General features: G+C 40.2%; 2 protein-coding genes and 2 long non-coding RNA genes across 13 annotated transcripts; 1 reads left to right on the top strand and 3 right to left on the bottom strand.

Annotated features, from left to right (window-relative positions):
* Window positions 1-7,150: 7,150 nt before the first annotated feature.
* Window positions 7,151-183,941, bottom strand: KCNH1 (potassium voltage-gated channel subfamily H member 1). Its single transcript, XM_053974421.1, has 12 exons — window positions 183,869-183,941; window positions 172,724-172,847; window positions 172,371-172,477; window positions 162,566-162,694; window positions 154,875-154,993; window positions 146,583-146,975; window positions 133,636-134,065; window positions 99,848-100,047; window positions 96,022-96,274; window positions 83,021-83,217; window positions 13,190-14,233; window positions 7,151-9,331 (listed from the first exon to the last, which is right to left on the bottom strand). Exons 1-11 carry the CDS (start codon window positions 183,939-183,941, stop codon window positions 13,385-13,387), a joined length of 2,874 nt encoding a protein of 957 aa, XP_053830396.1. The 3' UTR covers window positions 7,151-9,331; window positions 13,190-13,384.
* A 4,618-nt stretch (window positions 183,942-188,559) lies between these two features.
* On the bottom strand, window positions 188,560-190,553 carry LOC128804686 (uncharacterized). The gene is made up of 2 exons (XR_008436162.1): window positions 190,448-190,553; window positions 188,560-188,982 (listed from the first exon to the last, which is right to left on the bottom strand). It is a non-coding gene; the product is annotated as an uncharacterized LOC128804686 (long non-coding RNA).
* Window positions 190,554-192,226: 1,673 nt separating this feature from the next.
* On the bottom strand, window positions 192,227-194,683 carry LOC128804683 (uncharacterized). 2 transcript variants are annotated; one of them, XR_008436161.1, is made up of 4 exons: window positions 194,605-194,683; window positions 193,753-193,943; window positions 193,168-193,222; window positions 192,227-192,418 (listed from the first exon to the last, which is right to left on the bottom strand). It is a non-coding gene; the product is annotated as an uncharacterized LOC128804683 (long non-coding RNA). The 2 variants fall into 2 exon arrangements; XR_008436159.1 differs by having other exon boundaries at window positions 194,498-194,682.
* A 3,422-nt stretch (window positions 194,684-198,105) lies between these two features.
* Window positions 198,106-225,955, top strand: RCOR3 (REST corepressor 3). Of its 9 annotated transcripts, XM_053972697.1 has the most exons (13): window positions 198,108-198,928; window positions 199,417-199,473; window positions 205,650-205,727; window positions 207,206-207,258; window positions 208,974-209,135; window positions 209,483-209,607; window positions 211,057-211,153; window positions 213,788-214,006; window positions 215,673-215,750; window positions 216,533-216,590; window positions 221,814-221,828; window positions 221,994-222,055; window positions 222,484-225,955. In XM_053972697.1, the coding sequence occupies exons 1-13, from the start codon at window positions 198,787-198,789 to the stop codon at window positions 222,826-222,828; spliced, it is 1,491 nt and encodes a 496-aa protein (XP_053828672.1). In that variant the 5' UTR covers window positions 198,108-198,786; the 3' UTR covers window positions 222,829-225,955. The 9 variants fall into 9 exon arrangements, with proteins under 9 accessions (XP_053828676.1, XP_053828672.1, XP_053828677.1 ...); XM_053972694.1 differs by having other exon boundaries at window positions 198,110-198,928; window positions 221,814-222,055; XM_053972695.1 differs by having other exon boundaries at window positions 198,112-198,928; window positions 211,057-211,135; window positions 221,814-222,055.
* Window positions 225,956-230,752: the final 4,797 nt, after the last annotated feature.

The following is a 230,752-nucleotide window of genomic DNA, read 5'->3' as shown; positions in this document are numbered from 1 at the left end:
GCTGTTCAGTTACTCCTTCAGCTTGGAGACACATTCCTCAGCAAGGCCTCTGCAGGGGGGTGGGGGAGATTGCAGAGACTTGGAAGAGACTGCAGTAGCCATGCCACTTGCCAAAGGAAAAAAATAAGTGAGGGGTATGTGAGAAAGGGACTTCCAAAAACTGAGAAAAGGCTAGCTAAGGGGAGCAGGAAACAGGTGACAAGGACAGATATGGCTAAAGTTAAGACACTGGCCATTTTGCACGAAAGAGGAGCACTTCTAGCCTGGGTGAGGGAACAGCAGACACTGACTACTACTGCTATGAGACCCTAAAAGTCACAAAAGTACAATGAACAGAAAAAACTTCAAAGGTGGTGGCTCTGAAAATGAGCTGGACAGCTACACGATGGCTACTGACAACAAGAATTGACAAGTGATTTTGAAAAGCTGTGTAAGTGACTAGCAAGCATAATGTATAATGATATATGGCTGCAGTGGTTACCACAAAGCTGTAGTAAAGTCTGTTACACACACACCACACACCCCCTGGATCTAGCCCCTCCTTAGTTAACAGAGCCATCGTCATTACTGGCTAAGATTATACTAAGTGGCTCTTTCTTTAATTCTGCATTGATTAGAAGGTGAGCAAAGCTTTGCTCACCTATCTCTTTCACATCTGAGAGCTAAAAGCAGCTTAGTTGGAATATCCAGTTTACCACAAGTCAGAAGAAAAACAGCTTAACTGTGAAAACCTGCAGCAATTTCATTATTAGTCACAGCAATAACGCAGGGTCTGTCCTTTCTCTTGCACATCCACCTAATTGCCTTCGTCACCACCAACTCTTGAGCTGGTCACGGTTTGCACTTGCTGAGGGGGGAGGCTCTCCTTCCTCTGGCGTGGCAGCAGGATTGTCCTCAAGGAGCTGTGAAGAGCAAGGAGATTGCTATGCATGGTCTGTCACAACTTCTCCTCACTGTTCTTTATAGTTTCCACGAGTAGTGCAGCTCATTATTGCTTTCCAAAATAACTCCCAGCACACAGCCACTTGTTAGTCAAGGCATATATTTTAATCCAGCAGGGATAGCTGAAATACTACTCAATGCAAAGCCTGTGTGGAGAACGCTGTGCCTGTTACATCTTGAGGAAGAGGTGAAATCTGCATTACAACACATCATTTCTTGTATTATGGGACCTCTGAGAGCAACCCTCTCTGGTGGGTCCCCATGGATGCCCAGGGGTGTTCTGTGCACATGCACTGAATTCAACAGTCCAACCAGGAGTGGCTTGTGGAGCAGCCCGTCTATTAGTTGTGTGTTAAAGGAAGAAAAAATGAAGACAAGTTTGGTGTTTTTTAACTTTCATGTAATGTAATCACATCCAACACAGGTCCTGCCAGAGCATCTGAGAATGAGTCCCAGATGCCTGTGGCACCAGTTACCTACACCCAACCTACAGATGGACAATGTGGCTCAGACATCCCCAGCCAAGGGGACACGCACTGGCAGCTCCAAGCTTGAGAGGCTTTCACAGATGCCACCAACGCCCAGGAAGAGAGGAAAAAGAAAATTCTAATGGAAATGACACACTTTAGACACTGCACAAGAGATGGAGCTGAAGGGTGTTAAGGCTTAACTTTGAGGCAGCCTCAGCACTGCTCCCTTTAGTTCCCACAAGCTTTAGGAACATAAGTGAACTGCTCCAAGAAGAAAAAGGTGTGTGCACTCTGTACCCAGTAGAGATAATGCCAGGATTAAAACTATGTTCAAAAATCTTCTCATTCTTTATGCTGGGAATCACAAAGATCTGGATGAGAACAAGTTAAGCTAACATCAGGATCTAACAGGCAAATTTGGACCACAAATTAGCCTGCACCACCTTTCTTAATATCCAGGGGCAGCTCAATATGTAAGTAGCCTTAGGTAGCTGCATATCAGCCCCTTTCAGGAGCAGAACAAATTAAATGGGCTACCTGTGGCCTCTGCCTTCCCAGCAATGGTCAGTCTGCAGGTAACAGAAATGCATTCTATCCACAGGGATTTAAGAAAAAGCTTTATATATGGTTGGGTAGCTGAAGTGAATCATTGCAGACAGGTGCATCAGCCAGCCACTGAAAAATTGAAGTTTACTGAAGAAGTAGCACAGAAATATAACTTCAGTTACGACCTGTAGCATTTAAATTGTATTGGCACTCCCTCTAGAGCTGATCTTTCTTGACAAAATTAATTAATTTTTATGGACCATAACATTTTCATCCCTGCACTAGCGCATTTGACTTTCCAAAATTAGGTGACAAAAATAGAAGAACTGGAAATGATACTGGAAGACCAGAAACAGCTACACTGTTCGTAAATTAATTAAAAGGCAAGTCAGGGAAAAAATTAGGTCCAGTTGATTTTTTTTTTAAGACTACTGCCAGAAGGGTTAAGGTTGCTTTAGGGGCTCAAGTATGTGGGAGGATTACCATATAGTAAGCCACAACTGAGAAATAAAAATAAGCATTTGTGAGACAGTTCTTGAAGTGATGGTATTGTTAATTTACAATTATGTGTTTCTTTTCTCTTGCGGTAATAGTTTTGTGCTGAGGTAGTAATTAATGATGAAATTATAGGCTAATAACTTGCATTTGGTCATATATTTGCTCCAGGCCACTTCAGTGACCTCTCCACTGCCTTTCCCCAGCACTTGGCATCCTGTCTCAAGACTACCCTTGGATCCAACTCTGCTGACCCACACTTCACACACCACTGCTGGTGCCATCTGTCCAACCTTCACTCAGGTTGTTCTTCTCAAAGTTCCTCAGTTTGATCAAGTCCTGCCAAACATCACTTGGTAAAAATAAGAGACCTACAAAGGGTCTGAAGATGTCCTGCTTGTCTTGAACAGTTATGCCAATAACCACTGACACCGTGAACAACTGCAAGTTGGGTATGAGGCCTGACATAGTTATAAGGCTTTAAAAACCACAATGGCCATTCAAAATAAAATAACACACTGCTTTTGGAGTACTTGGGGGCTCTGAACTTGGGCGCTCTTGGTTCATGCTGGTTGAGGAAACTTCTATTTTAAGAAAAATTACATTTTCATACTAATACGGTTTCCAAACTAAATCTTTAAAACTTTAGGGCTGCTGGCAGTAACCCAAGGGCACTCTCTGACACTGGTAGAGAGAACTGAGGCAGGGTAAAGTTTCTCCTAGCTCCTTTCAGCAGGCAAATGGTGACTCAGAGGGCTACAGCCCTTTAGAACCTCCAGCCAAAGGAGCCCCTGGGCAGTCAGTCCCATTTGCCCTTGTGCGAGTGTTGTGCTTCCCTTTCCTGCTCCCTCCCTAATGTCTGTCCCCTTGGTGAGTGTAACCTACAAACCTCCCCTCTCACACTTCATTTTCCAAGGTTTTCCTTGGATGCTTACATTACACACAGACAGATTTCCTCCATAACAGATTTTCCTGGGTAAAGGAAATGCAGCAGATTCAAGCTACAAAGGTGGGTATCCAGGGCTGTACTTTGGCTGCATTATATGCCGCTTCCATTTGCTGTCATGACTTTAGAGTCTTCTCCCTGGTGTACACTGAGGTCAGAGCAACCAGCCTGCAGCCTTTCAGCACACCTGGCCATAGCTGCTCTATTTGCTGCTCACAAATGAGAGGCACCCACCCCCACTTTACAGAGCTATTTACAATTTGTGTTGGCAGAATTGTAATTTCATGCAGTATTTCACGCACACTTCCTGTACACCTTCCTAAAAGATGCTTTTTCCAATTTAACTTTCAGCTGAATGGCTTTACTTTGCATTCTTGTCTGTCCACTTCCACTAGCCAGGTTGCATGTGCACTGTTATCATTTTAAAGGAAAACAAATACTTTATTTTGACTTGGGGCTCCACATGGATTATCTTAGCTTTCCTTCCAGTACTCACGCTGAGAGTGTTCAATACATTTTCCTGTTATCGTTAGTTCTTCTAAAATACCTTCTGCTTAACTGTAAAACTCACAAAAAAAGATTGCTGGAGAGATTTGAAAGCAATCTATTTCTCCTCTCTAAGCCCTGCTTGCAGGGAGCCATTGCTTGTTGAGCTGTCTGGGTCCCATTGCTGAGCACACAGCTGCTCCCAGGCTTAATAGTGCACTCCCTGTGCTACTGCTGCTTAGCATTTCTCCCCAGTGGCAGCCCCTGATAAAGAAGAGGGGAATCTTCCTTTTATAGAACATCCACATGTGTAACAGATATTCCAGCACAGTTTCTTTCTGCCCCAAGTTTTGTAAGCTGGGAGATTGGAAATGTGGAAGGAAATTCCAGTGCAAAAGCACAACCCCCTCAGATTTGCACACAGAAACTGCAGTGATATTTACAGGTGCTCTGTGTCCCCCCCACCACAGGTAGGAATTAACAGCAAAGCTCATATTTTACCTCATCCCTTATCCATCTGAACAGAAACATCTTAAAGAAAACCTCTACAAGTGAACAAAGCTTAAAAAGAGCCAAAACATCTTCAAGGTTTCTCAGACACTCCTGCCTTCGTAAGTACTTAAAGTGGGGCTGCAGGGAGAAAGCTTCGGAATTGGTAATGATGGATGGAGCTGCCAAAGTTAAGCTTGTTTTAAACCTGCACCTGTGCCATGGGGCAACTTAAATTTGAATTTGGCTGTGCTACGTAAGGACTTGAACTTAATTAGGAAAGGGGAAGCAGGAATAGAAAAGGAAAGGGGAAAAAAAAGCAAAAAGACAAGGCTTGAGCACATGTATTTTACAGATACAGCTGTGCACAAGCATCTTGATAGCTACTTCTGACAGACTTCAGAAGTTCACTTTCCCTAATGCCTTTTTTGGATTTCTCACAGGTTTTTACTCATCCTGTCTTTCAAGAACAGGACAGGTTAGTTCTCCCAGCTGCCACATACCAACACAGAAGTTGTGGTGAATTAGAAAGAAAGAAGCATAGACTCAATCTTCTAGGTGAAAAAGACTTGTATTGGCTGAGATTCTTTATATGTGTGTTGCAATTAAACCCCTGACACCACCACCAGCAATAAATACCATAGCAACACAGCATCCTTCCCAGCATTTTCTGGTTGGATACACAGCCTTACTAACCAGCCTAATTCCTGGAGCAGAAGGCAAGCACAGAGAGCAGCTAATCAGCCAAGCACTGGGGCACAGCAGCCACTTCCCACTGGGTGAGGGGCTCAGTGTTCTCCCCAGGCTTTGGTGGTGTCTCCTGAGCACTGCCCTGCACTAGGCACACACTGAACAGGAATAGTTCTGATGTTTCCTCAGTGCTCTGGGAGCAAATAAAGCCCATTGCTATGGCACATATGTGTGAGGGGGAGAGATTTGCTGCAGATCAGTCCCACTGGCTCTCACAGCACAAAAGAGCTGTTTTATGTTGGTTGTCTTTACTCCATTGTAAAAAAGCACCAGAGTGCTTCCAAGTTTAGCACGGATACTAAAATGCACCACAGGGCAACTAAAGAGCCTCCATTACCAAATACCAAATAAAACTGTGTAGGCAGCACTCACCTCCCCACAAGCTGATGCACTGCTGACTGTCCCCTGGAGCTCCTGCTGCTGCCCCAGGACTGCACACCCCCTGGCAGGGGTCCCCAGCAGCTGCACACTAATTCATAACCAAACAGAAGAACCTGCAGCTATTACTGAGAAAAATCAGAAGCCACAGCACACTCCCTGTGCTTTAGAAATCTTCTGTCCCTGCTGTGAATGTGCTCCCAGGTGGAGGCAATGAGGAGCAGGGGCTGGTGCAGGTGGGCCCGAGGCTGCTCACAGCTGCTGGGGCTGCTGCTGCCCAGCTGAGCACAGGACTGGTGGGCAGCGTGCAGAACATGAGCCTTTGCAATCTGGCACATAAATCTGGGCAAAAAGTGCTCTAGTTCATTACCTTTGGTTTGAAATGCTGTGGGGCTGCTGAGGGGAGAGAAACTGATGGGGAACATTGTGTGGCCAGCACTACCCCTCTTGCGCTCACTGAAGCTTGGAGCACTGCCAGAGAGGCTGCGAAGAATGCAGGAGCAAAGAAAATAATAAAGAATTCAGAAAATGAGAACAACAGCCTCTACAGATGGAAAAAAAAAAAGAAAAAAAAAAACCAAAAAAAAGTGAAAGTACATGCCTTCACTATGGTAATTTTCCCTTTTCTAGTAAGTATAAGGACACTGTATAACATCATGCAAAAGAAAGCTGGATTTTCACACTGGCCAGAGAAACAATGCGAGTGACGAGAGCTCCTGTCACACCACATACGACAGTGGATGCAGAAATGGTGTTAAAAATAGCTCCTCATTGTGCTCCTTGGCTGCTCTCTGTACAGTTCTGCCCCACCTCAGCAGTCTGAAAGCTTCTGCTTTATTGCTGTTCTTTTGGAGATGAGATTGACAATCCCATGGAGTGTCTTAGTACAGGTGACAGCCACATTCACCAGACCCTTGGTGAGAGGATGGAGAATGAAGCACAAAAATGGCTGCAAAGCACACAGGGCCCAGGCTGACATCCTGAAGGGTTTCTGGCCTGCAGGAATGACTGCTGACTGTGATCCTGTCATGTGTGTCCATCCTGATCTGAAAGGATCTCCCATTCCCATGACCTTTGGTTATCCTTTGCTGAGGTAGCCAACAAAATTATATTCATTGCTGCCTGTTGCAGCAGTGTCACTGCCAGGGGCTTCCTCTGTGGGGTTTGTCTTTGTGTAAATCCAAGGTGAGGTCACTTTCTTCTGCAAGCAGATGACAGGAAAGCAGAATGTTCTTTGATCTCTGGTTTCCATTAGTTTTGTAAAAGTTCTCAGATACTGCAGCAGTGAACACAGTCTAAAACACAGACCAACTACAGGCATGTATACCTTCAGGACATGGGATGATCATTTCAGGTCACAGCCAGTCCTCTGGTGATCTCTTTTTGCTCAACAGATCCCTGGGCTAGACTGAGGCCCACACCAAAGGACGCTACCTGGGGTGTCAGGATATTTACTTTAAAGAGCACCTGAGTTCACTTTAGAGTGAATCCCTTTGCACTGATACACACTAGAAAGAAATCTGAAAAAACAACCTGAATCATTTACAACCAAAGCAATAATATTGCACTGCTCCACTGGTAACACTTGAGATACAAACCAACAGCAACAAAACTGCTAGCCAGAAGTTCCAGAGAGTAATTTAAAACCACCTTGTTGATCTTATGAGCACATATTAAACACAGAGAAATGCACACCAAAGCAACTGTATAAAATAGTTTATTACTATAATAAATAAAATTAAACTTCTTTTTTTACAAATATTATTTGTGCTTGTTTAAAAATGTTGACTAGGGATATCATTAATGGAGGTGGCTGCATTTGCATCTGAAACATTCCCAGACAGTGCGTATACATACATACATACACACACTATCTACTGGCAGCTGCTTTGCTGACCACAAAAATAGTATCTACTCATTCTCTGTTTCTAGTCATGCTTCATTGAACAAAGTGACAAATGCAAAGAAAAAGAACTGAGAGTATTTGGTGGATTTCTGAAAGGATAAAAACAAGTGAAGTACGTTGAAAAGCGCCAAAGCAACTGCATTAACTGCATATCAATCAAGTGTCCATGCAGTGGTGGCTAAATATTGAAACGCAGACAGGTCTCCAACAGATGTACAAATATTGATTGTATGTAGGTACAATAATATAACACATTCATTGGAAAACTTGGTATTTCTTTATATAGCAGTTCATCCTGATACAAGATTATTAAACTTCTTTCATCTATAGCTAAAATGATTCTTTTTCTATGTTAGTGGTCACAGATTTAGTGGGAAGAAGAAAAAAACCCATGAGCCTTTCAGAACAGTTAGTGAAAACCCCAAACTGTTTTGTTAATATTAGGCATTTGGATCCAGTTACAGAGATGTTCTGGGATTACACATCAAATATGTTTACACAACACTCAACAATCAGCTTGAAACAAATTACAGTTGCAGGTAAATTCACATTAGCTTTGTTGATCTGTAAAAAAAAGTCTCTGAAACACTTGCAATATGACAGGTTGGCTCCCTGATACACAAAAGTGTTTCAACAACAGCTATGTCTCTTTGTTTTATGAGGGGAGAGAGCAATTGGAGTAATTAATTATCCTAATAAGAAGGCAATAAGTGGAGAAAGAAATGTGATTACCAGCAAGTGATTTCCATTAGATTTAGAATGCTAATCAAAGTGCTTCATCTTTAGGCAACACTGTAAATACTACAGAACATTAAGAAGGAAGAAGAATGGAATCACAGTTTGAATTATATCACTTATGAAAGGGTCTTAAGGCTAAATGCTGGATATATCTTATTGCAAAAAAAGCTTTATTTTTATTTAATTGTATCAATGCTTCCCACAACAATGTGGTCAAAATTATGTCAGATTGGAGGATACAGTGTCCTACTGTGCCTCACCTCAAATTTCTGGAGCTTCCCCTGCATGGGACTCTCTCTAAAAGATTTGTCTTGATGTATCACAAGTGCAGCTAAAACACAGACTTTGTTATTGCCAATACACCCACAGGAGTCTATGTGGAAGTGAAAAATTCAGTAGAAGATGCTTTTTACCACCTAACACCAGGACAAGAAAGCGGAGGTGCAACAACCATGTGTTATGCTGCCCATGAGAAGAAGGATAGGCTTAGCACCTTTGAGACAGCCCCTGGTACCAGAAAAAAATAAATCCATCTGTTCCACCATCTCTCTTGCAGGAAAAGCCATGAGAAACACTACCAGGGCAGCTTGGCTTCAGAGATACTGTGAGCAACAAACACCAGCTTATGGGCTTTATCCCCACCAACTAGGATACAGCATTTTTCCAATTTCACGTGGATTTCTCTTTCCTGACTATCGTGACCCTCACCAGAACTTCTCTTAGTCACACTATGTATCAGACTCACAGTATGAAGTTGAGGCCAGCTAGAAAAATCAAAAATCATGGCCTTAAAAGTTCAACAGTTAACAAACAAGACACTAACAGGACACTCAGTGGATGTCTACTGGGAAGATTTAAGCTCCCTTCTTGGACTGGAATCAATGAGGAATGCTTTCACTTAACAGAAATGCAATCCATAGAGTTATCTATACATACATATTATATATATATATATGTGTGTATGTACACGCATCTGCACAAGCGCAATCATACACATTGTTGTTTATATAGTAACGACAAATTATGTAGTCAATTTTTTCACAGATTGGTTAAGAGTGATTGAAAATATATCACCAGATAGTCACAGTAAGTATCTTGTTCAGTTCATTAAAGGGAAGTGCTGTAGAAACAGAACATCGCCTTCGAAGCTGTTAAACAGGGTGTTCGCTGGGGTTCAGGGCAGAACTGTGGAAGAGATTTAAAGGAAGAATGGTGTTTTCAAAAGTATATTTGTAATACCAGACAGAAGTAAATGTATCTGAACAAGGTAGGGTTGAGGGCTGGGGTTTGCTTTTTTAATCCTTTTTCATGTGCTGCATATTTGTATTCTTTGTAACCATTTAAACATGAACTTTCAGAAGTTCCCATTTGACCAAATCATAATACAGGCTCCTTCTCTCAACTACCTTCTTTAGGCTGAAATTTAATTACACCATATTGTCAAAACGGAACACATCATCTCTTTTAGAATGATGCAGGTCATTTAGCAGGTTGTCAAATGGCAGAAGCACTATGCCAGAACAGTTAAAACTGAGGCTTTGGTTTTCGTTTGGGTTTTTTTCTTTATACTATCTACAAGCATTTGCTTGCAAAGGGGCAGAGTCTTATTTTCAGAGATCCTTCAGTTCTAAGCTGGGAAATAATTTAAGTGAAAAGCCTTAACCAACATGTAGAGAGGAACAAGAAAAAAAGGAAAAGCTGACAAATAAAATCAAAGAACTATTAACAATTATGATGGGTCCACACGCCATCCAGCCATAGACATCTGTCTGAGTGTAAGGCTCAGTGGAGAAAGATGGGTTTGTAACACAGGGGCTTTCAGCCACTTTTTAAAGGAGAAGTGCTGCATAGCACAGGTCCAGATTAGTCCGGGGTTCAAAGGAATGGGCATGGATTTGTTCATTTTTTAACCACTCAGTAGTCCAGGGAATCCAAACACCAAAACTCATCCTAGACAGTATTTTTTTTCAAATTCTCGTACAACAAATACAGGTTGCTGAGAGATGATGAACTCTCTTACAACCAGTCTTAGTGCCTGACAGTTCATAATAATGGGCTTCATCTCAGTTACAGCTGTACAGGTCTGACTGACACTGACTGCTCACCTGGAGCAGACACCCTGAAGGTGTCATTGTAAGGAGCAAGCAGAGTTTCTCTACCATTTCATGACCATAGCAATTTAAATTTGGCCATAATCTTCAAAGACATTAAGTTTTAAGTAGAATTCAGGTGTGTGTTACAATCTTTGAGGTCTTTACAAATAATAAATGTCTTGACAGGCCATTGTAAGAGCCTGAAAAAAAGCCTTAGAAAAGGACTGGATTCACCCAACCACTATTATACAGGGTGGGGAGGAGTTTGGTATCATTCTGAGCATCTCCTCAAAATGGGGACTTGTCTGCCTTTGTTCACAGGTGTGGGTAATTATTATAATTAGGGGGCTTCTGGGGCTGGTCCTGCTGGGATTCCAGGCTGGGCAATCAGCAACAGCAGAATAACATTTAACATATCCCTGAGGGCACACAAAAATATCACTGAGAATCATCAATTCAGTATCAGCAACAAAGGGCCAGGTAACCTGCAACTGCACGTTTACTTTTAGGTTTGCACTGCAATTCTGGAGATACTAGGCACATACTTGGGAGATTGTAAACATTCCCTCCCTTGTCCACCTGGGATAAGCTCAGGTCCATGTTTATCCAACTGCAGGTAAATGGGTGACACTTTCACAAAGGACTTGCTAAGACTTTCAGCCTTTCAAAAATTTTATGAAATAAATGTCATGAATATCATGCTGGTGAGGAATTTGCCTGGATCGGGAAACTGACTCCAAGGCTAAAAACCTGCTGAAATCTTTGGAAATCAATTACAAATCCTTCTGTATCAGTATACCTGGGGTTTACTTAGATAGTAGTTGTTGTCTAAGAAGACTAGAAATAAAAAAAAATCATTACTATGTTTCTCACAGAAACTGTGGATGGATGAGTTTCTCACAGAAACTGTGGATGGATGGGTTTCTGTGGCAGCCATGCCATTGCTGTTGCAGGTAACTGCTGCCACTTACAGTGATTAAAGCACCAAACGCAAACAGCATGGCTTTGGTCAGAGAGCGCCTTCCTCAGCACTGCAGGTCTGCAGTGAGCAACTGTAAAAGACACCAGGTACCACAGGAAAAACCTAAACATGGAACCAGAAATAAATTAAGGAAGTAGCTTCTTGGTTTCAGAGCAACTCACTTCCCTGCTTGCCTTTTCTTGTGGGAAGGAAAAAGGTAACTTATAGATTTGAACCTGAGAGTTGTTTCTCAGGAGTATTTCAATCCTTGGGTGTGAATTCACAGTCTGTGGGCACCTCCATACCAAACCAAGGAGTAAGACAATGAAAGCCAATCCTAAACCACCTGCCTCTGCACTTAGAAATGGTGGTGCTGTGCTTGGAATAATTGTTATCTTTGAGAGCAAGGGAAGCTACTGCAGGAACAGGTACAAAAAACCACTTTTGACAGCAGGACCTGAGCTGGGAGCTTTGCACAGCACAGCCTCACCACTGTGCCAGTAATCAGTGGACGTCCCAACTCCCCAGGGATGTCTGACACTGTTCTGCATTGCACTGTGCAAGCATCAGGCCAGCAGAAATCATTAAAATTGATCGTGTTCCTTTCCTCCTCTGTACTTAACATGAACAAAAATCTCCCCCCCCAAAAAATCCTGTGTTTCTTTATAAATGACTTAGTACCAAGGAAAAAGAATGAGACTTAACACACACAGCGTTAAGACCTATTGCCATTAAAAATGAAAACCCCTTAAAGTGTGGTGTGGTACCATACTTCTGAGATCTAAGCTACTGTTAAGGAGTGAACATACCAGATCAGTGGAGTGAATGTCTTGTGAATATACACCTGTATCCCAAGGTGAGAACACAAGTCATCACACCATGTATGCTACCCTATATGAAAAATGAAGAATAGTTTTGGTAAAGTGCTTCAATCTTCCTCTGAAAAAAGTTATGAAAATATAAGTTTTGGAAACATCTCCTTCTTTAAGAAGCAGATCTCTTTGTTTCCTTGCTACAATAGCACTTGCATACAGTAAGCACTGTATTTCTGCCTCTACTATCCATTTGCTTCCAAGCTAGATTAGATCAGGAATAATACATCTGGATGTAGAGGAAAATGCCACCATCTAAAAATGTTAAAAATTCTGTGAAAGCCTTTGGCTTCAATGAACATTATCAAAACAGAAACTTCTGAATAATAATTTAACAAGAATTAAAAGAGCAGATTCATAGCAGAACAGGACATAAATGCCACAGTATATTTTCATTGGGAGGCAAATCTGCAGTAGTTGTTAGTGATGTTTCAAATATGTTGTGCTGAGGGCTGCTCTCAGGTACACTGCACACCCAACCCTCCAGCAGCTGGAGTTGAAAGCAAAATTATCAAATGTTGAAAGACATCTGTGACAGAAGAGAAGTTTTTGAAAAACATAAAAAGGTTTGAAAAAAACATATCCTTGATTCAGTGAATGACTGTGGAAGATCCCATTTATCAAGAGATCTGAAATACTGTGGCTATTTTTGAAGATGTTGCCAAATGTAATTGTTTTAGCAATATGTCAGTTTGATATTGAAAAGTACGATTTTTTTTTTCATCTTATTAGCCCTTCTTTGACTACTCAAAAGAAACTTCAGCACACAATGAAATACATGTCTTATACTGCTCCTTACATTATTACAGCTTTATGAAAATATACTGTGACATCCAATGTGCTGTAGAGGTGACTGAGACAGTGACAGCAGCAACAAAACAAAAAAACAAACAACCCACCAAACACTGAAAATATAAGCACCCTGGCAAATGCTTATTCATATAGGCATAATCCGAGCTAAGGACATAAGGCATGCTCCAAAAACCTCAGAGATCACCTGGGGCTCACGGGAATGGCTACTGCTGTCAGAATTCTTATTCCAACATCCCGAGGGAGAGAAGGGGGCTGGGGGGGGAATGAGGACAAAGGGAAGAAAGAAAAACTTTAGAAACTGTACCCTTGCTGTCAAAAAGGCTTCAAAGTCAGCTGCCATCTTGACATGAGGTTGCAATTCCTGTTACCATACCTTTTTAGACAGAGGAAACATGCTTAGTGGACGGGTCCCTCACTTGTTTTCAATAAAGATTAAATGTAAAGTGTTAGGGGGCTGTTTCTTTGTTTGTTGGTTTGTTTGTTTTTAAAAAGAAACACCTCAGCTAGCTCCAAACACATCTTTTTCTGATTCTGGAGACTGGGGCCTTGATATTTCAAACAACTCCTGTGGTGACTGGGAGCTTCTTCTTGAGGTCAATATCCTAAGTATCTCAGCAAGCTGGTTTTCTATATTGGTCATTTTTGTGTTTAAAGCCTTGATGTCCTCTTTCAACTCATGTTTCACTTCTAGCATGGTGGCCTGAAGAGTCTGTTCTGGGATGGGATAAAAGGAATGCTTGACCTCGGTGAGGACCGGGCTGTGGTCCTGCGGGCTTCTCGTCTCCCCAGCGTTATCCAAGCGCAAGTCACTTTTTGTAATGCCACTGTCACAAGAGTCTGTCTTCTTCAGGGTAGCTTCTCCTGAAGCTTTAGTTCTCTCAGGTAAAGTCTCCATGGACTCTGCTTTAGAGACCTTGTTCCAGTCTTCACCTTTCCCACAGGCTTCCTTGAACTTGGCCCAGCCTTTCCGCCGGGGGTAGTCCCCCGATGCCTTACACGCCACGTGGTCCGATGGCGGGGCCTGCAGCTTGGCCTGGTCGGAGGCCCCGGAGGTGGAGGCGGGCTGGTAGGACACGGGGGTCGCCGGGCTCTCCCGAACAGTCACAACGCTGGCCTTGACCACTGCGCGAGCAGAGGATTGCTCCCCGACAGCATTGCCCTTTTCCACATCCAGGTCATCTGGATCTCGGCCCCTCTCCGCTGCAAGCCGTGCCTCCTTCTGCTGCCTGAACCTTTGAAACAGCCGCCGGACCGGGTGGTCCGGGGGTAAGATCAGAGGTGCTTCGTTCTTCCTCTTCATCCTCTCCTCTTCTTCCCGCTTGACGTCGCTGATTTTCCGGAACACAATCTACAGGGGGAAAGAGATTTCACTCTGTGAGTAACTGCACACTTGTTAAGGGGGAAAAGTTGGAGAAAGAATTATTTGAAAGAATCTATTTTAACTGAGAAGTGCACAACCTCTGCACATTTATAGCAACATTTTCAAATGTCTTATGTTGTGTGGAACATGGTTTATTTCATTATTTAACAGCAGACACCATCTGTCTTATAACACCAGAAAGAAAAAAAAAAAAGCAGAAGAAAAATACTTCTCCAGCTCTGACAGGTAGTGCCATTGTAAATATAATGATCCCAGGAAGATACTTGTTCTATTTTGTGTTAAAAAGTGACTTGTATTTGTTTTCTTGACTCTATGGTTTAGCACCAAGTTTCTAATGTTACAGAGCCTTTTCCATCAGTCTCATCTCAGAGCTCATTCACTGCAAATGATATGATACTATTTTAGTGCAGCTTGGCCACTCGTGGTGCCAGTACAGCAGATACTACTCTGGACTCTTCGACAGTACTTTGCAAAGTGCTTCTTGCCCTCCCTTCCTCCCACATATTCTTCTAGAAGCAACATGCAGTTTAAGGATGCAAAGCTTGAGTCAGTCCCAAAGCCAGGGGACAAAGACAATGGGAAATGGGCTTGGCAAGACATGGCTTGATTATCTCAGAAACTTGCAGAGCTTCATGTCTTAATTTATCTCTTTATTTCTATGCAAAAGAGAACATTTTTATACAAAGAAGCATTAATTTTCCATCTATCCTCCTAATTATATCTTCCTGAGCCTCTAAGGCTAAGTGATCTCTATAGGAGCAGCCCAAGGATCCCACAGTACTGAAAAAAGCCTCACAGTGTCCCAACCTGTAGCCAGGCAAGGTTTCTTCCTTGCATGTGATAGAAATACATTCCCTTCAAAAACTCTGTGCATTTTACATTAGTATTGGTATTTTCCAAGCCAATCCAAAAACTCCACTCTGGTACTAACGAAGAACAAGTAAGTAGCCTTGTTTGAAAATGAGAGGTCCCCAAACTGAAGTTTGCAATATAGAGGGTAAAAGATGCGCCCGCAGCTTCTACTGAACACTGATACCTAATCCCTTTAACTGCTTTTGGGAAAATCCACTTAAAGACCTTACACTTCAATGCAGAAATAATTTTGAGATTCAAATCTTTATTAGGAAATGTGTAAATAAACCCATCCCTCTGTTGCAGACAAATTTAAATTAAACTAAAGTTAATAAGCACTTCTTCACTGGCACACACAAAATGAATGTTTCTCTAGACTCCAATGCTTCTTGACAGTTTTGTCATTGTGGAGCAGGGAAAAAAACATCTTAACAGTGCATCTTTGGAAGGAAGAAGTTGTCAGACTTGGCAGCATTTCCTAAATACAAAAGAATAAAATTAGCAGGAAGGATATTTTATTTCTAAGCTGTAATTAGGAAACTAAATATGAGATAAGAATAAGAAAACAGGGTACTTGACAGTCTTTTTTTTTCTTCCCTCCAGGAAACTCACTCTGCAATGAGCTCAGTAGAAGGTGGACAAAGCAGTGTAATCCTTAGAAGTGAAAGAATAGGACTCACTGGGAAGGGAATTCAATGCATCCCTGCAGGCTAATGTCTTCCCACACACTGGCAGTTTCCCACTTTACCTGAGGGATGAGTGCCAGCCTAGTGTTAGGGCAACTGCTCTGCTGGAGCTGAGTGATGCCAAGCAGGGTCTCAGGGGGTCACTCCAGCAGCATCCTGAGGTTGGCTCTGGGGGCACAAAGCCCCAGCAAACCAAGGCAGCTACCTGACCAAGCTAGGTCAATTTGTCCCTGCAAAGCCTTCCCTCTCCTGGAGTTGGTATGTTAGGTGTGGACATCCACAGCTGTGCCAGAGGTAGCTAACAGGGCTCACTTTGTACATGAGCATGTTGTCTTGGTCTGACCTACGGATCAGGACTTGCCTTAAATGCTCAGAAGGAATGGATGACTGGCTGGTGCAGTGGTCACACTCACGGGGATCATCAGGGAAGGCTTTTCAGACACAGAGGCCAGGATGCTTTGTGGAGTCAGTGTATGAGCCAATCCCTGTTCCACACAGCCCAATCAGCACTTGTCTGGAAAGCACTGGAGCACCTCTCTCTATTTAATGACTGTTTTTTGCAACATAAGTGGGTAACTTAAGTGACAGAAGCTGTCTCTGCTGCAGCACCACACAGGAGAGACAGCAACGAGCAAGTCTCAAGCAATCAATCCCATATTAACAGCCTGGCCCAATCCATATTAGCCCTAGCCACTGCACCTCAAGCAGTTAGTAGCATGATCTCCATGGTGGAGGACACAATAAATCCACCAGCAAATGCAGAAAGGTGAACACTGACAGAAAAGCTGTTGGCAGCACTTACCCACCCACAACCCCCACTCGTCTCCATAGCACTGCCTAGGTGAGCCCTCCTTGTGGATGCCAGACACACTTGGCCATGGAGGAGCTGCCATCAGCCTTCCCACTGTGTGGTGGTCAGCCTCAGAGACCCAAACACACCTTCACTGCTTTGCTTCAGGAGATCCCACTGCAGCAGGAACAGGAGTGTACGTAAAAGGAGATGTATAAACCTTGCCTTTGCCATGGGTACTGCTACCACGCTAATGAGACCCCTGATTTCTATTTTCCACAAGCTTACACCAGCTTCAAGGGAAGCACACCAGGGCAGCTGCCACTGCATGAATGCAGAAATGCAGCCCTTGGGTCTCCCACCCTGCTTGACATCTTCTACAGATATGCATTTATGTGACAAGCTGTGCTCATGTGGTGCAAGTCAAACAAACGTGCATTTGCCAGGGGACATCTCTCCAGCTCTTGGGTTGGCTCCTTTTAGCTGACTCCTGAGACACTGGAGAAACAGCTGTCAAAGAGCTGCTTCTCTTTGGGAAGTTCAGACAAAGCTGTCATTTGTCTCCTTTTTTGCAAGTTCCCCAATGCTGTATTTTCTCCAGACAGCTCCATATTTATGTAGTAAGCAAAAATATTATAGCTATGCAAAACTCAGCAGTAATTGAAAATGCTTTAATTATCTCCATTTTGGATTTTTTCTGCCTTTTTTAAGATTAAATGCAAGTCCTTATAAATAAAAATACACATTACTTTAAAATGGACTATTTTCTTACAAATGCTAAGGAAAACACCATTTTCAAGTGGTTTATCTTCAGCAGCAGCCAAGTTATTCAGAAAATCTGGTTGGTATGCCAATGGATGTACACCTGCTCCCATGAGCAGTAAGGGTACAAAGGAAAAGAAAATAATTTTCATTTGTTATAAGGAAGAGAAGTCTGGACCTACACAGAAATTTTCATATGGATTTTGATAGGGCTACAAATATGGACCTGAATCAAAGTTAAAAACCAAAATATTGTGCCAAAGATCCCAAGATAGCCTTTAGAACAGTCCCTCTTTATCTCTTTCTCCAAGCATTCATGTCTGTCTGGGAAGGCACAGAACTTTGTACCCCCAAAATCTCCTAGCCTGTGTATCATACACTGCTCAAACACAGGGAACTTCATAAGATATGAAGTTCTCCAGAACACTGCACTCCTCAAGACCTAAACACACAAGTCCCACAGAAAAAACCTAGTGGGAGTGTTGTTTTAACAGTATGTCAAAACCAAAAGATGGACAAAGAACTTGAATTGAGATGAAATAACACGAAATTTTAACACCAGGCCTAAAGCTGCATATTTCACACCTCCAATCTCAAATCTCATTTCATAATTCTTCTTTTATTAAAAAGGTGCTGAATCTTGTACCTTCACAGGGAAGCTGTGCCCAAGCTGCCAGAAATTGGAGTATTGTGGAGGTATCAGCTTAGATTTGCCAAAACCTTTTGAAAAAATAGCCCTGTTAGGCACAGATTCTTGCAATTGTATGAACATTTAACTAAGGCATGCAGTGGTGATGACTCAATAACAATTTCATTTTTTGGAAAATGCACTCAGAGACAAATGGAGAAATGCACTGACACATTCTGGTGCACTTCTGCTCCCCTATATCCCTACAGATCTACGACAGAATGCTCTCTGTGACCATATTCCTGCCTGTGCATGAGTCCTATCCAAGAAAGAAAGACAGGGTTACACCAAACACTTTTCTCTTTCCTCAGTATTACCTAGTTGTGAAGTCTTAAGTGACTTTGGGTAAAAACTCTGCCTCTTTTGAATCATCATAGAATTTTCAAGTTGTATTTCTAGAATAAATGTTTTTACAGATTAAAGTCAAAGTATTAAAAAAATGAGGTAGGCATAATTGAATACTTGGTTGTCAAATGTGGAGTGCCCAGCACTGAAACCTAAGCATCATCTAAATAACAGAGCATGGACATTATTTGTGAATATGACTTTCATAATTTCTTTATGATAAGACCAGGAGAACAGGTGGCAATGTGACCCCCAGGCATAAGGCAGGCCATAGGATTGCTGTGAAGGGGCCTTCCCTGAGAGGAATCTTGTTACCACTAGATTGCATCTTTTAGAAAAACACACAGTTTGATGGCAATAAAGAATCCATCATGACATCTAGATGAAACATTGCTTCAATTTTTGATTCAAGGCTAAGTTTCATAGAATAATAGAATCATAGAATGGTTTGGGTTGGAAGGGACCTTAAAGATCATCTAGTTCCCACCTCTCTGATGTGGGCAGAGACAGCTTCCACTAGACCAGTTTGCTTAGATCTCCAGCCAACCTGGCCTTGAATGCTTCCAGGAATAGGGCATCCACAACTTCTCTGGCAATCATCAGTTGAAGCTGAAGTGAAGACTTTTTTCCTATTATCTAATCTAAACTGACTCTCTCTCAGTTTGAATCCATTCCCCCTTGTCCTGTCACTACATGCTCTTGTAAGAAGTCTGTCTCCATCATTCTTGTAGGCTCCCTTCAGGTACTGGCAGGCTACAATTAGGTTGCCCCAAATCTTCTCTTCTCCAGGCTGAACAATCCCACTTCTCTCAGCCTTTCCTCATGGGAGATGTGCTCTACTATGTTGTCCACTGTCAGTAGTTGTTCTTGTCATGAGCAGCCCACTGTTGGTTGTTCAAAAACCCCACCAGAATGGTGCTGCCTGCCAAGTGATGGCAAGTCATGTTCTTTGCCTCTCCTCACATTGCCAGAAAGGTAATCAACAGAAGGGCAAGGCAGGAATGATGTATTAGCAACCAGATTTTGGACTTGCGTGCCACTGCGTGAGACAGATTTAAAGATCAGAGGATACTACATTTAGGCATATTGTGAATGTATTGAAAACCTTACCCTGAAAAAAGCTGAAAGAGATCTGCCTGCACCTGCAATGAAAGGATCTTTTCGTCTTGTGCAAAAACATCTGAGTTTTTTTTCAACTCTGATTTGTAAGGACTGATCCAAGGCCCACAGGAATAGATAGAAGTACGGATTTTATTATGTTTCGAATCAGACTGTCATCATGGAGTTACAATTATGAGGCTTCTAGCCACAAAGCTGCTGCTATTATTAGCTCTGCCAGCTTCCCTTCTTTCCACCTCTATAGCATGCACAAATACTGCAAGATTTGGCAGGTCTTCCTCAGCATAACAGCAAGTAGCATGGCATTTTTCTCTGGTGCTTAATAATTCTCTTTCATAGATACAGAAACATTCCCAGAGTCTGGAAGTGCCAAATATCATAAACAATTAAAAGCTTAAAATTACTTCATACAGTGCTCACAGAAAATGAACGTAAGTGTGAGGAAAACAATCATGAAAGGCATTCATTATTACACAGTCCATCTAGGATCTGCCAAGAACTGATGAAAATATCTTCAGGCTGATGTTAGTCTGATGAAAATTGGATCCAATCTTTCTTCTTCTTTTTTTTTTCTTTTTTTTTTTTTTTTTTTATGAAGCAAAAGGGGAGGAAAAATGGAAAGAGGCAGAAGGCTCAACAATAAAACACTGATGTACTGATGTTAAAGAAACCAAAGCTGCACATGATCAACATAGAGTGAGATGATGAGGAATCCCTATAGCAGTGTATTAGCAGGTGTCAGGGCAAAAGAAGCCTGTGTCTTTTGCAATTATATGGGATGGCTTGTCAGAAAGGAGGAAATCACTGGTCCTACCTTCTCATTAAATACAGGATCAAGAGAATGTGCAATAATTTTGCAGATCTCATTAAGTTCTCTCTAGCTTTATGTCTACAACAGCAGAATTTCATTTCTGCTTCTGAAGAGGAACGAGTATCTCTCCAGCTAAGGCCACATCCCTTCTGGGCACTCTCAAATATTTCTAGTTTTGATTAATTATCTGAAAATTCAAAGCAAACTAAGGTTCGGAAGGTCCTGGCAGTGGGGCTGTACAGGAGTGCTGGTACCAGGGGTGCTGGTGTCAGCAAACCTCAGGGATCCCTGGGAGACACAAAGCCCAAGAGCCAACATGTGGATGGGCACAGCCCTTTGTGCTGTGGGGTGTCATCACACTGCCCTTCAGACAGAGCAGTACCCACTTACTTTTTAAAAACCAGACTTCTGTGCACTTCATTAACAGACAAGTGCTCAGAAGAGACACAACTTCATCATTTCATGAGCATGCAGGCTACCCAGATGGATAGGGGAAACAAGGGTTTCAGTCTCTAAAGAACAACATCTGGGCTAAATGTTACTGTCATGAGCACTATCGGCTTCAGCAGTGCTGAAGTTCTTCTCTGTGACAGCCTGCTTTGTAGCCTGATTACAAATTCTAGAAATATCAACTCAAATATTAGTGTTTAATCATGTCACTATTACTTATTTAGAAGTTCTGCACAACTCAAGGCTCTACTCTTCTATGTCAAACTCCTCATTCTAATTCAGGTTTACAGGCTGTGCTAGAGTTGAGTGAAAAGGGAAAAGCTTTTACAAAAATACTACTGAAAACAAGACAGAATTATGTCTAAAGCAATTAGTGGAAATAATAAAAAAACCCTGCCTGATCTGCAACAGACTCCCTAGCAGGTTTTGAGGCATTAAGAAATGTCTCTTCTCCAAAGCAGACTCCAAAATACTGTCAACAGTAAACTTAGACAACTGCACAACTAAGAACCACAGTGGTTTGAATTGACACAATTACAGCACATTATAGCTCATTTAGCAACCTCCTTCACTAATATAGAAAGAATGCAAGAGAAACAGGGAAAAAGAAACCATTGAAATACATACATTGCTAAATATCTATTAGAACTTCATTATTCTGAGATGAAAAGTAGCTGTCACAAGCAAATACTTAATGTGCAAACAAGAGCTTAGGGAAATCATGCCAGATCTGAGTGGTGGAATGTTATACCCCCTGAGAACTACTACGTCCATCAAAATGTGAAATGCTCTGTAGGACCTTCCTGTTTCTAGTAAATGAGGAAAAAAAGAATGTTTATGGGTTTTGACAACCAAGTGTCAGCAGTTTCCAACAGCAACTCCTATAAAATACTATTTTCATGTTTGTTTGGGGGGAGTCTTTTTGCATTGTTTTAGGTTTTTTAATCTTTTTTAGCACATGGGGTGTTCTTCTAGCTGTGGGCAGACATCAGACACGCTAGCAATTCATGTAGTGTCATCTTTTATTCCAGATTAACATACTACCTGCATTCTTGGGCAGACAACACCACCTCGAAAACAGTTTTAAGGAGAGCCCAAGGCACAGCAGGAACTTACCTCTCTGTCACCTAAATTACAACAACTACAAAATGTCATATAATCTGTACAACATGCCTTCTCAGGACTCAGAGTCTGTTTCTCCAAGCTCCCTGTGGCTTGCTGCCATTCACTAAGTGTTTTCTGGAAGAAACCAGGCAATTTGTGAGAGTCAAGGATTTGGGATTTTTTTCCCATCTCAGACACAATTTCACTTGGTATCTAAAATGGATGCAGAGGTGATCGAGCTGAGAAACGTAATGATGTGTTGAGGGAATAGTTAAAGTGTATAGTTTGCTTTCTGTGAATACATTTTGGATACTAGCTTGCCATAAAGATAATTTCCTCTTAGCTAGTGTCTTCATTCACTTGTTTTTCCTTCTGCTTTCACTTATCTGCTTTCTGTCATTAGGCTTACAGTGATTGACAGGTATTTTGCTTTCCAAGAGAGGAATCAAATGCATTTTCAAATGTATTCAAATTAATCAGAGCTTACCAAGAGCTTACGAGTCATTCAGCTACCTTCGAATGCCCACTCACAAACCAATCCACACAAATACAATGCTCTGTGTTCCCAATGCACAAGTGTTGTGCAGCTCTTGAAATTATAAATTGAGAATTACACTCAGATGAAAGTTGCCTGCATAAATTGCCTAAGATAACATGAACTCTCTTTTATGTGTCCCTCTCTAAACTGACAGGCCTAAAGTTCAGCTATAATATTGAAGAAAAGCAAACTAACCTGCAGCCCTGCACAGAAAGAGAATAAATTTTCTACCCAAGTAGGTAGCCCAGTATGGCTGCACAGTCATGCACAGTCAAGCATCCAGTGCCACCCAGCTGGTCTGTCCTTTCCCTGTTCAAAAGCTTGGATAACATTATGTGAGAAGGGAACAAACTACTTATAAATATAACTGAATGAGAATCAGCAACAGAAAAAGTGCACTGCTCACCATTTCCCAAAGCAGCTGTCAAACCCTTTCAGCCCTAACAGCCAGGAGCTTAAAACCTTGAAGGGAAGATAAGAATTGACTGTAGTGAGGTGTTTCAGACCTTTTCATTACAAGAGCTGCTCTAAACTCCCAGTTCCTAGAAACAATCTCTGCCAGTTTCCCACAACCCAGTTGCAGCTGGTGATGGTAAGTGATGGCCCCAGCTTCCTTATCAGTTGTCAAAACTGATAGCTGTCTCCCATCCACTAAATCCACAGGTGAGCTAATTAAAATAGCCAAGGACGGGCTGGTCCCCCCAAGTAACTTCACAGAGAATCCTTTAGAGCTGAATTTCTTGATTTTGTTTCAGGTATTTTAGTTCTGTGAAAGCAGACACTTATGTCCAATGCTGAATGTAGTTTCCAATAATGGCAGAGGTAGGTGATTTCTATCTTATATTTCATTCACACATCTCCAAGAGTTTTACAGAAATTTCTCAATCCTTCCAATATGACCAATGCCATTATTTTTATTACTGATGTGGCACCAATGCTTAGGGTTCTATTGGGCTTTCAGTTTATACATACACAGAGCAAAATGTCATTATTCAATGAGGTAAAATGGCCTGTTTCATGGGAAGACATCACAGGCCCAGCACATATTGCAGTGTCTCATGTCAGCCAATCAAGTATTTATCAGCAATTTGAACTGTTACTTGTGCAAGACATCCCTTTCTGATACAATTGGTGACAGTTCACCCTTACAAGTTTCAGATAAGAGAGCCTCAATGCAATTTGTCCAGTGATTTCAGAACACTAAACTTAAACATTCATGAATTTCTCCTGAAGAAAACACCTGCTCTAGAAAAGGAAAACCAGGATAATTCAGCAGGAGAGCATTGTTTCTTCACAAGCAGACTGAAACCCTTATCTTAAGAGTATTTACCATCATCTGTATTCAAAGAATGACAAAGTTAGATTTGAATATTGAAAACCTCAACACACCTTTTAGCAGGAGCAGTAGGAACCACAAACTCCAGACTCTCTGAGACCTTCAAATAGGAGTCTATAAGCCAGCTTTGACCCAGCCTTTGTTTGTATCACACCTCTCCCTCTTATACAGACGTGGGCAGATACACAGTGGTTCATTCATCCCCAAATGCCTTTTCAATCATAATTCAGGCTGCATTTGCAATCAGTTTTGTTAAAAGATTCTGTTTAGGAAAAGTGTGTGCTTGCATCTGACCCTTGGACACCACAGTCATGGTTTTGTCTACCTTTTTTTCCATGAGTAGTTGACAGTACTCATAGACAGCAGAAAGAGCAAATTCCCTTTTCCCCACTGCCAAAAGGATTTGAACACCTCTCTAAGGAGCACAGCTCATCACCACATTATGGGGACAAAATCTCAGTTCAAACTCCAATGCGTACAGAGATGCCACGAGAGAGCTCTCCCTCCCCTTCCCTCCCTTGCCAGAGCTTTGCCCTGTGACAAGGTGACTGTGATGACATTCCTGCCCACTGCAAGTGAGACACAGGCCAGAACAGCTGAGGTTACCCCAGGGAAAGTTGTTCCAAGTCTCCTCTGCTTTTCATTTTGGAAACACACACAACAGGACATCCCGCCTTCCACATTACAGAGACATTCAGAGCCAGTGTTTCCAACAAGACAGGCTGAAGGAAGTTCTGCTTTTAAAAGCCTGAATTGGAACTGAGGTCCCCCAGCTTCCCTCAGGTGGGTGACAGGACTGGTGCTCCAATGTGGAGACACAGGTCCTCACCAGGAGGTGGGATCCCCACATTCTGGCTCCTGCTTCAGCAAATGCCCCCACCACTGATTCAAAACAGAAAAATCTCAGCTGGGGAGACAATGACACCTAATCCCAGAACCCCTCCTGAATAGCAGTTTTACCATTCTCTTCATACTCTCAAATCAGTGAGAAAAATTAACTTTGTGAACCTGAAAACAATCCCAGTTTTATCAAACAGTGCCCTCCTTCTGCTCTGCAACTCTAACCCTTCATTTCCCTGAACTAAAATGTTTCATTTCATCTTACAGACAGCTTTTCATTTAAGCTTTCTCCTCCTATTTTTCCACTTCACTGAGACAATGCAAAACATTTAATTTTCATTTGAGAGGCAGGCAGGTTTGAAGAGTTCAGCTTCGGTAGCTGAAGTGAGGCAGAGCACAGAGTGTATGATTATGTGGTTACGTGCTTTTAAGAGATCAATAAAATATTGATTGTTTAACAATCATGCTTTGCCGTCTTTACCTCTTCCATGTTCTAACGTCACTCTGGGCTAAACTTAAATACTTCAGGTGACATCGCCTTGCTTCCTCCTAAGGAGCATTGTAAAATCAGTTTTCTCCTTGATCCCCTGCACTGAGATAAGAGAGAGATGTGACACAGCTCACCCTTGAGCAAACTGCTTCTCTTCCACTGGAAGTACTGGGACATTAAGCCTTAACCTCTAAGAATCACTGAAATGGGATACATTTTAGTTTCAGAGTTGTACTAGTATCCAGGAGAAGCCACCACCAATGCCATATCTCAGATTAGGAGTGCAGGGAAGTTTTTTAATCTCCGTTTAACTCCTCCTCACACTGCATCACAGGCTCTTTAGTTCCCCATGTGCATTTATGGTTTATATTTACATAGCATAATCTTATTTTTAAAATAAGAGAGGCATCTTTCAAGGAGCTTGTCATATTATGTTTTGTCACCCATTTTCTAGTCTCATCTTTCACATGAACTGATTCTTATCCCAAGTGTAGGAATGTAATACACCATCCTGATCAGAATAAAGCCTGTGAGCAGCATGCTATACTCTCATTCTCCAGAAAATGGGGAGAACTGCAGCCATGGAGAGATTAGAGAAGCTGCTGGAAGTCAGGTGGGTTTCATGTTGCCACAGACCCATTCTGCTCTGTCACCATCACAGTGCAAAGTTGTGTTTGAGGAGAGGAAGTAAAGGTTTGCCATGTCTCTCATTCAACTTGGGGGACACAACCTCAGACACTTGAGATCCAGTTGGAAATGGTTCCCAATGCAAAGCATTACCTAAGAGTAGACATTTCAATGGTGCTGTAAAGCTTTTATGTTATGACAATGATTGTACTTGACTACAGTGTACAAATTTGTTTAATTGCTCAGAATTAAGCAAACAAAGGCAAAAATCCCTCTCTTCCTGTCTCCATGAGAGCTCTTCTCTCCTTTCTGCTTTCTTTTATGCCTTTGTAAGACATTTAGTCTGCAAGAATTACTAGTCTCAAAATTCACTTAAATTAGTCCTGGTGAAAAGATGTATAATCCTATATCAGAGGCATAGGCTGAGACATTAAAAATATTTATCAGGGAAAGGAAACTATTTCCTTAGCAACTGAAGAGTGCAGCAGACATTTCAGCAGTTAAGTACATGTAGAAATAATACTAGATTCCACAAAGAGAGTACTTCAATATAGAGAAAACAGTCATTTAATGGAAAATGCTATTTTGAGATCCGAAAAAGACAGTATTATCCAAAATAATGTTAGTCATAGATCTAAACTCAAGAAAAGACAACAGCAGATATGGCCAGTGCATCCCCCTGAATCTGAGTAAACAGTGCTTGGATCAATCTGTTATGTGTGCACACCTGACAAAGACACAGCTGGACAATCTAACAGAGAGCTCAGAGAAAATAAAAGTGTTTGCACAAACAGCAAACCATGCCGAAGGATCTCCTCCTGACACTGTTTTCAACTAAGAGGTTACAATCCTCAGAAACACAAAGCAGTCATCATTATATAACTAGCACCAGCAACTGAAAGCTGGATTTTGGCAACAGTTTCATCATCCCACAGAAATGAAAGTGCTCTTAATTTTTTACATAATGACTAATCATAACCCTAATCAAATGAACTACTTTTAAGACCATCTCTCTTACTGCATAATAACTCCATTTCTCATGGGAGAAATTCACTAGTTTGAATTTGCCACCTAACTTCTGTGCACCCACTTCCCTGTGCAATCACAACTCACGAGCAGGTGGACCCAACCCATCGTCGTGTCATTCTTATCACAGACTATCCAGGGACTGGGAAGGACTAACAGATTTTAGAGGACTCGGAGGCTTCTCAAAGATACATCTCATCCTCCACCCCTGCTGCCCTCTCAAATGTCCCTGAACTCTCCCAACATGCATCTTTATCAACAGTCTGCCCATAGCACAGATTTATATCAGGCTTTATCTGGCTCTGTGCTACTGATCACACAGGGGCCTCGCTGCAGAGATTTTGGCACCAGATTCATTAAAAGAAGCTACAGTGCTTTCAGATTTCCAGCAGGTTTTTCAAAAGTCAACCGGACAAAAATATTTTATCTCGAGATGAAACAGCACAATTCCTACAACTCCTGGCATGGGGACTCCACGCTGACCCTGCTGAAGCAAGCCTATGGCACATGCACACACCTGGGTTACTCTGCACAAAGCAGGTTTGCATGCTTTTTATTTATCCATCTCCCAACACTTGGAGCTACTATTATACACCAAGGAAAATCTAGAGAAACTTTAAATATGTGACTTCCAACCCTCCCTTCATAATTTTTATCTAATGCTGCACTTTCTAGCAAATACTTGACTGCAAAGGCACAGAAGGGGCAAAGAGATGGTGCACTCATTACACCAGCACACTGGCAAATCTGCTTCATATTCAGATGGAAACCATTTGGCTCAGAAGCATCATTGCATAGTAAATCAGCTGTAATTTCCATTATTCTCATTGTGCTGTAGGGGTATCCAGCCCAAAACGCCTGTTTGGCTGAAGTGGATGGAACCACCAGGCAACTGCTGGATCCAGCTTTTGTTCTTCAGTGACAGAAAGCTCTAGAAAATGCTGTCAAGGAGGGCATGGCAATGCTGGCAGAGATAATTTAATCTCCCTAAACTACAAAACCTGCTCACTTATAACTTGGACCTGATGCCAGCTCTCAGGACAAGAGTCCTCCTGGCAGGACGCCAGTACTGAAGTATCTCTTGACGTGCTGCACATTTCCATTATGTGGAAAAGCTGTCCTCCAGCTCAGTGGTGGGTAATGAGCTGCCCCACTGTGCTCCTCGCCTGGGTGCCTGTCCCTGTCCTCAGTAGAGCCCTCATGACCACCAGCCCCACAAGCAGAGGGTGACACATCAACATGTAAGATAAGTGTGGTGTGCTCGCTGCAGGGCAACACGGAGAGGGGGAGGCAACATGCTCAAGGGCTCTCACTGCCTCCAAAGAGTGTCTGAGAACAGTAAATGCACTGCCTGCCTTTGCCCTCTCGAAGCCAGGTCTTGCACTAGAGGAGGTCAAGAATTAAAGTATTTGCCAACAGCCCTCTTCTCTCTTTCTCTCTGCTCCCCAAAGTTCAGAAGCTGAACAGACAGGGAACAAAAATCCTTTTCCAGCACACAAAGTTGAACACACAAGGCCCCTCTCTTATGCACAGGTGGTATAGAGTGCTGAAAATCACCAATTTCACCTGCAGCCCATTTATTTCTAACACTGTGCCAGGCCTGAAACTTCTCAGAAGAGTTTGGGGAAAAGAAAAAAAAAAGTTTTGAAAAATAAAATAAGTAAAATAAATATATTTGACCTCTCAAATCCTAGAAGGCTCTTGGGAAGATTTGTCAGAAATGTCCTACACTTCTGAACATGGGAACTGGGAGGAGCAGGAGCTGTCTGCATGGGCGTGATGAGTAGGGTGGTGGGAGGTGTGCAGGCAGAGGTGCAGACCTTGGCAGCACATGAGCTCAGCTGCTAACAGGCATTCCCATGCACACAGATGCAAGAACTTCCCCAGCAGCCCCAAGCTATAAAGTATGGTTCAGCCATGATGTTGGACTAAATGAAAACACCCTTTCAACAAGTGTTGCTCAGGAATTTTTTCAATTTTAGTTGCAAATTCACTTTCCCCCTGCAAATAATCTCTTTTACCCAGCTAGAAAAAGCCCAATCCAGCTGCTATTAGATATTTTTCTAACAGGAGAATTTATGAGATCTGGATTTTGAAACAGATTGTGTCTTTAATATTCCTTTTACTTAGAATTTGCTGTTCCATACATGACTTCTTAGCAAATGTGGTTTATTAATAAAGAGGATTATTTCTAGAACATTAGTTTGCATTAAACCAGCTAAAATTCAAACTGCTGCTCTTCAAAATCACCATCCTCAGAATACTATAAATTGAAAAGCTATTGCTTCAGTAAGTCATGCAATTTTTAGCATTTATCTTAAATATGACTATGTATCATCACCTGTTCTGCAACCCAACTGCCCCAGCACACTGTCTGGAACTCAGTTTGCTAAAAATAAGAGTCTCAACAGCATCTTTTGGTTTTTCTTGCTTTTTTTTTTTTTTAATATACATTTATAGCATCTGCATCCAACCTTCCAATCTTGCTCTGGTGCAGGGGTGGTTAAAAGAAGAGCCTTTAAACTTTGTTATTAGAACTTCTCCCCTGTGAGAGGCCCAGGTTTGCTGCTAAAGGGTGCAGAGCTGCCTGTGAACAGCTGGCTGCCTGCTGCTGCTCTAATGTGCAGACCCAGAAGGTCTCAGTAGCACAGGATGCTGCTGCCATCACTCCCTGTTAGCTGAGTCAAATTACTTCACAGGACATATTGTAACTAATCAGCACACAAACCTCGTCTTTGCCCAACTCAAGAGAGGAGGATTTCCCAGAGAGAAGCAGAAGTTTTTCTGTCTTAATAGATGTTTGGCATATCATATTGCATTTGATTATCTTCTTAAATACATAATTTGCTGGATACATCTACCATATCAGAGCTTCAAAGAAGCAGTCATCAGGCAGACGAGGCGATTCAGATAAAGAGGAGAATACTTTTAGCCTGTACCTCGGGGGCAGGGAGAATCTAGGCTCATCTCTGCACCACATCCAGCTCTGAAAACACTTGGTCCTTGTGCCTGCACTGGTTATTGAAACTGCATCTTGCCAAATGATCTCCAGCACTGGTGCTAAAGCTGTGAGTCACTCTCGATTGCCCAAGATTTTCCAAGGCATTTACACGCTTCAGTACAACATTCTGTTCTGGTTCTCAGAGAGGCTTCTTCACATTCAAACCTGTTCAAGGACAAACCTACACTAGCAACTACCGACAGCAAAGCAGTACTGAGACACCCCAAAATTTGTTGTTGCTGTTGGTTTTGTAGTTGGTTCTATTTTTCAGGGAGTCAGAAGCTGAGCACTACCCCGTTAGTGCCACATCCAGGAGTGGGCTGGGCTCACAAGCCCGAATGGGAGGCAGGGTGAGGAAGCAGTGCAGGGACTCTGCTGCCAGGTTCCTGCAGCAATTCACTGACCAATCACCACATCTCAGATGTGAATCTCTACTCAACCCCAATGAAGTGGGAGTATGAGACAAGGCTGTTCAGTATGATGGCAAGGGTACCTCAGGAGAGACAAAGCAGCCTCCTGAACTGCATGAAAACATTTTGATGGCAGTGGGGACACCTGCCAAAGAGCTGAAATCAAACTCCAAATAGACCACATAATCCTTTCTCTACACACAGACCATTAATTCTCCAAGCTGTAGTCTGGCATGGTGACACCATATCTATTTTATGGAAAGGGAACAAAAGACAGAAGAAAATAAATTATTTCTTAAAGGCTGCCAGAGTTGTTTTTTTTACAGATCAGAGACGAAGATTGCTATCTCCCAAGTCTCACATTAATACACTACACAAAGGTAGTTTTTCCTCTTGTAGGCTTGGACTAAGTGATCAGAAGATTTTTATGATATCAGGCACTGCAGAGGTCCTGCAGGACCTAAGTGATGCATAGTGTCTACAGACTGAGGCACTGACAGGGTGATCCAGCTACGTCTCACTGGGTTTCTAGATAGCCACACACACAGGAGGCAAACTCAGAAGACTTCTGGCTAACCAAAATGCCTCCAAACACAGCCACAATTCACAGACCAAACACCCAAGTGGCCTATGTTCTCACTTTGACTGCAGGAACAAGTCAGGCAACAAATTTGCAAATGCATCATACACTGCATTGAGATGTGTTTTGCATGTAAGGGAACAAGGACTGGGATACTTCAGACTCCCTGTGGCTGATGGCAGCATCTCATCTATTTTTGGTTTTTTTTAATTTGCCTTGACCAAAGGCATGAGGGTCAGGAGTCAGGACAGAGCTGTGCTTACTACTGGGAAGGTCAAACACTCCCAGGCAGTGCAGGATGCAATGGGAAAATTCATCTCCTCTGATGAGACCATTGCTCCAATGAGGTCTTTTAAACTCTGATGGTTATAAAAGGAGACCCAAATCCCTGAACAGGTGAGGGTGGCAGTTTTACTTTCTCCTTTACATTCTCAAAGCTGAGATAGAGTTTGCACTCTGCTGCATGTCTTCCCCCTTCCCACACTTCACCACCAGACTGAGCCCTAAATTTTGAGTCTAACTATAGCTGATGGCACCCTCTTAGCACTGGCAGTTTTAGGCAACAAGCAGATGTCACTGTGCCTTTTAACACATCAGTGGACATAGCTCTAAAGCATCATGACTTTGTGGAAAACTTCTCCAATTTGTATTAGTATTACAAAACCAAGCAAGTAGAATAGAGACTAAGTTCAAAGTGTTTAACAGATAACAAATGCTGCTTCACAACACCTAGGAAATAAGTATTACAAACAAAAGGTTCAGAAAATCAAAACCTGGCCTCAGCTGGGGAACCATCCATACAATTTCTTTTCCTGGCCACTTTCTATCAATTCTGTAAATATTTGGCAATCAAAATGCCTCCTACACTCTGTCATCTATAGGAAATGGTCCCAGAATCAACACAAAAATAATTGTCAGAAGGAAAAAAAAAAAGAAAAACAAAAAACCAACAAATAATTCAATTAAAGTGTCCAATTTTTACAGGAGTTTTCATACTGAGATAAATTGCCATACTTAAACAGTCCTCCACAGGACAATTACAGCATATCTCTTAACTTTTTAGATCTTCTCTCCCTATCTAGAAAGATCCTTTTTTAAGATTAAATCTACATTTAATTCCAGCTATTGTGTCTAGGTCACTAAAGATGTTTGGGTATGCTCCAGAGCTCCAGCAGTCACTGTCCTCTTCACAGAATACTCCAAGGCAAGAGCATTCAAAAGTTCCCACTGATGTAATGACAGTGAGGAGGAAGACTGAAGGCATATGTGAAGCCCTTCATTCTAACTGGAAAACTAAGCACTGTCAAAAAAGCAATCTTCCTTCACACATAAGAATCAGTAAAAAAATCCTAGCAAAATACATACTTTAGGATTTGATCTAAAATTTATAAGCAATAGCAGTGAATTTCACCTTTTTTTTCAGGTTTTGTTTTGGGTGTGGCGGTATTTTTTTACTACCGATCTAGGCTGCAGAATAAGCTTTAGTCTCTCAAAAACCTTTTGCCTGGGAGTCTTAAGAAGATTCAACTTTGTAACAGATTCTGAGGCAAGGAAAACACTGCTTTTGCTGCCTGACTGGAGAGTAAAGAGAGTGAATAATCAGCCTAGCCTTTAAACTAGATGCCTGCAGTAGAATGAAAAGCAATTCTTGTTTTCCCAGCAATACAGGATGTTCATTGCAAGAATAAATGTTCAAAGGAGTCATATACGCTTGCAGAACAGCTACAGATAGTGCACTGAATTACCAGTGCAGTAAATAACTTACTTTGACTTGTGTAACACAACAGGAATAAGAGGTCCCTACTTTTAGTTCATGTGATGGGCTGCTTCCAGGCAAAAAGAAAGATATGGTGGTAAAGCATCAAGCTGCTACTATCATAATAGAAAAGTTTGTTTATCCAGTTTGACTTAAAATCTTAAACAGCTAAATTCTCAAATGGAGCTGAACACCCTCAACCTCTCCATTGCTCGGTGGCTACACAGAGTGCTCATTACTGACCTTAAGCAGCTTCTCAGCCTCTGAAAACCCCCCAGGCATCCCTCTCTCACACACACATGGAGGCAGGCTCAGAAACTGCACTGGGGCAAGGCTCAAGCAGACCTGCAGCTCCAAGAAACCTCAAGCTCTGGTTGCCTCTGCCAACCCTCCTGTCTGCCTGATGTTTCTTATGAAAGCCCTGCCCTCTAGCCCAGGGCTTCTGTGTTGATGAGCAGTGCTGAGTTCACCAGGTGCTATTTTTCACCTGTCTATCAGCCAGCAGCATCCAAACCCTGCCCAGCCAACAGAGCCATCTCCTCACGGACTTTGGGGGTTGCAGTAGCTTTATCCTTTCCAAAGATTTATGAGTTCCCCTTTGCAATGCCCTGTGACATTTTACTACCCATTTACCCACAGAAGAAGGATTGCATGTCTGCTCCTAGTATGTACTCATGCTTTATAATTAAGCCAGATTGTTTCTGTAGTATCAATACATGCAGTTCAGTTCATCCTTTAACTTAAATCAATACGGATCAAAACAGGTTATGACTTCAATGCAAAAAAAAAAAAAAAATGGTTTGAGACAGTCTGTGAACAGCTGTATGGATTTTGTTGAGCCTGAAGGATGGCTTTGTTAAAAGCATGGAAAGTTGCACATTTTCAAGTAGTCAGAGAAGAATGGAAATGTCATCAGCTAGTGTCAGTGCAAGTGCACCTCTCAGGAATGCCAGAAACTAAGTAGAATTGGGGAAATTATTAAAGCATACTGCAATGCAACCCTCAGACAGACACCCCAACCCATACTCCATTTTATATATATATATATATATATGTAAGAATTTAGGGAGAAACCATCGAACTATGCAGTGATCTTCCTATAAGATAGGTGTTTGTCTTTTTTCTAGGCAGCTCTTTAGGAAGAGCCAGATATGAGGAACAAACAGCAGTTGGAAGCAAGGGATTTCCTAAGAATAAGAATTCTATTTTCAAGGAAACTTAAAAACATCCAAAAGAAATAAAACTGTAAGTGCATTGACTTTTTTTTTTTGTAATGAGAACCAGCCCTTGAAAATAAAATAATTTAAAAAACATTCTCCAAAAGCCTTTGCATGCTAGGCCAGTAGAAATTTTCCTTAAGTCTAAGGAAAACTGAGACAGAGCACAGCTATTACTCAAGAAAATGTGGCTTCCGTAATGTCTGCTTTACCAGTTTGATACATTTACATTGAAGAATGTTAAAAGCCCTGTGCAACGGAACAGAAGCATAAGAGGCATGAGTCAGCAGTAGGACAGGATCATCTTTCTTTTGATTTAAAAGAGCTTGAAGAAACTCTGAAACATAGAAGCATTCAGATGTAAGCAATTTGAGGAAGATTATAATTTTTTCAATCTATACAGCGGGAACTGACCAGACAGAATTAATGGGTATTTTGCAAAAGCCCTGCAGTCATAGTAAGATGATTCATGCTACATTGTTCTTATACAGCATATGTGTATGGAAATCTGTATATCATCTTTAAATGCTACACTATATTCACATTATATGCAAGATTTCATGGGATCAGAGCAAGAAAGCTAAGAAAGCTTTCCCACACTGAAAAAACATCATTTGTGTTTTATTTTAATACAATTGATATGAAGCAAAGAACAGTCTGACATGCCCATACTGTGTAACGCCACCCTCCTCCTGGAAAGAAGGAATTGTCAGTTTTCCAACAGGTACCTGCTATAACTGCACTATGGAGATGAGACACCTAATGGGGATTTCATTCAATGAGATGGCTAATGGGGATTTCATTCAAAACAGGCAATGAGACACCACTGAGGTCCAGTAAGGAACTACTTCTACTGCTGATGACAGGATAATGGAAGAATATCCTGGACAGAATTTTTTTTGAGAAGAAATTTTCAGTTAATCACATCATGTGGAAAAACTGAACTCAGCTCATTTCAGATGGTACAAAAAGGCCAGATTTCTGAGACTGGCCACACAGAACCACAGGTTTCCTCAGTTTCCAGATTAGTTCCACCACCAGCGGCATTCATAAAATCATACAATCATAGAATAGTTTGGGTTGGAAGTGGCTTTTAAAGGTCATCTATCTGAGCCTCCTTCAATGAGCAGGGAAATCTTCAGCTAGATCAGGGTGCTTAGAGACCTATCCAATATGACTTTGAATTTTCCCAGGGATGGGGTATCTGCCATCTCTCTGGGAAACTTGTGCTAATGCCTCACCACCCTCATTGTCAAAACATTTCTTCCTTATATCTAGTCTGAATCTACCTTCTTTTAGTTTAAAACTATTAACACATGTCCTGTTGCTACAGGCTCTAGTAAAAAATCTCTCCCCATTTTGTAAACCACTATTTATATTCTCCTGTTCTTAGTTTTAGAAAAACATAGTGGGAACACCTCTGTGAAGCATCACAACATGATTGTGATGCTCCTAAAAGAAAATTGCAAGGTAGACATGGATCAGAAGCCAAGCTTCTTAACCCAGAGAGAAAATAAATGTCTGACAAAATGGCTGAAGTGAGGTACCTAGTCCTCAACATATCAAGATGGCAACTTGATTGTTTAGTGCATTAGAATTACATTTTCAGAAGTCAATTTAATCCTTTACACATGTCATTGCTTTGTTTTGGTTTTCCTGCTAGACTGAAATCAGTTATCTCATACATTTTTAATTCTTTTGTCCAAAACAGAACTTATTCTCAATTGGTTCAATCACCCTTCGCAATTAAAATTTTAGAGGAGACCATTTTGCCCTGGCTTCACTTCTTTTATTCTGTGAGAGGTATGAGGATGCTGAAAAGGGGCTTGTAAACCTGCTGTCAGCAGAGCAGGGTCTCCTCCAGTGACAGTGCTGTGACAGAAGCTACAGGCTCCCCTCCTGCATGGCCACTTGCATTAAGAAAGCCACTCTGGGCACAGCACTGTGAAGGACACAGTGCTGCTACAGGTGGTACAGGCCATGGCATAGATAGGACAATAGGTTTGCTAAATTTCACTATGGGCCTTTCCTGCCCTTGAAACGGCCAATTGAGGAGGGAGCAAGCCCCCATAGCTTCACTGGAGCTACTGGAATTATCTAAAGAGGAAAGCAGATACCCAATAACTGAAAACCCTGCTTTCAGTAGTAAGAATAAAACTATTAAAAAAATCTATCAATGAAAAAAAAAAAAAAGTAATTTTGGAAGACATTCAACCCTTATCTCACTTCACGGCTTGGCACCATCATACTTCTCTTACCAATTTCTCGAAAAGGAGTTTCACAATATTTTTGTGGTCACAAATATAAATTTGTGAAAAAATAAAGAATTGCTTTTCATTCTACTGCAGGCATCTAGTTACAAAATATCTTTAAAGCTTTAGTTGAAGTCACTTCCACAGCAAGCTGGAATCAGGAGGCCAAGCGCTGCAAGCAGCTGTAGTTAGAACCATGCTGGAGTTCTTAGGACACCTGAGACACACCACTCACAGGATTAAGTTCCCTACAAGTCACCAGCATGTCTGTTGAAGTGCTACATACCTTCATAGCTTCTAAAGGAAAAAAAAAAGGGTTTTGTGACAAATTAAAAGATTAAAAAATTCAAGTATCTGACCGCATCTTACAGTGATGTTCAAAAGTTGCCTCCATGCAGTTATTATTCTGTCTTTATTCACCGACCTACATCACTTCCTTACTGTGCTGGATTTTAAAGCCAATGAGAGCACAGCCTTTTCACATTCACATTTTGCTCAGTCTGAATCTTTAAATGTCCCTATTTTACCATTCAAGATAGGTAAAAGAGTCCAACTGAATAGCAGTGCACAAATGAGTAATTCTGCTACCTATTGGATTAATCTTTAATTTATCTTCCCTATCTGAGGGATGCTTTAAAGCATCAGTCTAGGCTCAGACCTGCAGTGCCAACTTGCTACAAATTCAATACACTATGGTTCAGTGCAAGTATGCAGCCCAAGCCTGCATTTTTGAGAGATGTAACTCTAGGGAGTGAGAAGTAGTCAGGAACTCACCTAACCCATTACCATTCTGCCCTTTCTTTAAAATTCTATCAAAGCTGATGAAGAAGGCAAGTGTGTGCATGAGTGCTGTTCTGGGTCTCTCTTCCCATTCTAGAAAGAAGCTCTTTTGAGGTTTGCTGGTCCAAAGAGTAGATGCAGATGTTCAAAATTGGATGAGTTTCCTTGGAGTTTTTAAAAATGCAGACATGGAGGGGTTTTGTTTGGTTTAGGTGGGTTATTTTTTGTGTTTTTTTGGGGTTTTTGTTGTTGTTGTTGTTGTTGTTTTGTGTGCTTTTTTTTGTTGGTTTTTTTTTTTTTTTTTTTTTTTTTTTTGTTTTTTGTTTTGTTTGTAATGGGGGGGGTTGGGGGGGCTGGGGGGGAGAGGGGTTTAGTGTCTCTGGAAATCAGGTCCAAAAACAGAATGCAGCACTACAGAGGCATATGGATTCATTATGGGCTTGTGGGTGCAGAATCCAGAAGACCACATTAAAACACTTCTCATAGATACACATTGGGTTTGCTATGAGGTACATAAAACCTTATTCCACTACTGTTCTGGTGACTCACGAGAATACAATGCCAATTTTCTTTATTTCAATGCTTTGGCATTTAAGCAGGTAAAAGGTACTGCTCAGGCTCAATACACTGGGAAATACAGGCCTTATTGCTCATCCTTATGAGACAAGCAGAAAGGGTACAGCCTTTAAACTTTTTTATAACTGCATTTTTTCAATTGGTGCTGAAAAAATCCCTCCTGTGCTTAAACTAGCAGATGGTTTTTGCATTATTTGTCCTCAATTCACACATAAGATACAAGAAACACCATTGCCAAAAAAAAAAAAAAAACCAAAAAAAAAAAAAAAAAAAAAAACCAACAAAAAAAACACCAACAAAACAAAAACAGCTAGGACAGAGCAAAATGAGGGGACATCACAATTGAAATAACAAGATTATGCTTTGTGTGCATGACCCTTCTGTAAAAATAAAAAGGTCAGATCTACTGTATTACCAACCTATAAATAATTCAGGGTTATAAAGCTTCTTATCTGATGTTGAAAATGCAGAGGGCACACAAGAGTGCTTTTTGAACAAAGTCTTCATAAACCTTGCAGATCAGAGAATATGAAACTGCCCAGCCCCGAAGAACGATGCACTGTTCCCTCAGCCTACAGGAGGGCAGGTCCCTGGCATGGCTTGCACAAGGTACCAGTGAAGATCCACTGCAAAGCAGCTCAGCCAGCCCAGCTCCTGCTCACAGGCTGAGTGCACAGCCTAGGCTGGCCTCAAGAGACAGAGAGAAACCTGGGATTTGCACAGGGGCTCTTTCACACCAGACTTTGTGCCAACACGAGAGAAGAGCCCATGTTTTCCACAATGAGTTTTTGTCTAAATGCTTGGGAGAAGAAGATTCACTTTCTACCATCACAGTCCAGACACAGGTATTTATCAGAAATCAGGCTAATATTAACTCCATATGCCCATACTCCAAACCCATACACTGCTGCACCTGAAACATGAATACATTCTGCTGACAGTTCTGATGCCACTATCCATACATTGTAATTATCATGTAATGTTGCCACTTGCTTTCACTAGTTCCCTTTGTAGAGAAATTTTAAAGAGTAGCATCAGAATTTTCGTTTTCACAGCTATTCCAAATATTTTAGCAGATGTTTTTTCATTTTGTTGAAACAGTCCTGATGTTGACCTTGCACTTCAAAAGGCAAGCCATTTTAGAGTATTTATCATCACCTGAAAATTGCTAACAAGAATTAAATCCCTTTTCTTTTTTTCCTTACTTGTGACTTAGAAAATTCTTTCTGATTCTGTATAAAACAAGGAATGAAGGAGATGGCTTTGAAAATGACTGGACTTTATTGGCTAAAACAAAACTAACTGCTTTTCTTTCTCAATGATGCTTTAAAATATTTGCAATAAAGCAAAAATACACCCTTAATCTGTTTGAACCATTTTTCCTCTGTATATATTTTCCCACTGTTCTTATGGATTAAAAAAATGCATAGAGATGAAACATCTGTTTGACCTTAAAGCATACAATCTGTCCATTTTCTCCTATGGAAAATAGAAATTATATTGATTTTCCAAGTTTTTTCCTTCTCTGCAATGAAAAATGGAAAATTACTTCAGCATGCTTAGACCTCAGCCTAGATATGGAGGGCCCAGCTGGCAATTCTGCAGACCACATTGATTCTTCAGGATTTTTTCTACCTGTGCAACTATCTTTTCTCCAGAAGAGATTGGAAACAGCTGCAGGGGATCACTGCTCAGCACTGACAGGTGACTGTGTCTGTTCCTATACCGCAGACTACAGCCACACATCCACTTTGGTGGCAGGAGTGGGGTTGTGATGCACCTGAGATGCAGTGCAGCACCAAAGAACACATCAGTGGGAATATGGGGGAGATGGAGGGGCAGCACGATCCGTCTCTACCAGCTCATGGGCATGGATCTGCAATACTTTTATCTCAATATGCCACTATCATGACTGACTGGTTAAATAGCTGCTGTGTGCTCTACAGGCATGTAAAAAGAAAAATCCTTGGTTTAAAAGAAGGTGTGCTGTCCTGTGCTATACAGATACTACACAGAGACAGCCTGAATTGAATTGCCTCCTCACATCCTTGAGCACATGTGTAGAGAAATGAATACCTGCCCCCTGTCCAGGGGCAAAACTTGAGGGAGCCAGTCCCTGCCTCCTACTCTGATGAACCAACCACCCAACACAACGGGGAAAAACTCCATTGGTCAAGTCAAGTAACAAACACAATGCTTCTCCTGGAGGCAGAAAATTACAATTTTCTCAGAACAAAGTGGAGAGGCGATAATTTTTTTTGGATGGCAAATCCTTTCTAAGGTACTGTGTGGAGCAGCACAGCTACAAACTGCAATTTATAGAAAGATGATGAACTGTGACCAAAGCCCATACTCTCCAGGTTAAATCACTGCTTCTACAGGACTGAATTCTACCAGAGACCTCCTGCAATCAATCACATTCTCATAGAGTTACAACCCCAGAACATACAGCGGCACAGCAGCATCTCAAATGGGAAGAGGAAAAGGAAGAAAAGTGTACAAGCAGCAATTGTCATGACTTTCATTTTCTCACTATTATGCTTCCCCTTCACTTGTTTATCTTGTTCCAAAATCCTTATTTCTCATATAAAACAGGAAAGTGGGTCCCAAATGCATTATATAAGTGCCTCAATAATACAGTCTTAAAAATTTAAAATGAGTGCTTACAATGTCGTTTTCATTTTCTTTTGGTGAGAGAAATAATTAATATTAATGCAGGGAACACAGTATCATTTTACATTCATTTTGTTAGCTGTTAAATTGCTGCACATTCCCCACTCACTCTTATTACTCATCGCTGTTTTCCTGCTCCCGTGGTAGCTGTAGGAGTGAACTCTTGGCTGCTGCCTGTCCACAGCACATAGCTGTCTCTCAGTCAGCTTCAGAGCGTTTGCAGTCATGCTCTGATAAACCTGCCATGGTAGGAACAGGATTTGGACTTATGTTACTTTAGCAGGATCAGAACTAAGCCTTGAATCCTCACATATGTTACACACACAACACACACACACACAGAAGTGCCAGAAAGCAAAATACTTTCAGGGCTTCCAGAGCCCTGTAGCACCTCAGCCTTGCACCATTTGTTATCAGGCAATTCCATGGACAGGAGTCCTGTGTTGTGTGGGTCACAGAGCAGGGATGGACATGGAGTTCAAATGAGTGGGACAAAGGAGTGCCACCATGGTGCCACAGCAGAGCCAGGAACAGCATGTCTGCCCAGGGAAAGCACGGCAAGGGATGCTGAGCAGGAGGCACCCTGCCAACAGCCTGACCTGTCTGCTATGCCCCAGAGACTGGCTAAAGCAAAGGTGATTGCAATGCCCAGCAAGCAGCTAAAAAGAACCGACCCCTGTGAAGTGTTCTGCAGATGGCAGCTGTGGCAACAGCACAGACTGGGTCCTGGGCTGCACAAAGGCCTGAGGCTTTGCAGGAGGCTTTCTCCTCACAGTCCCTGTGCTGAACACCTCGTCTGGCAGCCCTGGCCAAGCCTCCTTCCAGGTACATGGGAGAGGAGCACAAAGGGACACATCCTGCATCAAACCCTTTGTGTGCATATACCCATAACCCATGATTTGGGGAACAGAAAAGCTTCCTATGCTCACCATAGTCCACAAGTTAATCAGTTTTGCCTTAGAGAACCAATAATCTCACTTATCCAGCTGCAAAGACACAGCCCCTTCCACACCTATAGAAATGGTGTGAGAGCAAACAGTATGTTCTTGAGATCCTACAGCACAGGACAAAATTTGTCTTGAGGACTTCTATTCAAGTTTCCTGTCATCGGTTTCCAAAGACAACTGTGGTTTCATGTCAGCAGACAACTGTGATCCCCCCAGGTGGGGCAGAACTGCAATTACAATATCACAAGTAACTGGCTGTACCTACATGTATCTCTTATGCCAGAAAAGCAGAGTTATACAGAAATAAATTATGACAGCAATATATAAAATGGAAAAGCCTATTTTGTGCAAAACACACAACACAACAGAAAGATGTAATGGGCACATCCACTGCTGTGTTTTCAAAGGAAATCTAATTTTTTGACATAGTAAAGTACTTCAAAAGACAAAGGTAAATCCTCTGGCTCCTCTAATCAAATGCAGATACTATTACAGACTGAGCAATGACACCAAAGAATATAAAATCTAGAGCAGTTAACAGTGGACAGTCCACTTGAATACTTCAGAATCACACTCTTTTTTCAAACCTAGCTAGTAACAGGTACATTGGCAGACAGCAAGATACTGGAGAGAGATTTCTCTTGGCCTTAAATGTCTGGCTAAGCTACTCAGTTAATAATAATTATGTTGTGACTTGTGAAACTTAAGATATCTGAACAGTTACACTTTGCTGCAACATTACGGTACTGGGAATTTACTGTTTCCTTACTATAAAGAAAAGTATGATTAATGTCTTTTCAAAATAAAAATGGAATAAAAGATGGAAGTAGTCATTGCAACCACTACTTAACATTTTGCCTTAATTTCTCTTGGTCTTAAACCCCTCATTTATAAGAAAAGAGGGAATGTTCTTAAATGGCACATCCCAGGCATACAGCTGGCTTGGGGGCACATGCTCTCTCACAGGAAGTGCCTGACCTCTGTTTTCTCTATTAAACCCTAAAACTGCCATACAGCTAAACCAGATATAAGCAGCAAATGCCTGATGATCCACTTGTAGTTACACTTTGCATATTAGAGGAATTATTAAAGAAAAATAAACAGTCAGAAAGGGGCAGTTTTAGAGTAGGGCAAATGAAGTTTTTAAGGTTTCCCTTCCCCCCAAAAAAGCTATTTCTGGCTTTGCTTTAAAACTGGCTGAAAGATGTCAGACATGCAAATTCCCTCCCCCAGCATCATCTCCAAGAGGAGCAGAGCTGCAGCAAAAAGAGGAGCAGAGACCAAAGCTGAGCATCTGCTGCGTTAAGTGGGAGTTCTGCAGCCTCCACAGCTCTCTTCACTCCTTCCAAGCCCCTCTGCCCTGCACCACCCACCTCTCTTGTGAGCCACTGCTGTAAAACATGGGCCCTCATCATTTATTTCTCCTTCCAGTCCTGCAGCAGCTTTCTTGGAGCAGAGTCGACTCCTCTGCAGGAAAGGTGCACTGCTTTCCTGAATTAGGAGCACCCATCTCCCACATGGTTGTCAGACAAAGCCTGAAATATTCCAGGTACTCTTCTCAGTGAGAAAACACTGAGCAGTTGGCTATCACTGCTGCAACAGAAACTGCTACTGGATTGGGGAACCATTTTGGGAAACCTCAAAGGGTCAGCAGAAAAAGGGCAAGCAGAAAAGAGAAGCTCAGCTCAATCTCATTTGTAAAGCCCTGCACTGAGTATTGCTGTATTCACTGTGTTCTTTTGGGACCTGTGTGAGTGAAAGGATAAGTCTGTGAAATATATGTACCTTTTTTTCCCAGAAAGCACCTTTCCAGGGAAGATGCCCATGGAGCTCCAAGTAAAGAAACTGTGACTTCCATCACTGTCCCAAGCAACATTGATAACGATGTTTGTGAGGTTTGTCACATCAGCCACCGGCCGAACATCCCCTCCCACCTCTTCTGAGAGCAGGAAAGACTCATTCTGTTTCTGAGGAAAGCAGCATCAATGTTTGAATTCAACAACAGCACACAATACTCATCTTTTCCTGTAGAAAAGCAGAGGCAAATCTCACGTGCCACCCGTGTAAGTATGCAACATCCAACTAACCATGAGCAACACACTTCCTTCAGTGCGTCCCCTTAAAAAACCTGAAACATGTCCCTGCTTTCTAGCAAACCATTCTGCAGGCTCTGGCAAGATGCTTCCCAGCTTTCCCAGAGAACATGCAAGCTTTTTTTTCAGCTCAGTGACAGGATTTTAGAACATGAAAGGGCTTTAGACACAGCTTTTGTACAACAGAAAGGACCATCAGTGTCCTTCTCCACACGCTGGCTTCTCAATTATATGCTACAGAGATGTTCTCAACAGCTAAGAACTGATGTATTTTGCTTCAAAGAAGGAATCAAAAATTCTGATGAAAATTTGTTTCTGCTTCTCACAGGAGGTATTTTCAGAACTATTGCACTAGTATGGCACAGCTTCCCACAGTCACAAAACAACAGGAAAGAGGATGTTAGTGGAAAAAACCCACAGTAGATAACCTTCCACAATAGGCAGTATCCATTTGTATGAGAAATTGTAGCTATCCCTTTAGTGCAGACCTCAAGGAAGACAATAACTAGCCTGGCTTGAGAAAATTTAGTACCTCTATCTGCAAGGTCTAGAGGAAACATCCTCAGCACAGTCAGTACCTGCCACTGAGATTTCATTCAAATAATTTGATAAATAACTGTATATACGTCACTTCTGTTGCATTAGTCAAGCTGACAGCCCTTGCTTATAAAATATAAATAGGATAGATAACAACAGGATTAGTTCAGTTTCATCTAACTCAGCACTGTTAATATCTTTTCATAAAAATGCACTCAGGAGTCTGCCTTGCAATCATCCAGGCATAACTTTGTTATCATGAACTAATTATTATAGGCAGTTTGCAATGGCTACACATTTCTGTCTCTAGTAAACAGATTAAATCACTGAAAGATGTCTACAGCAATAATCATGCAAGACTGTTATGGTGAAAACTCCATTTGCTAATCTTTTTCCTTAATGTTTTAATATCACAAGCAACTGATTCACTGGTGAGACTGCCTGTAGGACTACCAGTGAACACTCTAGGAATAGGGGGAAATGCTGACATCTTTCATGGAAGAATGGGAAAAATATAGCCTCATTTTTTGCAATTTTACCTCACAATGATAAAACAGTATCTCAGTGCTACAAGGCACACCAAGTTAAAGAAAGTTCATTGTCTACCACTACACACATGATCAAAAACCACAAATATGACTGACATACAGGACAAAAGAGAGTGGACAGCCCACAGTAATGCAGCAACAGCATTGCCAGTGACCTACCTACCAATGTGCTGTGATGTAAATGGAAAATCTCATCTCACTGATGGCTAATTTTCTACCTGGGCCTCACCGCTCTCCTATAAAATCTTTCCTGGAATTTACTGGAGTTGATAACCACCCAAGAGGCAGAAAGCAGGCACACCACCCATACAAACCTTTTCCAAAGCAATTCTTCGCTTCTGGTGTTTTGGCAGCTCCAACTGAGTGACAATAAATCACAGCTGTTGGCTGAGTCAATTGTTGCTTTAAATGCCATTGTCTGTAAAAACTCATACCAATTTACTGGTGCTATGCTCTGATGAATGGAAGGCAGCAGTGTTGAAATCCATTTTAGAGTGACACCTTTACTGTCAGTATTTTGTAAACAATGTAGAGGCTGATCTGGGTATCAAAGAGAAGCATGCAAATATTTTGTTACAGCAATTGTTGATGGCATTTTATAGATAAATAACTAAATTATATGGATGTATATACATATAAATTGCATTTAAAGGTCTTGGTTGATTTTGTTCAATCCCTTTGTTCTTTAAAGTGAAATTCAGTCTTGTAGAAACCTCACAGTATTGTGAGCATATAACTGGAAATAGTTGTTTTCCACCACTTTCTTTGATTATCTCCCACAGAAGCTTTGTTTTTCTCCTGGTGACAAAATAAACGTATTGCAAAGTTCCAGACATTAGTAACATATATCTGCAGAGCCTGAATTATATATTTTTCCAATATTCAAAAAGAAAAAAGCAGAAGTGGGTCATGTACACAATGAACAGCTTTTTACCTTGGTATTAACCTGAGGCTTGAAACCAGATTGGCTCAATAATCTAAGAGTTTCCTAGAGCCACTTTTATGATGAGAACAAAAAAAATGAATGCAACCGAGTATAATGGAACTTGGTTTTATCACTCAATTGTCTAAAAATTACCAGGTACATTCACACTACTGTTGGAAAACCATTATCATTAACAACCATATCGATTCCCACTTACAAAGAAGTCTTTGAAAAAGATAATTGCCCAGTCTGACTAGACAATTCCCTTTAAACCACACACAGAAATATGTGGCATTGCAAACCCCCTACACAACAGCATGTTCTCTACCTTAACTGTGAGTGAAGATGCAGTGAAGAAGGACTCTGTCCTTTTGTGATCTATGGTATTATTCATGTGATGGCACTGCTTTCTCCTTTATTGCCCTCCCAGTGGCACTTAACAGAGACTTAGAAGAATGGTATGTGGTATTTATGTCTGCTCAAGCTTTGTGCCAACAAACTACATCAAGTGTCTCTATCTAAAACTGACAATCAACCAATGTATAACTTTGGGATGTACACTTCCCCTCAAAAAGGGGTTGCTGGTATTGTTTTGCAGGTTCTTTCAAAGAGGAGACTGTGATGTCTGAGGTGCTTTGCTGAAGGGAAAGCACTTTGTGTCACTTAGGGGTCCTGCTCAGATTTCATCAAAAGCTTGGAGCAAATGGCATGGTTCTGCCAAAAGTCTGGCTGCATGGTGAAGCAGACATCCAGGGAGGAGTAGCTGGCCAGGGGTGCTGAGCACCCACACAAAAAGGCAGAATCTGTTGCTAATTTTGATCTTATTGCTGGTCTTGTGCCTACTGCCTTTTCCTCAGATCAGTCTGTTCTGAACCACTCGAGGGAGGAAGAACAGCCATCAGGCCAACACTTGACCCCACCTACACAAAATCAGCAGACAGTATATGTTCTTCCCAAAGCAAGTTTTAAAGAAATTACAGATCTTCCTGTGACTATCTCTTTCCTGGAAATAAAAGTACTGACCTACAAATGTAAAAGCATAGACCAGTAACAATATCACCATCTTCAACAAGGATAATTTGCCAGCAAATCCTAGACCCTAATTTGAGAAGCAAATAACATATTTAAATTACACTGCAGGTTCAGCAGTTCATAACAGATTTCTCTCAATTTCTATGAGAAAAAGCTTTTCTCTTAGTTCTTTTATAATGCTTATTTGCCTTTTAACTAGTTTTCCTGCAGGCATATACTATAAAGCCATAAAAGTGGATTTTTATACTGCCATATCTTAAAAGTTGTGTGCCTGCAGCTACCTTAATGTTATTCTTTATTGAAGTCAGCACCACCAAATTTATCCTTTCATCATTCGTAACCCTCATATAGCTGATACAACTGCATGAAGATCCAAACACATTTATTTCCAATGCATCTACATTTAAACCATTTATTTTTCTTGACTGCTGACAGTCCTACACAGTAATAGAAAACATTTTTGATTAGCTGAAATAAAGCACCCTTCTAGAAAATGAAGTCTTGATGAGGGTGTCATTTTCTATCATTGACCAAATTTGTTGACATTCTCAATATTTAAAGTTGTTTAGACTGGTGGTTCATTTGGGCTGAAATTTTATTCTTTTTACCTATTTGTACTACAGTTTATAAATTACTTTGATCCTGAATGGAACATCTAGAATGAGGTAACAGAAATATTTCAGTTGTTGTAGATTCAAAGATTTACAGTGTGTGCTTCTGTGTGCAGTATGGAGCCAGAAAGATCTAACCCATTAGAGTTTCTGGGATTACATTTTTTACTATTTTAAACCAAGATCTTGGCTTCTGCTTTTTGTCTATAACATTTCCTACTCATCCTCTTATCCATTAGAGCCCCCCAAAACTTATAGCTACTGCCCACTCCATCACCAGTGTTGGTCCTCTCTGGTGATGTGACACAAACCAAACATTCTTCCCTTCTTCTTTTTTTCCAGGCTAAACATCCCCAGCTCCCTCAGGTGCTCCTCATAGAACTTACTCTCCAGACCCTTCACCAGCTTTCCTAAAGACTACACAGAGAATCAACAAAAATCTAAAAAATGGCTTGTCTAAATAATTCTATAAAGGTTCCTTTTCTGTTAAGAAATGCAATTTCAGCTAAATACAGCCTACATGTTGGGCCTTACCCTCTTATAACAACTCACCACTGAGATCTGCATTGTCATCAGCCTCTGCTGCATCCTTTACACTTCCTTACTGTGCACTGGAACAGAATGTCCAGAGAGGTTGTGGAGTCTCCCTCACTGGGGATATTCAGGAATCTTCTGGATGTATTTGCATGTAATGTGCTCTAGGATGACCCTGCTTGTGACTCTGCAGGTCAATTAAAACAGGAATGCACTTCTGCCCTTCCCTCAGAGGAAAAGGAATATTTCAAACACAAAGCAGCAGAGAACCTCCAAAATCCCCTGAAAAACTCCCTAGTTTTCTCCTAGGCCTCTCCCTAGTTCTGTTCATCTTTCATACTCTCCCTGGCAAATACCACCAGTGAGTTCAAAGAAGAGGGATCACATGAGTGGCGGGCTGCTGGTGCATGGTCCTCAGCTGAGGTTCCTTGATAGTGGCCCACCTGAGGGAACAACGGAAGGAGAGATGACATTTATGATTATGGCATATTTCAGTTTTCCTTGGCATTTAATTACCCACAGTCATCTTTGCTCCATCCTGAAGGCTATTCTAAACATCAGCTCCTTGTTGCATTAAATGCCTCTGCATTCCCAGCACCAGCAAGCTCCTGCACTGAAACTACAGGTTCTGTAAACTAAAAGGAAACAAAGAGCAGATTTGGTGTGCAGGGATGGAGGAGGGGATAGGGAGAGGTGTTCCCTAGCAAAGAGTTCTGTGCTTTTCTATCTATAACATGACAGCCATGCTTTCGGGAGCACTAACAAGATCACGGCTAAAAATGGATTAGGAACAACAAGACTCTTCTCTGCTGGATCGTGCCTTAAATATGCTAGATAGAAGTCAATTCATTTTGTAATTAATGGAGAGTTAAATTAGAAAACATCTTTTTATCATCTCTTCATCAGGAATAGTTTGCATTGACAAAACATTAAAGCATACACTCAAAGATAGCAAACAAAACCTGCCACTTCTAATGAACGTTGTGCTAAGATTGATTTTTAGCAGGGCATAATCACCAAGATAAAGACACTGTTACTGGAAACCACAGTATAAAGCTGAAATTCCTTTAACATTGGCTTTTCCAGTCATGGATAAGTGACAAAGAATCATTTAGACTTTTAAATGTCGGCTTTCTTAAAATCTGAACTGCAGTAATTTTGTTGTCTGGAACATATTTGAATCCCAGTGCAGTAAAGCCATGGTTAAAATTTAATAGCAACACAACTTTCCCATAGAATCATAAAATCATGGAATGGTTTGAGTTGGAAGGGACCTTTAAGATCATCCTGTTCCAACCTCCCTGCCATTGACTGGGCCACGTTCCACTAGACCAGGTTGCTCCAAGCCCCATCCAACCTGGCCTTGAACACTTCCAGGGATGGGGCATCCACAACTTCTCTGGGCAGCCTGTTCCAGTGCCTCACCACCCTCATAGCAAAGATTTTTTTCTCAATATCTAATCCAAACCTATTAACTTTTCTTTCTCAAGAGGAGATACAACAAATTCCCACTGTGCAATAGTACAGCCTTAGAAATAAAGGTTATTTTTACTAAGCTGTTATTTTTGCTGTTTGAAATTCATTAATACCACCATTTTAAACCAAGATACCCTATTTTTGCATTTTAATATGCCACTTTAAAAATGTATTAGGTTATTACCAAATAAGAATCTAGCCGAGGCTACAGAATAGACTTGAAAAGCAAAATGGCACAGACTCAAAACATAGTAATTTAAGTTTCTATTCTGTAAGAGAAAGATTTCACTTATTTAATTGTCTTAAATGAAAACACACACAAAAAAAAAAATTCCTTAGCTTACTCTCCTGTGGTAAGGAATCACATTAGAGGTAGATACAGTGTTCCCCTCTCACTCTATTTTCAGTGTCCAGGCCAGACAGTCGATTGGCAAGAGGCAGATTTAGCACAGGGGGTGATTCCAGTGACTCACAGACACCTCACTATTGTATAATCATGCAGAAGAAGATGCAGAGGCTTCTGCACAAATTGCTTATTTGTGGAAGCAATTTCAACTAAGAGCTGAATAAGAAAGTTGGTAGATACATTTATGCAGTAATTCAGGGGTGATGGATGCAAAAACATAGGCAGGACATTTGCTGCATAAGTCACTTGGTGTCTCAAGACTGAGAAAAACAAGGAATGAGATGTAAACAGAAGAAAGCAATTCTGGAATAAACACTAAAAATGGAGGGACTATAGACACCTCAAGCCAAAGACTGTTGCACAAGTGTGTGTGTAAATGTTTGTACACTCAGACCTATCTGTGTAATAATAGCAAGATTTGAGAGGGCAAAGGAAAGGGGAGTGCAGAAGGGAAATGCCAGACATAGTTTTTGGTCCCTTCTGGCTCTGCCAGTGCCTCTGGCTGGGAAATACTGTGAAACAGAACTGACTCAGCAGGTTTCAGACTTTGCACCTCAAGCATAAATACCCTCATGTAGGCACGATCCTAAGTGCCCACGTGATTCTTCCATAACACAGAATAAACAGAGCTATAAAACAATTCTTGCCAGCAGGACAGGGACCATAGGCTTGGAAGGCAATGACTCCTCCTCCAAATCCAACTGTGTGCTGTCACAGACAACTGCAACCTCTTCACTGGCTTCACAAGTTCTGTCTTTGACCTAATTTGACTTTTACTCATATTTAAAAGCCAGTTTCAACATTTCATCCTTGCCATAATAAGAAACCAGATTTCGAATTCCATCTAAAATTATCCATGATCAATGTAGATCTATTTGGCGTAAGCCTCACTCTTTTTTTAGCAAGTAATGGTCATCAAGTCCCATTTTATTTCCTCTTAGAATTCACCACTATAGTATTTTATATCAAAAGTAAGATGATGCCATTCTCTGCTTTCAAATTAAAGAAAACATATTGTCAGAAAACTATCTGACCACCAACTCTAAAAGAGTTGGAAGAACAGTATGTCTTGGAAGTCCAGCACATGAAAAAAAATTATTAATGACGGATGCCATATTGACCTTGTTGCAGCCCATGGAGCATTTGTTGTGGCCAGGAAAATGTTTCAAAAAGCCAAATTTGGCAGCAAAGGCAGCCTTCCAGCTGGCTGGGAGATTGCTCTGTACCTGTTAAGAAACAGCACCCTGTTTCCTATTGTTTGGAAACTCTCCACAGTTTCTCCAAGTAGCTTTTGATGGGATTTTTTTTGCTTTTGTACTATTCTTCATTATTAATTATAAAAGAAGGATCATATTCCTAAAACCAGCTTTTCACAATATGTTTGTTTGTTATTCAAGTAAGTACAGTAGGTGGAATTAAAAAAAAAATCTTTAGGGCCTTTTACTGAATATTAATATATCAGAGAAGTGGAATTTCACTGATATATTGTGAAATTTATTTTATAATGATGTAGCTATTTTATAAATATTATAGCAAACAAATATATTTTTTCACCATTCTTTTAGTGCTTTTAAATTAAAACCTAATTTAAATAAAAAATAAAATTGATGATTTAAAATATATTGTTTATATGCAAAACAGAGGATCAATATAAGACCTTGAAAAGTAATGCTAAGATGGGTATAAAATAATCTTGCTGCTTTTTTCTTCTTCAAAACAGGGAGAAGACTATGTTACCAACACTAGAATTGCTTATCATGCAAATGGGTTTGGAATTCACAAGATTAGGAACCAAAAATACCCTGCTTTTTAGGTTTTGTATTACACATTTCCAAGTATTTATAACTGTGGGATTCCTAAATGTATGAGTTGTGTTCCTTGCATAGATGCTTGTATCCAGGAATTCTGCCATCAGGGGGAAAAAACACCAAATGCAGTCTTTTCATGAAATTACAGGAGCTGGCACGCGCTGCGACTCTTGCTATTTTATTGTGAATCTTAAAATACAAAGTGGGGGGTTTGTAACAGCCTAGTTCTCAGAACCAAACGGTGTCTGCAAATGAAAATACCTCCAATAAGCAAAAAGAATGAACTTGCTGTTGGTCTGTAACAGGAGGCTGGCTGGCACTCCAAAGTGTTACTTTAAATATGTGGTATAAAAATTCTTCACCATTGTGTGAAATGAGATTTCTGGCACATCATGACCCCTTCATCTTATGGCCATCTGCTCTACCTCTCCTCTTTTCTGGAGGCAGCTCTATCCCCACCTTCAACCTCAGTGAGGCAGAAGAGGTTTGTGCTGCTGAACATTGGGCCAGCACACTTTTTTCTCCTCCAACTCTTCCATCATCAATATGACTTGTTTTCCTAACACTGTAGTAAAGGAAGCAAACCAGTCAAATGCAAGCCATTCATCATCTGGACAGAAAGAGTGCTGGAAAATTAAGAGAAAAAAAAAAATAATACATGGGTTTTTAACAGAGGTAAAAAATAGAAGTCCATCGGAAAACAGGAAAACCATTGAGAATTTTCATAGCTTCAGAATCTGAAAAATTCAAAGCAACCAAAGGGCAAAAAGGAAATAGGTCAGAGAGTATGTAGATTCATTACACCTCATTTAAGCTATTAATGCAGCCTCAGGTGGGTTTAGGAAAAGGAAGTGTACCTCAGAGTTAAAGGCTGTTCAGAGCAAAATGTAGTTCTGCATTAGGATTAGATTCCATGCAGCATTCCCATTTCAGCAGAACCTGAAGGCAAAATAGTGGCAGGCAACAGAAACAAATGAAGAAGGAAGAGCAATAAATGAGGAAGAGCTTTATGCCATGTTGCTGGAGTGCTGCTGTCAGTCTCTGCCTCACCATTTATTTGGCAGATCTCAACTAAGAACAGACTTTTCTAGAAGTATGTTTTATCTTTCCTTCAAATTAAAATTTTAAAGCCCATGCCAAAAAGCAAACCATTTATATTGTAATATTTTCATTTTATTCTCTCCACTTTGGGAGGTTCTCAGTACTGAAGCTTTTAAAGCAATATCAGAGACATTACAACAATATAAGGAAAATCATGGGCTTTACTGTAGAAAAATGAAGTCAATTAAGCACCTGAAAAATGATCTGAATGCTGAGATACTGAACTGCAAAATGAATAGAACCGGAGTAAAAAGCAGGTTGCTTTGGAATACTATGAGGAGGTACATTTGGAAAATCAACAAATTAAAGCCATTTCTCTTAACATCAATGACTTACTTTCAGAGGAATTACTCGGACCAGTTGCTTATCCCCATTCCTCAAGACTAATCGGCAACTTATCTAGAGGGCACCATGGAGAATCTTATTTAAAAGACAGATGTGCAAGGAGGGAAGAGGGGCTGGGAATGGAGGAGCCAGTACTGGAATTGCTGTCATTGTGAGAGAAGGAGGCAGAGCAGGGTCAGGCCACAGTGAGCAATGAAGGGTCACCAGCCCTGGATCTGAAACCTGGAGCATCAACCTGAAAAGGGATCAGTCTGAATAAAGAGTGCATTCCAATGAGGCTGGGGGGGAAACAGTAAAGCACTTCTCAGCCAAAGTCTTACAAGCAGCTCCCCTGCCACTTCTGGTTGTACAGCAAAGTGTTAACAAGCCTGTGCTCCACACAGCTCTCTGTGGCCTGGGAGCTGACCATTTTCCATCAGAAAAACTAATTTACTCAGACTATTCTCCAAAAAGCTTGAAGCAGCTTGTTCCCTTCATCTCACCCCTTCCCTGTGTTCAGCAGCTCCCCAGAGCTCCTGGTTTAACAACAGCAAGAAACAGTCCAGGTCACTGCTCATTTTGTACCATTTCTCTCAGTATTGTTAGCAAAATAACTCAGATGATAATAATACTGATTGCACCAAATGCAATGAATTCATGACAAATTTCATTTCATAAATAACTATTTTGCTCTTGCATTTTTAGATGCTTTCAGAAGTAATAAATCAATTAATGAACACAGCAAGTGTCTTCTTTTTCAGTGCTGACAAGGCACAAATTTTGTTAATTGCAAATGTCAAAGTCTGTCATTAAACTAGAAGGCATACTCTGCATAATAAATACCAAACAATCACCCTTAATTATAATTTAATTTCTGCACTACGACACTGCATTTACATTTGGGAAAAAAAAAAAGAAGTTGAAAATTATGCCTACTGTGACTAGTTATCCTGAAAGAAATGAAAGGGGGAAAAAAGTAACTTGTTATCAGATTGTTTAAATTTCATTATCTATGTTTTGCTAATTCTACTTTTTCTGAACAAAACTTTATTTCTCTCTGGAATGCTCTGATTGGAAATCACAGAACATATGAATAGAATATATATAGAAGATATAAACTGGTCACAAAATTGTAAGAAAATTAGAAAACATTGGGAAGAATAGCAACAAATAGGCTATTTAATTAGAATGCCTGCTAACTATGAACTATGAAACAACAGTCTGCTTTATTCTGTCTGGAAGTGTTGATTTGCAAACACTGGGGCAAGCAACATGGTTCTAGAAGGACATTTGTGTCTCATAGCAAAATGGATATTCACATTGTAGCAACATAAAATATTTTTTCTTTGGTATCAGAGGTAGAAAAACTGCAACCTAAGCACTAGAAACTGGAGGGAAAATAAGCAGACCTTGCCTTTTTAAATGTAAGCCCAGGAGATTTGAAAAAAGGCCACACTGGGAGGAAAGTGCAAATGGCACCATCGTAGTATACTGAAATACTCACACTGGAGCCCCTGGTTCCATGCATCTGATTCCAGATATGTTTCAGAAAGTATTTTCATATTCTCAAAGAGCTGAGGCTGAACTTGGCTTTTAAACTTATTCCTCTGTACTGAAGAAAATGTTTTTTTATTAAAGACTTCTAAAAATCACCTCAAAAAAATTGATACTCATCTGCAGTATGTTTACCTTCCCAGCACAAAGTAATATAGGCAGAAATCTAATCTGATGCTTTTGTTTCGGAAACACTCAATGGCATAACTCAAATGCAACCAAGAGAAACATTGGAAGTGAGTTTGTCCATAATGAACATTTTATGATCATCTGAATTTTGTGCCACTTTTGTGCCACTTCACTTAAGGCCATGTAATTTTCAGAACTGAACAAATTAAATATGTCAGATATGTTCAAAAATATTGTTAAAAATGTAATTACCCAGAATTAATTTCAGGAAGAAAGGAATAATTCTTTTTTCATTTAGAAGTTGTAATAATGAGTATGTTTAGGAAAAAAATCCTGTAACTTCAAATATTTTTGTAGATTTGGAAGCTGTTCCCTGTCAGTAACTTCCTTCAAAATTTCTGCCATGCTTCTCATAAGATTTACAAAAGGAGTCTGGATTGGTGGGGTTTTAGGACAAAAGCAAGATTAATGTACATAGCACTGTCTTGCACTTCTACATGCTAACTTCAGTAGGAAGATTTATTTTTAAGCTACAATTTTTGAAATTGGCTCATTCCCTAATTTTACTAACTGAAAAACTATGGAAAGCAGGGGAAGGACACTTAATTTTCCTCCTTCCAAGTTATTTTTATTTCAGTGTTTCTTTTGTTCATTTTCTATAACAAGATAATTCTCCAAAGGAAACTTCTAAGGAGACAGCAATCTTTTTGTCACTTGCAGTATTGAATCTCTGAAGGAAATGTGAGGTTACAGCTACAGCTCCTCTCACAGCTCAGACAACTTCTGATTTCTGATATCTGCTGATAAAGCACTGACTTCCCAGAAGAGACCTCTACTTAGCACTACACTGTTGCTCATCTCACACATTCTCAAAGTGCTGATTGAGCTTTCAATTTAATTAATTGTTACATTAAAGTGATAAATGAATGGAGGAAAGCATCTATACATATAAGTTCTTCAGTGTATGCTCTTCAACATAAGTTGTTCAAAAAGGATAATGCTGCCCAAAGCAAAATTATGTGGAATCACAAATGAAGGTCACTGCAGCGGCAGCTGAGCCCCCTCATCTCTCCATCCAGGAGTAGTGCAGATCCACTGCAAGGAGGAGAGATGGTTGACTCAGGTTCTGCCAGTAGGAAGCACACGGAATGAGCTGGGGGAAGCGTTTTCTGTTGCTGCCACCGTGGATGAGGCACCTCAAGGACACACAGCTCCCCTACATGCAGTAAGCAGAGTCAAATGGCTGCTAAACATGATCACTGTTGGCCATATATGTGTGCCAAAGGCACGTGACATAGCCAAACTTTAAATATGGGTAACTGCATTCACCAAGAGTAAGATGAACAACAGCAAGCAAACAAATATTTTATGTACATTGACCATCTCACATGTTTCATCACCATGCTATGGAAACTGAGGTTCACATCTTCAGTATAATTTCAATTCTCTGCAAATACAGCTCTGGTATACAGCTGTGATATTCCCACTTCAGCCTTCACATATACAAAAGGAGTTACATTGGCTGCCATCATGATGTTAAAAATGGAAAAGAGAAAGAACTGTCCAACCACTATTCCACTTCTGAGCCAAGGAAACATTTTTGTTTGCTTAGTTTGGGGTTTTTTTTTTACAGTATATACTTCAGTGATCTGCCAAGAATAGATGGGCAATGCGATTTACATTTCTTTTGTCATACTTTTTAATGAACTAATTAATTCTGGCAGTAATGACCTAGATAGTGCTTGAAATTCTTCTTGCAATAGGAAATAATTTGCATAAAATAATAAAACAAGAGATTTTTTTTCTTGTTGGACCTGCCCTGAAATATGGCCGACAGAAAATCTTATCTAGCATGTTGCAGAGAAACATCTATTCATCTAGGAGATAATTCAGACCCCACAAAGTAACAAGCAAAAGTGCTTGTCCCTTGCCACTATTGCCGTTTGTCAAAAAGCAAACTGGGAGAGACCCAATAGTTGCAATCTGCTGGCTTTGAACTACCCACTCATTGCTATTCACACAACTACCAGCCAATATGTGCATTTCTATTTCTCATTTCTTCTTGGAACTAATCTCTGAGCTGAATCATAACCACATGAAAGATGACTTTTCCAAGACAGCAGCATTTCAAAATTTAGTGTGTGCATCAAATATGGCTTGCTTATTTTGATCACATTGCTTTTTCTGAGCACTCTGAATTACTGCAAAAAATATCCCACCCTCTGCTGCTCCTATAGTCAGTGGACTCTCTGCAAACCACCTCATAATGAAAAAAAGTCAAAAGGTTTTGGCAAAAAGGTACTTTTTGGGCAGTCTATCAGCCTTCCTCAGCTACAGCAAAAACAGACCTGATTCCCTACATTCTCTTCACAGGCAAAACGAGCCACTTGGTCTCAACCACGCGATGAAGAAGATACTGGTTATGGAAGTTTCAGGCAACAGTGAAAAAGCTTTTTAATCAGAAAATCAATCCCTTAAAAGAATCTAAAAGAAATCTAGTATCTTAAAAGAAACTAAATCCAAATGTTCCAGAAAGATAGAAGAGCTGTAAGAAGTTCTTATGAAATAAAAAAGCAAGGTCTCTCTTTGACATACCTACACACACATCTCACCCAGACACTTCCATCTCCTATTGAGAGGCAGGAAACCAGTGACTCAAGGTCAGTCAGGCATAATCCAAAACCAGATTAGGCTATCTCTCTGTGTTCCCACCCTTTTAAAGATGCCAGGCATTACTCTAGAATATTATTAGGCCTACAGTTGTACTAGCAATATTGTGGGTTTAAAAACAAGAAGGAAATTAATAAAAACATAAATCTGAAAACAACAGTGGGTTCCAAAATCATTCACTGTTATCCTGCTGGCACACAGATTATTTGTTTTTAATTTCCACCCAGTGAGCTGAAAGCACTATGCTCTTCCAGAATTTCTTACACACACATCCAGCATTCAGCAGCTCACTCCTCTGAGTGACTTTGCATTGCCACCTCTTGGTTTTCAAAATGCCTCTGCTGTGTGAAAAATAAATAGCTTCCCTCCTCCACTTAACATTGTGGTGTTAAATAAATATTAATATAAGACTAGGCTCACTCTGTTTTATTACGAGTAAGTGGTACCTTACTCTGCAAATATTTCCATTCTCTTTACCACAGCAAGGTATTCCTGTGCACAAGTACAGGAGGCAGAGCCTGGCTCAGCCCAGCAGCACCATTTCCTCCTCTTCCCCCAGCTCAGCTTGGCCCACTGGCACAAAAACAGAAACCTGCTGCCTGTGCACAGGGCAGCAGAGAAAGCCCTGCAGGACAGCACACGCGGCTCAGAGCACTATGACACCCGAGCACATCAACCCCTTCAGCACACCACCCTGCAGAACCCTTCTGTGCCTTCCTCTCAGAGAAGTGCACGTGAGCAAGGCCAGGGGACAGCAGGCCGGGCCAGACATTCCCAAATTCAGCTGGCATCTCAGCTGGACCCACTTAACAGGCGGGCACAGAACAGTGTGGCACAAATATGCACATTTATGCACTTGTACCTTTTTTCTCTCTTGGGCTACAAGAAAAGAAATCTAACTCTCCTGCTTCTTGAGAAAGGGACAAAATACAGTGTGGAGACATGCAGGCTTATAGCCACTTACCCACCTAACCAATTCACCTTGCTGCATATTGTCAGTTTGTAAAATATTCCCCTTGCTTCAAAGACTCATCCTCTCTCTCCAGTTTTACCCTGTGGTACTTAGAATAAAACACCAAACATTATGCTACTCTGTGACGTTTCTCCACAGTAAAAAAGTTCAAAGCTGCAGCTTCTATTGCTCTTATTTTCTGCTGTTTGATTTTTTGTTTTCTTTCTTAACTTTTTTATTTTAATGCATACTGTATTGAAAGGTTGTATTTTTTAAAATAAACTGTTTAAAGGTATTTAATAATTTGCCACATGCTGAGCTTCCTTCAGTTTGTCTTCCTACATTGTTCTAGTAACAACATGCCAGCAACTAAAAGTAATACTTAGGTTCATGCTATACAGAAGTTATTTTTTTTAAAAAAGCACATAATTAAGAGGAAGTTTGAAAAACCCATCATTTTCATATCTGTATCCCCCATTTAGTGCTATTTTCAGATTTTCTTCCCAGTTTTATTACACCAACTTCTCTAGAAGCTGTTGACCATATGTTTTTCTTCTTTTAAACAGTGGTCTCTGACTTGCCACTTTAAAGTCTTTTATATGCCTGTGCTGCTTTGGGCTGGGATAGAGTGAATTTTCTTCCCAGTAGGTAGTGTGGGGCTGCGTTTTAGATTTGTGCTTGACACAGAGTTGATAACACAACATTTCCACAGTAATCTCTGTTTCAACTATTTTAGACTTCTGATTGGAGACAGGCATAGATATGTTCCAGTTCACTGAAAACAAGGTCCAAAATATTCCAATCAGACAACCAAAGATTTGGCCACACAAAAATCAGAAATATCAGGCCATGAGTGTTAAAGCAATCTTTAGGAACACCTCTGCCTTAGTAGCTAGGAGCAAATTAATGTATTCAACTGCACAATGTTTCAGATTTATTGAGAAAAGTTAGATACCACAGTTAATTAATTCTACAGTGTAATAGATTTATGATTCTGCAGGTTAGTTATAAACACAGATTAAAGCTAGGTGGATATACTTGGAGTTTCTGAAGTGGACAGTTTGGATGTAAGAAGACTAAAATTGCCTTGTGTATATATTTGTCTAGAGTTTTGTAGTATTAACATAAAAATAAAAACTGAAAAAAAAAAGAGGAAATATTTAAGCTGAGGGCTCTTTGTGCTTTTATTTTTGACTTTCTAGTAAGCAGTCAGACTGAAACATTCAGAATTAAACTGATGATTAGATCACAGTTAGATGTTAAAGCAGTCAGAAGAGGGATGGCTACAAACCAGAAATGGCAAAACCAAAACCTCTTGTACCAATATCTGTATAAAGCCTGCAGGGAGATCAACTCCTTCATTGTGACACCTGGTTCTGAGCAGAGCCTGTGCATCCTGGATTTTGGCTAGAAGATGGTGTCCCACAGCTGGGGTGGAGCCAGCCGGTGCTGCCAGTTTGACCTGGCTCCCACTGTGGAACAGGTGCAGGTCTGAGAGCTGAAAAGCTGCAGGGCAGCCCAAGGACTGAGAGAGACAATTCACTTCTTCAAAAGAGAAAAGAAAATCCCTGTTGTCTGCTATGTACACTCAAAAAATTGAAGTAAGCTCCTGAAAACATCCTCAAAAGATATACTTTGAGGCAAGAAAAATGCTTCATTTTCTTCTCAAGGTTTTTTTCCCTTAATTATATTGTTCTGTGTTTTAATGTGTTTTGTGGTTTAATTTAACCATCATTAAATGAACAGCTGACTTTGAAAATGTGAAAACAATTTCACATCATAATTTTTTTCTTATCACGCTTTATTAGTCAAATTCAGCATGAAGCTGTGAATGACAAGTAGTCTCACACCTACCTTGGGGACGGGGGAGAGGAAGAGAAGAGAGGGAATAAGAAGAAAGAAAACATGAAGGTATCTACAGAGAGCTATAAAATCATTAGTGTCACATTAGAGGATGGGGAAATGTTGCTGACCCTCTCTTCTGATGATGAATTAAGTGGTATGGAATGGTATTAGCAGGTTCAAAACACGAAAGGCAGCTTTTCTCACACAGCTGACTAACCATTAGGTCTCCCTGCCATGGACCTTATGAATTTTTGAGTCTTAGTTTTAAGAGGACTCAAAAGGTACCAGGACAAAGTCACAGAAGAAAAATACACAAAGGATTACTAAATACAAACAAACTGCTTGTGATCCTCTCCCCTAATTGGTTGGGTGCCAGGAGATTATTCCAAACAGCACAGCGACATTTTCCTCCTGTACTTGTGCTGTCCTCTAGGCAGTACTGCTGGACACTGTCTCACACCAGACACCCAGTCAGATGGACCTCTGAGAGGAGCAATCTCTCTGTGCTTGCAGCTGTGCTCCTAAGCCAGTTGAGTAAATATTTGTTTTAAGACACCAATGCAGCCTGAGCCCCATAACTGTGTGTCACCATCCCGGACCATGCTTGTTTTCCCCCATTTTACCATCCTGGACCATGCTTGTTTTCCCCCATTTTACATAACTGAGAGAAAAACAGAAATTCCACTGGCTTTGCAAAACTGCATTCCCCCCAGATGAAGGTTTAGAAACCACAGCATGCAAATACATTCTCAAAAGATGTGCTGGTAAAAATGCAAGCACAAGCACTCTCATTTATCAGGACAAACTGAACAACTGCATGCACAGTTCTGGAGCAGGAATGAGCCAAAGACATGCATGGTAGTGCTTGAAGACAGAAAGGACTGTGGAGTAACCCTGGAGCTACCTCCACCACCAAGTGTGGATTACAAGATTGTACATCAGCTTTTCACCAGGCTAAATTTGTATATCTTTAGATGTTTTAGGGCAAGCAGTTATTTGCCCTTACTGTGTTGAGGCACCATTACTCTGCATAACTGACAACTGACAATTTTCTTTAGACGTAGTAACAAAGAGTGCATATTTCCTAAGAACATGATGCAACCTTTTACTGAGGTAGCTAACATAAAACCCACAGACATCAGTTTCAGCAAAAATGTAAATTAAAAATTTCAAAAAGCCAAAAGAAGGAAGGAAAGAATTGTAATTCGGGGATTTATACGTAACAGACTTTATCTTGACATGCAAAATGCCTTCTATTATGTCCCTTTGTAATCTTGAAATTCTAATACAACAACACAAATCCTTGACAAGAGCTGGAAGTGGGCAGCATATGTTCCTACAAGATCCTTGGACTTTACTCCAAACCTATTCCTCCTGTGCAGAATTAGGAGCCAGAAAGAGATGTGATTTATTTCTAACACTTTACAGATCTATTAATTCTTACTAAGCAAACATGTTACTGAAAAGCTACATGCAGCCTGCTAACCTTTATCAAAATCCCTCCTTAATTCAGTGCTTATAGGCAAGGCACTGCCATCATACCAAGGTCTGAGAGAAAAGCACAAAGATGCTTGATAGAGGCACAAGATTTATATGAGCAATTGTTATTTGCACTACAAAAAGAGGCTCAACATAACAATGGCAGATTACAGGAGCATCCCATTGTGATTTTTGATAGAATAAGAAATACTTAGTATTCCATCAGAGATCTTTATTGTAATGCGATAGAAGAATGTAACAAAGGTGTAGAATCCTCCACTATTCAGGCTGATGCACAAGGCTAGAAAGAAAATCAACAATTCTATTTTTGGTGTCTGTGACGTTGAGTATACGAGGTGCACGTAAGCCTAACAACTAGCATTTACTGATTGAAAACATTTAGCAGGCATGCTGACAAACTGTAGCTCTGCAGAGACAATGCCATGAAGGAGATTTAGCATGAGAAGGAAAAGCTGGAATTGAGAGAAGGATCACCAAGATACAAAGGATGTTAGCACATCCCCATATGCTTTATCTGAGCCTGCTATCATAGATGCAGCTGAAGGCACCTTCACATCCCAGAGAAGGGTGGTGAGCTCAACATGGGGAAAACTCATCCAGCCCTTATTCTGCTCCTGAGGGGCCCTATGGGAAATAGCTGGGTACAGCACCAACCAGACTGTCCTTGAAGGCTCACAGGTTGGACGCTCCTCCTCTAGGCAATCAATTTTCAATCTCACAGCAAGAATTTATCCAAAAAAAGGGATTTTAATTTAGTGGCTGCACTGGAGACAGCAAAACTGTGTTGCTTGGAGCTCTCTTAGGGTGACAGAGCTCTGCCTCACTGTCTGAGCTGTACCCAAAAGCTGGCAAGAGACTCTAGTTCCAGCCAGCTCATAGAGAAACCTCTAAAGGACACTACAGTGCCGCCCTACATCTTGAGGCCAAAGTCAAACTGCCACAACAGCACAAGGGACAAGTGAAATTAAATTGCAGTTCCTCACTCTCTGAAACTTTACCATCAGATAAATGACATAATCACAAATTAATCATTGTAAATATATATAATTAAGTCAAGGTCAATCGTCTCTACATTGGGTTGTCTAGCTAAGCATAGGATTGTGATTAAAGTAAGACTCAGAGATTACTACAATTCAATATTTCAAATGGTAGTTTTTAGTGATGTGTCATTAAAAGACACACTAATACTGTGCAAAAATGGCTACAAATGCAGGTCTACTTTGTAGGTTTCTAGTCTAAGAGGCATTATGACTTTTTAGAACTGCCATTTGACCTACAGTCTCTTTTTCAGGATCTAGCCTACAGAAGAGCTACCCCAGAAAGTGCCTAAGGACCTGGAAAGGGAATCTGGCCATCTGGGTTTAGTACCTGGGTCTGTCAGAGCTCTCCTGTGTGAACCTTGGCAAGGTCCCTTAATGACAAGGGATGAACAATAAGAAATATGTAGAGCAAAACTATTAATAAGGTTAAGTGATTTTTATGGGCAACTGGAGCCTGACAGGCTTGGGAAATCCCACAAGGTACTGAACTCTTTTGTAACTTCCAACTCCTCAGAGAGAGAGATTAATTCCCCATCACTGCAACAGGAATCATGCATCCTCTGCTTTAACCACTCGAGCTTCAGAGCAGTATCTTGGACATGCTGACTGCAATAGGCAAGTCTGAGGGTCTCAGTTTGCTAAGGACATTGTTCTGTTACTGACCTGAAATCATGAAACATCACCATCACAACCACTGGCCTCAGCCCTCAGTGAGGGCACAGATCAGCAGGAACTTCTCAGGACCTTGCAGTAACACGCATCACTGCCCAAACCCAACTTTTAAAAATGAAATCTGGAGTCAGAATAGTGTCCGACAAGTAAAATAGCCAATGCTGGCATATTTTGTGTTCTAGAACAGGTCTCTTCAAGTTGAAAAACAAAGTCTGTGGTGACTGGCATAGCAAAGTCAATTCATCTGCTCAGGAGGAGTCTGTGAGCCGCACTACTTTGACTATCTCAGCTGTCCGACAGAGATTCTATCCTTTCCTCTTTGATGCTGAGCTTGTTAACTCATCTCAATTAATTCTTAATTAGATTATAGACTGACACAGTTTCTAATTATTGTATATTACCAATGCAAATCCTCTATACCACAATCTTTTGTGATAAAAACATATATCATCTCAACTTCTTACTGAATTTTTAAGGAATGTAAAACCTTGCTCAGTTTCCCATTTTCTCCCCAGCTCCATAACTTCCAGGGCTATGTTAAAAGCATATCACTTCTAGAGGAAAACACTTATAAAATCTTGTGTTTATTGGTATGGAACTACTTTGTACTGTAAAGGCAAACTCAATTCTCCCCCAAAGAAAGAAGAGAGAGAGGAGGCATGTTGGGCACATTGCCAAGCTGCCTAGACAGGAGGCAGACCCTGCTCTAAAAACATAATGCAAGAAGCTGCCCAGAACCTGAGAAAAGAAGAGACTGAGGAATGGCAGCATGACCCACAGCTCACTGCAAGACTCCACAGAGCTGGCAGACCAGAGAAGGGGAAAAGGCAGCAAGAGACAACAAACTTTTTTTTTTTCTGTAAGGAAAATTACTGTAACAGTTGTCAGGTTGTTGCTGCCAGAAAGGGGGAAACCTCCCTAACCTTCTTTCCACTCCAGCAGCTTCCTCACCCCTGTTTCCCAGTGTCCCTTGCTGATACCCAGTGGTGCTCATCAAACTGGAATTCCCATGACCCGTCCTCTCGCTTTCTGCCACATCAGTGAACTGAATGCAGCTGCAGAAAGGGTCTGAAGAGTGTTGGAGCTGCCAGACACAAAAGAGGTGACAGAAGTATGTACCAGAAACAGGGAGGAGGAGACAGCAGCGATTCCTTGTTATCAGCCACTGAGATCTACCAAACAAGTCACCTCATGCGATCTCAAGTTATTTGGAAGTACTCAAGCTTTTCAAATATAAAGCATCTTTCAAGACAGAACAACCTGAGAAGGCCTCTGTGTAACTTTTTGCATTGGTGGTATGTTCCAGAATCACACAGAAGACAATGCATTTTCAGAAGATTACAGCACTGCTGGAGTGCAGAAAAACTATCCCTCTGAAAAAGAATACAGAAAATCTCCCTACAGTCCTGAAATCCATTCATCATTGTTCAGTGGAGATGCAAAGTTGTTTTTATTGTGAATTACTAAGATCTTTATTTTTATATATACAGAAAAACTCCATTTTTCTTAATACTCACAAAAGCTCCTCAGGTATGAGATTTCATAGAAGGAATTGCATGAATGGCTCCGTACCTTTCCCAGAAAAGTGGAATGCCTAACAGGTCAATAAGAATGATAATAGGTCTCCAGCACTGAAGGAATGATCACAGCTAATGAAGAAGAACTATTCTAGGAGAGGAAGGCAATTCAGAGTAGGCTTCAAAGTAACTTCCTGCAGTTCTCAATACTATTAAGAGATGATAAAAAAGAAGCTTGAGTAAAGATAAGACAGATGAAACAAAGAGGGTGAAGATTAAAGAGCTAATAGGAATGGAAAGGACAGGAGCTACAAGCAAAAAGAAAATGATTTCCTAGCTTTCTTAATGCACAAAGTACCGGGACATGTATTGAAGCAGATGACGTTTAAAAGTCGTTCCAAAGGACACCACCACCGCTGTGCTTGCGCAAGAACCCAGCTCATTAGGAGATGGAATTAGCATTAGGAAGAGGATGGAGGAAGCACCCTGAGGCTTCTCCCTGCTCGGCTCGGCCAGTAGGTGTCACAGCAGTCAATGCTATCGGTGCACAGCAGCTCCAGGCCACAGAGGTGCCTAGTTTGGAGAACGCTATATTACTGTACTTAAAATAAATCGGTTTTAATTAAAATTAAAGAAAAAAATAAGAAAAGAAGTCATTAGTAATTTCTATGACTTTTTATCAGATATTTCAAGTATCCTTAAAGAGTTTGGAAAGAAGGCAAACATTGCCAAACATGTCAGCAAATACCACAGCTCTTACACCTGCACTTAGGGCTTTAGTGAGGCATTAAACACTCTGTGCTGGCACAGGTTAAAAGAACAGAGATACTTGCTGCCCCCCCCCCCCCCCCCCTCAGTTCTATTAGCCAGCCTAACCAGCACACGTGGCTGAGGTTTGTTCCCAGACATGCCTGGTCTGAGAACCACAGCTAGAAAACATGAGGCTGTCACAACACGAACACACAGCCAGAGCTGTATGAGTTGCAGAAGCAAGAGAACTTTAAATAATTTTTTAACATTTTCTACTTCAAAGAAAATTGAGAACAAACATGTCTAGGAGAGCTCCTCGGGTTTAGCTTCTTTTGTCCTGGTGTGAATGCTCCAGCAGCAAAACTTCAGGCTGAGTGTTTTCCTAGCCTTTCCAGCATCAAGGGAAGCAGATGGGCTCTAATCATGCTCTGATATAGCACAGAGAAGAAAAGCATATGATGGCATTCCCCATCATGAGTTTGCCTTAATGCTTGCCAGTCAGCTGTGCACATATAAAGCAATTATGACTTTGTTTGGCATTTCCTCTGGAACATATGGTGATTTACTATGCAGTTTCCAGCATGTATTGACACTGTTTTGAATCGCACTTAAATCCTTCCCTACTACACACAAAAACGTAAACACATGTGGTTTATGTTTAGGGTCATGTCTACCTGATAGCAGAAGGGTTCTTCCAACAGCCATCGAGTAGCTGCTGGCAGCCCCCTGCCCCCAATGACCAGAGATTTCAGTGGGAGGAAATGGCTTTGTTTTTGGGGGGAGGTTCTGACAACTTGCTACAAATCAAGACAGCTCTAAACAGAGCACCTGTGCCCAGAGGGCCCCCGCTGCCTGGCTGAGCACACCAAGTGGTTTCTGTTTATCAGCATCCAGTCCTGCCCTATCCTTCCTGCCTAGCCCCACTGAGTAGTGGGTTGCATAATGATCCAAAAATAGATCACTAAAATATGAACATTATTAGACATACTTAATAATAATCCCTGCGGCTAAATTTTTCATAGCAGGCAATTGGCTGGCAGGTTACACAATACAGCATCCAAGATGTGAGTCAGAGCAAAAAAGAGAGAAGCTGCAAGAACATCAGTTAAAAAAGCCCCAGAGATTTAGGCAGTGCACTCAGTTCATTACCAAAATACATCAACTGTGGCAACTGGACCTTCAAACCCTGTGCAATTTTGAAACAAGCAACAGTTTTCTTTTCTCACCAGCAGTTGAAGAGACCATGCAATAATTAATATTATCATGTGAGGAAACACACTTTTTTCTTCGGTAGTACTGGTATGAAGAACATAAGTTAGATTTATCAGAGCCACTCAAATTTTGTAAAATCAAGAGAAATACCAAATAAAATGCCCTATGAAACACCAAGATTGAAATATTTTTTTATTGTATGTTTTTCTTAAAACAAAAAGAAGGAAATCCATTGGATTGCCACGGTGCCTGCTGATCTTTACACAGTGATATTGAAACTTGAAACACTTAAGAGAGGAAATATAGTCTTTTAAAATACAGAAGTAATTCCAGTGAACAACTCTAACCCTTCGCTCCTAGGGAAAATAACCATACTGCCCACAAGATGCATCACATCAAGAAAATGTAATTAGGTGTAATTACTTCACCTTGCTTTTAAGAAGCTATTACCATTTGCTGTTCTCGGTGCATAGGCTCCACCTTCTTTAACGTACATGTACTAAAAATCCTGACCAAAGTAAACCAGGATACTGAATATACGTTTACTTCTCTAAGGAAAAGAAATGAGAAAGAATAAACTACGTAAGGCAGATGTTCAGATGTTAGTGGGTTTGCTTTGTGCTTCACCAAAAGACACTGGGATTACACAGGGATAAAGGCAGTGAGAGACTTCATAAACCTCGACCGAACTAGAAAAAGAAGAAAAAAAAAAGCAAATATTTAAGTGGTACAAGAACTGAAACTAATCGGTGAAAACAGGTTATTTATAGCACATTTAGAGCCTGAAAAAGTGTCACGCAAGCAAGAAACCTGCCTTTAAACATTTAATCTTGGATTGCATTAAGCAAGCCAGATAAGAAGCACTCAGATCGCTCCAGGCACTTGAGTGAGTGGTTCGCTCACCCGAAGCTCCCACCCTTCTGCAAAAAGCTGCTGACTGCTGGCTTCCAGCTCTGAGAAGATCTACAAAGGCCCAAGAATGACCTGAACGAGAGTTCTTCGCCTTATCACACTCAGTCATCAAAACCTTGGTTTCAACACTGGCCTTATCAAAACAGGTTTATCAGTTAAAATTAGGCTATTGTTATTTTCCAAAGCCCCTGCTCCAGGCTCACCTAATGCTGCACGCATGCAGATCCCTACCTAAAGGGGTAAAAAAAAGCTTAGCTGTTCTGCATTCAGTTACAAGCTTTAAACTACAAGCTTGGTAGAGCCCTGTAACTCAGTCCCTCACAATGTAACTCAGCCAGGTTGTAGAGGGGAGATGTTCTCTGGAAAGCACAGGTTTCAAGGGAAATCAGATGGGAGATCCTGCCTGGGTGGCAGCACTAGAATCATAATCAAGGAAATAAAAGGAGCTTGATGGCACCCTAACAAGCATGAGTCAATGTATTTCATGCTTGTCTGCCATCAGGAAAAGCAGAGACACTTTACTAGTGCCCAATAAAAAGAGCAGTTTAATTTCCAATGTCTAGCAAGCAGCTTGTTCCAAATCTGTTGTTTGTTTCATTGGAGTATAAAACAAAATAAAAATTAAATCATTTGTCTGTTTCTCTAAATCACTTAGGATGTCTAAAGGCAATTGAAGCTTTTTAATGGGGAACAAAGAATATTTATATCACAAAACAATCTTAAACAATTAATATTATGCTATTAAAGTGTTACTCTTTTTCTGCATTAAATGCAAGTTGCCATATCAATACCCTAAACAAAAATAAAATGGAAAGCTTCCTAATGCAATCATGATTAATATGTCCTAAGATAAGCATGTGGGAACTAAAGAATCATGGATCCAGCAATAGTCAAATAATTACTAACATTAGCTTTCTTTACATTACAAAGCTAATTTGTTTAGCTTATCATTATTATTATCATTATTACTGTTGCATCTTCAAACCCTACTCCTATCTGCTCAGTCTTGCCTTACTGAACATGCAGAATTCATATTCAGAATTACCAAATAAAGAGACTAGAAACCTCTGGTTAAAGAAGGATCAGGAATTTCTTCAGTAGAAGTGTTCACCACTGGTATCAGATCCATTTTAGGAGGCTCACAGACATAAGAACTATTCCTATTTGGTTTTTTACTACATAAACCATTAAATACCCTGCACTGAACTGTGCTAGATTTCAAAGCAAGAGTTTTTGCTTTGAACAGTTTGTACTAGAAACCTCCAAATGGCTCAGAAGAACAGTAACAGTTTGTAAAAAGATTATTTTCTTCCAGATCAATTAGCTTTGATGCTTCTATGGTAAAATTACCAATATTCACTGTCAAGCTGCCCTTTCAGAATGTTCCTGATCTGCATATGCCAGATATGGCTGGAGCAGGAATGTTGTCTTCTCTGCTGCTGCCCACCCTGGTGTGTCCAGCAGGCTCTACCTGGTCTTCTCTGCATCCCTGAGATGCATCTACTGCCACAGACTCCTCCTTCCCTTGGCAGCTAAGGCAATCTACTCTCTTAACAGATTGGTTGTCCACACCACTCCCACAATACCAAGCAGTCCTATGGAAGGGATCCTGCCCAGCTCTGCTACCTGCCAGCATCTCTTCAGGCAAGGTGAGGGAAATGGAGAAAGCAAGCAGAAGCAGGAGAAATCCAGACCTCTGAGAGGTTAGCCTTCCTTACCTGACTCCCCAGGCTCATCAAGGACTGTTATGTGAAAAGCCAACCACCACTGATCTCTTGCTGCTTGCTCCAGCAGACCTGTTTGCTCATGTGGAGCAGAACCACCCTTCTCCTTGCTTCCTCAGGCTCCTGGTTCCAGCACTGTCTCCTGAGAAGCTGATCCCACAACTCAGAGTATGATGTGGCTCATGCAGCGTGAGATGTCCTGCCTGTCTGAAGGGACACGGCTGGCCCAGGTCACCTTCAAAGGCTGCTCAGAAGATATGGGGCTAAGCTGCTGATGGGCAGAACACAGTAAATCATACATGCAGAGTAAATCTCAAAGGAAAATGACCTGGCATTGTGCTCAGGCAGGGGTAGGCAGTGTGCATGGTGTGACAAGCCAGTCTCATATCCCAAGCACACACAGTTGCTAAGTGAGTCTGGGGAGTCTGAGCAACCCACAGTTGGCACTCACCCAGCAACCATGGAGCAGCAGCTTGATCACATGTTGTTTGTCTAAAGTGGGAGGGCTGCAGGAGGCAAGTGTTATATCTATTCTGGTCCTTAAAGCAGCTTTGTCGCTCATATTCACACAGGAGGAGCAGGAACATCAGGATCAATCATGCACCATTTGGGTACCACGTGGAAATACCAATTAAGATTGCTTTAGATGACCACAGTGGCAGAGGCCCAGCAGCACAACCTGTCCAGTGGGAGACATGGGTCTCATACCCATGCCACACAGCTTTTGAAGCAGCATTTTTTACAACAAAATTTGGTAAATCATGGGACCAGGTTGCCCAGTGAGGCAGTAGATGCCCCATTGCTGAAAACATTTGAGGCTAATTGAATGGGACTCTGGACAACCTGATCCAGTTGAAGAGGTTCCTGCTCACTGCAGTGCAGTCAGACTAGATGACCTTTAAGGGTCCCTTTCACTATTCTGGGATTCTATATTGGGCCCTGGCTTGAAGGTGTGTTATGGTAGCCATAAGACATGATGGTACCACCGTGGTCTCATGTCAGACTTTCCAGAAGGCACTGTGTTGGTAGGTTAAGTCTTGGGTACTAGAGCAACTTTGGATACAGACAACTGAAAAAGGACCTCAAGTGCAGTAATGTCACCATATTTCACTTTGTTCTGCTGGCTGCTTTAATAATATCCCTGGGGGATCATGAGAGTGTAGATGTTGCTGTATTGCAGCTTCTGTTGTCAGGAAGGAGTGGCAGACAGACTATCAAATAGTGCAGTCTGAAGGGTTTCTTTGGGGGCCAGATAGGGGAAAAGTTGGTGAGATAATTTGAGGCTGTCTTTTATTGTTTTTATTGTGTCCATGTGTTGTAGTAAAACTCTGAAACACTGAGCTGTCTCTCTCCCCAGTCACCAACTGCTGTCCTATAGCTTTGTGGATCACAGAGCATCAGCTGCTCCATTCATCTGGATTTTTTTCACCCACCTCCATGGAGAGACACCAGATGCTCCACTTGTCTCCTGCCTCTCTCTCTTTTTAACTAGCTTCTCTGCTGAGAGACTCTCTTGGTTCACACAGCATTCAACAAGGAGAAGAAGGACAAGCCTGTGTTTCAAGCACCATTTTTCTGGCCTCTCCTGACAACTCCATGCTTTTGCTCATTCAGCTACTTTCTTTAGCACACTTGTATGTACTATTAAATACTTACAGGCTGGGTTTTGTTTCAAAGCAGACACAAGGCCTTTGCAAGACTGCAGCACAAAACCAGCGCCTGCTCTTCCACTACACAAAGCATAATTCAACATCCTCTGCTATGTGCTGCAGACTTTCAAAGGTCTTCTACACAGAGTAGAACATATGAGTAGAAAATCCTGGTTCCATTCTTTCTTGTCACTAAGGATCACTGTAGAAGACAGAAAGTCACTTAATCCCCTACATTTCAGTTTCCCTTCACATAAGGACCATAAATCATTCAGTATCTTATAAAAAAGAAATAAAGAAATATAGCCCCATCCAGAGCCCTCTGGATGAAGTACTCCATCTGTATACCTTAAAATGTCCAGTAAAGGAATTCCAACATGTAATAAAATGAGAATATTATTAAAGCTAATTTGGTAGGGGCCTTATAATTCTACAAAGTGTGCTTTTCTGAACAGCTCTCTGAAGACCATGATGGGGTCTGGAAAATCTTACTGACTGGAAAATGTGGTGAAACAAGCAATATGCAATATTTCATGAGATTCTCAGAGAGCATACCAGGAAACAACCTCTCAGTATTTTTGAAGTTATGCCTTCATATCACTAAAAAATACGCTACATAAATGACAGAGTAATTGCAAATTCAGGCAAATTTTTATCAATTTTGGGAATATATTACAAACCAGAAGCCACAAGTTTTCCAGACTCCCTTCATGGGTGCATCTGTGTTACAGAATGGTTTGGGTATGAATACTGAAGGTCATTTATGAACTATTTTGATTGTCAAACACAAATGACCATTTTCAAGGTTGCTAAAAAAGACCACTGTAATGCTTTTATGTTAGAGGATATAACTGATCCCAAATAACATTCCAAATAAAAGCTTTTCATTATTTCTTCTTCCATTCACTCCCACAAATTTGTCGTTGGACTAAACGAGAATCTCCTCTTTCAGAAAGGGTACAGGATAATTACTGAGAACATGTAAGCCACCGAAACTTTTACCCCTTCAAGACTTGCTGCTTGAGCAATTTGAAAAATGCAGGCAAGGAAAACCAAAGGTTAATATTTCTAGACTACACCAAATTTCTAATGGCAAAGCCAATATCCATTTGTTAGAGCTAACACTATTTTCTTCCTGTGTTATTGCTTTGCATTTTAGCATGACCAAAGGTTACAGCATCCTCATATTTCCACTCTAGCCAACCATCTGATCAAGTATGTGATGGAAATCAACAGCAATTTTGTTTTCATTAATCAAGATAATAACTGGCCATAAATAACATCTTTGCTGTGAAGTAACAGCAAAACCTTGAAAAACAACAAATTGCACGTCTCCCTACTTAGAGGATGATTGCAACGTGCCTCACTAGGTGCAGCACTACAAAGAATGCTGGAATTTACATGTCATTTAAATTTTATACTAAATCCAGGCATCAGCCTTGAAGATGGGAGACATAAATGTGTCTATGCCAGTCAACCTGGGTATAATATTAGTTCCTTTTGAAGTATTTTGTTTGGGTTTGGGTTTGGTTTGTGGTGGGGTTTTTTAAGAATCAAAGTAAAAAAGAGGGTTCCAAAAGGGGAACATAATTCTGTATTTTCACACAAAGACAATGCTTACAAAAGTAAATCATCAAACGCATTATAAAATTATTGTGGCAGAAATTTTCTTGGCTTCTCTGACATCAGTTGTGTAAATGAATAATGAAAAGAATTTGTTGTGTAGTATATTTATTACAGAGCATATGGGAGAAATGAACAACCATGAAATATGTCAGAATGGTGGAAGCACATCCTCTGAAATTTTAAGATGGAGGAACAATATGTTTAGATGAATTGCAAGACAAAGCCAGGTTGGGGAATGCTGGGGAAATGTAGATGTGGTTTGCCAAGTCACAAAGATTTGGAACAGTGAGCATGTGGAGTCTTTGCTTTCTGTGTTTGGAAAAGACCCCAGGAGATGGCAACAAAAAGAACTACAAAGCTATATGGTAGTAAAAGCACAAAGTATTAAAGTCCAAACACTTCTTTAGTTGAGTATTGGGTTTTCACATTCATAATGCTGTACTAATTAAAAATGGATTTAGCCAACTTAGCTCCTAATAAAAATCTGGTGAAAACATTATGCAGTCTCACAGCTGCATAGAGAGACAATGGGTTTAGACCTGTGGTTAATTATGATCCCTTGATATCCAGCTGCATGGCTGTTTGTGGATAGTGAAATTCCCATTCCAAGTCCTGTAAGGACAGCATTTTGGCACACTGAGTATATTTAGAGTAGCCTACCACTGTGTATATAAATATATATGTGTGTTTCTTTATATTTTTATATATACACATATATAAACACACAAGATGCTGAACTTCACTCCTCATTTTGTAATGTAAAAAGCAAAAGAGAAAATTAATGGGAACAACTAAATAAAGCCACTAAAAGAGAGAGAATACTACTATTTTCAAGTGGAGCTAAGACCCCTCTGCAGTCTGCTAATTTAGAAAAAATGACTCAAAAAAACCCACTTAGTATACTCATTTGTATAGAGATTTTACATTCTACATCAGTGTCACACTTCTGTTTGAAAATCTGAATTCAAACAGACGTTTGACATAGCACATAACAAAGTGCACTTCCTTTTGAGGAAGGAATCACACACAGTTTGAACAAAAAACCCAATTGCTGGCTGCAAAATTAATAGCAAATAATAGGGGATGATTTGTGATCCACAGTGCAACACACTCCTTAACACTTGACTTAAGCTGAAGGAACAGTTGGTAGCTACAGTCACAGCAGATGACTGGCAAGGTGCCCTATCAAGTTTTGTTTGCAACTGGTTCATTCCCATGATGGCAAAGCATACTGGATTTCAAATTCAGAAACTCGCACAAGGCCACGCCTTGTTGTTACTCCACTTCACATCCAGCAATCAAACACTCCAAAGCCACGCTGGAATGGGCAGCAGCCTGTAGAGCAGGTTGACATCAGAGGAATGTGGCACACTCCTGCCTGTTCTCCCCCTGCAAGATGCTCATTCAGAGGCAGCTAAAAGGCTGATTCTCAAGGATGGATACAGGAAAAGCATCAGCTGTCTACCACATAGGTTAGTTTGACCTCTCAGCGTTTACTATTTATCTTTTCCCAAATCAAGCTGGGAAACTGCTTTGGTTCACCCAAAATCTTAACAGGATTTGTTGCATTTAGGGTGAACTACTTATTTTATGCCCATCATGTGGCATAGCAAATAGAACCCCCAGAGGAACTATGGAGACCTGTCTGAGGCACACAGAGAGGGGAAGGACATCCTTTGTCTCACTGTCCAAGAGCTCATAGTTACAATAAAGGTCTCAACATTTCAGCAAGAAAACAGAGGAGCTGGAGGAAGGGTTTGGTCCAGAGCAAGGATCACAAAGTCTCTACACAACACTAGCTGCAACCTCCAGAACTTAGTTTCTTATGCTTTCCTTTTTTTGTTCGTTTGTTTTCCCACAGGGAGCAGTTATTTCAGCTTTCATTGTAGTGCCAAAAAAGGATCAATTGGATCACTTAGATTATAAAGTTTGATTGCTCAAGGATGTAGGTTGGCCAATGTAACTCAGCTTTTTTGTTGCACAGTTATCTGCGTTTTCTCTCCTTCATGGAGTACCTTGAACAAGTTGTGTTTGGATATAAGAGTTCAGCCCTTAGCAACCCCAGAGAAGACCAGAAGGTCAAAGCTGTTATGCCAGGAAATAATTTCCTTTTAATAAGTTTGTCCTGGACCCAGCTGCTTCCCAGACCAGAAAGATCATTTTTAGAAAAAAATAATACAGGAGGGTATCAAGTCACTGTTCTGTCTTCTGCTTGGTCAGTAGTGCTTCAAAGTGAAGCACCAGGTTATACCAAAACATAAAACCACCAGGCCACAGCAGTTACCATGGCATTAACATAATTAGTGCAATTATAATACATGATAGAGTGTGGCACACAAATGCAAAAAAAGCAGCATGAATATATTAGAAAGAGTGTGTGACGTTGGAATTACTTGGGAGCTTCAGCAGTAAGTCAGTCACTGTACATATATATATATATATATATATGTATATATATATACTCTCTTATACACAGACAGAGATGGCAGGCAACAAAAAACCCCCATACCTTATTTTTAAAATTGGAAATTTATTGGAAATACAGAAAAATTTTCAAAATCTGGCCACTCAGTCATGGTAATTAGAAGACTGCTTTGGAGAAAGGGTAGGAATTCCTTGAATTCCCCTGGAATGTCCCCTCTTTGCAAGCCTGGTGGAGGATTGGACTAAAGGACCTCATTACACTTGACTGTGAGCAGGTGGTGGAGTGGCCCGCACATACTGAACACACCACGCAGACAGACTCCACATACTGCACTTCTATCTCTCTAAATCGACACATTAGCAAGAAAAAGCATGAGTTTAAATTTGGGATTAATCCTTCCTACTGTAAAAATACTAGCAAGAATTTCACTGTTTTCACAAGGAAGACTAGATTCCCAGACTGTGTAAGAGCAGCTACACTGTCTTTCAGATTATTATCTTCTGTCCCTGGTGGTGGGCCAACATTTAGAACTTCCTCACTTCCTAGGAAATGCATTTTCTATTTTAAAAAGGCTTGGGGGAGCTATTCCAGGGAATCCACATTCACTCTGCATAATCTTTCTCTGTATTACAATGATTTCTATGCTTTAGTCTACGTGGGTGGAGGAGGGTAAAAATCAAAGTAATGCATTTCCTTCTGTTGGGATAAACAAGTTGGTGTGGGTGTGTGTCTCATGTTTAAATGAGACAAAACCTTTTTTTAATGTCAACTTTCTATTACTCATATGAAAATAGCTTCACAAAAGCCAAATATGTCTTTTTTTTTAAGGATTAAAAGAGTATGAAAACAAATTTTATTTTAATTCACCATCAACCTTGTTAAGGGCATTTTTCATCTACTCACAACAGCTTTCCCATATATAGAAAGACTTTTTGAACACTCTACAGGTTTCAAAAAAGTCAGAATTTTTTCTTTTATATTTAAGACTATTGAGGGGGAAAAAAAAACCTTTCAAAAGCAATTCAAGCAGGTCTCCTCAAAAGGTGATAAAAACAAACAAAACATCAATTCAGTTTCTGGATTGATCAATGAAGTGCTTAACCCCAATTTCTGGCTGACCAGAACTCACACTGTTTACTGCATTTTTTCTTCCAAGTACTGACCTGGAATTGGAATGTCTTTATTGGCATAACATTGACATAGTTCTTCATACTTATAAAACACATTTTGAAATAGCCAAAATTCTGGGTTTACAAATTTAGTCAACAAAAATTTAATTCCTAATTCAGTGATCAGAATGCAAATGATAGTTAAGAAGTTAGTGACTGGCATGGGAAAACCTATAAATCTACAATAGCACAGAATAGGAAATATTCTCTTTACTGAAGATATTTCAAGGCAGTTATGGTTTTAGCATCAACTTCATAAAAGAATAATATTCTCCCATTTTAAGGTGATTTAGAATTTGAATTTCACCCATACCCACTCTTCCATCAGTTTTATTGATGATTATTAATATTTATTGATGACTGCATTAGTTTTAATGGGACTTGCTACTGAATGGCCTATCAGAATGTCAACAATTTAATATTTCTATGAAGAAATACACAGCTTGCTTTGCATGGCATACTAAGTTACTTCTTCATAACAACTGTACAGACTTTATACTACAGAACCTAAATGTATGAAAATGACTCATTGTTCATAGTAGCAGAAGGCATCTCAAACATGTGATGAATTCATTAAATCAGTTTAGAAGGGATTAATCATTTAAGAGCATTCTAAAGAAGCATTTTGCTACTTACCCACAGAGCTTTATCTAAGTCTCAGTTAAAATTTACATGACAACATAGCATGTAGTGAGTAACAGCAACAGAACAGTTTTGTTGTCTGGTTTGGGTTTATGTGGTGAGGGTTTGATAGCAGATGGGCTGTAGAGGTGGCTTCTGTAAGAAGGCACCAGAACCTGTCCCCGTGTAGGACACAGCAGGTTGTGGTTTGCTCCAAGACAGACCTGGCGCGGGCGAGAGCTGAGCCCATCGGCGATGGCAGCAGCACCTCCGTGGTAACACATTTGGGAAAGAGTAAAAAACCCTGCACTACAGCAGCTGAGAGAGAGAAGTGAGAATATGTGAAAGAAACTGTGCAAACAACACGGTCAGAGAAGAAGGAGGGGGAGGAGGTACTCCAGGGGCTGGAGCAGAGATTTTCCTGCAGCCAATTGGTGATGATCCTGGTGGAGACTGTGGAGCTGCAGGTTATCCCCTCCGGCTCATGGAAGCCCACAGTGGAGCAGATATCCACCTGCAGGCCACTGAGGGGGCCGAGGAAGGAGCAGGTCTTCTGGCCAGGACCTGTGGCTCCCCAAGGGATGCATACTGGAGCAGTCTGTTCCTAAAGGACTGCCCCCTGTAGAAGGGACCTGCACTGGGGCAGTTCCTGAAGAATTGCTGCCTGTGGGATGGACACACATTGGACAGGTTTGTGAGGGACTGTCTCCCATGAGAGGGACCTCAGGCTGGAGCAGGGGAAGAGTGCGAAGAGAAAGGAATGGCAGAGAACAAGCGTTTTGAACCAACCACAACCTCCATTCCCCACCTCCTTGTACTGCTCAGGGGAAGGAGATAGAAGGCTTGGGAGTGAATTTGTGCCCGGGAAGAAGGAAAGGAATGGGTAGAAAGTGTTTTTTAGATTTTTTTCCTTATCTGTTGTTATCCCACCCAGATTAATTGGTAATAAATTAAATTAATTTCCTTCAGTCAAGTTTGTTTTGCCCATGATGGTGATTGGTAAGTCATCTCCTTGACCTTATCTCAACTCACAAGCTTTTCATCTTATTTTCCTCTCCCTGTTCTGTTGAGAAGGGGGAAGTGATAGAGAAGCTTGGTGGGCACCTGGTAACCAGCCAAGTGGTAACCAGCCTTGGTGGTAACCAGCCAAGGTCAACCCACCACAGTGTTTTCAACTTCCTAGTTAATTATGTTTTCTATTGTACACATACATCCCCACTATGTATAGACAAACTATTTGTCTGTAGCCAGATCTTCCTCTCTCTAGGGCTCCTGGCTGTAAGCATTAAATAGAACAGAAACAAGTTTAGAATTTGGAACTTTTGGAAAATAGATAATGGAATTACTTTGGCTTGAACACAATCACATGTCAATAATTACTGTAGGTGTAAGAATGTTAAAGGCCTGCAGTTCATCAAAGCTTCTCTAAGGGTGGGTGTTAATGCTTTACCTGGAGGGGTCCAACAGACTTCAGAGGAGGAGAAGGAAGAAATCCAAAGGCACATCCTCCCAAGAGCATGAGGCTTCAGCACTAAAATCATCCACAGAAGACGTGCAAACTTGATGACACACAGTGTCTCAGAGCATTTTCAGAGTGTAAAGTTCATTTGACCAAAATTCTGAGGGCTAGCTAATCAGAGATAGAAATTAAGATGTCCAAGGCCAGACAAAAGATGCAGAAATGCAATATGGAATCTAATAATGATGATCCAGAATAAAATAAGTTTTGTTTATATTATTTAGATTGACATAGAGAAACTGTAAATAAAAGAGCATCCAACTCCCTGAACAGCTTTTAAAAACCAGCATGGGAAAAAACACAGTGCTTAACTGTTTATTTACATTTGGACTTTTTTTTTTTTTTTTTTTTAATTGACAACTTTGCCTCTTTGGGAATTTGACATAATTCACAAGCCACAGGCCCTTCCAGACATCTCAGTCATGTCCAATGTCCTCAGTTTTCAGTGCTGTAAGATGCATGCCAGTCAAACATCAAAATCTCTTCCCACAGGACTTGTGGGATTGTTTTGGTGAGTACAAACACAGGAGAAAGAAGCAGGCTGTCAGTTTGACCATTATGAAATCCACATCAAATGGGACAATATTCTAAAATTAAAACCTTTCTCTTCTTATGAAACCTTCCAGCAATTCTGGCTTTTGTGTACCAGAAAAAATTCTGGGATACCATTTTGAACCTTTATCATGAAAAAGAACTTTAAAACTTGTCATGTAGAAAGGCAGAATATAAGGCCATGGACTGTCCCTCTGAAAACTAACCGCTGCCAACACCCCCTGAGATTTAAAATCAGGGCTTGAGCCACTCCTAGCTGAAATGCATGATTTGAAAGAGGTTCTCTCTGTAGTTAGAGCTTACACTATCAAAAGAAGAAAGATTAGGCCAATGCTGAAGAGGAAAGCACAATTACATTTTAAAATTGCTTTTTGAAAGCGATGCTGAGAGTCCTGTCCACTGGCACAGTTGGAATACCATAGAATAAACACACCTCTACATGTACAAAAGCAAGAAATCTTATGCTGCCAAGGAGAGAGATTATTCTGTTACAATCACTGCTCTCTCAAGTATGTTCTGACTAGGAGCTTTGCCTCTAATTCACTAAATCATGTTTGATTTGCAAAAATGCAGAACATTCTTTACCACTTATTTCACTCCAGCAAAATCCCAGTAACATACCTAGATCCTGTTGCCTTCCTTCTTTAATATCAGGATACAAATTTCAGCTTCTGGGAAAGCTACTTGTGCTTTCTATCATGACACTCCAAAGTATTCAGAATTAGTCATTTAATCTCTATCCAGGCTAAAATGGCTTACTAGAGAAATCTCAGCTTAATAAATTATGTATAAGAATTCTCCCTTTTATGTAGTGTGAGCAGACATTTCAGCTATAACTTCATTTATGGCTGCAGCAGAATGAAATGAGCAAATGCAGGGTGGTACAACCCAGTGGAAGTTAATATTGGTCACAAAGCTCATACATGTGGAAAGAAGCAACTGCCAAAGGCAGAATATTTGCCAAAGGCCTTTCCCATTCTGAAAGACAGCAAACTTGCACCCCACCACAAGGCAAAGACAGGTAGCTATGAAGGAAGCTTTTCTCTTCTTATAGTTCTAACAACCTGAAGCTATGATGTCCAGTTTGGAAACCCAGTAGTGTTTAAATATTTGGTGGGAACAACCAGACCTCCTCCATCCAGCCTGGGAATCCTGCTGCCCTCCCAACTTGCAGCATTTCTTTTGTCCAGCATACCATTCATGAGGGTGAGTTTGTCACTTGACTATCCCACAATACCCCCAGTGTCTACACTTTGGTTCCCCTCAAAGATTCCAAAAATGGAGAGGAACATCAAGTTAACCTGCTTTAACTTCAGAACATTGTTACAGCAAGTGTTGCTCTGAAAAACCTCTCTCAGCTTCCTTTCAGCTGCAAAGTCTTCAAGTCCAACACATAGCACCTGCAGGCACAGACTGCAGTTTCAGTTTTTTAGGATGGTGGAAAGAGAGATGCAGCAGATGATTATCCCCCTGCTCCCACTTAGATGAAAATTCCAGTGACTGGCAGCAGAAGGAGTTAATTAAAGGTCTGCTTTATCTTTTCCTTTAGGAAAAATAAAAAGTTTCCTAAGTCTGAGCTCCACTCTGAGGTAACTAGACAACTAATAACTTTAGGAGGGATTTTAGTCACTTGAGGAAACTGCTCAGGGAGTCACCTGACAGCAAAATGACACTTTTAGAAAAGAGGATATTTCACTGGCATTTTTTGAGAAAGTGAGTGAAAGGAAACTGCTTTCACAGCACAGACAGGGACAATAATGACATGCCAGGCACAGAGCACTGGAAACTTTTCCCTTGGCCACAAAGTCTTTAAGCATTAGAGGCAGTAACATTTTATACCTGCAGGCCTGTTCTGTGAAAGGCATAAAGGGGATACATGGACCAGAAGTGTCCTGCCCTCCCAGCCCAGCTCAAATCACATTCAAGACAAGTAGGAACAACACAAGGAATGCTGTCTTTTACTTTGCCTAAATCCAGCTCTAGGTTTAGCTAAGACCAAGACCAGCTGACTAGTTTGGGTACTTTCCAAAGTACCTGCATGTCTGCCTATTTCTGTCACAGCCATCAGCAGTGGATCCAGACCCAGCAATGGGGAATATCCCTTAACTGGCACCAAAGGACCTGGGACAGGGAGCCCCAACTCCTCCAAGGATCACCAGAGGAGACCCAGCACCCAAGGAATATGTGAATATGGCAAAAAAATGGACCAATGCCAGAACTCACTTAAGCTGAGTGAAACTTGGCTACAAAGCACCTAGCCCTGCATAGTGGGACTTGGTACCACAACCAGCTAAAGCCATATGTACCCTGAAGATGGGGATACCTCAGAGGACCAATCAAGCCTGAAAATATGAGATCTTTCTGAAAAAAAATTCCCCCAAGCTCATTTTTCATACATTTGAAATCTGTATGAATATATTTGGGAGGAATTGACAATATCTACATTTCAACTAGTTGAACACTTTTGGAGCCAGAAATGGAACTGTTTATTGAAATGAAAAGTGTAATTCTAGTATTTATACTCCAAAGGATATGGAATACATCACAAATGTAACTAACAGAAGGTACCAGTTCATCTTAATTCTACAAAATTCCATTTGCAGAAATAGACCAGAGAAGTGTTAGAAGCGACAGGCTGGGGAGCTATTTCTATTTAAAAAAAAAAAAAAACCACAGATATTTAAACCAGAATAAATGCTAAATTCTAAAAGGTCACCTTTTAATGTGCCTCACCTCAGATCTCTAAAGTATTGTACCTTCCACACATTTCCAAGAGCATATATTATTCACATTATTTAACATTTGCATTCTGATTGCAATCAGCCTTTTTTTAATAAAATAGTGTTACAGTCTGTTAACTTAGAACTATCAAATTCTCACTTCCATTATCAATCAATGCCACTTTTCTGCTGACTGCAACTCAATTAAAATCCAATTATTTGAATAACTGGATGGAAATTGCTATCATAAGATGTACATTTTTATTAGGAACATTTTGTGTAGAAAATTGACAGCACAGAATTTGTGACGCTACAGTTAAAAAATGTTTTGCAACCTGGGCCGGGAAAAGCAATGCCAATAAATATGGAGGGACAGTGTCACTTCTGGAGTAGGTATTTGATTCTAAAGCTGGGTCTTTTGGCTCAGATCAGGTCCAAAAGTACGTGAATTCTGCTAGCATTACTGTGAGTTTTGGAAAGTTGGTCCTTCTAAGCCTCAAAACTTGCTATTTCTACAGATTTTAAGAAAGCAAAAAAGTAGTTATATATTCTGAGAGCATCTTACCACATTAGCCACGAAGTTAATGATAAAATATGTCAGTCAGTGATACTGTTTCTTGAGGTGACAGCAATGTCAAATTCTTTCATTTATTTTATTTCTTACATTAACTAAGACTGGGTAAGGAGCTGTTTATTAACAGGACATCACTCTTTATATGCTTGCAGATGTGTACCTTCATTTGAAAAAAAATTACTTAGGAGGAAATCCCCAAGTATAAATTTGCTTCTTAGTTTTTAATCACAATTTTCTACCAGAGCTCTAATTTATTTCACCAAAGTGTGGATCACACATTCTTCTTTCACCCAGTACTAAAAAGCTGAATTCTTTTATACTGATAAGATATGCAGATAAAAAATATCATCACACTACTTTCAGTATGCCAACTCTATATATTAAAAAAATCTTCTAAAATGTCTAGTTGTAAAATGTAATTTTACAAAATAGATTTAAAAGATTAAACTATTTCTCTTTTTTTTTTTTTTTTTCATGTCTATTTATCTAGGACTCACTTGGCACCTGGAAATTACTATGGAGAATCATTTTTAGGAACAAAAAGGTCTCCTATCAATTATATTTCTTTAGCTGATCTCAATTACCCTTATAAAGCAAGTATAGTTCTCTAATGTATTTCTTTTCAATGTAATATTAATGTCTTCTACCTTGCATCATAAAATCATATAATCTGAATTATACCAACTACAGTTTTAATAAATTTCTGCAGAGGTTGTTCAATGAAGATTACACAGAGGATTTAAACTGGGCTATTAGATTATGATTACTTGCATTTGACAAAATAACTTGAAACAGCACACAACAAGGAATGAAAAGAGCCAAAAAATCAAGGATAAGAAAATGGAAATTTTATAGATAAGCAAAGTAATTCCAAAATGTGATTTATAATAAAAGAAACAACTCTTGATAGAATGTCATGTTCATATTACTTTTCCATCGTGTCTACTGTACTTGACTTTTGTTCCAGATATTAGATTTGATATCTTCCCTGTCATTTTCCTTGTGATTTCAGGCAACACCCCTAAAATATCTTTAGCTGCTTTGCAAACTGAAGTTGCATTAAGCAGTGAACACTGTTTATCACAAGTGCATGACAGTTGTCATATATGCTGGAACCTGTCTACTTCCTGGAAATGTATAATACTTTCACATTCACACAGTCTAGCTCCCTCTGAAGCTAGCACTGGAATAAATACTCACAGCCTTTTGACTCTACATGTTAGCAGGGTCTCTTAGGCAAGCTCTGAAAAGTCATCTTATAAAAGGGCTCCACAAAAAATTCCAGAATTCAAGCCATTCAGTTTTTTCATGCTGACAGTCCTTAAAAGTGAGATCATTTACATGACGTATGTTAAAATCACAGCTACTTACCCTTTTTCTCAAGTTGTAGGTCAAAATGAGATTTCTGGAGAAAGAGTGTGAAAAGGCTGTGTAGAACTCCAGCACTTTCTGCAAGGCATCCCTTTTAATCACATGAAGATCACAGTAAGTCAAAGCTCTTACATTAGCACAGGACTGGGCGAGAGTCGACTCCTTCCAGAACACATCACCAAAAACGTCTCCTTTGCCTACAGAAAATCAACAGCATTGCTTTCGTTAACAGCACTATTTTCATCAAAAATATAAAAGAACAGACATCTCATTCAGGCAGTCAAGTTTCTTCCATTTTTGCACTCAGGAAAAAAAAAAAACTGTTAGAAAAAAAACCAACTTTGAAATATTCAATTGATAATTTTTCCCATTATCTTTTTCTTAATTACAACAGCCTAGCAAAACTTCATAAGAATAAATCATACTTTAAAAGTGTTCTATGTGACAAGTCTCCTTTAAATATCAATAAAGGTTCTTCTTTAAAAATCAAGAGAAGTGTTTCATTCTTGGTTCATGTTCTCTTCTGATCCCTTTCAAAGAAATTAATTAAAAGGAAATGGTTTTTCCCTTCCTCCTTTTAACTGTCACACAAAGGATCTGTTTCTTACATCTGTGTTGTTGATTTTTCTTAATCTGGCTAACATTTACCCACTGTTGTGTCAATAAAATGATCCTGTATCACACATCAGTGCAGCTACAGGCTGCAGCTAAACAGAGTCCAAACCAAGAAGAGTACAATTAGTTATCCCCAACATAACAATGGCAAGTCATGGAAGTTCAGCTGTTTCAGACTGGAAGGAAGAAAACAGCCTTTTCCTCACACCCTTCCTATGTCCATGTCTTTATGAGCTCAGGGCAGCCAGTGAAATCCCTGCTGTGGAATACTGCAAGGATGGCATTTGCACCAGTCTGGGCACTACAATGCAGGGCATGTACACCAAAATCTAGCTGAAAAGCAGCCTCCTGTCAGGATTTCACTGCTTGCACCCCAACTCAGGCTGGGCACAAAAAGGAGTGTGTAGGAGAAAGTTACAAGAGTAATGGTCTCTTTCCCCCTGTTTTCCAATGCTAACAAAAAAGGAATATTCACCTGTTACCTTGATAATGAAAAGCTATACTTTTCTTATTTTGAAATTAGTTTTCCTCCCAAGTTTCTGCTGTGCTATATCATCACTGCCCATCTCTCCTAAGACAAACGACATGGAAATACATTCATATCTATCAAGTTGTCATAGGAATGGTCCTTTGTCTTATTACTAATACCTTGCCCATAGCAATTTTTAAATCCAAAGCATCAAAATATGTATTAGTTTACTGACATCACCCAGGTTCTTTTACATTCCTTCCCTAAATAAATCATTTTGAAAGCCTATACGAAGTCAAGAGAACTATCATGAGTAAAGAGCTCAGAAAGAAAACTTCTAAATCAAACTCAGAAGTTTGATTTCTCAAACTTCAATCCTCCAGCTGTATTTCCACCCATACCTAATCTCTTCTATTAGATGATAAGCATTTTTTCTTTCAAAAAAAGCTATCAGCTTGATGGTTAACTACCCTGAATTGCAATAAGTTGTTAACTCTAAGGTGTTCCCAGTCTTTCACAGAAGACCTACACCATCTACCTCACATGGATCAGTTTAGATCCTGACCACTTTAGACTTCATTTCAATTTTAAATGTGTATATACACTGAAACCACCTGTTCTGTTAGCATATTTTTCACAAAATTAGGCAAAGGCAGCATAAAGATAACCTTTCTTCTACCTCTAGTCTCTTGCATAGGACAATGCCAACATCTGGAAATAGTACAAAAGCTTCATATCACCAAGCATGGTGGAGGTCCCACAGCCCAGTGCAGTAAATACTTTGTCTTTTTAATAGCAATGACTTTTCACATTTTCAATTACTTGTATGTTTTTTTTTTAGCAGATACATTAAAAATTGCTAAAGCAAAAAAGCTTCCATGCAGTTGAAACAGATAATCTACAAGGCTTTCAGACAAATATACAATATATTCAAAATTGAAATGAAACAATTTTTACGCACCATAAAAACCGACATGCTTCACTGGGTAAAAATGGATTGTTTGCCTTTGGAATAAATATGCTTTTATTCACAATCTTCCAGGCAATTAGCTAAACAACTGTTTTAATTAACACTCTGGAATCTATCAAGCATTGAATTGTGCCATCACTGATGAGCAACAGTTACAGCTGGTAGTCCAAGCACAAGGGAGAGGAATTCTAACTCATTTCCAAGTATATTGCTTAACATCTCCAGACAAGTTTCCCTACTTTAAAATGACAACCATTATGTAACTACCCCACAGTAATGTGATGAATAATTAGTACAATCCAAGCACTGCAGAGTGCTGCTCTGCCTGCCTCAAAAGTGAGGTACAACACAAGTTAGTGATGTCTTAACTCTTCTTGAAATTTAATTCTGCTTTATCCATAACACAGAAAGACACAACTTTGTCTTTCACTTGTGGCAGCAACCACAGTTTCCCTTCACTATTTGTAACTCTTCCCTCTGAAAAACCTCCCTCTTGCAGTGTGCTGCCACCTCCCATTAGAGGCAAGAACAGCACAGGAAGGAGCTGGGTCTGCTGGGTGCCTGCTGAGCCAGATGAATGACGAGGTCAGATCACAGAAGTCCCTGTTTTTAAGAAACAAACTAAACAACCCAAAGAAGTACTCTTTTCTTTCATTAAAAAACTTCCTTGAAGTTAATAGCCAGTGATCTAGCTGAAAATGAATCCTACACTGTACTTCAGTTTCCAAAGCACATGCTCAAGGCACACCTCATTGTCAAGTCCATTTTCTTTCTGTCAACTCCATTTTCTAAATGATGCGCACCAGAAGTATTAAATTCGATTGTCAGAGTCTTAAAAAAAAACTTGTTTGGCATTTATAGAAAAATGAGGGGTGGGGGGGAAGGAGCAGTAGAAATTTATACAGCAAGAGGAATTAAAATTCCACCCAGGATTATCTGCACTGCATTAGAACAATTGTCCTCTTATGCATAATAAGGAATTGCATACCATCTCCCTTTGTCTATATGTTCTTCACAAAGTAAGATCAATCACAGTGGAAAAAGGAATAAAAAAAAAAAAAAAGGGGGGGGGCAGACTAAGTGGGTGTTTTATCAAAACCATCTGTAGTTGGAAAGAAAGAAGGGTATGGTGATACTTCTGAGTCAGAAGGTGGTTGGCAAAGTCCAAGGGATGCATTAGGGAACCTGAGCCAAAAGCCTCTTTTTATATATAACTCCAGGCTTTAGATATTTCACCTTACCTCTGAAGAAAGATTAAAAAGCTAGAGAAGTGCAGATGGCCATTTGTTTGTCAGTACTTTGCATTTCTCATTCCCAGCTTGCTGAATTCCAGATGTTTGCCAGGAATATTATCTGTCAATCACACTTAAAGTGGATGACCTAAGCTTTTACCATCAATCATTTATATTCCCTGCTGGATTTGTGGGCTGAGGACCTTTTCCACCATCAGCTCAGCATGCATTGGAAAGCCAAACAGTTTTCTGTTTTTTATGTTTCCTTGTTTGTTTTAATTATAATAACAAGTCCCCAAACCCAGATATATTTAAACTGTGAAGAAATATTTTATAAAACTGTCTGTTTCCGTATTTATTCTTTCCCAGTTTCTTCTCCACATCAAATTTGCTGTTTATCTTATAAGTGAAAAGATGATTTCTCTGTTACCACTGCCAATTCAGCCTGGGCCAGGCCACATCCTGGGTCAGGCCATATCCACTCTGTCTCCTGAAAGCAGCACCAGGGACAAAAATCTGATTATTGCAGCTTAGTCAGGTGTTCTGCTGATTCTGAGGAAAGAACCACACTCTCACAACTGTACTGCCTTGATACCACAACAACTCTTGGCCTTTTTACTCTTATAAGAGGAAAGACTGAAGAACTCTTCTCTCAGGCAGAAGATATTACACTCTATTGCAAAAAATATGACTCATGTGGAATATGTGTTTGGCTGACAACCTACTCAGTCCACTTTAGGGTTCTGGGTGTCTGGAAGTCCTGCTGCTATTTTGGTGTGATAGCTGGGGAAAAGATGAGGTTATGGATTCATGTATTGCAGGTCTTCTAAGTCAGTATGGATTTTGAAGGCATTCACACGAACCCATGGATTTTCAGTATATCAGACAAAATATTCCCGTTTGAATCATTCTCAAAGCAACAGCAATCATTTTTACAGCAGCCAATAGCAGAATCTAGGTCATGTTCCCTCCCAATTTGCCTTCATCTGCACGTTTGAACAATAGAATTAGGATCTGACACAGTGTCAGCAGATCCAAAGATCAGACAGAATGACCAAACATTGTTTATGGTTGAGCAATGAATGACCAGACATTGCTCACCTCAGTGGCAATGCAGCACCAAGCATATCTTGGCAATCAGGTGCTCAGCAAACACAGTTTGGCTGCCACAATGACTTTCCCAGCACAGCTCCCTGGAGTCCCCACCCTGGCCTGCACCCTCAAGATCTGCTCTCCACCTCCAAGCAGTGGGAGATGCCAACTGCTATAAAAGCAAACACACAAGTTTCTAGGGTCGAACTCCATCTGTGATCAGCACATGATTTTTTGTCTTCAACTGAAAATCCTTCCCTTCTCCTCTCCTCCGTCATTTTCTCCAAATCTAAGTAATTTGCATGCAATTTAAACTTACCCACTTTACAGAGAGGAGAAAGATTCAAGGAAAGTAAAGACACTACAGCAAAAATAATTCTTCCTCTTGGTGCATTAAGGCAACAAAAACTGTCAGCCAGAAAAAAACAGAGCTACCATTTGGCATTGAGGCGGTGTATTCAGTATCTGTCCTACAGATAAATTGCACAACTTGACAGCCACTGAATAGCCTTAGTTTGGTTCTCCAGCACAGTACAGCTGGCAGGAGATGATGCATGGAAGTGGTTTGCTGCTTTGGATTTTCTTAAGATTTCTCAAGTGCAAACTGAGACACGTAATGAAAAGTGAATAACCAACTGCACTGCAGAGAATACACTATTTTTCATTAACCAGAGGTTTTAACTACTCTTTTCCTCTAATTAGACCTCCAAAACGCCTGAGTATCTTTGCCACAGAAACCAAAGTGTTGCAGAGATAACAAACTGAAGTTGTTCTTTCAGTGATTTGCCTGGTTCATAAACAGAAACACAATGTATCTGTTCATGCTGTAAACCACAGCCTGGCAACATTTTGCAGACAGTTTACTACACAACTGTATCAATTTTTTCTGTTGAAACACATTACTGTACAGACAAAATAAAAACATTTATTTTAGAGATGAGTAGCAACAACATGATTTAGTTACAGCTAAATGTTCTATTATTGTTGCTATAATTAACGTGCTTATTTGTCTCGCAGAATACAGAATATAGAATTATATTTCACTACCTGACATCCTGTGATGAAGAGTTTTAAACATCAACTGGGCCCTACTAGGTTTTTTCAAAAAAATGCCAGGAGGCTTCACCAGAATCTGAATCATTTATCCTTATTTGCATTTTAATCATTACTATAAAAATGTTATAAATATGTGCCCAGTTTGTACAAACTCAGAGGATATGGAGTAGCTCAGGTAACTGGAGTAATAAATATATTTTAATGTATTTGCACTGGTGAAGTAATAGGAAAAACACAGCTCAATCTGTGTTGTCACTGCGTGGGCAGTGCTAATTCTCTGACCAAAAAAAAAAAACAAAAAACCCAAAAAACCCCCATGAAACAAAAACAAACAAGCAACAACAACAAAAACCCCCCCAAAAAAAATCTATTTAAGAGGCTCAAATTGCATTATTCTATAAGTTACTTCCCTGATTACTTAGGAAGGGGCTTTATATTCTAGATATTGCTTGAAACATACATTAAAGCCCCAAAATTGTATTATCTTATTTCAGACAGAAAGGATTCACAAGAGTTTAAATAGTAAGTTTTGTGTTCTGAAATATAGAAAGTAAACATGTTGAAAACCTCACAAAATTTGCATCTATCTTGTATTTAATTTTATTTAGTATTCCTAGTAACTCCTTCAGTATAAATTTAACAGTGTTTCAGAAACATATCTCTGAAAATGAAGTATTAATTTGAAATTTGGCTAAAAAGAATAAAAACTAGTGTTTCATGAAAATTTTTCCAATTATTTTTTAACCTGTCTCTTTCTCTTCAGTGATAAAAGAATTATTCTTCCTCCTCCAAAATTCTGAAACAGAAACAAAACCTTACCAAAAAAAAAAAAAAAAAAAAAAATTAGTACAGTGGTTCACCTGCCAGAAATCAGGGTCTTTACAGAAAGCTGACTTTTCTACCTCTTCACACCTCTTGTTGCAGCATGCACACAAATATGACGTGCAAGCCTTCCTAACACAGATATCCTGAGATATCAAGGGACATGCTGGAACAGAGAGCTTCATCCCCACCAGATCTCAGTTTCAGCTGCCAGACACTGCCAGCTTCCAAGGGGGACTTCTTCCACATGCAGTGCTGTTGGACTGTTTAAGAGCACATTATGCAAAGGTGTATAAATTCAGCACAATAAAACATGAAACGTGCCCAAAAGTTCCCTACTGAGGCCTCTTTTCACAGGGGATATTTCTCCTCCTCAGTTACTCCAGCAAGTCATCAAATGTTTTAAAAATCTGTTTTTCCAATACCCTGCGTGGTCTTAAACCATCTACAAACAGCAGTGGACAGGAGCTTTGGCAATTCACGCTTTTAATGTCTGTCAGAAATTAGACATAGAACAAACAAAAAGTCTCAAAAATGGCAAGTCCTGATGTCAACCCACCTCAGACATCTGGAGGACAGGAATAAGGAATACTCTGTCCGAAACCACCATGTGGGATAAACCTGTATTTCTCAATAAGAGTTTTAGTGCTGCTCCTGCATCCACCATGAAATTAAAATTTTATATTAATGTAGACCTCTTTATGCCATGTCCTTTTAGAAAGCTTAGCTGGCTCTCCCATTGGTAATGCTTTTGCTAAGTGTATCTGGACACTCATTGAGCAAATCAGACTCTGAAAATTGTTCCTTCAGTTGATGTCTATTGAATCACTTCACAGAAACATGCAACTTGTCCAACCTGCCTATATAAATCAATCTAAAAAAACCCCACCTTTCAACTATAAATAGAAAAATCACAATAGAACTACTGAGGATAAAGATATATTGTAATTTCAATCATTCCTTTGTCAAAACACCGCTGGTCATGTTTCAGTCTTATTCAATAGCACAAACAATGCTGTGATGTTAGATACTGTCAGAAAACTCTTAATGCCATCCATAATCCTGCAACCATTTCTTAAGCCAGAGAGCTCAGGAGCTTGGCATTTTTAACACAGAGAGGTGTACCTAAATTTAAAATTCAGGTGAAAAATGAAGCAGAGAAGTAAGGGACTTCTTCAAGGGCTTGGAATTAAATAACAGGCCCTAAAATAACAGAACTAGTCTTTGAAAATGGAGTAGTACACAGAGCAGTTCAGTTCAGGGAAATCAGAGTTAGCTGAGGTACTAAGGACAGTCTAAAGATAGCAGCCTGGGCTCAGTTAACTTATCTGCCATCTTCAAGTCTGCTGAGAAGCAGTTTTCACATGACTGTGTGGAGGTTGCAACCTTTTCCATGGAGAGGGTTTAACACAGACAATACTTCTGCACTGCTATTGTCCCTCCTCTAAAATAGACCATCCCTGTGGTGCAGTTGCCCTTGCAGCTGGCACTGTCCTATCTGGATGCAAATCTGTCCCACCAAAATCTGAATCAATTCTCTGGTGTCAATATCTGAACGAAATGCTTACAGCTAAATGCGTAAGCTAAAGCAATTGTAAAGAAAACAAACAATTATTCTTATAACATTTCTTTAAGATGCAATTAGATCAAATTAAATCAGCAGGAATTTCTCCACACAAAGCAAATGGAGCAGTTAATATCCTGCTGAAACAAAACATGGCACACCAAAGCCCCCTACAACATCATGTTAAACCACAGTCTCCAATCTTGTCAACTTTTAGCTTTGTAAATAACAATAAAAGATCTGTATTTCAGAGTCATGCAAATTTCACTTCCTCAGCTTCTGTGTAACCTTTAATATAAATCTATGTGCATTCTTTGCACACTCCCTGCCCCTCTCCCAGAAAATCCCATTCTTAACATTGTGTTACTGTACACTTTCATACCTACATAATATCTCCATGCTGTTACTGCTTTTCAGTTTTGATAGCAGCAAAAGGAATAGCAAAAGCAAAGTGAGTTGTTGGAGAAAAATTGTATTCCTTATTCAAAATAAATTCCTGCCTTGGCTTCCCTTCCTGTCTCATTTACTTTACTTGCCCTTTGTGGAGCCAGGATTTGGATTCAACAATTCTCACAGGTCCTTTCCAACTCAGGATATTCTGTGATGTTAAACCAACAGTCAAGAAAAAGGTTTATTCTTTTGACATTTTTTAGCTCCAATAAAGATAGCAAGAACATAAATGCAGAACAGCTGGAATGTAACTCTTGGGACAAACTGGTGGGAGGGTGTTGTTTTTTCTTTTTAATTAAATCTTCTAGTTAGTGCTATTTTTCTCATCCAGTGCTCAGCTCTGAAGACCACAGTGGTTTTCAGGGCTTTGGATTTTAGATGTTAAATAAAAGCTTAAAGCTCCCTTTCTCTAATCAAGTCCATAAAACTAACTTCTAGTCTTACCTTCCACACACATTGCCCCCTTGCAGGAAGTGTCACGACCATTTCAGCAGCTTTGAACATCTCATGCAAGTAAAGATCTACTGCTCAGTCAGACCCTCTAGGAGCCATTAATTGACAAATTTTGCAGCAGTCTGAAAATTTAAGTACAAGATACTGCTTTCCCCACTGCTCTCTAGAAAAAAAAAAAAAGTTTACCACCCTATTTTTCAAGGGTCTTCTCCTTCATGTCTCTAGTTTTTTACTGGAATGTTTTCCTAAATGTCAAAAATTACCCCAATTTCAGGCAGAAAGACTTTGAACCAACTTGGGTACTAACAAGGTCTCCTATCCAGCCCTTCCATGTATTTCCAGGAAATACATACAAAAAGTTCTTTTTGCTGCTAATGACATTCTTTTCTGTAATTTTCATTAAATTATCTAAGCACACACACTATTGGAGACATAGCACAGGAATTAGCACTTCATCAAGCAATGGTGAGTAGAGATTGAAAAGGTTCAGACTAAATGACTTGAGGGCAGCAAAGTGCCTTTTCCCCTGTATATTCCAAAGAAGGTTGCAGTCAGACCTTATGGTCTGCACCTGGAACAGAGTTAATTCAGGAGGAATATTTTTAAGAAGTTATTTGATAAATTAAAATGTAGCAAATCTCCTGAGCACGAGTATGTTTTAACTTTTCAAAGACCTGCAGTAAAGTCAGGTTTTCAGAGGGTCAGTGTCTTAGCCTGAAAGATCTGCTCCAAAACAAAGAAACTAGAGCTGCCAAATGAAGTGCACATAAACACTTGATTGTTTTTAACAGAGGAAATAAACCCTCAATTTTTTTCTAACCACGTTGGGATAAATGACTAAGTCTTTAGTAGAGTAGTTCAAAGAGATACTGTCAGTCTCAGGTGGATAAAGCACCATCAGGCCAAGTGGGAGGGCTTAGGAAAGTTAAAAGCAAAGCCAAGTTGAAAACATTCTCTTAATGGAAGCCCTGCATGACCTGTGCTTCACTCGGCTCTCTTCAGGGCAGGGACTGTGTGATTTGTCTCAGTCTCCCTCAAAATGCTGAGTGTACGTCAGTTCTTCATCCTACGCAGCAACAGCAGCGTCAGTGGAAGAACAGCAAACTACCAAAAAGCAGAATTGTGTCTCATCCAGGCAGCTTCCCACCAGGTAAACTTCCCTTCTACCTAATCCCACTCTCATACTTATACATTGGCATAGAAAACATAGTAATAGAGTGGCTTTTCTTGCTAAGTCTTCTTTTTCTGACTCATTTCTATTGGAATGAATCACAAATAAATCAATCACCTGGCTGAGAGGTCATTTTCTACATATTTGTTTCTGTTTCTTTGACAAATCAAATCCAAAGATTCTATTGCATGAACATCAGTAATTTCTGTATTTTAGCATAAATTTTGCATAGAATTCAAAACATGTATCTTTCATCCCAATAAATCAAACTTCATACAAAATGCACCATTTTCTTTAAATTTTTACTAAAAAATGCAAAGGTTTTTTGTTTTTGTTTTTTTTAATTTGCATATTTTTGTATTTGTGTCTTAATTTAAATTAATGGGAAAGGCAATCTTAGGGGACACACAACAAAAGTACCTTTTTTCACTGCTGGCCTATATGCAATTTCTTCCAACTCAGTACTCATATTAATCCAAGTCAATCAAAGTCAGTGCTTTGTTCTAAGAACATAAGCCTATAACTGAGACTATACCTGTTTCTGGGGTATTACATGGAACTGATTTGGAAGGATATTATGCAAGTGTACACAAACACTCTAGGGCTACACAATATACTCTTATACACCAGCCTGCCAGGTTAAATTATTTCAGAACTTGAAAATGTTTCCTATGAATTGGATCCTTTAAGGATTAAGTGCACTTTGCCTTTGGTTTATGAAATGCTGTACAGCAGTCCCACAGACTGATTTAGAGTTGCAATTCATTTCTCCATTGTAAGGAAGATACAGGCTACACTGCAAGCTGCAAAGGCTGCTTTATTACGTGACAGCCAGAGCTGAGGAAATAATTCACCTTGAATAATTTGTGCACTTATTTTTTTCATTTTCATTTCCAGAATACCTGAAAGAAGATTACAGTCTCTGTAACATACCTGTCAACTAAAATTACCCTATGGAATTCCTCACATGGTTTGCTGTTACATGCCTGATGTTCACAGCTATGCTTGGTTGGGACTGGTAAACAAAATTTATGGCATAGGTTCTTCTGGCTGAGTGATCAGCAAAAATCATGTTTCTTGTACAATGTACTTTTTTCCCCCCTTGTAGTACCTTGTTTTTTCTGGTATATATACATCAAGACCTTGGCAAATTTAGCTAACTATGAAAACAAACAAACAAACAAAACCAAAAGGAAAAATAACAAAAACCACCCCAAAGCACTGTTTTCTACAGAAAAGAAAACTGAGAGTACAAAGAAGACCGAGAGGAAACCCTGTCCCATCCCTGAGTACTCCTTCAGTAGTGTGGTGATTAAATTACATAATGCCAAGGGAAAAATAAGTTTAACTGATTTAGAAGAGTGAAAAACTTAGTTAAATACATAATTTCTTTTCGGGATAGAGAAACCTTCAGCAGAAGTCTTCACAGCCTGGAGGAAGAAGGGACACATATGTGTGGAAGGAAAGGGATTCCTTAGTCCAGAAACTGAAACACAAAAATTGATGCACATCCGAAATGAAATCTCACAAAATCCCAAAGAGATCCCAATTCATTTTACTTATCCACTTAAAATATTCATAAAGAAAATGTGAATAAAACTCATCTACTTTAGTGAGAGCCAGAGAACTGACGTCAAATTTTAAAAAAGAAAAAGAAAGATAAAAGAAGAAAATAAAAAGTTGTGGGGGGAAGAGGATCGATAGTTACATCCCAGAAGAGCAGCAATAAAATACTTCTATTCATCCAGGTACCAAGGGAACAGCCTCATTTATCTGTAGCTCTCACCCTGCAGCAGCAGCAGAGATTAGGAGTTAGGTTTCCTTAACACTGATTCCTTGAGCAATCTTGGCTGAAGGTTTTCTAAAGTGAGTGTTATGATAAAATGCAGGAGTTACCAGTAAAGATGAAGAGAAAACTGGTATCTTTAGAGAACATTTTAAAGAAATTTGATCTTAGTGCTTTTTTACCTATACTCAAATAGAACAGCAAGATGTTTTGAGGTTTTCTTCTCATGCTGAACCCAGGTGGTGGCATAAAGGTACACAAATTGAGGGGTCTTAGTTTGTGTTCTACATTTGTCATTTGTTAATTCATGAGAGTTCAACATGGCAAAAGGTAGCAAGTTCTTGATGTGTAGCATAGACAAGCAGAAGTTACAAATGTCATTTAGCACTGAGCAGCACAGGTGATTCCAGAACAGAAGGGAATTAGTTATCCTCCACCTTCTCACTTTTTTTAGATTCTTGTGTGGCACAAAGTATTACCAACTTGATTCCCCACGACTCTAAATTTACCCTATGCTATACATGCAATCCTATTCAAAGGTAGAGATAAAATGGAGCTCTGCATCTTTATTATCCCCCTCATTTTTCAGTAGACATTCATCTTAGGAGAGTTTAGTGTATGCGTTCAGAAAAAAGTAAGATAACCAAGATGTTTATTCTCTTTTTGCAGGCTGCTATGAGTGACAGTTACAGGATTAAGCCACCATGAGAATTTACCTTATCACAAAAGGGCTTGACAGAATCAAATGATAAGTATCACCTCCTCAATGCTCCTGCCACCCCATGATTCATCTATATCTATTGGATTATCACACTCTTTTCTGTTAGCTTTGCCTCAGAGTGCTGTTCACACCCCATCAGTTTATTTTCAATGCCTCCAACCCAAGTTAACACAAATTGGCTCTAAATGTTTTAAACTACTTTGACTTTAAAATAGATAAATATTATTTCAACACGACATCTTAAATAAATCTAACTGGAAAAATTCCAGCGAAAGTGGATTATTATGGGGGGGGTGGGAATGAGGCAGGGAAGCCAGGCACTCTAAGTTTTCTGAAGCTCTAAATGGAATTTATAATTAGAAGGGATGTGTCAAGACAGGGAAAACCCCAAGAATGACCAGGACCCCATGCTAAAGTAAAGTTTCCATCAACCAGATGAAACAGGGTTGAAACAATCTGGATATTAGGTGGTTGCCCTTTAAACCTCTCCGTGGTAAAACAAACTTAACAGAAGCTCTTTAAAGAATGAGTAGAGGAGGCTATCAATTGCTGCACATATTTGTATTTATGCACATGCATATTACCAGCTCTGAAACTCACCTAATATAGCAACTACTTCATCATCCTGGATTACTTCCAAAGAGCCCGAGACCACGAAGCAAAGGCTGTCGACGCTCTCCCCAGCGTGGTAGATCAGGTCTCCTGGAGCACAGTGCACTGTCTGGAATTCCATGGCGAGTGCCCGCAGGCACCCATCGCTGGCCAGCCTGAAGGCGGGGTGCTCCTTGAAAACCTTGCGGTTCAGATGCACACAGATGTCTGCTCTCATGTCCTTAGGGCAAATCTGCAAAACCTGAGAGGGAAATCAGGCAATCAGCTCCTGGGCATGGCTTCTACCTGCCTGCTACGGCTAGTTTACCACACAAGGTTTAAGAACCACTTTCCTCCTTCTTATAAAATTTCTAATCTCAGAGTTTATTTTTGTATTATTTATATTATTTTATATTATATTATACATAAACCACAATACTAACTTAGTCTACTTTACAACATCTGAAGGAAAAGAAAACACTGCTTTCATCTCAGCAACATGCTTTGCTGGATATCGAAAGCCTAAGGTTTTTAAGACAATAAAACTTAGAGCACAGCAGTACAGAAAGTGTTGAAGAAAAGCTTCCTGAAGAATTGTTTCTAGAGGGTAGGTCATTTTTTTGATAGGCAGATTCCATTAAAAGCCGGCACAAGTTACATGCTTTAACAACTAAAACAAATTACTTAAAGTTTAATTAACTTATAACATTGAGAATTGCAGGTATCCAAATTTACCCCCGAGTGGCACTAACAAGTTTTTTGTTTACACAGGAAAAGGACTTTAAGGTATGATGCTGTTGGGGGCAGTTTTTGATCTTCCAAATACAATGTTCCTCACAGCAATTCATGATGTGTGGTCCCAAGAGAGCACGAGCTGATGCTCAGCACAGCAGGCACCAGCCAGGGCCATTTCTGAAGGGTTTTAATATAATACGGACAGCCAAGTGGAAAGAATACAAAATCACTGCTGCGTGTGCAGATTAAAAGTGGAAAGAAGTAACATGAACAGGGTTTGGAGATAACAAAATCCTTGTGGGATGGTCTACGATGAAGCACATCTAGGACACATTATTTGAGAAAACATTGAGTAGTCTAAGTCTGCCTCTTTTTAAAAATTATTTTCTTAGTAATAACTTCTCCGTCCAATTAAGGAACACTCTGATTGAGCTTCAGAGTTACTCCCACACATTTTCCTAGATGGAAACAGAAAACTGTCTCACTGCAAATGCTCCTGAAAAACATAAAGGTAACGCAGGAAGCACTATGGCTATGCCTACACTTTGAAATGGGGTTCTGTGCAAGATCTGAGCAGAGAGCTGAGCTATTAATTCTGTGCATGGCACTGGTTCCAGATATCATGCCTGGCACTCCAAAGGCAAATAACTCCACCACCCATATCATCATCTTTGGCCCACCTCCAAACAGACATTTTATTACAGATATTACTTCTAAAAAGAGATGTATTCGTACAGTGCTTAGGTGTAGGGCACTCATGGATGATTTTTCTTGGCTGCCCTGTACAGAAAAGCTGCCAAACCTGACAGTTCTCAGTTTTCCAGGCTCATAGAAATGAGCTGGGGCAGCAAGACCAGCGTTTAACAGGGAACACAGGTAGTGGCCATATCTGTCTTTTTCATTATCTCATTTACTCTGGAGAAAAAAATACTCTCGAATGGCATATTCTTGCCGAATTTTACTACTGGAATTACACGCACACTTTTCAGTTACCTGAATATCACACACAAAAAGGGTTGTTTCAATAGAAATAATAGCAAAACTCCCTGAATATACACGAGAATATTTAAAATTATGCTATTATCCAGAAACTTTTTGGTATAGCAGTCTTAAAGGAAGTTAACCAATTTTCCATTATCCATTTAAAGAAGTTGTCTCCAGAGGTCACAAAAATTAAAAGGATTCAAGACATTTGAGATTTACAGATAAATGGATGACTACTTTCATTTGTAAGGGAGGTATAGAAATGTATCTTCATGGATCAATTTTAGAATCTTTCAGTAGCTCTTGGTTAAATTTTGTTGTACTGGCATTTTACAGACCAATAACTTAGCGTGCCTGCAGTGATCACTGAAATGACAAATTTGTGGCCTACAAAATAGTGACAGGACCAGTTCTGTGCTCAGTTCATATTAAAGTCTCTGCCTCATCTGTAGGAAGCTGCGCTGCGTTTCAGAGGAGCACAACTACCACTGTTCTGTCTCATGAGCAATAAATGTTTTATTCATGAGAAGACGTCCCAGAAGTTATACACAGGCATCAAAACAACAGAGCTCAGACCTGGGAGTTTATGGATTGGCACAGCCAACCACAGCTTTTGCTGTGCAGATGAAAGCTGAATTCTTGGTTTAGCAGTCATGGCCAGCAGCAGTTCAGCTATGAACACACCAGTTACTGAAAACAACACTGTATTAAGCTCTTTGGTGTCCTGACAATTGGAGACTTTTTTCTTGTTTATTAAAATAATTCTCAAAGGCTACAGTGAGTATTGTTGTGCTTGGTTTGGTTGTTCTGCTGTCTCCAAATGTATCCTCTTAAAGCATTTCTCTCCTTATCAAAGGAAGCCAAGAATGAACTTTGAAGATAAGCTAAAAAAAAAACCCAAAAAAAAAAAACCCAACATGTTTTACACAGCAATTTTTTCTTGTTGTTTTGTTAAAATGATGACAGGAGTTTGCAATGGGGGCTGATTGGAAGCACCAGCACCCATTACACTATGTGTCCTCAGATGTTTCTCCACCTTCCCCAAATGCACCTCGAATCACAACCCCACACAAAGACAGATTGTGAGAAAACATGCAGAACAGCTTCTAACCAGCACTAAAATATAATTTCTTTCTGAAAGCTAGCATGGCAGACAGTGCTTACAGAATCATGTCTGGGATCTAAAAATGGCAGATATGCTGAAGACCATTTAGGAAAGCAAACAGTGCCCTGTGTGCCCCTCAGTCTCCAGGCAGCTCAGTGCAAGGCCACATCTGTTGTACTTCTTCATAATGATGCTGTAACAGCTGTACAGAAATGACACTGTTTGCTCTTTAACTGCATCATCCACAGTTCAGAATGCTAAATTAAGCTGCCAACCAGAAGGCTGGTGACCAGAGCATTGGTATGATTTCCTGAATGATCCACCCCACAAATCACATCTCTTTACAAGCAGAAGAAAAACTGCCTATCTCTACAAAAGTTGGCAACTAATATGAAAGCGACAAAGAGTTACTTTTGTACATTTGTTCTGGTGAAAGGCCATCTGTTCTTTTAAAAGACATGATGGGAATTTATTCATAAATTCAATTAATCAGAACGGTAACATTTGCCTTACACAAGGTAGATTTCAAACAATACATTATTAAATACTTTCAGTTTTCATTAATATCTTTAACCTGCACACAGAATATTACATTCAAATTCTCCAGTGACAAAAAAAAAAATTGCTTTGTTTTCAGGCCCACAGAGCTGCAAGCAATCTCACAAGAAATATTGCAAAAAAAATCTAATTTGGAAAAACTGGATTCTGTTACAATCTGGAGCTTGTTATTTACTTATCACCTTTATTTATTGTAAACTGAGCTTTTCCCTTTATCATTTTTATACTATTTCATGCCATTTCACTAGCAAAACATACATACTTTTACCACTATCATATGTCAGTATGACAGAATAGCTGGAATACTGTATTTGAAAGTTAAAAATTAAGGGAAGCTGCTGCTTAGAACTATTTAAGGAATATTTGTCTCCTTTACTAAGACAGTACCTCCTGTTTATTTTAATGGACTACTTTCAGGATGTGACTTCTTTCCTTGCAGTTTAATTTACTTACCTTTTCAGTATCTATTCCTCTGGACATTGACCAGGTGGAAACGATGTAATCCATCACACGTTCACTCAGTCCTTTAGGGACCTGGTAGAGCTTTAAAAAGTCCCGGACACTGTTCAGCATTTCATGGTATCTGTTTGTGTTAGCGTACATTTGCTGAAATATGGTTGTCACATTACCAAAAATGGTGGCATACAGAAGGGCTGTGAAAAAGAAGAAAAACCACAGAGAAAATACATGATAAGATGTGGTGATCAGTCTGTGTTCCACTGGGCTTTAAGGCTCGAAATGCTAGGTCTTAAAAATGCATGCAAATATCACTGCTTTATTAGGAAGGCCTGAGGAGCACAAGCATTTTATAGGTCACCTTCAGCACTACAAATGGAGGACCACCACCTACTTTTGTGAGAGCATGTCCTGCATCACAGACCTCCTAAAACACGACTTTTTGTCTTTGTCCATCAAACAATTCAGTAGTACCCAAAACCTTACAAAACCACAACAGCAGACAGAAGAATTTTAAGATAAATAGCTTGACAGCAGATACTTTAATTTTTCATCTCAGGTTTTATAGCACCTGTGTTGAAATACCATCAGTGACAGATTTCCAGGCTTTAAGTGCATTATCACAGTAGTAAGCTGAGTCATCGTTACCCACCTCGGAGTGACAACAGCAGTGCATCAAAGCAGAAGATGGAATATGTAATAAACAGCTACCATGGGTCAGTAATTTATAGACATAAGTTTAATAATACATAAAAACTCGCATTACATTTTACATTCTTCAGGCAAAAGAACAGCAAGGCCTGAGGCAAGAGCTAGAGCCCTCAGAGGCAGACCTTTGCACAGCTCTCCTGACTTCACACAACAGTTATGAAGCCAGCTGGTTCATCAAGATGGGTTTAAGAATAAACACGAGGAAGAAAAAAAGGCAGTGTTTCCAAGCGTGGAGAGAAGCAGATGAAAACACACAGGACTTGAGAAGATCCATCTGCTGAAGGCCAAGACAGAACAGCAGGCTGGTGGCAGCCTCAGCAGCCAGGTTTGATGGCTTGCAGAGGCTGGGGCTGAGGCTCTTCCAGCCAATCCAGCCCTGAATGAAATGGAGAGACAAGAAGCCTCAAGGGGAGCTTTCCTATATTATGAGTCAGGTCAGTGATATGTGACAGGTTGGCTGTAGAGGGAGAGGAACAGTCAGACTGCAGACGTGATGTGCAGACCCGTAAGTGCTCTGGCTTGCTGAGTAAGTTCATCCTCTTAATCATTTCCTGTCCCCCAAAACAAGCACTAAATTGTGAGTAGCATATCTCTTCCACTTGAAATAAAAATAAGTCAATGAGAAGCCATATTTATAAAAAATATGTTCTGCTTTACTGAAGTACCCCTTTTTGCTGTTTATTTACTCCCTCACCAGCTATTTAAAAAAAAAAAAAAAACCTTCATCTCACTCACTTTGAGAATGCAGCAGTTTATTCAGGTGAGTGTTATAGGCACGTATCCTTAAGGCAATTAAGATGCTCTAGGGTTCTATGACCAACAAAAACCTTTGCTACTGTGCAAAAGAAACTTATGGGACTGTCTTTGCCCTGATCATCAAGAGACGTAATTTAAGTTAAGGTTTGCTCAAGGCCTTTACACTGCTGATTTTCTGTAGAATTCTTTCTTGATGCTGCATGATTTTTTTTATGAGTTTCTGTAGAGAACAGCTCTCCCTTTTTCCATCTAATCCTCTGTACAAACAGGCATAAAAATATGCAGAAAAATGTGCACACTCAGTTTAAAGAAAAGTGGAGAGCATTGTTACAGTAACCAGAAACATATATTTTCCCTGTTTAACCTTAACTTATACTTGAACAAAACCATACCAGGCAGTCCAATGAGTAGTGAAGAATGATAAAATGCCTTACAAAACAGATTTACCATAACAGCTCCTTACTCCATGAGTATTTTTGTATTAGAACAGCATTACCTATCCCTGAGTAAGTCCTGGTTTGCTCTCTGTTATGCAGATGCAAAGATGACTGCAGCAGCATAAGGCAGCCAGCCCAGCACTGAAATAGGTAACAAATTAGAGAGAGGATGCCAAGCAGATTTTTATCTTTGCTCTCTGGCGAACAGTGAGACCTGGAGGTTCAGTACCTTGGCACATACAGCTCCAGGCCAGCAAAGGTAAAATGGAGTCCCCACTCTGTCCCATTAATATCCAGCTTTAATGTGAAGCCTAAAGAAAAACCAGAAGTTTGATTGTATATTTTGATTATTATAAAGAAGCAGTTTCCACTGCAAATTGCAGTTCCAGTATGACAGTTATCTTGGCAAGGAAAATTATTCCTGCCTAGATTAATTTTTTTAATTCCCAAACTTACATCCTTAATTTATCATTAGCCAACCATTTTATTACTATTAAAGCCAAGGATTTTTGCAGCCTAATATTGGGTAGATACGTTAGCATATTAAACCTTGAACTCTTCTGTACAGAAGTAGCTGGCTGTGTGCCTTTCCTTACTTTCAAAGGAATAATGAAATGAACCCACTGCAGTAGACTGCAGCCCCAGAATGATTTCAGAAACACACACTCTACTAAAGGAAGAGAGTTGGGCAATTTATGACAGAGCAAAATCTCCAGCATTTCTTCTCCAGGAATGTAAAGATCCCTCAGAAATGATGTGGCCCTCACCCCCTTATGTAAATATTCTTTTCTTACAATAAAGAAAAACATGTTGTCCCCAACAATGTGGCTGCTCATTTACACTGCAGTCTGTGATACTCCATTTAAACCAGTGTTTAAATAACATCACAGACAGGACCATAGTAATTGCAGTAGCAAATTACCCACAAGTGAATCATGAAGGTCAGACATAGGTTGCAAAAGTCACCAAATCATCTGCTATTTTTAGTGATGTAGCAAGTAAGAATAGAGAAATAAATACAAGCCAGTGTAGGTCTCAGCTACCACAGTAAAAGATCTGGAGTCTGATTTTAGAATTATAAGAGGAAGAATTTCTATCTGTAAGAATGAGAGGTTTACAATTACCCCAATTACAGATGTAAGTGCTGCATTCGGTTGCTGAGATGAATCAAGAGATTGAAAATGATTTGTTCAAAACGCACTCGTCCAATGGCCTCGCACACAAAATGTGTGCAGAAGAACGACACAGCAACAAGTGAGACCAACATCAACTAGTGAACAATCTCTTTTATCTTGCCCCCAGGACTTGCAGTGCTTTCTGAGAATGAACTGCCCTCATTTTTTGCTGCCTGGAAAGCTGATCAAGAAAGTCTGTCTGTCTGCATGTATTTACAATTTAATTCCAGTTAACAATTAAAAAAAACCAAAATAAAACCCTTTTACATACTGCACTAACCTAAGTACTATTCAAAGAGCAAGCACCTGCATTTGCAAATAGTAGATGGTTAATCCCACTTCTGTTTCACCAACAAGTTCCTAGTATACAACAAATATTTCAGTTCACAGAAGGTTGAAAACACAGCCTTGAAAATCTGTTACACTGTATCACTTCTTACTGAATATGAAACACAACCGTAAATTAACCACAAAAACTGTATGTCTCAAAGGCATTTTTTAGATAACACATTGTAAGGTCACACAAAATTAACATTGATCAGATAAAAAGAAAAGCAGAAATTAATTGTATGGATCATCTCATAATTACATGAGAAAATGACATTCTTTTCAAATGTGCAATTAGAACAATGTAAGAGCTTATAATTGCTTGAGATTAGGGGTCTTGATTAGTGGTAATTATGCCTACTTATGGGTAGAGAGCATGCAGTTAAAAGAAAAGCACTGAACTGTTAAATACAGTATACAAGCAAATACCAAACTGAACAGGTATCTTAAAGAGTTGTTTACAGAGCTAGTTTTGATAGAATTGTTATTTGTAGTATTGCAATCTGATATCAAAGCTTCTGAAGCGAGATGTACTTATAAAGTATCTACACAACCTTCTAGAACAGTACAGACAGACCCAGAGCTGCTTAATTTGCTTCTTCTTAAGAAGCTTTGTGTATTATACAGTTTCCTATTTGTAATCTTTTATCTACCTTTTGGTTTTTTACTAACACAATGTATAAAGATATCATTCCATTTAGCTAGTAAAGAATAAATGTAAACAACTTAGCCAAAATCTAATAGGTCAATAAATTTTCTGCACTTCATGACTTTTCACAATATACATCCAGAACATTTTCACCTGTTATAAAACAAATGACAATTGCTAGTCTTAGCACGTGCATCACTTCCTGAATTTCACAACCTGGGAAAACCACATTTTTTTCAAGTGAAAGTAAGTTCCCAGAGGAGCTCTCCCCCTTGCTGTCCCAGTAACTGTTAAATCCTGCTCTTCCCACAGCTCTCTGTTCTTCTGGACAGAAACAATACACTGCTCCACCTTCCTCTTTCATGCCACCAGCTTCTAATTTGCACCTCTGAAGCAAGGCAGTAGCAATGGCAAAGACCAGAGAACTAGCACACTACTGAGCAAGTCTGAAAAATCAATTTAATGGCAAAGAGCAAAGCAGGAAGCCTGAATAGGCTATGAGGGACATGCACATCAAACCAGGTGGTGCAAGCACTTGACTGCTAGGATGAAAGATGAGAGACCACAGGCAAATTTTATTAAACTCTTAGTTGAATCCTACTGCAAATCTTCTCACTCTCATCATCACATTTGGTGAAATCACCCTGCTGACAGCAAAATTGGGATGGAGAAGGACAACAGTGGGCTCCAGCTACAATGGAAATGTCTCCCCTGCAGAAGGGGAGGACACCAGCGATGACACAAATGATAAAGGCTAAACAACAGAGCATCAGCACACGAGGTTTTTTCATCTTCCCATCACAAAAAAAAAAACAAGAACTGCAATGAAATGAACATCAGAAACAAGGGAACAGCTGCTCTAAGAAGCCACTTAAGCAACTACCAAGGACTAGAGTAGTAGAAACATCTGTGCACCTTAAAATAGGCTGTCTGCAGTGTGTAAGGGCAGAAAGGGAAGTTAAGAACAGCTATGGAACAAACGACAAAGCTCCCACTGCTTCTCTCCTCACACTCTTTCCTAGCTCTACAAAATAAAAGCAGTCTGCTACAACAGCAGCACAGCCATATAACCTCCTGTTATTGCATTGATTTACAATGACTTATATTTTACCAGTTTAAGACTTAATATGGAAGAATAGAGGCAAGTGTTGGTAAACTACCAGACCTTCCAAATATGTTGAACTCCACTATCCCTTAGGATGCTTCAAAAGTTTCTTTTTTTTTTTTTTTTTTTTTTTTAAATTTTGATCTGGAAGCACCCACACAGCTGATAGCAGTAATCACAGGTGTTTTGGCTTGCAAGCAACATGCACAGCACAGCACCCTAACAAGTTTTGCTTTTGCCTTCAGCATGTTTGGGCTAAGATAAACAGCACAGAAAAACACACAGAGCAAAACTGATCAGAGGAGCAATCAGAGCCACAGTGAGTACAAGCCAATAAAACAAACTGTGAGAAAGCTTTTCAATATGAACGGCTCTCTCCCAGCTGACAGTGAAGGGCCAACACCACCCTGCTCTCCATGAAAGGCTGCATCTTGGACCCGAGAGCCTGCTAATGAAAAGAGAGGATGAAGCCTCCTGCCAATCCATACAAAGGAAGAGTGGTGGCTATCACCTCCCTGGCCAAGGCTCCTACTTCTGCACAGCAGCACCTGACTAAATTAACACAGTCTCACTAATTAACACTGTAAAATCTGGATTTTGGCAAATTGAGAAGTGTCCAAACAAGTAAAATGGCAAGAATCCTGATTCACAAAACTCATCACTCATTTGTTTTGACAGCTACAGTTTAGTATTGTATTTATCCTGAAAGGTGCCAACAGTCACCAGAGGGGGATTTAAAGGCAGCCACAGGCTCTATTGCAGCCAATATGCTTGCAGAAAAGCATATTACTAAAGTAATCAGATGCACAACAAGTCAGAAGTAGCCTGTGAGGACTTAGATGTGTTCTTGGTTGTGAAATTAAGGAGTAACAATCTGGTCATACACTAACTTTCTGCTGTAAAGGGACACCAACAGAAGACAATAGAAGCATAATACTGAAAGGAAAAGAGAAGAGCAACCTGGATACAGCGAGACTTCAAGCTGATAGGCTTTGAAATCCCTAACCATGAGCATCTCTCACTTTCAGGGAAACAGGGTTGCACACTCTTATTCTATAAACAAACAGCACTTGCAGACCAATGAGTTCACCTGCCTCTTCTTACTTAAATTACCTGAAGGCATCCATTTCTCTGCAAGGCTCAGCACTTCCACTGACTGGTGAGTCCCAATGGGGGTAGCAGTGTTTTACTTCAAAACTGGATCATAAACCAGACAGGAAGATGTATGTTCTACCTCAACTTACAGGCAAATTCTAAAACCTGACAGAAAGCTATGACTAACTCCGAACACAGTAACACCTAGTCATTAATTAAAATTAGGGCCTTAACCCTTGATAGTAAAAAGACTTTCCAAGAATTAGTACAGTTTAATCAACAAGTCCATAGAAAACTCCTTGCAGAATCAATTTATTTCAGAGAAAATATAACAATATGGGACAGCAAGATCAACAGGCAAAATTTGAAATGGTGATGATAAATCAAAGGTAAGACTAGAGAAAAAGGAAGATTCTACAGAAAATGGCACTTCCAAGTCACCTCTCTAAATTTTATTCCCCACAAGATAGGTTTATCTCTGATAAGGTAAAACAGAATGGCAAGAAAATGTACCAATTTTCACAACTAGTTACAGCAAGAGCAAGTCCTGTAAAGAGCAGTATATTTATCACAACATCTTCAGGAATGTCATAAGGGATTCGTCTAGAGCAACACTGAAGTACACATGCTCAAAACATGGAGCATCATCAAGATCTTGCTTAATGTGCCAATTTGATTACCAAGAGCAAAGTAAGTGTACAAACAGATAACAGCTGCAAAAACTATCTCTGTTCCAAACATACCAGGGCAGACTCCCCAGTGGGACACTTTTACCAACACAGGATGAACTCAGCCCAATGTATTCACTAGCAGGTTTCACCATGATGAGAATTAATAAAATGCCAAATCTGATTAAATCCTCTGCAATTTGTAAGAAAGGACACTCTTTTACTGTTTTTTTAGAATTTTATGGACAATAAAATTTAATTTGTCTAGAAAATTGAAATGGATTTCCATTTCATTTCCCAGCACTAATGAACAGATCACCATTTAAATGACGACTGAGCCATTTAAGGGCATCATTTTTCTTCTACAGTTTATGCAGGGTAATGCATGGCTATTTTCAATTACTTGGTTAAAATTAAATCTCCAGATACTGCTTCTAGATTTTTACTCATTTGCACCAATATGAAAGCTTTTGCTTTCAAAGCTCAGTTTTATCTACCCTCAACTTAGCTCAAATGGTTTCCCCCAATTAAACACCAACTCTCCTCATTTTAAAATCTATTACTGAAATAGAACTACACAAACAAAAGAATAAAAACAAAAATCAAAAGTGACAATTAGGAAAAGTTCTCTTAATGTGAAACTGCTTACCTAAGTAATTATTAGCACTCTGATCATGCTATTTCCTCTGTGACTTGTATGATCCTTTCTACAAGGCCTTGCATGAGGAAAATCTAAGGACACTCAAGGAGATCATCCGTTATCCAAACTTTCTGGTCCTTTCCCTACATTGCTGCCACACGTTCTGCTGGGTTTTGCACTGCTGGCTCAGGCCTGTTCCTGTTGGCAACTATTGGGACTCATTTTGCAATAACCTATTGATGGTCTCTGAGAGTTCAGCACTGGATCTGAATTTTGCACACCGAAACCACCATCCAGCACTTACACATACGGATTTCTGACAAAACTTGCCCCCATGACTGATGCAACACAAGAGTTTAATGGCTAAAGTCACTTGCAAAGTTCAAGCAAAATTCTCCTGTCTGATTCCTTTTGGTCATTGCTTCAACCTCATTTAATTAAGGTATCTTACATTTAGAGTAATTCTTTGTTCCAAATGATAATTGGCTTCAAGTGGCTTCTCTCTACTCCCACCAGAGCACCCATGTGGGAAGTTCATAGCTGGCTGCATTCCTTGCTGATCATGTTCACCAGATCTGAAACCACAGTGAGACCACAAGGAGGGAAGGACCCAAGGCTTCCCCTGAGACTGCAGTGATCTCACTTCTCATTAGGCTTAAAACATCTACTCAGCTGTGCTTTAAGCACTACTGCAAGGTGTGGGCATGTCTGCCTGTGGTAAAAGTTAAGGACACAGTTCAGAGAAATACCAAGACAATGCATTTCTCTTCAACCCCTAACTTTCATCCAGTGACTTACAAAAGCTTCTGCTGTCTATGTAGCAGTACAGAACACTCTTTTTTTAGGCTTTGTCTTCTCTGAGAACAAAAGAAAAGGTAAAATTTTAATGCCTATAAATTACCCCAACATAAAAGCAGAGTGGGATGGAGGTACTCTGGTGTCATTGTGAAGAGAACCAGAAGTGGGTGGTAGAGTGCTGGCCTCAAGCAGACAGCTGATGGAAAATTTGCATATCCCTTGTCTCTCAGACTCCAGAGGGAAGACACTTCTTTAGATTAACTGTATTGTCCCCAAACCCAAAACCCTGAAAACAACTGAAAGTGTGTACCTGGAAGCCTGTGTTTTCCGTAGCTCACCTGGTTTACATTCAGCAGGCCCTTCAAGATGACTTTGCTCTAAGCAGTCACACTGTGAAACCAGCAGTGACCTCTGCACTGACCAGACACCAGAGAGGCTGTGCTAATCACCCACGAGCTGCCAGGTCTGCTCAGGTGACAGACCAGCCAGCAAGAGCTAAGGGCAGGGCTGCACCCGACAGGATTAATGGGTACTGGACATAAGGACAACAATTAATTCTCACTTCAGATCTCCTCTACTGTGAAATTAAGCCCCTAAAGCTAGTGCACTTAACTGGACCACACTGCACCTGTGTGCTTCACCTCTCTGCAGCTCAGTCTGAAGCTTTTGATGCAACAAAACCTTGGTAAGACACCCTGGGGTGTTGTTACTTCAATAACCACAGCCAGGTGCAAGGTGCTTATCACCAACCTGCCAATCCCTTCTTGCACATGCACAACTTTTACTTCTGGGTGCAACAAGTACAAACAAGTTATGTGACTATTTTCTACACAGGGTTTTCAAAAGCTTCCCAAACAAACCTAAAGACAAAGTGGTCCAAAACCTCCCCTTTTCTGGTATCACTAAATAGTTACAAAGATTTAATACTGTTTGTAACACAAATAAGAATAATGAAGTTTGGAATTATGTTGACTAAACCAATGAGGTTGGAGACAAAGATGACATTTACCGATGAAGACTAATTTGGGGTGGTTAAAGAATGATTGTCACTGGAATGACTAGGGCTGAGTCATGCTCCTCCCACACACTAATGACAGGTGTGCTTGCAGACCAAAATCAAGAGGTGCACAGAGTATTTACAGGAATGTGACATGGGAATAACTCACAGTGGCTTCTCAAGGGTGCCCTTCCTTACTGACGAGTGAAATGACAGGCTAGTGAAGACACAGATGGTTTATCAAAAAATAACTGGAACCACTGTTGTGTTTTTAATGACAAACTGCAGATGATTGCATGTGAGAGGAATACTTGCCTCTGGAGTAGTGAAGAGGGTAACAGCCTAACTTTCTGAAACAGGTATTCATTTCTCTTCCTATGGCTTCAGTCTTAAAAGTACTTCTCTTCCAGGCTGAGTCTGCTATTTTATTAGAACTCAGCAGGACTAAAAGCAGCAGTAAACATGCATACCGCTGGGAGTTCCATACCTCCCTTCTCAAAAGGATAATTATGATCATCAGGGGTAGATGCTATTGGGTAAGACATACTGCCTATATTCTTTTTAAAGTAAATATTACACAGAAATCATCTGACATCTAAAAGATATCAGGCAGCTGCATTTTGTGCTTTGTTAGCAAGTCACCACAAAATGCAAATATATTTGCACATAAACAAACATATACAGCCAGAAGTAAGGATGTATTACTATCCCACTGGGACCTTTTTAGAGAGCTATTCTGCTTGTGCAGTACCTGCCAGGCACCCAGGAATGGCATTTGCAGATGCTAGTAAGCTGAAGCTGTCCAACAGAAAGTACAGAGGACTCTCAAAGGCAATGAAATATCTGTCAGTAATTTGCAGCTACAAACCTCATCCAATAGTTAGGCACACAAAGCTTTTCCTTGCTTAGGGAAGAACAATTGGGAAGGTTATACTACAAGTATAATCCCCTGCAGTCACTGAACATCTGGGATACAACAGGCCTGTTTCAAATATCAATGCAGGAACAGAGACCTGAACTCAGATCTTCCGTTTTTCTGAAGAGTTCCTTCACCTATAGGTGACTGAGTATTTTGAATCAAACAGAAAGGAAAGGAAAAGAGGTTTTACTAGTAGAACTGTTCCAATCTCCATAAATACAGCAGGGGTGTGTTCCCAATATTTCCATATCCTTGAAGCCTTTGAACCATGAAATAGTGGATTAGAATGGAAAAGGCAGATATCTCTGGACATAAACACAGACTCTGCTCTCACCTCTCCACAGAATAATGTGTTTTCTGGCAGGCTTGCTCAGAGAAGCTTTACTTGACCAGCCACAGCAGATTGAGAACACCTACTATCCTAGCACTTCCAAAAGATCCCAGGGAAACTAATTTCTAAGATCCATTGAAGTGATTTCACATGTGTGCATGAACAAAGTCTTAGGAATCACAAGGAAATACGGTAGTTGTACCAACTGGTGAAAGTAACCAAAATCTCAGAATAAGTAAACCCTAGCACAGCATCAGCAGTCAAACCTCAGAGTAAACCTTTCATCACTGTGATATGGGGTACACAACATAAGAGCAATGGCTCCTCCTGAACTTAAATCCTATCTTTGGATTCCAAAAGGAAAAGTCTCCCCAGATGCCAACTGTCTGCTGACACAAGACTGGATGTAGCTTAACCCCACAGCAGTCACGAAGGTCACATTCCCTGATAATTCTTACAGATCAGGGATAACTTTCAGAACATCAGAGGACTTCCAGAAGAGTTTCTGCAGTTGTCACAGTCTTTTCCTTGTTTGAGCACTGAAGAACTTGCCTTCTATAATTAAATTCTCTGCCACATACAGGATCACCTAAGTAGCATCTTAAATCTTCCAGATCTTAAATTCTTCCTTCCCACTGATGAAGGCAACAAGAAAATCCTACAGCTCATTGGAATATGAATAATAAGATTGGAGATGAATAGTAAGATTTGGGAAAAAATTGTGGTAAATAAATTCCATGTCATTTACAGGAATTGAAGTTGTCAAAGGATAAAGAAGTTAAAAAGCAGGAACTTATTTTCATACCTAAACTGTGGTAATAACCTGCATGCTCATCTTTTGAAAGCTATGTGAAGTGAAGAACTGTTTGTAAGCTGTGTGTGCTACCATGAATATTCATTTACTGGTCTTCAGCACAAGGCAAGGATAGAATGCTTTTCAACAGCTTGAATTTTTGATATTGCATAGCTACTACTGGCTGACAGATATTAATGATTCTTGACAGAATGCTTATCTTTGAGCTGTTGCTGTAATCAATCAGCACAAGAGCAGCAGGCTATTAAAATATTTTTCTGTCAAGCTCTCTTGACATGCTTTGAATGGTACACAGCCTCAATGTTGGGTTTGGATTTCTTTAGGTGTTTTGTTTGTTGGAGTCGGTTTGTTTGTTTCCGGTTATTTTTTGGCAGGTTTCGTTGTTGTTTTGGATTGGTTTTTTAATAAGAGAATCTACTTGAAACCACACAGCTGGACTTTCTTGATTAGAACCTCTTTAAGTTGTCCTTAAATATCAGCCCTGATGCTGAGCATTCAGAATCCAGTCACCATGGTTTCAGCTCCTTCTGACAAATGTCCCTCTTTTTTCTATCCTGCCTTTCTCCATCTGCACATCTACACACTCTTCTTTAAAATTATTTCTCCCTGTCAAACTCTTGTCATCTACCTGGCCCATAATTACTCTTCATGCTTCCTTCCAGAAGTTCTACCCTCCTATTTTCTCTCACTTCTTCCAATTTTCTATTCAATACCCTGTCTTCCTCCAGCCTTTCAGAACCCTGTCATGGGAGCAGTGATTTAGCAGTCTCTCTGCATCACAAAGCCAGTAAAATTTAAATCAACAGCTTAGCAAACCCATCAAAGAGGTTGCCAGACCTTTTTGGCCTCAGTAGAGAAGCCTAATGACTAGGCGGGAATCAAAGTTAAATTAGATGGTCAGGAGAATTGGGTCTCTTCACAGATAGGAAGAGGGTAAGAAGGGAAAGGACAGGGATACAAACCTAAATATGTAAGCACGGGGTAAAAGAGCAGAAAAGGAATGCAGGTGAGGTTAGGAACACAGAACACAAAGGAGCAGCTGATAAATGAACTTGTGAAAAAAGCACAGAGAGGGTTTAAATGTCCAGTTTTCTGCATAGGCTTGGCTTTACTGATATCAACACAGTCCAAGATTAAAAGACACTTCAGTGGCACTGCAGAGGGAAGGAACAGATACACAATGGTATGGTGTGTACAGAGCACAATGCAAGCCACTCTGCACTAGTAAAACATGAAGAATTAAAAGTGGCAAGACAGGCAAAGCAGAGACCTGGAGCAGTTTGTATATGGCCACAGAGGAGTGTGTGAGAGCTGGGAACTCAACCCAAACCTGCCAGCTCAGGGCCTCTCCCCTATCCACCAGCCCCACACTGTCAGCCCCGAAGAGACAAGCAACAGGGTTTTTCCACCTTTTGCTTTGCTCTTTGCCTATCAGCTTGTTTCCTTTGCAGGTCATAACACTGTTTGCAGTATCCAGGACCTTCTGCAAATTCAAGAGGGCAACAAGCACCAATCTCTCTGAATGTCGGGTAAATTCCAGAAGAAAAACACTGTCTCTGGCTGAATCTCCATTACAAATAAAATGTACCAAAAGCCTGCTTAATGAAGAAGCAGTTTGAGTTGGGACCACGTTCAACAGGGTCAGTAAGTGAAATGCAGTAGAAGGCTGAGCTGTGGTTTACATGCATCCCTAAAAACTTTGTTTGAAGAGCGTGTCAACATCATGATTGCCATGCAAGACCCTTTAGACTGAGCAAGTCAGACCAACAGAACACAGTGCCAGTGATAACAAATACTCCAGTGAGAATGTTGTCTTTGCTAGAGGCTAATGAGTATAAATTAATCCATTTTTATATCTTAAAGCAAATACTCTATGATTTTTATTTGCTTTTCTCCATTATTTCAACGATGAAAGCTTAGGGAACAAGCCAGAAAGATTTTAAAAAAAACACTTTAAAACAAGCCAAGGAACACTAGACAACAAATCCAGAGAGATTATTGCAAAGGACTCTAAAGAGGACAAAAACATTGGGTCCTAACAATATCCTTCATACAAAGCCTAAGTAAACAAGTTGTCACAAGCAAGGTGTGAAAGAGAGGGATGAAGTCCTTTGTGTTAATCTGCAGACTGACAGAAAAGAGAGCTTCTGCACAGCCACAAATCTCTTCAGAGCATTTTCACTTGCCCAAGTTCTCATCATCAGTGTGCCATCAGAGACAGCATCCATCCCATCCATACAGAGGCCACTGCTCTGCAGCTGGGAGGAGAGGAGACAGTGGTTCTTCTAAGCATGCTGCCAACATTTTGCATGTTGAACCACTTTTCCTCCCCACCTATGGGGATCTATCCCATTTACCATTATTTTTCCATCAGTGACAAGCTAGAGGTGTTAAATCCTGAACAGTTCTAAAGACTACGACATATTAGTGTTGTTTGAGAAGGGCACAGGAAAGAGGGAAATTGCTCAGAAAACCATTTTTGAATGGAATCACTATGAGGATATCCAAAATAGAATAGACTGTGTCTTCATATTCCTAATCCAAATGCAGGAGGGAAAAAATACACTAACATATCACACAAAAGGCAGAAGATTCTTAAGGGAAACCTTTTTTACTTCACCTCACACATTAATAATATGTTTTCCCTTCCAGATGATGACCACTGGGATCTGAAAATTTACAGCAATTAATGGCCAGTCCTGACTCCCTCTGCTGGCACTTCATAGAGTCTCCTCTTCCTCAGCCTTTAGAATACAAGCAATGTACTTTTAGCAGTTCCAACAGTAGTGCATAGTGGTAAAGTCTTGTCACAGCAGTTTCATTAAAATGTATAAGTATTTTGTTAAGTCTTGAAAAATACTTTGGAATCTTTGAGGGTTCATTATCACAGTTTTTATCTTTCCTGTATTATTCTGCCCTTGTACTTACAGTCTAGTACATTCAGACGTCCAGCTAGATTCAAGTTAGAACAGAATTAAGTAGTAACAAACATAAAACCTCTCCTTGCCTTAATGCATGAGACTTTCACACTTCACACAATAAAGGACAACTGCAAATAAAAGTCTTAAACCAAATTTATCAACACTGCAGTAAGAGTGAAGCACACAGAAAGCTTTAAATACTAAAAGTTGCAAGCTGGCAGTGTGGGAGCTCATTAAAAAAAGCACTGCACAAGAATGCTCAAGGCAAATGCCATTCAAACTTTTTCAACTCTGAAGTTATTTAATCGTCAGAGCAATCACAAGGGATAAGGCATTGTTTAAAGGAACTGGCTTCTGTAGGCTTGGTGCTGTTCAGTCTTCTGGAAAGGTATTCACTGTAAATGTGCCATCAATTTAAAATGTTCCTCAGTTCTGAAAAGCAATCTTTCTGACCTGAGGCTTGATACTTCCAGTTGCAGAGCACCCTCAGCTGAAACAATCCAAACAACGTGTGGCTTCTGAATGCCCCAAAAGACCACAACCACAAAACACGGGCAAACTGAAATATTCTGCAAGTAGAAATACTAGTTTTACAGACATACAAAGCTAAATTCATCATTCTGTGTGTGTTTGTCACCAATTTCAGTAAACCAGAATTAAGACAACATAATTTCTGCATTAGTACTTCGTACTAATTTTTTGCTCATTCCCTGAGCATTAAAAGCTACGGTACCGGGGCAGTGTCAGGAAAAATCTATGTTTCCATATAATATACATTTGCACGAACTGCCCGGGTTCCCTTTTCATTGCATTTACAGTTTCTTAGACTGTTCTGACTGGATGAAAACCCGCTAAAAAAGCAGCATGGAAATTACTGCAGTTGCTACAAAGCTGTGGACAAGTCTGTCTGAGACATCTGCTTACTTACTCAAATTTAAAAGATCTGAGTTATTCTGGAAAAGGTGTAGCAGCATCAGTGTTGCCACACAACTCCCTCCATCACAGTTACAGTCTTTTCTTGCTGAAATATTCATTTCTACACTGTTTTCTGTCAGGTAGCAATCCATACAGAAGATCCACTTCTCTCCTTGCTTTCAGGAAAACCACAACCTGGCCCAGTCTTCCCAGATGTATGTTTAGTGAACTGCTGTGGTTTTGTTTCATGATCTGTGTATCCAGCATCCATAAGCATCCCACGAAGTGCATACATGCACCAAAAGGCAAATTAGCATTAGCAGCTGCCATAGGCTCTCTCCCATCATCTTGGAGAACAGTTATACTTGCGAGAACTTCCAGAAAGCCACACTACAGAAATTGATCAATGACATTTAAATTTTTACCATAGGGTTTTAACAGGTGGAAGTTTAAAATTAAAGGGAAAAAACTGAGTACAGTGTTGGTGCTGACACTTGTGTGAGTATCACACAGTACTCAGTACTCAACCCTGCCAACACAAACCAGCAGGTTTCAGAAGGACCCCAGCTGAGGGAGAGCTTGAAGACAAATGACTTAACAGCTGCCATCTGGGACAAGAGTTTAATTAACATAATCAAAGCCATTATTAGGTTAATCACCAATTAGCATCACCAATTAACTCACTTATGGCCAGTCCCAAATATCTAAAAATCAGTGCCTGAAATGAAGCAAACACAGCATTCTGTAGTATCACACTGGACCAGAGTGAAACACAGCAGAAAAGAATTTACTCCCCAAAAGAAGACACAAAGGAGGATGCTTTTAAGGATCTCAGCAAGCAAAACAACATAAAAAGCCCGAACTTTTATAATAAAAAGCAAAAAGTCACACTTGGCTGAAAACCAGACATGTTAAAAAGCACGTGCAGGTGCAAGGCCAACCCCCTCTGCAGAAAACCACAGCTGTGCTGTTTGAAGCAAGCTTACAAAGGCACCGCTACCCCAGACCAGCCTAGCTCATGCAGTAGGTACATACTAGCCACTGACTAAAAGTTCAATGTGTCCATCGCCCATCACCTTTTCCCAGGTGCTCCTAAGCTTCCCTCATGCCCTGGGCTCCAGCAGCACCATTTCTTCACCAGATGCTACTGCTGCCACAGCTAGCTGGGGGCCAGCCCACGCTGCTTCTTCCAGTGGGTGCTTCCCCACAGCACAGGTTTGTGTGTGGGCTGGGCTGTGGGCACTGGCAGCTAAAGGGTGCCTGCATGTCCTAGCTTGTCCTCAGAGCAGTGACTTTCAGGTCCTACACATGCCCATCTTTTTGCATGATTCATTCTCTTGGGTTTCATCCAGAGAAGGCAATACATATAATTTTCATGTCTATTCAGCACTTCCACTGACATCAAACTATGTATATGGCTATCTCAATAACTGCATAATTTTGTGTGTCTTTCAAGTTCAACACTTTCCAATAGGTCACTATTAAGTGTCCTTACATTGCTGGTATCTTTCTTGAAAGAAGACTTGGGTTTTTTCTAAGAATCCTCTTCTACGAGTATTCTCTTGCTGTCAAATTTTAATATCCAGCCCTGCTGTTCTTATATACCTGCTCTGAAGATCAAAATACCATTTTTAAAAATGGATACACACCACCCCTGCTCTCAGAAATGGCTGACCTTCATTATCTCAACTTGAAAATTGAAAGATTTCGAAAGTTACAAACATGAGTCAAATGGAAAATAGAGAGAAAATGTGTAGACAACCCTAATTATAGATGTTGTTACATTTTGTTCTAATGCTATCATAATGACAGCAGACAGATAATAGCAGTAAAATCATAAATAGTAGGAAGGACTCAGAACATAAGGAATAACACAAAGCACATCATCAGCCTGTGGAATGAACAAAGCCATCAGTAAAAAAAGCTCTTTGTTTTAGGGTTGTGTTTGTTTTCCCATTTTAATGAGAAGACATGGGTTCAATCAAGCTATATTGAACATGATCATAAAATTCTTGAGGTTGGAAAAGACCTAAAGATCTTCAAGTCCAACTGCCACCCCAACTGCCACTGCCGTATTCACCACTACACCGTTCCCCAAATGCCATAGCCACATCTTTTAAATACCTCCAGGATGGTGACTCTTCCACTCCACTGGGCACTCTATTCCAATACCTGAACACACTTCCCATGAAGAAATATTTACTAATATCCAATCTAAGTCTTCCCTGGTGCAACTTGAGGCTATTTCTTCTCATCCTGTCACTTGTTAGCTGGGAGAAGAGACCAACCCCCACCTGGCTACAGCCTCCTTTCAGGGAATTGAGGAAAGTGATATGGTCTCCTGAGTCTCCTTTTCTCCAGGCCAAACACTCCCAGCTCCCTCAGCTGCTCCTCAGCAGTCTTGTGCTCCAGACCTCCACCAGCTCTGCTGCCCTTCTCTGGACTCACTCCAGCCCGTCAGCGTCTTTCTTGTAGTGAGAGGCCCAGAACTGAGCACAGGATTTGAGGTGCGGCCTCACCAGTGCCAAGTATAGGGAGATGAACATTTCCCTGGTCCTGTTGGCCATCCGCTTTCTGATAAATAATTGTTATCATAGCTGTTATGCTCTGTTTGCTTATCTGAGTGTGATTTTTCAAGTCCACAGTACAAATTACAGCATACCCAGTGTATTCACTACAGAGAAAGAGCACAGAGATCACACACAAGGCATACAGAAGCACAGTATGGTTTTGTTGTTACCCAGGTATCAGCACTGACCTTATCTGTTGATACTGGCAGATAGTGCATACCTGCAAGGTGCAGCTCCTACCTGACAGGACCAGAAATATTAGTGCCAGCATTGAAAGTGCAGTTGTTTCCACAAATAACTGGGGGGTTTAAGATGGTGGAGTTAGCCTGTGCTGCTAAGCTTCTCTATTTTAGTTTTTAATTCCCATTTTAACTTTTACAGTTCATCTACATTTTCTCTTTAAACATTCTGCTTATGTGCCATTGACATACAGGTATGTATATCCCTAACTTGAAAAATCATATGCTCTTATGTCTCTCTTGTCTCCTGCTGTCTAAGGTCAGAGTTTTCCAGTGGGTCACCAGCACAGATAGTTATAATTCTTAATGTTAGGTTCATTGTTTTATATAAGTGTGATAATAACAAAGGTAATAAATTATAAATCTATTCTGCCTCAGAGACATAGCAACATAAAGTCAGGTTTGCAGTGTACCAAGTAGGGAAAATCTGAAGCTAAACTACAAATTATCAAGTACCCATGAAAAATACTGGTCAAAAATACGATGTGAAAGCACACAAAACAGTCTCTAATTCCTCCAATAGGCAATTTTTTGCTTGAACATTGAAAACTGACAACATATTAAAATCTCTATGAGAAGAGTAAGTGCAATTGCAAGATTCTGAGTCAAGTTCAGAAGAAATCCAACCCTTTAATGAAAGATGTTTTACCTTCCTTTACTGCAAAAGTTCTTGAAACACTGGCAGTTCTCACAGGGTTCTCAAGTCTTTGCAACTCTCCAGAACACTTCAGGAACAGCATGGCTGGAGCCAGGAGAGGAGAAATTGACCCAAAAGTAAAATCTGATCCTTAGGGTAAACAGGTTTTGTGGAGTGCATGTTATTTTCTTCATCTGGAATATTTCTATGCTGCCCTCCCTCCCCTAGGGGACCTGACCATTCAGAACTGGGGCACCAAGGAGCAGCTTGCTTCCCCTACCCTCCCTGGACTTGGGATCAGCAGAAACTGGGAGGAAATTTGCTGTTTCTCAGCTGTAACTACAGTAAATGCGCTTTTTTTTTTTTTTTTTTTTTTTTTTTTCCACTTTAGATGAATCTACAGCCTGTTGAACTGAGAGAAGCAAGAAATCCTGTGGCATTTAAAATGACCAACAACCAATGGGCATTTTAAAGAGCAGGTTGGTTGGGAAAGCAGCTCTGCTTTACAGGAGAGCTCTGGCTCACCAGGTAGCTGGCAACTGATGGTAAAGTCTTCCAAAACTGCTAGAACAGAAGTACTGCTGTGTAGCTGCTGAAGGACAAACTTTCCCATTAGCAACCAGCAGGAAATTTGGCTGTGTTGGCCTCAGGCAAACCTTACTGTGTATCAACCGTTTTGTGCATCACTGCATAGAAAATGGTACAAAACCAGATACTCTTCTCTTAAACGTAAAAAGACATATTCTCTGGCAGGTTTAAGGCTAGAGACAGCAACTAAAGGAGGAAAAAGCAGCACTAGCAGCACACACACATGTATAAACATAGCAGTCTCAGATTTAAGTTCTTCAACCCATATTGCCTTCTTCTGTGAAGCAGCTTGTTTCACTGCCCATTTACCCAAAATTAATCAAATTCTTCAGCCATCTCCAGTGTTACCTTAAAGTGTGGGCCCACAGATCCTGCCCCCAACAGGGGGCAATAACCAACATCAAAAGCTTACAGGAAATCTTTCTCATTCACATGCAGCTGCTTTCCCAGAATTCTTCCCCACTGCTCTCCCCTCCTGACCTTGTCTCATATTAAATCTCTGGAGAGTGAGTACAGCCATGATGTTGCTTACAGAACAGCTGTAGGAAGGAAAACACGTAACTACTGCCACAAGGGTGGTATTTGTGTCATCAGCACTGATTCAACATTCACACCTGTTTGGGCAGAGTGTGCAAGGCTAGAAAGTTAGTTCTGTTCCTGACCAGTTCTACCACAGCTAGTCCCCCAAAGCAAGAGGAGAAGACAAGCTGCACAGCAGACTGTTGTCCTTCCCAACTGAAGGCAAACAGCTTGAGAAATGTGGTTGCTCTCAGGCTGTCACCTTCCTCAGTTTTTGTATGTCTTATCTACCCCAGCATTTCACTGTTGAACTGCCCATTTCATTCTGCTTTGGACCCTTGCAGTTGTACCAGAACTCCATGTACCGAGCCATTCATACTTTTTTGCATATAGTTGCCTGCTGTATCATATTTTCCATTTCAACTCGAACTGGCAATGACTCAGAGCATTTTCTACTGTATGGCTGCCCAATGATAAAACACAATGGTCCCAAAAAACAGTAGTCTTCCCTCCAGTCTTCTGTATTATTGAAGGTTGCATATGAATAAAAGATAGCTCCATTCTGGACCTGAACTGCACCCTCATGAAAGGAGATATCTTCTATGTTGGCATAATCACAATCTGAATCTCATGCACTTTGTACAGTACAATATCAAACCTGATAAAATCAGCACAGTCAACTGGCCATACTTACCTCATGCCCCAGCATGCATTTTTCCTCACATAAATAACTCTCTCAAATTCCCTGTTCAAGTCTTTGTCTGCTTTAATGCATCATCACACTTCAAACCACACTCTTTCAGCCACAAGGGCCAAAGAAGAGAAACACTGCCCATCTTTTGGGCTACCGGTCTGTAACCAGCATGAAGAAACAGCTATTTTAAACATGCACCATATTAGTTTCTGGGTTTTTTTGGAAAGCAGTCAAAAAGGAAGTTTAAGAGTTTGTAAAGGAAAAGGAGAAACTTTAGTTTCAACTTCAAGTTCTATTTCTCTCTCTCAACACCTGTTCTCCCTTTTGCTCACCCACACACACCTCATCATAACACCAAAGGAAGCAAGGGAATCACAGTAACCTACATTCTTCCATCTCACACCTGTCAGTGCACTTGGGAACTGACCAGCAGAAGCCCAAAAAAGCAGACAGTCAGCTGTACTGGCCTGAAAGGACCTTCTGATGCCACCACTGGAAAACAGGAGCATCCATCTACTTGGCTGCTTCGAGTCACTCCTGACAAGGTGCCTGGCAATGTCACAGAGATCTCTGCCTCACAGGTACTGCTGTTCTCATACTTCTGAACATACATGGAGAAGTTTTGATTTGACTCTTGTGGTTTTCACAACAAGTGTGCTGTCTTCTCTTATATCAGTGAGGGAAATAAAAAAATCTGACTCACCTGCCTCTCCCCTTTTCTTTTTTTTCCAGAAAGCTGCCTCTTGTTCAGATGGCATATTGCAGTACCAAGCCAGCATCTACAGGTGGTTCACTGTTATCAGGTGCCTCTTGGAAACACCTACACCAATGCATGCAGCATGGGGAACAAACAGGAGCATCTGGAACGTGAGGCAGGTCCCTCCCTACCTCCCTGCACAGAGTCTAATTACCTAAGAATGGCAAAGAAGGGAAAATAGGTCATGGAAGGTAACAGCACAGTTAACACCTCACCTCGATACGGCCTCAGCTCCCCTGTGCCACACTACAGAGCACCAGCAATGGGATGGCAATGCCTCTTCCAGACAGCACCTGGCACAGCCTCCAGTCACTTCAGTTTACCACATACATGAAGGTTCAGAGCACTGTTAGACATTGTTTTCACTGCATGAGTGGATCAGAACAGCTTTATGGGCCAAAGGCAGCACACTGATAGGTCCTCTTCTCCTTCCCAATGCCCACAGTCTGTGCAGCACCTACACAGCACAGTGGTTTGCTCACAGTGATTTCTGTTTGGTAATTCCTCTATGATTTTCACAGGAGGTTGCTAATTTAATGTGGAATAAGGCTCCTTTCCAGAAAAATGCCCATTTCCCCCCTCACACATTCTGTAGCTGTCATCTCATTACTAACCTGCAGTCAACTCATTTGCAAGGAGTGTGAGAAAGACAGTTCCTAAAATCTTTAGTTTTGGCATACTTAGTTCCTGATAAAATTGATTTTATAATTTTCTAGGTCATGAAAAGAAAGGCTTTTATGAAGAAAAAATAAGTAGAATCAAAATTATTCAAAACAGAAGTTAATCAAGCAATCAAAACTTATTTGCACTGTTGCAATATAGGAAATCACCTTAATTTCCTCTCCCCTCTCTCCCTCTGGATTTAAATGAAGTAATCTCGACAAGAATTTTAAAGTTCAGTAAATGGTTAAGGAATGAGAAGCTCAAGGAATTACAATTTATAACAACTTCCCTCCCAAATAGCAAAGGGGCAGAACAAATCAAATTGAATATATTTTCTGGTTCCTTGTTTCTTGTTAAATTTTCTCTGTGAGGAAAAAATTTTCTCTGTGAGGAAAAAAAAAAATAAAAGCAGGATGATGCTGCTAGTGTGGGATGGCAAAGCTCAGAGTGGTGACAAGCCCAGAAATGAAGGTCTATAGAGAGAAGTGAGAGAAAAATGGTGGTCCATTTTAGGAAAGAGAACTGGAAATAGGCCACACGAGATTTAGGGTGCAGTTTTGTGAACTAGTCTCAGTGGATACTGGGTTATTTCCAAGACCAAATCACTGCCAGATCTGTGTGTTTGATGCAAAAGGATGCACACTGTCCAGGACCACACACACAAAATGCCACAGCAGGCCTGACCATTAGGAGATGAAATTCCACTGATTTGCCTTCTGAATATGAAAGAGGGGAAAGGTTTTGGACAGAAACATTAGGAAGTGTTGGTTCAAAACTGGAGCAAGTGTGCTACTTCGTATTTGGCAAAACTTGTACAAAAAGTACAAACTGTCAGTAAGTCATACAACTGTAATAAGTAAGCTTACAGTTTTCAGAATTCACTTGATGAAGTTTCTAGAAGCTCTGAGACTGCTTAAGACCTTTGTGGACCAGGATGACCCAAACCCTCCAATATTATTTTTCATGCTTTCCTAGTAAATCTTAATTTTATCAGAAAATAACTTGCAAAAAAATTCCTCATTCAAGTTCAAAGGCAGAAATTAATTATCTTAAGTCCAATTCTGTCTCCTTCCATTTGGCCTTGTTACACTTCAAAGATATTATCAATCTCCAGTTCCCTCTTATTTAGTAGTGAAAGTCCTGCAAGATCCTTGCAAAAACAATGAAGAAGTACCAAACCACAAACCCGAATCATCCTGCTCACCTGCACCCACCAACCAACACATACTTGCTTTTGGGATGGTGACAGGGGAAGGCAAGGTTTGCCTATCATCTCACCAGAAATCTGAATTCCACACCACTTGGTACAGTTACTGGTTTGATTTCAAAGAAGGAAAAAATCATTCCTAATTCATGTTGAGGTGAGTCAGAAAAGTCAGGCCTTCATACCTCAACTGTTTCATTCTTTACTGTAAGACACTTGAGATTTTAGAACCTACTGGCTGCCAAAATCCTTTGGTTAGAAGAATAAATTTTTCTACTTTTCTTCCAGGCAATAGGACCTAACTATTAATATACTACTTGTCTCCTTCCACATTTTTCACACCAGTAGCAGCAAGAGTTGCTGCACAGTGGATAAAAGATAGTGATATTTTTACATATATTCCATATTCTCTCAGTAGATCAGAATTTCTTCCAACAGGCTGCTGCTTTTGATAGGATATGTCTTCAGGTAATAACTCAAGCTCAGATCTACTGTATTTCAGAGCTTTCAACTCCAAGAAATAGACTGCTATGACCCACAATTGCATTTCTCTCCCCTAAAACATTCCCTATCACATTTATAAACAGCCAAATCTTCCTTTAAAATATAAAAGCAGCCAAATGCACTAAAACTCACTGATCTGGTAAGCACAACTAAGCCTTATTCATTCTCAAGATGTCATGAGACTGCTTATTCAAGTGGCTAAGGTCATATCATGATCTATGAACCAGTCACACATTCCAGCTAGGCAAGCTATTTCCACTCCAACACTTTGTAACCTGCAGTAGGCCTGTTTGAGTCCAGAAGAATGTAGATATTAAAATAACTATATAATTTTTGGAGGCTGATGCAGAAGTGAAAAGTGCTTAGAAGATGCTTCAGAACTTCCATCATATTCCACATATTTGGTGACAAGTGGCACAATGTGTCATATGGGTGGATGTACTCTTTTACTATATTTTCCCCCATGCCTATCTAATTGGATTTTCCTTAGTCAGAAATGGACTTGTGAAGAACCAAATCCTTGTCCAGGATTGCCATCCTTCAGCAATACAGTTGGCTGCTTAAGGAAAGGCCTCCCAGGAATGCAGAGACAATGAAAAATTTGTCAAGTTTTTTGTATGTTGCATATATTTAGCTAATTCCACAAGTGGAAATCCATAATATAGTTCTGACAGACAAGCCATGCTCTTCTAGATTGCACTTGTGTAATTCAGCAATCTAAGAATAAATTTGTAAACTGAACCCCAAGGTTTGCTGTCCTGCATAGCAAAGTACTGTGTCTCTTGCAGAGTCTTCATTTTATTGTAGGGAACAAAGTATTTATTTTGCAAATTATCCCCTGGTTCCTGCCTGAAATATTCTTGCTCTCTCAGTCCATGCTCTGGATGCATCACATTCTTCTCTCACAAATTAACTTGGGTTAATCATGTTCCTTTAGATTTTAAAATAAGTTGGTTGCACATTCTGATTAAAGTTTGATAGAGCCAGCATATTTCAGTATTTTAAATCTACTTATAGGAAGTAATGTTAGAAATGTCTAAAGAAAGCAAAATCCTGCATGTGACATGAAACACATGAGGTGAAAAAGAAAGATGTCCATTGCTGGGACACCTACTTATTTTCCTTATCCTTCTCCTTCCTATTAAAGAGTTAAAAGACAAAATTTAGAAACACTGTGTAAAACAAAAAGAAAAGGCAATTATCTATAACATTACTGTACTGTGAACTCTCCTCAAATCCTGGAAAAACTAAACTATTAACACTTCACAGCTTTCATCTTCTCTCCTGTCAAACAGAACTATTTTTTCTCCATTTGCATTTACAGTTCTTTCAAAAGTTGTCCAATGTCCTAGGGATCAATGTTAACTCTGCAGGAGAGAAATGGATTGTAAAAACCTTGAGAATTAGAAATTTTTAGAAAAATCTCACTTCAGAAATTGTCCTGATGGGATTTGCAGAGTACTGATAGAGATACAGACTATATCCTAGGACCATTCTAGCAACTAAATTCTAGTATACTCTGAGGTAGGGTGATTCTTTAGTTCTATTAGGCTGAAGTACAGCCTGAAATTTTCAGTCATTATGGCAAGATAACATATCAAGGGACAATTCATAAAGCATGGGTATGTGATGTAGCTCTGGAATATTTATGTTCTTTTTCCCTACAGCCAAAATTATACAGGCCATTACCATTGCCCTTTCCAAATTATATTTTGCCAAAAAATTAGTAGTAATAATTTAATCTAGCTTTAATCTGGCCATATACACTTTAAATAACAAGAAAGGGAATACTGGTTACTCATTTTTGTATTCTAAGAAATAACATCTCACAGAGAATTAATTTAAGCTTCCCCAAGCCAGGCCAGGAAACAAAGTATTGCCATACTAATATACTGACAGAAAATAATTTCTTTCTTCTTGCTTTGAAATGTGTTGGGGTGAGGAAGGAACTAACCCGTTATGAATGGGCCATTCCTCATATGCCCATGGTCATTAGCTAAGACAGATTTATTACATCATTAGCACTTGTGTTGTGAACATGAAAAGCAACTTTGAGTCCATCTTCGCTTGGAGACAATTTTTGTAGGAATTCACTATTTCGATAGCTGTCACATAAAGGCTTTTTTTCTGGCTTTAACACCAGTGTTTTATCATAGAACCAGAGACTCATTCAAATTGGAAAAGACCTTTAAGATCATTGAGTCCAACCTTAACCCAGCACTGCCAAGTCCATCACTAAACCATGTCCCCAAGTGCCATATCTACATGTCTTTTAAGAACCTCCAGGATGGTGACTCTACCACTCCACTGGGCACTCTATTCCAATACCTGAACACGCTTCCCATGAAGAAATATTTACTAATATCCAATCTAAGTCTTCCCTGGTGCAACTTGAGGCTATTTCTTCTCATCCTGTCGCTTGTTAGCTGGGAGAAGAGACCAACCCCCACCTGGCTACAGCCTCCTTTCAGGGAATTGAGGAAAGTGATAAGGTCTCCTGAGTCTCCTTTTCTCCAGGCCAAACACTCCCAGCTCCCTCAGCTGCTCCTCAGCAGTCTTGTGCTCCAGTCCCTCTACCAGCTCTGCTGCCCTTCTCTGGACTCACTCCAGCACCTCAGTGTCTTTCTTGTAGTGAGAGGCCCAGAACTGAGCACAGGATTTGAGGTGTGGCCTCACCAGTGCCCAGTACAGAGGGAGAAATCACTGCTCTGGTCCTGCTGGCCACACTATTTCTGATACAAGCCAGAATGCCACTGGCCTCCTTGGCCACCTAGGCACATGCTGGCTCATGCTCAGGTGCTCTACCAGCACCCCTGCATCCTTTTCCACTGGGCTGCTTTCCAGTCTCTCTGCCCCAAGCCAGCAGAGCTGCACGGGGTTATTGTGACCCCAGTCCAGGACCTGTCACTGGACCTTGTTGAACCTCACCATTAGCCTCAGCACAGCAATCCAGTCTGTACAGATCCCTCTACAGAGCCTTCCTGGCCTCCAGCAAATCAACACTGCCACATAATTTGGTGTCCTCTGCAAACTGGCTGAGGGTACACTAGACCCCCTCATCCAGATTATTCCGAAGGATATTAAACAGGACTGGTTCCAATACTGAGTTCTGGGGAACAGGCTTGTGCTTCAGTACAAGCAATCCTGAAAAAAAACAAGCAGGTCCTGGATGTCCTTATCCAAATAGGAGGCAGCTTTTAAGAGCTAAATTCTGACTTTGCTGTGTTGTGAAGCCTGTCAGCACTGATGGCATCTCTCCTCCATGGCCAGTCTGCACTGAATGTCAATGATGTAACTCTGCAGGCTCATCAGTGGGGCTGGAACTGCCACCACGACCTGGTGCACCCCACGCTTACCAATGAGAAATACTGACGTGCTCCACTGGAAATTGCATCCCTCAGGACTCAGATGTCTGAAGGATTGTTTATACACCCAAAAAAAACCAAAAACAACCTTGTCTATCAGTTTTATTTCTATTTATCACAATGACTTTGAGGTTTTGTTGTTGATTTTTGGAGTTGGCTTTTTTTTGGGCCTTTTTCTATTTGCTTGGTTTTTACTCATTCTTTACATTCTTTGAGATATTTTCACCTTTAGAGATAACCAGACCAAATCCTGCCCTAGTAGTTAAACCCTCTTCTAACCTACAAGGAAACTCTACCCACTTTTCTGCCAGTCTTATCACTTTGCTGAAACTTGCTGTAGCACAGAAATATATCCACAACACTTTTGGTGGTTCATTCTAGTGGAGAAAGCATCCAAGCAAAATAACATTCAGAAGTCCCAAATAGTTGCTTAACAATTATAGCAATAACACACCATCTCTTCAAATATCATGACTAGCATCAAATAAAAAGTAATAAGGCACAGCACAGAGGGGTAAATGAACAGAACTGCAAAGACCAGCCATACTTATTAAAAATAAATTTTAAAAAATTAAAATCCAGGCCTTTAAATTAACTAATAGTGTAGTGTTGCTGTTGGCTAAGATAGATGAGAATGAAAATTTATGCAAAACTATCAGCCCTATAGAAAGTATGCCATCTGCAGCTTCAGGAGCTTGCAAGGGGTGTGTGATATCTGAGAGATTGTTGTCATCTTGCCAGGGATATGACAAAGACTAGGAATTCAAGAGACAGTTTTTGCAAGATAAGGTTTCTTCTTCCTTTCCCAGCATGTCCCCAAATCCAAAACATAGTACTGGTAATACCCATGAACACAGAGAAAGTTGGTTTTGGGTTTAAAATCTCTTAGGCCTTTGTGCTGCACCCATTAATGATACCCTCAGCAAACATAACTAACACTTGGCACATGGCTGGCCTTTCGTGTCAGGCCACCAGCTTCTAACAAAAATGATTTCAACACATTCCCCAACCACCTAGAAGGGGTTCTAGGGGTAAATTAATTTCTCTTGTCATTAGATAAATGTTTAGTAAATGGCCACATCCATTTGCTTTTCACCTGATGACCTGCTTTATGAGGGGGAAATCATGCCTTAGGAGGATCATCAAACATGATGCTGCCATGCCTCTATAACTTGTCCAGGTGTTTTGATAACAATAGTCTACTTTATCAGTTCCTCACTTTCCTTGTTCAAAAGAGCCACTAAACACTTCTTACCCTGCTGGAGGTCACCAAAGCACACCAATGCTCTGTGCAGCTGTGAAGAATTGACACTGACCTGTACATCATGATACCTGCCACCAAGATTTTCTTAAAGCTCTCAAGGATGGTCAAACTACATTCCTTTCAGCAGGAGTGCTGTAAACAAAACTGCCCATGTTTTCACATCTACCCAATGTTTTTCTCATTTCTGGATCGTTTTAGTGTTTTTGTTTGGTTTGGTTTTGGTGGATTTTTTGTCTAATGAGCAAGAAACTATTCACAGACAAAGCTGATCAAAGCTGAGACAGCTACTCCATTCTCCTGGGATCTGTGTCTGCCTTAATCAGAGACATCAGCTGAAGTGCTGCAGGACTGCATGATGCCCGTGTTGCACACTACATCATCCAGAAGAGGAGTGGCTTGGGTTTCTGGACTGTTTTGATTAATCAACTCAGTGGCTGGCAATTCATCACAGTATGCAAGCATACATGTTCATGAATCTGACCTTTTAACTCCTACTTTTGTCTTTTTCCATGATCCCTCTCACTATCTGGTCTAAGTGTAGTGTTTCACAGGGGAATTGATGATTTCATTTAGCATTCAGACATGTGCCTTTTCCTTCCTATTTTGAATGATTCCAGCCCTGTAGTTCTGAAACATAAACTTTAAGAGATTTAGAGATTTTAGAGGAGCTAAGATTTTAGTTAGAGATAAGCTTTACTAGAGTTAATTAAAATAAAGGGATTTTGTAAGTAGGCCTTGATGAAGTTAAGAGTTAGTAGTTAACTAATAATTGATTGCTTGTCAACACAATGTTTAGTTAGCTGGGTTTATAATGAAGAATACAGAAACTGACAAATAGCTTTTAGGAACATAAGACAATTGTGGGCCTCCTCTGTTCTGAAACCAATTGAAGACAAGGAATGGGAGTTCTACCAAGGTTCATTTGTCATATTTGCATTGAAAAGGTAGAAAGGTCAAAATGAGGAAGACTTCATTTACTTCCTCATTTTGGGACCCCTCCTCAAGAAAGGGACCACCAACCCATTTCAAGGAACAAACTACGCATGCTTAATAGCTTTTGAAATGATTAGCATACGAAGCGAGGAATGGGATGTACCAAGATGATGAATATGTATTTGTATTTTGGGTATTCAATTCTGGTGTGGATAAAAGGACTCTGTAATCATTTGAAAGGTGCAGTGTGTATTTGGGAGCTATCCCGCACGCTGTCCGGCGTCGCAATAAACACACACTTTCTAACTTTAAAACTGCTGGAGAGTTTTTGTCCGTCACAGTTGGATATTGGTGCTAGATCAATATCCATACTTCTTTAATAAATCAGTTCCAGTAAGTTCCTACCTAACAACAGACACTAAAAACTTGGGATCTTTCAATGCAACTGAAAACATCAACAAAAGGCTCCCAAAATGATGGATTTTGCTCCATTGCTCAAAATCCAAATAGGCAAGCATCCATCAGTATTATTTTATGTCAAAAGTCAAGAATGCCAAGTATTTTCAAACTGATCATCCCTACTCCACCTGCATAGCAAGGGGATTGCTGACACAGTGCCCAGATACAAAAACTGCAAATTAAAGTCCTCTGATTTTTGCTAGTGCTTAGGAAAAATAAACAATACCCAAACCAACCTGACAGAATCACTGAGAAAAATATATAAAGACTGTAATTTCAAGGCATATGTCTCCATAGAGAAAAAAACAAAAATTGAAACACCTTTTTTTTTTTCCTCAAGTATTAAAAATGGAAAATATATGTCTTTCTGCAGACCCAGACAGTGGTTTTAAGCCTGGTTTTATGTAATGTCAGCCTCACTGAAAGATCTGTCTGTAGACATCTTCCCTATTAATTAGCAATTTAGTGGCCATCTGTGGAAAGGGATAAGCAAATATGTTTTTCATTTAAAATTAAGCTGAGGAATTAATTGATTTTACTTCCCCTAGTAACTCATCCTTCTCTCTATATATACACACACATACACTCAATAAAGAGAGGCAAAACCATGCAGGTCAGTTCAGAGATGTGAAGATATTTTGCTTTGCAAAACTACAATTCACCCTGTGTTCAGGAAAAGCAGCTACACAGTAATAAGAAACACAAGCTTCCACAGAAGAGAAATTGTTAAAAGCAGCCACTGGGTACTTCATCTCTATTTTAAAATAACTTGATCTTCCCAAACAGATGTGCACTATTTGAGGTCAAGAATCAAAAGCAATTTTCACCTACCCCCTCCAGGGGAGCTGACGAAGTGACAAAACATCCCTGGGGTTATGAGTATGCCACAGGCCCCACAAATCTAATTAGGGGCTTCACCTTCCCATATCAAAATAACCAACAGCAAAACACTTTCTCTCTGAAAACTGCAGCCACAATGAGGTCAGCAGGACAGCATGTGCATCATTGCATTTGAGAACACAAGAACACCTCCCTGCAGAAGGAGGCCCTGAAGCAGAGACCAGGGCTGCTGAGACAAAGCTATTCTTTCTTAAACTTTGTCCCAAGTGTAAACACAACCAACAGAGTCAGCCCCACAGGCTCAATACCCACACACAGCTTATTCACCTCAACCATGCCTTCCCAGTGTCTGTGCACAGTTAATATGATGTACCCACTCCCCCTACAAGCAACATACATTAAATTTTTTACTGGGTCAACATTTGCACTCAACTCAGCCAAAATTCCCACTGGTCCAGGACAGCTTCACTGAAGTATTTCTAAATTTTTAATTAAAACTTACCTGGATTTATTATTTACCATAATGAAAGCCCGAATAAAAGAGAAAATGGAAGTGGTCCTACCTACTTTTTTTAAACAGCTCTCTGATATCACAGCAAAGTACTATTACTAGTGGTCAGTGGGGCTACAGAGTTAATGCAACACAAATGAAATTCTGCCACAGGATCAGCTTTACAGAGGGAGTCAGCAGTGAGCAGAAGGGGACGTATCCTGCTGCCCTGAGCAGCAGGGCAAACCACAATTTTGTCTTACGAAAGATGGAATTACAGTGTTAACTCCATCTCTCTGGGCATAAGCATACTAAAGACACATGGAAGGACACTAGTTATGAACTGCTTATGCTTTCAAATAACTCTAATATTCTGAGCCTCTCTGGCACAAACACCCCATTTGGATGTCACCACAGGCCTGTGCTGACTGCAGCACAAACCTTTCAGTCAATTTGCCAGTGGAAAAGACAGCAATGCATGTCTTAAAAACACTTGTTTACACAGCAAGTCCTCTTCAGAAACAGAGGCTCAACAGACAACAATCCAAGATCAAAGAAGAAAGTATCACTGCTATTCACACCTTTCTTCTTCAGAAACTATTCAAGATATAGATCCACTAAACCAAAACAAAACTAGAAACCAAGTTGCTAGAAACAAGGACTTGAAAGCCTTGCAAAGCCACCACATCACCTGGCAGTGTACACACCATGACCAACCTTTCCCAGAGGTACAAGAACTTTGCACAGTCTAATCCATTGGATTAAAAATAATTCTGAGCAGGAAGAACTCACACTTCTAAAAGAAAACTCTTCCTTTTCCTCTACTTGATGCCAGCATCTGCTTCCAGGGAAGCAGCTCTTGAGTGCCCCTACCAAACCATGGAGCACAGCTCGTGGAGCAAACTGAAGCCAAGATCATCTATACCAATAATCAGAGGGAGGGTGCAAAGGCAGTGTTGTGACTCTGAATGGATTCAGGACCCACAGAGCTGTAGCTTCTTTGGCACCCTTCAGTGGGAGGGCAAGTCCCTGCCATGCACTGTGCCCTGACTTTCTGCAGGGCAGCCTCACATTCGGCCCATGCAAAAAAAGTGGGGCTTGAAGGCATTTTCACACGTTCACCTTCTCCATCACCATTTCCAGAAAAGTCAGTTTCTTTGAGAAATAAAAATAAGGTAAAAATTTCAAAGGTGATCTTACTAATGAAATCGTGACTGTAAGCTTAGCTGGCCCCAGTATTGTTTAAGCCACTAGTCCTCTGATACAGCACTTATTGCTATTCAAATGAGCAGAGGATAAAACAAACAAAAAGAAAGGTTATCATTTTCTTTCTGCTCATCTAAGTCAACATTATTTATGCATAAATTCAGTTTCTTTCTGCCACATTGTCATATGAAGAGCTTGGAACAGGTACAATCCAAAAGAGCCCCATGTACATCCATGACTTTTTGAAGGCTGTGCTTAATCATTATTCATAGCATAGCACTAAATAATAATACTGATTAATACTAGCTGTTCTTGTTCTAGCTAGTATTGTGGTCATAACAATAAGCCAAAGATCAGGATATTTCCTATCAAACGGGCACCTTCATCAGGAAATATGTTTGGAAGCCTGTTTTGTGCTACACCACTACAGTGTCTAATGCACCTTGTCATGAGAAAACTGCAAAATTTTATCCATGTTTTACAAAAATTTGCCTTCTCCTACAGGTGTTTTATTAGGATGATGGGACTCTTGGCAGAGGAAAAAGCTAGAAAAACAAAATTAACAATTTTTATCGCTAAAATATCCCAATCCCTGTGTGATCAACAATGCTTGTCTCGGTAGTTTTTTTCACTAACCTTCGTCAGACTTAGCACTGCACATGTAATCTCAGTGTGTGACTTCAGTGTTGCTGTAAAAGGACACATCAGAATCAAAGGTTCACATTTATACAACAGGCAGTGTGCTGCTAATTGAGTTTCATTATGTATTTGGTTTTCATTTTCTGCTTAGTGAGGATTGACTTTCTCCTACTCTGGATGCAATGTTACCATACAGAAGCTTCTATCTTTCTCCATACAATGACAAGTTTTCCTATGGACAAAGCAGATTTTTTTTTCCTTATTTTGGCTCAAACTCCACCCTTATCTAGAAAACCATGACCTAGTTTAACAGTGGCCACCATATGGTTCTTAACTCCAAGTAGCTCTCAAGGCACTTTGAATGCGGATCCTGCATTGAAATGACAACATGGCCAAAAGTTGGACAGCTTGGCAACATGTGCCCATTCTAACAAGGATGTCTGAGCCAGAGGTGCCCAAGCACAGCCTCACCCCCCTTGCTTCAGGATGTGTCTATGTGCTCAGCCCACGGCAGAGTTTGTGGCTCCTAAAGAGTCCCAGTTCTCTATCCCTTAGAAGACGGTGCTCCCAGACCTCCTCCCACACTCCGACCCACTTACCAAATGTGTACAGCTCTCAGACATGAAAAGAGTTTGCCACATACTAAAATGGAGGCAAAAAGGTGCATTAATTCTTAACAGTTCAGGCTTTAAGCATTTTATGGTTTACTTACAAGACCATATTGAGAGGATATGGACAGAATATTTTTTCCAAAATGACTGAATTTTTGCTAGTCAAAACAATACTCCTATTTGTGATTTAAACCTAACCAGTAAGGAATTGTGTAATACTGCCACCAGAAATATTTTTAGCTGCATCACATTTACCAGGATTCCAGATGTTCTTATGAAATCAGCATTCATGACATGCAGCTATTTGGTGTTGTGTACAAGAAAGACAGAATCTCTAATACTTACAGCCAATCATCATCATAGCCACAGCAAAGATCTTCTCGCCATCTGTCGTGGGAGCGATGTTCCCAAATCCCACGCTGGTGAGGCTGGTCATTGTAAAATACAGCGAGGAGATGTAGACGGAATCTTTGCTCGGCCCGCCTTCCCACTTCCCGAAGCCGGAGGCGTTGAAGCGGTAGGGAGTCCCTATGGACTCTCCCAGCTGGTAGAGCCAGCTCTCCGTGCGGATGGTGTTGGTGTCCTCGTCGATGACCTCGTAGTCGCCGATGCTGTACCAGATGCAGGCCAGCCAGTGCGCCGCCAGGCCGAACACGCACACCAGCAGCACCAGCACGGCCGCCCCGTACTCGATGTAGTGGTCCAGCTTCCGAGCCACGCGACCCAGCCGGAGCAGCCTGACCACTTTGAGGGAACTGAAGAGGCTACTGATGCCCTGGAAGGACAAAGAGCAATGGCCATTAGGATTTCATGTGAAAGCAACAATATTTATAGCTTCCAAAGAAACAAGGTGATCTGTAAAAAACAGATAGTCACCAGATAACAGAGAAACTGTGACAGATAAAAAGCTTAGTGACCCTTTCCAGAGATGAATATATGCACTCCTACCTTCATCCACTACCATTTTGTGGGTTGCTCTCTGAACTTCCTTTTCAGATTATTTGAATAGGTTTACAAATACTTTTGTAAAACCTTCAAACAACAGGCTGTCTATTGCATATCCAGTTGTGAATTCTTATGCAACATGTCAGATGTAATGTCAGAAAGATAAAGAAGGCCAAAAGATACTGGCAGTACCTGGCCATTTGTAGTTTTTCTATTTCCTACAACACATTTCCTATGACTTCACTTTCCTATACAAATTCGTGCACTGATAACCAGTCCTCTGACATTTCTCATATGAACTACACAAAGATTAAATATTTCAAATATCTCACTAAACCCAAAATTATATCCTTTTTATGACAGCTTTGATATCAATGCAGTATTTCTGTGCTGAAAATAATATGGCTCCCATGAAACAGAATTAAGCCAGCATGTAGGACTTTGTACTGTTAACTTTTATACAGATTTGCACAAGAAGTCAAATAAAAAAATTCAGACTCATTTGGAGCATGAGAAGATCTGAATAGCCTATCATAAAAATCCTTCCTTTTTTTTTTCTACTTCCTCTTACCAAGACTATTTCATACATAGAAGTCTGATTAAAATTTAAGCAGACTGGTTTAATGAGTATTTCTGGAAATGCATAATTGCATACTTCTGGTCACCAGCTTTTACTGGAAGTTTGTTTATTCCTGCATAAATACAACTGCCTCAGTATCTTAGGCTGCTTCAATGCACTAGAAAAGATGTTTTATTAAATAATTACATAAAGTATATTGACTCATGTTCCCCAAGACTGCAGCAATATATTTTCCCTTTATTTCATGAATTTGTCATGATTACATTGACTCATTTTCAGAGACAGATGTAATTTGTTACCTGGGAACACACTAGCAATTTCTATTAAGTATCTGGACAAGATCTAATAAAACCAGGGGGTGGGGAGTAAAAAGAGAGAGGAAAAAAAAAGAAAAAAGAATATAAAAAGCAATCTTCCTTTAAATCAGAGATATTTCCAGACATCTAGAAGAGAGAGAGTGAACTATTCTTTTCATTAATATCTATGCCAAACTTTTCAAGTCACTGATACAAAAATTGCTACACAAAGCAAGTTAATTTCCATTTCCCATTCATTCCATACCCAGCTTTGTTTTGTAAACACTGGAGCAAAACCTCAGTGCCAGTTCTGAGAATACGGCACCAAAGGCCTTAATTTCCAGGGCAGGGAAAGCAGGTATTTCTGAACACTCAGTATGGAGAGGAAAAGCAAAGTGGAAAAGGCAAAAAATTATAGCCACATTTTAGAATTGGACATGCAAGTCCTGGACTGACAAGCTCATTTAGTCTCTGCATTTTAAATATTCTGACATTATAACACAGCCTTCTGGTCTTTTCCCTCTGGGCTCATGCCCATTTCTCCCTTTTCTCTTTACAAACCTTAGCAGTGAAACACTAATTTTTTACATTTTGAGAAGTCTCCAGAAACTGTGCTCTTTTAGCTTCAGTCTCAAAACCAAGCCTTTTAATCATACACTGCTTCAAAATCTCCACCCCAATATCCGAGAAAACAGTTTTATTTTTGTGCAAAACCTGTTTTTCAAATTAAACGTATCCCTGTGATTTAAAAAAAAAAAAAATGCTGTTTGTCAGCGAGAGTCCTACCAAAGCCAAAAAATAATAAAGGTTTAAGAAGGACTTAATAGCTTAGAATTTGGTTAATTCTTAATTAAAATTAAAAAGAGTCAAGGATTAGAAATACTTGGGGAAAGGGAAGAATCACAGAAGAGGAGCTCAAGAAATTGGATATGAAAAATGGGAATGCTAATTAAAATACGTGAAATCAGATTTTAAAAGTCTAAGGGAAAATACTTTTTTCAAGCATTCTCTTATCCTAATTTCCCTCATGGAATTCACTAAAAGAAATTTTTTTTAAAAAAATTTAAATGGGTTTAAACTGCATCATTTGGGAAAAACTGATTCTACCAAATTCTGACCAGAGATAGAGAGAATTAGGCTTAGTACAAGAAGAACTTGAATATTTACAAAAAATGTATACTTGATTTGGTTGCACTGGAAGGATACATTTAATATTCATATTACTCCTAATACTCACCTGACTGCATTGACAATGAGATTTTAAAAGTTCAGAAAAAGCTCAATTCAAAAAAGCCCAATTTATTTTTATTTCAGCATTAACAGTGTTCTCTCTTTGATTTCCTCAAAGGAAAGGATTTGTCTATCATAAATAGACCAATATCAAGAGCAAGAACTGCACAGGGAAATGGTTATGCATATAACTCTTAAAAATTTCTAAGCTAAAGAATTTCAAATGGTTACAAACAACAGAAACTTAATAGACTGTTTCACAGATGATAAAGTAGGGAAAAAATCAGATAGTCCTGCAATACTTTAAATCAGTACTTTTTGGCACTAGATTCGGCAAGTTATATTTTAATGCTCACTGGAATAGATCTACTGGATTGAAAAATTGACAATTTTAGATTACCACTTTCTGAAATAGAACTGTACTTTTAGATTATTGCCTATTTTAATGCTCTTATCAGTGCAGATTATTTTTATGCTTTTATCGTACAGATGGCTCCATGATGTCACGCAAAGGAGCCTGAACTCAATTTACTTCTCTTGATGTGTGTCCCACCCTCTTGGTCTGCTGCCCCTGCCAGTTTTGAGAGCAGACTAAGAGACACAGAGAGATCCTTGTGCCCAAAGGAAATAGAAAAACCTCCGTTCATGAAGAGCTAGAAATGGCACTGTGTGTCCCACACAGGCATCCCCAGGTACTCTGCTCTAAAGGATCACCATAAGGAATGTCTATGTGGCAGCCAGGGAAAGGACAAGGCTAAGTAATATTCCATGGGGTTCTACTGGGTCTCATTTACCCCAACACAGCTGCAACTACTGGTACTGTATACAACAGAAAACATCCCTTGAGGCTATGCAAAAATAAATTTTTAAAAATCTGTTATATGGCCAGAATAGACACATAGTACATTTTGACTATATTTTTTTACAGAGAGAACTTAGGTGCAGTGTTCACTGATTCAATATGCAGCACTTGGTCAGGTATGTCAGAAAATACTGAATTTCACACACTCTTATATTTCAAATGTTTTGAAGCGACTGAATGAGGCTGAAAAAATTCTCCTGCTGATATCTGTGTATTGATGTTGATAAATATTTCATAGCTTGGCAGGTTTACTTTCATTGTCAGTGATGGATGCTGCACAAAAAAGGAAGAAAGTGTAGCCAGTCCCCTCCAAACCAAAGGGCAAGCTCAAGGCACTGAGACACTGAAGAAATAATTCCATAGCCACTGACTGAGCAGACTTGAATGTCAAAAGCTCTTAAAATAATAAACACAACCACTTCCTCTCCCTCTCATTCTACACATTCTTTGCAGAGTAGAACTGTACCCCAAAAACAGAAAAACAGACCAGCCTCAGTCCCAGGGGAAAGCAGTGCCCATATTTTATATTCAAGTAAAGTGCTTCATAAGTTTGTCCATGGAATACTGCCAAAAGTAAATTTCCATGTATAATTTGTCATTAATTAGACTTCCTCGCTATATACTGTGCACATTTACACAGGTTTTCTTCTGCATTTCCTTGCTTTCTGCAAGATCTAATCTACTGTGAGTGCATCCCTTGTCTCACACTGATACCTCAGCCATGTAAGTAGCCTTCTTTCCAAATACATGATCCAAGATATCCATGTTTTGGCTTTACCTCTCAATCAGACAATGTAAAATTTGTGCCATTACTTCCACACCCAGATAAAGAGACAGAGACACTGTGAAAACACAATTGCTGTAAGCAGAGCAATTATTGTTACTTGTGTCTTTGTGGTCCAAGAACAGTAACAGTGGACACACTGTGATAGATGCTGTACAGATAAAAGCAGTTGCTGCTGTTCATTTGCCATGCAAAATTAAATTCAGCTCAATTCATTGACTAATAAAAGTCCACCTAGAAAAAAAAATTAAAATACAAATTGTTTAAAGAACAGCCATAAAAAGTAACTGAGGCCACCCCACCTGCCCCCCAAAAAACCTGAGAAATACTTCATTTTCAATTCCAAACAAGAGGCAGCATGAACAACTGCAGAAAATACCTAAAATGCTGCATTCACCCCACCTCCTACAGCTGCAGTAGCACAAGTACTTTAGTAATAGATTCAATCTACATGACAGTATTCACTTTTTAGGCCATTATTCACTTTCTACATGTACAGAAAGAAAATGCACTTAACCCAAGCATTAAGATTTTTTTTCTAGGCTCAAAGGCAGGATAATTTACTTCCTACTTATTACCTATTTTTAAAAAGAGAAATATTCAGTATTAGCACAAATCTTTCCTAAGTTCTCCAGCACTTTTCTCTCATATGGAACTGCTAAAGTTCAGGCTTCATATCAATTAATGGGAGATGCAGGAGACTAAAAGCTAACCATTAAAAGAAAGAGAATGAAACAGACAAAAAAAAAATTATTTATTCCAAAAGGGGAGGCAATGAACCAAATTTATCACTCCTGTGAGGCAAGAGCTGCAGAAAGCACTGCCTTCTTTCTTGACACTTTATTTGAAGTCAGCCATGCTACCACCTGGCTCTGCCTACCTGCAGTAACCTGGCAGCCCTGTCAGGTCATCATTAGGACTACACATTCCCATCATTTGTCTCCTCTGATTTTCTTAATTAGGTCTGAGAACATGACCTTTCCTACAGATGGCCATATTTAGCAACTAAGAGATGAGATAGCATTATGTGCACAGGTCAAAATCAATATCTAAGCCCTCTGGATACTGCTGTGGTTTGCAGCACTGAAGAAAACAGATCTCTTTTAGTCAGACATCTGTGAGCTTGGTTAGAAGTGGGGAAGAAACAGCAATAATTCATGTATTAGAGCACAGGGTGTGGGAAGAGATGGGAAGGCTGATTTTTCATTTGTAAAACTATGTCCACGCTTGCCTTACATGCATACATGCACACTCAGAACAAAAAAAAACCCAGGAAACAAACTCTATTTTCCTTTTACTTTGAGAGGAAGAACAAGAATAAAGATAACACATAAGTAACCTAAAGAAATCCCACTTTCTGTGGTATCAATAAAAATTTAACCCCCAATAGACAAAAAACTGCTTCCCTGTGCTTCTGATTCAAAGCAAGAGCCAGTTCCAGAAGCTGTTTACTTATCTCAAAGAAGCAAAACACCCAAATAATATTTAGTGTTACTGACATCTAATACCTCTCCATCTTTCCCAATTCTAATTCCATCCCTAATATGAAATAGACTACAGAGCAACCACTTAGCTACTCAAACAAATACCTGTTGTCATCTCATCTGACTTTCTGCCTTTGATCAATACAAGTGTGCTGAATGGGGGGAGGAGAGTAACTGATCCCTGCCTCTGGAACATGCCTCCCTTTATACACAGTGTAAGTCTCACTCTAACAGCAGCTTTTTGAAATAATTCAGACTCTAATATATTCAATTAGCCCTCCTTCTTGGACAAAGGCTATCACCATACATTATCACTGAAAATGTAATTCAGCGTTTTAATTCTTTTAGCCTGATACAGATTGAATAGCTTATGTAGACTACTATTCTCTCTTTAACAGAATGATAAATCATGTCAGGCCTTTCAAAGCTATGAAGTAGCCCTGAAATTCAGTAACACCCTTACTTATCTGTGACTTAGCAAAAAGACTAATCTGAACATTTGGGGTGCAGAAGAAGAGTCAACCGGACTCTTAACCGCCTCAAGTAGAACCTACAGAGGAGGTCAACACCAGGCAGGGACACAGCAACACATCCTGCTCTGGAATTCTCTTTTGGTAGGGGCTATCCATCAGCAGACAGAGCAGGTGTCTCTGAGCTACCAAGGTGTCTGAGCCTGGGTAAGACACGAGAAGGTAGCAGAATTAGGCTTATAGCATAGGAAAGAATTTAACCCTGAATGTCTTCCAAGGCATAAGAGCCCTGCAATGCCTATATACATCAACACAATTTGGAAAAGTGAGGATTTTGGGGGAAAAGACAGCCTGCCCCTTCACATGGTAGCATAAAAATGGCATGTGATGGGTAGCATGGAGGCTGGGAGGTTTTTAAGGAAGGAAGATAGAAACATTGGAGGATTTTAAGGAAGGAAGATAGAAAAGCTCGTATATGACTGGAAAAAAAAATGGGAGGGGGAAGAGATGAGGAGATGTGGAACATAGCAGACAGAGAAGAGAGACACCCTCACTTGAATTCCCAAGAGTCTGAACAGCAAGTGCTTCTTTTGCCTAGCTGGTTTATATCCTGGCTGTGCACTTCACCCCAGGAATCTGCTTTACACCATTTGTATTTCCTCAAAATACTCCTTCCACCTACCTGTCTGCTAAGGAGTAATTCCTGCCTGGCACAGCCCCCTGGGGCAATGCTGCAGAACAGAGGCACTGACAGAAGTCAGACAAGCAGCCCTCCTCCTCCACCACTGCTTTTCCTTCCCACTACACTCCCCTTTTTTTCCACAGTTCAAGGCTGCCAAGCTCCTTCTGAAGCTCCAAATACCACCTAGGAGCCACACCAAGGACCATGCTCCAAGAGTTTCTGGCAGGTTGCAGCCCCCAGCACACACCTCCCAAGGGCTTTGTCCTGTTACTCTGGGGCTTCTCACACAGGGACACCCATCCAAGTAGACCTTCTTCATCATCACACCCCCAACCCAAGGCCTATGTTCCAGCCCTCCCCTGCCCCACCTGGGCACAATAACCCAACTGCTCGATCCTTCCCCAGAAGCCCCAGTAGGTGTCACCCAGTCCACAGGGTCTCGCTTATCCCTCCTTATCTACCTTCATCTCATCCAAGAACCACAATTCATCAGCAGCTCCTCTATGCTTGGATCACACTCTGTGATACACAGCTGGATTTCTTTTTTTGTTAAACATTACATTAAAAGTAGGTTATGACTACATTAAAATTTCAATTAGCCATAGAAAATTATTCATTTATTGCTAGATTTAGCAATAGACTCACATGCAAAATACAGCACTGTCTCATTGGACAGATTCAAATAAGAATGGTCAACTACTGTTTCAAACAGATTTCATATTACTCAGCTGTTTACAGTTTAAAAATACTTTTAAAATTACATTTTCCAGTTTGCCAAATTCATCTAACCCAAAATCTTTCTTTATAGGTCCCAGTTTATTCCACAAAACTGTAAATATGATAATTTATTCCCTTGCCCCTTATTCAATGCAGTGTAAAAAAACAAAAAGGGAAGTTGCATGCTTTCCAGTGTAGCTGCTTCAGTAATTCCTAAATAGCTAATTTGTATTAGCATGAGAGATTATTCCATTAACAAGGTTTAAATTAATCTATTGCAAAAGTACTGCCTCAGAGAGTTGCCAACAATTTGACCTGCAACACATTCATTTTTTCCTCTCTCAAGTCTCTGTTTACTTTCCAGCTACACCACACTCACTTAGCACTAATTATCTTCATTTACTTCTATTATTCCATATTGTATTTTTTTCTGGGACTTCTTTTATCATCATAAATTCTGGCCTTTCAAACTTGTACATCTTCTTTGCCTACATGCTAACTTCTCTCCTATTCATTCACTCAACTGAGCACTAGATCATTTATATTGAATATATCTTTCCTAATGATCTTTTACTATGCATTTATTTCTCTTCTACCTCAACTAATAGAGTGAAACATGGTTCTCAATGTGGCATCAGCCAACAATGATCACAGCGCTCGGCTCAGACACGTATAGCAGTTACTACTACAAACTCCCTATTTCAGAGATTTATATGGTGGTGACATGACTGGATTCCACTCCTGCCATGAGATTTCACAACAGCACCACATGTAATAAGTCAAATTTTTTCCAATATAAATTAAATCTTATGTCATTATGGACAAAAACCACACTATAAAATTGCTCAAGCTGACACTGCAAAAATATGCTTTGGAATTCAAAGTCTTAAATTGCACTGTTCTTGGCAAAAATTGTGGAATTTTCTTTAAGCTTGGTTTTTGTTAAATTTACTGATAGATGTCTGAACACAAAAAGATAATATTATCCCCCAAAGTAGGTGGTATTTCCTTAAGTGAGGAATAATACTAATTACTGTAAAGAATTACTGACAAAGGCTATTTTGATCATTCGAATTTGAAAGAGACTAACACCACATGTTTCAAGGACTGTTTAAATTTTAGACCAATATTTTCTTTTTTTCCTCAAACTAAATTACAGCATGATGTATTCTCTTAACAATAGAAAGTTCAAGCCTAGAATTAAGTTGATTCATCAATCAGTATGAATATGGTATATTTTCTTCTGTTGAAATTCTGTCAGGTCAAGAAAATAATTCATATTTAACTGTATAATTTGCTTCCCACATATAAAATCCAGGAGAAACATCCATAACTTTACTTTCATTTGGGTAACAACAAAAAATTCTCTACAGCTATTCATTTCTTCATTTGTTGAATTCTGCTCATGTCTGAATATGAAATGCTGTACTGCCTCTTTGAGCACAGCACTTGAGATCAGTCTCTTATATAATTATATGGCCTTGAACAAAGACATTAATGTTTTTTCTTTCCTCTTCCATCTGTAGAATGTGGCTATTCATACTTAAGTGCCTCTTGAATTAATTGTAGTTAATAATAGTTGTATTGATTAATAGTTAATGAATTCAAATTATTTTTATGGACAAAAATATTCTCAACCATACAGAGAGGAAACTGGAATTTCAATTATATTGAAAAATGAGAATCGAAAATAAACTAATGTTCCAAACTGCAACAAACCCAAAGAATTTTGAAATTGTCTGAAAAAAGCAGAAGTCACACTTAATTTTGTTTCAAGAAAATATTTTCTGTTATATCTTATAATTGAATAATGAAGTAAATTGCAAAACAAAAAGTTACTTCAAAATAGGAAAAAAATCCAATACCAGATTTTTTTCAATTGAGTATCTGCTTGCCAAAAATATTGATCAACTCTAGTTTCATCTATTACAATTAGTGGATCATTTTAAAGATGACAAAAATGGTTTCACTATTAATCTGGAGATAAGTCATGGGACAGTCCCAAAACTGCCCAGAGCAAAAAAAAACCCTCAATACCCTATTATACAGTTTTTTTTTACTTTTTCAGTGCTGCAGGTCCCATGTCCCTTGTAAATCAATTAGTCTCCATAACAGTAATTACAACATTCTTAAGAACAAATTGACTTGTCAAGTTAGTTCCTCCATGACATTCTCAGAGTCTTCAGCGCCTTTTTTTTTTAAACAGAGAATGACAGCAGACAGCAAAATAAGCAAGCTTCCACCTGGCCCAGTCCCCCTTCATTATAGGGACTGCAACAAAGCCAGGATTCTATTTCCTCCTGTCTAAAATCATGTATGGAAAATATCAGGAAAATAGCTATTCATATTCTTCATCTCATTTTATCACCACTGTTGACACTGGGTATCATTTAATCTCTGGCCATTTTTTACAAGAATATTCTCATTAGGACTTCAGAAACAAAAACAAAAAAAAAAAGATCCTGCAGCAGCCATGGCCAGCTACCGACTCCAGTGCCATGGCTCCAAGGGAATGTCCTCTAGCAAAATTAAAGTGACACACAGATAACAGTTCAGTTTGGTTATTTGCACATTAAGCAGGACAGCCTTGCACCTGACTTCATCTAGCTGTGAAATTATATGGTGTATAATCTAGGGCAAGAGGGAGGTAAATTTAAACCAGTAAAAAGGGAAGGGAGTTGACCCACAAGGGAATGCTCTGCACAACAGAAAACAAGATAAAAGGCAAAGATATTCTGCTTTCAAAATTCCTTGAATGTGGGTTTTATTTTTTTCTAATTTACTGAAAGGTTATCTTTCACTCTATAGGCAGTTCTTGAAACAGTGATTGGCATCTACTGTCCCAAACCCCCTCCTGATATGCACTGTGTTATTCTGCTGGCATTGCAGGTCCCATAAACCAGCCTATGAGCCCTCAGTAGAAGCATGGCAATTTTCACCAGTGGAAACTCTGCTCTAATGACCCTACAACAATTTATACCAGCCAAATGTCAGAAACCACTGTGGGACATGCAGATGAACAGTCTTGAAAGGACAGCATCAAGAAAAATCTTGATTTTTTTCCCCTTGGGCACAATAGTAGAATAACTAAAACTAACACTGTTATACTGATTAAGGAGACTGTTGAAGAGCCAGGGGAAAACTGAAGTAGCAATCAGCTTCTCATTGCTACAAGGCAACACTGAGATGGAGAACCTGCAGAAATACAAACTCACACAAGAACTTCTCTGCAGAATTGCTACCATGAGTCCAAAATCATCTGTGTTCAGTTTGAGGGCTCTCACAGCCACTGGTACAGACATTTTCCTCAGAGATGTTCTGTAGGTCACATCACCAGTCTAAAGTCAAGAAGTGTTCCCTCAGCAAAATCTTCACCAGGCTGCTTCTATCTGCCATGGGTGAGAAAAGCTTCCTTCATGGTTTGTTGTTTTTTGTTGCGGTTGTTTTGTTGGTTTTTTTTTTTGTTTTGTTTGGGTTTTTTTGTGGTTTTTTGTTTGGTTTTTTTTGGTTTTGTTTTTGGTTTTTTTTGTCTCTTGCTTCATTTATTTTTTAATTTTATTTATTATTTTTACTCTTTCTGTCTAAATGTCAGAAACTGACATATGGCCACTTCTTCTATCACTCTATCAGTGTCACAGCAAAGCAATATGTGAAAGCCCTGCAGAATAATCTGCAGTCTGGGTCTTTCATATGACAAACAAATACTTAAGGACAGATTTCACAAGGCTTTTTTGCTTGATCTAATTTGTGTTATTTCAATCTGTAGCTTGATATAAAATGAAAACTTCTCTAGGGAATTAAATAGCAAAGAATATCACATTTTTTTCACTGCATTTAATAGCTTGCCTACCTGTCCTCAAGTCAGTGAGAAAACCACTTTAAATTTTATAAAAAAAAAGTGTAATTTAAAAAAAAGTAATGGGGTTTGGTTTTCCCTGTATTTCACTCAGCATAGTTTTCTTTTGATAGCTGGGCTGTCCTTTGTAACATGGGAATATTTTAAAGGTAGTAATAAAATTTAAATTTTACAGGCTAAAATTTAAATACTAAGCCCTGATGAGGTAGGTATGTAAATCCCTCTCCTTTTCTGGAGTTATTCAAACCCACCTGGATGCAATCCTGTGCAACCTGCCCTGGGTGAATCTGCTTTAGCAGCTGGGTTGGACTAGATAATCTCCTGAGATCCCTTCCAAGCCCAGCCACCCTATGATTCTGTGATTCTGCATCTTACAAATTTAGCATGTGTCACAGATAAACTCAGAGACATAACTAAGTTGATGATTTTATAACGTGTAACCAGAAAGTAGGCTGCTGGAATCCTCTTTAATAGTTAATTAAAAATTCATTAACTCTCTGAACTACTCAGGCAGGGAACTTTAATGTATTTACCTTAGAAATATTTTCTTGGCAGACTGATCCAAAAAAACAAGCAGTTAAAAAATACTTGTTTTCTGGATTTAAGTGTCTAAATGTTAGTTCTTTTGCTGGATTGTGATCTATTCCCAGAGAAATGAAGAACTAAGAAAGAGTCTAGATTCTGGATTTCTCCCTGCCCTTTCATTTAATTATGAAACTACCAAACAAGCACCTTCAATTGCTTCACCTGCCTCTAAAAATGCTGTTGCCAAACAATGCTGCACAGATCACCAGGTATCCACACAGTGCTTTCTGGTGCTCAAAGACGATTCAGTGAGTCACTGCCTGCCTCTTTGCCACCTGCCATAGTGTACTAGAAGCAGCTGAGAAATGTGTGTTTTACTTCCCAGTTGTTCCTGTGAAGAATTGGCATTAGTAGAACTACCCTGATTGGTCATCAGCGAAAGCAAGCACAGCCTGCCCCGACAAACTGTCCTGACACACAGCCCAAACTATTCCTGCTAAGTCACATGGAGCTGTTTTCCTCAGTGCTGTACAAAGGTGCTGCTGTCTGCCTCTACCTGTCCTCCTGAACCCTGAGGGTGCAGAAAGAAGGGAAATAACCATGGATTTCCTTCTTTTCTTCACAGAAAGAAGGAAAATAAACATAGGATTTTTAACACCAAAAACTACAGCAGAAATTAAAGAATGAGCCTTTTGGCTAGGATTCATAAGCAAACTTCTATGCATGCTGTGGATGGCTACCAGAGACATATGTACAGTAATTCAATAAATTTAAAAACATACATTTCTCTCTTCTGTCCCACATCTCCCCCCCAACTACCAAGTAACAAGAAATGGATGGAAGTGGAAGTGGTATACTGACCTCATCAACATTCTCAAATGCATTGATGACATCATATGGCAGGCAGGAGAGCAGGTCAATCACAAACCAGGTCTTCAAGTAATTCATGCGAATCAGCTTAGGGTCAGAGATCACCTCTCCTGCCGGCCCCACAAAGGTGGTATGGAAATTAAGCACAATGTCAACCAGAAAAATGACATCTACAATGCTGTCCACTACTAGCCATGCCACGTTGTTCTGTTTGGTTTTAAAGGAGACATTGTAAGGGACCAAAATAGCAGTGTAGAAGGTTAAAATCAAGATGATCCAGTCCCAGGTAGTCTTGAATACACAATAATGCAAAATTATATGCGGTGGAGTCTTTGGTGCCTCTTGTTTGTACTGTGGAAGGATTTCAGAACCCAGCTGCAATACCTGTAGTCAAGAGAGATTTGAGAGGAAAAAGAAAACATGCTTAATTTTTTCACACTAGATTCTCAAGCTCAGTACAACAGTTCATAAAAATTCACATCAACTCCTTTTATCATCACCAAACGGTAAGCAAGCCAAGAAAAGTACTCTGTTACACAAATCAGCATCAAACTAAAAACAGTTGTTTCTTTTAAGGCCATTGATTTTTTTTTTTGACACTAAGTCTAATGTGTGGAGTGTCTAAGACAAACAGAGAAGAGAGAACCCCTTCAGCTATCTAGACAGATGAGACAGAAAAATGATGGGCAAGAATAGGCAGGAAGGCCAGTGTGAATAGGAACTGAGCGCAAAACCAGGAACAACACACAACTGAGCTCCAAGTCCAGCAGCAGGACCACTGGACCACATTTTTTTTTTCAACACTGGCTACTTAACTCTTCACTACACCCTGTCTGAAGTAGTCTCAAACTACAATCTATTGTGAATGCACAGGCCTTTTTTCCTCTTCTCTGGACTGTGCAAGTCCAAAGACCATGGATATCTATCATTAGCCTCCATCAACTCATTTTGGACTTCACCTTTTAATTCAGTGTCTTAACTACCTGATGGTGTAGAATCATAGAAAGATAGAATCATTAAGGTTGGAAAAGACCCTAAGATTGTTGAGTCCAACAATTAACCCAGTACCACCACGTTCTTCAAAAAACAAGTCAGAAAACTTCTCCCAAGTGCCACATCCACGCACCTTTTGAACAATTCTAGGTACAGTAATGCCACCATTTCCTGGGATATCTGTTCCAATGCTTGACAACCCTTTCAGTGAAGAAATTTTTCCTAATATCTAATCTAAATCTCCCGTGGTGCAACTAGAGGCCATTTCTTCTGGTCCTGTCATTTGTCACCTGGAGGAAAAGATGGACCTCCCCCTTGCTACAACCTCCCTTCAGGCACTTGTAGAGGGGGGATGGTCCCCCTGAGCCTCTTCTTCTCCTGGTTAAACAATCCCAGCTCCCACAGCTGCTCCTCATCAAACTTGTTCTCCAAACCCTTGACTGCCTTCTTTGCCCTTCTTGGGACATGCTCCAATGCCTCAATGTCCCTCTGGCTGTAGGGGCCTCCAAACTGAAGGCAGGATTTAGGGGACCTGCCAAGGCACATTGTTGAGTTACACTGCAGCTAGGTCTGAATTCAGAAAAGCGCTACTGCAGAAGACGATCTACCAGCATGTGTTTTAAACCCTGGACCTCAAGCTGAGCACATGCTGACACTGAGCACTGTTTTGCATAACTGCAGTCTCAATCAGTGCTGCCCATTTTATGTGTGGTCACTCTCCAGCTCTGCCCACTGCTGCAAAAACAGTATTATCACATATGTAATTCTTGGGAACTCAAGTTTCCTTCACATACCTATGAATAAGAATGTGTTTGTTTTTATATATAGATATAGATATATATGTACGTATACATTATATACATGAGGGTGAAATCAACATCAAGAACCTGTGTCCAAATAAAGAGAAGTTAAATTTTAAAGCAAATTTTACCCTGGATGAGTTATAAATGAAAACTGAAAGAAACATGAAGGCTTCCTTGAGTGAAATGTGTTTGGTAATGCCAAACTCACAGAACCTGTGAGAAGTATTTAGGAGCATGGTTCCTTTTTCACATTTATTTACACATAGTTCAGAGCAACAGGAAGCAGGGAAGGAAATTAAATGGCTGTTTTTCTCTGGGAAAAGATAAGACAACACAGCTAGAATAGAAGGATGTCTTCCTTTCTTTCTCGTTATCTCAGCTTTTTTAATGTCAGTTATTTAGATGTGGATTTTATCTCCAGGCTTTTCTGAGTGTTTTTTTTTTGGGGGGGGGGGGGGGGGTTGGGGTTTTTTTTGTTTTGTTTTGTTTTTGGGGGTTTTTTGGTGTTTTTTTGTTTGTTTGGGTTTTTTTTTTGTTTTGTTTTGTTTTGGGTTTTTTTTGGTGAACTGGTAAGATTTTTTCCAACAGTTTAAGCCAAAGGGGACAAAAGGAAACAATCAGCTACACAAGATCTACTTGGACAAAACAGTCTCAGATGAAATTCCCTGCTGCTTTGAACCTCACATAATCACTTACTCATGTACACAACTGGGGTCAGACTATGTCAGACCACAGTTCCTCACACACGTGTAAATGAGAATGGGAATTGCAAGCCTGCTGACTTTGAGCCCAATTCTCCTGAAGAGAATTAACATGACCTGCTCTGACAGACCTGCATGTTACCACAGAGGCATTAAGAGTTTGAAAAAACATTCTATTTAAAAAAAAATAAGAGGACTCTGTATTTTTGTTAGTGAGTGTCTACAATGACAGCAAAGAGGAGAAAGAAACATTTCTCCAGCAGACCCACCTAGGACTCAGATGTGTTCACTGCAGTATTATGTAGTCTGTTGATCCTGACCCTGATTCATGTATGTTCTCCAAAATAAAAGGGAATTAAGCTGTCCTGTGTTGAGAGGAGCTGGAAGCAGCACAAGGCACATGCAGTCTCTCTCTTCTCTGCAGGAGGCACTGGCCAGCCCATGCAGTCCCCAAAAGTCACTGGTGTGACTGGAAGAGGCAGAGGCTGTGTATCGAGTCCGTGTGTGTACTCAGAGCATCATTCCCTTCAAGTCCCAGTAACAGATGTTGGGATGTCTTTTCCCAACAAAAGCTCTAGCCCAAATCAATACTGCAAATATCGCTTGCCCTCCCTTTTGCACATTGCAGCTGTACCTGAATTACTTGGAAAGCAAAGAGTTACTACTGGCTTTTATGAGGCTCTGTATGACCAGCAGCTCTAACATAGGACCCTAAGTCTAAAATATGCTTCACTGGGCAAGGAGAGTCCTCTGCAATTCTCACTCGCTGGCATAATTGATCAGCACAACCAAGCACCTCCATCACATAGTAACATTTTTCCTTTAGTGGGATTTCAGTTCTAATGCTGAGATTTTACTGGTGTGAGGAGACAGGATCACCCTTCAAATGCAGCAGGAAAGCATAATTGCTTCTTCTGCAATCATAGGCCTACTACAGCTTTTTTTTTTTAGCCCCTGGTATTACATGAATAAGTTCAATATTTTGCTAACTATTTTAATCAGCATAGGAACCTCAATCATGAAAAACTGAAAAAAAAAATGATTTGCTCTTGTCAGGTGGTTCTTATCTATACATACATAAGCTATAGATTGAGAATTGCATAATGCACCTCATTTTGGTCACTGCTGCTCTCTTTGTACTCCAAGAATTTGTGGAAATTTTGCACCAACAGAACTAAATTTACTGGAAAATATACTAATGTATACCTGCATACCCAATTAGGGGAAAAGGCAAGAACAATCCCTGTTTGGCAAAAATGGTGTCCATTATTTTGCTGTAAATAGAAAAAAGAAAATCTAAAAAAAAAAACCAGTGGAACTGCAAGGACGTAAAACTGAACTGAAAGCAATAAAAACAGACTTCTAGTTCCAACTTGTTAAGACAATAAACTGCTGCTTCAGTGGTTTAAAATGTCATCACCAAATACAAAGCACTCTCTCTTTACTTGTTTGAGATTCAAGAGCTACAGTACAGGAAAATAAAAGGTTTGATGACTGATTCATCTCCTTCCCTTTCTATTTAGAAAGTAAACATACCCCAAACTATCTGAATAGCTAGGGACCTTACAAATAAGTCTTTTGAACTTCTGTTACCCCTCTGGAGTCTCTGGAGAAGCCCTAGTAATGGTTATTTAAAGAAACCAGGGGCCATGGCTTTAGTTGGGCTCCAGCAGAAGGATGTGCAGCAGCACTGTGGGCATGAATCCTGAATGGAGGGGCAGGAGACAGACATCAAGGAATGACATAGGTATTCCAATCACTCACCAGATGGGGAAAGCCACTTGCAGAAAGCCAGAGGTGCCTCCAGTCCTCTTCTTGGGTGGGATGGAGGTGACAAGCTCTGGGCTCCCTCTCACTACATCACTAACACACACCTTTGTAAAACCCCCCCATCTTGCTGGCACTGCTAGAGATGATTCCACAGCCTGAGGTGAAAGAAGGGCACTGCCCCAGCTCACAGTATCTCTCCCAGCAAAGGCAACTTTCTTTGCACAATGGCAAGTCTCATGGTGCCTGGCAGTGCCAGCCAAGAGCTCTCAAAGGCACCAAATTCTTCATTTCACTGAAGGAAGAGAAACACGCCTACAACAAAGCTTAACAATCTCAGAGAACGAGCATGTGCCTTTATCATAAAACACAACAGAAGAGCTCAGTACTGCACAGGAACCATGAAAGGAGGTTCACAGAGCTTAGTGCTAAAGATCAAGCTTTTGTCAGGTTGCTGCACTGGAAGTTAGAAGAGCTCCTTGCTCCACTTTTCACACCAAGGGCCACACCAAGTCTATTTCCTCACCATCCTTCTCCACACATACATCACCCCTGGGTCATCTGGAGACTCAGAGATATAAACCCCACTCTCTCTGCACCATCCACCAAACCCAGGTCGATGCAAAGTACCTTCTTCTGCCCTATTCCAAGGCACTCCTGCTGCTCTCCAGCTTCTAGGGAGAGTAGTGCCAACTTGAGACAGGTTTGCTGAAGTAGTCAGGTGTGGTGACACACCCACATGAACTAACCACATTCAATCTGCTAGTAAAGCTGCTTCTCCTGGAGAGGAAAAAACCAAACCCCAAGAGACTGATATAAAAGTAATCATGAAGAAAATGTACACAACCATATAAACCAATATGCTGAGCTTCCTTTCATGTGCACTGGACAGTTTGATTACTACAATTTTCTGAATAATTGAAACAGCTCTGGTTTTGAAAGATTTTTCACTATTATACAGTTTTATCATTGTAAAAGAAATATTTATTTCAGAAACTTACTAATTAAAGTATCATTTCAGTTACATACTATTCATCAGATAATACAGCTGTATTATCTGCATTTATTATTTGTGGTAATGATGCATAATGCTTTAATAGCACTCTAATGCTGGAGAATTTTATTCCAAGAGCAGGAAACACTAAATTTCATCATAGGTTTTACAAGACTGTTTATTTTTTTAAATACAGCAAAATTTTTTTTAATCTTATTTTTTTTACAAAATGGTGAATATATTCCAAGTCAAGAGTCATAAATTGCATCAAATATGGTTACAATGATTTATTTATTTTTATGACTGTATGACTGGGGGGCAAAAAAAAAGCTAACACAAACACTCACTCATTTCCATTTCCAGTTTAATCTCTCCTTTTCATGTTTTCAATTGCACCTATTTGCTTTCTCTCACTCTCCCTTGCTTTTGTTTTCCCAAGCACCCACAGAAATTGCTCCCAAACCAAGGGCTAGGTGCTAAGCCTCAATATTTTGATTGGCAGTTTTAATGGCAGTTATAAGTTCCTGGTAAATAATGTTAAAAAAAGTGGCAGAAGTTCCATTCTTATGCAATGCTGCTAAGCACCATGATAATTTCTCTGTTTTTATTTCTCATAGCTATAGTATTTTTTTAAATTTTGACATAGTCTTGTTTGCCCAGAACTGCCTGGCAAAGGTGCAGAATACATCAACTAAGACCACAGATGCCAGATGACACATGTACTCATTCAGCAGTGACCAGGAAGAACCATCCCTACAATCAGCTCCTTGGCAATTAAGCAACAGAAATGCATCAGTTACTTTTACAAATTCCTATTGCAAAGTGCTGTCTCACAGTTACCTAACACCCTTGTGTTAATTGCATAATTAATTGGAGTAGTTTTCATATGACTGCTATTAGAGAAGTCAGGCTAAAAAAAAAGATCTATGCCTACTGGTGAAAGTCAGAGACTGAAGCTTCACAGACACTGCTTGTATTATCCATGGCCTGTTAGTCTGTCACTAACACCTTTCTTAAACTGTTCCATAAACAATAAAAAATTGTAAACTGTTGTGGCAGGCTCCAACACCTTGCTCTACTCAGGTTCTAGGACGCAACAGCCTCCCAAGACATTCAAATATATAAGTGATAAATAACTAAGGGCAACACAAATAACACTGTAATATACGTGGAGCCTTCTCACAAACAAGATTGATGTGAAATGTCATAGTGAGTAGCAAAAGAAAAAGGATGAGTTTTAAAATTTCAGATAGGCTACTGCAGGGATGAAGCAAAAAAAAAAAAAAAAAAGAAGAAAAATACTTGAAAATACAACAGGAAACTGTTAGAGATCCCATATTCAATATTATCAAGAAACCTTTGCAGATTGAGAAGCCTGGCACCCCATATATCTTCAAATAAAGGAAGGTGGTCTTGTCTGTATGATTATCTGCACTCCTCTTTTCTGTGTAGTGTAGTTCTACAGACTTAAATGGAATTACAGTGGAAAAAAAAGCTACCTAACATTACAGCTGGGGCTAATGTTCTTTGTAAAATTATGACTGCAATATTCAGTCAGCAATTAAAGAAACTCATTTCAGACATGTAAACTATATACTTGCCCTTTATTATTTGTAATGAATCAATTGGCTGTGCCATTAAGAATGCTTGCAAAGACTTGTTGAGCACATGGACTTGCAAAAAGTTTCATTAACATGTAGTCACTGACGTCCAGACTGTTGCCAAACAGAATAACCTCAGACCCTTTGCCTTACATTTTGCTGCCTACATTTTAGCATGAACTAAAATTCAAGGATAGAGATCTAAAGAGAAGAAAGGATTATTTGATATGAAGCCTTGAGTAGTATTAGGAGGAAAACTTTCCAAATTCCAGGACACTAAAGCAACCTCAGGGTGGACACGTGCTAATCACATGGTGTTCCTGCAATACAGTGTCCCTGTGAATGTCTGTCCCTCCCCGGTGCTAGTATGATCCATGTTATTTCTCTGCTTCCAACAGCAACTGGTTTCCCCTTCTAGAGTTCTTCTGTATTAAATACTGAGTAGGTAAGATCCTGTCTGCAGGAATTTTGCCATGACACTTGATAAGAAGACAGGTGACTTTTAGTTTGCATAGAAACTGAGACATATACAACAGAACTATAGTACAACTGACTATATGGAGACCTCATGGAGCCCATCAACACCTTACACCTCCAGCTGCACAGGAAGATCAAGAATTGTTGTCAAGTCATAGCTGCTGCCATGGCATTCACAGCAGGAAGTGACACAAGACTGCCATGTTATATTGGCTGTGCTGGCATTAACACCATGTCAGACCTCTCCCCAGGCTGTTTTTACACCTGGGAGACCCTGCTACTGGCCCAGGAGACAGCTACAGGAAACTTAGGACAGTCTCTCCCCCTCGTGGTGAAAGCCCTCAAACCCTAAGTGCTTCAAGGGGCCTTCTCTGCCTGGAGCTTATCTCAAAACTTTGAGAGGCTCCTTAAATCACAAGGTTTCACTTTTCTAATCTCCCTGCAGTGCTGCTTGTGGCATCTTACAACTCTTCTGTCCATAAAAGCAGTGACTTAAACATAGGTTTTAACCAGTTGGTAATGCAGGGTTGGGATCCCACTGAAAAGTAACTAGACATAAATTAATTCAGGGAATAACCCTGCCATGGATTCTCCAGGATTTCCTTGTGTACTAGACTGAGTTTTTGTCACCTCAGTTTTACAGAAATAGATAGTCCAAGATCCTACTCTTATTAAGATCTTCAGAAGAATGGAAACTAAATAAGAAAGTATTATTTTAATAACACCTTCCTAAGACTTTGCTAAGATATGGAACACAACACTGAAGTTAGGTTGCATGAAGTCTTTGGGACACCTGTTTTCATTCTGCTGTCATAGGACACATTTCACAGCACATGTACCAGACTCCCAGGACAGGGAGGACTAACAGTTCTTGGCTTGTGCAGAGATGACATACCCACAAAGGCTAAAAACATTTCTTTACAGCCTCCTGGGGGAAAAAAAATTACCTCAGCAAGTCTTGAGTGCTTGTGAACATTCTCTCCTTTCTGCACGCTGGGAGCAAGCTGCTGCAGCACTCCTCGGCTGCTCGTGAGGGCACGGGTCAAGCGGGCAAACTTCCCCCAACCTTGAGAAAACATGCAAGATTAGACACACATTACCAAAAAAAGCTGCAAGTGTAACTCATAAAACCTCTTATGACTAAAGGGAGAAAAGGTTGTTAAAACAGAGCAATCTGCTTTAATACTGACCAGAAGGGAGTATAATTTAACCAAGTACCAGACATAAGCAAGTCAGAAAATAGGTGTCAGCATGGTACAGTAATAAAACCCATGACTGCTGTGACTTTGTATTCAATGGCTCTACAAAAATTCTGCCACATGAACTGCATATTTTGCAAGGATAAATGTCCACCATACAATAATCTCATATTAAGTCTAATGATCCGATTTGGATCTCGCAGCACTGCAGAAGATACCCCAGACTAATCAAGATGTAAGGCTAGAGTCATGCACAATGAAAATTACAGTTGTCTGTAACAGAAGTAAATCTAGCCTCAGATGCATCAAGCATAGATCTGGAATAAGCAGAGAAATATACATAAGATAATAAGAAGCAGAGCAAAAAAGCAAAACAAAATCATTAATTTTATTCTCTCTAAACAAAAGGGGGAATAGATTTTCTCAAACTCAAATTAAACATTTAGCAGCTTCTGGCAAAGAAGTCATATGCTGAATTTTAATTCAGAATGTTTTTTACAGTGATTTCAAATATCCCTCAAAATAGAAGACCTTCAATGACAGCCACAGAGCTAACTACAACTATAATCTTTATGAGCAGTACTTTGCCATAACAGATAGGCAGAGTATACATCTGGATATTTTTGGTATACTGAAGGGAAAGAATCAGTGCATTTAGTCCCAATCTTGAAAAATGCTAGCACCACCTGGGAGCTCTTGAGCTCCTGCTCCTCATCTCCTACTCAAACTAAGGATGCTCAGCACTTTGAAGATTCAGTTTATAATGAGAACCTAGTTCTGGAAAACGTTGCCTACACAGCTTTCTTGTAGACCCCTTTTAGGTAAGGGAAGGTGCTATAAGGTGTCCTTGGAGTCTTCTCCTCTCCAGGCTGAGCACACACAACTCTCCCAGTCTGTCTGCACAGCAGAGGTGCTCCAGCCCTCTGAGCATCTTTGTGACCCTCCTCTAAACTCGCTCAACAGGTTCTTCTTACTCTGGGGACTCGGAGCTGAGTGCAATACTCCACGTGTGGTCACATAAAGTTTGGAGCAGAGCAGGAGAATCCTTTTCCTTGACTGCTGGCCATGCTACTTTTGAAACATCCCAGGATACAGCTGGCTTTATGAGCTTCTCGCCCAATCATGCCTAGCCTCTCACCCGACCCAGGTGCAGGGCTTGGCAGGTGGCCGGCCCGACAAGGCCCGAGGGGGATGTGCTCCAAGGTGACACCGGCGATCGCCCCCTCTCCGGCCCGGGAGGGAGCGGCGGCGGGACGGGCGCTCCGGCGCTGCCCGTGGTGCTGAAGCGGAACGAACGCGGCTTGCTCGCAAACGTCAGCCCCGGCGGGAAACAGAACAGACCACGGAGCTCCAGCTTCGCCCGGGAACTCGAAACCTGCCTCCCTTACCACGCGCAAAATGTTTCTAATGCCAGATAACACAGACAGCTCCTTTTACTAACTCGAACCGGATTGATGGGGAGGGCATTCTCCTGGAATATGCAAAATTTGGTTCAAAACTTGAGGACAAACTTTCAGTGTGCATTTTCTTCCAAACATTGTTTTAAGGTTTGGGCTATTCGGACATACACAGAGAGAGGATGAAAAGGAAGCACCTCACTTGAGCTTTCTTGCACAAAAGCACTGCCAGACAACTCTGTGGTATGATTTGTGGCTATGAATGCTGAGCACCTTCGGGTGTCCCCCTTCTTCCCAGGAGTCATCTCCTTTTGAAGGCACAGCTTAACCCATTCCTCTCCTCAGCATCCCCTGCAAGCATCTCCTCTGCCCTAGGTGCTAAACATCTCACTTGTGTGTGCCTAAATGGCTCACAAAAGAACTGTTTCCACAAACATTAGATTCACCCTCTACTCCAAACTCTGATCTGAAAGCAATATAACTGTTCTAGGCAAGAGATTGTGTCACTCTTCAGCTTGGCTTTTTAAAGCAGTGTGGACACAAATTGGGGGTACATACCCTAATTCTCTCCACACCACCCTTGGGAGCCCAGCTTGGAGATACTCCCACCACTGTGCCATGGCATGCCTAAATCCAAGCACCGCATCCATGTGCAACATGTAAGAATTTCACCTTTAGAACACAACACCCTCCTCCTTGTATTGCCTTTTGGGGTTTTGGTTTTTATGGAAGAAAAAGATAAAAATGTGGCAACTCCAACATACAGTTAGACCTGCAGATTGTGGCATAGAGAAAAAGAAAATAAAATGCCAGTACTAAACCTTTTGAATTATAACATCTCCAGTAATGCCTGAAGAGACAACAGTACCTGTTGAATTTATTTCAGTATTTCCTCCAGAACCCTAAGGACAGACACAGCCAACAGCAGGTCAGTTATCTATCCAACAAAGACAGGTCCAGTAATGGACTTAAGCCATAGGACTGAATACAAACACTAAATTTTAAGGGTCATGGAGCTTTCCAAGACAAGGAACTAAGCTTCAAAATGGTGCAAGAATATACTGGTGTCAGTCCTGCTAAATCAGAGGGACCAGATGATATGGACTGGGATTCTCTTTCAACACAAGCAGTTGGTATAGCCCTACATCCATTGTTTTCCTCTAGAAACAGAGAAAATACAAATTAAATTTAAAATCTAGTGATCCTAGGTGGTTCTAATACAGGCATATATAATCCTCAAACAAGATAAGCTCAGAGAGAAGAGAAGACAGCTTGAAATTCAGGAACCAAACAGAAAGCTGGATACCACCCCACGGTAGTGCTTGCCTGTGCACTGTCTTTGATTTTAACCCATTTTTATCATTGTTTGGTCTCTTTTTTCAGTTCTGCAGAAAATATCATGCACAGAAAAAGCAATGTGACAACATTAAAACATTTCCAGCTTCAAAAGGATGGAAAGCCCTCAAGATTAGCAGCACTGATTTCAGCACTCCTGCATTCCATGATGTTCTTTCAGTTTTCCACCATTTCTTTGCCAAAAGATGAATAGAAATTGCTTCTGATAACACCCAAGACAAGATGATTACAAAAGCTGTCCCCTGAGATTTGTTTCATGTGGAAATATGGCACTGAAATATAGTTTTGTGCTGTGGCACCAAAACTTTTCTTCTTTAAAGCACAAAGTTTCATTTAACAATGGCCTTAAGTTGAATTTTCTGTATTTTTAAGTAAGTTGATACTCAAGCACAAAGCACTTATTATTTATTTGTAGGTAGCTATTTGTTCTCTACCACTCTTCTCAATTAATTCCTAATAAGTCAAGAATTCAAACATTGGGAACTGTGTCAGTTACAGAACCCTTGTTACCACATTGCTGATCCATGACTTACACAATTCCTAGAGTCAGAACAAAAAGCCATTGTCTGCTAGAGAACAAGCTTGTTTGTTCACAGGTCTGTTGTTCACACAACTGTGTAAACGTGAATAAATCAAGATTCCAGCAGTTCTTGCCTCCACTCAAGCCACCTTTGTATTCCCACACATGAAAGATTCTTGCTTACATCCATCCAGCTTCTCTGCAGTGCTCCTTCTCTTTGAAACCTCATAACTACAACAGTATTATTTTTCCATCTGGACGGGGAAAGCTGTAGTTTTTAATATACTCACTACTTCCCCTTCATTTGTTTCCTCTTTTTAAGAAAACATTTCATCCAGACAAAAGCAGAGTATATCTTAATCAAAATATTTCAAACACTGGCTCTGTTCATATAAATACATCTTTAAAAACAGAACCAAAATTCCCCCCCAAAAAACCTCCAGAAACAAAAAGGAAAAAAAAAAAAAAAAAAAAAGAGGAAACGTGAATTTTCCCCTGAATTAAGATGAAGAACACAAACAAAATATTTTTTGTGTCTGTACTCCTGCTTGTTATGCAAAGGACAGCTTAGCTGCAACATGAAATAAAGCATCTTCTGCAGAGGAGATTGCAACTGATGATTGCTACAAAGCACAGAAGGCTACATCATCTTGGAGGATAACAACCTGCAACAACTTGATTCAGTGATGCTGAATTTGACCACCTCTTTGTATAAAAATGAAGTATAAAAAGCAAAAATTAGGATCCAAAGCTTAGTTTTCAACCTCTTATGAGACAGCATAGATGCTTCTGGATATGTTCACCTTCTATTCGTACATTCACAACTTGTTCAGGCAAACTTCCTACAAGCCACACAGAGTGCAAGCACAGTTTCTATTTGTCTGCACAAATAATTGTTTTGCATAAAGCGATGCATTCCACTTTATACTTAATTCTCAAGCATCTCATACTTGGTGTGCTAGATCTTAAACCAGGAGAAACATATACAGACAAAATGCATTAATTAAAAATACAGTATAAACTTTAAAATTCAGCTAAGAAGGTGACTTAGCACTTGACAAACCAAACTTAGCTATGCTATAGCTTGATTTTGCCTTCTTTTATTCAAGTAAACCTCTTTTACATTTCCCTGATTTTTTTCAAGGGGCAAGCAAAGGGCGGAAAGTGGAAAGAGGTTGTTTAAAAACAATTATCAACATCACTGACATTATTTTTAAACGGTTTTATTTAGAATGCACTATTTTTAAAGCTGCTGCATTTAAAAGCAACCTTACTTACCTTCCATGGAAATCATAAAATAAACATTTCTAAATTATATGAATCAATTTTAAAAAGGCTACAATGAGAAGTCTATTTTTTATGTGACTTTCTTGTTTCATCTATTCCAATGTCTGATATTATTAATCAATTAAAAAAAAAAAAAGCATGAAAAATGGTACTGGGACCTTCTATCCCTCTGAGTCACCTTCAGGTGAAAGATGCCTATTCATCTTTGTACAGTCAAACACCTGCCATTACAGTGCTACACTTTTCACTCAAGGAGCTGCATCTTTTGCAGCTGAAAATCAGGCTTGAAATTGCCAGCAGGTGATAGAAAACCAAGATATACCACAGCTAAGCAGGCTTAGCCTGACAGATTAGTTGCTCTTTATGTAGTACAAGAACATGATTGATTTAATGTTTTCCTTTACATAGACATACAGGCATTCATTTTGAAAATCTTAAATGCTTTAAACAATAATGTCCTGCAACTGTGCAAATAGCACATTTTATTAACATATCTGCATCTACAGGCAACCTATTACATATTAAATACTCATAAGCATAGGAAACTGAATACATATACAAACACAGTAAAAGAAAAGTACTTCCTAAACTGACTGAAGGTGAAAGAAGGAAAAATAATTGATTTAGCAATCAGTTTTCAGTTCACAGTTTTAGTTTTTCAGATTGAGAGTCCATTTGGGTTGAGAATATGAGAAACATTCCTAAGAAAATTGTCCTCTTTCAAAAGCATGCTACAAAGTTCCTGTGTAACATTGCACACAACACAAAGAATATGCCCTCTTCAAAGCTCATGTGTGTTAATGATTCTTAGAACAAGATAGTACAATTTTACCTTTTTTAGATCTTCCAAAACAATTTTTCCACTCTGTGAATCCCAGAGCCTACTACAGATGATTATCTAACACCTAATACCTGCCTTTACTTCCCCCTCTCACAGTATAGAATTGTACAATGAGATCTAACATTAAAGTCATGGACACACATGTAAAAGTTTGTTTGACAAATCAGCTCCTCCAAGAAATTGCTCATCTAGCCATCAAGTGATTAATACAATATCACACAACAAAATTCCTACAGCAAGTATATTATGGAAGAAAAAGGGATCAATTAAGGATGAAAACAAAAAGTGCAGATCCATTTATATCAAGCTTGATTTGTGTATAAAGTGACAGAGAACTCTTTACTGGCATGAAACTTCTGCAACTTTATTAATTTTAGGAGATCCAGAAATAATATTTGGAAGACTCATTTAGTGCACAAGCCCTTCTGTATATAAAGACATAGCACTCAGGGAAAGAGTGAAGAGCTGTGAATCAGTGGCCTCTAAATAATACATTCAGCTCTTCTGTTTGTAACCTCTGTTAGTCACTTTGCCAGTTTCTGTGGGCCAGAGGGAGAAATTCTGCTTATCATCAACTCCTCTGCAAGTCCATGCATTTATGTATAGGTTTAGTGCCTATACTGCTGTAGATTGCAACCACTGAGAATTACCATGCTCACTGCAAGAACAGCATAATTTCAAGATACAAAGGAGATTTAAAAAGATAAACTAAATTAGCATCCCCTTTCTTCAACTTACTTGTATTGAAAAAAAAAAAAAAGTTAGTGTTTCTTTGTGTTGAAAGTGAAGGAAAACTGCCTATCTCTACCACATTGGGGAACTCCTGTGAAAGCAAAAGGACACAGCTACCACTCCTGACTGAAAGTCCTGCTTATCAACTGACTAAATGAAGCAAGGGCCTTCACTACCAGCAAATAAATGAGAGCCAGCTTTACTGCACCATGCTTATTTATCTGTGCTGTCACTCCTCATCAGTATACAGTGAGCACCATTAGGCAGGGAAAATAGACCCAAACTTTCTGACAAGCTAAGATTTTTGGTTTTATTAAAGCAATAAGGAACCAAACAAATAGCATTAACAGGAGAAAAAAATTACCCACATAGCCTGAAAGAGGGTGTTTGTCAAGGTTGTACTTCCCTTTTCATGGTAACAGGTGTTTCCACTTTTGAGAAACTATGTTTTTAAAGAATAACATTTTGAGAACAAATGTAAATCAGTTCATCTTCACAGTAAGTTTCCTGTTTAATTTAATACTACAAATATTATTAAATACTACAGAAATGCAAACAACAGGAGAACTTAACATCCTTTTTTACCCCAGAGGATGCAAGTCTCCGTAATTCTCCATAGGGTACAAAAGGTCTATTTCTGATGGAATCTGAAGCTGAGTGAAAGTTTATGCTGCTGTCACAGCTGAGTTTCTTTCCAGGTTTCCAGGCTGTAGCTCAGCAAAGGGTTAAGAGCAGAACACTGCAGTGCTACTTCACTCACCAGGACAGCTTAAACCTGATTCCACTTAAGATAACTGGAATCTCTTCACATAGGCTAAAGGAAACTAGATCAGGACTTTAACATAAGAAATCCCATAATAATGACTAGTAAGATCGAGTCAGGCAGAATTTAATTATTCTGATTCTTGCTAGACTCAGCCAGGGTTGATTCCGCAGTTTTTGCATACAGTTTCACACACAATTTGTACAGAGCTGTTGAGCAACACTGTGAATCCTTGAGGGCTATGCTGGAGAGTGGGTTAACAGTGTATTTTAAAGGAAGAACAGTACCTATTTACTATGTAAACTGGGCTTCCTGAAGCACTTGGGGCTTTCATTAGCAATGACCCTTTCCAGTGCAGGCCAGAACAATTTCACTAAAGAAATCAACAACCATTTCTTGCACAAATGCCATCCCCAGTGGCACAGCTACAAGCTATTTTAACATGTAATTCTTTGGCTTAGGTATTTAAAGGACTTCAGCTCTTTCAAGACCAGGGCAAACAAACAAAAGGAGCATAAATATATAATTGTGAAAAAGACCAACCTTTACATGAATCATCCTCAATGGGCTGCTTGAAAGCCGTTATGTCATTGAAAGTGCAAAGAAATAAAACCACTTTATCCTGCTCATTTCGAATTGGAGCAATTTTCACAAAGAACCAGACAGGTGTTCCTGGAAACAAACACATCAAAGAGTTGGTCAATGGCAGGCAGAACAGTAAATGTGCCAGTTTAGATGTTTACATCTCAAATCAGCCATCTGCAAAAATTACTTTAATGTTGGCTTTTTTTACAAACACCTATTTGGAAAAATAACAAAGCAGCTGACAAGCCTGTTATTTAAGTTCTCTGCTTTGTCTCTTCTTAGCTTTTTAATCTTCCAGGAATGAACCTATTTCTAAACGTCACCTGCAAAGTTAATACTTGAACTTAAGAACTGCTTTGTGATCTCCTGAAAGAAGAGTCCCATGTATGTGGAAAGGCTGCACACAACAGTGTCTTGCTGGTTCTTGCAGGATTTGAGAACAGGCCAGCTGTGCCTAGGACATGAGCATAACACAGAATCTCAATTCAGGAATATGACCAGTTTGGTCGACTTTATAATTCCCTGCCAACAAGGAATGCCCTAAAAAAGACCATGCCCTAACTACTACAGTAGCCTATGTCTAGCTTCAGAGCTGGGCTCTGGGAGCTCTGGCCCAGCCTGCAAATCCCCCCATGCAAGGGAAACCCTTCACAAGCTGCTTTCCAGCTTGCCTTGGCCTGAGCCTGCTCCAAATCACTCCAGTGTGAAGCAAGACTCCACTGAATTCAGGAGAGAATAAGCCATTAGGACCAGAACACATGAAGCTGTGGATGGGATCAAGTTCTACTGCACAGAACTGCACCTTTCTAACTACTGCAGCAGATGAACTGCTAATTAAAACTGCTTGAGAGATTAAAGTCTGCACATCGCAGAAAAAGATGGTCCCAAAATACAACCCTTCAGATGCTGCTGCTGCCATTTCTCCTTGACCTCTGTCCACACAGATCACTTTGAAGAGAGAATCTGTCAGTAAGCCCAGCCTTTCCATATTTCTGCCAGTTCTCCTGAGACTGCTGAGAAGACCCTAGTGAAACCAATGAAGTTCCATGTAACAAGGCAGTGTCTACCACTTGTTTCACAAGACTCACCACAGATTTTAGTGATATTTGAGTATAAGCTGATTGGAGGGCTCAGAACAAAGCACTTGGCTCCTGTGTGCAATAACATGACCTCCCTGAAGGCACTATTTTTAAGTCTGCAGTCTTAACTTTAGACATAAAAAGATGACTTCTCCAACTCTGAGGTACATCACAGTAGGGACACTCCAGACCTCAGCCTTCAGGGAGTTTGTACTTGGGTTTTCAGACTGTCCCTACACCCTCAGAGATGATGAAAACAACTCATCATTGCCTTTGCAAGCACGAGAAGTGCTTGCAAGACAGAGAGGATTCAGGCTTGCTTGCTGTGAGCAATATTTTTTTTATGTGTCCTTTTTGAGATTTGTTAGGAGAGAAGGGTCTACATACCAGGGGCCAAAATAAGATCAGGATCAGCAGGAGCTTGACCCTCTGGGAAAGCCAGAATAAAGAGCACCACACAATCTTCGTCATTCACGTGGGAAAGTCTGTTTTAGAAAGAGTGATCTTAGAAGATTATTCCTTTTCTTTCTCAGTCACAGGACCCTTCTCTGTGCTAGATTCTCTTTCACCTGAATTGTTCAGTATTTTAACATGTGACATGGTATATTCATGCAACAGTTTTTAGTAAAGGGCAACTTGTGTTTCCTGGCTGTCAAAGGATCACAAGAAAACCTCAGGTATCTTACAAGGTATTTGCTGTCCAAAAAAGGAAGCAAAGGCAACTTTTTTTCCCACCTATTTTAATATAAGAGAGATTGCTGTTACCAGTGCCTCACCTGGCTGTTTCCCAGCCTCAGTGCTGAGCAATCTTTTCTGGCTACAGAAAGGTAGGGCATCTCCAAAACCCATGGACAACTTCCATAAACCAAGTTCAATTCCTAAGGCTCCCACTGTGCCTGCATAACACACAAGCACTTTCAAACTCTGGCTGAGATTCCAAGCCATATGTACAGCCATTTCTATAAACAGCAGGGTCTATGATGCATGGAGGCCTCTGCTCAAAAAGCAGAGAAATCCAGATGGAATCACTGGTGGCCATTTCTGAAATATGCCTGCATGGCAGAAAGTATTCAAGGGTCAACATACTTTTTTTTTTTTTTAAAGAGTTAACATTCCTGAACAACTCCTTCCAAAAAAGTATGAACAAACAAACATGCTAAGTGTGAAAGAAGATTCAGCAAAGTAACCATGCCAGTAAAATCATCACTAACTTGCTAATGAGCTTAGAAGACACTGCCACAAAGCAGCCAACAGCAATTTTCTAGACAGTAACACCCTTTACACTACCCTTTCTCAAGAGCTCTTAAAATTGCCTAGCTCAATTTCTTCTTGCCTACTTGTTTTTCCCAACTTCACATGTGAACTATTCTGAGGCCGGTCAAATCCGTATCCTGCTTTTACAGAGACTCCTTGGTGACTAACTGCTTTTCATTTTACCCACTTCAACACCCTTCACTAACAGTGCAACTTTTTAATCAGCCAGAATCTCCATCAACAGCCTTGCTTTTGATCTTTATCTACATGTACTTTTTTTGATTAGGGATTTTTTCCCCTCCCCAAACCACTTGGTATTGTTTTACTACGTCAAGCTGCAGCTATTCTGCTACAGGCTGCTCACAATATTAACCATTGAGGCTGAATTAGACACTCAGTTTCTTCTCTGCCTCTCATAGGTATAAAAACTTTCTACTGTGCTTTTGAAGACGCAGTACACAACACAGAAAGGATGCAATTCACTCTCCTATTCTGGCTATTTGTCAGATGCATGATGTCACCTTCCCTTTATGATTATGCTATAGTATGTTGTTGCAAGAATTTCCTAACACGTTCTGAATGCAACAAGAAGACTTTTCCCCATAACCTGTCGAAGGCTGCTGCAGGGCAAGAAGCTTTTATCAGCAGGGTTTTTACTTTCTGACTCCCTTGACTCCCACTCATGTGTTGCATTATTTATAGGAAGAAGGAAGACAAAACACTTTTTTACCTAGAACCAAGTGTATAACTTAGTGATACGCCCCACAGGCTAAAAGAAAGAGCCAGATGTTCTTGACAGCTAAAAGTAGGCGTGTTTGATGAAATGCACAATTTGGGTACCCTTGTAATTTCCAGAGCGCCAACATCAGAGCAAAATGCAAAATCAAGGTGGCACACAGGGCCTGCAGAAATCATCTTCCAGTTTGGGATCTGCACTGTAACACTACAAAACCAGAAATAAGTAGATGGAAAATTCTGTATCTGCCTCCACAATATTGTATTTTCCCTGCCGTGCATTCCCTATCATTTTGTCAGTGTCTCTCATGAATAGGAGACAAGTGGATATAAAAATACAGTCATGAGGTGAGTGCTCACAGTGCTGGGTTACATGGGCTTTCCACAGTGCTCTGCAACCAGGAGCTCATTCACAGCAGAACTGCGATCTGAAACGTGGGAACACAACAAATGGCTCAGCCAAGAAGTGGCCATGCTCAGCTTTTGTGCTGCATACCGGTTTAATTATCAGAAGAATTTTACTTCTTAAACAGTTTATTTAACTATTAAACAGGAAAGCCTAAAGTATAAACTACTTATAAATCAGGTCGGAAACCAGAATTTCAATGTCCTACAGGCAGCCCTCATGCTCTTGGTGTCAAAGCCAACATCCCTGCTCAGCCAGACAACCATGACTAGCAAGAGGCACAAAAAAGGCCATTTTCATGAAAAATGTGATTTTCAGATTCAGCCTGTGGTTATTCAGGCAGTGAAACTGCAGCATGTTCCAGAGTTCTCACAGCAAAACAAGAGTAACTTCCCAGTCTGCACTGATGCACAGCCACACAGAAAGTGTTTACCAGTGTTTCCAACAATACATCTACTTCCATTTACATTTTGTCTTTAGTCCTGGCAACCTCTCTCTCTGGTAAAGTTCAGTGATAATATGAGTGCACAAACAAAAAAAGTAAACATTCATGAGCTACATTGGCTTCTGTTAGATTTGGAATCAGCAGTGAGAGAATCCAGCGTTTGTCTAGTGGCATAGCACCAATCATGCTAGAAAAGGGAATGCCCCTTCAAAGCTGCAGGACAAGCAGTGTGGACAACTGAGAAGAAATGAAAATCTACAATGAATGCCTGACAGTAGCCATAGGACCAGCCTGGCTCCTGGTACCAAAGTTACGCAGCCAATCCAGAATTAACAGGTGCAGCTCTTGGTAGGCTTTTATGGTCTAAGCACAGTACTTATGGTGTTGCCTTAAAGCAAAGACAATTTTAAGGGCTGTTATTCAAGTCTCAAGTCTTCTCCAGACTAACACACTCTAAATGTCTGAATTCCTTTCAATTTCCCATCTGAAAGACAAATATCTCTTCCCTATCCTTTTTTCCAGTCCTGTGTCTTTCAACAATGATATGTTCAGCTTCTTGCTGGGCAGGAACACCAGCATTTCACATGCTATTTAACTTTGGTTGAAGTCTTTCAGAAATTCTTACATCATCAAAGTGAAAGAGATCTTAAAGTTCTATTCCAGCTTCTCCACAAGCATACCATTGAGCTCTCCTTAGTTTTCCCTCCTGCCAAACAAAAATAGGCTGTATGAAAATCCAAACCACTGTTTAAATGTGCTCTTTGCCCATACCTTGAGCCATTTAACCAAAGATGCCAACTGTTTTTCAAAAGTACAAAAAGCATAGTTTGAATAAAACTGGAATACACAATTTTTCTTTCCACTAATTGAACCAAAATTAATTTTAAAATACAATGAAAAAAAAATGTTTTGACAATTCAGCTGACATCTACACTGCCATTAATGCATGGGGCAAGTTTCCTGTAAGCAGCACAACCTCTGCATTACTTGATAATGTCTCAGTCAAACAGTCATCAGACACATATGCAGACAGCAGGAATTAAGTTATATTAACAGCATGGCTGACCATTACAGCCACCCCTTTTAGAGTTTCACTTCTTCCCAGGTACTCAGTATGAGATTGTTTCTCTCTATCCCACACAGACTAACAGTTTGTCCAATGTCAAACTAACAACCCAGCTTATGAGGTGTGATCAGAGAGAGTTTAGCAAGCCATTGTACCCACACAGATTTTAACCAGATGTTCAGGGAAGTCCATGACATTTGACCATGTAAGACAAAGAACAAAAATCTTCCTATAGACTCTAGCTTTGAGCAGAGTGTACCAAATGAGAACAGACCAACTCAGCCTGCAGCTCACCAGTCCTTTAAAGAATAAACCTTTAAAATACACTCCCACCACTTTCAAAGATATTACCTTTGTGTTTTCTCTATCTGGTGCTAGGATGCCGTGCCACCTAATGCTTCTAAAGGTCAGATCTTTACATGCTAAGATAAGAAAAATCAATTTTAGTCCCCAAAGGTGGAATTGCTGTTCACAAGGGTTATCCTGTGACACTGAAACAGCACAGTAGAAAACAAGGTTCAGCACACAGTCTTGTGCTGCAGTAGTGCTGGCATGGTTCACCTGATTCTGAGTTCTCTGAAGAACAGAACATAAAGAAGACACAGTAAAGTTTTGAGATCTTCTTTCCATTTACCCCAGGAAAAATACTTAAGAATTACTACTGGGAATTCTGTACATATTTGTGGAGATGACAGCAGGCCTTGCTTGCCAACACATTTGAAGACAATGACCAATGGGAATTACCAGTTTTATGAGTCTAAAATATGTAATTCGACCTTGCTGAAGGTAACTGAATTCACACAGATGGATTTCACAGGAGATGCAGGTGTGCACACTGCTTGACAAATAATGGTGCTACACTGCAGTGAGAGGTCAAGGAGGATACATGTCACTTGACTCCAACACCCTCATTCTTTCCTGCTTCCCTTCCTATGCTACAATATGGGTTAGCACAGGTTTCCATCTGGAGACACTACAGGCACAGCACACACAAGTATAATTGTGTTTAGATGGTTTGAACCAGTAACAGTTATGAGAAGCTTTTTAGTGGTGGGCAATCACAGGTCTACCACCCTGAAGTGAATTTTGCTGCCTATAAATTAGGATGGGGTTGTTTGCTTTTGAATCTCTATAGAAAGCACTGGTCCCAAAGATAAATGCAAGTAGAATCTACCAAATCACTATTTTAGGTTGATTTGTCATTCTCTGACATCTGCAGGCTTTCTAATACACTGGGGGAAGAAGGGAGAAGGAAGGAGGGGAGAAGATGGTGCACATGTTAAAATGAAAATTTAAAAAATCAAACAATCAAATTTAAAACAACTATTCATTCTATTAAATTTGTTAAATGTTCAAGCACCCAGAAAACAGGGAAGTGAAGCCCAGCATAAATTGAAAGTGCATCCCAGCCTTTGGGACTCTCACCATAATATGTCTACTCAGCAAAGAGCTACTGCTTTACCAAACTGCACTGCAGTGTGCAAAATAGTTACCTACAGCCAAGCCAGCATTCTGGCAAGCATTCTGCTGGTCCTATCAGTAGAGAACTTCTGAGACAAAAAAAAAAAGGTGTCTTAACACTCTCTCTGCAGCACAGCTGCAGACATAAGCAATGGGAAGGCCTCTGCTCAGACAGGGGACACTTGAAGACTCTTTCTAACTCTTGATGCACTTCACCTTTGATGAGTTCACCCCACTTCAAATATTCTTCCACTTAAGCAGGTCAAGTACTGCATAGAAAAAGGGGCTAGATTTCAATTGGACAAAAATTTCAATTCTTACAAAAATTTACTTCATCAATAATGAAATCAAGTGCATATAGAACAAGCCTGCTTTTGCACTGTCTACATTGTAGATGAAACACAAAACAAAGAAAATCCAAGCTGAATTTATTCAGACATTTTTAACTCATGAGGCTGACCATAAAGTGTAAAAACTTAACAAATGGCTGCCAAAGTCTCATAAGAAGTTAGATGTGTAAAACACAGCAATTCAGGTAAGGTAAGATATGACTAAGGCTAGATATAAAATATTTTCTAATACATTAGCTGTACCCTTCCTTGGAATAAGTTAATTTATCTCCACTAACTTCAGATTTAATAATGTTTTAATTTTCCTATATAAAAATAAACAATACTTCCAGCATCACTGGGCGCTCACATCTAATTAAAGAATGGAATTGAAGCTCTCATGTGAAATTACTGTCAGTCTTTCTTTTGTCATTTTGCAGTTCTGATTAAAGAAAGCTTTCACTTTGTCTCCTTCCAGGTATGTCAATGAATCCCCACTGAATGCAACTGGATGGCATCAAAGCAACAATGACAAAAATCTGGTGGCTATGCACCTGTTTGCTCTAATTGCTTCTAATTATCCTGAAGAAGCTCTGTATTTTGGGAAAGCAATTCTTCCAGAGAATAACAATGATTTTTACATATCTGCTAAGTTATCCAGGGCCTAGCCCAAGGAATCATCAAAACCTCTATCACATCTTAATTTCAAGTTCTGAAAACAGGGAGTATAGTCACTTTTGGATGTGGGGAGGAATGAATAAAGCAAGGGTAGAAGCAGCATCCATAAATGCAAACATGATGAAGGCAGGAAATTGTCTGTTGTTTCTAGAGTTAATACTATGAACTGCAATGAAATTTGTGGATATACTATACCTATCAACAGCTGGATGGGGTATTCTTATCAGACAACCAAGTAAATATTAACACTGGGTCACCACCATGGAGAGTGCCATGTAAAAAAATAGCCTACCACTTCTAGTAGCATCATTAAATATCTCAATCTGCTTTGACATGTAAGACCAGGAAATAATTGTTTCTCAAAGAAAGAAAAAAATAGCTGCTGCTCCCAAAAGTACAAGATTGACTTGCGCTACATACATCATTATTAACTCAAAACTCTTATTTTGTTTTCCGTTGTTCCTCCAAAAGGATAGAGACTGTACTGTTAAAACAGTCAGAATTACATTAAATGTGCAGGCTGTGGAAAATGTACCAATTATCCAACAACTCAAAACTGGGAAAAAAAATTGCTATTTGTCATGTCTGTTAGTTTATAAGGAGGCAGTAGACAGGTAAAGAACAAGAAAAATCTATTTCCCTGGCTAATTTGAAAAAGAAAAATAAAATGAGGAAAGAACAGAGAGACCAAACAGAAGAAACAAAGAGCAGGAAAAAAGATGGCTAACAAAATTCAGGGTCCTTTCCCAAGCTTTCAAACTGAGAACTGGTTAGAACCTATCAGGTTCATTATCTGAACCATTGCCATAGTTGCAGGGAGAAGTAAGGTGACCACAAAGAAAAGGCCACTTAGCAGTCTGGGTGCTAAGTGACTGGTAAATAGGACAGTGTTTTTCTGTGATGTGGCTTATATCGAGAAAAAGCTCCAGGATGTCCCCTTTTGGTATTTTTCAGTTAAAACTCTCTAGTGTTATTAGTCAATCTCTGTAACAGTAGTAAATGTATCTCAAAAGCTGCAAATTTAACAAACATTAGGTGCTCTGCAGTTTGTTAAACTTGAAAGCAAGCTCTGTGCTTTCCTTTTTCCCATGCCTGTGACCCTCTATGTACAGAGCAGAACCGTGGCAGTCTTTCAGCACGTCACACAACACAGCTACCACACAGCTGCACTTCATTCGAGGCCACCTCTCCTCGGAGGAGTGCACAGCAGGGCAGGAAATATTCCTCACTCCACGGTTACCTTGCTTTAAATCTTCATAAAAGACAGAGAGGCCCCAGGCTCTACTGCAGGCCATATGCTGCAGCATGACAGAAGAGTAGCTGCATCGTCTCTTGGTGCCAAATCACTGATAACTAAGAGAGAATTCCAGACTCTCCTAGATCCCAGGACTGCAGCTTATTTACTTGGGTTTGGATGCATAGATGTGAGCTGCATATGGTCCCCACGGCCACAAGCTGAGCTAGGAACAGAAATCAGCTTTTAGAAAATAGGTAAATATTGGAGGCAGGTAGCCCTAGGAGGAAAGCAGCACAAAGCAGGGCCATAGAGACTGTGCATACAGGCAGTACCAGCTTCATTATTAGAAAGCAAAATTGTTAAGAGCAAAATAAGTTGCAGAATGCAATTTTTTCAGCTTAATATCTGGCTAGGCTGAAGACCTCAGTCTATTTACACTTCAGGTGATATAGATTAAGTAGATTAAGTATTTTCATCTTCATTAAGTAGATGAAAATAACTGCATGACATAGTCCACACTAGATGAGACACCAAGTTTGGGGCAAGTAGCTCATCTGATGGTATGTGCAGTTACAGACAGACTGAATTTCCTAGGAAAAAAAATCACATGCAAATTAAGGATTTTTTTTGTCCAAAACAAGAGACATTTCATCTGAAAACATTAGAAGTAGTTCAGTTTCTAAAACAAAAGATGGGTTCTTTTTATTCCAAAATTACTATATACTGGCTTTGCTATATCAAGTTGTTAAAAACTAAGTATGTTCTCTGTAGTGGAAACTTGCCTAAACCTAGCTTGTGTACTACCATTGTTGATGGAATCTTCAGTGTTGTCTTAAAGCATCACAGACAAATTACTCTAAATGTCAGAACAAATTAGAAAGCTTCCTCTGCCTCCCTGAGTGACTTTCATCTCTAATGTTCTCATTTCTCCCTTTCAGATCAAGTGGCAGAACTGGGGCTTATTTAGCCCTAGATAAAGCACTGTCCTCCAGGGTGACAGAATTGCAGTTTACACTACAATTAAGAACAACTTTACACACCTACATTAATCAACAAACCAATTGACTACTTACTGTTTTTCTTGTACATCAAGATTTCAAAGGAGTTCATCTCATAGTTCTCAAATGTTTGCCGGACCTTGTCAATTGTATCTTTATCTGTCAGCTCTCCATACATAAAACTGCAAATAAATGGAGAAATTCAAGTCAGATACCAGACAAAGACACAAAGCCATTTCTTTACCCTGTAAAAGGGACCTATTTAGAAATGGCTCTTCTTTGATTTTGTTTCACCTGGAAAGCATATTTGACAGATGTAGCCCCAGGAGATAAAAGATAAAACTGGAATAAACAGATTACTTTTCTCCTCAAGCAACAGGCACAACACTACAAGCTATTTAACAGAAAATAAATCTGTTCTCAAATACCTGCAGGTGCTGCTTTTTTGCATAACTTCTGCTCTGTGATATCCTGATAACTTGCAAAATCCATCGTTGCTGTACACAATGGGCCAATCCACAATCTGGGCATTACCCAAGACAAAATTAGTATCTGTTTGGAAAAACACATCAGTTAGACATTAGTCAAAGCTATGGTTGCATTAGGGGAAATACTCATTTCAGAAGCCAATCCCAACTGCTTCAGCCCCTGCACAGTTTTCCCAGATATCATTCCCATTGCAGTCAACAGGATTATTCCTGGTTTTAATTTTAAGTAAATTTTTATTTTTAAAGAAGTGTTAATTACTCTGAGCATAAATAAAACACGCGATGGTTAGGCAGGTAAAATTCATCTCTTGACTGAGGACAGATCCACCAAACTGTTACCCTTTGTGCCACATGGACTGATCCACATGACACTCAGTTTGAATGTGAACCCTCTTCCAGGTGACCAAACCAACACATAAACAATACTTCTCCTCCCTGAATGCAGACACAGGGGCTCCTCTCAACACTGCCACACTGCCTTCACTGCTGGCCACACAAGCTCAAATACTCGTGTACAGCACAGCACTCCAAACTAAGGGCTAGCAATTACACCAGTAGAAGGAACTCTTTGTTTTCAATACAAGTCAGAAGGAGATTCAATCCATATTAAAACAAACAAACAAACAAAAAACACCACAGGATTCACGTCTCCATTCTTGCTGGGGCTGTGCATGCCACATTTTTTATGATTTTCAACTCAAACCTACACCTGTGCCAAGACAGACAGCAGTGCTGCTCCCTGGGCATTGCCAGGCAGCAGGAGACGGTGGCTCCTGTCACAGCTGCAAAAACCCTCTGGCTTTTGGAAGAAAGGCTGGGCAGTCACATGAGATCAAGAGGCACTCATTTTTAAGGAGAGCCCTTATGGGAGGCCACTACAGTGTCTGCGTTTCAATATCAACACCAAGCTGCTCACACATCCATAGATCTCATTTATGTTTCTTCCAACCAAATGACATTTTACCTATTAATCGCAGAGAGTTTAGTTTGCTTCAATTTCCCCTTTCAAAATCTTTCACCCCAAACTTCAAGTGGGTTTAAATAAAGCAGTCCTGTAGCTGGCTAAATCCACTGCCCAATTCCACAAGCATGATTAAGTGTATTTTTATACACTCTTTAGAGTGAAATCCACCAGTAATATAATTTCAGGATATTTTAGCTGCTTTGTTTCTCACAGTCCCTTTTAAATACCATGGGTTTTGCTTAGTTGAAGCACTTTCTCCCCAAAACAATACATCTCTTTTACCCCTTCCTACGAATAAGTAAGCCAAGTCATTTCTCACTGCTAAAGCAAGTGCTTTTGAGTGTCTATTATAAACACTACCTTAGACTCTGTTTGGATATTTTAAAATCTCATCAGGAAGTACAACAAATGACCAAAAAAAAAGGCAAATACAAATGTTGGGCAAGGTCCTGCCCTGATCTGAATACTGTTATTCCATGCATGAATTGCTTAAGAATTGCTTCTGACTGCCTTCCCTTTTCAAAAGGTAACTTTCCCTTCTCTCTACTTCCTAAGGAGTTCCTGTTAAGAATTTGCCTGCCTTTCACACTTAAACCTTACTGTCTTCAGGTAAAAAATCTCTTTGTTTTTTTTCATTGAAGGCTATATAGGACACATTTCTGATAACCATCACAGTGATAATACTACTTTTATCTAGCCCGGCAAGGCTTCTGTGAGTTACAAAAATGCTCTTGTCTCCTATTTACAGGAAAAAACAAAGCCCTAAATCCACAAGGGATTTAAGCTCCAAAAGTTGAGACTGCAACAGTCTAGTCCCTAGATGCCCAGCTCTCAAGGACTTGGGTGCTGGAAGTTCTGTGAGCAGTGTTGGAGAGGAGAACTGAAAAACTTTAGCACGGCAAATAGAAATCTGACCAAGTTAAACCACAGAAAAAAAATTAAAATGGGGGATATTGTAAGGTTGGTTTTTTCCCCCTTTCCCATGTTTGTTACAATACCTAATATTTTAACATAAGCCCAGTGCTCACAGTTAATAGTCAATTCTTTGCCATTATTGCAGGAGCTGAAGAATCACATTCCCACTTATGTTTTGGTCCAGCAAAGCTCAATTTTTTTGGACTGACTGTTTCCAAAGGATGCATAGAGAACATTCACACATTTCTCTCCCTCAACAGCACTTTGGACATTCTCCTAAAAGATGTAGGTTACCTTAGAGCAGTGAAAGCTCAACCATTATTTCAGCTCTTGAATGACTGTTCTAATCATCAAGCTACCACAGTGAACAGATGTCAACATCCTCACCACATGAGTTTTTAAGTCAGTATGACTTGGCTGGTTTATTTTATGCACACCTATTAGTCAACACTGGATGAGCCTCTCTAACATGTAGAAGTACAATGTTTCATGAGAGTCCGGCTGAATTTAGTAGTGAGTTAGAAGGAAGCTGAGATTGCTATGTACCCATAAAGCTTTAAAGGAAAAATTTTGCACAACTATCAAAACAAAGAACAAGTCAGAGATTTTAATGATCCCATTGTTTCATAAGTGTCTCTCCCTTCTAGCTAATTCCAACTTCATGCATCTTGACCTTTCTTTGATCCAGGCTTTACATAGCTGACAAACACACCTAATTTCTTCAGAAGTGTCTCTGACAACACTGTCTGGCCTGTGTGAATGCTGGCAAGACACAGCATAAAATAAGGACTCCCACTTATAACTTCACTGTATAGCTTGTTCTGACAGACAGCCCAGAAGTAGAAGGGCTGTCCTCATTGCTATCACTTACATTCAATTGTGCTGACATCCTTGACAATGTGCTGCTTGAGGACAGCTCATAATCTGGTAATTTTTGCTAACATAAGAAAATACTGAATAACATCTACTGAGGCAAATACTGTCATTCCATCTGCAGGGACACAGGGTCCCAGAGACCAGGAAACAGCTGTGGCTTTGTTACACAACAAGCATGAGGGATCCTCTAGTGAACTCTGCGTATCACAGAGCAGAGACTCTCGGGGACTCACAAGTGGGTCAGCAAGACCAGGAAAGGAGTTGGCCAGAGGAAGACCATGAAGAAATCCACTGCTAAATTATCTTCAAATACAGGGATGAAATGGACATAATAGTAATAGCAGCAGTATCAAAACTATTTAGTGACTTGAAGCACATCTTTCAAAGGACTCAGTGAACTCCCCTACCTGGAAATCAGTTTCTATCACAATAGCAACTGTGTTAGCAGTATTGCCTGGCCCAAGAAGAAGCTGTAAGCATCACTGGCCCTTCTTATGAACTCCAAGAAGACATGAACTAGAACTGGAGAGGGCAGGCTCATATAAAAGACCTGGGCTTCTGGCTTGTGTTGCATTTGGCACAGTCTGAACAAGACCATTGGGAGGCAAAGAAATACGCAGAGGTGCAGCACAGAGCACAATGTGCTGCAGAAACACGGGTAAGAGCTGTAGCATCACAAAGGCAGCACAACTACTTGCATGAATAGGGCAGGCTTCTGCAGCATGGGTTACTTTGTGAAGTGCATCACTTCATATTTTCTATCCTGCATTTTCTCCAGATTAGTTCTGCTCACTGCAGTATACCCACGTCAGCATCTACACACTCTAATGTCAGATCCAGTTTGGGTTATCACTTTAAAATAGACATGACCACTTAAAAGCAACAAGAAAAACATTTTAGCTCCTTCCAAAATGTAAGAATGGATTTCACTCAGTCACTGAAACCAGTACTTTCCTCCACTCAGAAAACAGACTATCACAGAAGAATCAGAAAATGTCTTTCTAAATAACCTTGGTCCTTTTAACAGTAACAATCACAGGTGTCTAGAGCACCCATCTTACCAAAACTACTCTATCTACTGAATCCTACTGTTACATTTAGTACGTTGTTTAACCAAAACTGCCCATCAGCTTCCAGAATTCCTGTAGATAAGCTGCACTCACAGACATTTATCTGGCCAGGACTGACTAAGTAGTGGTCACCTCCTTGCATGAACGTGGAGCAAGTTACTGAAATGTTTCCCCCCTACCATTCATTGCCCTGCACAGCTACATATTCTCTGCCACTGCATCCCAGCCTCTCCTGTAACATGGATCTTGCCATCTCATCTCTTTCCAGAGGCCAGCACACTAGTTCTACCTTCCCTGTCCCACCAGTGATGCACAGGTGGGCATCACTGGGAAACAGTGGTAGAAGGTCAGAGATCAACAGCCAAACATATTCCCACAGCACTGCCAGACACACTCCCACACTGAAGGTGCTCCCTCATTGCACAGAGGAAGCTGAGGGGAAACCTCTGCCCAGGCAGTTCTAGTGCAGACCCCAGTAACAAGAGGGGCTGGTGCCCACTGCACTTTCCCATATTTGGGTCTGTCAAATCCCCCATCGTGCTTGGGTTTGTGTAGTGCACAAACAGGATTTAAATACATTAATATGTTTTCCCACAGTACATTTCATCATACAAATAAAATACTCAAAAGGTTTGTTCCCAATTTATTCCCCCCTGAGTAAAAGGAGAACCAGGCTCAGCATGGTGGGAAGATGGGAAGACCTGCTTCTCACCAAACGTGCTTGTTCTCCCACGAGAGAGGAGAGGGAGAACAAGGAGAAGGAGAAGGAGAAGGAGAAGGAGAAGGAGAAGGAGAAGGAGAAGGAGAAGGAGAAGGAGAAGGAGAATTGCCCTCCTCATTTGAGACCACAGCCTCCCTCATGCTGGATGATGACAGCCCTGGTTATTGAGACCAGCAGGTCTTTTTTTATCCTGTTTCAAACTATTCCCATGGATCTTCAGGGAAGCAAACCTAGTTCTTTAGCATTACCCAGCACAAACCACTTCTACAGCAGAACTAAAAGAACTGCACATCACATGTGTTTCTTACCCTGCCTGTGGAACAGGGGTAGAGGATACAGCTACTGCTGCCTGAGCTGGGCCCAGAACAGCAGAGATGCTGTGTCACAGCCAGCGTAAGAAATGTGCAGCAGGCAAAAATCATGTGCTGCTGTCATAGCAGTAAAGATTGTCATACAGCTTAAGGACAAGGGACATGTGGTATTTACAAACTTGTGACTTTGCATAACAAATGGCATCATTTGGATACTGGGGGGAGAAAAGATTGCTTCATTTCTGTCTAATTTCTTCCCAGAGCATTTGATTTCTATCAAACATTGTGTATAAGTAGGCCTGTCAAAATTGCTAACAAAGGATAGGTATGTATGAATCTTTGCTCATGTTTAGTCTTAGCTTTGAAAAAAAAAAGTAAACCAGAAGCACTTAGTCACACTGATTAGTTACATTGTTCAGATGTAACTTCTGCGATCAAAATATAGCCCGAAGTCAGTTCAAATAAGTCACACTGAATTTCAAGTATTTATGCAATCCTTTCTTTGCACATATGTGATTCAAGACTTGCACTTCAGGGACCAACCACATTTTCATCCTAACAGAAGTGGTGTAATTGTAGTCAGAGCAAGTACAGACCTGCTCAAATGACAGAAAGACTATTCATATGGTAAATAAAAATAATGAGTAATTCTGCTCTTCCATCCACATCCTCCTGTGGAAGCCAGTGGTGTTGCATGAATACTCATGCTCACTCAGTATCTCCTTGTATTCATTCATTCATATCCCATTGAACAACTTGATCTCTCTATAGGATAATGATATAGTGGCCTCAAAATCATCCATCCTTAATATTGAGGTCAAATTTTTTAAGCTCAATGTAATACAAAGAACATAAACCCCTATAGATAGGTTCATTTGGGCTGTTTTGTAAAAGTTTTATATAACTATTTATTTAATTTACAAAACAAAATGGATTTTAAAGTTCCTTGGTTGCTACAGCATGAATACAATTCCCTAAATACAGACATTTCATGTTTATCCAAAAATTACTTACACTGTCATGTGTACACAAGAGCAAAGTGCAAGAGCAAGTTGAGAAGAATTATTAAAAAATTAAGTCGAAAAGAATTATTAAAAAATTTATATCATTGGTCTTTCCACAAATAACAAGAGTGACTCTAACTAAAGCAACAACTTCAAGTGAGTCACTTTAAACCATGACAGAAAATAAATGCTAATTGCAGCCAGCAGAATAGACAAAAAACTACCTTTTCCATCTCAACATTCTTAATTTGCATTGTTATAGAAAATATTTCATGGTAGGCATCTACCATGACAAAAGTTTAAATTGAAAATGATGCATCGTTCTAACACTTGTGGCTATAAAATCTCCATAATTATCTATATTTTTTTAAATGAAATAAATTACTGCAGAATAACAGAACAAGAATAGCTGAAATACCACCAAAATTGCACCAAAGGCATCATATGTATTTTATGGATAGCATGATTTGTCACCTCTCCTTGAAGTACTGTCCATACTGAGAAACTTTAAAAATCCGACACAACCCCCCCCACAAAAAAAAAAAACCAAAATAAACACTAAAACACAAATCCCACAACATTTACACACATGTGACATTAGAAGGAGATAATCAGGTGATTTTCAGAAATGAGAAATTTTATCAGTTGGTAAGAGTCAGACATTGCACCACTCTTACTAAAGGACAAAAGCACTCTTTAGCAGTGAGAGTTCATCATTCAGCTGGTCAGGGGTTTGTTTTTCCCATCTCATATGATCTGAACATTAATCCAGAAAAGGCATACTTTAGTTGCATCGATTATGAGTCCTTCTTTAGTTTAAAGAAGCCATTTGATTTACTGATTATAGCCTTAAAAATATTTGAGACAAGACCTAACTCCCCACTTACTTTTATCTATGAGTTAGAAAAATGCATTAACAATTCTCCAGTGAATGGGTTTCATTAAGATTTGTTTTATAATCTTGTTCTAGGATTTAATGTAAAACTGGATTGATACATTGAACTATCACAGGAAAATTTCTTGAGCTTTCAGAACATTAATTTTAAAGCACATTACCTTTCATCTCTGTGCTGTACATTTTTTTCCTTACTATCTATAAAAGTAATTTTAACCAAATCAGGTCGTACATTCCTAAATGAATAAAGCCGCACATTCAAAACTAGACTTCTGGCCTAGTAAAAGCCAGCAGAAAAAAAAAAATTACATTCAATTCCAGTGATACTGAGAAAAAAAGATTGTCAATAGCAAATAGGTATTTCAACCTCCTGATCAATTGTGTGAAAAGCATGGATGAAAATATGTGCTTCCACAGTTGTTAACATGGGAAAGAAGGAAGATCAGGAAGCAATAAAACCCATTGTTTAATTCTCTTCTGGGAAAATGTCCTTAACACAGAACCTACAAGCTGTCCTCTTGCAGTTTCTGAAGGTCTGCTGTTTTCATTCCTCATTCTCCATTAAGTTTCCTTTGCATTTTTCTCTGGCTGAAGACAAAAACAGTCTTTTCAGTTTCAGAAGTGTTTATAATAAAGTTAATTTCTCTCCTACGTCTCAGATGATGGTACAAGGTTAGCATGCCCAGGATGCAAAATGTTTATTGTACTGGGACTTTATAGCCTGTAATGAAAGCAATGCCATAAATCATGCAAATGTCTGTTATACTCAAGATCTATGTCTGAAGGTGCTTTTTCTTTCCCTCTACAGGGAACTCTGCATTCTCCATCAAAAGATGCAGGTTTGCTTCCATAACTGATGTCTCCTTAGTGTGTTCCTAGGGGATTTTGTGAAAGGAAAATTAAATTCACACAAGTCTTATGCCTTCTAACTTACCCTTCTTTCAATCTCCTTATTTTGTCCATAAATCAGAAAAGTACCTGTGACTTCCATTGAAATTCCAAAGCCATGTAAACACAGGACTTACTTTTGCCATCCTTATACATGTACAACTCTCACACATCTCAATGAGAATTCTGACCAAAGAAGGACTGAAGAATTCGGCTGGCATTTACATAAATAAAATACTATTTTTGTCTCCAGATATTGATAAAGCACTGGAATATCACAAATAACCACATCCTCTACAATAAGCTGCACCAGTTGACATGGGTGCCCTGGCCATGATCCAGGATTATAACTGTTATTATTACAGTGCTTGTATACTGTGGATGTATTACATTACCAAGAAAAACATTAATATCACATTAGCAGTACCCATCAGGGGCTAGTGATTCTTTATATACTGCACTGTGTTACAGCATGGGCTCATTTTCTGTCCCACTGGGTGTTCTGGTCTTTAAATATTTCAATGCTTCAAAGAAATTTTTGTCAGCCAACCACTGCATGCAACGTTTATTTTTCTAGCTCTGCATGGCTAGTATAGAAACACAGATTTTAAACATTAAATACAAGATTATCGGAATTATGGTGTCCCTCATTTCAAAGGACAAACCTTAAGCTCACACTTCAAGCAGAAGGTCTTTATGTGAGAAGCAATCACAAAGGACCAGACAAGCTCCACAGGTCTAGGAAGATGACATGTTGCATGTTCTTTCCTGTGTGTGCTATCTACGGCCAGCCCATCCTCTCTTTACTCCAGTGTGTGGGAAGGAAATGCTTTGCAGCTCGAACCCTAGCACAGCTCTTTTGGCTGGCATTCAGTGCATGAGAACCTGTCTCAGTTGACTTGCAGCCTGTGAAGAAGCTCTCATTCCTAATAACTCTGAAGCAGACAATTCAGACCAAAGCAGTTGGAGGCGAGTCTTGCTGCAGAAGGTGTGCTATAAACATGAGCCAAATTTTAACCCTAATGGAAAAAACCTTGAACTTTCATGTCTACATCCACCGCTACTACCTTTAGCCACAGAATGTGCATCAGCTCACCAGTCCCACATCTAACATGAAAGGCTGTCCAAAGAATTCCTGTTAAACTGGTAAAATAATGGTGTCATTAGTGCTGTCCTTAGAGCAATGCTTGCAAAAGAGGCTGCATGCCCATTCCTTTGTTATCACCATACAGCCCCTTCCACTGAGCTAACACCAGTGGAGATTAAAAACATTCTTTCCTCAGTCCACCTGTGACTGATGATACCCATCTCATGTACAAGTTCACGTGAAGCACTTAGTACATTACATACATACAGTTCAGTGACAAAAATCCTCTCTCTCAAAGGGAATTCTCTGCAAATTAGGAGCATTCCTATATCTGTATCAACTCAATATCTGTTGGCACTACTCAATTTGCTTGCACGTGCCAGCAAATACAAGCTTGACAACAAGCCCAAGGTTTATTGGGCATGTCCCAAATGGCGTAGACAGCTTCATTGTGGGTCACATTACCACCCAATTGAACGAAACCAAGAAAGGGGAGCCAAACCTCAAGCTTTATGGGCCCATTTAAGCACTCATCCTGTGGGCATCCCAAATCATCTCAATGGCCAAGTAGGCAGGACAAGATGAGACATGGCATGTTTCCATACTACCCCCGTGCTGGTCAGCACAGCCTGGCCTCAGCACGAGAGAAGGGAGTCTATCCTTGTCTCTTCAAACAGACTAAGGTTAGAAAAACTGATTCATCCAACATTGGTATGTGACAGCACCACATTTCTAGCAAAGCTGGATTTGGTCCAGCAAAAACTTGAAGGCATATCACAGAAGAAATAGGGTTCAAAACCTGAGTCAATTCCCTAAGATATCCTAGTATGTCTGAACTGTGCATCACTTCCTACCAAGCTTAATCTAAAAACTTGTATTTATTACAGCCCTCAGGACTTGCTGAGCATTTGGAAATGTAGTGCTGCCATTCTACCTGTGCTGTCTAGCACCACGCTCTGTTATGACACCTTCTTAATAATGGGGGAATAGAGGAAGAAACAGAACATAGCTTCTGCTGCATGATTCCCCCATCTCCAAGCCTCAATTGATTTATTGCATCGAGGCTTTGGCACTGAAAGCCAAAAGAGGAAATTGGTTTTTAATGAAGAAAATAATCTACAAAGTTGAGACAGTTTTGAGAAAAACCTTCAATAACTGTTGTTGGAAGATTAGAGAAGCAGCCTGAATGTGATGACATGTAACATTAATTTTAAAAGACTTTAAAAAAATAAGAGGGCAAGATTCACTGTAAGACTGGAGAGTAATTTTTTCAGGAATGCAGCCTCCAACCCCCTCCCTTCTACAGGAAAGTTGCAGAGAGAAATAACCTATAAAAAGAGCCTCACAATTTTATGTGAAGATATGGTCTTATCAAAGGCTAGTTCTCCAATAATTCTGCCCAATTAAAAAAATTTGAAATCATTATTGGGATCATTTGAGCTTTTAGCTGCTTATCAAGAGGGTTAATTGTCTTTGCCTTATCAGAACAAACTGACTGTGTTTTTAATTAATTAACTCTTCTTGTCTTCAAAAGGAGCTTGATCCTCATATTCTCAACCATACTACAAGTTCTTAATCCCTGATGTAACCCCACTGAAGTCACTAGAAGCATTAAAAATGGCACAACTGAGGCTCGGGGCTTTAAAAGAAATGCACATGCCTAGGTTAAACAAATCCATGAATGTTTGCATGGTCGCCGGCTTACAGAGGAGCAGCTTTTGGTAAGTCCCTAAGTGAAAGAATCTGGATAGCATTAATACATATTTGCATGCAATTGTGAAATTCGAGGCATTTTCCACTCCACAGTTTTCCAAAAGACAGACCTGGTTACAGTGCACTAGAAAAAAAAAAAAAAAAAAAGAAAGAAAGAAAAAAAATCTGCCCTCAGCCCTTAAAATGGCAAACTCTCTCTTCACTTATGACAAATCTTCCCTGTCAATTGGCCGATGCCCCCGCACCGGGCTCTCCGAGCCCAGGGACCATCTTGAATCACCGCTCGTCCTCCCGTACCGGAGCCCCTGCCGCTCGCCGGACGCCCCAAGCCCCCCGCCCCGGACCGGGCGCTGCCCCCGCTCGCCCCCGGGGCGCGGATCCCGGCCCGCCGCGGCCGCCGGGGCTGGCTGGGCGCTCGCTGTGCCGGCGCACCTGCAGCCCGAGCCCAGCCTCCCGGGCCGGGGGCTCTCGGCAGGACCCGGGCGGCGCAGGCGGCACCGGCTCCGGCACCTGGATGCGCCGCTTCGGCGGAGCCGCCCGGCAGCGGCCGGGGCTCGGCGCCCCCCGCCCGGCGCTGTCCCCGTCGAGGACGCGGCGGGCTCCTTGTGGCCGGCGAGAGCTCGCCCCCGGTGCCTCCTTACCGTTAGACCTTCGCACGATGTTCTCCAGGAACGTGTTCTGAGGCGCCACCAGCCCTCGCCTTCCCCCGGCCATAGTCGCTCAGCGGGAGCGCAGCGCGGCGCGGAGGCTCCGCTCAGGGCCGCGCCGACCCGCGCTCTGCCGCGCCGCCGCCCGCCCGCCCCGCGCGCCTCATGCCCCCGCCGGGACCGGCACCAGCGGCTGTGCGGCACCGCCGCCGCCGCCTCCCGCGCACCGCAGCCCCGCGCCGCCGCCGCCGCCGGCCCGCCCCGCAGCGACCCCCGCCGGCCGCCGCCGCGCCGCAACGCCGGGGCTGCAGCGCCATCGTCTGGGGCCGGCGCCGCGCCGCGCCGCGAGCTGCGAGCCCCGGGAGCGCTCGGCCCGTCCGCGGAGGACGGCGCCTTCCGCCGGCCTCTTGCCCCGCTCAGGGGCGGCTGCCGCCGTGCTCGACCCCTCGCCGGCGCGCCCCGGGGGATGAAAAACGCGGAGTGTTTAAAGACCCCTCACAAACTCCCGGCAGCCGCTCTCTTGGCGGCGGAGGCACCCCCATATCCCACCCCGGGTGGATCGCCGCGAAGCTCCGGAGCGTTTGCTCGCCGCCCTATCCCGGGTCGCACTTCACGTTTGCCTACGATGATTTCTGTCAGAAGGCTACTTAGTATTAAGTGGTCAACTGATTAACAGCTCCGTGGAAGCAGCGAAACAAACTATTTAAGTATAACCTTTGACAGGTCTTGAACTCTTTGAGATATTTAACTGACATCAAGTTTTCATTCAGAGATTAATCGACCTTGTTGTTCCCCCGTACCAATCTATCAGTAAATGGAAAATACTCAGATCTTTTAAATTTAAAAGGCATATTTTTTTCTTGCTGGCATTGCCATTTACTTGCTGTAATGCCTCATTAAGCGTAACACCTTCAGGCTCCGCAGCTCAAGGCATATTGGAGGCAGGGAGAGTATGTTTCTGCATGTTCATGTGCTTGAGGAAAAGCTATTTCTCACAGCGTGAACAAATAAAGTATGGCAAACACGATGGCCTGTGTCAGCCAGGATTTTTAACCACTACCACTGCTCTCACAGAATTCTGGCACTGCCCAGCTTGCTCTCTCCTGGGTAAGGCTTGGGCCAGGACCACAGCACCGCCAGGAGCCACAGTCAGCTCCAGCACAGCCACGCACATGGTCCAATTCAGCCAAACAGTGTGACCAAACAGTGACTGTGACACAACACTGCCTGAGAAGTCTGATCTCCCTGCCACCAGCTTCCTACAGCATTTTTACATGAAGAGTGTGAGACTCGAGGGGTGAAGGCAGGCGACAATTTCATCGCAGCAGCAGCTACAGATCGAGTCCCTGAGCATCCTGGTGCCAGCAGTCCCTCACACAGCTGGGCACCTGGGGAACTCCTAGAGCCCCTGTGGGCCAGCCCAGCTGCCAGGCAGGAATTAGCTGTGCCACAGAAACCTCTTTTAAACTGGTGATTATCTGTATGCTGGACACCTGCATTTATTTGCTGCCAAACAGAGGCAGGTTAGAAGGAAAAAAAAAAAAAAAAATCAAGTGTCTGAAGCTGCAAAAAGGCCACTAACTGTCCCTGAAATGCTGGGGTTTAAAAGAGCCCATAGAAGCATTTATTTGCATCTTTACATGTCTAAGCATCCCTAACAACCATCCATGTGAGAAATAGATTTATGAAGAATTTTTAAAACTTGACAGAAAGTTCATATAATTTTGTATATTTATATCTGAAAAAAGGTGTGTTTATTTAAGGAGGTCATGAAATAGAGATAACATTGTTGAGAGATTGAACTAGAAATAAGTTTGAATAAGTTTTAAAATACATTTTTTGTAAAAAGACTAGATATCTTAGAGAATTAGAACTGTGAAAGATATATTGTAATAAGACTATGTAGTGTAAAAATATAGGTGATTAGTGTTAGAAGTGATAGCAGCATTGTTTGGTAAAAGCTAATAGGCTGAAAAACATTTATAAAGTATTGTAACCAGAAAATAAGCTAGCTTCTGATGGAATAGCATTGAGTTTTACATCTCTTATGTCTCACCCTTCATCAATACTGATAACAGAATAAAATCTTTTAAAACATCTGTTACCCCATCTCTATAAAAGCTAAGAAAACCAACAAATCCATACAAAGACCCTAGCTTACTTAGTTCCTGCTAGCTTCAGCAGCACAGGCCAAGCCTGAAGAGATTCTAAGCTCTCTGACAAAATTGTAAATGTAGCCTTTGACACTTTGAATTTACCCAACTGCTAACAACCAAGAGTGAGATTTGGAAAACTGGGATGCGGAGTAGTGTTTCATTATTCCTCAAAGCCACTGTACCAGAGGAATAAGTGCACACTATATCTTTGCTTCTGCTGGGCTCTGCAGGAATATCTATGACTTAGGAGACACTTGGTAGCTGACATACATTACAGGAATTTTGAGGCCTTTAAAGGAAAAAGGTTTTAAACTGAATCAGCAAGTACACAGAAGTGGGAATGAGGTGACATAAGAGTAAGAAACTGAAGACTTTTTTCTGGAGCTCCATGAAGTACGGGCTGGTTGCAGTTTATGTTGCATTGTGTGGTCCAGTCTCTGATTACCTAATTTTTCAGTGTCATGCTTAATCCAAAGTTTCATGTCAAAGGTGCTATTTTATCTACATTGGTTTTACATTTACCCTGTAACACTTGCAAATGACTAAAATGCTATAGCAAATTGTGGTGGGTTGACTTTGGCTGGATGCCATGTGCCCACCAAGCCACTCTATCACTCACCTCCCCAGCAAAATAAGATGGAAAACAACCCTTGTAGGTCAAGAAAAGGCAGGTTACTAAGGCAAAAGGGAAAAAAAAAAAAAAAAAAACCTGCACACAAGCAAAGGAAAAAAACAAAGAAAAACAAAGATGTTATTATCTACTTCCCATCAGTGAGTGATGTCTTGTCACTTCCTAGGAGGCAGGGCTTCAGCACACTATGGTTGCTCCGGAAGATAAACACTGTAAATAACAAATGTCCCCCCTCCCTCCTCCTTTTCCTTAGCTTCTGTATCTCAGCAGACATCACAAAGGACCCACCCTTTGGTCAGTGGGTCAGCTGTCCTGGTTATGTCCCATCCCAAGATTTTGCCCACCCCCACCCTCCTGGTGAGAAGATGATGGAGTGACAGCACTGATGCTGTGCCAGCGCTGCTCAGCAGCAGCCAAAACACTGGTGTCTTATGGGCACCTTTACAGCTGCCAAGGCACAGCCCTGGGGGCTGCTGTGGAGAAAATTAACTACCTCTCTGCTAGATCCAATAACATATGGAAGATTTATTCTGTATCTTCCACCTCCTTTGGATTTTCTCCCCCCAAAATATGCAAAATATGATTCTTGCTGGCAGTATGAATTTTTCACCACAAGAGCAGAGGGACACTGTGATAATGTTTTACTGTGATTATTTTGAATTCTATACTCATTTTCTCACCATCACTGGTAAATTTTGCAAATGATACAGAGCTGGAGGTAAAGCCCCACTTGAAGCAGGACATGTACTCTGTCCAACTTCATTACCAGTGGGTTACCTCTCTCCAGCTATTATTTTTTCTGAAATTTGAAAACTGGAGTTGCTTAATTTGCATGTTTGCTAAAGCCTACTGGACAGAACACTAAATACCTAACACTTCAATTTAAGGCTAATATAAAAAGTGATAGTTTGCTACAGAAGACATTCAGCTGTCTTGCATTATGCTGCTCTTTCAGCCTGTTCTTTCCTGAACAAGGCCCTAGGTCAGGACATGTAGTTTACATGTAGCCTGTGTTTACATCAACCCATTTACTAATGTGATTGTCAACTTCCAGTGTTCATACACACAAACACCTTGGAAACATCAGTTCCAAGAATTAATTTATGGGAAGGTCATTTAACCCCACAGCATCTATGAAATAAAAACACTGGAACTGGACAGAACTCACTTCTTTCACTTTGTCACGTGGTTCACCCTTGAGAGATATTAAGGTAACTTTAAAAACTTTCCCCTTTGTCAGCCATTAAGAGTCTCTTGGCAATCTTTTTTAACGTCTAACAAATCTTGTGAGAAAGCTTTTCCTAAAATGCCACTAAGTCATCTGGTCTTAGAAGCCACTAAAAACTCTTCCTTCTGCAGTCACAAAAATCACCAACCTTTTCAAATGCATGAAAAGTTGCTGTAATGTTCATCTGTCAGCTCTTGCTGCCTCGCAGTCTGGACAAACCCAGTTCTTCCAAAGTAGCACAAGGCCAGGTCTTAGATTCTGCCAGTACTTTGGGACTTGTCATTTCATTGTCACAGCATCAAATGGGTAAAGAAACGTGGTAGCTGGGACATCTCACAGGCTAAGAATTTAGCTGGTTTATATTGAAAAGAACTTGTTTATTTCAGGTCTTTTTGATTTTGTCTCTGTTTTGCACACTTCCTTTTGCTCTTTGTAAAAAATAAAGTGTCAAAATCAAGAATCATAACACAGTTATAACAAGCTACCACCAACCCTAAAAACAAAAAGAGCATTCGATCTTTGAGTTCAATTTGTAAACTACCATATGGCTTTTCACAAACTGTCAAAATAAAATACATTAATTGATAGAATAACAAATTACAGAAGGTAATACACAAGTTATACACTGCCATATAGATAGGAAACAAAAAAAAATTCTGAATTCCAACTATGATGAAGAAACAATTATAACTTTATTCATTTATTTTTACATTCAAATCAACAAAGCATTCATTATTGTACAACTTCTTACCCCCAAAGGAATGCAGGCAAAGGCCTCCTGTTAAGTAATAACATCTATGAATACTTAGTTGTTTGTGATTAACCTTATTTGTTATCTTGTGGGAAGAGCAATGAAAAACAAAAGTTCTTAAAACTAAGGCAAGTCAGTAGTTTAACAAGCACATGTGCCCATCAAAAGGAAAGAATTTGAGAAGATATCTGTGCATCTTACTGAAACTGTTCCATTTATTTCTACACTATCTTGAGACATTCGTCAAGTTCAGCCTGAGGTTCCTAAAGGTCCAGTTATTTCTGGGGTCTGAAATAAACTCAAAGAAATATCCAGTTGCACAGCAGACTGTAGACCTAGGAACTGAGGTATGTTAGTATTTCCAAGCAGCCATAACAAATTTGCCAAACAATAAATATTGACACTTTTCTAGTTTTGGAATTACTGAATTTCCTCCAGACCTTTTATGGGTAACAATTATGGAAAAATAACTAAAAAAAAAAAAAAAAGCCAATGTTCTGAAAGGAAGAAAAAAAATCTCAAAATAAAACTGATGAGGGAGTACAGTTTTTATTTATACATCTAACATTTGGAGTGTGGGCTAACAGGGAGGAACTGTTCCATCTTAAAGAACACCTCAAAAGGGCATAGAAATTTTTTCCCCCATTTGGAAAGCATGTCCATCTTCATTTATTTCAACAGGAGGAAGCATCCTGGATTTCCAGAGTTAGGGAGGAAAAAAAAAAATAAAATCCCTAGTTTTATTTTAACATAAAGTCACCACATATCTTGTCTGGGACAACAGCTACTATCACCCTGCCCCTCACTGCAGCTGTGTCCACTCAATCCTCTTGGCTCAACCCTGTCCTGACATGGCCACAGTCTCTCCCTGTCTCAGAGCAGAGGCAGTGACCTCCTGCTGTTGTTACTCAGAGAAGGGAAAGAAAATACCCATAGTTTCTTTTTTTCCAGGTTTGGTGTTTTTTTTTTTTTTTTTATTAATACATCTATTGTGTATTTCACAGGCTTCATTTTTCCTGTGTCTCTTGACCAATATAAAACAAGGCAAAATTAAGCAGTTCGGATGCAGCTTGCTTGAATTCTAACAGAATGCAGGGCCCTGCTAAGTAATTGTAACAATTTTATTTGCATGCTCTGTCCACATTAAATCAAGGAACCCATAGTTCTGGGTGATTGTTTTTTGTAAAGTAGCAAGGAGCTCTGCAGGCTGAATTACTGTATTGATACTAAGTGTACCTTTCTCTCTCAACTCTTGCCTAGTAGTCTCTAATATAACAATATTTTTAAATCCACTTTTAATCCTATGTTTTCATTATATACTGTCCAAAAAATAAAACTGAAAATTAGATGGTTTAGGCCTAGATTCAGAAAAAGTAACTCCTAGTTAGGAATATGCTTATGTGTTAGCTAGTAGGTCCTCTTTTTTTTTTTTTCCCTTTGTATTCTACTATATAGCATTTTCCAAGAACATAATAGTACAAAAAATTCCCAAATAATACTGAGTCAGACTCCCCATATTATAACATAACCTAAACTCTTTAGTAAATTTAAAAAGCCCAACAGTCTTAAAAATTGTTTGTTTTCTGGACAAAAGCATCCTACCTGTGAGGCTGACAGTGGTAAAGGCACTGCTAATGCTTCTTTCCAAGCAGCCTCTCCAAGAAACACACCTTAAAGAGTACCCAGCATAAAACTATCCTCAGCACAGTGAATAAACTTCTTGCACAAAGCTTTTATTTTATAGGTTTTGCCTTACATATACTCAAAATTCCTGCTTTGAAGTCACATACTCTATGAAGTTTCTTACCTTAAGACTTTAACATACCAGTTCCTTGTACTTTTTCAGTTATGGAAGTTTTATCAACAGCCAGAAATCAACCGCTTCTCCAAAAAAAAAAAAAAAAAAAACAAAAAAAAACCCTCTAGAACAGAGAAGGAAAAAAAGCAGACTAAACTCTTGTCACTTTATTTCATATTTTTCCTGAGTTTAGCATTTCACCACATATTTCCCATTTACTAATGTCAACAGGCTGCATTACTCACATGCATTATTGCTTTCTGTGTAGACAAAACTTTGTTGCATTCTTTGACAGTGGGGGAGAAAAGCAGAAGTAGCCAAACAACTGAGGAGCATAAATCTGGCAGGGAGGGAGGGAAGGAAGGGTTTTATAACTAGCATAGTACTGCCTTTTTTAATTTAAAATTTAAATAAAGTGATAACAAACTTTCTCATTCTAACTAGTGTCTTATTGTTATCTTCAGCAATTGCACTGAGAAAAAAAATTACTAATTTTCTAAATTTGATCATATCTTAAAAGCAGTTTTTTCCATGGTCTTTATCAGTACTGGACTCATATTCATACCTAGTAACTAGTAACATATGAGCTATTGATTTTCATAAACACTTGCATACTTACTACTGTCTTTTCTAATTTTGGTTAATTTTTTTACAAGTAGAAGAGGATTCTTTTTTTTTTTTTTGGCTTCCATCTATTATTATGAAGCAAAGACTGCTACCAGTTAATTAATACAAAAACTTCTATGTAAAGTCAAACAGTACAGAGAAGTATCAGGACATTCTCTTAGAATATCCAGACCTATCTGCAGCTACCAAACTGAAATACAGCATGTGGCACATGGGAAGGTGAAATTACGGAACAGTGGATGGGGTGGGAACGCACTTGTTAGAAGCGTATGCTTACACAATAAACCGGCAGAACATCACATATCAAAAATGCCCTTGCCAGTTCTCAAGTATCCATAGGGAGGGATCTCTGGCAGTGGGCTCAGAGTGTAACTCTGAAACCTGGGTCATTTCTTTGGTTTTTTAGAACAATGTGTCTAACACAAATGGACCTCATAACACACTACCAGACTAAAACATTTTTCAAGCTTTAATTAGTTTAATTTAACTGAGGACAAAATCCATCTTCACTAAAAGGGATGTAATTTAGATGGAAGATAGTGAACTATGTAAGAGCAAGTAAAAACATCATCTTCAGCAATAAGAATTTAAAGCACTGGCTGAGAGTGAAGTTGAGTGGGTGTTTTTCTAAAAACTGTGTGGAAACCAACAATAGCAAGGTCCTAGTGGTATCCAACTTTCTCACCCTGAAGTTGTGTAGGCATGAGCTTTTGTTTTTCCTCTCAGTTTAACAAATACTTCAGCAGAAATTTTGAGAACAGTTCATTCTTTCCAAACACAATTTTGCTACTGTAGATTGACCCTTTATGTACTGATCCATACCCTCAAATGCAAAATTGCAGATTTTAGTTTCATATTTATGTAGTCATTATCTGCCTCAGACAGGAGAAGAGAGAACATCATTCCTGGCAACACTGTACAATACAACTTGAATAGGCAGATACAGCCATATTGATTTGTTTGTTGTTGAGCTGCTGGGTTTTTTTAACAGGATACTTTTAAGAGAACCATTTGTATCCTAGAAAAATCCAGTGAAACAGTATTATAATAACAATTTTCAAGTGGAAAAATAAATATTACTTATATGAGAAAAAATTCATTAATTATTATATTTTTGTTGCTTGCAAGTCCGTCTTAGAGATATTCTCAAAATGGAACCTCTTGCTGATCTTTCCTAAATTGTATATCTGAACTGTGGATCATTACATGAGCCAAACAGTAGTTACAGCAGGAAAAGACATGACTCTTAAATAGCAGTAATGTTTTGATATCTACACAGTCCAGCAACACTGACCTTCAAAATCCAGCACAGCTCCATAACACAGGGATGTCTAAGAAACAGTGTATACTTTTCTATAGAAACAACAAGATAGAAAGCAGAAATACAAACTCTTGTAATACATCAGGGACCTTCCTTTGGTCCTAGACAGTGTTAAATTCCTCTTTTTACTTGCCTTCTTCCCCCATCCTTAAGCCACAAGAAGCCAGGTAGGATAAGCTATGGAGGACAAAATTTAGCAGAAGGTGCCAGTATGCTACTGCATAAAATGTTCTAACAGTCCAAGGCCTAAGACATACGGCAAAAAAAGCTGCCACTACTGGTTACTACACCACTCCGTACACCTTTTTTCCACATGTAAAAATATATCATCTTCCTCAAGTGAAGTTCTTAACATTTGGTTCTTTCCAATCCCCCAAGATTACTCCTGCAATAACACTGCATCTTAAATGGACGGGCAGTAGAGGGTTACAGTAATTTTACATAATTTGTCCAACATATTACTGATGTTTCCTTTATTCTCCCTTTATTTTCCTTTCCTAATTGGAAATTCAATTTCCAATTACATACACTGGCTGGATCCCAAACAAACGGTAAGGTGTTTGGGGCAAAGTTCTCTCTTTCTCAGGATTAGGCACACAACAATGGTAACATAGCAGAGCATTTTCTTTTTTTTTATTCTAGAATGCTTTAAAGATAATTTTTCACAAAAAAAAAAATGAGTGCTTGGTACTATTAACTGCAAGGAGAAAATCTTGCACAGTGTGTTCCTTCCTGCTTCATAGAAGGAAAAGGAGGAGAGATTCATAGAGAGAGCACATACATCATTAACTCACAGCAAATGGTCACCTCTTCAAGTTAGCACAGTGACAGACAACCTGACAATAAAGAGTAAAGCATCAGTTTAGCACAGTTTCCCCAACTGCATGGAATCAAAGCACTTGCTTTGCATTTAGAAAAACAAAACCCCTCCCAAACCACAACAAAGATACAAAAATGTAAACACTACGCAGGAGAACCAAACTACATTTCTTAAAGAGTTCCAACAGCTTTAAATATCAATTAGGCGACCTCTGCTTTCTGCTGAACAGTCCTATGAAAAGTAGTTCAGGTAACTGTCTGCAGAATTGAAAGAGGACAAAGTAAAAGCATACTGCTTTACCAAAACAATTACAATATCTCTTTTCCCTTTTGTGGGAAACAACTGGCCCTAAACCCAAATTATTTGTGAAGAGGTGCTAGCATTTCAGCCACGTATACAAGATCTTCATACACACTCTGAGAATCTTCATTGACAATACTGAACATCAGTGCTCTGATTCAAAGACATACTGCCAGCTATTACCAAAATTTCCTTTAAGAAGGATATGCAAAAATATAAGTGGTTAAATGATATCTGTAGACTGACTTTCTGAAATGACCTGTTGTCCTGAGTTGCCTATGTAACACAAGATGAAGTCAGCTGTTGCATCCTGGGTTAACGCGCCGCTGGAGTCAGCTACACTCAGCTTTTCCCACAGTGTGTGCCATCATAATCAACCAGACACAGAACCTCTTTACTCTTTGCAAACAGTACAGCTCACCAGATATTTAGATTAACTGAAGAGAAATGAAACAATGATACTGAAAGGGCTGAGCAGAAACAGCTGTCCCTCCTGTCAAGAAAAAGACAAAGTAATTTCTTTTTAAGGAAAAAAATATAATCATATAGTGTCAGTAAAATTCATATGTAGGAAGTCACTGAAACAATTCTACAAATATGTAAAGGTGGAACAGAAGTTTTCGTAACACATCCAAAGGAATAAGACTTTTTTTTTTTTTTTTTACCAAGTTTTACACTTCAGAGTAAAAATCTTTAGAAGACCAAGAACAGGCTTCTTGCCAACACAGAATGGAGACTATGGCACGCACTCCAAAATTAGTTCCTCTATAGAACTGTCAGGATCAAAGTACTGGGCAAGATGGATGTTAGCACTAACCCATTATGCTCGTTCCTGAACAAGCCTTTCTACAGTGCAACAAATAATTTATCTCAAAGTACTATTTTTAACACAGTGCCAGAGAGTCCTAACACTCCCCACTCCATTCAATGTATCTACCACTAACATTGAACAACAGTCTGAGTCTCAAATTTTGGCAATATGATATGATACCCGGTGACATGCATTTAAATAGAAAGGAGTGTCTGCAACTGCTGAAGTCCTTAAACTTCTCAAAGGAACTGCAACATGACTTTCTTCATCTCCCAAGAATAAGTTACCAACTGTTCTGATGCAGAAGAATCCCATTCAGATCCAGAAAGCAGATAACTCTTGAAAACTTTAACTGGAAAACAGCACTACAAAAAAAAAAAAAAATCTCAGTTGGGGAATATTAACAGTAGAAAGGCAGGAAATGCTTTGCTGTTTCATTTTAATGGCCAGTTATAGAATAAATTTTTACTAATTTCTGCCTTAAAACATTAAGCCTAGAATTCAAAAATACTAATGAATGCTAGCTTGAGACTGAAGGACTGATTTTCTAGAGTTGTAGAAAATCCACCATCTTCCACTGGTTCCACTAAAATGTGAAGTCCTTGAAAAATTCAAGCATGTTGAATGAAAAACAGCAACAACCATCAGTGTAAAAGAACTAATAAATCTCACCCTGTCCACTCCAAGCCTCCCACTTACCACCCAGCAGGCCTAGTTGTGTTTAATATAAAAGAAACACAGGAGTTGATGGATGACACCTATATATTTTCCAGCAGAGGTGTGGACAGACTCCAAGCAGTGCAATTTATCTGAAATTACCTTGATCCAAGGCATGCTTTTCTTAATGAGTTTATGAGGACAAAGAGCTTACTTTTCTTTGTGGAACAATTATAAACCTTCACAATAAAGCACAAGTTTCCAGGCTGGATATTGCCAAAGGTTTCCATGGTCATTCTATCTTCTTTGGGTTTCACACAATACACATCATCCATCTATAATTTTTCTGGAGAAGCATCACAAATCTGTTGACCTGTTTCTAAAAATATTTAAAGACACAGCTTTTAAATGGTGTAAGGCAACATTCCCAAGACAGGAAACTGTCAAAATGCTCTTTCTAAAAAAACTGAAAGCATGAAACTGTCACCATAAGATAAAAAGGACAAACATGTGATCTGCAATACTTTCCCTGACCTAGAATTTAATGAGTTAGAAACTTATAGTTGAGATGGGCATAACATACAAGAGCTGAAGAGCATCCAAAGAGCAACAAAGCTGGTGAAAGGTCTGGTGCACAAAATTTTATGAGGAGCAGCTGAGTGGGCTGGGGTTGTTTAGCCTGGAAAGAAGGAGGCTGAGGGGAATATTCATGGCTGTCTACAGCTGCCTGAAAGGAGGCTGTAGCAAGGTGGGGATTGGTCTCTTCTCACAGGTAATAAATAACAGGATGAGAGGAAACAACCTCAAGTTGCACCAGGAGAGCTTTAGATTGGATATTTGGAAAACTTTCTTCACAAAGAGACTTGTCAAGCATTGCAACAGGCTGCTCCAGGAAGTAGTGGAGTCACCATCCCAGGCAGTATTTAAAAGAAGCATGGATGTGACACTTAGGGATGTGGTTTAGTGATGGACTCGGCAGGGCTGGGTTAATGGTTGGATTCAATTTTAGAGGTCATTTCCATTCTATATTATTCTATAGTAATATCGGCATGTTAAAGCCTCATTTTAAGAATTTAGTTTCTTCTGAATAAACAGTCTTTACTTTTCCCTAGCTCACCACTCAGCAGTTAATACTGTCATTAACCCTCACTGTAAGGTAATATGCAGAAGTCCACACTCCAATCAGAGTCTGGTTTGCAATGAATTCCAAGAACCCACACCAACAAAACTTGCAAGAGGTCTCAACCCTGCATGGAGCATCCTCAGAAGCCATGTAGGTTTTAAGCTGAGTTAATTAATGGATTGGGAAAGCTGTTTCCTTTTGAGTTTCTGTTTCTATTTCACTAAATTTCACTAAAAATTTCACTAAAAGGAAAGAAGCAACTTCACCTTCCTTGTCTGCAACTTGTCCATTGCCTAATTCCCTTCCTCTCTATCCTCTTCCCTTCCTCTGTTGCAATCCACTTTGTACCCCAAGGATCCCTGCTGTCCTGCCCAAACACAAATCTTTAAGGTCCCTTCCAAGCCAATCCATGCTGTGATTCTGTATGCTAATGTTAATCTAAAATAACTCCTTATGCATAGTTTCTATAACAAATGCAGGTCCAATCTCACAAACAACTACTTGATTATCATGTCACATCTAATCCAGAAGCGCCCATATACTGAATGTGACAGAGGAACTGTGGAGAGACAGATAAAAAAACAACCAAACAGAAAAATTAAAACAGAAGACAAGAGAATGATAAAGACAAGAATCCAAGAGAAGAAACAGCTCAAAGCAAGCCAATTTCCAGATTGCATGGGGGAAAAAAATAATTACATGCATCTACTAGTATCTAAGTGCTTGACTAAGTGAACCTATGCCCCTTTATTGTAACCTCCAAAATGTAGTTTCATCAGCAGCCACGCAAATAACAGAAACAGAAAAGGTCAAGCTCTTCTGACAATTCTCCTCCAAACCATGCTACAAGAAATCTTTACTCCTTTCAGAAGGTTACTTTCAGGACAGCTGTAAGAACTTAAAATTCCTGAAAGCTGTAACAGCTTACTGAAACTTCCAGTAGCTCTTATCAGTAGCTTAGAACTGTCAAATACAGTTGTAGTGCCACATGTATGCCCAAATTTCACATCCGTAGAAAATGAAGATAAAAGCCTCAAATAGATGGCCTTCGGAGAACTAAAACAACAAATGCCAATTTCCTACAAGTTTTCATAATGATTTCCTGCTTTTTGTAAATTTCGTAAATTTTGTGCCTTAAAAGTACAAACATTGGTTCAAGATTTTCCTGTGGTTCTGGCATTTCATTTTCTTATTGTGAGTTCTTTTGTGTACATTAAACTGTGAGATTGCAACTCCTCAATTGCTGAGGCACTTGCAGGCAGTCAACCACCACTACTCCTACCTTGTCCTTACTAATCTTTCTCTCCAGCTCTTGAAAAACAGCAAGCATAAAGGAGTCACAGCTTGTTTACTTGCATTTTTGATAGCCATGGGCCAAAAGCTATCACAAAAACAGTTCTTCAAAGACACAAAATTCCCAAAGCAGGAAAAGTCTTGATAATATTTTCCTGACATATTCTAGGACGCACAACAACCAAAGGTTTTTCAAAAGCATATAACTTGACCATAATGGACTGCTTTCAAGGCAAGTATCAAGAAACAGCAAACATCGCTAACAATATCATCTTACAATCCAACTATAAGGCACTTAGTAGCCATAAGCGTGGACACAAGTAGTCATCTCCCCTTTATCTCACCGTAAGAAAGCAGCTGCAGTATTCCTGCTAGCACTCTTCAATCAATCAATCAATCAATCAATCAATCAATCAACCAACCAGTTTTGGGTAGACAGCCACCAGGGCAAAGTTTGGGAAGAATTGCTGAGATGTGACAAAGGCTAACGGATCGTGTCAGACACTCTTAGCTGGAACATGAGACTTTAGTTTGATATACAGCAATTCAAGTTTATATTTTTTTCCCTACATCTGAAAATCAGACTGACAAACTATCACTGTGCCATTAAAAATACCTATAACACATATTAAAACATAGCCACAAGAACATTAAATGTATTTCTACAGAACAAACCAGACTAATAATGCATCTCCAGATTAAGCAGCAAGACTGTTGTCACATTGTAACTGAGACTCGGTCTGGCGCCCGTCTCAGCCCTTTTTTACCTCATAAAACGCGAATACTTGAGATAAACGGTATGGTAACACCGCAGCACTTGCTAACGCACCGGAATTCACTTAACAAGTAAATAAATAGATCACTTTTTGAATTTAGAAAGAAAAACCAGCGCGGGTTCACACATCTTGTGATTTCAGCGATGTGACAGCACCGGCTTTCCCCGCCGGGGCCCGGCCCCGCTCCGCGGCCCCAGGCCGGGCCCCCACCCGCGCCTCCTGTCCCCGCTCGGCCCCGGCTCCTCCGGCGCCGCGACACCCGCCCGCCGGGATCCCTGCGCCGCCGCCGCCGGGAAATAGTCCCCTTTCTGCTCTGGGCCCGCTGACCGGGTGAGCTCCACGGCGCGGCGGCACGGCCGCGGTCCGGGAGCGGGAGCAATCCTTCCTTTCTTCTTTCCTTCGGCCGCGCCGCCGGCGCTCCAGCAGCATCCCCGCCCCTCGGCGAGATCCGGCCGGGCCGGCGCGGAGGGATTCCCGGCGCCGGGGGAGGGGGGCGCGGCGGGCGGGGGAGGAGGTGCCCGAGGGGGGGGCGGGGAGGGGGCAACATGGCGGCTCCGTATTAACTTCCCCCCCCTCAGCAGCTAGCGCTGCCGCCGCTCTCCCCCGCTCCCAGCCCTGGCATGCCGGGCACGATGGAGAAGGGCGCGGAGCTCTTGGGGGTTAAGAGCCGGGCGGCCCCCAACGGCGCCAAGAGCAGCAGCCCCTCCAACGGGCACTACTCGGAGCCGGAGAGCGGCGGCGGCGACAGTGGCGACGAGCACGGTGCGAGCCTGGGGCCGCCCCACCGGCGGCGGCAGGGGGGTGGCGGAGGCGGCGGGAGGGGCGGCGAACCGAGCCGAGCCGCCTCCCCCTTCCCGGTGCCGGGGCTCCGCCGCTCCGTCCGTGCCGCGGCCGAGCCGCGGCCGCGCGTGTGCGGGGCGGGGGGGCGGGAACGCGCGGCGCGGCCCCGCGGCTGCCCCCGCGGTACTTAACGATGGGGAGGGAGTGTCTCCCGGGAGCCGCCGCCGTCCCCATTGTTCCGCTGGAATAAACTCCCCCTTCCGCCTCCTCCTGCCCCCTCCTCGGCGGTCGTCGGGGCTTAATCCGCGGCGGCGGCGGTGGGCGGGAGGTGGCGGGGGGAGGAGGTGGCTTATTCCGCACGGCCGCGGCGGGGGCTCCGCCAGCCCGCCCGCCCGCCGCACGGCGGGAGCCTGGGACGGCGCCCGGGGACGCTCCAGCCTTTAATTTCTCTTCCCCCCTTTGCCTTGCAGATGTAGGAATGAGGGTCGGAGCGGAATACCAGGCGCGCATTCCTGACTTCGAGCCCGGTAAATCGCTTTTCGGCTGTAACCTGACATCTCCCGAGGCAGGAGGGGTGGGCTCGCCGCCGGGGCGGGCTCGCCCGGCGCTCTCCGGAGGCGGCGGCCGCGGGGCTGTATTTATGGTGCTTTTGAGCCTTTGTGTCGGCGACCCGCTGCCGGCGGCGGGAGGCTTGGCCGGGGCAGCATCTGCGCTCCGGGGGCGGGGGGCTTCGTGGCGGGGGTTCTCACTTCATTATCGGCCGCATTATGTGTATCCGGCGGGAGGCGGTGAAACAGAAAAAGCTTGATTTTTTTTTTTTTTTTCCATCCTGCCGTTAAACCTATAACCATAAAAATATTTGACGGGGGGTGATGGATGTTGTCGGGCAAGGGTGGGAAGTGATGCGCCCTGCCGGAAGCGGAGCAGACCTGGCTGCGTGCTGGAGGCGCTGGGTGGAAGATGCGCTCGGTGGGAAACTCCTGCTCCTGGTTTTGTGTGCTGTAGTAGCCTCGCTGGCCCCGCCGTGGCAGGCTGAGCTTCTCTCCTCCGCCTTCCTCGCCCCCCCCAGCCCCGCCCCGAGGAATATGGTACGCTCGCATAGCCTGGTACTCATCTCTAGCAAGTTAATTGCTAGAATGCTGCCGTGCCTTACTACACTGAGCAGGGAGACCGGAGGAGCGTTCAGCAGTTCTGCTGTAGTGGTCAGATGAAGCCTATCTACTTTCCTGTTCTCGAGACAGGCTCCATGGGTGTCAGATGATTTCTTACCGGAAGAGGATTGCTCTCAGGGTGCCTCCCAAGGCTGGAGCGAGCCCCTCTGGATGGGCGCAAGTCCCCACCGGCCAAAGAAAAGACCGGGGGAAGGAAAGCGCGAGGGTGGGATTAAATGATTGCGTGATCTTGGCTTAAGGGAATGCCTTTCCCCTAGGAAGGAGCACGCAGTCTATGCCTCTTTGTTAACAAGGCTAATTGTTTGCACCTCTTATTTTTACATTGCCTACGTAATATTTATACACAGATAAAAAGGATGGTTTCTAATCTCCAGCCTGCATTTGCTTTTCCGATAGGCCATGTAAATTAGAAAAACACCTAGTGTTTGTTTTTCTTTTTATTAAAAGCCCTTGTAGGACAATTGTGGTTCTGTGGTTTCAGTTTTGTAAACTGTATATGAAATAGTACCATTACATTAGTAACTACAGAACTAACTTTATGCTCTCCTATAACCAGACTTTTTAGAGCTCCTAAGTGTTTCTGGGGAATGTTATTCAATTAATGCCTCTTTCCCCAATAACTGGGGTTAATATATACTCACCCTATCAGTTTCCTTAATAATGGAAAGTTTCTTTAATAACTCCTGAGTTAGAGGCATAATGTTTTATTATGAGGTATTATCCTTCTTGGTGTGTGTATTTTGCTTATTAGGGCAAGAAGGTAATGATTTATTTTGGAACACCTATGTCTTAAAAAATAAATTTAAAAGTCCATCAAGTTTAAAAATGCAGCACTTACCAATTTAACAGATTGGTTATCTGAGGAGATAGATATCAGCGAGGTCTCATTCTTTCATCTCTTTGGTTTTTTGGTTGACTTTTTTTTCTGGTGAGTTTTGAGGCATAATTTCTTAGAGACAGAAGTAATGAGAGACAAAAATCTGCTCTTATCTGCTACTTTTTTGTAGCAAGTGAGGTAATAAGCTCCCCTTTAGTTCTAGGTTTGCATATATGGACATGACACTGTATTTGATTATCTTTAATTATGTTTCTTCTTGGAATTGTTCTAATTCTCTTTTTTTAGAGTTTATCAGATACTTTAGAGTATGTGTTTATTTGCAGTACTCTTGAGTGCTGTTTTAAGCCCCTTGAAATAAATAGGTGGGAGAAGGGAATCAATGATGAATAAAGTAGACATAACTCTAAGACACAAAAGTCAGCCCTGATAAACTCACAGAATACTAAAATGAGTGGAATAATCCTTGGCTTTCATTTAGCCTGTCTTGAAAAATAGCCATAAGCAATGCTCTACAACAATACACTGAGGAACAAAATATTCATGATTAATGTTGTGATGGCAGTAAATGTTTTTTTTTTTTTAACTTAGTTTATGTATAAAACAAGATAATTTTTTTAAAGAAAAACTGCAACCGTTTCTCAGTGTCTCATGGAAGAAGTAGATTGTAGTAGTGGTTGGAAGCGACAATTAGGAAAAGTTCACTTAAATTTACTCTTACCCCTCTCCACACCATATTCTTTTTACAAGCAAACTTTGAGCTAGAGCTTAAGAGAAGTACTGGTTTTGTCACCAACTATTACAGCAATGAGAGAGATTTTGTCACTGCAAGAAACAATTTTAATAAGTAAACTTGGGTTTTTTGCTTTATCTAATTTGCTGAGTTAACATGCCATCTCTTGTACTCAGATTTTCGTCTCCTCCTGGTTTTCCTATAGTATTTTATATACTTGGTGAAAGATTTTTGTTCTTATACTTTCTGACCTACCTATAGATCCAACAGGATGTTACAAAGCTATTATCCTTATATTGTGGGTTGTTTGCATCCTTTTGGAAATTGTGGTACAGAATGCACCACCCTATTGTGTCATCCACAGATAACTGCTAGAGAAGTTTTATTCTACTCAGATTTAGACTTCACAATGGTTTTAGTATGGATTTTACTTACTTAATGCTGAAATACTTAATTTCTCATTTACCCTCTTTTCAGGGATGGAGTCAAGAATATTTTATACCATTTAAGGTCACTTAAGAATGCATTTGTCTGTATGTCTTTAGAATTTTTCTCTTTCTAGTCTTCTAATATGAAAAGAGGCTTTTAAGTATTAAAATTATTAAATGGTATGGGGAAGGCTTAGTCATAAGCAGAGGAAGGTACATTTTCTGCTGGAAACCAGCATACTTTTAAATTGTCATGCTGCCCCACAATGCCCTCGCTGTGTCTTGTGTGCTTCTGGATGGTCACTTTATTCTCAGTACCTGGAATCCTGTATAGGGCTGCGCCAGCCGTGCATACCGAACTTCTAATGTGAAACTGCAATTTATAGAGGGTCAGTTTGCTGCTATGATTTCCCTGTTCTGGAAGTGGTGCAGAGTGCCTGTTGGTCATCTTCAGCTGGCTGCATTTCCTAACTGGCACTGGCAGAGGGATGCAGCAGCTGAAGTGCAGAAACCTCTTCCTCCCTGGTTTGGAGGTGTGTTTTGGGGAGAGGGAGACTTGTTATTCTTCAGATGTAGCTCTTGGTCCTTCACTTCCTTACTGGCTTACAAGTCTTCTAACACACTTTGGTTAACATGTTGCAGGGTATTTCCAGCCCCTTCCCTTGTAAAAAAGATTATGTTGCCCTTGAGGTATAAGGCAGCCTCTTTGGGGGTTAGGGCTGCTTGCTTGAGTGCTTGGGGCATAAAGGACAGGCAGGAAGCTCCCAGGAAGGTTGGTCATGGTCCTGCACATAGAGATGATGCCTTAAGTTTTAGTTTTCATATTTTTCAGATTCTGTGCTGCCTTGGTGCGTAGCTCTGAGCTTCATATTAAATGTTAGTAAGTTCTCTTCTCAGGGTAGTTAGACCAAACAATCCTTTTCCAGCTTGAGAGCCAAGGACAACCATTACAAGCTTCAGGCCCAAAAAGCATAAACAGTGAATTGAAGAGAGCAAACAAGGAGGATGGGACTTCATAACATGAACCTGTAATTGGATAATTAATCCCAATATATAAATAGACTAAAACTTATAGAAGTGTGAAACCTTGTGACTGGTTGTCCCTCTTGCAACCCTTTTGGGTCCATCTTGGGTGTAGCCCTGGCTGGATACCCAAGGTGTATCCTTTTAAGGCCTTTTAATAAATACCTACTTTATTCTTTTCGCTCTGTCTAGTCTCTGTTCCAGATCAGCCTCTCAAGGCATCAGAGATGGAGGGATCCCTGTCCTACAGCTAGGGACATCCCATGCTGAGGGCAGGGTGCCTTCCTTCAAGCTACCTCTGTGCATCTCATTATTCCTTTGCATTCCTAATGACTAATCATGTCACGCTGTTTTGTTATAAAGTGGAATGCTATATTAAGGAGTTCAGTCTTGTATACCAAAAACCTTTCAGAGTTTAGCAGTGCTTATGCCTTGAAACTGGTGCTACCTGTATGCATCTCATTATTCCTTTGTCATCCTGGCTTTTCCTTTGGCAGTGTGAAGGTGCCACCTGAATGGAAGCAGATGTCCGATTCCTGCTGGGGAAACAGCACTGCTTTGAAAAGGGGTGTTCTGGTGGTTGTTGTTTTGTCATGTGAGGGTGGCACCTCATTAGGGGAGTGTCACCACATACATGATCTCCTGCAGGCACAAGAACTCTGAAATTAATTATTTTTTGCTTTAGTACTTGAGTATTCAGTATCTGATAATATCCATAATGTCCAGTTGTCTGCAGGTATCTTTAGACATTTTTTCCTCATAACCTGAGATTCTAATACATGCTCTGGTGGTCCTGCTTTCTCCTCATCTTTAATTAGAATGAAGTGCAGGATAGTGCTAATTTACTTGTGACAAGAGAAATGTGCCTGTAACACGCTTGCCCTGCTCTTCATGAAATCTTGCATTCCTAATGACTAATCATGTCACGCTGTTTTGTTATAAAGTGGAAGGTTATGTTAAGGAGTTCAGTCTTGTATACCAAAAACCTTTCAGAGCCTGGTAGTGCTTATGCCTTGAAACTGCTGCTTTATGAGTATATGTACATTCTTAACCTGTTACAGAGCTTATGCTGCATTGAAGTTATCTGCCTTACACATCTCACTTTGGAAAGGCGCAGGAGTTCTTTAATTAACTGTTTTCAAGTTCACAGTTGTGATGGATCAAGATTGCAGAGATGATAGCAAATACAAAACACTGCCAAACTGAAGAGGGAAGAGCAACAAAACATAGTACATAAAGGGAAAGCACTACACTGTTCTTTTTTCCAAAGCACTGGGTTTGGTTTTTTATTTGCTTCAAACAAGATGTAGAACCTAAATATAAAGTGCGTAAGCTTAAAATGGAGTGAAAAGTTACTTGTTTCACTGAATAAAAAAAGCTGTTCTTCTCCAAGAAGGATGCAAGGATAGTTCCTCTGAGGGTGATTACTCAAGGAATTCATACTGACATTAGATATAAATCCAGTTGTTGAGCAATTTCTTAGTGAGATAAACTGTTGTAAACAAATAGACTGTAAGGGGCTTTTTGTTTTAGACGACATTTGTGAAACAGTAATGGAAAGTGACTCTGAATTAATGCTTTTACAGTATCGGGGAGTTTTCTTTTACAGCATGTTTTCAAAAATCATATGCTCTGATTTAGTGCTTGCATCAGTATTGCCCTGTCCTGATGGGTTGGGTAATTTGTACTGCTTCCCTTGCTATGTTGAGGTGGGGGTAAACAAACCAAAACCAAAAATTACTTTTATGTCTAACTGCTTTCTCCAGCTGTGCAATTTGCTTGGCTACAAATATTAAAATTAGAAAATTAGAAAAATCAAAACTAGAGAGAGATGAACAGAATTGTTTCTGGCATAGTTGTTAGTATAGTTTCTTGTTGAAAGGGATCAGGGATGGTGACTGAATTCCAGCTCTTACCTATTTTTGTTTGTTTGTTTTAAGGAAGCCTAACTGACCACAGTAGGTCCTAGTACTCCTATGGTAGTGATAAATGTTAGAGCACTAATGGACAATCAAACTTCAGGAGAACAAAGTTGCATCTTTGCCAACTTCACAGGGGGTAGATTTAGATATGAGGAAGAAATTCCTCACTATGGGGTGGTGAGGCACTGGCATATGTTGCCCAGAGAAGTTGTGGATACCCCGTCCCTGGAAGTGTTTAAGGCCAGTCTGGATGGGGCATTGAGCAGCCTGGTTAAGTGGAAGGTGTCCCTGCCTATGGCAAGAGGTTTGGAACTAGATAAGAATCCTTCCAACTGAAGCAATGCACTTCAGTGGTTTAATTGTGGTAACCAGGATGCTGTCTAATTTTTAGTTATACTTGAACATCCTAAGAGTGGTGTTCAGATTGAGCCATTTGATGTCTTAAGGAATTAATTATGAATTAATGACATTTTCCCCTCCCTCTCCTTAGTAGCTGGACTTCTTACTATGGTTGGCTTTTGCTTACTGTCACATAGTTCTCTAGATCATAGTTATTAAATAAATACTGAGAGTTACTTGTTTTCTTACAGGTGCCACAAAATACACTGATAAAGATAATGGAGGGATGCTTGTATGGTCTCCATATCATAATATTCCTGATGCCAAGTGTAAGTCCTTGCCTGCTTAGGAATTTGGTAATAAGTAATAAGCAATAATAAGTAAACTAAGTAATTGTTTCTGGTGTGCCTGTTTGCTCTTTATTTTCCACATAGTGAAACTGCAAATAATTAAACAAAAAGCTTATTTTTCTTTATTAAGAGAACTCCAGGTAAAGCAAAGATGATCTTCTTTTATGTTAGTAAAGTCTTTGTTTCAAATCATACTGTCTATTTTGATTATCATCATCATTGTCTGCGAAACCTTTTGTTATTAATTACAGAATAAAATATCTGAACATGAGGAACTTGCTGCTTTAAATTCCTAGGAGAAGGAGTTGCAGTGGATGAATTTAGAAAAGATTTGTTGAGGCCCACTTCAAGGGGAAATTATTACTGCTGTCACAGAAGGAAAAACCAAACATTTTTTTCCCTTTAGGAGTGACCTGAAATACAGGAGTCATCTGACTAGATATGATCAGTTATCTGTTTAATCTAGTTTAAACCTGTCTCCTGTGCTAGAATTTCCCATATGTAACGGCCTTGAGAACCTCATCCTCAGGACAGTTTCTATCTAATACCAGTAGTTAGAGATTTGTATCTCTCTATGTTTTAGGGAATGCACCTTCAACTACTGCAGAACAGTTAGAAATAAAATAAAACTGTGATTATTAAACACTTTTTTTCATTCCTTTAAAGTATAATTAACTCTTGCAGCAACAGTGCATGGCAAGGATATCCCTTGTCCATTTGAAGAAGGAGGATATGATTATTTCCTTTTCTTGATCATACCTCCTTTCAACTATTTAATTGCCACTTAATTTTAAGCTCTAGAAGGTGAATAGGAAAAGGTTTTGTTTAAAAAAGCGAGATTTAATTTCAAAATTATGACAAGTGTTCAACTCAAAGCTGGCTCTGTTATTGCTAAATATGATTTTTAAAATGTTATTCCTTAATTTTGTTATCTAATTATTGATTTTTCATACTTTCTATTGAAAACTGACTTTGTGTCATAGTTAAAATCAATATTGGTCAGTGAAAGCTATAGTAATCTGGAGGATATACATAATCATTGATATAGGATCTTCTTGCTTTAATTTTCAACATGTTTGGGAATACAAGCAGTAGAAATAGTTCAATTTAAAACTAACCCAGGAGGGGGTTCAGAAAAGGCATAGCCTTTCAATAACCAGCTAATCTCTGCTTTAAATAAATAAATAAATTATGAGCCTCTGTGGTGTTGTTGTAGTAAAAATGTGAAAAAAAGCAGAATTAGCTTGCATAAAAAGTTTATAAAAATAAATGTTCAATAATGGTCAGTGGGTTTATTTATTATTAATAAAGCTGTGAGTATATTTAACATTTTGGGGGATCTGGGCCTATGCAGTGTTAAAGCATGGGGAGAATCTTTTCCCATGTTAGATGGCTAATTCTGTCATGAAGCAGAGCTAAAAGTATTAAAGAGTAATTCTGTCATTGCTTTGTTACAGTGGATGAATATATAGCAATAGCAAAGGAAAAACATGGATACAATGTGGAACAGGTAAGTGATGTGGAATGAGAGTGCTCATTTAAACTATTTTTTTTTAATATAAAACTATAACACAACTCTTATTTTTCTCCTTGGTTACCATTAATTAACGCTGTTTCTCTTCAGGCACGGCAGCAAACTGCAGTTAAATGGATCTGCATACAGTTGTGGTCTGGATTCTCTGCAAAAGATTGAGCTCTTTGTTTTCATGACATGCTCAGCTTGTAATGTGCACTTTTGAAAGGTTTGGTATGTTTCTTGATACACTGGGCATGTCATGCAATTGTGTGTGTATATTTAGCTAAAGAGTTTCTTAGGGAAGCAGTTTACAAATTTAAAGTTTAACATTGGAATGCAAATATGGTACAATTTTGAACCATTAATTGGTAGAAATGGCACTGAAAAGGTTTCTTCCATATTGAAAAAAAACTCACCAACCTCAGTTGAGTGGGTTTTTTCAGAAGCAGGAGAACAGACTCAAGTTTTAGCTCCAAAAATAACAAACAAGTTCACTTTTTATTTAACAGCCTTTGGTCACCATTCCTTAAAAAGTAAGGATAAAACTTTGCTGGTTTGCATGTAATTCTATCACAAAGTTCTTCATAAATTAACCAATCTATGTAAAAGTGAGATTACCTATTGCAAAAAAAAATTTGCTGTACAATTGAAAAGAAGTTGTATGATCAAGTTTCGGAAGATGGAAGCTTGCTCATCAACTGCTGTCTGCCAAAGAGGCTGCCAGTGTTACAATGTCCAGAATATACCTGGGGTTTGGTGTTACTTCTTTATGCCTCGACTTCTGTTAGGCAAGAGGAGGAACTGATGGATCTCAAGTGTCCAAGAGATGGATTTCCAAAATAACTTCTGGTACAAAACATTTGTAGGCTCCTCACAGTGGAATAGAAATTCTCTTTGCAAGAGGTGCTTGTCACTTGCCATTTTAACAAGAGAAGAGGTTTGCTGTGTCCAGGTTGTTGGAAGATATGAAATCAGGGGGTTGGAGAGATGCCTGGTGATCGTGTCTGTGCTGTATGAGTGACACTGAGTGGGTTACATTGCCCAATTCCCATGCCCGAATCTTGGCATCGAATCTGCCTGTGGTTCTCTGGCAGAAAGTCCAATGAACCTAAAATTGTTTTAGACTATCGAGAAATTAAATTGTATAAGAAAGTACATTTAAATTTCTGTTCCTTATTAGGTGCATGTGATGAAGTGGCCATGCTGTTATTTGTGGATTGGAGAGTTGTAGAAAGACCACTCTCACTTTGAACTTTCAGTCTTGCATTTTGGATGATCCTCTGGCTACTAAAAAGTATTTTTATTTAAAAGTATTAATACTTAAAAGTATTTCTATTTTCCTTCTTGAGTGGGCTGGTAATAAAGGCCTATAGGGAACTGTGTAGGTGATATATATGCCCGTAAAGTAAGAAAGCAGGTCAGATTTGAGCCTCTCAGCCTAGCTCATGCTGCTCTAGAATTACTGCTGCCATGCCAACCTTAAATTGTCTGGCTTTCATACCATTAATAAAGTATAGATGTGCCCACTGTCTCCAAAGATAATTTTGTAACCTATAGTAAATAGTCAATAAAATAGTAAATACATTTTGAGAAGGGATTCTGATAGTCAAATTTTATTTCAAACAAGTAAATTGCCTGTTTTTATTTAACTTGTCTCAACATTTTAGAAAATTGACTAAATCCAAAGAGGGACTTATTTCTTTTCAAAGGCTCTCGGCATGTTGTTCTGGCATAAACACAATATTGAGAAGTCCCTTGCGGATCTCCCTAACTTCACTCCTTTCCCTGATGAATGGACAGTTGAAGATAAAGTCCTATTTGAACAAGCATTTAGCTTCCATGGAAAGAGCTTTCACAGGATCCAGCAAATGGTAAAGTAATATTTTAATCAGAAGCATTAAACAGCTCAGATGCACTAAGAACAAAGGCTCCTGTTGGGCTAAAATTTCGTGTTGATTTCTGTGTAAAAGCTTCAGGAAGAACCTTGAATATAAAATTTAATTTGACTTCGTCATGTCTCTTGGACATACAGCTTTTTCACTCTAATGAAAAGAAGCCTTCTCCCATTTTTAAAGATGTGTATGAAACACATCCCTCCTTTCAATCTTACCAATGCATTTAAAATATTGTTTAAAGATGGTTATAAACAGAGCAGAATTATCATTCTGGTTGGAATTTTAAATTTTAGAAGTGTTAATCTGTTGATGAATTCTTCTAGCTCCCAGACAAGACCATTGCAAGCCTTGTAAAATATTACTATTCTTGGAAAAAAACTCGCTCTAGGACAAGTTTGATGGATCGTCAGGCTCGTAAACTAGCTAATAGAAATAATCAAGGTGACAGGTGAGTTTTATATTCTTAAGTAGCTAACCAGAGACTGAAATCTTCCTAAGTAGAGATGTGGTGTAATTTCTAGCCATTGTTTCAATATGAACCATATGTTTCAGGTTTTAACTCATGTTGTGATATCTCTGATATCACAACCAAGGGGTTTGGTACCTGTGCTTTAAGAACTTTATTACTCCAGTCTAGGTGATTCATAATAGGAGATGGGAGTGTTTTAATGGATAACTGTAAAAACAAGGATTTAAACCCTGAAATCTATTACTGTCTGTGCAGGATATGATTCTGTAGGTGGGGGGGCCAGGGGTTGGAATTGTTTCTTTGTTTGGATTTTTGAGCTAATACGGAAATACAACTGAAAGCGCAACCACTATAAAGAGCTGAAGCAGTTACAATGCCTATGCATTGTTTTATAACAAAAATTTATATAAAATCTTTTTTTAGGAGATTTAGAACTGCTATCAGAGAGAATTAGAGCCCAGAGTAGTTTTGTTGTCTTGCATAGAAGGGAATAACATTTCTCACAGTTACTATGAAATTAAAATTTTATTGTGCTTAGTATACTTAATTATTAACTTGCACTTTTTAAAAGGTGTTATGTGTTGCATGTATAAGTAACATAATCTGTATTTATATTGGAAACTAATTTTATATCTATAGAAAATTGTTTAACTGGAGCAAAAGAGGTCTTTTTAATTATATGTTATTTTCAATAACTTCTGAAATCTAAAGTTCAAATGCTTATTTAGTGATCCTATTTCTGAAAAATTGCAAGCTAAAATTAGTTTGCTTTTAATATAGCCATTTGGAGGGGTTTAGTAATAACTAGAAATTTTAGTTTGTTTTTGCATTAATTTATTCAGAAATTCTGTTGTCAGAATGACTGGATTGGGTTCCAAACTGACTGTTCTCTTTTTAAACTTTTCTTTGATTTAATTCAGTAGATTTAATTTCCCTCCCCTAAAGTGCTAGATTTTAAGGACATTGGTGAAAAAGCAGTCCCATGTTTTCCCATCATGTGCCCTATGCTCCCCACAAACTTCAGCAAGGGTTTATTCACCTGGTGCAGTGGTTTGAAAATTGGTCTATTAAAACTAATGGGGTAAATGAAAGGTTATTTCTAGTCTTGGTATATAGTTGGCCACATAAGTGTTCGTGCTGGCGCAACTGGTTGAACTGAAGAAAGGTGACACCAAAATTCTTGGCAGCAGTACCAGCACTACTTAAAGTAACTTTGAAACTGTGATTTAGGTTTGCTTATCATAATTACTAGACTTTAATACAGAAAATCATGCTTGTAACAGCTGTCTTTTGAAAACTACAAATAATTGAGATGCTATTGTACTCAGAGTAGATAAATTCAAGTAGATAACTCTTATCCTGGTACATATTTTTATTTGGGTTTAAAAAGTAATAAAGTGACCAGCTTTTTTTATAATCTGTCTTTAGTGATGATGACGTAGAAGAAGCTCATCCAATGGATGGAAATGATAGTGATTATGATCCCAAAAAAGAAGCCAAAAAGGAGGTAACAGATAACTTAATGGTGAATGTCAGTTTGTTTGTTTTCAGTGAATGTGTTACTGTGAAGAGTGAGTTGTAGTACAGAGGTTTAGTTTTCAGCCTGCTGAGCTCCCAGGGTCTTTAAGTAGTCAAGATCTTGATGACTTCTCATTGAAACAAAATTGTATCATATGGTTTTGCCATTTTGTGGCTGTAAATGCATCTCTCATTACCTCCACTGTGCCCTGAGAGATCTTCAAGTTTTGTAAGAGCTGTATCCTCTCACAACCTAGTAAAACAGGTTGCATTTGCCCTCCTTCAGTCTTGTTACCATGTTTACAGTTTTACTGGTTGTGAACTATTTGAATCTAAATGTTTTCTTTGAATTTTAAAATTAAATTACATTTTTCAAAGAACAACATTTGTTGTTTGTTCAAAGCCACAATGAGGTGATGCATTTCAACTAATATGTGGTTTTACTCAGATGCTTCCTACTAATAAATGTAGAGGAAAAACATTTTTGTCCTAATGAGTGCTTACTGCTAGCTTTACAGGTGACTGCTGTGTTCAGGGTACATTCAGGTTCAGGGCTTTTTTGAGTTCTTTTTATAAACATCAAGCTAACTATGAACAAGACTAGAAAAATGACATTTAAGTGTTTAATTGTTTCTTTGATCAACTTCAAGCCTTTATGATCTTTCTAAATCGAGCAGTTAATGCTTCTCAAGAGTGAGAGGAGAGGTTATGCAAAACTTGAGCACTCCCATGAAATGGTATCTAGGATTATGAATAAAACTTTGCGCTTTTCATGAAAATAATATTGAGCAAGAGACTGATAAGTTTAGCTTCTGTTCTGAGCTTTGCAGTGACCTTCAATGTATCCCTTTATCTACTGGCCTTGGGGAAAAAAAGGACAATTATCCCTTTCAGTGAAAGAGTTTGAGATTACTTTTTAAACATGGGGATGTTTTATAGCACTTGCAATGTCGCATGGTCTGATAATGTACCTTTTTACTTTTCACTGTTCTAACAATGTCCCTGCAATCTAATGATTGGTGTTGCTGCCTTAGCCATGTCTAAAAAAGAGCTATTTTGCTAAATTTACTTGTAGTTTGAATCATGACATGCAGTCCAGAATGCAAGTAGTGTGTTGATAGACTTCTAGGAAAAGGACAAATAGGTCTGTAGTTTCTGATGAGCTATTTGGATCTGCACAGAATAATTTTGTGATCTAATAGTTCTGGTAGGATTTGCGTACTTTCACTTCCTAAGCAGAATATAAACTGAGTAGGCTGCTTGAGCACACAGAGCAATGGAAACTTTCTGTTACCAGATAAAACAAATATAACCTAAGCTCTCTATCTTGGCAAGACAAAATTATGAGATAATATTTTCACTTTAAATCCAGATTGAACACATAGGAACTGCAATTTCATACTGAAAGAGCAATGCAGAACCAAAACCCAAATAAATATATACAGGGCAGAAGTAAACTTAACTTTGAATTTTTTACGTGTCAAAGATGTAAGGCTCTACATCGATTTTCCAAGGAAGAACACATATCTTAAATGCTTTTAAGGTGGCCTCTATGAAGTCTGTAGGCTGGATTAAGATGTTTTATTAGCTGGGGAAGAGAATGTGGCACAAGGTCAAGTGTAGTAAAACAAGACTCTGTTTGCTGCTCTGCACTACTACTACAGAAAATAATAATAATGGCTGCTGCACTTGGTTTTGCAGTCACTGTGATCAAATGACCACCTCCTCTTAACATGCATGGATGCCAGCAGGGAGGAGCAGTAGGGAGCTGCTTGAAGTAGGGAAAAGCCTGAATTCTTTCTGTTCTGGTACTAAGCATTCCTTTGAATTAGAATATAATTGCAGAGAAAGTAATTTTTGTGTCTCTGCTCCTGGGCTATAGGGAAACTACTCAGTTGCTCTGAGGGAGTCACATACATGCAGAGAATGTTTAGGTGCCCAAACATACCTAAACAAAAACTTTGTTTCCTCTTTGCCGTTCCTTTCCTTTCCAAAGAAGCAAATAACTAAGGCCCATGCTTTCTAAATTACATAGATTTTTATAATGACTGCAGGATATGTCCATACTCTCTCTTCCAAATCTCAAATCAGCTCCTCCCCATCCCTCCAAACCAAACAGTACAGTCTCTTTCTGGAGAGTGCTTACAGCAGGGAGAAATGTCATTTTGCATTCTTGCCTGGCCTAGTTGACTTTCTCATTCTTCTCCTTTAGTATTTGTCCAAATTCTTCATATCTGATCAGAAATAAATGTGTAAAGTCACTGACTATTTGTTTTAAAAACAAGATACATACATGTATATTACTTACCTTCTGTATATGTAAGAGGTCCATGTTTGCCCTCCGTCACAGTATTCGGACTGGGATTTCCATAACACTTACTGTATTTGTAGCCATAGTAAAAAAAGGTTTTGAAAACTGACCTTTCTTAGAGTAATGCAGGCTTATCCAGCAGATGACTAGTATGCTCCATCAACTCATCTGCAAGACATAGTTGGATACTACATGCAAAGGAGGATGTTAGCTTAAGTTTTATTTGTCATAAATATGACATCACAATGCTATCTGATACTTCGTTCTTTTTAGTAAAGTTGTATACAAGATACTGTTATTCTTTAATGATTTATTTCTTGTAAATTAAAGGGCAATAATGAGCAGCCTGTTCAGACCAGCAAAATAGGTCTGGGTAGAAGAGAGTATCAGAGCTTGCAGCATCGCCACCATTCCCAGCGTTCCAAATGCCGTCCACCAAAAGGCATGTACCTGACCCAGGAAGATGTGATAGCTGTTTCCTGTAGTCCCAATGCAGCCAACACAATTCTTAGACAGCTGGATATGGAACTAATCTCATTAAAGCGACAGGTACCATGGGTTATTGGTCTTGGTTTTTTTTTTTTTTTTTTCCATCTCAGATTGTTCTGATTGTAATGGTTTTGAAGATTATCTGTGAAGATTCTGAAACTTCTTTAATGTGAGTCTTCCTTGTTTTGTTCCACAGTTATCACCACAAATGCTGGATAGTAGCTGCTCTTCAATATTGTTTTTTTTACGTTCATCTGCTCTTTTGGATAAAATGAAGCAAGATTACTTTGTACTTATTTTTAGAAAAGGGTATTAAAACATTGCTATAGATTTGGGGACAGGAAAAATCAAAAGTCACCCTTGATTTGATTTTTTTTGGTTTTTTTTTTTTTACTTTGTTAGAAGTATTTGTTTGAAAAGCAAAAATGAGACCAATGGAGCAGAGGAAGTTACATTTGTTATGCTTTAAATTGTAGCTGTTTTTCTGGATGTCCTTTCCCACATATTATGAAAGTATGAGATGTGTGTGGAAATCATGGACCTAGTTATTTCTCTGTTTGAATTGATAAGTTTTATACTTCTTATTAAATTTAGAAAAGCTTTTTAGTCTTCACCTTTAAGAGGAAAATTGTCTGCATCCTTTGCATGAGGAAATTAAATTTTGGCATTTAAAGTTGAAACATGTAATTACTCAGCTTCTAAGGGTACAGTAGTTATGTGCATGCTTGCTTTCTAGGAGCGATGGGGCTACAGAGTCAAGGCTTATTTTCTGGAATTTTTGCCTCCTTATAGAGCTACCATGTTGCAAAATCATGGAGTGAATAAAGGGTTTTTTCATGGGGTCTTTGCTCCCTTATGTTCTTTTACAGGAGAAATAAGCTTCTTTCTGTCACAGCAGGACTCTGGGGCTAAATAGCATAGGTGGGTTTCACTCTTTAGCCTAAGTGTAGGTGAGTTTCAGCCTTGAGGTTGTGTTTCTCTTTTTTTTTTTTCTTTTCTTTTGTTTTTTTTCTTTTCTTGCAGTGATCTCTCAGAGATGCAGCCTTTGGAATCTCCCACTGAGTTGTCTGCTTTTGTGTCCATACTTAAGAACCCTTGTAATAGCTGTGCACCATAGTATGCCAAATTATTTTCTTACCTATATTCTTATGTGCATCAATGTCAGATTTAAGTGGTTCATGGATGTGTATATGTACAATTTAGAAAGTCTATCCTTTTTATAAACCAAGAAATATTTAAAATAATTTCAAGAATCCCCCCTAATTAAATTAGAATTATCTCAGGTCAACAAAAAGCATCTGTCAGAAGGAACCAACTGGAAACATCTCATGATTTTTTTTTTTTAGAAGGAAGAAGTTAATAAGTTAATATATGCAATACATCTCACATGTCTAAGAATGAACTTTTGTGTCTAGAGTATTCTTAATTCTTCAAGAACCTATGCATCCTTATCAAAAATTACTTGTTATGAACAGCTTTTAATATTCTTGCAAACAAACTGTTCTTTTGGAAGACTGGCTTGATTTTTTTTCTCCATAGTAAACTGATGTGTTTTTTTTTGTTTTTAAAAGTTTTTTTTGAAACAGTTAAAAGTAGTGAAGCCTTAAACCATAATATTTCTCTTTTTAACTTAGGAGGTACACTTGTGGCAATCCTAGTGAAGATAAATGTGTAAAGTGACCAACTTTCTTTGTGGAGCTGATTAACTTTGTTGTTTTTGACCAAGGTTCAAAATGCTAAGCAAGTAAACAGTGCACTTAAACAGAAAATGGAAGGCGGGATTGAAGAATTCAAACCTCCTGAGGTAAATCAGAATAAATACTGAAACTTCTGGCCTTGAACTTACATTAGTGGGAAGCTGCAGAAATGTGTTTTGCTACAGCCTAGTGTTTGCACTTCAGCAGCAGCTTAAACAGGATCCATTAAATTACATGCAGGGGGGAGTCTAGCTTCTTTACAAGAAATCGTGGTAGGCGCTTTTTATGGCAACTGGTTGAAAAAAGAAGCAGAAAAAACTGAAATGTCATGTCAGTTCACAATAATAGGGAGCTGAAATTGAGCTCTGATACATGGGGGCTTTTTGGATTAAAAATACGTAATGTAGATTGCCAGTAATAAATGGTGTTCTGTGTGAAAACATGACTATATATACATTTTGGCATCTAAAATGAATGATCTGTTACTACAGAAGTTCTAGTTTTGCTTGTTTTAAAGGCTTGGATATGAAACATAACCTGAATGCAAAATACTCTAAACACCAAGTCCAAATAGTTTAGATAAATGTTACTATAAATTCAGATTCTGTCTGCATAAAGATCATTAGCTTGTGCATAAGTTATTATGTAGCTGATACTAAGAATTACAATAAAACAGAGGAAAAACTGCTGGCGTAGTTTTAAGCTCAAATCCATAAACACTGTTTCCTCTGCATGAAAACAATCTTAAACTATAAATTTATGGCTTATAAGCAAGAGGTTTTTACCTATTTTGCAAACTGTAGTGCAAGTAAAACACATTGATGCTCAGATATTTTGCAGCTGTTGAAACAATTTAATGATCTTTGTGCCATTTTTCTAATTTTAATAGTCTAATCAGAAAATCAATGCCCGTTGGACCACAGAAGAGCAGCTTCTTGCAGTACAAGGTATGTTAATAGTAGCAGCAAGTTGAAATCTGATGCTAAAGGATTTGAAGAGGTGATTAGGCTTATATTTGTACTTCCTTCTAATACAAAGCTAAACTTTATCTGGTCACCTGGAAAACAGCAAAACTATTGAGACTATTTAGGGCATTTATTCAAGCAATACGACACTAGGCTTTCTGTTACCCATGTTAAATTTCAAAGAGAAAAGCTAAGCAGGATTTAACAACTGTATTAGTACCAGAAAGTCCCTTCAATCATAATCTAAATCACTTTACATTAATTTCTCTAATGTGAAAGACTAAAGCAATAGTTAAAGTAATAAAATGTGAAGCATTTAAGACCTCTCCAGTATCCTAAGGTAGGAAAAAGCAGAAGTAAATCTGCTTTACTGTTGCTTTTCTCTGTTCGTGAGGGAATAATGGGCAGGTATCTACCCATTAGGCCCTTTAAGAGTCTAAAGCTGGATATGGATGCTTGACTAACAGTCTTACTGGGCTAAAACCCCAGCATTTTCTGGTAAGCTATTCATATTGCAATAATTTGCATTTATTTCATTTATGTGAAGGAAAACTGACTCTTGTATTAGCATGCACTGCCAAATCAAGGAACATGTAAGGGAAATATCTGGACATGCTGTCTTGAAGGCATATATTGACTCACTTATGTGGATCATCTTTTATAAAGGTAATAGCTCAGTTATATCAATCTGCTTTACTCCTCTGTATTCTTCACCTTGAAAATGAGAGAGTGAGTTTTAGTATAAAATATTCAGTGGATCACAATATCAGTGTGAAGTTGCCAGGTATGCCATACCTGGTACTTATTTATTAGTCAGATGACTGAACCTAAAGTGAGGTTATTTTGAATTGTGAATGGAAATGCAGAAAGACATAGTGTGTCTTAAATAAAGCCTTTCAATTTACATGCTTCAGGCTTGGATTTGCATCTCCAAACTATCCTCAGTTCATTCTCTCACTATTGCTAAATACTTCAGTATTTTGTTCCCAGTTGCAACTGAAGGATATGTCTCTAGTGTGATAGACTAGTAAGTAAAAGGCTTGCTGGAAAAATGAGGAAAATCCAGGGTCATTGTGCCTGCCTTAGAATGAAAGGATTCAAACCATTTTGCCTTTTCATAGTTTAGTTATTGGAGTTCTCTCTAGGCAACAGTTTGGAGAGTGATAAGAATACAGTCAATTTTTGTTAAGCTGTGACACTTTGTAACCAACAAAACAAATAAAGTAGAGCCTGAGCAAAAGAGGGTGAGTGTTGGTGGTGACTCCTTGGAGTGGTGATCCAGTGTTCTGGTCCCTAGGGATGGTTCTGTGTTTTATAAAGGTAGTCAGCCTTAAGGTGGGGTGAGAAATCCGGCTTTCTGAAAGAAATCTGTTTTCATTGGCATGTGCTTCTTATAGGTATTGTTTCCTCTGTGGACCCTTTCCCTTGTCACTATATAAAATGGAGATGGGAGAGAATCTTAATGACAAGAACAAAGTGTTACAATTATCCCTCCCTTAGTGCTTGCTCTCTCTCCTGGAATGAGAGTGCTGTAAGCATTTACCTCCCATCCCTCAGACTAAGGACCCTGATTTCTTGCTTCAAAGCAATTGTTTGAGGACAGTAGTAGACTCTAGGCATGAGGCAGCTATGCTGTGTTTTTTCCTGGCTTTGTTTTTAGAAGGCAGCCACAGTTACTCTATTAAAAGCATCCATAACATGCATTATTAGGCTTGGACTTGAAAGTTGATTTGTACATGGGGACATTTAGTTTGTACACTTTAAAACAGATTTAGTTCTTTAAATGTATTGGTATATTTTGGCATATGCTTTTAATAATTTCACAGAAATCATAAGCAGGTAGGTGGCACTTACATGATTTGTTCACTTGAATTTGGACAATAACTCAAACCATGGAAATTGTAAATATAATTTGCAGTAATTTTGGTACTGTTTTTTGTAAACATGAAAAAACTCGTTATCTGCAGGCTAATCTCAAGGGATTGCTAGTAACTAAGAAAGAAGTAATGAGAAAACCTATCTTAAAATAGAGCTGTGTGTAATCTTAAAAGCAGTGTGGGTGCCTGCAATAGGGTTGTGGACTCAGATTTATGATCTCTGAGCCAATATATTCTCAGTATAATTCATCAGTTAACAGTTCAGCTTTGAATAGTTGTTAAATGTAATGGGTTAGTTCATCAGTTAATGTTCTTAAATTGCAAACTTTTATGTACAGAAATGTATAAGCACGATCATGTTTTCAGACTAAGATCTTGGCCATAAAACTGCAATTGCAACAATGTTTTAACACTTGTTCAAGACAACAAAATTTGCACTGAAAAGCAGTGCATGATTTTCATGGCATTGCAGGGAAAAACAGTTGGGACAATCAGGATCTAACTCTACATATAAGATAGTTGCCAGGAGCACTGTAATCCTATCACAGTGGAACTGCAGCTCTCATTAACTATTTCTGCCTCATTGTGGTGCTGTATCATATTGCTTTGCACCCTGATTAATATTGTTTGCTGTGCTGTACAACATGAAGCAGTGTAAACAGCATCAAACTTGGATTTATGAGTTTCTCCAAGAGAGACGTTCAAGATGAAATGCTGTAATGAAGAGCATGCACGTGTTCCAATGTACCTTTGCAGCTGGATGAAGTTCTGAAGAGCTTGAAGGATTCCTGTGAGCTGGGCTGCTTTCAAATGAGCTGGGAGAAAACCATTCATACATGGGAAGTGAAGCTGTGCAGTCATCCTTTTTGAGCTTCACTTTGATCAGCCGAATAAAATGATTGAATAACGGATTGAAGATGTGAAATAATTTGGGGGTGAATTTGTATAAGGATGCATAAGAAATTTGGACCAGTTTGACAGGGATGGTGACTTGGCAGCAACTCTTAGAGATATGCCATCACCTTATACATTAAAGTTTTATAAGCACACAGTGAATTTTCTCTATTTCTTATGTGGCTTGAAAGGCTTTTAATAAGTCATTGTGGTAGAGCAGTAGTAATAACATTGAAAAGAATCCAAAATGAGTAGTGCTGTGTGTAGATAAACTAAGGAAATTTCATTTTATTTAGATTTTGTTTTTAAGAGTTGGGTTCTTTATGAAGATGAGAGCGCATGTTTTCAAGCTGTTTGCTTGGAAATAGGCTTTAAGACCTTATTTTTTGACAACTTGAGTTGAAGATAACCAGCAGGCTCAGTTGTTTTGCAGATTAAGGGAGGAAAGAAGTGTAGCCAGCATAGTAACAGAAAAGGCTGAAATCACTAAAAGTCTGTATTAGTTTTTAACAGAAATGTGCTTTGTTCTGCTGGGCACCTTGTTCACTTGATTAATTGTACAGGATGTTAGATATATTGCAGTGGATGTTTCATGTTCATTATAAATCAGTAAGGGTGGTAATGGTGGGGCAGACAAAGAATACTAAAATACTGGAGGCAATGTTCTGTGGGCACACACAGCTTTTCAGGAGTATAGCTGATACCTTGTACAGCTGATAATGCACAGAGCCAAATCCCTGTCTTTGCTTTGCCTGGATCCATGCCCTCCCACGTGGCTCTGAAATCTTTCCAAGGTTCCTGCAATCAGGAGGGTTGTATTCTTTTGTCCTCCCCAGAAAAAGATACTAAATAATGTAGCTGGGCTCTTGACAGCTGAAACATCAGCTTCAGCTGCAGAATTTGTTACTATCCTGGAGGTGAACTTTTCTTTTAAATTGAACAGTGTGTACATTACCACATCAGAAGTGCCTAATAACAAGGAAAGTAGAAAGGAGCAGAACAAACTGAAGGTCACACTCTTCCCAATTAAGTTGAAAAGGAACATAGCTTTCAGATTTGAAACAACTCTCACTTTCTGAACATTTTGCTTCATTTTCTGAAGTGAGGCATGAAATCAGGCATAAATTTCTTTTCCTGTAATGAGAAAGAGTGCCTGTCCTCTAAGAACTGTAATATGTTCCGAATGAGTTTAACTATCAGGAGCTTCACAGGAGAAGTCAAATTGTAATCTGCTCATGCATAACTTGACGGCAAAAAAAATGTTCTGTTTACTCGCTCTGGAATAAAATTGGTTTATTTCTTCAAGTCTCCAAACTTTTTGACACTTGTAAATAAAAATATACTTTGTGCAGCTAAAAGCTGTGTTCTAGGAGGTGGGAGAAGTTGAGGATTTTTTTTCTTAAGCAGGAGAGGGGAAGAACTAGACATATACTCTAAATATAACAAAATAAATATAATTTTTATTATAATTCAAATTTTAAGTTAAAAACTATGGCGTGTTGCACTCTAGTTTTTTGTGTTATATGCAAATGTAGTTTTAAAAGTATTTAAAATGTGTATTGGGGTTTTCTTTCAAAGTGCTCATAAACAAAAGTGACTACTGCTGTCAGTGCAAAAGTTAATGAAAAGAACAAGGCAAAGATCACCTGTCATACTGCTTATCAGTAGGGGATTTAATCCTGCAGGCTTGTGCTGAGCCATCTTATAAGCAGACACTAGTAGCTTAAATATATTTACAGTCTCCAAGGTGGTTGTCCCAAACCCCCAGATTTTTCTACCCAGTTTGAATGATGAATGAAAGCTTCAAGCAGGCTTTGTGAGGTGAACACTTGGCAGTTACTCTGTGTAGCCTGAGTAGAGCATGTCACAAGTGCAGGAATGAGCAGTATATTGTGATTACAGAACTGTGCCCCCTGTTCTGCCCTCTGCCACTCCTGCCCCGCTGGCTGTGGGAAAGAGCCATCTGTGTGCAGCTGGTGTGGAAGGAACCTGTAGGAGCTATCAGTGTTTGTCATTTGATATTTCCAGCATTTTATTCTGTTTACAGCCATTCACACATGCTCAGTCACCCTTCCTCCCCTCTTGAGCCGGTCTTGGGCTTCTGCCCTTACTGTGAGCACACTGAAAGATTCACTGTGGTTGTCAGAGGCCAAATCTCTGTGGTTTTAGGTTGAGAGGCTTGGTGAGTAAGCCAGGATATTTTAAGAAGAATGGGTAATGACTTTTTAATAAAGTTCTTGATTTGTATGTTGATAGCTGTGCTATTAAAAATTACTTTGTTTTTAATGGAAATTGAGGCCTTCTCCTAATTGAGAAGTTCTCCTAATTAGCGAGTCCTCGGTTTGCAGGTCCCATAGATTCTCTCTATAAATACATCACACGTAGCTGTGTCTGACTGATTCTTCACAGCTATGTTATTTACTTTGCCTTCCAGGTGTCCGAAAATATGGTAAAGATTTTCAAGCTATTGCAGATGTAATTGGCAACAAGACTGTTGGCCAAGTGAAGAACTTCTTTGTAAACTACAGGCGTCGGTTTAACTTAGAGGAGGTATTGCAGGAATGGGAAGCGGAACAAGGAACCCTGGCTTCTAATGGTGATGCTTCTGCTTTAGGGGAGGACACAAAAAATACTTCTAATGTGCCATCAGGAAAGAGCACTGATGAAGAAGATGAGGTGTGTTTTGTGTACCAGAAATAAGTAAGCATGGGTTGAGGAACAGCATTTTATTTAGTGATAATATATAAGGTTAACTGGTGTGGAGTGGCAAACCGCATTCTAAAGAATGATGATGAGCTTGCATAGAACTTCAGCCAATGTCGTTAACCAGCTGGGAGCAGGACTGCACCTTTGATAGTGACGATCATGTTACTGTTTTAGTGTTAAAATACACTTCTTGTTCTAGAAGAAGACTTGCTTTGTAAATATTTTTAGTTCTGCTGTCTATAATGTTTTGGTTGGTGATTTCTTTTCAGTAACTTCTCAGTTCTTTGGTTTTATTTTTTTAAATGCTGTTTCCTGTGTAGTGGCCAGTGGCAGCCCAACCGCGTCACGTCCTGGCCGGGACACCCGTTCACACAGTCTTGTCTTTGTCCTTTGTGCAGGCACAAAGCACTCCGGCCACTCAGTGTTTAGGCCCTTCACCTCCAGCACACGCATCTGCTCCAGCACCTGCCGCTCCCATGGCAACTCTAAATCAGCCGCCCCCGTTACTTCGTCCAGCACTTCCCGCTGCTCCTGCCCTGCACCGCCAGCCCCCACCGCTCCAGCAGCAGGCGCGCTTCATCCAGCCGCGGCCGACCCTAAACCAGCCTCCCCCCCCGCTCATCCGCCCAGCTAATTCCATGCCTCCTCGCCTCAACCCCCGGCCCGTGCTGACCGCGGGCAGTGGCCAGCAGCCGCCCTCGCTCATTGGAATTCAGACAGAATCTCAGTCCACTCTGCACTGAAGAAATAAAAGCAGAATTATGCTAACTCCCACGTTTGAAAATTTGTATCAATGTACTTTTTTTTTTCCAAATAATGAAGGGGAGAAAAGAGCAAGCCTTCACAGGTATCAGACCAGTTTTCCAGAGGAGCAAGCTAAGAACTAGAAACAGAACAACGTCAATGACCACCTGTATAAAAATATTTTTATGCTGAAGACTTGTACAGTAGAACAATGCCTACAGTGCAGCCCTCCTCTGTATGAGTAACTGTTGAAGGAAGCTAATTTCTTAAATGAATAAATGTTCAACACACCAAGATTTTGTTTAACTGATTTTTACTCTATTTATTTTATTACAGTTCTTTATAGTCAAGCATCTAATTACAGGAAAGTAGTCTGGCAAATCTAGAAATAGATAATATCGTAGGAGACGTAAATGTAGTGTTGGGATTTTTTGTGTGTGTGATTTTTTTAAATATTTTTTTTACCTTTTAGTGAAAGAAAATAATGGTTTTGGGTTCAGAATGTTTGACCCTGATTAGATAACAGTAGAAGCATTTCACACACTTGTAAAATGTAGGTCTTCTCTTCATGTTTTCCCAGAAGATCTTAGCTTGTTTTAAAAGGTACTGGCTTATTAAGTCATCTTTCAGAGTATTCTGAAGACTTGGTGAGCTATTGTACCAAATTTATCAAATTTGATGTGTGTTCTACTCATAGAATTTAACTGGAAGCAGGAGTCCAGTTTCTTGCTGCAGTTTTGTCTTGTGGGCTGGGCAGGATAGAGTGACAGCAGCTTCCACCACCCAGGGGGATGACAGGACAGCAACCATCTAGCAAGAATTATTAATTTAATGCGTTATTCCACTAATTCTTCTAATGTAAGTACAGTAGAATTACATTCCTCTGAGAATGACTGCAGTTCGTGTATGTTAGATCACTGATACCTTGCTTGAGTATTAATGAGGGAAGTGTAGAGGCTGGTGGTGCTGGTAGAGTATCATGGGAGTAGTTACCTGCTGCCAACCCAGTCTTACTTTTAAGTGATTATCTCTTGGCTCCTGCTATATTTCTGGCAAAGTTGATTACATGAGTAGATGGTACTGGGGGAAGAACAAAGGTGTTTGTTTATTTTATTGACTCAGTAAAACCTGCATATAGATATTAGTATTGCTTCCAGATTATAGGAGTTTGAAAGAAACTCATTTCACTGCATTCTCATCTGAAACCTTGATTGATGCGTAGCAGTGTTTTGGGGTGGGGTGTTTTTTTGAGGGTTTTTTTTTTTTGTTTGTTTTGGTTTTTTTTTGTAAAAACAGATGCCTCTAACCTCCAAGTAAACCAGGCTCCAAATATGAGTAGCACTGTTTGAAACTGTGTGATCTGAATTAAGCTATTGAAAAATAATGCATTCTTGATTATGTAATAATATTCATGTTGACTGTCATACTATTTTGAAAGGTTTTTTTGCTTATAGCTGAAATGGTGTCTAAAAGTCTTTTTAACTCCATTTTGTTTTCAACTAGATTTGCCCTTGACTAAAATGAGACTTTTTATGCAAATGGAATGTGCTCTCCCTAGGTTTTTTTCACAGATAAATTAGGTGGTCTAATGATCAGTTTAGCAGCTAAATAAGGTCTTTTTATAATGTGCAAAGGGAAGTTCTTGTACTATCAGATTCTATTTCATTTGAAAATGTAGTATTAAAGTTTGATAGTTGTAACCTGAATTTCAGTTGAAGTGTTGACCTTTATGTTTTAGTTCTTAATTTTAAAATATTCTCAGATCAAACTTGAGAGATTTTTCTTTCTGAAGAGCTTTCACTGATGTGCCGAGATGTTGTACAAAAGGTCTTTCTTAAAAATTTTCTTTTGCATCAGAGTAGGTGCTTAGCCACTATGTGAGCATCAGGCGACCCCCTGTCTAAGTAAAGCAGAATTTCAAAACAAGCACCAAGGAATTAGTGGTCATGGAAACTTGTGTTCTGGGAGTCACGAGTCTTTAGTGTGCCCTCACCAGCTGCACACAAATCTGGCTGCTCTCTGGTCTTTAAAATCAATACAAAACCACGATGGTACATTTTTACAGTATAATTGTTAGCACTGATAAGATTCATCTTCAGTATTTTTTTTTCTTGTTTTTTCTTTTTTTTTTTTTTTTTTTTTTACTTTTAAGCATCGAGTCTCCCAGGTGTGTGTATTGTACATCTGCTAATTTTTGTCTTGTCTCTTGTTGATAGACTTCAGTATGCAGAATGTTGGGTGTTACAGTACAGTTGGCCACCACCAACTGCTATGAAACTGTTCAGTACATTGTAATTCCGTTTAATCTTGTTTAAATATTCTATAACTGGGCAAAGGTGCTGTATTTGAAGGGGGGAGGGAGGGTCAGAGATAGGTAGGGTAGTATTTCATAATTTACCTACACTGTAGCACACAGTAGGGAACTCCTAGCATTTGTAGTACTAAATAAGTATGTACATAGCAAAATGTCTTTATTGTGTGCTTTGCAGAATATGTGCATACAGTTTGCACGTCCTGTTTTGGGGGGTAGGGTTTGTTTTAAGCAGTGTTTGCCTGGAGAGTGATATGCTTGCTGCTTAATCAAAGGATTAAAGTTTCAAAGAAATCTGTGTCTTCTATTTTTATGTACCTTGTAATGGTCTAACATGTTAGGGCCCTTATACTGTGATTCTCTTCTAAATTCATTTATATTTTTTTAAGAATTAGAAATAAAATTATAAATGGTGTTGATTTCAGTGGGAAATTTCTTTTGCCATATCTAGTCTCCTCTTTTGTAATGTAGTAATGAACTCTGACTTCAAGGTTGGCTTCATTTTGTCACTTTAAAAAATGTACAATGTTTGCACACTAACGTTTGGCAGAGAACATGTATCCTACATTGTTCAAAGCTAATGTAACTCTACAGCTTTTTGTACAGTTTATTTTAGTTAATAAAGCAAAATGGTACTAAAAAATTACATTTTACAAATGCAAGGCATAATCGGAACAACATGTATTCAAGAAACAACACTTGAAAAATATGGATGTACAAGAACTATCAGATTTAATTGTTGCACTTTAAATCAGAATGGGTACGAAGTTGAGCAGGTATTTCTGCATTTAATAAAACAATCACTAAACATTGCACATCATAGTAAAGCACTTTAATTTGTTGCTCCTGAGCAAAAGGAAATAGGTACTTTTGTCCTTAGAGTTTTGTTTTTTTTTTTTCATCCTTAGAGTGTTGGGATTTTTCTTTACTCTGGAAACCTCACAATGCATGAAGAACAGAACACAAACCAGTAGCTTACAGATATGGGAGTTTGTGTATGGATAGAGACAAATTGCAGAGTTTAAGGAATAGTTTGGGATGAAGGTTACTAGAACTGTTGTGACTATAGCAAAAGAAAGGAATAGACTGAATTTACAGCTGAGGCCAGGCAGAAATGTGGTTGTCAGGCAAAAAAGCAAAGCCAAACATCATGAAATAGTGTGCTTGGAGATGTGTTTCATATTGCAAGGGAAGTTACAGAGAAGTCAGCAATGTTACACTGTAAACAGCACTGAATACAGCTCAGTCATCCTGCTAAACGTGGTGAACCTCCAGCTTTTCCTGAGGCTGAGGTAGCCAAACCTCAAGAGTTTGCCTTTCTCAGAGTGAGTTAAAACCAGGCATTGATGGGATAGACATCTGCTTTAAGATCCTAGGCAGTTGTATATGAGATATAAAGGCAAACGTGAACTCTAACACTACTCATAGTCTATTGCTGATGAATTAGGTGTCAAAAATGTACAGTCATGTAGGGAGGAGAAGCAGAATATACAGGCAACAGTATCTGGACTATTTAATTAGCAGGTGCCCCCTTTTGTAAGAACAGACATCCTCAAAATCAATTCTGAAATACAACTTTGGAAAATAATTACTTCATTTTCACCACTAATAAAGGCTGCTACTTTTTAGTTCTGTCTAATTCTTTAATCTTAAAGCTCTTTTTCAGTGCAGTTTTGTACACTGAAAGAATTCTAGCAGCACAATAAATCCTCATTGCTGTTACTGACTTGGCAGTTTTCCCTTGGATTGGCTCAAAAGGAAGCACTGAGATTCAGGGATTGTGATCTCTACTGCAGTTTCAAGGATGCAACTTTGTCTTAAGGGAGACCAGGCATCCTGTTATACTCACTGAGCCTTAAGTGAAGAGGGATTTTAAACTAATGCCTGCACCCTGATATCTGATGATTTTATTGATGAATCTTCAACCCCACAAAGCACTGTTCTGAGGAGTTATGTTTGGCACTGGGAGGATAGTGCAGCCAATGACCAGCTTGGGAACCTGATCCCATCTCTAAACTATTCATTTAAACTTATAAATATTTAATTATGGAAACATAATGCCTGTTGTTCTGACGGATCTTCCTGTGAACTTCCAGCAAGTAGTACCCAGACTAATCAGGATATTCCTAAAAACTAATAAAAAATAAAACCAACCTAATTTTTGCAAGAGGGAGTGTTTTTAAAAGTGTCTGTTGTAGTAATGTCTTTGCTGGGTTCCCAGACTCAATGCACTATGGACTGACTCCCTCGGGAGTGACAATTCTGAGTCATTTTAGCAAAAGAAGAATCTCTCTGAAACCATTTTATTAGTATTGGTATTAGAGCTCCTTTGAAGGCAATCCAGATAAGGCGACCCAGTTGTTTCTTTCTTTTTTTGTTAGCCTTAGGGCTTTTGTGCGTGTGCTAGGATGGAATGTTCCTTAGAGTCTGGTTTTCCTAGAAGTGGTTTAATGTGAAAGACAGAACAAAGTGCAGCAGCAGGTGATGTGGAACGGGCAGCAAAGCCCTCGCATCAGTACTGTTGGCTGGAGGAGGGCGGCGTTGCCTGCCTTTGTAAGGAACCCTTCGGAACGTCTCGGGTCATTAGCCAGTAGTCCTGGCACGTAACAGTAATATAATAATAGCAAGTAATAACAGGCATGTGGCATGTCCGCGTCCTTTACCTATTTAGCATGGGCTTTGTTTCGCTCTTTCAGTCCCGCAGGTGTAAATAATGAAAGAGCAGCTACCTGCCCTCCCTGCAGGCAGGCGGAGGGCGGCAGCGAGTGCCGTGTCCGAGCGCCGCCGCCGCTCCTCGTTACCCGCTCCTGGAAAACTCCCTGGCCTGCAGGGCACGGCTCTGCCGACCTTACCGCACCTCACCGGGCGTTCGGGACGCTGCGGGGCGGCGTGCTGAGCCCGGGGCCGCCGGCGGGTGAGGATGGGCTGCCGGGGAGCCTTCCCCAGCCGCGGGTCCCGGCGCTGCCGTCCCTAAGGAGGCGGGGGGACGCCGCTGCTCCCTCCCCCAGCCCGGGAGCGCCGGCGTTGCCCGGAGAGGGGCGGTGCCGCCGCCGGGGTCTCCCCGCCCGGGGGTTGCCATGAAACCGAAAGCGGCTCCCGCCCGCGGGGGGTGGCGGCGCCGGCAGTCGTGGGCGGCGGCAGTAGCGCGTCCTCGCCGCGCCCCCCGCCCGCCGGGGCCGCGCACGGAGCCGCGCCCGCGCAGCCGGGCCGGCCCCGCACCGCCCGCGCCCCGCCGGCAGCGGCGGCCCCGGGCCCGGCTCGGAGCGCGGCGAGCGCCGGCACAGGTGCGGCGGCGCGGGCGGGCCGCGGGCAGGAACCCGCCGGCGCCGGGACAGGGGACGGGGCGCGTCGGTGAGCGGGGCCGGGCCCGCGGGCGGCAGCACTGGGGGCTGGCCGGGCTGGCGGGGGGCGACACCTCGCTGAAGTGCCTCTGCCAGCGCCGCGGTGCAGAGAAGTCTGCGCGGGGCTGCTCTTCTCCGCTTAGGGTCGGGTCGCAAAGGCGAAGTTGCCGCCCGGGAGTTGTGCGAGGTGCGGCGGAGCCCTCGCCCCTGGCGCGGAGGTTCCCCCGTGGAGCCGGCCTCAGCCCAGCCCTGCCCGGGATGCGCCACGGCCGCCGCCCCCCAGGGATGCCGGAGGGAAAGGCAGGCCCGGTGCCCGCCCCAGAGGTTGACGCAGGGCCGAAATTTTTTGGGTTGGGTAGGAGACAAAGCCGGGACTGCTCGATGAATGAAGAATGTCTTCGCAGCTTTGATCTTTTCAGACTGCAGGGACCGGTAACAAGCATCCCCGCTGGTGTCAGCTGAATGTTGCTGGGGGGAGGGAATCCCCCCTCTGTGCTTGTGCAGGGGGTCTTCTGATTTTCCTTGATTAACAGCACTCTGGGAGCATCTTGAGGCAGCAGGCTTTAACCAAACGTTTTCAACACTTCATATTTAGAAGGAAAAATGAAGAGCTCCTATTGTTGGCACTTCTTGAATTGCTTTGCCTATTGTTAACTTGGCTGTGCCTTCCCGGTGCCAGCCAAGAACAACTTTCCTCATAACTTCCGTTTTATAAATACGGGATGGCTGAAAGGAGTGCAGTGATGTGCTAAAAATAGCTGGGTGTATTCAGGTCAGGCACATCTCCAGGCTGGCAGCGGGAACAGTTGTATTTTTAAACTCCCTTGCTGATTGCACACAGAGCAGGCGAGTTTAGTGATGAAGGTGAAATTGGGGTGGTCTGGAATGCTGTTGTGCATTAGCCTGGGCCTGGCTGGTTTTTCACATCATCATCTTTTCTCTGAGGACTGTGTTGTATTGTTGCTTTTGAGCTAAGCTTGAGGTGTGGTGGTGATGTGTTGCACTCAGCTTAAAACCACCCAGGACAACTTCCTTTGCTGTTAGCTTTGATTACCTTATTTTATTTCTGTTGTGTAGAGAAGCGTTTGCTGTGGTTGAGGACCCCTCTTTGTGAGCGGAAGGCAGAACTGCAGCCCTTGGCTGAAGGGAGTTCATAGTTTCAAGTCAGGAGGGAGGGACCTGCCTGCGTGCGGGAGCAATAGGAGACAGTGGGACCCTCTGGATCACCTTGATATTCAGAAGCCAGTTGTTCCCAGCTGCTTGGTAAAGGAGATCTTGGAGGAGAGATTTGAAGTAGAACAGCCTGCTAATATCTCTCAAGAAAAAAAAAAATGCCCTCCAAGCACACACTTGCTCAAATACATGACAGGGAGGCAGTGGAGCCTGTTATCATTGCTTGAACAGAGAGGAACCTTTATATCATTGGAGGCAATACAGAGGCAAGTGGAGGGAGACCAGAACGGGCTTTGAAAGTGAAGAGGTTTTGGTGCAGTGGGAAAGTGGAGGGACAGTGAGAGGTGATGTGCTTGTAGCTCTAGCATAGAAAAATGATCCCTGTGGCAGCACACAGGGTGGATAAATTAGTAAAGTATTACATTTCAGGAGAAGTAAGTGTTTGGAAATGAGTGTTTTCCTCATTCCTGGAAGTGTTCAAGGCCATCCTGGATGGGGCTTTGAACAACCTGGTGGAAGGTGTCCCTGCCTATGGCCAGGTGGTTGGAACGAGATGATATTTAAGGTCCCTTCCAACCTAAACCGTTGATTTGAAGAAAACCAGAGGATGATGGTGATGGATGACAGTTTTGTTTGTGTTAGTAGACAAGAAATACTGTGTCATACATGAAGCAGGAGAAGTTGGTGAGGTATTGTGAAGATCTAACACTTAAAGTTTGAAAGGGAGATGAAGGTTATGGAGCTGAGTGGAACAGGGTCTGGTTATGTCAGATGGGCTGTGGGGGAAGCTTGGTGTCATTGTGCTACCTCTGGGCTGGTCATCATCCACAGCCCAGATATCAGAGGAGAGGCTGAGAGTCCAGCCTGCACAGCAAGATGGCCTGCAGTGATAGGGCACATCTGTGAGTACCTCCCGGGAAACTTTAGGGTTAGAAAGTGAAGAGTTGTAAGCTGCTGAAAGATAAGGTTCAGAGTAACACCATGAAGGAAGAAAGAAAAGCTTGTGGTGCTCTCAGGGTATTTATAGAATTTTGAGATGGTAAGGAATCACAGCCAGGAGGGGACAAGATTTTAAAGCTAGAAAGCTGCTCTTGTAGA

Source organism: Vidua macroura, chromosome 3 (genome assembly GCF_024509145.1).
Source record: "Vidua macroura isolate BioBank_ID:100142 chromosome 3, ASM2450914v1, whole genome shotgun sequence".
Taxonomy (NCBI): domain Eukaryota; kingdom Metazoa; phylum Chordata; class Aves; order Passeriformes; family Viduidae; genus Vidua; species Vidua macroura.
The sequence above is the reverse complement of the archived record's forward strand: the minus strand, read 5'-3'. Positions and strand labels throughout refer to the sequence as shown.

Coding starts and splice junctions, on each gene's coding strand:
- KCNH1 (XM_053974421.1), bottom strand. CDS start 183,941: ATGGCCGGGGGAAGGCGAGGGCTGGTGGCGCCTCAGAACACGTTCCTG. Junction 83,218..96,021: donor TGAAGTAGTTGCTATATTAG/GTGAGTTTCAGA, acceptor GATTTTCTGTAG/GCAAAGGAGACGTTTTTGGT. Junction 14,234..83,020: donor CCTACAACTTGAGAAAAAGG/GTAAGTAGCTGT, acceptor TTCCCCCTGTAG/ATTGTGTTCCGGAAAATCAG.
- RCOR3 (XM_053972694.1), top strand. CDS start 198,787: ATGCCGGGCACGATGGAGAAGGGCGCGGAGCTCTTGGGGGTTAAGAGC. Junction 199,474..205,649: donor CATTCCTGACTTCGAGCCCG/GTAAATCGCTTT, acceptor GTTTTCTTACAG/GTGCCACAAAATACACTGAT. Junction 205,728..207,205: donor TAATATTCCTGATGCCAAGT/GTAAGTCCTTGC, acceptor GCTTTGTTACAG/TGGATGAATATATAGCAATA.